Source organism: Lycorma delicatula, chromosome 7, assembly GCF_047948215.1.
Source record: "Lycorma delicatula isolate Av1 chromosome 7, ASM4794821v1, whole genome shotgun sequence".
Classification (NCBI taxonomy): Eukaryota; Metazoa; Arthropoda; class Insecta; order Hemiptera; family Fulgoridae; genus Lycorma; species Lycorma delicatula.
The window spans coordinates 35156634-35444991 of NC_134461.1; the positions used below are offsets into that span (position 1 = coordinate 35156634).

At 30.6% G+C, this 288358-nt stretch overlaps 1 long non-coding RNA gene and 2 other non-coding genes across 3 annotated transcripts; all 3 read right to left on the reverse strand.

The window, feature by feature from the left end:
* Positions 1–10558: 10558 nt before the first annotated feature.
* Positions 10559–139227, reverse strand: LOC142328118 (uncharacterized). The gene is made up of 3 exons (XR_012757192.1): positions 139017–139227; positions 32118–32250; positions 10559–10696 (listed from the first exon to the last, which is right to left on the reverse strand). It is a non-coding gene; the product is annotated as an uncharacterized LOC142328118 (long non-coding RNA).
* Positions 139228–159032: 19805 nt separating this feature from the next.
* On the reverse strand, positions 159033–159104 carry TRNAD-GUC (transfer RNA aspartic acid (anticodon GUC)). The gene has a single exon. It is a non-coding gene; the product is annotated as a tRNA-Asp (tRNA).
* Positions 159105–240126: 81022 nt separating this feature from the next.
* Positions 240127–240198, reverse strand: TRNAD-GUC (transfer RNA aspartic acid (anticodon GUC)). The gene has a single exon. It is a non-coding gene; the product is annotated as a tRNA-Asp (tRNA).
* Between the last annotated feature and the right edge of the window lie 48160 nt (positions 240199–288358).

A 288358-nucleotide genomic window follows, 5' to 3' on the forward strand; every position in this document is an offset into this window, starting at 1 on the left:
AAAATTATAAACCGGTACGTATAATGCACTTCTGTCTAGTGTACTTTTTCCAAATAAAAATTAAAATTTTTCAAATTTTTCTTTGTTTAATCTTACAAGATTTTGTTCAGAATTAATAAATTTTTCTAAAAATTTTGTTTAATTTTTTTATATGTTTATTATCCATTTAACAAAGTTATTGTACGTCAAACATAAAAGCAGAATTTTTTACTTCAATTTATTGGTTTTCACTGCAGATTTCTCAAAAACTAATGCAGATAAGGTCCTTGGACCTACGTTATTAGGGTTTTCAGGTCAAAAACCGTAAGAAATCACTAATTTTACCTCTTAATTAATGATGTAAAAATTTCAGTACGTCCTCATTTTAACGGGTTAGCTAAATTCCTAGCGAATTATTTTGCATGTAGTAACTCGCAAACGCAGAATTTTAGGACATAATTATGTTTATGTGAACTTTTTCCATTATATTTACAAGTAGAGTAGGTTATGAAAGTCACGGGAGAATTTCATGATACACTCAATGTAAATGTTTTATGAGAATTAAATCGAATTATAAAAAATTACACTTGTTAAAATTGTTGACATGTTTTTCTTATAAGCATATACAAAGAACTAGATAAAATACAAACTGGTGTGTAATATTTATGAAAAAGGGGAATTTCCATCAGACTTCAAAAAAAGTGTTATAGTAATGATACCAAAGAAAGCAGGGGCAGATAAATGTGAAGAATACAGAACAATTAGTTTAACTAGTCATGCATCAAAAATCTTAACTAGAATTCTATACAGAAGAATTGAGAGGAGAGTGGAAGAAGTGTTAGGAGAAGACCAATTTGGTTTCAGGAAAAGTATAGGGACAAGGGAAGCAATTTTAGGCCTCAGATTAATAGTAGAAGGAAGATTAAAGAAAAACAAACCAACATACTTGGCGTTTATAGACCTAGAAAAGGCATTCGATAACGTAGACTGGAATAAAATGTTCAGCATTTTAAAAAAATTAGGGTTCAAATACAGAGATAGAAGAACAATTGCTAACATGTACAGGAACCAAACAGCAACAGTAGCAATTGAAGAACATAAGAAAGAAGCCATAATAAGAAAGGGAGTCCGACAAGGATGTTCTCTATCTCCGTTACTTTTTAATCTTTACATGGAACTAGCAGTTAATGATGTTAAAGAACAATTTAGATTCGGAGTAACAGTACAAGGTGAAAAGATAAAGATGCTACGATTTGCTGATGATATAGTAATTCTAGCCGAGAATAAAAAGGATTTAGAAGAAACAATGAACGGCATAGATGAAGTCCTACGCAAGAACTATCGCATGAAAATAAACAAGAACAAAACAAAAGTAATGAAATGTAGTAGAAATAACAAAGATGGACCACTGAATGTGAAAATAGGAGGAGAAAAGATTATGGAGGTAGAAGAATTTTGTTATTTGGGAAGTAGAATTACTAAAGATGGACGAAGCAGGAGCGATATAAAATGCCGAATAGCACAAGCTAAACGAGCCTTCAGTAAGAAATATAAGTTGTTTACATCAAAAATTAATTTAAATGTCAGGAAAAGATTTTTGAAAGTGTATGTTTGGAGTGTCGCTTTATATGGAAGTGAAACTTGGACAATCGGAGTATCTGAGAAGAAAAGATTAGAAGCTTTTGAAATGCGGTGCTATAGCAGAATGTTAAAAATCAGATGGGTGGATAAAGTGACAAATGAAGAGGTATTGCGGCAAATAGATGAAGAAAGAAGCATGTGGAAAAATATAGTTAAAAGAAGAGACAGACTTATAGGCCACATACTAAGGCTTCCTGGAATAGTCGCTTTAATATTGGAAGGACAGGTAGAAGGAAAAAATTGTGTAGGCAGGCCACGTTTGGAATATGTAAAACAAATTGTTAGGGATGTAGGATGTAGAGGGTATACTGAAATGAAACGACTAGCACTAGATAGAGAATCTTGGAGAGCTGCATCAAACCAGTCAAATGACTGAAGACAAAAAAAAAGTGATAAAATCAACCAATAAAAATTTACAATAAAGTTTATAGAAATGTAAGATAAGAACATCAACCAATCAGGAATCAAAGTTTAAGACTGTATTTCTACAACCCACGTAATTATTTTCTCAGCTCAAAAAAATAAAGATTTAATAAAAAAATTATTCTTTTACCGTAATTAATAGAGTAAAATAAAAAAATTTAAAAAACATAAATGTATATCATCATTTATGCATTATTTATATAAATTATTCTGTGATACAGAATGTGTTGAACGATTTTATTAGGCTTTGTATAATAAAATCTCCGCTAAAATCATGAAAGCATGCAACAAAGCTAAGTACGGAAAATATGACAAAAAATAAAAAATATATATATATAATAAAACGACAACAAAAAAGAATTTATTATAAATTATTTTATAATAAAGAAAGTAACAAAAAGAAACCGTACAACGCGTACAGTTCCTTTTTCGTATTATTTTAACTGTTAAAATTTTGTAAGTGTTAGAAATTATTAAAATAATTGAGTGATAAATTGTAGTCAGTTAATAATAGTTAATCCTCCCACACCTCTTTATAGAACCGACACTAGCCAAGCAGGAATTGAAGCTCTCTCAGTTCTGAGAGTTCAACTGATTTGCTTAGATTCATTTCATACAAACACAAAATTAAATCATTATTTTAGAACTAAAAATTGTGAAATTTAATTTAAAATTAATAATTTTTTTTCCGTCATTCATCTGTTATTTGAAATAAACCTTCCCTTATTATAAAAAAATGTCAATTGACCGTTTATCTGTTGATTATAATTTTAATATTTATAGCCTTATTTAAACTGTCCAAAAGTATGATAAAATACGTTAATTAATAAAATATAATTAAATAATAATCAATTATACACTACTCGCAACCAGAAAGCAAATATATTGTTTCTTTACAGAAAGATATACATTTATTTACTGCATTAAACTATTTAATCTAGTATTTACATATTATAAAATTGATGCATTTAAAACACCAAAGGTACAAGACACCAATCAGATTTTCTTTCTCTGAGAGTAATGATGTTCACTATACAGACAGTCTCTATGGTGATTAGATTGAAGGTATAATAATATGCAGTACTGAATATCACACATTCTAACGAGCTGGCATGCTGTTAAGTAATGTAGTGTTTGCCTATGTGATTAATGTAATGGGAAACCATTTCATTTTCCCTACAACGCCTGTTGTGGTTTTCTTTTCATTCTTGAAGGTATTAACGTCATTTTCGGGTGCAAGCGCATAATAAGAGAATAATTTTAATTTGAAAAAATTCAATTTTAAGTCATACCTTTAAAATTATTTTTTATAAAATACCATAAACATTTCACATACTGATAATGAAATATCATTTCATGATATTTACTTTTTTTTTTTAAGAAGTAATTTAATGTTTATATACTTAATTCTAAGAGTTTTTCGTTTACACTTTTCAATTTGATATAAGTATCTGTTTGAAATTCTAAAAAAATATTTACAGAATTATTTACCCATAGATTTTAAAACCTTTCATTAAATCGTCAGTAAAACGATTCTAAGTACGTTATTCTTTCTAAACTAACTATGAAACTGGCCCATATTATTGGTGAAACACTGTATTCGCCGTTATCTATATATCAATCAACCTGAATATCATTATAGTTTTCGTCTTGTGATTGTTCACTGTCTAAATTAAAAATAAAATACGTATTAAAAATAAGATACGTCAGAGGTATCATAAATGGTAAACCGTAAACATAGTTCAAACATTTTCCCGGTTCAATTTCAGCAGTTTTGTACTCTGTTATTAAACCTGGTTCCTAAATTTTTATATACCAACTCTAACCAAGATGAAAACGACAACCAATTAATTATACCTCAGGCAAATTGATATAATGAATAGTGGATACTTTTTTTAAACCGATTACTACATATTTAGAATTTAGCTCAATATTTAAATATAAAAAATTGTTCTTTTAACAGTTAAAATACATCTTGGTAAATTTTTTCAAGTTTAACTAGAAAGATGCAATAGGCTAAGAGCATATAACGCACACTTACTCTTATATGCAAAGTAAGTAACTTTGTTAAAAATTTCAAACAATAATCAAACGTACCATCTAAATAAATGTTATCTGCATTGCATAAATTACTTTTGCCGGAAAATTACTATATGTACTTTTTGTCGGGGATAATAAGAGCCAAGAAAATTTTTTTCATTTAAAAAATAGTTTTTTCAGATAAATTATTATTATTTTTTTTTTCAAGTAATATCTGGTAAATGACCAGCGGTGCGTTATTCGTTGTTCTTTGCCGGTCCACTCAGCAGGAGATAAAAAGAAATTAAAAAAGTGCGCAGTTCATTATCAACCCTTATTTTTTGGCGTAAAAATTAAATTTTATGTTATATTTTACAAAATAAACGTTAATTAAAAAATGAATAAAACTGATTCTAAATAAATTATAATTATTAAATTTAAACTTTCTAAATAGCTTATATTTGATTATCAACTTTAAAAAAAAACTGTTATTTAAAAAAAAATTAAGAGTAGTATGACTATTGCATTTTAGTACATTTTAAAAGTCGGTTATATATAAATATTATTTAAACAAGACATAAATTACATAGAAGTCAATACAGATATAATTACTTAAAAACCAATACTAAAGTACTGGTTATGTTCTATATAGAGATAAGATAACTTATCTGAATGTATTTATGTATATACATTTTTTTTACAAGCTCATTATATTATAACTACTACAGTATTATTTCTATTTAAAATAAAATTAAGCCTACAAAAGTAACGTCACCGTATAAAAACCCTACAACCAAGAAATATACAGAGTGTTTTTAAAATGGTGGGCTGGCTATACTTTTTCGGATTCTACTTGTAAAACTAAGCAAAAAATATCATTAGGAAAAATGCCGATTTCTCCTTCGTTCTCCCCCTGACCAACATTTAGTTATTTTTATATAAAAATTTATATCTCAAGTTCGTATACACGAATCAAATTAATATTTCGTAAGCGTCTTGGTAATAAAGTTTTAAATTAGAAAAAAAATCAGAAATTAAATACCTTTGCAAATTACAAAATGGCGGCCATGTTTATTTTTTAATCCGTTATATCTCCTTAAATATTAGTTTTATCAAAATTTATGTTATTTGCTAAATTATTACATTAAGCCTTTTATTTTGAACAAAATGGCATTTTATGTTTTAAAATCGGTTAACAAATAGCCGAGTTATGGCAGAAAATTGATGTTGTAATTTTGTGTCTGTTTTCATGTCCTTTACGTTCAATTCGATTAAATATTAATTGTTTTTATTTATTGTTAATTCTACTATTGTAAGTTAGTATCAGATTAAGTAATAATTTTCTCCTAATAAAATGTTAAATTACATAATACCAAAACAATTGATATTAATTTTTCACTTTTGAATTATTTCACACATCGACTATTACTGTTGATCATGTTAACAATTTAAAAATGAAGCTTCCTTCAACAGGAATGGTGTTCAATATCATCACAACCAGCAAATTTGGAGCGACAAGAATCCTTATGGTACCTTCCAAAGTAGCCATCAACAAAGATTTTCCCTGAACATATGGGCAGGTATTTTTAATGGCTATCTTTTGGGTCCTGTCATTCTACCAAATAGTTTAAGTGGAGAAAATTATGTTGCTCATTTAACCGAAAATCTTCCACATTTTGTGAAAGACCTACCTCTAAAATTAAGAGGAAATATGTGGTTTCACCACGATGGAGTTCCAGCACATCTCAGTCAGTCGGTATCAAATTTACTGCATGAAACTTTCCAAGAAAAATGGATAGGCCACGGAGGGCCAGTGTCCTGGCCTGCCCAATCAACTGACTTAAACCCTCTTGACGTCTACCTGTGGGGCCATTTGAAATATAGTATTTTTTATTCAACTCAACATTGAGAATCTTCAACAAAGGATCCAAAATGAATTTTAAGAAATTAGGAATACTCCCGCAATTTTGGAACGTTTAAGACAATCTCTCAGAGAAAGACTGGAGACGTGTGTAATTTCATAGTGGGTATTTTTGATAACTTTTAACAATTGTTAATTGTTTAATTATACCTAATGTTCTACAATAATTAACGTAATATTATCACATGAGTTGTTTTGTTGTTTAATTATTAGGTCTATTATTGTGAAAAATTGTTACTTAATTTGATAATAATTTGCAGTAGTAGAATTAACAATAAATAAAAACAAGTAAATTTAATCGAATTGAACGTAAAGTGGAGGACGTGAAAACAGACACAAAATTACATCAATTTTCTGTAACAACTCGGCTATTAGTTAACCGATTTAAAAAAATAAAATGTCATTTTGTTCAAAATAAAAGGCTTAATATTTTAGCAAAACATAAATTTTGAAAAAAAACTAATATTTACGGAGATATAACGGATTGAAAAATAAATATGGCCGTCATTTTGTAATTTGGGAAGGTAATTTCTGATTTTTTTCTTACTTAAAATTTTATTACAAAGACGCTTACCAAATATTAACGTAATTTGTCCATCCGAACTTGAGATATACATTTTTATTTAAAAATAACAAAATGGCGAACAGTGGGAGAACGAAGGTGAAATCGCCATTTTTCCTAACGATATTTTTTGTTTAGATTTACAAGTAGTATCCGAAAAAGTATAGCCAGCCCACTATTTTAGAAACACTCTGTATAAGGTTGAAAATCTATAAAACTGATAATATTATGTAACTGAAGGCAGAGAATTTATGTTAAGTAAATATTATTACCAACTGTGAACTAAATTACCTAGAACACTTGAATGTATATTACATTATTTTTATTTAAGTATATTCCATTTAAATTTTGTTTAACATCAAGTAGACAACAATGAAATTTATTTACTATTATAGACAAACTACATAACTGTTAAAATGTTCAAATCAAACTTATATTTAATCTGTATATGTATGTAATTAAACGTAGCATTTAAATAAATTTGATCTATAGTGCATAAAGCCTAAAAAATATTTTCGCACGAAAATAGTATTACATGTTTATCGGGGTAAATAACATCCAAGTAGTGATCTCCCATTATAAATGCGGTGCAAATAAATTTGAAAAAAAAAATTAAGTTAAAAAAACTATTTATTTATAAGGTTATTTTATTTAAAAATTAGACGTAATGGCCATTTCTATTTCTAAACAATCATCATCATTGTTAATCACTATCAAAAAGTATACATAAAAAAGTAATAAAAACAAAAATTAATTAATTAATTGACAAATAAACAAAGTAATATCTAAGAAACTTTATAATCATTTAGTGTTTTACCTGGCGTTAGGTCCCTTACGACCCCCTGTCACGTCCATTTCTCTCCAAATCTTTTCCTTCGTTCCCTTGTACTTTTCAATCTTTACTTCATTTATTTCGTACGTTCATCCTTCTTTTTTCTCGCTTTCGTTCTCCTTCTACTGACCTTTCCGATACAATTGTCAAGATTCCATTCCCTCTAACCACATGTCCTCACCAGCTTCCTTTTTATTTGTACTTCCCGCATAACTCCTCTTTCTTTTTTAATCCTGTTCATTACTTCTTCATTCCATACTTTTTCCGTCCATCTTACTTCTTCCATTCTTCTCCATATTTACATTCTAAAATGCATTCCTCTATCCAGTTCTTCTTCCTCATTGTTCATGCTTCACTTCCAAGCATCAAGACACTGCATATATACGTCTCTCTTTTTCTGATTAGCCTCTGGAACCACCGTAAGGTATCATTTCAGAGGATGAATGAAGATTATACCTATGAATGTAAATGAAGTATAGTCTTGTACAGTCTCTGGTCGACCATTCCTAAGATGTGTGGTTAATTGAAACCCAACCACCAAAGAACAGCGGCATCCACGATCTAGTATTCAAATCCGTATAAAAGTTACCTTTACTAGGATTTAAACCTTAGAACTCTCGACTTAGAAATCAGCTGATTTGTGATGACGAGTTCACCACCGGATTGGTCTAGTTGTGAACTCCGTACATACTTAGCTTATCTTTTTCTTACCTCTAATTCCAGACTTTTATCACAAAATAATTTCCTCTTTTTATTGAAGACTTCCTTTGTCATTGCTATTCTTCCTTTTATTTCCATTGCGTTGTTCCAGTCTTCTGTCATCGTAGTCTCCGAATTTTATTTATTTATTTTACTTTTTTATGTAATATCAGGTTAAAGAGTAACAGAGCACGGTAACATGAAGTCAACAGTACTCTGCAGATATGCCAAAGTATGTGTATGCAGTCTAGCTTGTAATTGTAAACCGGTGAATGTGTAGTCTTCAACTACAGGCTGACCATTCCGGAGACGTGTGGTTATTTAAACTCCAGCCATGGAAGACCTTTATTACGATTTGAACCTCAGAACTGTCGACTTCAAAATCAGTTGATTTACAATGACGAGTTTACTACTAGATCAACCCAGTGGGTTATCTATAATTTTTTACTTTTTTCATCCTACCTTCAATTGTACTTAGTTTGTACTTAGTTTAAATCATTTATTTCATTATTATTTCAATATTTATTTTCACTCTATAACTTTTTCATTTCTTCCTACAGCAATTTGTTTTTTTTTAACCACCCGGATCACCATTACGTATTGCTTCAGAGGATGAGATGGATGACGATGTAAAATGTGAAAATGCCATGCCTGACTAGGATTCGAACCCAGGACCTCGGATGAAAGGCTGTTAAAATTATTTGTACCACCAATTAGATTTTATTCAAATAATTTTAGCCAGGATTTAGGAATAATAAAAAAATAATAAAAATAGCTTTTGTTTTTCTAGGCAATCCCAGTAGATAGCGTAACTTTAGTTTAAAAATATCTAAACCTTCAATTCAAATTATCTCTTAATTGATACCAGATAAAGTGCATGCTTATTTTATTGGTTAAGCAGATAAAACTTATCTCAAGCAAGATAAAGACAGCATGAATCATAGACCAATGAAACATATATTATCGATGAAATAAGTTTCCCGACTATCTAATTCCTGTTTATTACTACTTGCAAGCACTTTGTCTTGTTTGATACCAAAGTGCACGTTTATTTTACCGGTTGAGCAAATAAAACTTATCTCAATATTGATAAAGACAGCATGAACCATAGACCAATCAAACATGTATTACTGATAAAATAAATTTTCCAACTATATAATTCCTGTTTCTTACTACTTCGTCGATTTCCGTGGTGAATTGGTAACGTCTGCCTTTCATTCGGAAATTCTGGGCTCAAATCCAGGTCAGGCTAGGCATTTTCATTCGCTGTACAAAATTCATCTATTATAAAGTGGTTATAATTGATCGTGAACCTATTTTTGTTTAGAGAATAAATAAATAAATTATGTACAATTTTTAAAACCACCTATAAACTAATTTTGTGAACAGTTTTCAGGCAATGCTAGGCTATAGACGATTTCTAGGGTCTAAATTTATCATTAGTCAAATGCTACTTTATTCCAATTTTAATTTTTCTTTTAAATCGCCTAACTTATTGTAAATTGGAATTAAATTGACAAACCAGTTTATAAATATTCGTTCTTTTGATGAGCTTAGTTTTACGTTTAGCGTTTCCGAAGACAGAAGTCAATTTTCTAGACGTAACCTCGAGAATGTTATGGTTTTTCAAACTTTTCTTTATTTTGTTCCAATGTGTAGGAACAACAAAAAGAAGAATATGCTATTTGTACCAGTTACTTTAGAACAATACAGAAGAAGATCGGAGAATGGAATATTTTTTTTATTTTATTTTGCTTACTTTTGTTTATTTTTATTTAAGAATTCTTTAACGTAGTATCTACTGATGATGATTGTTTAAGAATCGAAACGATCATGTAGGTTTTTATTATATGTAGGTTTGAATTTTTTGTGGAGGATCTTTTTAACGTAATTCGGTTTTCCATTGATGTAATAAAATGATGACAAACATATTTTTAAATCGTCTATCTGAACGGTTTATTTTCCATTTTAAAAATTTTCTTCTAAGGCTACCTTTCTTTTTTCCTGTTTAGCCTCCGGTAACTACCGTTTAGATAATTCTTCAGAAGATGGATGAGGATGATATATATGAGTGTAAATGAAGTGTAGTCTTGTACATTCTCAGTTCGACCATTCCTGAGATGTGTGGTTAATTGAAACCCAACCACCAAAGAACACCGGTATCCACGATTTAGTATTCAAATCCGTATAAAAGTAACTGCCTTTACTAGGACTTGAACGGTGTAACTCTCGACTTCCAAATCATCTGATTTGGGAAGACGCGTTAACCACTAGACCAACCCGGTGGGTTCTACTAAGGCTACCTGAAAGAAACATATTTAACGTATTACCAGAGAAACTTTCACTCTGGAATAAAAAACGAATTAATGGTGTTTCTGATTAAATTCAAGATACATAAAAACATTTATACAAATCAAATTTTGATTCTTTCTTTAATTCATTTTTCTTTGCAATATATACACACGTTTGATACTCACAAATTTATTTATAGCAGGTCTCCGTGGCGCGAGTGGTGGCTTCCTGGGCATCGAATCCCAGTCAGGCATGGCATTTTCACACACGCTGCAAAATTGTCATTTCATCTCATCCTCTGAAGCAATAATAATGGTGGTCCTAAAGGCTAAGAAAAAAAAACGTAAATTGGATAGTCTAATCTGTTTTTATTGTATTTGCTTTATCATACTTCATCGATAATTTATTTTGAAAAATTATATTTTCTAATAACATTAAAATGATTTTTCGTAGTTTATCTATATGTTTATACGTGTATATATTTTTATAATAATATTAACATTAATATTATACTGTTTTGATGAACTCAAATTTTTTATTATGTAATACAAGTGTTTGGCATTGATTCAAATTTTCAACTAGCACATAGATTAATAATAATAGTTACGTAAAACTTGCATACTAATCACTAGCCTAGAGTAGTTATCTCGAATGACGCATCCGGTAAAATGTAGCACTGAAACGTCGCATTAAGTCAACATTTTACTTTTATTATAATAACTAATGTTATTGTCCGTAATGTTATTTTTTAAATAAGTCTATATAATTATAATTAAAAAAAAGCAACAGATATTTAAAATGTAAAAATAGTTTATTGTTTATTTTTTTTTAAAGTTGCTAAAATAAAAGATAAAAAATTTAATCTTCTATATCCGCAAGTAAAAATAGCAAAACACCCCATAAATTTTAAGAAATAGCTTTCGTAAAAGTAATTTTAAACGTTGTTGTTTTCCACACCTTATAAAAGGTTTTTTGAACATAAATATTCTTGATGATTTACAATATAATAGAAATAACGGAATTTAAAATCTTAGTATTATTTATTTATTTTTAATTTTCACTACGGGATTAAATCCATTAAGATTATTTATGTTATATTTTGAAAATATTAATTAAAACAGAAATATTGATTATTAATTCATCACAGTAAGATATATTATTGAAATACACATTTTGAATACATGTATTATTCAAATTTATAACAAAATCTTTACAATAAAATGTTATTGTTAAATTTAAATTGTTTTTCATAAACCTCATTTTTTCCATTAAAAATAGTTACAAACTTTTTTAATTAATTAGATGGTAAAACGTATTAACACAATGAAAATTTGAAGACATTTAATTTGAATTATTCTTTTATGAATTAATGAATGCACATAACTTTTTTTTTTCTCCTGGGCGCACCATGAGTTGTCGTTATCAGCGCCCGGCCACAAAATTATTAAAGTAAATGGGTTAAAAATTAACTAAAATTTATCTTAAAAATTAAGACTATGTAAACGCCTATGCGGTATGCTAAGTGAAAAATAAAAACAATATTAAAATCTAACATAAAACAATAAGATTTCAAAACGACAAAAGGCAAAAATTTATTACAGTTTTAATAAAATATTTGAATCCAGATGCACGGCCTTAAGAAATCGCAAGACATTAGACAACATGAAAACATTGTTGCCTATGATATTTCGTACGTACAGCCACAGTAAGTCCATGATAAAGTTTAGTGTGCCCTCTTCGCAAAAATATTGGTCAAATAATAACCTCTTCTCGAAGGTTATTCCTCCACGAGGAGCTTCACGGCGACACAGTGTTCTAACTGAATGAAGTTTATTATTAAAGGCAACATTCCATTCACTTTGCCACTCATCATGATTATCCTCTTCAAAAAACAGACAGGATTTGTCGAAACAACACGATTAGTGAAAGGAGGCTGCAAATAGACCTCTTTCGCTGTACGATTAGCGCGTTCTTTCCCTGAAATTTCAATATCTCTAGGGATTCAGCAGAAGCTCACGGTTGTGTTGGAATGTTGGGCTAAGTCTATTTAAGGCCTTGTTAACAGCATACAGCTCCGCGACGAAAATACTGGCGAAGCTGTGATGGTCAAACATGTATGTTGTATTGGCAGCCGCAAAAGCATAACCAACAGAATTATCATATCTAAAGCCGTCTGTATAAACTGTAGCATCAGGATTCATGCTATTTACAATATTAAATTTTTTTTCTCGTAAGGTAACCGGATTCGAGTACTTTTTTTGATATCGACCTAGACAAAAGCAATAATTCAAGATGGAAAACTTTCGAAGGTGAGGGTGGGGGTTGTGAAACGTTGAGTAACAGGAAGTACCGGAGGTCATTGTATATTTCGAGATAAGAAAATCCAATGAGCTCTGATGGCTATAAGAGCAGCAAATCTTGGCCGTTCCTCATATCGATAATCATGCTGGATAGAAAATACCGCATCAATGGTAGGATAATTTACGCTTTAATGCGAGGTGCTTAAGAGCGTATAGAGGGCGGCGTATTGCTCTGCACATAGGATGACGGCTGGTTTACCGAGCTATTAACTATCTTGAAAATATCTTATACTAACTACCATGTACTGCATACTATGTAAATATACGGAGCTATACGAGATGTTTTCGTAAAGGAACAACTTATTGTTTCACCCCTCCTACCAATCTATTTCTCTCGCACACAATGTGCACAGCCATACGCCGCCCGCTATATCATTTAGTTTCTTCTATTCCAAAGAGACAGCACACTACTGTCTATTAGAAGACACATTACGTTCGACGATGCCTGTAGTTTTATGAGGAAGAAAATATACATGTAAATAATGATGCATTTTTTAAAAGAACTTTAAAAAAACTGGTTTATATATTTTTTTAGAATAGTTGTTTAATAATAAAATTTATTATACTTTGATTTTTAATTTGTTCTCAAAAAAAACATGAAGAGGTACAATATGTTACCCGTTTTTAAAATCTAGTTTTTTAAACGTATTACTTTGTTCTACTTACAAGGAAGTATTGTAGTCGCGAAAAATTTCGGTTTTCAGATTTCAACGGAAATAACCATCCCTAAATCCACTTTGACTAGTTTCGGCGTGACGTCTGTACGTACAGACGTATCTGTATCTCGCATAACTCAGAAACGATTAGCCGTAGAATGGTGAAATTTTGGATTTAGGACTGTTGTAAGATCTAGTTGTGCGCCTCCCCTTTTGATTGCAATCGACTGGATCAAAAGTGTCCAAAAAACCCAAAATCCATAAATTTGGATTTTGGACTGCAGTAATAAGCCTTCATTGAGAACTTTTCAATGATATATCATAAGTGATACTTATTTTCGTTGGTTCCAGAGTTATGGCCAAATGAGATTTTAATTAATGAAATATTTGGATATTACAAGGGAAGGGAACATCAGTTCGAATCAGACCATTTCTTTTTTTTAACTTTTTTTTTATTTTAAATTTATTGATTTATTAATAATTATTAATTTCTGACTGTAAAATTACAATACATAATATTTCAATAACCAAAAAAAAAAAAAAAAAAAAAAAAAAATGAAAAAGTCAGAAGTTACGGTGAAATAAAATTTTATATACTTTTAAAAACTTTTAAAAATATATACATATAATTAATAGGTGTACAAGAAAGTCATGAAGTGTCCACATTACATTTTTTTTAACATGAAAACAAATTCAAATTGAGAATAAAAGATGCTTATAATAAAAACTGTACGTTTTGCTCCTACTTTTATACAGTACTTATATGATTTACTTACAAATAATCTATTTTACTTTCCCGGAAAATGGCTAAATTAAAGGGGAAAGTATGGTAATCATATCTAAATTGGGGTATCGGATTTTCTGTTTATCTTTGCGTTTTAGGATTCAACTAGTTCCATTTAGACAAAAAAAAGCAACATATTTATGTGCTTACCGTATATGTGTCGCACAGCTTTTAGCCTCATATCTCAGGACTAAACCAACCGATTTTCTTAAAATTTGGCTTAAATGTTTTTATATTTTTTGAGGCATTATTACATTTTTTTCTAAATTCAAAAAGGGGGAATACCACGAAGAAACCAAATTAAATCTTCTTCCAAGGCATTTTAGTGAAAACTTTATAAAAATAAATTTTATATCCACAATGCATGTATAAATAATCCAGAAAAACGTTTTCAAAAAATCAACCCCTCTCTTAAATTGAAATATATTGTTTATGTTCTTTTGCTCTATTTCCCTTCGATTTAAATATTTTTCAATTTTTTTTTTTAATTATAGACCCGGGACCTAAAATAAGATATTTTTTAAACTTAAAAAGATATTTTTTTAAACTTTTCATTATCTTATTTTAGCTTTTTTTTGAAAAGTATGTACATGAATATACATAATATATACTATACATGAATATTTAAATAAAGAACCTTCCTTCAAATTTATTTCAGACCTCTAAAAATAAATATATATATATATTTTTTTTTTTTGCTCTTAACCGTTTTAATCTTTTTATTAATAACCAGGAAAGTCATGCAATAATTTGTCAGCTTTTTGAAAACTATTCCTCTTATAAGTTAGCTCTGATATCTTCCCTTTTTCGATATCTTTTCTAACTTTACTATCTAAAAAGGAAACATACCAGCTGTTGTAAGTTTTTCAAGAAGATTTTGGTATGGGTAGCACCACTTGGAAGCAGATTCAAAAGATTCGGAAGTGTGTATGTGGACATTTTACTCCGTAACCCAGTAATAATAAGAAAAAATAATCTGAACGTGTAAATAGACGAATGCTTTTTTTAAATGTGAAAACATAATATAGGAACGGTTTACTCTCAGGAGTAGGTGTCTGCGAAAATTTTCAGAAAAACAAAAGAATGTTTCGTATATGCGGTCCCCGATCGAATGAAAGACACGTTACTAAATGATATAAAGGAGCCAAGTCCGGGCAGTATGGTGGATGATCATACATTTCCCAACGAAAACGCTGCAGGAGCTTATTTGTTTCAGCTGCAATATGCGGCCGAGTATTGTCATGGAGAAAGACAATTCCTGATGACAACATTCCTCTCCGCTTATTCTTATTCACCCACCATATATATCCCGGATTTAGCTCCATCCGATTTTCACCTCATTGCTCACATGAAACGCTGGGTAGGAGGACAACATTTTGGCAGAGACATCGAGTTGCAGACCAGCGTAGAAACATGGTTCAAAACACAGGCGGCTCTGTTCTATGACGAGGGTATTGGAAAGTTGGTACCACGCTACGACAAATGTCTAAATCGGAATGTCGACTATGTAGAGAAATAGCGTAACTATGTAAGTACATGTTACAAATAAAAAAAAATGTAATTTTCACCGTGGTTTTAATTTCGTGACCGATCGGACCTTGAAAAAAAAATAACCCTTGTACATTAGTATTTATTTTAATTCGGTTTTTGTTTTTCTAACAAAAGAAAAACCTTTCCATAAAAATAAATTATATAATTTATAACATTTATTACTTCCGTGTACGAAGTAAAGATCACGAAAAATTTCGGATTTCAGATTTCAACGGAAATATCCATTTTGACCATCCCTGAATCCACTTTGACTAGCATCGACTTCGTGCGAACGTACGTATGTATTTTGCATAACTCAAAAACAAATATACGCAGGATGTTGAAATTTTGGATTTAAAACAATTGTAACATCTAGTTGTACACTCCCCTTTTTATTGCAATCGAACGGACCAAAACTGTCCAAAAACAGCCCAAATTCCAAAAACTTTGGATTTTGACAAAAATCCAAACTTTTGATGACAATAAGTGGTACTTATTGTCACTGGTTCCAGAAATATAGACAAATAGAATGTTAATTAATGAAATATTTAAATCTTACATGGGGAAGCCACATCGGTTCAAAATCCGACATCTTCTCCTTTTCTTTAACTTTTTTTTTTAATTTAAATATATTGATTTAATATTAATTATTAACCTCTGATTGTAATTAAAAAAAATTACAATAAATAATAACAAAAAATATGGAAAAATATCAGATGTTATTAATGAAATAAAATTTTAAGTACTTTTCATTTAAAAAAATATTTGTATATGTAATTTAATAGACGTACAAGGAAGTTAAGTGATGTCAATATCAGATTTTTGTTATATAAGCATAAATTTGAATGAAAATAAATGTTTAATTTTTCTTTCAGGATTAATCAAAGAGCGTAAACAGAATTACACAGATAAACCTAATCAATTAATTAATATATTTGTTTTTAACGAATTTTTTACTTTAATATAAAGACATTATCTCCATTAAAAAAAGTGATTAATTAAATACATTTTTATGAAAAAAAGGAAAAGTTAATAAGATTTAAATGTTTGATATCCTGTATTTAAAAAAAGATTATATTTCTTTTTTCTTTTATTTATTTATCAACAAAATATAAAAAGTCAAAGTTCAGATAAAGGAAAAAGTTAACATCGTGAAAATCCGGATACAGCTTTTCTTGTCCACATCAGAAGATAAAATCTTTACTTAATCTTTTCACAAAAGCTAAAGAAGCACATTTTCAACATAAAAGAAAAAAGTTTACGACAGAGTTTCTTTTATAACTCGTCTATCTATTAATCATTCAGTAAATTATGTAGTACAATAATAATAATAATGAACATACGAGTATAAACGTAAGCTAAGACTCAATTTAGCGTACAGTCTTTATGTCTAACCATTTTTTTTTTTTTTTTTTGTTCTAACCTTTCGAAATTTTTTTTTCAGCAACTTTTTGCAGGTTAAATATTATTTTTTTATTTATTAAACTATTTGAATTGTATACTAACTATTTCAGAAAGGATCATTTCTACATTTTTTTATATATTAAAATTAGTAAATCAAAGAAAAAGTTTTTAATAAAAATAAATAAATTATAAATTATTATTTCAATATCAGTAATTGTCCATTTTATCAATTCTTCCTTTATTTGTCCTTACGATTTTGTCCTCTTTATTTTTTAAGTTCATTATTTTAATTTATTTTCATTCCTTTCTCCAGGGCTGTTAATCATTTTTGAATCATCTATGTGTGTAAGTGTGTGTCATCAGCTAGAATTATCACATCATCAGCAAATCTTATGAATTTTATTTTTTGTTCTTCTTGAAGGAATAAATACTAAGATCTCAATTTTTATCACATAGATCAGATTTGATAACAATTGAGACTTTCGTACTGACATGACGTATAACGTTTACATTATGTTACCTTTTGACGATCAGTTGTTATATTTATAATTTTTATTTTTTAAATTCAAGTTAGTATAATTAATGATATGTGAAGTAAATAATTATAATTATAACACATAAAAATTCCTGAGGATGGATTACTAATCCGAAAGCGCTCGAACATACTATTAAGGATGGTTGATAAGTGGTTGATATATAATTTACTTATATAATAAGTAAACTTATATATCAATACCAACGGGTCATGATTAATAAAATTAATTTAAGCTATAGAACTTCTGTGGTTTCTTATTAAAACATTGTTTCTTGTAGTTTTCACAGGCCTCTTTTGAAACTAACAACACCATCCAGGGGGTTCTGCAGAATCCACCGGGTTGGTCTAGTGGTTAACGCGTCTTCCCAAATCAGCTGATTTGGAAGTCGTTACAGCGTTCAAGTCCTAGTAAAGCCAGTTATTTTAACACGGATTTGAATACTAGATCGTGGATACCGGTGTTCTTTGGTGGTTGGGTTTCAATTAACCACACATCTTAGGAATGGTCGAACTGAGAATGTACTGTACAAGACTACACTTCATTTACACTCATACATATCATCCTCATTCATCCTCTGAAGAATTATCTAAACGGAAGTTACCGGAGGCTAAACAGGAAAAAGAAAGAAAAGGGGGTTCTACAGAGACCGAAACAAATGATAGTCTGATGGTGCCAAGTCCGGAATATATGGTGAATGCATTTAAAACCTCCCGCTCAAGTTCTCTCAATTTCTGACGGGTCGTTAAAAATGTTTGCGGTCTAGCGTTATCAGAGTGGTATATGTCCCCGTTTCTATTAACCGGTTCAGGCCGTTTCTTTTGAATAGCTAGGTGCAATCACGCTAATTGTCATCAGTACAGGTCTGAGTTTATCGTTCTGCGGCAGCAGCTCGAGATGTTCGATCCCCTTCCAATCCATCCAAACGCATAGCATACCTTCCTGGGCGTCAGTGTGGGAATTTCCACAGCCTGTGAAACTTCTCCTCGCTACGACCACGATATTTATCTCACATTGTTGTCGTGGGTTATCCACTTTTCATCGCTCGTGATCAAACGCTTAAGAAATGATTCGATTTCGTTACATTTCAGTACAGATTCGCAGGTAGAGATTCGATCGAGTAAATTTTTCTAAGTCAGATCATATGACACCTAAACGTCGAGTTTCTTTCTGTAATCAGCTTTCTACAAATGGTTTAACACTGTTAATGGTTGTTTAATGTCATTGGCGATGTCATTACTGCTTAGATGCCGGTCTTCCTCGAATTTTGCCAGTGTACGCTAAGGTATATCGTGCGCTAAAGGCTGAGTACCTTTTAGACTACCTATTATATTTTTTATCGTATCTTCAATGTAAATGTTGGAAAATCAAGTGAGAGAAAATTGTGAAGATTCTTTAACAGAAACAAGTAGAATGGAAGACAAAAGGTTAATTAAAGAATTATATATGACAAGTAGCAGCAATAAAAGTAAAAAATATTACTGGCTGGATGGGTTTAAGTTGCGGTGAGGTGTTAGGCAAGGAACTCACTATCACAGATGCTGTTCAATATTTGCGTTGAAAATATTTCTGAATATTTTGCAAAAACAGATTATCTGTTTTTTTTTTTTTTTTTTTGCTTAAAATAATATATCGTATTTCTCTTCCTTTGTGTAATTTCTATCTTTTTTTATGTTTTATGTTTCAGAAATTTATGTTTATATTTATTGAACTGTGTTTTATATGATAATTACTTTAAATATTATTTATATCCTTTCATGTTATAGTAAAATTATATTTTTACTATTCATTTGTAACTTTACAATTAATGAGTATAGAAAGAATTATAATATCAAATACAAAAAGATGAATAATAAAATAAATTTAAAACGTAAATAATTCAAAAGAAAAACAAAGATAATCTCAAATATTTTAAATAAATATTATTTGAATACTGAATTCAAATTAAATTTAACTACGGTTAGCTCAATACTATGAAATACGCTTTTAACCCACTTTAGCTAATTTCTTTAGATCTATTCGAATTATGTGATTTGGCATAATTCCAGAGCATATTCTCCGTTACCTAACAATTAGATTTTCCACTATAAAACAGACAAAGAGCTCGTTCAACCGTGCAAATACTCGCACAAATATACATTCAAACGATATCCTATTCAAAAACAGACGAACAAGGATTATATAGATTTATTAAGAAGTAAACAAGACTCAAATCCTTAAATAATTCAAAAGCAACTGGGAAAAACGTAACAGTTAAATCAGCATCTAATCATTCTAGTTAAAAACTTATAAAAGGTCAAAAATATTGTTGATTTAAGATAAAGATCTAGGACAATCTCACTACGAAAAAAGTATATATTTAACGAATATAATTTTTTTTTTTTTCGATTATATATCTGCCTGCTTTTATAGAATTCAATTAATTTCTGAGTTTAAACGCATATATTCAAACTAATCTCCTTTTTCTTTTTCACGTTAATCTTTTTTTAAATACTAAGCGTTTTTCTGTTGTATTATTTAAAGTTAAATTAGTTATTTTTAAAAACGTTAAATTAATTTCAACTTGAATTTATTTTTTAATGAATCACTTTTACTGTTATTGAAATTCCCATAATGGATCAATAATAAAGTCTCTTTTATTTAATTACTCAAGTTTATATTTTTAATAATGTAATTAAATTACAATAAAAACTATTTGCTATTCGTATTAAATTACAAAACTTAAATTTTTGTAAAAATAATAGGCTCATATAGTTACTTTATTTTAAAATCTTTTTCAATTGAATCAAGTTTAAACCTACTTTGTAAATTATAGAACTGTTTACTTCTGTTAGCAAATATCATAATTATAAAGTATCTAACAGGAAGTCCAAACTAGTGAAAGAAGAGTGGATTAAAGAAAAGTATTCAGAAATGGAAAGAGAAATGAGCATTGGTAAAATAGATGGAGCAAACAGGAAAGTTAAGGAAAATTTTGGGGTACATAAATCAAAATCTAATAATGTGTTAAACAAAGATGGTACACCGATTTATAATAAATACGAAAGACTAAGTCGATAGGTGGGTGGAATATATTGAAGAGTTATACGGAGGAAATGAATTAGAAAATGGTGTTATAGAGGAAGAAGAGGAAGTCGAAAAGGATGAATGGGGAGAAACAATACTGAGATCTGAATTTAAGAGAGCATTAAAAGATTTGAATGGCAGAAAGGCTCTTGGAATAAACGGAATACCTGTAGAATTACTGCGTAGTGCAGGTGAGAAAGCGATTGATAGATTATACAAACTGGTGTGAAATATTTACGAAAAAGGGGAAGTTCCATCATCCCAAACCCGTAGGAGAAGACACCTTGAGACGCTTCTGGTCACCACACCCCCCTCCGCCGTTTTGACCAAGATGGGCTTTAACGGGAGGAGAAGTTCCATCAGACTTCAAAAAGAGTGTTATAGACATGATACCAAAGTGTTATAGTCATGTTAAAGTCATGATACCAAAGAAAGCAGGAGCAAATAAATGTGAAGAATACAGAACAATTAGTTTAACTAGACATGCATCAAAAATCTTAACTAGACTTCTGTACAGAAGAATTGAGAGGAGTGTGGAAAAGTGTTAGGAGAAGACCAATTTGGTTTCAGGAAAAGTATACCGACAAGGAAAGCAATTTTAGGGCTCAGATTAATAGTAGAAGGAAGATTAAAGAAAAACAAACCAACATACTTGGCATTTATAGACCTAGAAAAGGCATTCGATAATAGACTGCAATAAAATGTTCAACAGTTAAAAAAATTAGGGTTCAAATACAAAGATAGAAGAACGATTGCTAACATTTACAGGAGCCAAACAGCAACAGTAACAATTGAAGAACATAAAAAAGAAGCCATAATAAGAAAGGGAGTCCAACAAGGATGTTCCCTATCCCCGTTACCTTTTAATCTTTACATAGAACTAGCAGTTAATGAAGTTAAAGAACAATTTAGATTCGGAGTAACAGTACAAGGTGAAAAGATAAAGATGCTACGATTTGCTGATGATATAGTAACTGCTGAGAGTAAAAAAGATTTAGAAAGAACAATGAACGTCATGGATGAAGTCGTACGCAAGAACTACCGCATGAAAATAAACAAGAACAAAACGAAAGTAATGAAATGAAGTAGAAATAACGATGATGGACTACTGAATGTAAAAACAGGAAGAGAAAAATTATGGAGGTAGAAGAATTTTGTTATTTGGGAAGTAGAATTACTAAAGATGGACGAAGCAGGAGCAATATAAAATGCCGAATAGCACAAGCGAAACGAGCCTTCAGTCAGAAATATAATTTGTTTACATCAAAAATTAATTTAAACGTCAGGAAAAGATTTTTGAAAGTATATGTTTGGAGCATTGCTTTATATGGAAGTGAAAATTGGACGATCGGAGAACCTGAGAAGAAAAGATTAGAAGCTTTTGAAATGTGGTGCTGTAGGAGAATGTTAAAAATGAGATGGGTGGATAAAGTGACAAATGAAGAGGTGTTGCGGCATATTGATGAAAGAAGAATTTGGAAAAATATAGTTAAAAGAAGAGACAGGCTTTTAGGCTACATATTGAGGCATCTTGGAATAGTCGCTTTAATATTGGAGGGACCGAGAAAAGGAAAAAAATGTACTGTCAGGCAACGTTTGGAATATGTAAAACAAATTTTTAGGTTTGTAGGATGTAGGGGGTAAACCGAAATGAAACGACTAGCACTAGATAGGGAATCTTGGAGAGCTGCATCAAACCAGTCAAATTATTGAAGACAAAAAAAAAGTATCTGTATAAATAGCAAGATAAAAAAAATAAATAATAACCCACCGGGTTGGTCTAGTGGTAAATCGTCGTCGTAAATCAGCTGATGTCGAAATTTTCATGTTCATATCCTAATAAAGGTAGTTCTTTGTGTTCGGATTTGAATACTAGATCGTGGATAGCGATGTTCTATGGAGATTGGGTTTTAATTAACCACACGTCTAAGGAATGGTCGGCTTAAGTTTATTCAAGACTACACATTTACCGGTACAGTTACATTACACCGATAAGTCGTTAATGACTTTAACTGCTGATACGACTATAAATAAAAGGATAATAAAGAGAAAATAAATAAAATATAACTCAAATAATTTTTAAAACATGACTGAATTTACAATTAATTACGAATAATAATAATAATGAACTTTTTAATATTGTGTAATTAAATACAAAATTATAATGGTAAACCTTTTTTTACACCATTAAATATTTACAGTTTTCTCTCTTGGAATATTGAGCAGATGTTTTAAATGCCTACAATTGACTTGAAAAAGAGATTGTCTATCAGTAGTTGACTTCTACATATTCCGTTTCATTCTAGCTGTCACTCTTAACAACTGTTGGTGGATGATAATGAAATGAATTATTTCTGAAGCGTGTGAAAAAAATTCCATGTCTAATCAGGACTCAAATTCAAAACCTCCGAATGAGCGAGTGGTATATTTGCTACCACTCTGCCATGGAGATGGGTGGTAAATTAATAAAAAAAAAAATGAATCAACTATTTAACGTTTATAAGATAGTGGAATAGATCGGTGGTCTTGTTAGTTACACTCGGTTGAGTTTCCTTTTAAATGATTGTATTATTGCAGAAAAGAGTTCCCTTTTGTTTATTTCTTTGTTTATTTTAAATGCATCTGGGGTAGTTGCTGGTCAAAATTATCGTAGTTGAGATCAATAATTTTCTATAGTATGAGAGAAAGTCCTTTGGTATTCTTACAAAGGAGTTATATGCAATATGTTTCCAATGCATTCCTTGCTTTGTCGACCTTATAGCCCGTAGGCCCGGTGAAAATCTTGATAAGCTAGACGTACAGGAAAAACTCAAGGGCAGCAGATCACACGGAAGACCACCGAAAATATATCTGTACCAAACTGAAGAGGCGAGGGGAGAAACGTTTGGCACATTGATTTGAATTGGAGAGGGATTGATTTGAATCGGCGGGAAATTATCAGCGGGATATGAATCGTGTCATCAGCAATCAGTCGTGAGAGGAAGGATCACTGATAAAAAGAATTATACGAAACAAAAAATATGAAAAAAATAGATGCAGAAACTAAAAGAAAAGCAAAGCAATGGTGTTGATTATCTGAAATTTTTTTTTTAGTGCATACGTTTATATTGAAAATATGATCAAAAGGCCCCTAAAATAGAATGAAGGGATTAGCCTAGAAGAAACAGGAATATAATGTAAGAGATAAAAACCGCGAAAGGTTCGTAGATGAAATAATATTTTTAATAAATGAAAAACAAGATATTCAATAAAAATTATTACAAAATTAGAATATATTATATATTCGATAGACCAATAAGAAAACAAGAATATTAAGGAAAGGAGCTAATGAATTTTTACACTAAAGAAGAGATGATTGAACAAGTAAAACGGGGTTCACGTTAACAGACGATTAATGAAGTAAAAATGAAGAAAAACCTATAGTAGCATCATCTAAGGAATTATTTAATTAAAAAACGCATATTACATAGAAAGATGATTTTAAACTTGAAGAAGTGTTACGTTCGGAATCTACTTCTGTATACATGTAGAACTCAGAAACTAAGAAAAAGAGAAAAAGAAAGGTTATGACGTTCAATATTTGGGTATGAAAAAAATTATGGATAAGTTAAAACAGAACTAATAAAGACAGTAAAACGGGGTGAAAAATTTTATCAAAATAATTCAGAATAAAATGTTAATTGAATGGGACTTATCAAGAAAGAGGAAGGATTCATTAAAAAAATGCTAGAAGGATTAATAGAAGATACCAAAAAGAAAGGTCTGAAAAGATTAGAAAAAAGAAATAAAATAAAAAGGAGCAATCCATATTGCAAGAAACCTTTCTCATAATAAATAAACTTTATAACGATGCTGAATTGATAACTAGTGATTTATTTCTCTACTGAAAAAATTTAAGGCTAAACAATTTAAAATACCATATTTTGGCAGCGTAAGATACGCTGCCAAAGAAATCTTTAAAATAAGATGATTCTGAATTTTGTTTCTCCCGCCATTTTATAATGGAACATTTTAGCGTTATTTCCTTTGCATCATTTTTTCCATCATAAAGAAAATCTTAAAATAATTAGTAACACAATTGGTGCCGTTGTTTGAAATTTTGTGAGTTACCCTCTTGAGGACTTACAAGGAAGGAATATAAACAAGGTTTATATTTTTTGTTATTTTTCTTACTTTTGGATTTTATTGTTATTGATTTTTTTTATTTCTATTTTTTTTTGTTGTCAATTCTGTCTATAAGAAATTCCTTTCGGCACGTCGGAAGGTGGAGGTAGATTTCACCGGTGCTAAGTACGGGATAAAAAATATTTCCACCTTAAAGTTGAGAAAAACTTCAAATTTATTCAATACGACAATGGTTGTATGTGAAAAAAGTTTCACATGTTTAGCATACGATAAGTCCCATCTTCTTGCAATCCCTTGTCTAAGAGTTGATCATATCAAAAATTGTTTCAGAAAAAGTTTTAGGTAATGTTTAGAGGATTAACGACCACTTTAAACCGATTCGATACTGTGTCTATTAAGGGAGATATGATTGTTTTTGTCTTCGAAACTCCATTTTTTTCACTTCCTGGGCCAATGGTTGATGATATAAAAAAATTTACTTAGATAAGCTTTAAGTCCTTATCGACAGAATAGTAAGAACTTTAAACGAATTCGATGTTTTACTTAATAACAAAGTTATAGCGATATTTTGTTTTTCGAAAAAGCCATGTTTTTCCACCCCCATGGTGTGATTTTTAACGAATTCGATCGAGATTTTGCGTCGTTATATTTTATGTATCAATTTGAAAGTGATTGGCGCAAAATTACGGCAGTTATCGTGTCTACAAGAAAACGAAATATATATATATATATATAAACTTTTGAACTGACGGTGGTTTTGGGGTCTGGGGGATGTGAAACGCGAAGATATGTCGAAATTTTCCTGAAATCGAATCGTACCTATTACAATAGGTAGCTTTCTTATGAAATCTACCTAAAAGGGTGACTGGTGGTAAGTTAATGATAATTGATCTGTAAAAACATCCTGCAATTTTATCTTTCTTTGTGAAGTAACTTCAATATTAAGAAGAAATTGCTATACTTTTCTTTACTCTCTATAAAAAAAAATAATAATAAGGTAATGGATGCAGTCATCCATCTTATCATTCATATTTCTTAAAAACTTCCATTTAAAACAGAAAATTCAAACGAATAATATTAAAATAATTTAAAAAGTAAATGATTTAAAAAACCAAATTTATGTATACTACACATCATTCTTCATAATTTCGACTTATTAGAAAATAACAATGAAATTGTGATATTAAGCGAGCGCGCGAGCGCGTGAGTGCGTGCGTGTGTATGTGTGTGTGTGTGTGTGTGTTGACGTACGCTTATTAGCTTATAATTCAACATATCATAATAGCCTGATACAAGAGACTGTTTTGTACAGATGGAATATGAAAAACGATACATTTTTTAAATAAAACTTAAAAAGAGAGTAAAGAAATTTTATGTATAAAAATGTTATAAATATAACAAATAAGTAAATAAAATAATAATATTTGCTAATATTAAAGAAAATATTTTTCATAAGCATTATACGAAAATTTATGTTATAATAACGAAAAACTTGGCAACGGATTTAGTAATTTATTACCACAAAGTAGTTTCCTAAAATAAGCAAAATAGACAGACTTTTCTACATACACCACGCTACTGCAAAGAAATGATAAAGTTATGGACAAAGAGCATCGAACTATCGAGTAATAAAAATTCTTCACAAATTATAGAACATCAGGATCTTCCAACTCGTACATCTACTTACACATATTCGCGCGCGCGCGCGCGCGCGCACACACACACACACACACAAACATAGAGAGAGAGAGATATCACATAAACGCAAATAAATAAATTTTCAAATGATTTTTTTTTTTAATTTCCCTACATAGTTGTAGGACTTTCCCAGAACGCGGCTACAACAGTGGGTTGTTTCTGATGCACGGCTTACATAAAAATACACAAACAATTTAATTAAAAATATTTATCATTTTATTTAAATACAATATTTTTTCGTTTATTTAAATCAATGATTCTAACTAAAGCGTACGCGAATACGGTATTTTAGCGCGGTTGTGGCGGTACTAGCGGCAACGATCGGCTCTAACTAAACTAATGTATTTCATAACTTACATAGAAGAAATTTCGCTTGTACTGTCAGCAGACTGGTGTAGCCGCGAGGCTTAACGCACTATGTACCGAGTGATCGAATTTTCGAGACCCAGCCAGACCGAGTTACTTTTTTACAAGTTTATTTATTTAATTCTACCACTCACCTGTGACGTCAAAACATAGAAGAAGACTACAACAGTATTTTTTGGAGTTGGGGTGTGATTTTGCAAAACATTTTTTTGCAGATATTGTTATCTTTTAATTGTTAACAAATGTCCTAAGAAAAATTTGACCTTAATTAGTCGAAATCTCAGATACTGAAGGTGACCTTGCCTCTTGACCTTTTAAGTTGAAAATTTAATGGCATCAATGCCTTATATATAGAAGTAATCTGATAACGTTTGGTCAAAATCGGTCCAGTAGTTTTGGAGATATAAGGTGATTTAAAGGCTAACACCGAACACACACTTGTACGTACGAATATTAACATCCGTAAAATTTCCATTCGGTTTATTGGTTTTTAGGGTTCCTTAGGTGTCAAAATATCAAGATCCGGTGAAAACCACATACGCACAAATTGGACCGATTACAATACTTTCCCTTCTAGAGTTGTAGCTCTATCAAGATGGGAAAGTAAAAAAAATGTGATTATACATCAATTAAAAAGGTAAATTATTTTTAGTCATCAGTTAGGTGATTGGTTTGATGTTGTTCTTCATTCTTTTTCTACTCTGTGCTAATATTTGATCCTAATAAACCTATATTTACCAAACAATATATAGATATATATTATATACTATAATAGGTATAAATATAATATACACCTATATTTATCATCGATTCCAAACAATTTTGTTTATATATTCCAAATTTTGTATTCCTTTAGAAACTTTTCCTTTTAAATGTATCTTTATCATCAAATAAATTCATCATTAAATTAAATAAATTTAATGTGTTAATAAATAATATGGCCCACAAACCTAGTTTGTCATTCTAAAAGATTCTGCCGTAAATTTCTCCCCTCTAAATATTTGTGTTAAGATCTCTACATTTCGAATTTTATCGATTAAATTAATCTTCAACATCTTTCTGTAACATCACATTTTATAGATATTTCCATTCTTTGATTTTTTTGTTTTTCTTAGCATATATTTCCCTATAATAAATCTCTAAAATCCACACAAATATTTTCTACAATTTAATATTATATAATAACGTCATTAGTTTGCGCCACCCAGAAATTATTCAAAATATTTATCCAATTCATATTTTACCATTTCCATATTAATATATATCACAAAAAAAAAAATTATTCGAATTGCTTTAGATTCACTTAAGGCCATTTAGAAGATCATTTTTCAAATCACTTCCAAGACACGTGTAAGAAAATAGGAAAAATTTCAATAAGATCCAATTTTCCTAATAGTATACAGATTTAAAATCAATTAAAATGATCTGAAGTATCAAAAATGAATTTTTAACATCTGTTAAAGAAAGTAGAAATTTTTTATCAATAATGTGTTAAGATATTTCCAAAACATGGAGCTTGTGAAGATAGATAGATTAGCTTCAGCGTGGTTTTAGTCTTCAAAATTATTTATTCATATCGAGAAATAGGATGTTAAGCAACACAGCTTAATGACATATGGTTTCTGTAAAAAAATAAAAAAATAAAATAATCATGCACGATCAAGGAGAATTGTTTCCAAGATAGAAATTTATTAGAAAAATTAAAAATGACCTATTCCAGTTTGTGTACGCACGCGTGGGCGTAATAAGCTCAATTATTTATTTTGGTTTCAAGTTTCATATGATGGATTACATTTTCCTTCAAAGATATTAATTTTTCTGGAAAAAAAAATATATATATATATATAAATGTTTAAATAATTTTTTTAAAAATTGGAGAAAGATTTATCACATAAAAGAGTCGTTTTTCAATTATTCGCATCTCAAAGCTTCATTCTGAACGATTCGGAAATCTCGTATCTCATACGTGTGAAATTATTGTCTTACTAGTGTTTTTACACGACTGCCCAAAAAGGAGTGTAATACATTTAGGGCAGGCATGACCAAAATAACCCACCGGGTTAGTCTAGTGGTGAACGCGTCTTCCCAAATCAGCTGATTTAGAAGTCGAGAGTTCCAGCGTTCAAGTCTTAGTAAATTTAGTTATTTTTACACGGACGAATACTAGATCGTGGTTCTTTGGTGGTTGGGTTTCAATTAACCACACATCTCAGGTATGGTCTAACTGAGACTGTACAAGACTAGACTTCATTTACATTCATACGTATATCATCCTCATTCATCCTCTGAAGTATTATCTGAACGGTAATTACCGGAGGCTAAACAGGAAAAAGAAAAGGCATGACCAATATATGGCCCGCGTTATGAATTTATGCGGCGCGCGAAAAAATTTCCAATGTCATCTATTTTTATAAGTAATTGAATAAAGGAAAATACGGAAATTTAAAAAAGCAAGAAATATTTAGTAATCTTCAACTCAACTTATATTTGTGAACAAACTTTCTGTTTAATAAATCTAAATAAAAGTACAACAAATTTCATAATAATATTTTGTTTACTTAAATAAATCGTTTTTGTGTTTAACATTTTTTAATTTTAATATTTCACGAAAAAAGTATTCATTCCAATTTGGTCCGGAGGCAAAAACTGTCGGTCACGCCTATTTTAGTGTGTGTATATATGTCGTTTATATAAGTATCATTGTTCCAACGTAGCAGATAAATGGCAGAACCGATTTAGATGTATGACCCCGCGTTAGAGTCCTTACGTTACCGGGAGTTTCATAGACTATATAAATATATATATGTGTGTGTGTGTGTGTGTGTGTGTGTGTGTGTGTGTGTGTGTATATATATTTATATTTAAATAAATTTAAAAATATTGTACTATATACAAATACTATACACAAAATTGTCACCCGCATGCTCTTTAATAATACTATATTAGTAATTATCGATTATTAAAGAGCAATGTTTGTCAGAGTTTTTTTTTTTTGGTAGCCGTGTTTTTTAATTTTTAATATTTATCTCTTGTTTGTATAAATTTTTGGTAAAAAATTTGAGGTTAATTTGATATTAAATCATTAACTTCCTATAGAATTTTCCTTCGTAGCAGTGGAATTAATATATATATATATTTTTTTTAATTTTATTTTTTATTCTGAATGTTAAAACGGTTTGGAATGTTTTTTTCTCTACAATTATAATGAGTGCGTTATATATTTCTACAGAATATGACCTTCAATAATAAAACTTGTAAATAAAATTTTAACTTGTTCCTATGAAATAAATCATAATTTAATTTCGGACAATCTATTTATCATTTTTAACTAAAATTTAACTAAATTATTTTAATTAAATATAGAAAGTAATTTAATAAAATGAAAAAAAACGTTCCGCCAGAACAATTTTTTTTCTAACAATTATAATCTACGTATTTTTTTAACAGATCTACTTATTATCCGTAACATGCAAACAGAATGAAAAATATTAAATTTTATGCAACAACATGTACAATAATTTAAATTTATAAATATGAACGAGATACATTCATATTTATCACAACAGATGCTCATAATGTCATTAAACATTCAGAATAATAATTTATAAGCCGCAATCAATTCAATACTGTTATACACTATAACCACCCGTTGGTGGTAAAACAAAGAAAAGCAAACAAAAATAAAATTAATGTTAATTTTTATGCAGTTTTAATTATTAGTTGTTATAACTTAATAATAAACAACTGAAAATTGTATTATTCATTTTTAAGTAGATTAATAAATATAATCAAAAATAAAAGCTAATATTATTTATGTAAATATAACTGTAAAAAAAATTTATTGTTAATAAATTTAAAAAAAAAATTTGAACAATTTTTTTTAATATTATTCATTCAACATAACATTTAACAAAATTATTTAAGGAAAAACTGGGCTTTCGTTAATAAATTAATTCCAGGCACGTCATATTTACAGACATTAACTAATTTCATAAAATAAAAATCTGATGTGGACATCACATGACTTCCTTGTACGCCAATTAAATTACATAATACTTTTTTTTTTTTAATGAAAAAAGCACATTAAATTTTATTTCACTAATAACTTCTGATTTTTTTTCATACTTTTTCTTTTGTTGTTATTGAATTATTATTTATTGTAATTTTTTTTTACAATCAGAGGTTAATAATTATTAATAAATCAATATATTTAAATTAAAAAACAGGCCTTCCCCTTGTAAGATCCAAATATTTCATTAATTAAAATTTAATTTAACTATAACTCTGGAACCAATGAAAAGGTACCGCTTATGACATATCGTTGAAAAGCTCTCAATGAGGGCTTATTCCTGCCGTTAAGAAAAAGTTCAAAATCCAATTTTGATTGGATTTTGGGCTTTTTTTTCGACAGTTTTGAACTACAATTAAAACGGTAGGTGCAAAACTAGATCTTACAATTGCTTTAAATCCAAAATTTCAACATCCTACGGCTATTCGATTTTTAGTTATGTGATTTACATACGTAAGTACGTACAGATGTTACGCCGAAACTATTCGAATGGATTCGGGGATGATCAAAATGGATATTTCCCTTGAAATCGGAAAACCAAAATTTTTTGCGATCACAATACTTCCTTTATTTCTTACAAGGAAGTAAAAAATATCCTTTCTATTCAAAATGGCAGCATATTTGTAAAATATGATGAACACTACATATTTAGAAAAATTCTTATTAAGAATTTTTTATCAGAGGTACGTACACTTAGTTAAGTGAAATCTGAACGCAAAATTATCGGAACTGCAGTATTATCAGTGAAACAGTTAGACCCAACCAAAATTATATTAATTTACTTTTCTTCTTTTTTTTTGTCTTTTATTTAAACTCACTAAATTACTTTGATTCAAAAACTGTTTATTACAACAGGTCAAAATAATATGTTATCACTATTCCGAAGATGTTAACTTACAGTACTACTTCAGAGTACAAGCTGAAGTCATTGGGTGCTGCAGTTAAAGTCTCTAGCCATAATATATCTGATCGCATTAGAAGAGTTTCACTCTGGAGGGAAGGAAAATACAATCTAGAAATGAACGTACTGTATTTAATTAAAAAGGAATGACCGTTAAAAAAATCGTTCCATAAATATGTTATTAAAAAAGATTTTAAAAAATTAAGTATTAAAAATAAATAAATGTGTAAAAAATTATTATTTTTTTAATAGCTGACCTCCATGGCTGAGTAGGTAGCGTCTAGGCAATTTTGTGCGGAGGTCCCTGGTTCGAATCCCGGTCGGGCAAGGAATCTTTTCATACGCAACCAATTTCCATCAGGCTATTGACCATAGCTGTTGATGCCCGCTCTTTGAAAAAAGAAGAAGAAAATTGTTTTATATCAGTATATTTTAGTTGTTTAATTTTAACTTTTACTTAAATCCGATAAAAAAATTAGAATAAAACTAAATATATTTTTGACTTTTATCTTTTTATTCTAGTAATAAATAACGATATTATTCCGTTGATTTTATGTAGAAAATACTGATATTAGTAAAAATATAGTAATATTCTTTGTAAAAATACTTTATTTAACTATGCAGTAGCAACAAACTCATTCGTCAATTTTTACAGCGCAACACTTAAATACGATATACATAAATACGAGATATGATAACGATAACTAATGAATGACATTAATGTGATATAATATGCACTTTGTACTTAAAGAAAGATTAAAATATCTGTATCTGTAAAACTGTTAATATATTTATAAATATATATATATATACTCGTACATAAAGAGTGTTTCAGGAAGAATATAATAAATTTTCAGAACATGTTCTACTGTTGAAAATAAAGAAGAACGTTATTATAAACTTAGGTTCGGAAACGCTTCGTTAGCGAGTGTCGGCTTGCGAAAGACATCGCCGTGATTTCAGTGCCTGCGGTAAAAATAAGCAAGACTGTGATTCTTGGGACCCAAATTATGGGATAAATTTACCAGCGGGCCGGTACAGTGGTTAACTCATTGTCGCAAATCAGTGACAAAATTAGTGGTTTTAAAAATATTTTATGGTTTAATATTTTCTGTGAACTTTATTCATATCATTTTACTGCAAGTTTTCTAAAAGTTTTATTTAAAACATTTATCACCCACTTAACAAAGTTATTTTACGCCTAACATAAAATAACATGTTTTTTGACCCTAGTCTTTTGCCTCGTTATTCCAGATTCCTCAAAATCTACTAAAAATACATTTCTGGGATTTTTGTTCAATTTTTCGGTTCAGATTTCTAACTTATAAAAGACAAAAGTCTTTTGTAGAAAATAAAAGATTGGGGTCAAAAAACACGCTGATGCTATGTTTGGTTTAAAATAACTTTGTTAAATGTGTAATAAATGTATAAAATGTTTAAAATCTTACAGAAAATTTGATTGTGAGTAAAATGGTATAAATAAAGTCCACAGAGAATTAATACAAACGTATGAATTTCGAAGTTTATTAAAAACAAAATATGTACTAAGTGTGTGAGAAAAGTAATGAGATTGGTCTGGCGAGCGATCTGGCAACGCTGTGTCTATCGGTCTGTGCTAGACCAGTTTATTCATCCCTTCCACATGCTCAGTACGATTTTCAACTCCGTTCAGCCAACACGTTATTTTAGACAGCGCCATCAGTGAAGTTGTGTTTTTGTTGTGTGTTACGAAAATGGGGCATCGGAATTTAGAGCAACGTTGTGCAATCAAGTTTTGTGTTAAACTTGGGGAATCCGCGAGTGTGGCCTTTGAAAAGTTGAAACAGGCCTATGGGGAACATTGCTTATCAAGAGCACAAGTTTTCCACTGACACAAATCATTTTTGGGAGGCCGAGAACACGTTGAAGATCAACCTCGCTCATGGAGACCTTCAACCTCAAAATCAAAACGTTCACCGTGTGAGGATTCTTGTGACATCAGACCGTCAAAATTTGTGACAATAAGGATGACGAGTGAACAGTTAAATTTAAACACTTTCACCGTACATTAAATTTTGACAGACGATTTAGACATGGGAAATCGGTGCCGACAAACCTCACAACGGACCAGGACAATCAAGAAACGTGTGCGTTGATCTTCTGAGAGGATTGACAATGACCAAGAATTCTTTAATCGTGTGATCACAGGTGATGAATCCTGGATATTTGAGTACGATCCTGAAACAAAGCGGCAAAGCGAATAGTGGCACACACCGTCATCTCCTCAACCGAAAAAATGTTGAATGAGCATATCAAAGATCAAAATCATGCTGACATGGTTTTTTGACAGTAGGGGTATCGTGCGTAAAGAATTTGTTCCTCCAGGACAACTGTCAACCAAGTGTTTTACAAAGGTGTCCTTGAAAGGCTCAGGAAAAGAGTGATTCGCGTGAGACCAGACAATGCAGACAAGTGGATGCTTCATCGTGATAATGCCGCCCCGTGTCACATGGCCATTTCCATCACACAATTTTTGACCTCAAAACGCATTCCTACAGTTCCTCAACCCCGCTAGCTATTCACCTGATTTGAGTCCTTGTGACTTTTTCCGAAATTGAAACATATCTTAAAAGGACGTCATTTTGGAACTCTGGAGAACATTCAAAAGACTGTGACCGACCACTTAAAAGCCCTACCAGTTGAAGCCTTCCAGCGCTGCTACCAGAAGCGAGAACAACGACCTCGCCGGTGTATAGCTGCCCAAGGGAACTACTTTGAAGGGATAATATTGTTGTTTGAAAAAAATAAAAACTTTGGTATGCAAAAAGTCAGTCTCATTATTTTTCTCACACATCTCGTATATAAGCATAGATAATAGGTTACTTGGGATGTAAACTAATCAATACCTATATTTTTTTTGTCTTCAATTAAAACCGAATGTTTTAGAGAACTATATTAACATCAAGGGTGGGAAAGGGGTTAAATAATTGAAAACAAAATTATATAATATATAAATATTTGGAAAAAAATATCTATAAGAATAATACTTTTTTATAGCTTATCGATTAAAAATCTCGGTCAAGAAAAATCAGCTAAAAAAAATAAAACCATAATTAATTAGTCATTTTTGTTTCTCGTTTTCAGTCGTCGACTGGTTTGATGACCCGATTAAGTGTCACATCCTGCATCCTCAGTTAGTTTAATGTATTCCAATCTCTTCTATCAATCGTTAATTGTTTTTATTTCTACATTTCATTGCAGAATCAATTTTATTAACCTTGAATACCTTAATATGTGGACCACCAGCTGTGTTCTTTTTACAGATTTAATAATAAAGTTCTTGCTTCTCTAACCAGTCTTTTAGCTCTTTCATTTTGTACTACAGTAAATTTATCAATCCAACGTTCAACATTTTTCCGTAAGACCGCATCACAAAAGCCTTTAAGGCTTTGTTTTTTTAATGTTGTTTACCTAAACGAAAAAGCTACACACAAAACAGATGTTATTTAAAAATTTGTTTTAAATCCGAAATCCGAAATTAAATATATTTGATATTAGCAGATTTATTTTCTATATTAAATTTCTAGGATTTGTGTATATCTGCTTTTAATATCTTTTTTTATTACGTTGGTCCTTTGTAATTCTACTACCTAAATGATTAAACTTAGCGACTTGTAGTATATTATTCTCTAAAATTTTACATTTAATTCCTTACTATTCTTTTTTCTAAATATTTTATTACTTTTTTTACATTCAAATTGAATTCTTCGTCTTCTGTTGAATTTATAAATTTATCTTTTAAATAAATAATAACTTTTTCCAAAATCAGCAAATTTTAACTTTTTATTTTTTGTTTCCTGCTTATTTTATTATTTTTATTATTATTAACTAAACTTCAAAAAGGCGCTTAAAGTGGTTCAAGCTTTTCGTCAAACGATCCAAATTGAAATCTTTATAAGCATTGTAATACGTTTACCGTTTCAGGTTACCATTATTTTTCACTTGTAAATTATTTTCCAAAATAACAAATACCTAGTAAATCGAAATTTACTCCTTTATTTGCAACATATGAGAATGTACATGGTGCCAAATTGTTTTAATCTATATGTTAAGATGCCTTTAAAAATCAAAATCCAAACATTTTTAATAAAGTATTTCACATATTTTAGAAATAGATAAAAAGAAAATATTTGAAAAAAGTTTCTAATTATTTATTAGCGGGAATTTCTTAATACTTATTTTTCCTTTTAGTATAAAATACTTTTTAAACAATGTATTAATTATGTATATGTAGTATATGTATTATGTATATACTATACGTAATATTTTTAATATTTATTTCAATATCATTTAATATTTCATTTTTAATATTTCTATACTACGTATTTTTTTCGTGTATATATATATATATATGTATGTATGTATGTATATATATACTTATTATAATCGTTATTTTTGTTTTTATTATATTATTTTGATCTACGTATTATTTAGTTTTCTATTTTGTATTATATGTAATCTGTAATATACAACAGTCCTAATTTAGATGTATACATGTAATAAAAGTTATCTTTACAAAACTTTTTTTATTAATTAATTTAAGCTTAAAATAATTATTTTTTTACTGAAATCCATTTAATATAATTTTAGAAATTAATCTCATATATAATTAATTTTTATTTGCTTTTGTATTACTTTCTGACGCCACTTTAAGTATCTGATAAAATGTTAACTGTTTACTAGAATATAAGTATATTTTTTATTGTTTTTTGTGTTGTACTGTGTAAATAACTTGTATTCAAATTATGTTAATATGAGAACCTATTGATAAGAGTTATGTCAGTACTTACATATTAACGCCATCGCAGCTACAGCTTTATTTAAAAACAAAGTAGTAATCGGATTTCGGTGGAAAATGGGCTGATACAGAGTTTAACATAGATTCAAAACAGTCTATTTGTTTTATGAATATAATTTAATCAAAATTAACCTTCGCTCGCTTCGCTCGCTAACCTTGACTAATTAACACTGTAATTGTTTGAGTATTTATTTAATAAATTCAATAATTATTGTTATTTAAATAATAAATAATTGAATAATTACTAAATTTATTAAATAAATACTCAAACAATTACGGTGTTAATTAGTCAAGGTTAGCGAGCGAAGCGAGCGTAGGTTAAGTTTGGTTAAATTATATTTATAAAATAAATAAATATAAATAACCTTTTCTTAAAATTAATAAAGAGACTCAATAAAATAAATACTCAATTTTAAATAAAGCTGTAGCTGCGGTGGCGTAAATACGTAAGTACCGTTATGTCTTAGCGAAACCCTATATTGTATAATTTTATGAAAATATTAAAATAAAATAAATAATAATTATTATTATAATACTCTTAAATGTTTATTTAGTTTATTTATTAAAAGTTTGATGTGGACACTACATGACTTCCTTACACGCCTATTAAATTATATATTTTCCCTTATTTTAAGCTTTAAAATCTGTTCCCAAATTATTTCCCTTTCCTCCTGTATGCAAGTTGAAATTCTTCCACACCCAAAATTATTTTTTAGTTTTTTTTTTAAATCGAAAACAATGATTTTTTTTTAATATATCTTAAGAGATTTATTGTGTATCTATTTTATTATATACAACTACGCTTTAATTTAATGCAAATTAAAGAAAAAAATATTATATTTTTGAACATTAAGTTTCATGTTATAATAACAGTAAAAAAAGATGCGATAAACACTTTTAAAAATAAAGGACTTTAATAAATAACAGTAACTGAACAGATTTATTGAAAAAGAAAAGTTAGTAGTATAATTTTTTTTTAGAACTAAATTTTATCTATTTCTGATTCCTTAACTGGTTGAAAAATATTAACTATTTTTCAGTTCAATAGAATAAATTTTGAAACGTTTACTAGTATATTCAATAAAAGAAATAAAGGAACCATAAATGAACAAAAAAAAAAAGACAAGACGTTGTAGAAAGGACAAAATTTGATTTGTAACGCCTTCCTTTAAAGAATTATTGTCGCTCGTCTTCACTAATGTGCAATACGTGACTGTCTTGTCCAGCTCACCTCTATAAATTGAAAACTGTTGATTCCCCTACCTGTAGACTATTTTCTAAACGAATCGTGACATTTTCAACACAGACCATCAGTAAAAATTTGTGAAGCTTTTTGAAAACGAAAAGCATTACATACAAAAATACTAAAACATCTTCCTAATGACTAAATGCATAAGAATGAAAATAGAAAGATAAAAAAACTAACTAAATTTATTTTATTTTTAAAAAAAATCGTTTGTGATATTTTACGTATGCGAGTAAAACTAAGTAAAAATATTGAAAAATTTACTTTTTCTAATATAATTATCGGTTTTATTTTATAAATTATCTATTTAAAATAGCCGATATACAAAAAAAATATAGGGGATCTAATTTTTTATAATATTTCTTGGAGAAAACTCTTGATTAAAGGCTAGAATCACAGAGCAACGTGGACAGTTTTAGTTGTGCGTAAGACTCATAGATTGATTTCCTATCTTGCTGCATTACAGCTCTTTTAACAAAGACGCCAATTCCTGAACTGAGAGACTTCTATGTTTTTCTGTTTGATAAACGTGAATCTGTAGTTATAGTTCAACGTGCGTTCCGTAGAAAAATTAATTGCGATCCTTCGAGTGACAATAACATTTGCCGATGTTAAAATCGATTTGAAACGATCGGATATTTGTGTACAGGAAGACCGAGGCTGTCTGAAAAAAAATATTGAACGTGTTAGGAAGTCTTTCCTCCATAATTCTAAAAGAAAATTGTTAGGAAGGCCAGTCGTCAAAAAACAATGCCGGTGATGACAGTATGGAATGTTTAAAGGAAACGTATACATATGATCCATATCTTTAACAGTAATTGTAAGGTTTGAAGATTACCGATGAAGTTGTACGTTGTCGTAAATTTCAACTTCACGATTGAAATGTTATAGCATGAAGATTACAACGACTTTGTTGATCGTATTGTGTTTAATGATGAATCAACATTTCATTATAATGGAAAAATTAACACACATAATATCCATATCTGATGGTCAGAAAATCTCCATGAATTCTTGCAATACAAAAAAGTAACTCCTAATATTTAATATATTATGTGAGATATCTCAACGGAAAATTTCAGGACCGTTCTTTTTCGGTGAAGTAAGCGTAACAGGAGTTGCTTTCTTAGATATGTTTTGTACGCGGCTCTTCCTCAACAGCAAAATGGACCTGAGAATTTTATTTGGTAAAACAATTGTGCATCTTCTCACTGGCATAACTGAGATGGGATAAAAGACGATTTCCCAGACCACTGGATCGGTCGGCCTGAACCCCTTGTTTGCGGTAGTCTCCAAAGTCACACAATTTCATCCCAAGTGATTTCTTTTTCCTTTAGGGTTTTATAAAGGATTTTCTTTATGTACATCCGCTACCTACTGTTCTATCCGATTTGAGTCAGAGATTTGAAGCAAGCTTCGCTTCCATTATTGCAGATATACTCATTAAAGTGGAACGAATTCTCCTATCGATTAAATGAATGCCGCTTGACGAAAAGTGCTTATAGTGAACAATTTTCGTTAAAAAACTGTAAGAGTTCTTCTTTCATTTTGTTCCTGATTCATTACTGTAAATCAAAATTAAACAGCTTTAAAATATTAAACAGCAGCTTTTTTGATATTAAACAGCTTTAAAATCTCTTAGAATCATTCTTTTATCACATGTTGATACGTTTCGGAAGTACTTCATTGTCAAAATTTATTGTACTGGTACTTTCAAATTTCTTTTAATCTTTATATAACGTTTAATCAATGCCCTTCCCTATATTTGACGTCATACATTATCTGGCCTTCTTCTTGTTTATTTGTTATTAATGGTTATACTTATCTTTTCATTTTCATTTTATTTATCTTTTTTCTGTTTTCAATAAAGTCCTTTTCAAGACTTTATTGTTTTCAAGGACCTATTAGGTATTTATAGGTATTTTCAAGGATGAACGTATGCATCCCTGTAAGGTTTTCATTTAAAACAAATGGTCTCAGAATTTTATCATGAATAAACCACACAAAACATTAACGCGAAATCTATATTGAAAACTAGTTTCCACAGTACCATATGTATTGCCTTCGCTGCATAAATGACTATTTATAGAATTGAAGACTCCGTTTTTCATAAAAGTAACTTCATGTCCGTAAAATTGAATTTACTTTGTCAGCGTTGTCTAGAATCCAATGACACAAGTTTAACCTCTGGGTGTAATCTGTTGGCAGCAAATTTGGAACCTTCTACAGGCGGAAAGGATAAAGATTTCATTTCCATAGGTGCGCCACACTTTATTTTTTGACAAACCATGCGACAAGAAATTTTTCCTTGTTCTAGTGCATGGGCTACGCTGAATATACTGAATCACACGATGATTAGACAGCATTCAACAGAAAAAGAACACGTAGGAAATGACCCTTTATTTCATAAATATTGATATACCGAATAATGTTTAAAAATAATTCTATTAGGTACAGAAAGAATCCGGGACCTCCGGATGGTAGCGTCTCGGCCTTTCATCCGGAGGTCTCGGGTTCGAATCCCGGTCATGCATGGCAATTTCACACATGTTACAAATCATTCACCTCATCCTATAAAGCAATACCTAACGGTGGTCCTGTAGGTTAGAAAAAAAAGGTACAGAAAGAATAGTACGACTTTCTGTCTATTATTAATTTGTGTTCCTTCAATAAAAGACTGATTTTTAAAAGTTTCTATTTTCTTTTTATTGGCTGTATTTACATTAATTTTCCCAGAATTAAATTTTCCACATTTAATAATCATTTAACAAAGGTATTCTACTACAAACCTAAAAAAAAATAAAAATTGTTTTTCTACACCGAATTTTGTGTTTTACGTCAGACATTTTGAAAACTACTGATTTCACAATTCTGGGACCTGTTTTATCCTACAGGGTGTCCCATATAAAACGCAACCCATCAATCACTCATTCATGATATTTCAAAATTCAAGCTTACTCCCCTACTCGTTACTGAAGTGGACTCGTCCAACATCTGAACATCGCGGCGACGCAGTAGAAAACTACCGATAGTAACAACAATGCAATCATAACGTTCAGTGTATTGTTAGAGACAAGATGGTGTTTTCACTAGATGAACGTGTTTTTATTGCTGAGAATCGTAATTCAATACGAAATCAGCGGTTCCAGTGCAAGATTTGTTTCGCCATAAGTACCCAGATAAACCAGTTCCTAACAAAACATCAGTATTAAGGTTAGTCGCAAAATTTAGAGAGACCGGTTCTGTTAATAACAAGGAACACAAAAGATCTGCGTCAGTGTTGAATACAGATACAGTCACTGAAATCAAAGATCGATTACTCGCCTCGCCTAATAAATCGATCAGACGTTTGTCTGCTGAAATTAATTTGTCTAAATCAACTGTTCATCGGGCGACCAAACGATTACAATTACGACCTTATCGCATTCAAACGGTTCATCGACTTCTTGAGCCCGACAAAGAAAAACGACTACAATATTGTCAATGGTTCCGTCGATTTCTGCGTGAGGGAATTAATGCTATGGATTCGTTATTTTTCACAGATGAAGCACGGTTTCATTCGGATGGCTACATAAACAGCCAAAACAGTAGAATTTGGAGTGCTGAAAATCCCCAAGTTTATCACGAAAAACAATTAACACCCGCAGAAGTTGGGCGTGTGTTGCGCGATATCGCGGAAGAAAATAATCGCTCCTATTTTTTTCGAGTACACCATTAATGCAGAACGATATCAGGATATTTTATTTCAGTTCATCGCACTCTTAGAAGAGGAAGACAGACACTGCTGGCTACAACATGACGGTGCGACATCGCACTACGCAGGTTCAACTTCTGATTTCGTTGAAGAATTCTTTGGTAATTGTGTTATCGGTCGAGGCTTGTGGCCACCAAGATCTCCAGACTTGACTGCGGCGGATTTTTTTCTACGGGGTTACCTCAAAGAAAAAGCCTACAGCAACAAACCAGGAACACTTGAACAATCGAAAGTCAATATTGAGCAAGCTCTATTAAATATCCAGCCACAAACTTTGAAAAAAGTTGCAAGAAACGCTGTAAAAAGAATCGAAGCTTGTATTCAAGAAGATGGCGGCCACTTCCAACATTTACTCTAAATTTAAGGTAATGGATGGTAATAATAAAAATTACATTTACATTTACAGATGCCTTTTTATTATTTCAATACCTACCAATATAAGGTTGGGTTGCGTTTTATATGGGACACCCCCTGTATTTCCAGCTCAAATTAAATTAGAAATCACCAACTTCAGTCCTTAATTTTGGTCCTAAAAATTACAGTAGAGCTTCATTTTATTAGAAGAGCTGAAATCCTGGCGAAATATTTCGCTAGCTGTAATTCGAAAACAAATCGTTTCCAGATCTATGTTTATTATGAACTTTTTTTATTACTTTCACCAGTAAAGCATGTCCTGAAAGTTTCTCTGTTTCTTCATGGGGACACCATGGGACACCGTTACCTTATTGTAACGGAAAGATTTTGAACAGATATGCAAATTACTTCAATTTTTTTAGGTATTATACCTAATTTTTTATTACTTCAAACAATTATCAAATTGAATTTATACCAATAATTTATCAGCATCGTTAAAATATAATTATTTAAATTAGACCAAGAAAAAGGAAACAGATGATAAGATATCACCTATCTAAATAAAAGATATAGGTCATATAAGTAATTATAATAATATACATTGTATAATTATAGTTTATTAACTACTCTGGTTTATCATATGTGTATGTGCGTGTATAAGCTTAATTAACATTTTTATTCGACCCTGCTCTCAGAACATCCTGATATTAAGGCACGTGTTATTTTTTTTAACACATAACAAATATCAATATCCTTCTCGTGTATGTTGTAAGTGACTACTACGGAAAAGAATGATTGAGTGCTCTTGAGGTGAAAAGAAATTAGAATTTGAAAAGAATAACATATTTTTTAGAACTCTATTCATATTATTATGTTAGTATAATTGAACTGATATACTCGCATGGGATGATACTTTAATTTTTTTTTTATATTATAAATAAAGGCATTTATATATTTTCAGCACAAGTTAAAATAATGCAAGCATTATTTCATTCCATACCTTTTTATAAATAGAGTTACGAGAATAAATAAGTATTTAATAATTTTGGGAAAGCTACATCTTAATCGTTAAAAAGTAGATTTCACTGGTTTTAGTGTATACCTAAAACAAGAATGCTCTTTTAAGCATAGAATAATAAGCTCACGGCAAAAATATATCCTGTCAGACTTATTAAACGTTCTAAATCGGAATGGAATCATCAATTGTTCCCTATATTTAAAAAGTCCTTTGTAACGGTCTCTCTTTTATTTTTCCGTTTTTGTACTTCATCCTTCAATAGTATGAATCCTTTATCTCCCCTAAGAATTTTCCAACTCTTTCTCACTCTTACTGTTTCATTTCTCAACATTTCGAAAACATATCTCATTCTTGTAAATTTCCCATCAAATCCCTCTTACGAATTCTTACCAACATCGTCATCACTGTACTTATTCCTTTTTTATCTTCTTTAATATCTCCACAGTAATTCATCCATTTCATGCTAATAAATCTTCATTTTGTCCTCATATTGTACTATAGAATTTAATATTTCTTAACAGAAGTTGAAGGATAATAAAAATTATCTTTCTCCCATGCATTTTCCCAACGTAGGTGGAAAAGCAACGTTTAGATAAATAATACCTCACAACTACTGTGTTAAAGCAAATTGTAAAATTATTTACAACAAAAGATTGAATATTAAGTTCTTTCCCTACAGTACATCACGTACTTCAATTTTTCTTGTGGCTGTGACCGAATCTGTAAAAGGTAGCAATCAGAGTTCCTTTCTTTCAGAACAATGATGTTCACTACAAAACCAGCATATCTATGTGAACAAAATGAAGTTGTCACTTGTACGTAACATTATGACCTCCGTGCGGAGTGGTAGTTTTCGGTCGATTAATCCGGAGGTCCCGGGTTCGAATCTCGATAAGACATGGTCTTTTTCATAAACTACAAAATTTCTATTTCACATTCTAACGGCACAAGATTTTCTGGCTTTTGAGATGAATTAATCGTATAAAAAAGCTTACAACAAAGTTGTGATTTTTTTTTGGTAATGGTTATTTATTGTTATATGGTGGAAAAATAGTCATACATGAAAAAAAATTAACGCGAGGGTGAGGATAATTTATGATGTAGTTCTATTGTAAAATTATAATTTTATGTTTAAATAAATCAAAAAAGGTTTTAAAAATAAATTCAGTATTTTTTTATTCCCTCCTCCAAAGTCAATTACCAAGAAATGTTTTTTGAATTCTACTGAATAATGTACAACTAATAAAAAGTTACCTAAGACTTCTTTTTTGAGGGTGGGGGATGAATTATAATGAAATTCTATTCTAATATTATAACTAAAAGTTTTATTACTAAAAGTTTTAATAAAATTAAAAGTAACAAAACCAAAAAAAATGTTGAAAAAAAAACGATATTTTTAACTTTGATCGTCTCTCCCAACCCCAATATTAGCCCCAAAGTACTGTTTTTTGGGTCACTTTCCCCACTAACTACTATACCTAGAAAGAAATTTTTAAAAATTCCGTTAAAAAATATGCAATAAATAAAAAGATATCTTTTTTGATATATGAGAAAGAGGGGATAATGAAGAAAAACATTTTAAAAAATCTGATGTGAGTAATACATGACTTCCTTGTACGCCAATTAAATTACACATATACACATTTTTTTAAAATGAAAGTACATAAAATTTTATTTCATTAATAACATCTGATATTTTTTCATATATATTAGTAAATATGTAAAACAAATTGTTGGGGATGTAGGATGTAGAGGGTATACTGAAATGAAACGACTAGCACTAGATAGGGAATCTTGGAGAGCTGCATCAAACCAGTCAAATGACTGAAGACAAAAAAAATATATATATTATTAAAATTTTTATTTTTATTGAATTATTATTTATCGTAAAAAAATTTTTACAATTAGAGGTTAATAATTATTAATAAACCAATATAAATTAAATTTTTTTTTAATTTAAAAAAATTAACAAAAAAAGGAGATGAAGTCTGATTCGAACAGATGTGCCTTCCCCCAAATATTTCATTAATTATCATTTTATTTGGCTATAACTCTGGAACCAATGAAAATAAGACCACTTATGATATGTTGTGAAAAGCTCTCAATGAGGGCTTATTACTGAAGTTAAGAAAACATCCAAAATCCAAATTGCTTTGGATTTTGGGCACTTTTAGTTCAGTCGATTGCAATCAACGGAGGTATACAACTAGATGTTACAACATCTAAATCCAAAATTTCAACATCCTACGGCTAATCGTTTTTGAATTATGCGAGATACATACGTACAGACGTCACGCCGAAACTAGTCAAAATGGATTCACGGATGGTCAAAATGGATATTTCCGTTGAAGTCTGAAAACCGACATTTTTTGTGATCGCATTACTTCCTTTACTTCGTACAAGGAAATAAAAATGTAAGAAAACATGCACGCATGTACTGAGCATAATATAAAATGAATGTCTGCAAAGTTTAGAGAAAATTTATCCCCAAAATTCCCATCACACCCTAGAAATATTGACTCCAAAATTTTATTAATAAATTGGCCCATATACACGTTACAAAATTTCATCAAAATCGGTTCATCTAGTCAAAAGTTATTAAACTTCAAACATGCCAACACACATACATTCATACAAAAGAACGTTACCCCCCGTTATTGTTTTTGGGGCCATAAAATGCCGAGATTGCAAAAAAACCATACCACAATTGTCAACTGATCGTCCTTTTCTTTTTCGAACTTAACTCTAGAACTACGATGTCAGGAAAGTAACAATATCCTTTGAGCTGTAAACTGGAGGAAATTGAGATGAATGGAAAGAATGTTCTTAGAAGCACGTTTAAATATCCGTCCACTTGCATTACCATTCATTTAATATGATGAATTGTTCCAGGATGAGGAAATGGGAAAGGTATGCTTCATACTGACCCGCCAAAACGGTGAGGAGGAAGTATTCGTGTAAAATAATAGCAGAAATAGTTTGTTGGGTACTTTTTCTGATTTCCTTTGTATCAGTTTCTTACTTAGAAGTTAACAAAATTAATAGTTACTTATTTACATGCAATTTTAATAATATTAATAATAATAATGATGTTGATATAAGTGAAAATAAAAGAAAATAAACATCTTCTGTAAAAAAGAAAAAAGTTATAATTAAAAAAAAAAAACTGTATTACGAGAAATTTTTCGTAAAAAAAGTAAACATTTAACACAACATTACTAAATAAATAATTAAAAAATAATGAAGTAAGTTAATAAAGAACACTCGTAATCGTACACTGATAAAAAAAAGAAAAAAGTTTATATCACAGATAAATAATTATACCGTTTAAGTTTATAATAAAAACATAACAAAGCTGTTAATAACAAAAAAATAAAAAATAATACTACCTTAATAAACTCTAGTCGGAAGGAAAAGAGAAAAAAATTATAAGTGTGACAAAGAAAAGAGTTTAATTAATGATACTTAGAAACTGGAGTGAATGGCATGACATTCCAGTCAGTTCTATAGTAATGAAAACGGGTTTTGATAAAGTTGTACAATAAATAAATTTCTCAGAATTTACAATGTAACTATATAATATACCTTTTAAAACAATTTAATTACAAATAACTATACTAAAATTCATATTAATTAACTTAAAGTAAATAAATTTAAATTATTGATCAAATGTATTCATTTGAAACAATTATTAAAAAAAATTGTACAAGTCGTTAACAATTAGTATGACATTAAAAAATAAAAACTTAATTTATTTTAATTTTTTTAATTAAGAACTTTTGAACGGTGTTATGTATATGAATGATAATTAGAGATTTTTTTTCTCAAACTTTCAAATAAAGAACAAGGCAAAATACATCGAGACAAAAAATCGGGTCAGCGGGAACTTTTCAAATATAAATTACGAAGTTAAAATTTCAATATTTTGTATAAAGTTGATATTTTGTGGTAATTATTCTACTTTTTATAAATAAATAACTTAGAAACTTGACAAAACATCTAGTTTCAACTGGACGTGTAGGCCAATATTATTATATTTACAAAAAAACGTTCCGTTAAATTTTTTCTATGTTGACTATTTCATTCTTTTATCACATGCTGACACGTTTCGGTACCGCTCTATTGTCAAAACTTATTGTACTAGTACTTTTAAATTTTTGTTAATCTTTACATAGCGTTTAGTCAACGTCCCTCCCTATACTTGACGTCACATCTTATCTGGCCTCCTTCTTGTTTATTTGTTATTAATGGTTACACTTAACTTTTAATTCTATTTATTTATTTCCTGTTTTCACAAAATTGAGGTTCTTGAAAAGGAGATCGCTTAGCCACCGGAATTACCGTATTACTTCAGAAGAGATTTAAAGATTTCTAGATTTTCTAAAATGTTCATTCTTATTCCTTTAACACATTTGTTAATTAATTTCATTGATTCTTCCATTTTCATTGGGGTATATCCTTGTTTTATTAAATGCGTTGCATAATTAGAATCTTGTTTTGGTTTTGTCTTGAGATCTTGTTTTAATGAATTTAATTCACGAATATGTTAAACGAATAAGAATGAACATTTTAGAAAATCTATAAATCTTTAAATTCAAAAATAAAATAAAATAAAATTTAGCCATTCAGTCGTGTCCGACCCTTGGCGATTCCATAGGCGTTGACGTTTTTTCCATGGAATTTTCTAGATTTTAGATGCCTTTACAGGGACTCGAACCTTAGAACTCTCAACTTCGAAAATCAGCTAATTTTGTGAAGACGAGTTTAACCACTAGAGTATCCCCGTGGCTTATCTTTAAATTACAATAAAACGATCATAATCGAACAGATTCAAGCGAATTTTCTTTTCAAGAAATTAAATTTATTGGAAACAGGAAATAGATAAATAAAATGAAAAGATAAGTATAACCGTTATTAACAAATAAACAAGAAGGAATATTGTCAAATAAAGGGAGGAACGTTGAGTAAATACTATGTAAAGATTAACAGGAGAGTTCAAGTTGCGCGTCTGATGCGTACGGACGTACTTAACCTCTACACGTGAGTTGTATCAGTTTTACTGTTTATTCATTCGTTTTGTTCTTGCTCCTGTTCTTCTATTATTTTGTTTTCCGTTTTGTTGTGTTCTTTCTCGTTTCATTGAGTATTCTAGTTTAAATTACCTTTTTAATCTGACTTCTCCGTTGCTAGGGCCTATTGACTAGCAACGGTGGGCTGTGGAAAATTTTTCGTTATATAGCATTATATAGCGGATTTTTTGACATTTTCAGGCCCGTTAACATTTACCTTGATTGGGTTCGGCTTGGTTTTTTTGTTTTATCTGTTTCGAACTTTGAAATTTTTGCACGTGGACTGTTATGATGTCCGATCTCGAGGACACTGAATCTGACAGGGGTTGTCATTTGGCCCTTGTGAGTGGCGAAGGGCCGGTGCAGATGGATTTTCCCGTGATTTTCCACAGAGCCGATGAATATGGGCAGCCTGTGCGAGGCATTGGTTTACCCAAGTCGAAGACCCGTAGTTCGTATCTCGCTGCGGCCGTAGATGAGGAATCCGGTCGAGTCGTTGATCCGTCGCCGCTAGTGAGTGGACGTAAATCTGCACGGAGCAAGATATTTGAAAGTAACCGGTAGGTGTCGTTTGCATTTACATTCCCGAGATCATGCAGTTCTTCCGAGGATGAAAGCATGCAACTAGGTTGCGAAATGGATATGAGGGAGGGTGGTACCATATCGGTGGAACTAGGCTCAAACTTAAGAGGTCGAAGCCTTTATCACCACAAAAGCAGGAGTCTACGAAGAGCTCCTGCGCGAGTTGCGTGCATCCTCGAATTTTAAGAGAGGGTTCAAATGAGGACTCACCAGATGTCGGCACTGTGCGCCGAGATGACGGTACTGGACGAGCGACTGATTTGGACTTTTGATCGGTTGTTCAGCTTATGGTTTCACAGATTTCGACGTTGCAGTCGAAACATGGAACGAGAGATTAAGCAGATTGCCGATATCTTGACTAAATTAGCAGGACGGGTGGCGGGAGTCGTTCCGCCCTGCACTAATTTTACAACCAAGTAGTCGGAGCAGGCAGAGGTGTCCACGCGGAGAAGAGGTCGCGACTTAAAAGCGATAATGACCTAGAGTTTTACAGAGGATAAACTGGTTGAGGCGGCGACAGTGAACTGGCCGACCGAGGTTATAAACAAAGTACGCCGCATAACGGATCTGTCAATTGTTTCGGCTGACCGTTTTACTGACTTGCCGGGTATACGGTCCTCCAAGAAACTGTCGCTGTTACAGAAAGGGATCCGGCCCGGTGATGTTGTCGAGGATACCTCGAAGATTCTATGGCGAGACGATCAGTCACTAGCGAGGCGGGTGTTTGGCTTATACTTTGATTCGGCTGCTGAGGAGCAGGCCTCGCTAAGAATTACTCTGCGATCCCTGCGGAATATTAAAAGGGAGTCGTCAGCTCTCGTGTTTTTACTGCCGGGGGGGGCAAAGTTGGACACTGTATTGAACGGCAGGTCTTGTACGTCTTCGGGAGAGCAGGAGACCCGGTCAGCGTTCTTCTCCCTCCCCAAACAGAGTGCTGCTGCTTCAGAGGTTAAGGTCCCGGGAATCAAGATATCAACCACAGTAGTGACTGAGAGCTGCACGATCGTAGTAAAGGCGGCCGGTAAGACATACGCTGAACTGCTGAAAACAATGAAGAATACCGGATCGAAGGAGAAGGCCGGTGCGGTTCTCTCAATCCGAAAGAGGACTATGGAAGAACTCTGCATCCGGATTAAAGGGATGGTAAATTAGTGGATGGCCGGAGTGGGACTCCATCTGTCTCCATCTGCGATAAATTTCTATTTGTCCCAACGGCGAGAAGGCGGTAACAGGTGCCTTTCCCGATTTCGATAGAGGAAGCGATGGTCCAATCACGAGAGGCTGCCAAGTATCTTGGAATGTGGTTGAACCATAGGCGGGTCATTCACTCGTCACATCCAGGAGGTGAGTGAAAAAGTTGGGCAGACTGTCAAGAACTTGGTTAAGTTAGAGTCGACGTTGGAGGGCCTCGTTCGTCGAAGAGGAGGCTGTACGCGCATGTGGAAAACTCTTCTTTATGGCGCTCCAGTGTCTAAGAGACGCATGGCGGTAGGGTGTAACAGAAGACTGTTGGAGGGAGTACAGCGCCGTGTGGCTCTTACGGTGGCGTCGGCATACGCCTCTGTCACGATTGAGGCGGTGCTGGTGGTGACTACGATGTCGCCACTTCAGCAGTTGGTGGTGGCTCGTGCGCAAATTTATCAGGGTATGTCTAAGAACGATGCCAACACAATTGTCTACAGGGATTAGCAAGCCAGGTGGGATGCATCCATGAAAGGGAGGTGGAAACATCGTCTGATCGCGCACATTGAGCCGTGGGCCTAGAGGAAGTTTGGCGAACTGGGATTCTGGCTGACATAATTCCTGACCGGCCATAGGGTATTTCGTTCATACCTGTGTGGACGAAGGCGAGGTAAAGACCCCTTCCACCTTTACTGTCGGTTAGGGACGCCGGAACACGTGATATTCCAGTGCCCGTGGTGGGACGAGGAACGCCGCGTCTTACTGCCGTAATTGGGCATCTCGATATGGGAGCCATCGTTGAAACGATGTTGCGAAATTCGGTGGACTTTGACACTGTGACGGGGTTTGTGTCGGGAATACTGCAGAACTGAAATATTGGGAAGCGATAGGGTGAGGGACAACTCCGTACGGAGCTGCCGTTCGCCCGTGCTAGCACGGGTGGACGGTTGTGATGAACTGCGGGGACTCTCGAGCCCCTGAGCTAAAACACTGAGTTCCGGCGGGGCCGACCCTCCGGGGGTGTCCCTGTTAGAGACGAAGCACGAAGGACCGAGTCCCGGTTGCTGGGTGATGAAGGCCGGGAACGGCATAGCCGGGCCTCGAATTTCCCTCTCTGGAGACTAGAGGCAAAGGCACCTCCCGGAGTCGTGTTCATGCTTAATTGGGGGTCTGGTACCAGGAGGCAGCGGGAAAAAAATTAACAGAAATTTAGAAGTACCAGTACAATAAGTTTTGACCACGGAGCGGTTTCAAAACGCGTCAACAAGTGGTAAACTAATGAAGCTCAGAAAGGTAAACGTACTCAACATAGAAACTATTATGATCTTAGCAGAAAGAATAATAATAATAATTATTATTACTTTTATAACGATCTTTTCCGTTAAATCATTTCTTTTTTTTTAAGAAAAAAAATAATTGTCATGACCAAAGATTTTTAATAGATGTGACATGAGAGGCCCTAAAATGACATACACATTCATAAGAATAACAAAAACTTTTATTAAGAACACTTCTCTATCAACGTTTATTATTGTAAGTGAGAAGTGAGCTTGGTTTCACGTTGCTTTTTTTCGCTCATTCGAATTTATTGCTGCGTGTATCAGCATGCCAATTCCACCGAAACTCAAGTAATATTCAGGTCTAAAGTGATATTTTCTCTTCTACATAGGAATTTGCTGAATAACAAATATCACTATGTTCAGAAAAAAAATTCTCCAATTATACGTAAGCACACAGGGCAGAAAACTTATACAATAGTAGAAACACAGTAATTATGATAAAAACAGGATAAGGTATTAGTCAATAAGTTTTGTTTTAATGCCCAGTTTCTTCCTTAGTAACGATCCTTTAATCGTTACTAATAACAGAATTCTTTAAGAATCCTGTTAATGGGACGTGAAATGGTAAATCCCAACCAAAAAACGGTCATTTCTTTACCTAAGGAACACATCTAATAATGACTTTAGAAAATATTGAATATGGCATTTATGAGGAGTTAGGAAAGTGAGGGATGAAGTGGTTTCCCCACTTTTATGTCTACTCATCCAAATATACAGCTGGATATCAGCATGCTTAGCCACCGAAATGGAGGTAAAATTCAGTTCTGTAACTGTCCTTCATTCTATTCACTACAGAAGCCGGTTTTACAGTGACATAACGATAAAAATATTACTTCACTTAGAGAAAGAAATACTGACTAATGTCAGATTATTTGAAATGTTTTACGTACATTAAAACCGTAGGATAGGCTAATGTACTCGATTAGCATGTGATATACTGGAAATCTTTAGATATTATACAGCCTGATAAAATGGGAGGGTGGTCCGTGAATAGTTGTATCCCTTGTTACACCCAATCAATTGTAACGTCATCAGACTACAATTAGTAGTCATCAGACTACTAATTAAATCAACGGAATGAGGGCTGAAAGACAATATCCAGAAACCTTTAGATTTAAATATAACTTGACCTGCCAGCCATCTAACGGTCTGACTCTTATAAAGGAAGATATGCGGTAATCACCTGTACCACTCCAACAGGTATATAGAAAAACAGGAATAGATATTGTAAAGTAGAAAATAAATTTTTGTTAAAAACAATGCGCTGCGTACATTGTAACTATTCAATATAGGAAACGTTTTACGCAGCTATTTTTATATTTTACGTCAGGACTAGATGTAAAATAAACATCATTACTCTCAGAGAAAGAAATTCTGAACAGTGTCACTTTTATCTCGGATGATTTATGTGTTATACCTGCATACGAATGACCGAGACATATACTCCAAATCAATAAAATGTGTAATATAAACTGTGTCATTAGCGGAAATGGTATAATAAAGGGGTTAAATAATTTTTATTTAATCTTTTTATTACAAATTTTGCGTATCTGATCATTTTTTTAATTTTCTAAATATAGTACTGATTCTCTTCTTTTTTATTAAAAAAAATTACAATATAATAATTCAGAATAATTAAAAAAAAAATGCTTAGAAAAGTATTTATTTTGCAAACATCAAACATTTGAGAGTGAACAAATAATGAGCACATCAATCAAATAACAAAAAAAAAACATACAAACAAACAAAAAATAAACTTTATCTCTCTCCATGCAAATAATCAAAACGATTTTCAGTATGATTGATGTGAAAAACGATTTTAAAAAATAGATTTTGTTGATGAATAGGTGATGCAAACAATTTAAAAAATAAAATAGTGATTCTGTAACTGTATCAAATGACTTTTAGTAGAGTTTTAATTTCGCTAAAATAATATTACAATAACATGATCGATATAAAAGATTAAAAATTGCTTACTCGGGCAGTTACTTATACAAGATTAACTTTTTATTCCAGTCGTTATAAAATACAGAGGGGATTTTATAATAAAAAAAAAAAAACAGAATAAAAGAATATTTAAATGATTTCGATAAATACATATTTTCTATAATTCAAATAAACACTAACAGGATAAATGTTTACAAGATTTAACTGGGTTTTTCTAATAGTTTTAATTCTATTCAAGTTTAAAAACTAATGATACATTTAATAGAGGCTTTTAAACATTTCATTTAAAATTTTGTCTACTAATTTTATTTAATTATTATTTTTTTAATGTTATTTGAATACAAGAATTTTTTTTACTATAAGGAAATTCAATACAGAAACTCGAAGCTTGTGCGTAGAAATATGAAATGTAATTTTTGTAACGTATGGAAAATGCCATGCCTGACCGGGATTCGAACCCGGAAGCTCGGAAGCTCCGAAGGAGAGGCCGAGACGCTACCACTCGCGTAACGAAGGCCGACAAATTATTTTATAAATTTCAGTAACATTTATAGCTTAAAATATAGTTACTATCAGAATTGATTATACGTATTATTAAATAATACGTATACATTAAATTAAAACATATTAATTAAATAAAAAACAATAATAATAATATTAAAAAACTTTTTTTTTATTGGTGCATTTTCTTACAAGTTGTAAGTCATACGGCAGCAATATAAGATTAAATTATGTATCTGTATGAGTTGCAAATAATTATTCTAACTAAATAATTGCACTTTTACGGAAATGCACCCCGAAATCTTTGTTTTTTTTTTAACAATATATACGTATAAATTGTACAGTATCACAATTTATTAAAAATGCATGCATTTTAATGTCTAGATAAAATTATTTTGGAAAAACAAGAATATAATTAAAAATTCATATATTTTTAAATGTAACATTTATTATAAATTATAATTACAATTACATTTATAAACACAATACAATACTTATTTTAATAGACGATAATTATACAGGTTGAAATTCACTAATATGTTCAAGTATCAAATTGAACAAATCTTCATCATTAACAGCGACACCATAGAATTTCACATAAATAGAAATCTCAATAAACTGTATAAGCCATCATATTAAAGGTTGCTAAACTATATTTGTATATTTAACGTTAATTAGACAATGTTAGCATAGGTTATGTTTAGTTACGTTATGTTGATATAACCACTGGGTTGGTCTAGTGGTGAACGCGTCTTCGCAAATCAGCTGATTTCGAAGTCGAGAGTTCTAAGATTCAAATCCTAGTAAAGGCAGTTCCTTTGTACGGATTTGAATACTAGATCGTGGATATCGGTGTTCTTTGGTAGTTGGGTTTCAATTAACCACATATCTCAGAAATGGTCAACCTGAGACTGTACAAGACTACAACTTCACTTACACTCATACATGTCATCCTCTGAAGTAATACCTGACGGTGATTCCCGGAGAATAAACAAGAAAAAACCTATTCCAAAAGGTTGACCTTCATATCGTTTCCACCATATTTGATTCAATTTTTTTTTTTAATGGCTCTATGATTGTACGATCCATGTTCTAGTAAAATTTAACGAAAAACTTGATGCCGAAACCGTACATAAATATCTCTATCCATTTTGAAGATAGTAAATATTAGTAACCTTACCGACATGGAATGCTTTTTTAGTCTCGTTATGACATAAAAAGGATAATAATCAAAACCATTTAAACTCATTAAAATGTATTTCTTCATTTTACAATCATTAGTTTTCTCTTAAATACTTTGAAGTGTACGAACTAAATCGTCTAAATTTATATTATCTAATAACTTAATAATGCTGAGTTTAGCCGTATGCGAAATGTTTAACTCCTTTAATACAACTTCGACAGAACTCAATACGTTAATATGTTTGGCACGTAATTGTTAGGATTTTGGCATTGTTTTTTGTTAGGACAGGAGGCGAAATAATTTGCACCCACTGCTCTGGTGATAGTAATCATTCAGTTGATTTGTGAGGCTACCTCAATCAGCGACGAGTGATTTGCGATCTACCGTGGCTGGTGCGGGGAAAATCAGTCAAAGAGCAGCTACCAGACAGACGGATGGACAATGACGAAGAAATAGGAGGTCTGACGCCCACCGGCAGAAACGTGTTGGTATTACCTTATGTGGCTCGACTTCATATGACGGTGATGATTGCAGTGTGTACTGAGGCTTGGCCAGAGTAAACGTTATGAGCCCCATAAAAGTTATGCAAGTCACGGGATGATCTCTTCATCCCCCTGAATAATTGTAACCAAAATTAAATAACCCATATTCAGCTATCATCGTATAAAATTTTATAAAAGACTGTCAATTCGGTCTGAAGATATCAAGCAAAACAATAACAGGCAAAAAGAACAGATTTATTAATCGCCATTCTTGACTGAAATCGCCCAATACTAACCAAAATTACATACTAAAGTAATGTAATCATCAAATTTGTTTGAGTACAGAAACGACAAAAAGAAAAATTTTTTTTTTGCCCTCATCCGTTTATGGAGGTTTAAATAATATCAAATATCATCAGAAAGTATCTCAGCTATCTAAGGGATATTAAATTATATTCAAAAAATTTACCTTCACATTGAGTAAAATTTTGAGTACATGAGGCATTATAATCCTGCCTTTTTGACCAATTATAACCAAAATTAAATGGCATCATTGGCTCAGATACAAAACTCATTATGTCATATTTCATTCATCCTTTTGTAACACTGTATGGTTTCAAAACAAACATTAATTTAATGATTTTAATAGTAAAAAATAATTTGGTTTTTTTTATATCTTTTAGTCTCGTAAACAGAAATGGAAAGTCTGTTTATTTTCAAACGGATTTGGATTGCCAAAAAAACATTACCCTTTAATAGAGGATAATTAAAGAGCGTGCGAATGACAATTTTGTATAGTAATTGTATTGTATATAATATAATTTTTTTAAATTTATTTGAAAATATTATATATATGTACATATTATATAATATAATATTATAGTGCACACATTGAATGTCTTTGATTACAGTTAAAAATACATTCAGTTTTCATGTTTTTTTATTCACACTATCAGTTTTTGTATCTTAACTAAGATGTTTATTCAACATCAAAGTTGTGCAGTTAATTCTCAAACATCCGGTATATTAAATATATAACTCTACAGCATAACTACATACACAAAAAAGTAAAAATCAAATAAACACTTCAAAAATTTTTTTTAAATTACAATAAGTTTTATCAATTCTTTAAATTTCAACTTTTTTAAATGGTTACCAAAATTTAAAAAGTATCAATAGCTTACTAACTCTTAATTTGGTGCCAAATTTATTTATTTAGTTTTTTTTTGTATTTGAAGTTAGAATTTTATTTTATAATACGGAAATACCAACGAAAATTGTTGCTCATGTAAATAATAATAACTGTTTGCATAAAACACCCAAGCAAAATTTCTGCTTCTTGATAAAAATAAAAAAGGAATGCAAAAAAAAAAAATTGATTACTGGTGCCAAGGGTAAGGAAAAAAAATTAGATATGTATTTTATTATCCTAAAAAAATACGCGGTTAATAAAAAAACCAACCATAGTGTAAGGTCCAAGGGAAAGGGAGGTGGTTTCCAATAATAAGCCTAAAAAAAAAATTTCAATATTGATCACAGAAAAGATATTCACTTTAAAAAAAAAAAAAGAAGCAAAATTTAATTCAATAAAATTAAATATTATCGAACTCCTTAAAATATATATATATATATATATATATATATCTACGTATAAAAAAAAAGTGAAATACAATTTTAATTAAAGGCTGGTAAATCCAATTAAATAAGAAAATCTTATTAAAAAGAATTCTTTATTAAGAATAAATGTATATTTTACAGATGAGAAATAATTACTTATTACGATGTAATAATTAAAAAAATTAATAATTAATAACTTTTAAAAAGAATACTTCTTTTAATTAATTTTACGACTTCAATTTTTTTTAATTTTATTAATATAAAATGGTTACATAGTTACTCATATGAAATATACTGAATAAGTTATGATATAACGTACAAACATTTGTGATTGTTCTGATAAAAGTACAAAGATAAAATGTATCCTCATACCCTACATAAAAGTTACAGCTGAAACCTAATAGGGTGAATCATAAAAATTTTACTTTTCAAGGGTAAATTGAGTTACAAATCTATATTTACACATTATTTGAATTTTATATAGATTGTAAAAGAATATGGACCTTTTTTCAGTAAGCGGTACGACTACTTTTTCTTTTTTCTCAATAATAACAACAAAAACGCGTATTTTTAGGTTTATGTAACAATAACCAAATAACTTTTTTACCGAAAAAGGATCAATTTTCCATTTAAACAATCATCAATATAATCTTTTAATTCTATTTGTAGATTTTATTCAAACTCGAGTCTTCCAAATGGACCTGAGAGAGGTCCAATATAAATATTATGGCTTATAATTATAAATATAATCAAACGAAACTTAACCTCCACTCGCTTTGTTCGTTAACCTTGACTAGCAAGCTTAAGGTTAAGTTTCGTTAATTTATTTATAATTTCACGTGCTAAATTTTTATTTATAATATACACACTGATTTGGAAGAAAAAAGTAAAAAAAGCGGTACCCTCTTACCGAAAAAGGTCCAAGAATATATACCGTATGTAAAAGAAATTTGATGTGGACACCACGTTACTTCTTTGCACGCCCACTAAATTACATGTACCCATTTTTTTTTAAATAAAAAGTACATAAAATTTTATTTCACTAATAACTTCTCATTTTTTCCAATTTTTTTTTTATTAAATTATTATTTATTGCAAATATTTTTTTACAATAATTATTAATTATTATTAATAATTATTAATAAATCAATATATTTAAATTAAAAAAAAAATGAGATGAAGTCTGGTTCGAACTGATGTGCCTTCCCAAATAATTAATTAATTAAAATTTTATTAGGCTGTAACTCTGGAAACAATGAAAATAAAAGTATTGCTTATGATATATAATTGAAAAGCTCTCAATGAAGGCTTATTACTGCAGTTTAGAAAAAGTCGAAAATACAATTTGTTTTGGATTTTGGGCTTTTTTGGACACTTTTAGTTAAGTCGATAGCAATCAAAAAGGGAGATCCACAACTAGAAAAATGGATTCAGGAATGGTCAAAATGGATATTTCCATTGAAATCTGAAAACCGAATTTTTTCGCGATCACAATAGTTCCTTTACTTTACGCGCAAAGTTTAATTGTGATCCTCCGATGGCCAATAACATTCGTCGATGGTATAATCACTTTAAACGACCATATATCTGTGTAAAGAGAAGAGTACAGAACGGCCAAGAGTGTCTAAAGAAAATGTTGAACGTGTCAGGGAGGTCTTTCCTTCGTAGTCGTAGAAAATTTGATAGGAATGCCAACTAGAAATGTCGATGAGTGTGAAATGTTTTAGTGTGTGAATGGAATATTTTCTGTGTGGAATGTTTTAAGGAAATGGTTACATATCCATTCATACTATTTACAGTTGTTACAATATTTAAAGCCTATTGACTACACATGCATGCCGACTTCGCGATCGAAAAATTGCGGTATAAGATCACATCTTTCTTGGTCGTATTGTTTTTAGTGATTAGTCACTACTTCATCTTAGTGAAAAAGTTAAAACACATTGTGTCCGAATCTGGGGGCTCAGAAAATCTCCATGAATTCTTATAATGCAAAAGGGACTCCCAAAAATTAAACGTTTTCCGTGGGATGTCCCGATGACAAATTTGCAGGACTTTCTTTTTCACTTAAGAAAGCGTAATAGGATTTGCTTATTTGAACCCTAAGCGATCCTTGTAATTAAGGAAAGACCGTATGCTGCGGTCTTTCCTTAATTGCAAGATGGATCAGAGAATTTTATTTGGGAACAAAATGTTTCACTTCATCATTGGGATCTTCAACTCTGCACGTAATTCGGTTGCATGACGATTTCCCCAAGTGCTAAATTGGTCGGCATGGACCTGATGACAGAGCTGATTTTCGGGCTCTCAAAGGTCACTCGATCTGACTACATGTTACTCTTTTCTTTGGGATTATATAAAGGATCTTGTTTACTTCCCTCCGCTACCTATTGATTTACCTAATTTGAGGAACAGGATTGAAGTGGCTGTGCTTCCACTATTACAGAAAATTAAACCATGGACGAACTTTGCTATCTGTTGAATGTATGTCGCTTACCGAAAGGTGATTACAATAGATATTTGTAGAGAAAACTGCAAGAGTTACTCTATCATTTTATTTATGATTACTATTTTGTCAATTCTGTACATACTTAGGAATATACTATTGATAAATCATCGCATTTTCATATTTTTTTTGTTTTTTTTTTTTTTAGATTACGGACCCTACTGCTATGATCATTAGTCCAAATGGAAATTTGAGCGTATGAAAAATGCCATCCCTAACCGGGAATCGAACCTGGGACCTCTGGATGAATGGCAGATGCTACCATTCCGTCACGGTGATTGGCAATTTTCAGATTAGTATAAGGAGTACATTCAAAAATACTGAATAATACGCTTATGAAAAGAGTAATGATATGATTACATTTCAAAATTAATGAAGACATAAAATTTAATTTTATAAATTTGCAATTTACCAAATATTTACCTTTTTACCAAATTTCAAAATATCCAAACTCTAAATTTAGGCAGAATTCACTTTAGTATTTCTTAAATATACAGTTTCTTTATACATATGGAAAAATAAAAACTACTAACATGTGACTTCGTGAATTTTGTATACGTTCCGTTTGATAAAAATTTGTCTTTTGGGACAACAGAAGTTACTTTTTTAATTAGAAAAATAAAATTTTAAAAGAAGATAATAAAAAAAAAAGAAATGAAAAATCTAACTAATATACTTTTATATTGGATAAAGTTATTACAAGACTTTATGGAGTGTGTACTTCTACAAATCTGATTAAAACTCGACTAAAGCTGTTTTTGTTCATGTAATAGATGCTTCATATGATTCCTCAAGGGGATGGAGTTACTGATATTTTTTTCAGTCATTTGACTGGTTTGATGCAGCTCTCCAAGATTCCCTATCTAGTGCTAGTCGTTTCATTTCAGTATACCCTCTACATCCTACATCCCTAACAATTTGTTTTACATATTCCAAACGTGGCCTGGCTACACAATTTTTCCCTTCTACCTGTCCTTCCAAAATTAAAGCGACTATTCCAGGATGCCTTAGTATGTGGCCTATAAGTCTGTCTCTTCTTTTAACTATATTTTTCCAAATGCTTCTTTCTTCATCTATTTGCCGCAATACCTCCTCATTTGTCACTTTATCCACCCATCTGATTTTTAACATTCTCCTATAGCACCACATTTCAAAAGCTTCTAACCTTTTCTTCTCAGATACTCCGATTGTCCAAGTTTCACTTCCATATAAAGCAACACTCCAAACATACACTTTCAAAAATCTTTTCCTGACATTTAAATTAATTTTTGATGTAAACAACTTATATTTCTTACTGAAGGCTCGTTTAGCTTGTGCTATTCGGCATTTTATATCGCTCCTGCTTCGTCCATCTTTAGTAATTCTACTTCCCAAATAACAAAATTCTTCTACCTCCATAATCTTTTCTCCTCCTATTTTCACATTCAGTGGTCCATCTTTGTTATTTCTCCTACATTTCATTACTTTTGTTTTGTTCTTGTTTATTTTCATGCGATAGTTCTTGCGTAGGACTTCATCTATGCCGTTCATTGTTTCTTCTAAATCCTTTTTATTCTCGGCTAGAATTACTATATCATCGTTACTGATATATATTCAGTGTCAAAATTGCAAAATTCACTGTCAATTTAAAAAAAAAATAAATTTAAAAAATTAAAATTTGTTACTAAAATTTTCATTATGAAATAAGTTGGTATAAAAAACTAAACTGATACGTTTGTTTAGTGTATTGGTATATCTTTTAACATCTTTACGTTATTAAATTTGGTTACGGAGCGACTAAATATAAACTAAGTTAGATGGTAGAAGGGAAATAAAGGCGGGAAAATAGAATAAGAGAGATAGTGACTGGTGCGAACGCGTAGGTTAAACGCCACCTTAGACGACACGGAGTCTTCTTTGAAAACAGCAACTAATTTTTGGATGAAATTATACTGAATGTCGTAATATCGATATATACATATAATTAAAACATTATGTTATAACACTGTTACATTATAACGATCCAATGATAAGAAATGAAGACAAAAACATCACAAAATAATTCGTTTATGTACACTCTTGTTTACAAAGTCTTCCATTTAAATTATGAGGGAAACTGTACTACCAAAGAAACTTCCTCTAAAAATAAAAACAAAATCATAAAAATCAGTTTATTTAATTAAGAGTAGAATTGGAAAATTCCTATAAAAAAAGCTAAAAAACCATACTGATCGAATTGAAAATTTCCTCTTATTTTTTGAATCTGTAAATATATTTAAAAATTTTTATTTTTAACTAGCAGACCTGGCAGTGCTTTGCTACAGCTAGATTTGAGTATATATATGTATGTGTGTGTGTATATATATATATATATATAGATTAAATGAACATAATTGAAAATTTGACAAAACATTAACAAAATGAACATTACGGAACTTCACAAAATTTAAGCTTTCCCTTTTATCCTTTCCCCGTTTCCCCTTTTCCCCATTTTTCTTTTCCCATTTACCTTTTTCCTTTTTCATTTTTACCACATTCTCTTTCTTTTCCGCAATCTTCCCTATCCCCAGTACCCCCTTTCCTTTCCCGTTTCTCATTTAATTGTTTCCTTTTTCCCTTTCTTTTTTATGCTTTCCCCTTTTCATTTCCTTTTCCCCTCTTCCCTTTTACCTTTTTCGATTTTTCCGATTTTTTCCCTTTCTCCCTTTGAGTGAATATTTTTAATTGAAGGAATGTTTAGAATTCAATAATAGGAATAGAACAATATAATCGGTGCTGTAGGTGTGCAGCATGGATAGGTGTGCATATCCGCTCGCATGGATGATTCTTTTCGGCATCAACTACCGTTATAGAGTATTAATTTCTCAGAAACCTTTCCCAACTATAAATGAAAACGTTGTTTCCGAGAAATTTACACTCTGCAAATTTGAAATCTTTGATCAGAATCAAAAATCTATTCATCTATTCAGAATCCAAAAAAAAATGTTTTCATCTTCACCCCCTCCCCTATAGCTTTAGTAGGTGGGTTTAATTAAGAATTTAATTGATTTTCAAATCTAATAAAATCTTTTTTTTTAATTATTGTTGTTTTAGGTAATTTTGAAATATTCTTTCTTTCTACTATTATCCCACGATTTGCATGGAGAATTTGTACCTTATATGTACATTATCTTCAAGGATGTATAGTTTTTCAACAAAATTATTTAGCATCTTATTAAATTCTATTGCGTAAATTAAGTATTTAATTCTTTTATTTTTAATTTTAATATATCGTTGATGAATAAGGATTCTTTAAAATACTGCATCATTCTGCTACAATTCCTTTATTCCTTTGACCTTCCGTATTGTTTTTTTTATCATACTTCCATACACGTTTATGGCGTTCTTGGAACTCATTCATTTTTTCAAAATTTTACCTTTCAACTTATCCGTAAATCTGCAGATAACTTCTTGTCATTCTTGATAAACAATACTCATTTAAAATCAACCTTGGATTAATAAATCCTTTATATCCTGATAAAATTTTGTAGCTTTATAGCTAATAATTATGAAGTAAATAAGTAGTAGAAAGAATTCGAGCAAAATTGCTCCACTCATCTTTCGTGAACGATTAATTTTCTGGTTTTGTGTTTAGCTCATCAACCGCTTTGATTTAACATAAAACTATTAAATTTATAAAGATATATGATTAAAGAAAATGAAAAAAATTATTAATTTCTGGCCAGATACAGAACCAAATGTATCATGTATTATACTAAAGATAAGAACTATCTTGCTTGATTTATTAAAAATAATAGCGTAAAAAACAGAATTTGACATATAATGTCATCCATGTATTAAATGAAAATTTACAAAAGTAAAATGAACTGAAAGGACATGTTTTCCTAGCAAGACTGGATTAAAATATACTTTTGAAAATCCACCTACTACGTGTTAACAATAGAAAATTATTCGGCTAAATATGAAGACAAGAAATAATGATTCTTCTACGAACACCACAGTGAAAGCTACAAATCCATTGCAAGTCGATATTTATGTACTGTGTGTCTCACAAACAGGTATACGCTTCTGATTTAGTGGTGGAACTCACCCGTTCCTCACCAATTTTATTAAAACTTTACAGCCCTTTAAACAAAAGTTCTAAAAATGTTCTGTAAAAATTTCAACCTTGAAGAATTTATAGGAACAAAACTGCGGCTTTCAAATAAAAACATCATTTTCAGATAAACCACATTTCTTATTTATTAAAAAATAACTGATAAAAATGATTAAAATCAGATGATAATTTGAACTAGAATAATTAATCACAAATTATTCATGGTTAAGACTAATTATTATCTAACTGTTTTTAATTATTCTAATTATCATCTCTTTTGCGACGAATAAAAAATGTGGTTTATCGGAAACTGATATTTTTATTTGAAAGCCGCCATTTGGCTAATATAAATTCTAAAAGGTTGAAATTTTTACAAAATATTTTTGGAAACTTCGTTAAAAGAGCTGTAAAGTTTCAGTAGAATCGGTGGGGGAATGGGCGAGCGATACTTAATCAAAAGTGTATACCTCTTCTTGGGACCCACAGTATATGTAATATAGTGTTCTGATCGGATTTATGTATTCACAAATAGTTAAAAAAAGTTTTTAATACAATTTTATAATTTTTGTGCATAAAGAAGGGAATTAATATTTTTCTCTGGATAAATATATTAACAATTAAAATTACACGAAGATAATTTTTTATGGTAGTAAAATCTGAAAAAAAAAGGTTTAAAAATTGTTTAATATTAATTCTCTTTTAACGGTTTATCTATGTATTTAATTAAAGGTAAACAAATGTGAATGATTTAAATTTTCCTGTATTCTCCTTTTGAAAGCTGCCTACCGTATTTTATTACGAAAAAACATTTCAAATACAATATTTTAGGTGAAAAAACATTAGCAAAAAGAACATAGAAATTTAGAAAATAAACGTAAGAAAAACTACAAAATAATATTTTTGGGGTTTGAAACAATAAGAAAATTTAACTGAAATTTTAATATGGTATCGTAAGATAATTTTTTTTTTATAGAAAATTTAAAGGAATAAATTTCATGATTAAGATACAGTTTAGTGGAAAACCTTATTTTTTTCCGTTCCGTGACCAGAAAGACAGATTAAATGAGCCGTTTCCCACTTTTGTACGACGCGCCCAAGTTCTACAATTTTAAAATCCTTACAAAGTTATATAAAGGTATTGATTTCATACCTAATACAATTTAATATATAATGTTACATATCTGTATTATAAAGATAACAATAATAATAATAAAGTTGTGCGTGTGTATATATACGAATATATATGTATGCGCGCGCAGGGGTAACAGAGAAGGATGAGCAGCAGTTGAATACTGCAACATCACTGTACGAAGCAAAAGCGCTAGCCCCTAGCGTCGTTTCCACAAGGAGAGGAGGTCTAGACGGTTGGATAGCTGCAACTCACCCCGCGCGTCAATACTGCTGTACTTAGACCACATCCCACCCTCTTTTTCTACTACCACCACCCACTGACCCGTTACTAACATCCCTTTACTAAACAGCCTTACCTACCGAATAACCTCCCCTCCTACTTTTATTCAGAATGCCACCTGGTCCAAGACCAACGACACCTTTTAACATTAATACCAAATACTACACCCTTTAAATACAATATCAAACATTACCATCTCCTTATGTTAGTATATCACTAAATAGGACAAAAATAGTATTTTGAAAGTTCCGCGTCATCAGAATTAATATTTTGTTCATTAGCTTCCTTTATAATTAAATTTTCATAGTGTGTAATTTAAGCTATTGAATATTATGTAACTGAAAAAGATAGAGTTAGATTTTAACAAAATCCAACCGATAACACACGGAGCATACATTCTATTGAAACATGCATTTAAATTATTTATATTTGTAAATTACATCATTGCTAATCAACTGAAGTATTTTCAAATTCGCCATTTATGTAATAAATTTTTTAATATAAAATACACAATAATCAAAATAACGTCAAATAGAAACGATTATATTTACATCAGTAAATTGTTAGAACTGCTGTGATTTATCCGCGTAGATACTTCTATCATTTTCATTAAAACTTAATAAATAAGCAGATTTAAGTCTGGACTTTAGAATAAAAATAATCATTAATTATTCAATAATTTATTTTTAACTTTAAATGAATAAATTTATGCAAAATCGATCTCAAAAAGAAAGTCTTTTTGGTTTATTTAAAGGGAAAGAAAAAATATATCGGTAAGAAGTATTCTAAGACTGAAGCAATGAACGTAGTAATAATTTTAAACAGATTATTTAAAATTTAAATAAATATTTAAAAAATTATATCAAATAATCCACACCCCCTCAATTTTGAGGATAAAAATAAATTAATAACTTCAAAACTGCAATGAAAAATTAGATTTCGAACCTCAACTAAGAATAATACTTTAATTTTTTATCATATTTAATTTTCTCAAACTTTTTTGTATAAAAACACCCCAAAAAAGAGGGGTCATCAATGAGATTCCCCTATTGGATAATGGTTAATAATCAATTCTTAGATTAGATTATTTATCCAGAATTACTATTACGAGAATAAAATATATTTTATTAAAATGCAGAAATTGTTCCCCTATTGAATATGTAAGAGGGAGATGAAAGCGGCTTGATTGGTTTTTTTGGTCATTTATAAATTGTATTATAACAATCGTAGATCTTAAAATATTATAAGAAATTCGGAAATTTTTTTTTTATTATTTCGAGTATCTCAATTATTTGAAAGAAATCACAATGCTCGTATCAAAAATGTTTCTTTTACGATTTTCCACTAACATAATCCAGCAGTATTAACTACTGGAAAAGTTCAATTGAATATCTTCCACCAAAATTTCATGAAATAATTTTTCTTCGTGTTTTATAAATCAAATTTTGCTCTTACAAAAACAAAAAAATCTGATGTGGACACATGACCTCCTTGTACGCCTCCTAAATTACATATACACATTTTTTTTTTTTTTAATGAAAAGTATATAAAATTTATTTCATTAATAACTTTTGATATTTTTTCATATATTTTTTGTACTGAATTATTGTTTACTGTAAAAACCTTTTTACAATCAGAGGTTAATAATTATCAATAAATCAATATATTTAAATTAATAAAAAAGTTAAAAAAAAAGAAAGGAGATGAAGTCGGATTTAAACCGATGTGTGATGCCTTCCTCTTGTAAGATCCACATATTTCATTAATTAAAATGTTATTTGGCTATAACTTTGGAACCAATGAAAATAAGTACCACTTATGACATATCGTTAAAAAGCTCTCAATGAGGGCTTATTACTACAGTTAAGAAAAACTCTAACATCCAATTTTTTGGGATTTTGAGCTTTGTTGGACACTTTTGGTCAGTCGAGTGCAATCAAAAAAAGAAGGTGCACAACTGACGTTACAACAGTCCTAAATCCAAAATTTCAACATCCACGGCTAATCGTTTTTGAGTTGTGCGAGATACATACGTACGTACGTAGATATACGTCACCCCGAAACTAGTCAAAATGGATTCAGGGATGGTCAAAATGGATATTTCCGTTGAAATCTAAAAACCGAAATTTTTCGCGGTCACAATATTTCCTTTACTTCGTACAAGGAAGTAATAGAACAATCTTTAACCATTGATAATAATTAAAAGGAACATCTACAACTCATTTGTGTAGATGATTTATTTTCTATTTAAAAAGCTTCCACTTAATTTATCTGGATTTAAAAACAAACACACAGAAATCATTTCATTTGGTGAACAGTAAGTAATTCATGAAATTATGTATGAAAAATAATATGTACAGATAAAAACGTATATAAAAATAAACATAGGAGTATGTAAAAATAAAAACCTCTTTCTTTTATTAAAAAAATTCTAAAAAGTAATATAAAATAAGAATATTATAATACTGTAAGGGTCAGTATAAATTGTACATACGTTAAAATAGGTCAACTTTTAATCGCATGGGAGCATAAACATTATAACAGCACGGAAATGCAAGATGATACTTTTTATTATAAAATTATAAATTATAATTCTCTTAATGTGGCAACTTTAATTCTCAAAATAAATCTACATTTTATATAATAAAAGCACTTTCCATAAAGCATTTTACATTTTTTAAACTCCCTAAGGAAAAAAACAATTTTAAAATTACGTATTTCATTAAAATAATGTTACATATTTTAATAAAACACATTTTTTCGATATATTTATTACTGTTTCGATGTTGTAAAAAATAAAAGAAAAGGCAATATTTATTAATATTATCTGTTTTTATTATATGTATATTTAATATGTTAATAAAATTTTCAACCGGAAAATTGTAGGTCAAATTATGAACAGAGTGTCCCTTAAGTATTCATTCATAGAAAAATAAAATTTTTTTTAATGAAAAACATATTTATTTTTATATAATGTGCTCTATGTTTTGATTACTGCAGAAAATGTCCTTAATCCAATTTTCTTTAGATTCTGGGCTTTTTTGGGACACCTTTGGTTCAGACGATTACAATCAAAATGGGAGGTGCACAACTAAATGTTACAACAGTCCTAAATCCGAAATTTCAACATTCGACGGCTAATCGTTTTTGAGTTATGCGAAATATATTCGTACATACCTACGTACAAAAGTCACGCCAAAACTAGTGATAATGGATTTAGGGATGGTCAAAATGGATATTTCCGCTAAAAACAGAAAACCTAAATTTTTCGCAATCACAATACTTCCTTTACTTCGTACTAGGAAGTAAAAAAGATAGCAAAATTTGAGAAAAATCCTAAGACCAATAAAAATAAATGAAAAGGAATACAAATTCAGAAGTACTAAAGATCATTACAAATACAATGGAAATTTGAAAATTTCAGATTTCATCAGAAAAAGGAGAGCTATATTATTTGATCGCCATATGAGAATGAATAACAAAAGCATAAGAAAACAAATCTTTAACCACCTCTAAGCAAAAAAGAACGGAAATCAATAGACCTAAAAGAAATGAAAGTATTGAAGAAATAGTATAAGACAGAAGAACGTTCAGTGCTACAAGATTTCAAGCATTTTTTTTAAGAGGGTTCGATATTTTACATTTTAATTTTATATTGGAGTTTCTAAAATGCTTAAGAGTAAATTAGTTATTTGCTTACTTGTTATTAAATTTATCCATGATATACTTGTAGTGCTCGAATAACGTAGCAAAATTAAAAAAATTCTGTAAAGGAAATTATAATTCAAATATTCTTTTGTAAACACTGTATATTTACAGATTATTATATCATTAGTTATTGAAACTTATGAAAGGACTTACTCAAAACAATTTTTCCCTACCACTCTTTCGTACGACAATAATGAAATTATTTATCCATTAGCTAAATAAAAACTGATAATATACAGGCGCCTCTATCTCAGCCGACGGATGTGGCTGTTCTCTGACGAGATAACATACAAGCTTAGTGCCTATTCCTCTGTGTTCTTTTGCAAGGCCTACACAATTTACTCCGCCTTAAGAGTTTTTGAGACTCGTAGTGACGACAGCTTCCTGGTAATAATTGACTTTATGCATATACTTGAGAGCTTGAGCTGCAGACGATTTAAACCCACCGTTGAGGCTGGTGAGGTTGCCAAGAGAGCGACAACGAATAGCCTCCTCCGATTAGAATTAACATGTGATAGCGACTTCATGAAGACGTCCGTGTCAAACTACGTACTCAGTGGAATAAGTTTTGGTTGCTAAGTCCTCCCACGACCTTACATGGCATCCGGGAAAACGTGTCCGAGAAACCTTTTATCCCAAACAACAGAAGAAACCATGATGTCATCCTAACTCGGGTGAGGATTGGACACACAAAACTAACCGACGCTTATCTATTTTGCCTCCTCAGCAGAACTGTGAAGCTTGCAATATAAAATTGTAAACTCGTTACGTAGACTGCGCAATGTTGGGATTTAATCGACAACAATTAATCCTGGGTTCAGATGCGAAGGGTTTACTCAACCAGAAGAAATACATCAAAAGACTGTTGCGGATTCTCTGTGATAGTTGGATGAAGAACTAACTTAATTTAGCGGTTTTGCTTACGTGAGATCCCTAACGGAATACTGTGTACGGAGTGAAAATAAGACTAGTGGTGATGTTCCGTTATTTATTACCCATTCATTACTCTTGTTCTAGTTTGTGTTTACTGTTTGGTGTTTATTGTTTAATTATTTATGATCATGTAGTTATATTTAAATTTCTAATGACTACTATCGTTGATGCGACTATAAATAAACGATGGAAAATAAACTGATAATGTCTATTTCTTTTTCAAAAACTAAAATGACTTCTGAAACCTGAACTAAAAAAAAAAAAACGTCTGAACTTCTGAACGAAATTCTGTTTTAGTTTATTAATTTTTAATTCTTTCGTTCTTTTTTGTTGTAATTATGGGGATTCGATAACAATACAATGTTAAATTTTCTTGTAGTAATATCAACAAACATTGATCAACTAATGGAAAAATGATTTTCAAAAAGTTTTAGATTTAAAATTAAAAAAAAAAAAAAGATTTTGAATTTGATTTTTTTGCGGACCTTCCCAGCTCAGACCATGCCACAGTTGCGTCCTTTGCAGACATTACAGAAATCTTAGCGGTTGACAGCGACGCGCTCCTGATCTCCAGAAAGCTACAATCTGCTTTGGATCTCATCGACGAATTGTTATGAAGGTGGAAGATAAGGGTGAACCAAGTTATGTTGAATCACGCGATATTCACCATGAGAAGAGGCGATTGACCTCGGGTACATCTAGAAGTATCCATGATGTGAACACAATTCAGTACCTAGGTAGACACCTTGATCGTCGATTGATCTGGAGGGAAGGCGTAAAAGAAAAGAAGAAAAAATTAAACATGAGGTTTATACGGTGACACTGGCTACTGGATAGGAATTCTAACTTATCTCTCTTTCAAATAACTTATTGATATACTAAGTATTCTTAAAACTGATTTGGACTTACGGAATGCAAATGTGGGGAACGAGTTGTGTCAGTAACATTAAAATGATTCATCTATTTCAAAACAAAATCCTGAGGGTTATAACGAAGGAGTCGTGGTTCGCAACGAACAGCGAGATTAAGGATTATCTACAGATCTTCTACGTATAGGAGGAAGGAAGTTCGGAGATTGGGCAGGATTTACATATCACGACTTAATACACATGAAAATTATTTAACAGTAAACCTGATGGATGATAGTAGGGACGTTAGACGGCTGAAAAGACTTCATTTGTTAGACTTCAGTGGTTCGTGACAGGTCTCAAGACATAAATTGTCGTTGATAACGTAAATCATGTTATATACTACCTCGGTGTTGAATACCAAATTAATTTTTAATAATCTGGTACAGTGTGCATTGTTGTGATCAAAATATGTATTAGGTTATTATGAGTATATATCATTGTTATCTCTTATATCTCTGTTATCTTGATATCTCTGTGTATCTATCACCATTGTTACTACTCTGGATTCTAAGAACATAAATTATCTATTGACGTTGCTACTTTCCTGTCATTCTAACATTCTGATACTGGTTGTCAGGACATCATAGTAATGTCATTATTATATTCCTATTGACTCATATATTATAATAGTTGTTTCCTACCTTCTTAACCTTAGCTATCTGTTATATTTGTTTGTCGTTTATTATTACTTTTATTTGTATTTTTGCTTCTGTTATCGACTTCTATTGTTACAATTCCATGAAGTACTGTTTTTGAGATTTATTATGTACAAATCAAAAACCAAATTGTATTCTTTTTTTGTTGAGATTATGATGTTTGTATCCAACGAGTGCCGACAGTAAATGGTCTTCATTCTTGTCATAATTACTCATTCGAATAAAAAAGAAATATGGATTCCATAAGAAAAGAAGGTTAAGTTTTCTTGTAGTAATAATAGCGAACGTTGATCAATTGACTGAAAAGTGTCAGTTTTGACCCAGATTAAATCCATTAAAAGAAAATCAATTTTCAGTCGTTTTAATATAACAGTTACTTAGTTAGAAATAATTCTTGTAACATATAGGTTGTATCTAAATTGTTAAGTTAATATTTTATCATTTTGGTTCAAACATTCAATCTTTTGTTATAATCAATTAGTAGATTTAAACATTTTATGAAATTAAAAATGTTAAAACTAATCGAATTCTTGAACTGTGCAATTACTTCAGCCAGTTCAACAATTTTTTTGTTTGAAGTAAAATTATAGAACTAAATACGCATTTCAACTTTTAAATAGTCATCATCATTATAAAGACCAGTAGTTGTAGCAGAAATAGTAAATAAATAAAAAGAGTATAAGACACAACAAAAAGAAAGTCATAAATAAATAGAAAAAGTTTAAAAAACAATACAAAAATATCTCATTACTTATAGAATAGAATAACAAATAAAAATGTAAAAAAATAGACAACAAAGTTATAATACTTTCCCGACATTGATTATTTATTTTTATACAGTGGAAAAAAAAATTAGTTATACATGGAAAAAACTGCGTAAGATTACTTTTTAAAGGTGGAAGTAATTTATGATGATATTTTATTGTAAAATTATCACTATATGTTTAAATAAAACAAAAAAGGTTTAAAAATTCTGTATTTTTTTGTTATTTTTACTCTCTCTTTTTCAAAATCACCTTCCTAAAAGTTGTTTTTGATTTTTATACATTTATTATGTTAAATTAAAGAAACTAAAAAATGTATAACCAATAAAAAGTAACCAAAATTTTATTTTTTGGAGTGGGAAGTGAACGATGACGAAATTTTATTGTAATATTAGTATTTAAACATATAATAATATTTAGAAGTTTAAATAACCCAAAAATAGTTTTGAAAAATTGTTCAAAAAACGATATTTTTAAACTTTGAACGGCTTTCCTACCCCCAAATATTGCCACGAAAGTAATTTTTATTTCTGTGTCGCTTGTATTACTACTATACTTTTTTTTTTTTTTGAGGTGGAGTAACTCTATTTACGGGCGCCGAAGTAGTGTCGGACTCGCTAATAGGTTCCGCAAGCTGTTGCAGATAATTCGAATTCCTGTGCACTACCGACTAAACCTCCACCCTGGCGAACCCACCTCCTGGGAAACCGCCAATAAAGCATTACTTCAGGAGGAGGGTAAGCGCCCACACACACACACATTCGGTCTCCACAAGAAATCATCCATACCAGACCACTACACGCACGCAATGCAAACCACAAATACCTAAAGGAGGAAAGCATCCAGAAAAATAGCACACCTAACAGGTACTAAGACGTACCACACATATTTATACATTCATACAATCAATTCAACACAAGACAAGCGTACAACAATCATGAATACATGGCACAAGACATAATTCATCCACCAAAGCACACTCAACAGTTAATTAAATTTCCACAATCTCACCCAAAGTACACACACACACACACACACACACACAACTCAATTACTTACCAATTTATTACTTATCCACACGACCGTAATTACTACTACACCTAGGAAGACATTTAAAAAATCTGATGTGGACACTACATGACTTCCTTGTACGCTGATTAAATTACATATTCACATTTTTAAAGTACATAAAATTTTATTTCACTAATAATTTTTGATTTTTCTTCATATATATATATAATATGGTCATTACTGCATTATTATTCATTGTAATTATTTTTTTTAGTGGTTAATAATTATTAATTAATCAATATATTTAAATTAAAAAAAAAGTTAAAAAAAAGGAGATGATGAAAAGGAGATGATTCGAACCGATGTGCCTGCCCCTTGTAAGACCTAAATATTTCATTAATTAAAATTTCATTTGGCTATAACTCTGGAACCAATGAAAATAAGTACCATTTATGACATATCTTGAAAAGCTTTCAATGACGGCTTATTACTGCAGTTTAGAAAAAGTTTAAAATCCAATTTTTTTTTTGGATTTTGTGCTTTTTTGGAGATTTTTCGTCAACTCGATTGCAGTTAGAAGGGAAGTTGTACAACTACATGTTACAACAGTCCTAAATCCAAAAATTCAACATCCTACGGCTAATCGTTTTTGAGTTATGCGAGATACATACGTACATACCTACGTAAACACGTCACACCGGAACTAGTGAAAATGGATTCAGGGATGGTCAAAATGGATATCTCCGTTGAAATCTGGAAACCGAAATTTTTCTCGATCACAATACTTCCTTTACTTCGTACAAGGAAGTAAAAATCGGTTAAAAAAATGCAATAAATAAAAAAATATAGCTATTTTAAAGACTTGGGGAAGGGAAATTTTGGAGAAATTATTTTTTGAATGATAAGATAAACATGTATGGATGTACTGAGCTTAATAAACTTTGAGAAAATTGACTCCAAACAACTATCTACTCCCCTGGAGATACTGACCCCAAAATTTTACCAATAAATTAACTCGAGTCTATGAACAAAATTTCATCAAAATTATCCGGTCAAAATTTATTATGCTTTAAACAACTTAACGGACGACGGCAAAATTTGTACATGCAAATTTTGCCATCTACCTTTTTTGCTGTTTAGGGTTCCTGGGTCACGAAACGTCGAAAAATTGAAAAAAAAAACATGTATCCATTATGTGACTCATCTACCTTCTTGCAGAATAACTCTAGAGCTATGATACCAGGGAAGTAAAAATTATACAGCTGTACTATGAGAAGTCCTAATGAAAATCAAACCTGGGCTGGCCACCACAGCTCGTTCGATATTCGTAAAATATTTTGACAATACAATGCTTATTTATTACAATGTCATAAAATAATTAAACAGGAAGTGTTGGCCTGAACAGACTGATAATTTAGAAAATATGAACTATACTGTTTCGTAATCTTTTACTTTCCCATTACATGGTGAGATAGAAAGTTTTATAGTCCTCTGTTTTTTGTTCGTTTTTAGGTTAAATAGATTTTAATAAAATTTTTATACTACTTTACCAACTTTTTTGTGGTCTTTTTTTGTATTAGTACAGCTACATTTTTTTAAATTGTATATTTTTTTAGATTTTATAATTGTTGATAATGACTGTAAAATAAATGTTGAAATGAATATGTAGTAGAATTTTTCAAGTAAACGGTTCTTTAGAAGTTTCCTTGTTATTTATTTTTTTTAATTGTTGTTTACTATACTTCGTTCTTTATAATTAAAAGCATAAAATTTAAATAACAGCTTACATAGTTTAATTAAACCTCGGAATAACCTTTGTTTCTTGTTAAAATATTTTTTTTTTTTAATTTTAGCGCAATTCTAGGCAAGAAGACCGCCTTCTCGTTATTTCATTTTGTGTAATATTATTTACACAATTACGTTGATGTGAATGAATTATTCACATTATTATTAATTTGGCAAGAAATATACAAAAAACTAATCATAGAAAAATATAAGTATATAGAATTATTCACAGCATGAAATGAGAAAATTAACGGGTTATAATCTTTTTTTACTTCCTTGTACGAAGTAAAGGAAAATTTTCGGTTTTCAGATTTCAACGGAAATATACATTTTATTCATTCCTGAAACCATTATGACTAGTTTCGGTGCGGAGTCTGTACATACGTGCGTATGTATCTCGCATAACTCAAAAACGATTAGCCGTAGAATGTTGAAATGTTGGATTTAGGACTGTTGTACACCTAGATGGATCTAGTTGGACACCTTCCCTTTTAATTGCAATCGACTGGACGAAACGTGTCCAAAATGCCAAAAATTTTGATTTTGGACTTTTTCTTAACTACAGTAATAAACCCTCATTGAGAGCTTTCCAACAATATACATAAGTATTACTTATTTTCATTGGTTCCAGAGTTATAATAAAATAAAATTTTAATTAATGAAATATTTCGATCTTACAAGAGGAAAGAACATCGGTTCAAATCCGACTTCATTTCATTTATTTTAACTTTTTTTTAATTTAAATATATTAATTCATTAATAATTATTAACATCAATAAAAACAAGTTTTGCAATAAATAATAATTCAATAATAGCATTTTTTTAAAAATATGCAAAACGTCAGAAGTTATTAGTAAAATAAAATTTTATGTATTTTTATTTTTAAAAAAAGGTGTATATATAATTTAATAGGCGTACAATTAAGTCATGTGGTGTCCACATCAAATTTATTTTTAATTTAATATTAAAAAATAATTTCTGTTTTTAAGAAAATTAATTTATAACGGTAATTTGATGAAATAATTCAAAATAACGAATACACTCTATACAAAAGCATCAAGTTTAAATTCAGCCACAACTGTGACTCACTGCATAAGCGCGTATGAAATATACATCAACAGAAAGTCAGCATAACGTCAAATTAAGGTTATGTAGTCTGTTGTTGACCATAAATTGAGCGTAACTGAAGAAAGACCAAAATTCAATAAGAACGACCAATCTTCATCAAATTTTCAATGCACAACTTAGTAGGTAAATTACTATATCGTATCTCATATCTAAATTTCAACGAAATTGATCAAGTAGTTTTGGAGATTTTAGAGACAGATTTCTAATTTCAGCTGATATTAACAGTGGAAGTTAATTTTTATCTTAGAAAATAATCAGTTGATATAACCGTTTAATATGTTGCGTTGTTAATTATTAGTTACTGTATATTATTATCAATATTATAGAGCTGTTTAAGTTCGTTATCGTATGCATTATGAATATAAAATGCTATAAAAGTTTTCATACAACACGTTTTATTGTTTACACGATTTTTCCTTCACCGCTGCTTTGAATGTTTATAATTCGATAACGAAGAAATTAACAGAAAAACAGGTTTCGCCATTGATTTTCTTGTAAAGTTTTAAATCGAAATCGTGTCATATCTCCACCTTTCTATTTAAAAAATCAAGTTTGATTCAATATGGTGGATACAAAACGGCGGACGAAAATTAAAAATCCACCATAACGGAGATTTTTTAACTATGTACCCAATTTCCCAATTTCTTTCTGCCTCCAAATACCTCTTAGATATGCAGTATAGTGCTGTTTCCCTACTTAAATATCCCCCGGTATAAAACTTACATTCTAATTTACCTGTTTATATTTGATCACTTAAATTATTTGTTGAGATACATTATATTCAGAATCGAAAGTTATCCAAAAAATTTTCAGTTTTAGAAGCACCAACAAAAAATATATTACGTTATAATTCTTCTAAAAAAATTAAATTATAAAGAAAAAATTCGATTACATTTAAAAATTATTGTAGTACTTGAAAAAAAAGCGCTCTGGTCATGAAAAAACACTGAATATTAAAAAGCAGGCTACAGTGCCTTCAATAACTGCTTGGTTGATTTCATTCACATTTTTAACTTATCAAGCTTAAATTCAAAGATTAAAAAAGTTAATCCTTCATCAAATTTTGATCCCAATTCCAAATTTTCGATCTCTATTTGACTTAATGTCTTTTTTTATCATTAAAAACATTAAAAAATAACTGCGATTAGATAATTGGAGATGGAAATATTGTTTAAAGGATTATTATGGGCAAAGAAATTACCAATACAGCCAGTTTTTAATTGAAAATTTAACTATAATGTTAAATAAAAATAAAAAGATGACTGTTATAGCGTTTACAAAGCTTAGAAATTACATACAAAACAAAAAAAGAAAAACCATGTTTCTTTTTTGTTTTTGGATATGAAAACGCAACGAAAATGCGAAATGCAAAATGTTTTACTGTTTAAATGAAATTTTTTAAGAAAACACATGGTGCGTTGGTTTTTTTGTTGAACGTGCTCACATTTTTATTTTAGCTGCTATTAGCGCAGAGCGGACTCGTGGTGCGCTGGGCGGCTGCGCCCGGTTCACCACACCGGACGAAAAAAAATGTATTATCAACTGTATAATAAATTTTATTGTGTATTATAATATTACGTTGTTTACATTAACATTAATTATACTGATTTTTTTACATTTTGTTAAAAAAACTATTGTAGACATAATTTTTTTGAAATTTTTTATAAAAATTAATAAGTATAACCAATATGCTTCTTCATACGAACGATGTATACATCAGGTCAGTAAATAAAGTAGTGAGACTGGTTCAGAATAACGTCTTATTTACAATCGAATTATATATGGACTCTCATCACCTTCGAAATAGTTCCTTTGGGAAGCCACGCAACGCTTCAAAACGGTTATCTCACTCTTCATAACAGTGTTAAAACTCAGAAACCGGAATATCCTTCAGATGGTCCGTTACTTTTTTTCTTATGTTTTCTACTGTTCCAAAATGGTGTCCTTTGAGGTGTTTTTTTTTTAAATTCGTGGAGAGGAAAAAGTCGCAGGGACTCATATCAGATGAATAAGGTGATTGAGGAACTACAGGAGTGTCTTTCTTAGCCAAAAACTCATTATTGCGAGTGGAGTGTGACAAGGTGCATTGTCATGCTGCAGCATCCAATAGTCTTTGACGGCTGGTCTCACGCGGGCAACTCTTTCCGCAGTCTTTCAAGAATTTCTAGGTAAACATATTAATTTACAGTTTGTCCTGTAGGCAAAAACTCCTTATGGACAATGCCATCACTATCGATGACACAAATTAGCATGGTTTTGAGTTTTGATTTGCTCATTTTTTCTTTTTGGAAAGTGGTGAGTTTGAAGTGTACCACTCCTTGCCCTGGCTTGTGTTTCTGGATCGTAATCAAATATCAAAGATTTATCACCAGTAATAACATTTTTTTAGAAAATCAGGATCAGTTTGAATTCGCCCGAGAAAATCGCGGCAACTTCTACTCTGTTTTTTCTTTTCAACAGTGAGGTTTTTTGGGACCAATTTGGCATAGACTTTTTTTATGTTCAATTCATTTGTCAGAATTTGATGGACTGTGGTACGGTTCAAATTCAATTGTTCTCCAATTATTCTGACAGTTAATCGCCGGTCGTACCGTACTAAGTCTCTCATTCTTTCTTTTTCCCGTTTAGCCTCCGGAAATTACTGTTCAGGTATTACTACAGAGGATGAATAAGGATGATACGTATGAACGTAAATGAAGTGTATAGTCGTGTACAGTCTCACTTCGACCATTCCTGAGATGTTTGGTTAATTGAAACCCAACCACCAAAGAAAACCGTATCAATGGTCTAATATTCAAATCCGTATAAAAGTAACTGCCTTTACTAGGACTTGAACTCTGGAACTCTCGACTTCCATATTAGGTGATTTGGGAAAACACATTCACCACTAGACCAACCCGGTGGGTAAAAAGTCTCTGATTTACTCAACGTTATCGTCAAATTTGACGTTAACGGTCTTCTAGAGCGTGGATCACCTGCAACTGATTCCCGGCCACCTGAAAATATTTTAAACCACCTAAAAACTTTGGCTCGTAACAGAGCGTCATCTCCATACGCCCTTATCAATTTTGAAAATGTTTCAGTAGCATTCTCATAGAGTTTAACACAAAACTTGATTGCACAATGTTGCTCATAATTAGTTTTCATTAATGATAACTAGTATCACTCATTTTTTTAAGGTTTAACAAAAACTCGTTTCACGAAAAGTTTGTTTACGTCTCACGTTGCAACAATAGCCTAAAAATATTAATACTTAATATAAATCAGCTGTTCACATAACCATATGTTTGCTAGTAACTTTACAGTGTTGCCACTTTGGCTGCCAAATAAAACTAGTCTCATTACTCGTATATGTATATATATAAAATATATATGTATTAATCCTTTTGCCTCATAAAATATTTCTGTCACCATGGTATCAGAAAATAATTAAGTATAATTACTAATCTTTTTTTCTTTAATGAATATCTGTAAAATACTTAATATTATCACGAAAATGAAGATAGGAACGCGTCGAGGGTCCAGGAGGCGGAGCCCCCTAGCTAAACGGTCGGGCGAGCGAAACGACCTCTAATCGACTAGTTACTAATAAATTAATATAAAACAGAAAAAACACCCTTTAGTTAGTTAATTTTTGTTTTATATACTTAATCAGAAAATTATGACAATTCAAATCAGACGTCCTTCGTTACGCAGACTACCATATAGTTTTCTCAATACGTAATCGACTGCGTGTATAAGACTTTTTATACACTAAAAAGTTAGCTTTTCCCACTTTTAGTGAAATAATTATTAAATTAAATTATCTTTTCACATTACACAACAACATTTGAATTACCTTGGAGAATTTTTAATATTCAGATGAAATATATAAAAAAAAATGTATATTTAACCGATATTTTTTGTTATTATTAACAAACAGTTTATTATAATTTAATATTTTACGTACGTATACAAAGAAATAGTTATTTTACGATAACTCAATAACAGTCTTAAAATTTATATATTAAATATTATTTAACGAAATGAGAAAAAGAAGCTGAAGTAAAGAAGTTTTCCTTTACATTATTTATAATATAAAAAATTATAAAATAATCTATAAATAGATATATTGTATATAAAGAGCCGTAAATGTTTTTTCTAAAAATAAAAAAGAAAGAAAAAAGATGATAAGAAGAATAGGGGAAGGGGAATAAGAAGAAAAATGTTTTACATTCGGTATAAGGATGAGTAGATAGATGTAGGAGGACAGAATTAGGTAAGGGGAGAGAGTGACTGGCAGGCAACATTTGTAGTATAAAGAAGGATATAGAAGGGTGCCTGTCAGGGAGCTGCACGGGACCCCCGGATATTCCTTATTTCCACCTACTACTACTTCTACAAAAAGTCTAAGAACAAGCCCTCACGACAAGGCCAGCTAGTGCCAGCAAGTCCCAACTACCAGTCAACTCATTCCAAACCACCTCCCCTTTTTTCTTTTTTTTAACTCCAGCTTGTCAAATATATTCGTTCGTCCAAACTCACCCCCACATACGATATATATTCGCTGTATCACATTTGTTTGCAGAATGGAACTTTTCTTAGGAAAAAGTTAACTGTATATCTAGACATTATATTTCAAATATATCATGTATGACAACTTATACACTTTTACAAGAATATGAAATACAAATATTAACACACACACACACACACACACACACACACACACACACACACACACACACACACACACACACACACACACACACTGTTTATAGTACACAGTAGAATCAGTTATGGTTATTTAACATCCTTAATTCTATCAAATTAATACATAAACTTTATTTTGTACCAATAAACACTTAAAACCTGTTCTTTAATTAAATGAAAACTATAATCAATTTAATATATATACAATTATTAAATAAAATTTTCTTTTATTACAAGTTTCTTTGATTATACTTATAATATTGTTTTCTCACACATCATCATTAGCGACATTATTTTGCTAATAAATGTTTAAAACGGTATCAGTTCCTCCACGTCATAAAATAAATCTATTCAACTATCAGGTATGCGCTGTTGAACAGATTATTTTTACAATCTGCACATACCAATTTTTCAATAGTTATCCTATTAGTGCTCATAAAAAATTTATTTTCATAATTTTTATTTCTTTTTTAAATAAGCAAAATTATACTATCCTAAAACTTCAAGATCTTCTACGTTTTTATTTTTCTTTGAGTGATGCACTTTTTCAGACTGCGTCAATATTTTAATTCGAACAAATCTCTCCATTTTCTCTACAAAAAAGATCAATAATAATAATTTATTTATTAATGGAAAATGAATTAATCTGTAATAACCATTTAATATATATTCAAATGTATTTTTTTTTTTAATTCATAAACCTCTCCCTTCTCCAATTACAACTGTCAGCATCTAATAATCGATACATTATTTAATATCAATTTTAAAAGCCTCTATACATCGATTTTCCGATTGTCTTATTATCCATGTACCAATAATACATAGTTTAATATTATCAAATTTGTTGTTTATTTAATAGTTTTTCGGTAATTTTTTTTGTTACGAAAGAACAGGAATCCAAATCTACGATCATTAACCCAGTGAAAATTGGTAGCGTACGAAAAGATGCCATGCCTGAAAAGGATTCAAATCCGGGACCTCCGCAGGAAATTTTGAGACGCTACCTACTCAGCCACGACGATTGACATTTTTCGGGCTTTTTCTAGTCACTTTTATCAATACATAAAAAAGTAAATTTTTATATAACTTATTTAGGTGGTATGTCAACAGATACAATAGACATGTAGAAGTTCTTTATTCCAATTGTTTTTTTTTTAGTTTTCTTCTTTAGTTGTCAATATGTTTTATCTTGTTCTTACCCATCCAATTTAACAAGGTTTAACTTATGGTATTTTAAGTAGGTACATATATATATATATATATATAGGTCGGAAATATAATGTGCCAATTGAACTATATATATCTGCCACGTATATTATTATATAAGTTGGTGATGATAGGTTGACACAAAACAATATTTAATTAATTTCTATAGAAAGTTTACATCTCATATTTATAAATAAATTAATTATGTACAATTCAAATATTTGTCTATGGAGATGGTAAAAAAGAAAACAAAAGATAGGAAGAAGTATTCTCTGGCGTGTCTGTCTGTCTCTCTCTCTCTCTCTCTCTCTCCCTACCTCTCTTTCTTTCTTTGTGTGTGTGTGTGTGTGTGTGTGTGTGTGTGTGTGTGTGTGTGTGTGTGTGTGTGTGTGTGTGTGAAATAAATGAAATAAAGGGAGGGAGAAATCAATGAAAGTAAATTTTAAAAGCTGAAATCTTTTTTTAATATACTATTGACATAAATATAAGATCTAAATCTGCAGTAAAATTATTATACTTGGCTGACGCGGTGGGTTACTTTTATAAACTTTTTTTTATAATAAAAAATTTAATAGTGTTTTAAGTAGATAGAATAAAGAATATAGAACAAGAACAGTTTCTACATTTCATTTATTTGTTGTGTAAATTATTACTATTATTTTTGTTACACTATCACATCATTATAAAAAAAAAAACAAGAAAATAAAGCATAAATTACTTTTTTACTTATAAATAAAACTTCATATTATAGTACTGTAAGAAACTTGTACGAGGTCGTAATAGCAAAGTTGTGGCATTATTATTTGTTAATAATAAATTCGGGCATTTAAAATTTAAATAACATATTCATCCTATTCAATGAAGTGACGTTTAACAAACTTATTTCCTTTCAATCCAAAACATTTTACATCATGTAAAATTTATCTTCTCTTTTTGTTACCTAGATATAAATGAAGGTAATTTTTAAACTATCTCTAACTGAACTATCCAGTTTTGTTCAAATAACAGTTGCTGGCTAAAATAACGTAACAAATATTATAATTGTAACAACAATTATAATTGTACAAATATGAGATAACCTGAGAAAAATATTTCCTATAACTCCCGTTTTGAATAACAAGTTATTTTGAAAATGGAAAAATATGTTTATTTTGTTACTGGTAATACTTTAAGAAATAAATTTATAGATTAATTTCAGTATTAAATTAAAAAAATCTGATGTGGACACCACATGACGTACAAGGAAGTCATATGCACATGTTTTTAAAATGAAAGTACATAAAACTTTATTAAATTAATAACTTCCTTTAATATTATTTTTATTATTGAATTATAATTTATCATAATTTTTTTTACAATCAGAGGTTAATAATTATTAGTAAATCAATACATTTAAATTTAAAAAAATATTTAATAAGAGGTAATGAAGTCTCATTCGAACCGATGTGCCTTCCCCTTGTAAGATCCAAATATTTCATTAATTAAAATTTCATTTGGCTATAACTCTGAAACCAATAAAAATAAGTACCACTTTTAAGTACTTGAAAAGATCTCAATGATGGTGTATTACTGCAGTTAAGAAAAAGTCCAAAATCCATTTTTTTTTTATTTTATTTTAGGCTTTTTTGGACATTTTTAGTCAAAACGATTGCAATTAGAAGGGGATTTGCTCAACTAGATGTTACAACAGCCTAAATCCAAAATATCAACATTCTACGGTTATACGTTATTGAGTTATGCGACATACATACGTACGTACGTCAGACGTCATGTCGCAATCAGTCAAAATGGATATTCCGTTGAAATCTGAAATTTTTTCGAAAATCTGAAATTTTTTTTCGATATTTTTCAGAATCACAATACTTCCTCTATTTTATACAAGGAAGTAAAAAATATGATCTTCAAATAACAAAAAAATTTTTTTAAGAATAAAATTTTAAAATTAAGAATTGATTTTAGAAAGTTTTTAAAAAAAATATAAAATAGCCATTGATAAATCCAAACAAAAGCTTTTATTTTTTCTTGATAAAAAAGTCAACTACACAAAAAGATAGATCTCTTTAAATCTCGTAAAACTTCAACCTAATAAAATTTTATTACGTTTAAAACGATGTGTAATTTTATTCCTTTTAACAATATACATTTTTATCACTTCCAAGGTATGTTTGCAAAATATTTGAAAAAAATATTTTATTATTATTATTATTATTATTATTATTATTATTATTTACAATATTAAATAAAGAAATTGATATTTTTTTTAAATAAACAAAATTTATATGGTTCTCGTTTTTTTGCCGCTTTGTTTAATTTTCATTCGGTTCCAATTTACCGCAAAGATAAGTAAATTTGAATATAAAAAAATTACATGCAGAGAGACGTTTTTATTGAAATCTCTCAAAGAAGGGCATATGTATACATATTTACTCAGTATACATAAATATTGTAACAGGACCACTATAACGGACCAGGGTAACGAATTTATTCCAATTTAAAAAGAAAGAAACAGAAAATAACAATGAAAAGAAAAATCCAGAAGGAACTAAAAAGAAAACTTTTCTTAGAGTAACAGGTCCGTTTAAGCGTCTGTTCTTTGTAATACAGACAATGGCATCTCCAAAAGCTGTTATTCGACCAGAAGGATTACTGGACCGGAATAAGAATTTATAGAATAATGTAAAGGCGCAGGCAATGAAAATTATTACGCTTCAACAATTAAAGAGAAGAATCGAATACTGGTTCTGCAGGCCAGAGGATATAAGATGTACTGCAAGAGACCAAAAAAGAGAGTCAGTAATTCGGTCAGGCTGTTTTCGGCGCAGTCGTGATAACAACCGATAACAGTCAGAAGTTCTGGGAGGGCCGTGTTCGGCGCATTCATAAAATTTGTGTTTAATTTTAATAGACGTTATTTTCCTCAACTTTCTCAGAATTAAATTATCTACAAAGTTAATTAGAAATCTTTATTTGTTTATTGGTAAATTAACAATGTTATTTTATTTCAAACCTAAAAAAGTGTAGTTTCCGACAAAACCTTTTCGTGTTTTACTCTGTTTTTCTTAAAACCTAAGTGTGATAGAGGTCATGTGATCATCTAAAAACCCATTTCTAGATTTTCGAAATTCGATCTTGAAAAGGGAGAAGAAATAAATAAAAATTTTTAACAATGATTGAAAATTTTCCCCACTTTCGACTATATTAAACGAGATATTCACTATATCTCGTCTTGCAAATACTCTTTAGATAAATATTTATAATCTACCCTTGGTGTTTTTGAATTTTGATTATTTTAAGGGATGTGACGGTGCACAGTGAGGGCGGCCCAAAAACCATAAGAAAGCCCCAAATTTGACCCTCGATTTGTACCCCAAGAATTTAAGTACGGTTTAATTTCACAGAGGAAGAAGAAAGCAGGACTAAATATTTCGTGAGCCATAACAAATCGTTTTCTAACCTATGTTTATATGAATTTTTCTTCTTATTTTTGGCTAAGGACTTATCTCCCAAGAAATTGCCGTGCAATTTGGCATGACATGTGTATGTATTTAAAATGGTGGATTCATTTTTTCGAAAACGACTAGCTAAGAATGAATATTTATTTTATAAAAATTTCGCCATTTTAATATATATATATATTAAAATATATCCGCTCTCCCTGGCGGAGTGCTAGCGTCTCTGCCTTTATTCCGGAGGTCCCGAGTTCGAATTCCTGTCAGGCATCGCATTTTTCATACGCTAAAACATTCCATTTTCATATTCCACCTACAAGCTTCTTTGTAAGCCTCTATGTAATTTCATCAACCAATAAATAAACATATATATATAAACCAACATGTTGTGCAAGAGTCATAATCAAAGCCCAGAAAAAACTACTGAAGATAGATTGATGAAAATTTGTATTCACGTTCTTTTAGTGGAAGTGTACAATAAGAAAGGATTGTTTGAAATTCCTAGTTCAATGGGTTAAATTGGAGTAAAAATATAATTTAAAATTTATAATTTTTTTAATTACGCGGTAACAAAAAAAAAAAAAATCAATCTGAGTTTTGGTATGTGCAATATTCATGTGACCATCTAAAAACCGATTTCTAGATTTTTCGAAATTCGACCTTGAAAAGGGAGAAGAAACAGATAAAGATTTTGAACAATGATTGAAACTTTTCCCCACTTTCGACTATATTAAACGAGATATTCACTAGATTTGGACTTGCAAATACTTTTTAGATAAATAACTAAAATCCACCCTTGGGTGTTTTTGAATGTTGATTATTTTAAGGGATGTGACGGTGTATAGTGAGGGCGGCTCAACCAACACAGCCACTGCCAATATTACTTTATGTGCGATGCGAATGGCATCTGCCTCCGGTTACTTTACTAAACCCGTAAAATAAATAAAAAAATTAACCGCGAGGGAAACACAGGTAATCATATAGCGCGAGCGTTGTCGCGACGGAGCGCTATATATATATATATATATATTGTTACCACACATTTGCCTAATTTAATATCGGCGGCCGAACACGGTATAGCAACTCAGATGCTATACGGACGCACTGATACAACCATCACTCCCACCGCACCGTTCTCCCACCATAGCGGCGCTGCAGCCCCATCACTCTCAGGCTCCAATAAAAGAGCGTGCACGAGAGTGAACTGGCAATTCATCGTCGACCACCACCTGGAGAAGACCAAGAAGAAGAAGATGAAAGAAGACAGTAGGAGTTCTCTGGCCGGCTCAACGTGGGACCTCCCGGCGGATGCCAACATCCGCGCCGGAGCAGCAGGCCTGGCTGGCCCGTCAAGGGAGCCGCTGGACGCGGACGGTATCTTCTCGTTCCAGCTCCAGCTCGCCGAGCTTCAATCGCCCTGGCCGACGGACTCAGCAGCAGGAGCCGGCATAGCGTGAGATCGCTCGGGGAGAACCGCGAAGGACGACCAAAGCCGACCTGACACTGCGTGGCTCTGGGGGTCACCACTGTCACGGTGTAGTGGGACCCAACTGCCGCTGAGGGAAAGCCCGGTCGGACTTCAATGGACGAGCCGTAACTCTCCGACTTCGCCGGAGATCAGCTTCTGGACCCAACAGCTCTTCTCAGAACTAACGCAAAAACGGCCGTTTTCAGGGCCAACACACGGTTATGAAATACGAACCGTCGAAGCCATTCGACGACAACAGCCCTTCTCAGGACTACCCCATAAGGTTAACAATTGCAACGAGCTGTCAAAGCCAATCGACGACAATAACGGCCCTTTTCAGGGCCATCATAATGTTACTAAGTGCCACGTGCAGTCGAAGCCATTCGGCGACTATATATACATGTTGAGCAGGAGTAAATTTAATAGTACTTTAAGATTAATGTTTTTTCGAATTAGAACAAAAATATTATTCAAATATTTTGTTTCAAGAGCTAATAAGCCTAACTTAATATAGCATCGAAATGAAAAATAGAAAATTCACGTAAGATTTTCCCAAAAAATATATCAAACAGTTTTTAAATGGTCATGTAAAATAAAAATAAAAATTATCTTTATTTTTAAAAAACTAATTTTTTAAGTAATTTTTTTTTCGTATCTTGAATTGTCTTTGTTTCGATGATGTTAAAAAAAATCCAGTCTTTTAACTAAAAATTAGGCATTAAACAGATGACATTCAATTTTAAGAAATTTTTGCTTTAATAAGTGAATTACTTTCCTACCCGTCTAAATATAATATTAATCACAATGAATATCGACCGGTAAAAAACTGTAAACAATATGCTATTGTCAAGTGTTATAATTTTTTTTTTTTTATTTAACCGTAGTTTTTATTATTGTTATTTGTAAATAACCGTGTATCTGGATTTGGTTGAAACCTGTAAACAAGAGATACATTTCACTGAATTGTTCGCAAAACTATAGTTATATTTAAATTAAGGCTCTAGTAACGTTCTCAGAATGCACTTTTTATTATTATTTTTTAATTAGATGTCATATTCAAATGCGAGATACATTCTACGAAAGGTAGGAGACAAATGGAGGTAATTATTATTGAGGACAAATTGAGGTCAGACAAAATTATTTTTTATTTTCATTAAACATAAAGCTATTTATTAGGGACTGCAACAATATTTTGTAGCCTAGCACATTTTTTCAATTCAATAATTTGCGCAAATTAAAATTTGTTTGTACTCTAAATACATCTACTCTAAATAAAATTTATAATTCAATAATAAAAACAATTATAAAAATTAAAAAACTAGACTGCCAAAAAATTCTAAAAAAGATAAAAAACAAATAAACTGAACTAAAGAAACGCAATAAATTGAACTAAAAAAAGAAGACAAGGAATGGAAATAAAAGACCAAACATCGTTATGCAGTATTTTATTAAATAAAATAATAGGATCAATCAAATTTCACAGTCAATATATTTTTCATATTGTAGAAATATCAGGCATTTAAGGTTGTCTAATGATTAATTTTTCACCAGGTCTTACCTCGACAAGAAAATTTTGTCCTTCAACGAGAATATTTAATGCAGTCGGAGGGCTCTTTAATATAGAATAATTACTATTCAGAGCTCTAATATAGGACAATTACTATTCAGAGCCCCCCCGACTGCATTTAAATATTTCGTCGAGGACAAAATTTTCTTATCGTCGACCTGGTGAGAACTGGCTCACATTAAATAAATAAGAATAAATAAAACTTCTTAAGACCTGGTAGGAACTTAATCATTAGACAATCGTAAATGCCTGCTATTTCTACAACATCAAAATTTTATTTAAATAAAATTGTCTGAAAGTTGATTGGTCACCCATTATTTTATTTAATTAAATACTGCATAATGATTTTTAGTCTTTATTTCCATATCTTGTTTTCTATCTTGTAGTTCGATTTATTTATTATTTTATTTTTTGGCAGTAGGGTTTTTAATTTTTATAATTATTTTTATTATTTAATACTTTTTAATGATCATCGAAAAAACTTATGTATATAACGTACTGAGCCAAATGAGGAAACTGTAAATATTTCAGTATATTTATTTAACTGACGTAATCCGTCTAAACTTACAAATTTCTCAAGCGACTGAATTTCTCGAGAGACTTTTTATCGTGCTGATCAAACGGCTAAATCTCCAATTGTTTAACGCGACTCAGTTCTAAATAGGCCTGGCCATTGGCAAGAATGTGAGTGCTTAGATGTACGACGGCTCTGTCTAGGATAGTCCCTTGTACCCTTGTAGTATATTTGCACCGTTACAGCCCAGCTCATTATTATTGTAGCATACGCCTTCCACTTTGCCCTCTTCCCCTAAAACACCAAATTCGACAATATTGCGCTAGATCTTCAATCTGATACAGACAGCATTATTTCTAATGACAAACTCTATAAAGACCGTTTGTGAGAGCTTGCCTGGTTTAAGCAGGTCTCGGCATAGCGCAGGCCACTCGATTTTTCTGAGTATATCAGTTAATTTTTGTTCTGGATTTGTTCCATCGTGATTTTGTATTATACTAGCATATACCCCATTTGAATTTTGAAATTCGGACGAATGTTTGCAAAGATACTATATGACACTATAAGTGCAAAACGGGGAACAGAGCTCCAGGGGCATCCCGTTTGTTACCAGTTGATGGTGATAAGTGGTCTAGCCTCGCACGAGGTGCTCGCATCACCTCACCCCTCTAGCCCCACACGCAGTCCCCACAGAAAGCCCATTATTATTATTATTATTATTAAACAGAAATTTTTTTTAATTTATTTAATATTGTTTTATTTTTCCATTATTTCCATTATTTTTGTAGCATTATTCATTCGATTTATTTTAGCCAATTAGTTCAAAAACCCAGCTAACACAGCGATAGAGGCTCACAGTTCACCAGTTCGTTAAAGTGTGTACTTCAACCAGCAAATCTCCACTACCACACACACACACACACACACACACACACACACACACACACACACACACACACACACACACACATACACACACATATATATATATATTTATACAGCCTATGACACTCCCGGTAACGAAAGGATTCCACCGCAGGGTCATACATCTAAATTGGTTCGGCCGTTGAGTTGCTACGCTGGAACAAACATATATACACACACATACACCCAAAATACATTGCTTTCCTTTTTGGGCTTTCGTGTAAATAAACAGCCACGTATGGAGTACAAAAATCCATACGGCACCGTCAAAAATGGATACCAACACGGGTTCCATGTAAATATTTGGTGCGGTATTGTAGGTAACAAAATAATGGGTCCATCTACTTTCAATAATAATTTTTAGGGTTTTTGAAGAATAATTTGTCAGATCTATAGAAAGATGTTCCTCTGATAACAAGACAGATGACTTTACAGCACGATGGAGCAACCCAACCCTTTTCTCTAGCAGTTAAATATTTAAATGCGACTTTTTTAAACAAGTAGATTGAACATGTCGGACCCTACTAGCCTCCAAGTTCGCCTGAGTTAACACAACTGGACTACTACCTATGGGGCCACTTGAAATAATTAGCATATGATCAAACGTGTAACACAAAGTATGAGTTAGTTATTAGAATTTTCAGTACGAAAAAATTAACACAAAATAATTCTGCTGAAATACGGAAAGCCACCAAAAAGGTTGTTCGTCGGGCAGAGTGTATCTTTGTAATGGAGGAATTTTTCAACAGTTTATTTAATTTTTTGTAAGCTGGTTTTATTGTTGTTTGTATATGTTACTTTTCTAAAATATTTATTTTTTTCGTTTTGTAATATTGAGTATTTTGTTTCAATTGACACATAGTTAAAATCTGCCAAATTTTAATATGTTTTGTTTTTATAATAAACTTTAAAATTCTTACGTTTGTATTTGGTTTCTGTAAATTTTACATACTATTTTACTCGGAACCAAATTCTCTACTAGTTGTTTAAAACTATTACGTGTTCATTACCCATTTAACAAAGTTATTTTACGCCAAACTTAAAATAGGCTGTTTTTCGACATCAATGATATTTTTTAACAAAGGTTTCTCAAAAATTATAAAAGTACAATTCTAGAACCTATTTTTTTCTTCTTTTTTTCAAGCAATATTTCATATAAAACCAAAAAATTTACCCGTAATTTGGGTCCCTAAAACTACAGTCTGGTTTAATTCTACCTAAAGCGCAGAAATTAGGAAGAAAACTTTCACCAGCCGACACTCGCTAACATAGCGTTTCCGAACTTAAGTTTATTATGAAGGTTCTTTTGTATTTTCACTAGCAGAACATGACCTAAAATTTCGCTACGTTCTTCGTGAATCATACTATATAATACTGTAAATATTACACTATACACATAGTTTATTAAACTCAAAACGTTTTTTACATGTAAACATCAAAATAAATTAATTTTATTAATCATGGCTCGTTGGTATTGATAAATAATTTATTTATTTAATAGTTTCCACTTACCAACAATCTTTAATAGTACCTCTTTAATAGTAGAAGATTTCACAATTGAGACCTTCATATTGACATGACGGATAACGTTTACATTATTTTACCTTTTGACGATCATTTGTTATATTTATAATTTTTATTTTTAAAATTCAAGTCAGTATAATTAATGATATGTGAAGTAAATAATTATAATAATAACACATCAATGTTCGTGAAGATGGATTACTAATCCGAAAGCGCTCGAACATATTATTAAAGATTGTTAGTAAGTGGAAATTATGATATAAATACATCAGAATAAATCTACGGATCATCCTAAATGAATTCGCAAGTAAAATTCTTAATAACATTGATGATAACGAAACATTTCTAAAACGTGTTATGTTTACGGATGAAGCGACTTTCAGTGTTAGTGGTTGTATCGGCATAATTTTAGGTTATGGAGATTTCAGCAATCCAATGAAACTATTGAGTAAGTCAGAGATTCCCTAAAAATAAGCGTTTGATGTCCGATCATGTGACTGGCCTATTCTTTTTTCATGAGCCTACTGTAGTAGGGAACGTTTATTTAGACATGCTACAACTGTAAGCTTCCCGCAAGTTGACCAAATTGAACAAGAATGTAATGTTTCAACAAGCCTCCACACTTTAGGCTAGGTATGTGACCCACCGGGTTGGTCTAGTGGTTAACGCGTCTTCCCAAATCAGCTGATTTGGAAGCCGAGAATTACACCGTTCAAGTCCTAGTAAAGCCAGTTATTTTTACACGGATTTGAATACTAGATCGTGGATACCGGTGTTCTTTGGTGGTTGGGTTTCAATTAACCACACATCTCAGGAATGGTCGAACTGAGAATGTACACGACTACACTTTATTTACACTCATACATATCATCCTCATTCATCCTCTGAAGAATTATCTAAACGGTAGTTACCGGAGGCTAAACAGGAAAAAGAAAGGCTAGGTATGTGACGCGCTCTCAGTAATAGATGCCCTAATAGTTGAATTGGTAGGACCGATCCTATGCTTTGGCTTCCGAGAAGCCCAAATTTGACACCCCTAGATTTTTTCTGTGGTGATTCATTAAAAACATTGTCTACAGTGAAAAAAATCGTACCACATTTAAGATAACGGATCACTGCTGCAGTTTGCTGTTGCCACAATTACGCCTGCGATGATCCAGTGGACCTGAGCAGAAGTCGATCATCGGCTGGATGTTTACAGAGCGACCAGCGGAGTTCATATTGAGACATTCTAAACTATACAAACAAACTTTTTTGAGTCGGTAAATTTAAAAAAAAATACTCGTTTGATTATCTGTAGTAATTTCTGAGATATGATATTTTTAAATTGCTGCAAACGTTTTTCGATTACTCTATATTGTGTAAATAGAAAAGCGTTTAATTGTCACAAATTTACTCGGATTCTAAAAATGAAATTTTTGAGAATTATTTTAACAGTGGAATTTAAAGAAACGATATCAAAATATAATTTTAATTCACTATCTCTGATGGTTTGGATTAAAAAGAGGATCTCAAATTTTAGAAATTTGCTTGTGCAGAAATAATATTTTACCTACCTTGTATAGTTATAATAATTACAGTACAGTTACATATTGAGGATAAAGTTATCAAAAAATGTTTTATACTTAAATTTGAAATTTTATGATTAAATTACATTATCATATATATTTTACTAAGTTAACATTCAAGCGAAAAAATGTTAAAATTGTTTTCAACAAGATAGGAATAAGTTATAAAATCCATATATATTTATTTGAAAATATTTTATTAAAAAATTATCAATGTATAAAAATAAGGCAAAAAATTGCATAAAATCTAGTAATATGAAAACACTAAGAAAATAGTATGTGAATAAATTAAGAAGTAAAAGATAAAATATATAAAACTTAAGAATACAAAAAAAAAAAATACATCGTTATTATAAAACTTATCGTTATCACTGTATTTTAAAAGCAAGGAAATAATAATAATAATATAAGCTATCTCATTTAAAGTTTAACCGAGAAAGAATTTCTTTGCCTTAATAAATTATTAAATATTATTTCAGCGCTAGGATATTTAAACAGCTTAGAAGAGTTCTCTGCCCCAGTTGATACGACATCATTTCAGGCAAAACTGTGTTTGAATATTTAAGAGGTTACAGTGAATATACAATGTTGTTAAAATATTTAAGCGGTAGCAAAATTTTCCCATTTAAATCTACTATAATCTAATTTCCATAAAGTATATATCTACGTAAATTTTTTCATTAAAAATGTCATTCGTTATTTAAATAAAAGGATTTAAATAAAAATTAACCGAACGATATTAAAATGACAATTTAGAGTTAAAGGAAGAAGTATCATGTTAATTTAAATCTAGTCCTACTATTAAATTACAAATAAACTGTACGGAATTACTGTTATTTCTGGAACCGCTTTTTAATCTATTTCTTCTTTATTTTCTCTTCTTCATCGCAATCACCGTCAAGTATTTTCATCTTCTTCTAAAGCTTTACCCTTCCATAACAATTACCATTACCTCTCCTTTTACCGAGAACGTAGGCAAGTATTTACCTCACCCTGATCTTGACAGACGACCGTTCTACAATTTGCACCTTATTTCCTTCCCTTTTTCCACCGTAGCAAATGGAAGTAACCTTTTTCCTTCACAAACTGCAGTTTGCCCTTATCGAGGTCAGAAAAATAAAATGAAAAAGGGAAATAGTAAATGCGCAAGGTGTTTTTTTAAATATAAATTGATACAAATATTTTACTGCTGTATTAAATTTATTTATTTTTTTAAAATCTAATGTGGACAACATATGACTTCCTTGTACGCTTAATAAATTACACATACATATTTTTTTCTGCACTTCATTTAAATTTATTTTATTTGAAAGTGAGATACTGTCCTCCAATTCTTTAATAAAGTGCACACTTACACAATTGCATTGTGGTGAACACCACATTGCATCACTTTTTTGTGGTATCCGTATCAGCATTTTATAATAGTCTATATATTTATTTTGTTTTACGTCGCTCAAGTAGTTATGTGACGTGGAACGTGTCGGATCCGTAACCATGCAACTATCGGTTGAAATCCGATTTCATATACGTATATTTTTTTAACTTTTTTTTTTAATTTAAATATATTGATTTATTAATAATTATTAATTATTGAATAGATTGAATTAAATTGAACTACATAAAATTTTACTTCACTAGTAACTTCTGATTTTTTTTCATATTTTTTTTTTTTTTTTATTGTTATTGAATTGTAAAAATTTTTACAATCAAAGATTAATAATCTTTATACATAAAAATGTTAAATACGTTCGTGTACGCTTCAAAAACTCAAAATATTCTGCACCGATTGAGCTCAAATTTTAGCACGATATATAACCCGCATCAAAGATTGTTTTTATCTATCTTTTGCATCAGTCACATACCCGCGACCGCGAGAAAACAGTTTTTTTAACGGTCCATCGGTAGAATCATCCATCAGCTGAGGTATTCTCACGAAAGTTACTGGACATTGGAAACGGACAGCTGCCAGTCGATGAGACGTCTAGACGAATATCATTTCCTGATAATTTTTGTAATTTAGTAACATCGAAAGAAGAACTGATCGAAAAAGTATTTCCTGATATTAAAATTAATCATAGAAATCACGATTGGCTCAGTGAACGAGCTATCCTTGCCGCAAAGAATAAAGATGTCTATCAACTTAATAATGTTATTCAATCCAGCATTCAAAGTGAGGAAATTACATATACGTCGATAGACACCGTTGTGGAAGCAGATGTAGTTAATTATCCAACGGAATTTTTAAACTCACTTGATCTGCCAGGGATGCCACCACATATATTAAAATTGAAAATAGGTGTGCCAATTATCCTGTTGCGGAATATTAATCAGCCAAAACTCTGCAACGGCACGTGACTTGCAGTTAAGAAATTGATGAATAACCTAGTGGAAGCAACGATTTTAACTGGGCCTTTCAAAGGTGAAGATGTCCTCATTCCTCGAATACCCATGATCCCGACCATTTCAATTTCAAAGATTGCAATTCCCAATTCGATTGTCATTTGCAATCACAATCGATCAAGCTCAATGTCAATCTTTAGAATTGTGTGGTTTAGATCTAGACGCGGATTGCTTCTCACATGAATAACTGTATGTTGCGTGTTCCCGAGTCGGCAAACCAGATAGCCTTTATATCTACGCAGACAGTGGAAAAACAAAAAATATTGTATACCCACAAGTATTGCAAAATTAAACTTCTATGAAACGTATGTTTTGTTTTGTTTCTCATTTCTCATTTATGCAACCATAATGTGCCACAGCGAAGCGTGGCAGGGTACAAGCTAGTTATTAATAAATCAATATATTTAAATTTAAAAAAAAAGGAAATGAAGTCGGATTCGAACCTACGTGCCTTCCCCTTATAGAATTCAAATATTTCATTAATTAAAATTTTATTAAGCTATAACTCTGGAACCAACAAAAACAAGTAACACTTACGATATATCGTTGAAAATTTTTCAATGAGGGCTTATTACTTCAGTTAAGAAAAAGTCAAAAATCCAAATTTTCTGGATTTTGAGCTTTTTTGAACAATTTTGGTCCAGTCGATTGCAATCAAAAGGGAAGGTGCACAACTAGATGTTAAAATAGTCGTAAATCCAAAATTTCAACATCCTACGGCTAATCGTTTTTAAGTTATACGAGATACATACGCACGTACAGACGTCACGCCGAAACTAATCAAAATGGAACAGAAGGAATATTTCCATTAAAATCTGAAAACCGAAATTTTTCGGGATCACAATACTTCCTTTACTTCGTACAAGGAAGAAAAATGACCGTCACGGAAAAGCGTCACGCGCTAGTTGATAATACAGTCCATTCAGAAATCGTGTTCAAAAATGAAACTCTTCCTCTTTTGTGAACGGTTTTTGATCACGCTCATTTTGTTATTTTTGTTTTAATAACCGATACATTCTTTGTATTAAATACAACGTTGAAGACGAGTAGAGCAACTCTTTTTATTCCTTGTTAATTTGATTTTGTCTAAATCGTGACTACTTTCTATTTTCAACTAATTTACTGCAAATAAAAGCGCATCTTAACCAAGATATAGTTGAGCTTCTGTGAGGAATCAGTAAGAATCGTAAGAAGCTTCGTTTCTTACAATTTCGTTGAGTGTCCACGCACCGTCGCACTCATTTTTTATTTCTTAATTCTACATTTTTTTTTACCTCATCGAACTTAGGTAATTAACATAATGTATTATATTATTATCTGCTGATTTTTTTTTTTTTTGAAACGATGTCTGCTGAAAAGCATATTACAAAAAAAACAACCGTCGATCCAAATAATATTGCTAGTAGCATTGTCGATATGACTAATTTCAACGTAAATGTAAATAAGTTTTTTAGAAGGGAAATCCAAAGAGAAACTAACACAGCACCTTTTGAAATGGTTGAGGTTGATCGGGAAATTGCGTCGGTCAAAACATGTAAAACGGCCAGTACAAATGAAATCTATCCTGAATTTTTGAAGAGCTGTGGTCTAAATAATAATGAGTGGCTGAAGACTTTCTACAATATCATAATGACCTGTGTGAAATTGCCATTCTTGATTAAAAAGTGTAAGATAACAATAATATTGAAACCAGTTAAACCCGCGACAGATGTCGCTATCTATCGTCTACATGTCTTGCTAAGTGAATATTAGAAATTGTTAGTGAACTACTGAACAATAGGATAAGAACAATAACTGACAACACCCTGAGCTGAGCAAGCTGACTTTAGAGACGGTAAAAATGGTACAAATCAGGTATTTGTGCTTACTTCTACCATTAAAGAAGGATTCCAGAAAAAGTTAAAAACAGGAGCGGCTTTCGTGGATTATCTTCTGCGTACGATATTGTTTGCAGGCATGGAGTAATAAATAAACTAAGAAGAGTAATAAAGTGCAAAACCTTTGATAACATCGCCAATGAATTGCTAGAAAATAGACAGACATGTTGGCAAGGCTCAGGCCAAGAACTTAAACAAGGGATTGCATGAGAAATCCGTACTTACATCTTTGTTATTCATTCTATACTTAAGTAACATCCGTATCTAAAACAAATGCGTGGGTCAAACGGATCATTCGCAACAATTCTGAAGGTTAAGACCATATTTATGAAGGTAATACTTTGTATTCGGATTTTTGGTGCTTATACTTTCCAAAAAATCTCAAACACGAGGGATTTCGTCTTTTCGAAATGAAAACCACTAAGACTTCATCCACCCGGAAACAGTGGTACACGCCAAAAGATCGTGCAGTTGGATGGAGATCTCTAAAACGGCAAAATTAAGTTCATTGTGAACAGTTCACCACCATCTAGAATCCTTTTTCTATGAATTCATGTGATGCCGTTTTACTCAAAACTAGAATCCGTTCGAAGAGATTTCGTTTACGATAAAAGAATATTGACCGGGAGAAGATATATAACTAAATGAATCGCATCTAAGAGCGCTCATTACTGTTATAATAAGAGTAAAGTAACTTTCGATTTTTATTATTACACACTAGTCTTTTTAATAGCTGAAAAATTGTGGTGGCACTGATACTATTAAGTACCGAAGTTTCTGTTCTAAAACTGATCCAGTTTTCCAGAAAAAGGGATATTGCTCGGCCACAACCATTAAAGAAAAAAATAACATTTTTTATATGGTATATGATTTTATTTTTTAAAAATCAACAATACAAAAGTTTATTTCGTTTACTTAGCTTCAAAAATTATAACAGTTAATTTATAGCGATAAATTAAGTATTAAATTCATAAAGTGCAATATTTTTCTTTACGTTTTAACATAACCCGATCAATTATAAAGTATTTAAATACTGCAAGCCATGTGTTTGAACAAAATGAAAGCTATTAAATACGTGATTAATGTAAAATCATTTGCAAACTACATAAAAAAAAAATATCTATGTTATAAAACTTTAAATTAATTATGTTTTTCATGGAGCACAACAATTCAAAATTGCTGTTGTGAAAGTAACTACCATTAAAAATAATTTCTCTAATGAATTTGGCACACCTGTGGAACTCGAGGTGAACCTATTCACTGATATTTATAAACTACCATCTTTCCCAGTAGTCAATTATACGAACGCGTTATAACATTTTAAAATTAATAAAACAATCAGAATTATCGTCGATTATTAAATTCGGTTACTCAAAAATGTTTTATATTTTCAAAATGTGATACCGGTTGAAATTCACAAGAATTAACTATGTTTAATATGAACAACTCGATAAACTCCGGAAGTTCCATCACGTTGAATGGCTTAATTTGCATTACTCTACGATAATTCTCATCCATATTACACAGCCATGATGCGCTATTTGCCCTGAAATTTTAGACGGAAAGATTTCAATTACCTACTATACTCTCCAGTCCGCACTGAGCTCCAAACAACTTCTACCAGCGTAAAAAAAAATTAAATGAATTTTTAATGGCGCGATCCGCTGAAAGAAACTGTCAAATAATGAATAAATGGATTGGTAACAAGGATATTTTAAGTTAACGGAATGCCACAATAAATGACTCAATCTATGTAGCGATTGGTAAAAAAGGAAATCAAAGAACACAATTTTAATGGAGAAAAAATTAATTGAAATTTTTTCATGAAGAAATATTTCATTTCGAGATATCCGTAGGATATGTATTTTTAAACTTTCATAATCAAACAAATGTAAAAATGTCTTATAAATCAGTTTATTGTTCTAGAGGCATATAAACAAAATAAATAATAATAATATTAACGATGATAATAATAAAATTATTATAACATATCTATATATATAACATACAGAACAGTAATTCAAATAAAAAGATAAGATTTATTTAATTACTAATAAATTATAAAAACCAGAATACAGTCCAATTTAATAAAACCGTTAAAATGATCGCTAGAATGTAATATTGCTAATACTAGTTTGTGGGTACCAGTGTTCTTTGGTGGTTGGGTTTCAATTAACCGCCCATCTCAGGAATGATCGACCTGAGACTGTGCAAGACCACACTTGATTTACATTCATACATATCAACCTCTGAAGTAATACCTTACGGTGGTTCCGGACGCCTAACAGAAAAAGAAAGAAAGAACCTAATATTGCATTAACAATATAACACCAGAAAAGTCTAACGTTCATGGTTTTCACTTTATGCAATTATTATTACTTTTACTATTTACAACAGAACTACCCTACACTTTATGAATGAATATAATACTGTCACTATCACCAATGGTTACCAATAACCACCAAACAATTCACCCACTGTTCACAATGGAATACTCGTGATATACTCTTCACTTGTTACCACACGCTTACTGATACCGCCGTCACTGCAACCACGTCGAACTCGAGCTGGCGAAACTACTCTGTTATCACTTGTTATCTTGACTCCAGCCGAACACGGCCTCGGAAAATTGTTGACTCTCTCCGCTGGTCCCTAGTAGTATTTACCGGCCTATACAACCAGTATCCGCCTCATTCCTTTAATTGGTGAAACATAATAACTTTAATCCTCCGCGCGCTTACGTTAATCTATAAATCCTCCGCTTACGTTTTTCTATAAATTTTTATTCCGGTCCGGTAACCCATCTGGTCGAACAACAGTTTTTGGAGGTGCCACTTCTGTATTATAAAAAATAGATTGTTAAATGAACCCGTTACTATGTGTAAAGTATCTCTTTTAGTTCCTTGTGGATTCTTCTTTTTATTATTATTTCGTCTTTCTTTGTTCGTAATTGGAAGAAATCCGTCACACCCCTGTCCGTTATACTGGTCCTGTTACAATTTTACATACTCGTATTTCGAAAATATTTTTCAAAAACTTTCCTACCACTAGGAACATCAGTTCAACACAGTTTAGTAGAATGAGTGGTTGACAACTGACAACACTAAGCTTCGTTTCATTAAAACTAGTCGTTTTAACGCTGAAGTTATCAGTAAACGACAGTCAATAGAATAGTTATTTCTTTGACTTTTGCGTTTGAAGTATATCAGATTAAAGTATGGACTCTTAATGTCATCAGGTATGGCTACAATATATCGCTTGAATAACTGATCAATAACGATGCATCAATTCTTCTTGATTATATTTATTTTTTTTTTTTTTTGCCTTTTTTATCTACATGTTGGATATTTTTGTCAGTTTTTTCTAAACGACCCAACGTTTAGAGAACGATATAATTTTTCATTTATTACATCTATCTTTTATTTCTTTTGTTCATGAATACCTTTGCAACCAGTACTTTTTTCCTATTTATTTGTAGCCGTTTTTTAAAATTCTGTTAGTATCCTTTGAAAGATTTGTATAAATGTTGGTAATACTTGTTAATCTTCAGTATGGTAATTTTATGCTATACAAATCTATCCGTTTATTTAACTTTAAAAAAAACTCAGCAAAACAAAAAAAATCGATGTTTTGATTTTAAAAGACTAAAGTATGCTCCTACGCTGCTTTAGGTTTTTAGTATTATTATGTTAGTGTCATTTATACAATTGAGAGGAGTTTGGATAATTGTTTTATAAAAACTCGGTGCAGCTGTTCTAGTGTAAAAGGAAAATAAAAATATCTGTAGTGTTTGTCCTAGTGTAGTGTTTTTTTTTCTAAAAGTAATTGTTTTGCTGTAACAGAAAATACCCGGTTAAAAGCGGAATTAACAGATAATTTGGGGTAAATGAACAATTTCCGTAGCTTATAACCGTATTAATTAAAATGTAATTTATTTCAATTAGAAATAAAATAATAGAATTAATTAAAAACACGGTCAAAGATAATTTCCTGCAATTGCGGTATTGTTGGTGAAAATATGACAGGGGTAACATTGGAAGGTTATATTTAATTTAAAATAACAATTATAATATTAACAAAACATTATTTGTAAACGATTAATTGATTTGTCCAGTCAGTTGTTCTTGACATAAAACTCGCTTGAATAAATATAACCTAGTAAAAGTATTTATTTTTTATTTATTATTGAAAAGAAAATCACTTCATGAAATTCGATGAATTGCTTCATTGGACTTTTTAACTTTCACAAATTTTTTTAACGTTTTCAATTATTTTTTACGGTTTAAGAAAAAAACAATGACATTTACGAATTTAACCATTTTAATGGATTATGTTAAAGCTTAAGTCCACAAAAATGATGAAAATGATATAAAATATAATTAAATATTTCTGACATTTCAATATAAAACAAGATAATATTTTAAAATTCATTTATTTATAATTATAATAAATAACTATATATGTATATATATATATATATATATATATATATATATATATTTATATACTAGCCGATTAGTCGCGGCCTCGCACGCGCTATATGGTTACTTGCGTTCCCTGTCGCGGTCAGGAGTTATTTAGCCGGACTTGGCTCTCTTCGCTCGCCCATCCCGTTTAGCCAGGAAGCTCTGCACCCCCCCCCCAGACATTAAACTGATATTTATGAAAATAGTAATGATAAATAAAAATTAAAACCTGTTCAATTTATACAAATTATTAGTGTATTGTAATTTATTCACAGCAAAAGTTTAGTCAGTACAGGGCTTAACTTTGAGTGATCTAAGATTGTGGGTTTCAAAACATTCTGCCTCGATTCTAAAAATATTAGTTATAACTATTTACCGGTTTATTAGTGTGTGTGTGTGTGTGTGTGTGTGTGTGTGTGTGTGTGTGTGTGTGTGTGTGTGTGTGTGTGTGTGTGTGTGTGTGTGTGTGTGTGTGTGTGTATATAAACCAAATATGTTAGAAAATTATCCAAATTAATAGAAAACTTTCTAATGCAATTCATTAGGTCAACAACAGAAGAAACGAAAAAACAAAAACAGAAAACCTCAAAGCTCCTATACCTTTTGAAGTTTTCTGCTTTTGTTTTTGTTGTTTTTCTGTTTGTTTGGTTGTTGACCAAATGAATTGCATTAAAAGTTTTCTATTAATTTGGATATTTTCTAACTTATTTGGTTTTTTTTAATATTTATCTAACCAAAAAATATAGTTTAGTTTATATACAAAATAATAACTGAAAAAAAAAATTATAGAAAAAGCTGAATATCGTACAAAATTATAACGATATTCTCTAAACTAGGATTTTCTAGAGTATTTTTATACAACAACGGTTTGAATACCTCTAGTATAATTACGATTTTAATTTAGAAACGTAAATTTAAAGGATGAGATGGTAAATTACAAAATTACAGAATTTTTGTTACAATACTAGCAGTTAAACACTTATCTTCAATTATTAAAATACATTTTTATTTGAAGTATAAAAAAAGCGAAAAAAGAACCCTTTATATTTGTTTCCTTCTTTTTATGTAGTAATATTGATAATTCAGGAAGTAATAAAAGGATATTACAAGTTTTTTTTTTATTGATTATAATTTGTTTCCTGTACGTTTATTGTGTTCCATTGTGAACCCCTACAAACCATCTATTATTATATTTACCCCTTAGTCATAAAACTGTTTCATATCGGTTAAGTTTTTCTAAGTACAACCATTTAACCCTACCCTATCCTACCCCATCATATTACTATTAAAACCTTTGCATCATTCACTATTGGGTAGTTTGGTAGGGAAATGTTTCCGCGAGTCCCCATTAACATTTTACTTCTATTCACAACGATTACAGATAAATACATCGATAAAATGAAATTCAGTTATCATGCAATAAACGAACAAAAAGAAACCATCAACGCAATAATTTCGCAAAAAGCTACTGTAATTTATATTCATTTTAAAACACTTTTTTTTAGGTTTAATATTTTTTGGTTAAATTATTGTTTCGAAACATGTAAGAAACGGAATTAAAATAAAAAGTTAAAATAAAAAGATTTATAATTTAATTATACGTAGTTTAATGATGCATAAGTACTATCATGTTTTAATACTTTTAAAAAAATTTGGTTCAATTTCTTTCTTATTAATATAATTATACATTTTTTATATATATATTTCAAATTACATAGGTAAAATAATACAAATAGATAAATATTCAAATGTAAATAATCTAGGCATAACGTCGATGAACTTATACCAGAAATACAAAACATTACTTGATTAATCAACTACATAAACTGAGCAGATCAATATATGAACGACATTGGTTTACACGTGTAAATCCTAGGGACAGCTTAAAACAGATTTGTAACCTTATGACTGGCTGTTAAGTTCAAATCAATTGCAGTTTATATACTCCATTTTACTGGTAAAATAAAATAAAATCATCAATGGGGTTTTTTTAATGATAAATCAGCAAACTGATTTTGTCATAACTTCGTTTATCTCTGCTTACAAAAAGATAATAAAAATTTAATCAGTTTATTATAATCTTCAATAAATAAACAAAATAATTTTATGATGAGTTTACTAAATGGAAATATGTGAGATAAAAAAGAAACAGGTAGACCAAAGCCACGATACCTAAAAAATCTGATTTTTATATCACTTTACTTCCTTGTACGCCTATTAAATTACATATACACATTTTTTTTAAAATGAAAAGTACATACAATTTTATTTCATAAATAACTTCTGATATTTTTTTTATTGTTTTGAATTATTATTTATTATAAAAAAAATTATTTATTGTAAAATTTTGTAATAAATCAATATATTTAAATTAAACAAAAAAAAGTTAAAAAATATATATGTATGTGAAGTCAGATTCGAACCAATGTGTCTTCCCCTTGTAAGATCCAAATATTTTATTAATTAAAATTTTATTTGGCTATAACTCTGGAACCAATGAAAATAAGGACCATTTATGATAAATCGTTGAAAAGATCTCAAGAAGATATTACTTAAGTTAAGAAAAAGTCCAAATCCAATTTTGGGCTTTTTTGGACACTTTTGGTCCGGTCAATTGCAATCAAAATGAGAGGTGCACAACTAGATGTTATAACAGTTCTAATTGTAAAATTTCAATATTCTACGGCCAATCGTTTTTGAGTTATGCGAGATACCAACGTACGTACTACAAACGTAGATAAGTCACGCCGAAATTAGTCAAAATGGATTCAGGTATGATCAAAATGGATATTTTCGTTGAAATTTGAAAACCGACATTTTTCACGATCACAATACTTCCTTTACTTCGCACAAGGAAGTAAAATAAATAAAATAAAAGATACTTTTTAAATACATTTTTAAAAAAATATAAGCCAGAGAATAAGAAAGAGAGGAACGGTTACAAATTAATCTTCTGGGTTGAGGAAAAGAAGAGTAAAAATATAATTTTGATATTAGTTAAAAACATATATTTAAAAACCATGGCTATAGCTAAAAAATAATTGTAATATATAATGTGTGAAAAATCATATATATATATTTGAAAACAGATAAATAAAGCTGGCTAACAGTTGCATAATTTTACCGGCATTTTCCTTAACACATTTTTATTTTAAGTATATACCAAAATTTAGAGTGCAATTGTGCAAAATTTTGATCGCAAAAACGATAAAAATATTCTGTAAAAAAATGTGGCTACGAATTGAACCCTTTCATCAAATGAAGTTACCTTTTTCAAATCGCGGCCTTCTCTTGTAAATTACTGCTTTGATCTTTGTGATATAATAAAAATAACAAAACCCTGGTAAAATTACGAGAAAATTTTATAATCTTATAAATAGCGTGAATCCTGATGATATAGTTTATACGGACGGCTCTAAAAACGTTAATTTTGTTGGTTATGCTTTTATGGTTGGCAAAATAACATAAATGTTTGGCCTACTCATCATCGTCAGTATTTTCATTGCAGAACTGTGTTCTATTAATAAGGCCTTAAATATAACATTTCGAAACGTAATTGTCTGCTCAGATTCCATGAGTGCTTTACTGGCGATAGGTGACACCAATCGGTTATTCCAGACACCTTGTTTTCTGTAAGATTCAGTGTGCTATTTCTCAAATGACTCAACGTAATATATGAGCTTCTGCTGGCAATGATCGCGCTGATAGTGCGGGGAAAGAAGCTTATTTGCAGCCTCCTTTCACTAATCCCGTTGTTTTGAACACTCTTTTCTGTTTTCTGAAGAGGGCGGTTCATGATGATCGGCAAAGAGATTGGAATGCTACTATTAACAATATACTTCGTCCAGTTAAAAACACTATGTCACAGTGAAGCTCCTCGTGCAGGAATAACTGTCGAGAAGAGGTTATTGTTTGCCGTTTGCGAATAGGGCAAACTAGGCTCACTCGTGGATATCTGATGACTCAAACAGATGAACCCTTTTGTGCTCGCTGCGTTTGCCAACTAATTGTGCACCACATCCTTGTGGATTGTATCTGTTATGCGGCACTGAGTCACAAGTTTAAACTAGGGACGATATGCAAAGTGTGTTGGGGAATCATGCGATGATGTTATCTAATGTCTTGCGATTTGTAAAGGGCGTGCATCTTGATTAAAAAATGTACTATTCATAAGATCTTTATCTTCTATTTATGCTATTGGACTTATGCCCAATGTTAACTTCTTTCTTGTAAGTTACTTTTTTAATTTGCTTTTAACGTCATGGGTTCTTTCCACATATACTGTGTTTTTATATTACTCTTGTTTAGTTTTTTAGTAATTTTACTTCTTAATATTTATATGTTTACTACATAAATACCGCATCCGGGTGCTGATGGCGTTACTTCGCTGTGCGCCTAGCAAAAAATCTAATTATGTTTTTATCTTAATATTATGCGGTATTAATAATGTAAAGAGAAAAAAATAAAAATTCTTAGTAAAACATTATAATAATTATATAATGATTAATCATCACCAAAAAAAAAAAAAAAATTTTGGCCGATCGCTATTTTTACGTTATTTTAGCTGCTTCAGCAATAAAACTTTAGCCGGGAAAATGAAAAAATAAATTATTTCTACCAGTAGTAAAAGAAAAGAATATAACTTCTTATTTTGGTTCGGCAATGTGAAAAATAATGGGAAGAAAGAGTTATACTCACACGCTTTTTGTTATAATAAAATGGAAATAGCCAATAATTACATACTGTACATTATTGCAGCCGGCAATTCATTTGAAAACCCGATTCACGATTTGACTAATTGTTGTTGATTTATTACTGAATTCTTCAAATCTTTGGTTACGTGAAGAATCTAATTATAAATAAAAAGCACTGGACGTAATTTGATTGTTGGGATGTAGCGGATTTTCCGTTTCCTTTCTATTGTTGGAGGAACTGATTTGTTGACGTCCTTAATGGATTAGTTCCTCCTGTTCTTCCTAACCATGTGTTAATGAATTTCAAGTATTTCGATCTGTCGGGTCTAATCACAACTGAATGAGCCAAAAGATACGCAAACCAAGAATAAATATTCTTAGAAAATATTACCGTAATATACTCTTCTGTATTTTGTAGGTGAACAAAAAGTATTAATATTTATTTATTTTTCTGAAAATATATGTTGGAAACGTCCTCTATTTGCTGCTATACATTCCTGAACACGTTTCTTAATGCTAGTTGCTACTTTTCGGATGGTCGCTGCACTTATGCGGGATATTTCGTTTTCGATGTTGTGCTTGAGTTGGTCGATTGTGTGAGGGTTGTTCTTATAGACGTTATCCTTCATATGACCCCAAAGAAAATGTCGGCGGGAGTTAAGTCTTGCGATCTAGGCGGTCACAGTCCATGAGAAATGATATGTTCCCCAAAGAACTCACGCAAAATGATCATTGTGCTATTAGCTGAGTGTGCTATTGCACCGTCTTGCTGCAGCCAACAGTCTTGTTCATCAGCCTTTAACAGTGCCACGAATTGCATGATGTTCTGGTAACGTTCAGTTGTTATAGTTTCCGTGAAAAAGATTGAGCCTATAATTCTTTTCTCCGAAATCGCACACCAAACTCCTTTTTTTTAACCTCCGGGATCACCGTTAAGTATTGCTTCAGATGATGAGATAAACGACAATGTAGCGTGTGAAAATGCCATGCTTGACCGGAATTCGAACCCGGGACCTCCTGATGAAAGGCCGAGACGCTACCATTCGCGCCACGAAAGCTGACAACACCAAACTCTTACCTTCTATAAATTTAATGAGGTCTCCTGGAAAATTTAAGGGTTTCCTGAACTCCAGTATCTGTAGTTTTGGTGGCTGCTTACGCAGCCACCTATTTGAAACCATGCTTCATGAAAGTAGAAAACATAATCCAACACCCCAACATTGCTGCGAATAAAACACAAATATCATTGACAGTTATGTAGTCTTTTTTCGCATTCGTTTTGTGTATGAACACAAAACGAATGCGATACAATAAGACCGGATTTATGGCTGTGCGAATACTCCCGTAAAACATTCCGGTTTGTTGACACAGTTTTCGTATCGACTTTCTTGGTGAAAGTAGCAAGGATAAGCGGTTATTTCCAAGGGCGCATCCACTTAAAGCCATAGGTCGGCCGGACTGTTTACTTTCATCCAGGTTACCGGTTTCTTTAAAACGAGCGACTACGCGTAAAATCGTTGATTTGTTAGACACCCACGAATCAGGAAAAGCTACCCTAAAGTCTTCCTGACATTTTAAGAATGACAGATTTAAAGTAACTTTCGACAATGAATGCACGTTGAGCGTTGGAAAAACGCACGTTTTCCCGCTCACAGCTTACTTTCCAGTGATCAAAAAGGAGGGAGATTGGTTATCGTGTGCTACTCTTCTTCATATGGTCATCCGTTGCCAACACACACATTCTCGCCAGTAAAAAACTAAATTTCCCTTCGCAATATGATTTCGAATTTGGGGTTGCGTATCTTTTGGCTAACTTTATATTAATAATACAAGATAAGAAAATGCTTCGGTGGGAAAGACAATTGTATTAATTATGCTAGATACGGCAGGGGTAATTGAGATAACGTCTGGACCTATCTCTATGTCAGGCATTCGCGTTTTGAAAGAAACATACATTTTTCAAAAGTACTTCAGTTTAAAGTTTTAAAAAGATATTTTTGAATACAATTATTGTGGAATTCCGACTGTTTTTCTTTATATGAAACAAACCCATATATACTTATTATCTCCAATCAAAATTGCAATCAAAAACTGTTAGACTACATCATCGCCTATCATAAAAAATAAAAATATTTCTATATTAAAAAAAAAATAAACAAATAAGCCGATTTTTTTATTTAAAAAATTGTGATAAAATTATTAAATATTTTAAGCCTTTCAATTATATCAAAAGTCTAAATTACCAACAGCTTATGACTTGCATTTTAAATTCCTCAATTTTTTATTACGATTGAATAGAACATTAATTACAGTTTTTTATTAACAGATAAACATAATTAACACTTTTTTTTACAATTACTACTTTTATATTACGCATTACAAAAATGAATAGTCGTGATTAAAAAATAATATTAATTGACTAACAAACTATACATATTAATATATATATAAATAATATTTATCAATTAATCATTTTCAAAACATCCTAACACATAAAAGGAGTTATTTTCTTTAAACAATAATCATATACAATAATACTTTTTTTTCTTTTTTTACAGCTTTCGAGACCACTGTTAGGTATTAATTCAGAGGAAGAGATGAAATGAGAATTTTCTAGCGTGTGAAAATGCAATTGCTGACCGGAATTCGAACACGGGATCTCCCGGATAAAAGGCCGAGAAGCTACCATTTGCGCCACGGATGCCACCATCTACAAAAATACTAAACAATAAACAACCATATTATACTAAAAATCAATACAGTAAATCGAACCTTGATTCAAAAGAGTCTTTTATACAATAGAATATTTTACCAATCACGTAAAATTCATAAAAGTTTTAATGTTAGTTCTCCAACCAAAACAAAATGTGGTTAAAGTGGAGACTTAAAATAAAACACTAGTATTAGCTTATTATTTCCTTGTACGAAATAAAGGAAGTATTGTGATCACGAAAATGTTTTATTATTAGATTTCAACGGAAATATCCATTTTGACCATCCCTGAATCCACTCTTACTAGTTTCGACGTGACGTCTGTACGTAAGTACGTTCGTAGAGATATATACATATGTATATATCTCGCATAACTCAAAAACGATTAGCCGCAGAATGTTGAAATTTTGCATTTAGGACTATTATAACACCTAGTTGTGCACCTCCCCTTTTGATTTCAATCGACTGGACCAAAAGTGCCCGAAAAAAAGCCCAAAATCCAAAAGATTTGGATTTTGGACTTTTTCTTAAGTGCAGTAATAGCCCACATTGAGAGCTTTTCAACGATATATGATAAGTGGTACTTATTTTGATAGGTTCGAGAGTTATAGCCAAATAAAATTTTAATTAATGAAATATGTGGATCTTACAAGGGGAAGGCACATCGGTTCGAATTCAGCATCATCTCCTTTTTTTAACTTTTTATATTTTTTAATTTATATATATTGATTTATTTATAATTATTAACCTCTGTAAAAAAAATTACAATAAATAATAATTCAATAATAACAATAAAAAAAAATATATATGAGAAAATATCAGAAGTTATTAATGAAATAAAATTTTGTGTATTTTTCATTTAAAAAAAAAGTATATTTGTAATTTAACAGACGTACAGGGACGTCATGTGGTGTCCAATCAGATTTTGTGTTTTCAAAATTATGTCATAGTATTTAAGAAATTAGGCATTCAAGTACAAAAGTGATGGATGGCAACATTCGATCTATCTGTGATCTCATTAAGGACAATCAACACTTTACTAGGTCGATAAAATCGCTTCAGAATTGGTATCAGTCATGGAAGCGCTCATTCATTATCAAAGCACCTTGGGTTTCCAAAGTCTGTGCGAGAGGTGAGTTCCAAGAATTTTGACCCGTAATCGGAAACAGGTCCGATAGGAAATTTTTCCGAAGACTTATGAATCGATTTCGACTAGAGAGAAATAATTTGCATCGAATAGTCGCATGTGATGAGGCATAGCTACATCAATAGCCTCCCGATTGGAAATCAGCGAGTATGAATTGACGTTGGAATGAAAAGCGTTGCCCCGTAAAAGCGAAACGTGTCTATCATTTGGAAGAGTCCTCGTAATATTTTTTCTGACCGTAAAGGCCAATCATTTGTCGATTTTCTCCACAAAAATCGAACTGTGAATGCTGGGTACTATTGCCAGCTCTTGAACGTAATGAAAGCCTTCTACAGGAACAAAATATCAGAGATGTAATTTTCCTTTATATCAATGGTAGGCTTCACACCATTAGAACTCGGGATAATCTGAAGGAAATCTATTGGAAAAACTTAGAATATCTCCGAACAAGAAATTTGGAAGAGTTCAAATTTATCTCCCTGCGATTTTCTTTTGTTAGAAGACACTGGAAGAGCATCGATTCCAGAGCGATAACGGAAGAGGAAGTTTATGAATAGTCGACTCGTAACACATCTTCAAATTTTTTATGAAAAAGGGATCCACAGTCTCTTTACATATTGGGAAAAATATACAGAACTTCAACATGATTACGTCGAAAAAAAGTTAAACGGTTTGTATTTTTATTGTGTACTAATATTATAAACCAGATTCCGATTTATATTTAACTAACTTTTTTTTTTTTTTTCTCTCAGCTCCCCTGGGCCGGACCGACATGTTGGTATTACGCCGCCCAGGGGAGTGTCTTTAAACTCAAATAGGCCTCCCCACCTACCGGCTATATACCGGCATGGCAGGTCGGCCTACCGGTTAGCTCTTTTTGAGAGTTCTTTATTAATATTGCCCTTTTGGACACCACGCCAGACCCAGTTCGCCGCGACGCGGCGCCGGGTCCCTTCAGTATTCAGTGTGCTGTTACCTGACTGTTACCCGTGGAGTCCTTGGTGGCTCATCAGTGCCAACACACCGCAGCAAGCTGGACCTCACCAGCAAGGCTGTCCATCCAGTCCTATTCTAGCCAACACCTTGTCTTCTCTCATCGGAGTATTTCTGTACAACAACTTGTCTAACAAAGCTAGCAAAATTGTTCCAGTTTGACTCGCTTCTTAGCATGTAGTCTATTGTTGTCTCTGGAGTTATACCTGTGAGTGCCCTACTATGTCTTAGTGTGTCCCACCTATTGCACTCAAAAAAGGTGTGCTCAGCATCATCTATCTCGTTGCAGTAGTTGCAAATTGGCTCTTCTCTCTTGCCTATTTTGTGCAGGTAGTTATTGAAGGAACCATGTCCTGTAAAAAACTGCGATAGGTGATGATCAACCTCACAAAATCTTCTCGACAACCATGGCTTGATGTTGGGGTCTCGTCCATCGTCCCACAGCTTCCTGCGACCATATTTAACTAACCTAGTAAACGTTATCATTTTACAGTTTTAGAACACCAAGTAAACGACGTTTATTAACTTAAATAATATACTAGTTTATGCTTCTTTAAGAAAAACTAACCTTTCTATGAAAAAATATTGGTAAAATTACGTAATTTTTAAATATTCTATTAAAAACATAAATAGACAAAGAAAATGTTGGTGTAAAATAAAAAATATAATCAAATTTATAACTATGAATTATTTGTTATACAAACATAAAGTGTAAACTGAATAACATAAACAGAATATCTAATTACTACGAAGGAAGGTATAACTTTTTTCATTTTTTTAAAACTAGGCTATTTAATTTCAAATTATTTGTTAAATATTCAGCGTAGAGTTTTACTAACAAAAGCAGTATCAACAGGTGTATTTGTACTTGGTTTAATTATATCACCAGTTCATGACAAAAAAAAAAGAAAAAAATCAATTTACGAAAGAGAAAAACACGTTTTACAGAAAAAAATAAAGAAAAAAAACGAGATCAAAATAAACTAAAAATAGGGGATAACTCGATAATATTGAAACTTTACTCTTTATACTGTAATTAATAATAAGTTATTAAAAAACACCTTTACTTCATTTATGCAAAATATAATTTAATTAATTAAAAGACAACTTTATAAAAACATTTACTGCGTTCTGTGTGTATAAAAATATAACTTGTGTACATACTCGTGTATATATATATATATATATATATATATATATATATATATATATATATATAAAATATTGTTCTTTTACTTTCTATAAAGAAGTAGTCTATATTTATTCATTTATAACAAAATGGCATTGCTACGAAAAATTCTATTTGAATTTAGGCGCTACCAGTTGAGAGAAAAAAAGCGATTTTCTTATTTCTGATAAATGTTTTGAAAAAACACAAGCCATGATACACAGGCTTGTGTTTTTTCAAAACACAAGCCTGTGCATCTTTTGAAAAGATGCACACATTCGATTACTTCGTATAAACATTTCAAAAATTTTACTAATATATAAACATGAAAAAATTCACAATTTTTTAACAATTTTGAAATCGGCGTTAAATTAAAAATTTTATTAAAAAGTTGGAGAAATCGTTATAATCGTTATAAATCGTAAAACAAAATTATTTGGTACCGATTTGAAAATATAAAAAACTGAATATTGTTAATTTTTACTTTGTAGTTCATTTTTAAGTCAGTTAAACATATTTTAAATCATTATTCATATATTTATTTAGAAAGAAGTTTTTTTTTATCAGTAGAAAAAAAATTAAAATGAATGTAAATCCTTATACAAAACGTAAACCACGCGAATAAAATCAGTTCGCAAGAATAAAAAAAAAAAAAACGAGAAAACTGTGAATTAATAAAAATAAAATAGGTTTGTAAAGAATGATACAGCTACAGCCGTATCTCGCTAATTGCGAGATACGGCTACCTGGGAATCATATTAACTGATCGGAAAAATTTTCTTTAATTTTTGCATTTAAGTATTCTGAATATCAGAAAGATCATAGGTTATATACTATTATGAAACTACGATAAAATGTAATACTAATTGTTAATTAAAAAGATTCCTTCAAATTACGAGGATTTTTTTAATAAATAAAGAGACAAATGATTGTAGAAAAATTATTTATTCCATGACAATGAAACCAACCTAATATTCAACATAATCACTTGCTATATTTAGGCAGTTGTTGTAGGCTTTCTTATGCCAATAATAAAGAATTGTTCACATCTGAGTCTGAGCCAATTTTTTACCGCTTTCTTAATCTTCTCATTGACGCCGAATTAAAACCACATAATAATTTGTAGAGGACAAAAAAAACAAATAGTGCGAGATCGGGACTGAAAGTGGATGTAACAACAAAGACTTTTGAACAGCTTCCTTCATCTTTTGAACTGTATTAGGGTGGGCATTAGCAAGCAGATAAAATAAGCCTTTTGAGAGAGAAATTGGATATTTCCTGCTTATTTGGGTCTCACCTTATGTTCTAGCAGAATGATTCTCAACCTTTTTAGCTCCACAACCACACAAAAGTAAAAAAAAATACATAATGAATATTTCGCGACCTCCCCAACGAAACCCAATGTAACCTAGTTAAAACTATTTAGCTGCGTTGATAGCGACGGGTATGAACATGCATGTATAAACTGTACAAACATGAACAATTTACAGATTCCAACTTGATGTGTACGTACTCCTTGTAATTTGGTCTGCTTGCATAATATTCCCTGTAAGAGAGTCATGTCTGAACATGCGTATGATATGTTTGAACAGGTCGTGCTGTCAGTAGTTTAAAAGAGGCGTAAGGGATTGCAAAACGTTATTCTTGGGGGATAACAGAAAATGTTATTGCTTTCATTAACAAACCTGATGTCTGGATTAATCGTCTTCAAAGCAAAACTTTTTATATGTTACATCCGATAATTGAAAAAAATTGGATAAAGAAGACAGTGTTATTCACCACGGTTTGGAGAACATGAATTTTCGTGAGCTAAAAATTCAGTTGGTGGAGTATTTCCCAAAAGATAAAAATAATTTTTCGAAGAGATGGGTACTGAATCAATTTAGTGAAAATGTTGTTGCAGCTTCTAAGCTAACAGTTGAGATTCACGACCAGCTCATCGAAATGTCTCCCGATAAAAATTTACAACTACAATTCACATCTCAAGATTTAGATACGTTTTGGTTTGCTCGACGAAGTTAATATAGAAATTTAGTCACAGAAGTATTAAAAACGTTAATCCCTTTCGCCGTCTTTTCTCTGCAAAAAGGGGTTTTCATCTACGGTTGCGCTAAAAACTAAATAAAGGAATCATCTTTTATCACTTGAAAACGATTTATTTTTGTATGTTTCTAGCACAGGTCCACGTATGATAAAACTTAAAAACAAAAAAAGCAAACCTATCATTAATTTATTTTCTTTACATGTGTACTTATAAATGTAACTAAAATGTTTATAATAAATGATTTTTGTTCTCATAAATAGATTTCAATATTGTTTACGCGTAAAGTTGTAGGCATTTTAACACTAGAAATTTCTAGCCCGAGTATTACAATAGTACTCCTCTCTGTTAATTACATTCACGTTGTTCATCCAAATAACATCAAAAAACTGGAGCTTTATAAGACTAAAGGACATGTGTTATAAATCGTTAGCATAACTTTATTGGCTGACGAACAGGTTTTCAATTTTTTCCTGACGAGCGAATATTACCAATTCATACTACGTATGTTTGACTCAAATTTCACTAGTTGAAAATGTAGGTAGGGCCTACCTAATGGCGGCTAGTGGAGGCACTGTGGAACTGCAGCACCCCCAATTTTCACTTGATATTATCGCTAACATTTAATATAATAAGTCCCTTTTTCTTTAATTGTATCTTTATACTTGTACAATATATAATCGTTAAGCTTAATGTCAGTAGCCATCCCCCAGTTTATGAAAAGGATACAAAATTCTTTGTATGAAACTGTACGCTTCACAGTTCCAGCGGCGGGGTGTTTGGCTGTTGTGCTCACATAGGAAGCTGCAAGCGAGGGAGAGAGAGCACTGTCGCTCTCGCAGTGCCGACCCTGACGTGCTGCTGGAAGGTAGTTTTTTTTTTCACTTTACTTTACGAACGAACCTTGTTCGTTCCCTTTTCTAGTTTAATCGGTGGAAGAAATATGAAAGCGGTTTAGTTGTTTTTTCAGTAGTGATCAGAATATGGCGGAAAGCAAGGGCTCTTTGATTGCCAAATCTGTCAAAAAAACACGCTGAAAGGGCGAATGAGAAGGTAATTAGTAAAAACTAATTATGTATTTGTTTCTGTGTACATAGAAATTTAAATTAAGCACCATTGAACTGTAGTATTTTTAAGTGGGCATTTTATTAAGTTATTATCTAATAACACTAAAAATTATTATCAGTATTAACATTTTATTATTTATTCGGTTAAACCGAATAAATATTCTTGAATGTGATAAAGTGTAGAATCAGATTAATATCCTGCTTCCAGCTATTCTATTTGATTCATTTTTTCGGTTCTTTTATTTTACAGAAAACTTTAACTATGGCCTTCAAAAGGCTTAGAAAAAAAGCTTTCTGGAACAGCACCCCCACTAATTTTAGCTACGAGCCGCCACTGCGGTTTGAGTCTGACTCGAAGTGATGAATGCATGTTTCATCACAAGATGTTATGTGAACTAATAGAGCACTATCTTCTATTATAAAACCGTTGTTTAAGTTCCAGTCAAATATGTATTCGAGTGTCTATGATTTTGAGTCAATCGTTTGGGAATCCATCTAGAATACGTTTGCCATAATTCAGCTAATCATGATTAATGGAAGGGACACTGTCGATAATCGGACTACAAATTTCAGCAATTTCTCAAATTTTTATTCGTCAAATAAGATCATTAAAGCGATTTTTGCAAAGAATCAGTCAAAATTTTCACCGGTCTTCCGAAACGATGTAAATCGGTGACACTTGTTCTGTCCGATTTAAACTGTTCAATCCACTTATAAAACCGTTCACGGTTAATATACTTTTCACTATATTGTTTTAATATCAGGGAAAGAATTTACGCTATTCTTTCAATGTACACTTTTCAAGCGGATCTGATATTTTGAAATAAACAAGAGATTACAGTAATGGAAATTATTCCCAACAGCTGATATTTTGTATGTTGATTTAAACGTTAAATAGTTTCAATTTATTCTATTAAATAGGTTTTTCACTGTCGTCTCTATAATTATTAAATGAACCTCATATTTACTTAAAATGTTCAATTTTCTTTTTAAATAATATTTTCCATCGATATTACACAAAAAAAAAACCTTTATTACTCTAACACAAAAGAAACGTCCAATCCATAAAAAAAAAAAAAAAAATTAAGTTGTGATTATGGCTTGAACACAACAAAAACTAAAAGTATAATTAAATTTAATACCTCATATTTTTTTCTTTTGATTATTAGAAAACGAAATTAACCTCCAAAAAAACAATGATTTTTATACCTGTTTATAAATCTTTACGAGAATAGTTTTCTGTTATCTTAATGAAAAGAATAAATTAATAACAAAATTTGTATGAATAGCTTTTTAAATATAAATATTACATTAAGTACAGACTTCACTGAATTATGTCGTAAATATATAGCATCAGCAGCTTCGTTTAATAAACTCGGATAATAAATACGAGAAAGATAAAATTTGAAAAGTAATGAAAATGAAGGAAAATAAGGGTAAAGTGTCAACAAGAAGAAGAAGAGAAAGAGGTTGACGATGATGGAAAAATTTGATTAAGGAGACAGCGTTAGGACTCAATTACTCTTCCTAACCGCTTAAACTCAATAAAAAAAATTATAATATGATTTTGAATTAAGATTAGAAAAAGAGGTATAGAGGAGAGGAACAAATTACTGGTGAAGAGAAGAAAATGAAACATGAATAGGAGATGATAAGAGGAGGTTACATGGCAAATGATGTAGAGATCAGAAGAGACAAGGAAAGAAAAAGAAAGATTGGAATAATAAAATGAAGAAATCGATAGATAAGACGTGTTACGAAAAGAAAGGATGGAAAGAAAGAAGGTGATAAAAGAAATAAAAAACTAAGTTATTCAGTATTCCCTTGATATAAATTTTGAAATTTAAATAAGCATTTATACTTCTCAAATATTCTAGTTTGTCACTCGTTTTCGCTGACGTAATAGATTCAAAAATACTGTATTGATTTATTAGAACCCAATAATAGCAATTACACAGTTAGCTAGCAATAAAAACCAAACCCATATGAGCACATGGCCTAGTACTCTTGGTTCCATAACCAGCACGGAAATATTGTTATGCAAAATAATTATAAAAGCCCAAATAAATTCGATACAATAAAGATAAATGACATTAATTTACTTATTAGAACTTTATATAACTGAAAGAGTTAAAGTAAAACTTTTCTCAGCAAAACTAAAAATAGTTCATTCATAAAGTATCTACCAAATTTATCAGTTTCAATTTTTACTTTCCTGGCATCATAGTTCTAGAGCGTGTTACAAGAAGAAAAGTATGGTAATCAGTCAAAAAATTGGGTTTGAATTTTTTTCATTTCTCAACGTTTCATGTTACTGTAACCCCCCCAAAAACCAATAAAAATGGGGAGTAATGTTCGTACGTATGTACTTGTTTGAAGCTTAATGACTATTAACTGGATAAACCGATTTTGATGAAATTTGGCACAGACTAGTGTAAATAGGGCAATTTATTGGTAAAAGTTTAGGTATCTCAAGATGGCTGTGTTGCCCTACGGAGATCAGGATGATAAAATTTTGGGGTTATCTATAGGGGGATAGTTTTTTGGGGTCAATTTTCTCAAAATTTTGCAAAACTAACCCCAGTTTATATATATTTTTTTTTTCTGAATTTTTATGGGCATCGACTGCTAAGGTCATTAGCCCTCGTCACAATCTTTAAAAGAAACTACTATCACCATCTGGATCGTCATATGTAGGGGTGTAAAGGGCTCTTACATTTTATTTAAAAGCACAAACTACACAATAAACATTAAAACATAAAAGACAAGGACAATAACAAACACTTACGGGGTGTAAAGGGCCCCGATATTAAAATTTGAGATTAGGTTCTCAAAAGACCATGAAATTAAAATTAAAATTAAACTTATCAATACCATTTCTTTCTTTCTTTATATATATATATATATATATATATATATATATAAACTACAGCTTAGAGTATCTTTTACCACGGCTTTAAACTTTCATTTTATAGACTTTTAAGAAGTCCACTGGCGTGTAGAAATGCAACTATATTTTCTTCATTTCCATTATTCAGATCAGCACTAATATTATTTGTAAGACGGAACCTCTTTCTGAGGTCCTCATATATGGTACACTCTTCTATTAGATGCTTGATTGTCAGTGTTTTATTACAAACACCGCACATTGGTCTCACTTCTCCGGTTAACAAATATAAATTTGTTAATCGCGTGTGACCGATTCTAAGTCTGGTTACTGCTACTTGTTCACGGCGAGTCAACTTAAAGTCGTTTTTCCATTTATAAGGAGAAGTTTTTATTGAGTTTAATTTTGTATTTAAACTCCTCCATTCAGCGTTCCACTTGTTTCTTACTATGTTTGTTAGACGGTTTTTAACATCTGCCACTCTTACAGGAAATGCATCCAAATCATCGCAGACTGTTGCCTTTCTGGCAGCTTCGTCTGCGATTTCATTACCTGTAATACCAGCATGCCCCGGAGTCCATACAAATACGCATCGCTGTCCTCGTTGTTTTAGAACGTATAAAATGGACAGGATGTTTGCAATTAGGACATCCTTAATGTTCTTGTTCCGAATTGCGACAAGTGCACTTAATGAATCGGAACATATTAGCACTCTCTCTTCGCAATAGTGTTCAGTGTAGCGAAGAGCTTGCTGAATTGCAGTGAGTTCTGCCGTGTAGACACTGGCCACATCTGGCAGTTTACAAATGTGGGCTTCTTCATTTACACATATTGAGTATCCAACACCATGTTCGGTTTTAGAACCGTCAGTATAAATTCTAATATGTTCTTCGTAACTACTGACTGTTGCCAAAAATTCCTGTTGGATGATCACTGCTGGTTTCTTTTTTATTTCTCTTTGAGAGAGATCCAAATTTGTATTTACCGCTGGCAAGAGCCATGGCGGTATTTCTCTAGTAGAAATTGCCAATGTATCTGGAATGGCAATTTCATATTTACTTCTTAATTCGTGGTACCTAATTCCGGCTGGTCTGGAATAGGTAGCACGACGTTCGTATAATGCAGCCATAGGATGGTTGTTAAAAAGTTTATTATTTATATGGGCAGGATAAGCCCATATATTTGCTGCATATCTTAACAAGAGGATCTCTCTTCTATAATGTAGTGGCATTATTCCGGCTTCAGATATCAGACTAACCGCCGGACTTGTGCGGAAAGCGCCTGTTGCGTATCTTATTCCGCTATTATGAACTACGTCTAACTTTTTTAAATGCGACTTTCTAGCGGATGAATATACGATACATCTTATGTCTTATGCCGTTTGTCTGGTTCAGTCTAGTTTAGACTGAACCAATGCTTTATACAATCTCAATAATGTCTCTTTGTCTGAGTCCCAATTTAAGTTCGATAAGCATTTTGTAATGTTTAGGGCTCTTTTGCATCTATCACTCAAGTCCTGTATATGTAATCCCCATGTAAGAGATTTATGCAATACTAATCCTAAATATCTTACATTATCTTTATATTGTATTGGATTATCATCAATTGTCAACGCAGGACTTTGATGAGGAATTCTCTTCCTACAAAAGTGTACGAAGCACGTTTTTTCTGGTGAGAATTGAAATCCGTTATCCTTTGCAACTTCATTTAGAGCATTGATCGCTCGTTGCAATTTGTACCTCACCTTAGCAGTCTTGTTGCTGGCATACACAATTGCCAGATCATCAACATAGACGCTTTTGCTGATTTCTGCCAGTTTATATTAATCTCATTACATGCGTACATGCTTATCTTACCGTTTTACAAAGATTTTGTACTCAAATTCTCCCTCTTCCCCAAAAATTCGAATTTTGAATTATTATTATTATCATCGATTATAACTATTATCCATTATTACCGAATTTTTTTAATTTTTTAAACTTGTTTCCTGTATCATTATTTGACCACTATGTAAGAATAAATAACCAATGCCAGGAAAGTATAACAAGGTTTTTGTCAGTTTTTTCGTTTTAAAATACCCTTTAATTTAATTTTTTTCATTTTAAAAATTATTTAATCGGTATCGTGGTGGAAATAATCAAGAACCATAATATTATAGTTTGCGCCAATAAAAGAATATCCTATTTTTAAACCTACTTTATAGTTTTCAAAAAAATATATATATAAATTTTAGAAAAATATTGATAAATAAAATAGCACCAAAGCAATAAAAACATCATCAAAACCCATAATTAGTTGAAAGTAAATCAAATAAAGTTAATTATCATTGCGTTAAGTGGTATCAATTGTAGGTAACCTGATAGGATTCACAAATCACTCTTAAAAATGATATAATTATCTTTAAAAAACAAACATCAAATGCCAGGCTTAATTGTAAAAATGAGTACTGATTTGGTTTCTCGTTACCTTCACTTAACTAAATAAATGATTGTATATCAGCATGCCAAGCCTAACAGAATACTGTAGATATTCAGCACTAAAAATTATACCATTTTTTTACAATAGCTTTCTAATGAGCACCGTTACGCTGAAAGAAAGCAATTATCACTGGGGCTTCCTGCACATTAAGTAATTTTTATACATCATAATAACAAGAAAAATTGGAACAGAGGGTGTAAAGCAACAGATAAATTAAAATGTGTTTTTCTATAGTGAAAAAGTACTTTTTATACGCTGTTTCAGCTTAATGGGGAAAGTTTTACTTATTACTAGAGCAAAAACAGAAAAACAATATTCTTATTTTGTAATTGTTGAAGAGAAGCTTCTTAACGCAGGTTTCGTGATGGGGGAGTACACTGAAAAAAATCGAGCATCACGAAAAAGTGTCACGCCTGATTCCCTCACTATGCCTACTGCGTGCTATATATAGATACTAACCTAACACATGTGTTCGGTATGCTCTCTCTCTCATTCACTCTTATACACGGCTTATGGTATAGGCGTGAAATAAATATGTGAATAAATATTTTTTTATCATATGTGTATTTCATTTAGTTCATATTTCTTATTAATAAAAAGATTTATCATTTGTGTATATTGTGTATATGTTATTTTGCACCATTCATAATCCATACAATGTTGCGTAAGAAGCTTCGCTTTCGTCGAGTGTCTACGCACCGACAGACTCGTTTTTATTTTTTAAACATAAATAACTGCAAGGCAGAAATTGATACTTTTTGTAGTCGATTATTAAAAAAAATCTTTTATGACATAATAAAGTTTTAATCTAATTGAGTGATTTATTCTGCTCTCATTTTTAAAATGTAGAATTTTCAGTTTAAATACAGAATTATAAATTTTACAAAACGGAAGAATAATATTAGTACAAAAGAGATTCCATTACGTTGACTGAAAACAAAAGTTCGGTAGTGGAAAAGTTAATATTAAAGAAAGCTTAATATTTGGACAGAACTTTTATGAAACGGCAGCATATTTTTGGAATAATTAACCAACAAATTCAAAATTTTTTATACCACTCGTTTTAGTTTGATACGTAGTGATATAAAAAGAAAAAAAAGAAAAACAGAATATTTTCTTTTCATTCTCGTAGTAATTATCTGAAAATAATTATTAAAAATATACTTCTACGACTAACAGAAAATTAATTATAGCTTTTTTATTTTATTCGTTCACGCCATCTTTGGTCCACGTTTATATAATTTGTTTTTTTTATTTTTTTTAAACTTTTCATTATCTCACCCTGCTTGTTTTTTCTACTTTCTTTGCTCCACTTGAAATTTCTTTTCGGTTTTATTTTTTCATGCAACTTTTTCTTGCGACTCATTAACCAATTTCTTAATGTATCTCTTTAATACATAACATTTTTATTTATCTTTAGTTCCTCTTTTTGGGAAATGGATATAAAAGTGTAAACACAAGTTCCATCTTTACAATACACATTTTAATTTACATTGACCAGTTTCATACGAAAAAAATTTATATGGTCAAGACTTCTAAATTTACAAATCTAAGTTTCATATTAAATAAAAATACATCATCCTCAGCGAAAAGAAGTTAAATATTTTCATCATGATAGGAACATTTTTATAAAGATTACTAAAAATGGATGTAGCAGGAGCGATATAAAATGCCGAATTGCACAAGCAAAACGAGCTTTCAGATAGAAATATAATTTGCTTACATCAAAAATTAATTTAAACGTCAAGAAAACATTGAAAGTATATGTTTGGAGCGTAGCTTTATATGGAAGTGAAACCTGGACGATCGGAGTACTTGAGAAGAAAAGATTAGAAGCTTTTGAAATGCGGTGCTATAGGAGAATGTTAAAAATTAGATGGGTGGATAAAGTGACAAATGAAGAGGTGTTGCGGCATATTGACGAAGAAAGAAGAATTTGGAAAAATATAGTTAAAAGAAGAGACAGGCTTTTAGGCTACATATTAAGGCATCCTGGAATAGTCGCTTTGATATTGGAGGGACAGGTAGTTGGGAAATATTGGGCAGTTAGGCAACGTTTGATAATGTAAAACAATTGTTAGGGATGTAGGATGTAAGGGGTATACCGAAATGAAACGACTGGCACTAGATAAGGAATCTTGGACAGCTGCATCAAACCAGTCAAATGACTGAAGACAAAAAAAAGGAACTCTTACCACTGCAAAAGTTTCAAAAGTACTACATAAAAAATGCTGAAGAAAAGTAAATCCATTTGGCACTAATCATAACTTTAAAGTTTTAATTTTATTTTTACAAAAAAAAAATATATATATATATAAGGGATGTGATATAAAAAATGATAAGTCTGTATAAAAATGCAAATATTTCTCAAATATGTATAAAAAAATTTATAGAATCTTAATAAACTTTACATATAATCATTATTTTTTTATAAATTCCAAAAACTGAAAATACCGGGCGTGGTAGAATAGAGTCTCACATTTCGCAAGGTCACTGATTGGACGAAGCATTAGGTAGAGGTATAGTGGAAGTCCCGTTTCGCTCAGGCGGAGGATTAATTTGTCCGTTGACGCCATGCATTGCTCAGGAGAAAACAGGGCTACGTTATCAAAACTTTCTTTAAAAATGCAGAATCTGTGACTGCGATGCAAAAGCATTTTGTACACGTTTCCGTTTAACGGCAAGCGCGACAATTCCAGATCTCAAAACGATATTAAAGTGGATCGCAATAGTAAGGGCAATTGGTTCTACATTACCGAGATGACTAGCTGCTTGTCTTAGCATCATCAGAACGCCTGTAAATATCGCTGCGATAAAAGCATCTACAGAGTAGCTGCCAAACCGTTCTGCTCGAAAACATGCTTCTGTACTCGGGATCTTCGATCGATATGTAAGGCGAATTTTGCAGGCTGATTTGAATTGTCGCTCGTAAAAAATGATGTTTGGGCAGGAATTAAGTAAGCATGACTGGGTAATGCGGAGAATGTTTATCAGGGAATCCTTTCAGGTGACCCCAGAATCCGTTGTGTGGAGCAGCGATGAAGCTCATTTCTATATTAGGTACCGTAAATAAGCAAAATATTTTGTACTGGGCATCGGAAAACCCTTAACAGTTTCAACAAAGAGCTCTTCACAGCTCGAAAGTGATCTTATTATGCGCTTTATCCATCTTGACCATTATACGGCCCTACGTTTTTGAAAAGGTTGGCATTACCATTACTGTGACTCCCGACCTGTACTGTCAAAAGTTGGAAAAACATTTTCTCTGAGCCCATTTGACAGAATTCGATGAAGACGAATCAGATGTTTGTTATAATAAGACATTTTTATTTTAACAGGATGGAGCCATAGTTCACACTACTCGTCGCTCTCCTGTCATTTTGCAAGAAATGTTTTCTGGAGATCTGATATCTTTACGGGGGATATAGAGTGGCCATTTCTATCTCCTAATCAAAGCCCCTGCGATTTCTTTTTCTTTGTAGGCAGTTTAAAAGGTGAGGTCTACAAATATCGACCCTAAATCCTTGAACAACTTAAGGACGTTGTATGCTATAAAGAAATGCAAAAATTCCAGGAACGGCTTCAAATGTGTGTCAATCGTGATGGCCGCCATTTGAATGACATACATTTTAAAACCTAGTAAACAAAACTTAATCATGTTTTATTTTCAAAAATAAAATGTTTTTTCATATCTTTACCTTTTTTATTTTATTAACGAGTGAAATGTAAGATTCCATTCTGCTGCACTCATAAAATAAAAAAGTCTTACTTAACAGAGGTATTATCGAAGAGAGATATATTTAGTCTCTTAGCTTAAATAAAAAACTAAAATTTAAAAAAAAATTAATAAATCAATATTTTTCAAAAATATTATTTGATGTTTTAATTTATATGTATTTTAACAATGTAATCATAACCATGAATATGTATAATTCATCTGTTGATCAGAATTGAAGTGAGACAAAATTATTTTACAGCTTCGCATATTTTTGTGTCGGTATTTACGTATTAATCGATGAAGTAAATATTCTGAAAAGAACGGTTAAGGAAATTTAGCATAGATTGTTGTGATGTTAATTATTAAAAAATGCGACATTTTTCATCAGAAAATACATAAATAAAATTATATGAAGTAATAATAAATGTTACTGCTAAGTTTATAAACAAATATTAAAATCTGAACAAAAAAAAACCAGTACTTTTTTTAAATTTATATTTAACTACTTCAAATGATAAACCTAAAACACACAACGTAAGTTTCGTCTAATAAGAATTTTACTGATAAAGTTATGAAAATGCTACGTCTGTACGTATTAGCAAGAATATATGTTTACGTTTCATATTGAAAAAAAAAAAACTAAAATATAAAATAAAAACATCTTTACACTGGCAAAAAGTTCAAAGCAGTAGGAAACAAATTCATCACTCCATAACATAATCAGTAAATTTTTTTGATAAATTAATTTATTACCCATTTACAGTTCCAGAGAACATTAAACATCTTTTTTTTAGTTTAATAGTCGATCTGTTAAGGGTGAGAGGGGTATTCCTTTGAAAAATATTTAAGATAAATATAATAGCCTCTTACTTTGTTCACGGTTGGAAAAATCGTTAAAAAAATAAATCATAATACGTAATAAATATCTAGAAAACATCGTACAAAATTATTTACATTTGTTATGTTACTTTTAATCTAAGATGGAACAAATAAATAAATAAAAAATTCTAAAAATATTTGAAATTTTAAACTATAAATAGATTTCAAGGAATAAACAAAATTATGAAATTTTGTAAAATACTTTTGTGTACAAATTCAATAAATTATTTTTGTTTCATAATAGATTTAAGAAAAAATCAACAATTATTACGATTTGTGCCCATTAACTCAATTTCTGCCTGATTTCCTATTATCACGAGATAACATGTCTACGCAAAATGCGTAATAAATAAAATTTTCAATTTAATTATTGTAGACAGACAAAAAAATGTTGATAGGTAAAGTCTTAATTAGAAGTCCTTCGTTTTCATTTCAAATATAATTATATATTATTCATTTATAGGAATTAAGTACATGAGTGAATCGCTCAGATTGTTAAAATAACGAAAAAATTTTTTTTTATAAACACTGGCTCAGAATACACTTTATTAATAAATACAAGAAAATAAAAATGTCCGCTCTCTTTTTTCATATATTTTTCTAATTTACATTCTAGGAAATGATTTTGGAAAAAACCCAAATAATGAAAATAAAATTTATAACGATTTTCCTTTGATACATTTGTTTTCATTTTGACTGTAGTGGTTTGATTCTATTCTTCCATTTAAAGATTTCTATGTAATTTACGAGCAGAAGAATAGTTTTATTAAAGACTTTCAACCAAAAGAAATTAAAACAACTAAAATTTTAAATAATTTTATAGAATTTGTTTCTTCATTTCATGAAGACTTTTTTCCTGTTTTAATCATTAGTTTTATGTAGTTGTACGAGTAAATAAAAAATTTCAGATAACAAAAATTAAAACAAATTTGAAAGTTTTGCAAGTCTGTTTTTCTTTTTATTATTTTTTTTTTTAATTTTTACTGAGTATCTACTCTAACGTTAACAAACAGTTAAGAACTGGTACCTGAAGGAAAGCCGGGTATTTCAACTTTTATATCTATAAAAAATGCAGTATAAGCTGAATACCTGATCGTAAAAAAAAATTGACGACAAAGTTGTAATACTTTCCTGGCACTGGTTATTTTTGGTATTTTTTATTTTTTCTGCTCTCCTACTTCCAAAATCACCCTCTAAGAAACTTCTTTGATTTTTCTAATTTTATTATGTTAAAGGAAAGAAACTAAAAAAAATCCACTGAAAAATACAACCAATAAAAAGTTACCTAAGATTTTTTTTGAAGGTGGTGGTGGATTCTGATGAAATTTATTTAATATACAGAGTGTTCCACGAAGAAACGGAAAAACATTCAGGATATGTTCTAACGGCGAAAATAATAAAAAAAGTTCAATATAAACATAGGTCTGGAAATGCTTTGTTTTCGAGTTACGGCTAACGAAAGATTTCGCCCAGATTTCAGCTCTTCTAACAAAAAGAAGCCCTCCTACTGTAATATTTTGGGCCCATATGTAGGACTCATTTATTACCCAAAGGTATTAAGTAATTTGAGCTGGGACATAGGATAAAACAGATCTCAGAACTGTAACTCACGTAGTTTTTAAGATATCTGACGTAAAACACAAAATTCGATGTCGAAAACAAGTTTTTTTTATTTATTTGTAATACAATAACTTTGTTTAATGACTAATAAATCGGAAAATTTAGTAAAAAAACTTGTAAAGAATCTAATTCTAAAAAAAAATAATGTAAATACATCCAATAAAAAGAAAATATAAACTTTTAAAAATCGGTTTTTTATTGAAAAACAGACAAAAAATTCAGCTCTAATTATATAAGAAACTACCAACTTTACTTCTTAATTTAGGTCCAAAAATTACAGTTTGGTTCTTTTTATCAGAAAAGCTGAAATCCGGCGAAATCATTCGCTAGTCTTAACTCGAAAACAAGGCGTCTAGAACTATGTTTGTTTAAACTTTTTTCATTATTTTCAGTAGTAGAACGTGTCCTGAGAGTTTCTCCGTTTTTTCATGGGAATCCTGTGTATATATATATATATATATATATATTTCACTGATGTTATTAAACTTTAATATTATTTAGATTACTTTTAATATTATTAAGAATTTAAATATACCAAAAAAAAATGTTTAATTCGAAAGATCTATATTTCTTTTAAAGTAATTTTTGGGTCACTTGCACTACTTCTATGCTAAGGAAGGCATAAAAATTTAAGTTAAAAAAATATACGATAAATAAAAAGATGGCTTTTTTCGAATTTTTGGAGAAGAGGGAATTTTTGGGGCAATATTTTTTTAAACATGATAAGGTAAGTATATACGCACGTGCTAAACTTAATATAAAGCGAGGGGAAGGGTTTTATTTTAAAAATTTGAGAATGTTGATCCCATACAAATTATTTATCCCACCCTCTGCAGATAGTGACCTCAAAATTTTACCAATAAATTTCCCCCATATAAACGAATCTGTATAAAATTTCATCGAAATCGGGTTATCCAGTCAAACTTTATTAAGTTTCAAACACGCCAACACACGTACGTACGAACATTACCCCCATTATTTTTTGTTTTTTGAGGTTTTTGGTTCATGAAACGACGAGAAATACAAAAAAATATACCCCGTTTTTTGACTGATTTACATACTTTCATTCTTGCAACATAGCTCTAGAGATATAATGCCAGAAAATTAAAAAAAAAAAAAAACTATTTCAAATTACACCTAAAGTAAGATAATACGTAAGCATGTACGTACATAACTGCTAATGATTCTTTTCATATATATAAATTAATCTTAAAATAATTAAAATAGAGTTTATAAGAATAATACTCTTAGTTTTAAAACATCCAGGATGCACAATGTAAGTTTTGTTTATTTAAATTATAATACAGTTGGGATTTTTATTGAATATGTTTCAATTCCACAATCAAATCACCTTGTTTATAAATTTTTGGCTCGGTTAGATGCTAAAATTTAACAAAGAAGGAAATAGAAAAAATATGAAGTCAGAGATCTTATAATGTCTTATAAGTTTTAAAAAACTAAATAACCAATAAAAGTTTATTTATTATTTATTGGTTATTAAATTTTTATTACTTTTATTTATAGTCGCATCAACAATAAAACTCATTAACGACTTATAAGTGAAATGTAACTGTACCGGTTAATTTGTAGTCTTGAACAAACTCAGGTCGACTACTCCTGAGACGTGTGTGTTAATAATTAACTCAACCACCAAAGAACGTCGGCCTCCGTGGCGCGAGTGGTAGCAACTCGGCCTTTCATCCGGAGGTCTCGGTTTCGAATCCCGGTCAGGCATGGCATTTTCACACACGCCTCAAATCATTCATCTCATCCTATGAAGCATGCCTAATAGTGGACTCGAAGGTTAAACAAAAAAAAAAAAAAATACCAAAGAACACTGACTGGTATCCACAATCCAAATAAAAGTTTATTAGGATTTGAGCCCGAGAACTTCGACATCAGCTGATTTACGACGACGACTTTACCACTAGAGCAACAGTAGGTTAGTTGTTTAATTATTTATTTATTGATTATTTAAACTTAAAAAAGTTTTAAATAACCAATGTGATCTACAATGAGTTTCTAGGATTTTATAAATGAAGACATCAACTGTTATTTTTAGTTTTTGTTTGAAAGATAAAATATAGTTTTATTATGTATTAAGTAGTTCCTAGAAAAACGGTGTTATAATGTGCTATTTTTAGACATAATACATTTTTTATTTTTAACTTTTTTAAATTAAATTCAGAGTAGAAAATAAAAAAACAAGATTGATATGAAAATAATAAACAAGAACATTTAAGTTTAACAAATAGAAACATCAAATCATAATATGTTACTAAACGATTAATTATTTATACAGTTTTAAAAATCGTGTAAATGAATATTTAAAAGTCGTTTTAATAAATAGCATTTAGATCTTCTTCTATTTTTTAAAGAATACACTCCATAAAGCACTCTTCATCACGTATAGTACACCCGACTATGAATATAATTTTCTCATCAGCATTTTAAATGTTAAATAACCATAGAAGCGAAACCCATATATTGTAATTTTTTACGCCTTGTAACAAAATATAATCAATTTATTTCATGAAATAATATTAATAAATAAATAAAATTTTATAAAATTATAATAATCAATTTATCAGTAACAATCATCTGAAAAAATTAAAATAATATAATTTTATTTTTACATATTTTTTTTTTATAAAATTAGCAAAAAAAATCATAAACTTTACAGAACTACCTTCATTACGGAAAGAAATTTAATTTTTTTAAATTTGTCATTAACACGTTCATTCAAGTCAGATTAACAATCCGTTAAATATGTATTAGTAAAACATTATATACGCAATTAGGGTAGATCTGTAAGACTTAAACACTTATGAAAATAAATTTTAATGGTTATTTCGTGAGGAAAACTGTAGATAACGACAAAAAATATTTTATTTGGTAATACAAAACGTAAATATAAAAAATAATATTCAAAATTAAAATTAATAAACAAAAAATTCTACTCAAATATCCTAACTGGGGTCCCAGTTAACCACCTTGATCAGTTACGTTTCAATCATCAAAATTATTATTATTTTCAAGGTATTACTGTTTAAAAAAAAATAAAATTTTTAGTAATAAAAAAATGTAGGTTTCAATTAAATTATGTAAAAAAATTAGGACCATCTTGCTTACGTGTGGTAGCTATCACACGTAACATACTTTCTTGGCATCATAGCTCCAGAGCTTTGCTTCAAGAAAGAAAGTGTGGTAATGAGTGGGATATGGATTTTTTTTTCATTTCTCGACGTTATACGTACGACTCACGATCCTACAAAACAAAAAAAGTGAGGGGTAATGTTCATACGGACATACGTGCGTACGGAAGTATGTATGTGTAGGCGTGTTTGCAGCTTAATAATGTTTGATTGGATAAATCGATTTTAATAAAAATTTTTAGATTTGTATACATGAAACCATTTCAAGGTAAAATTTTTGAGTTAATTTTCTCAAACTTCTTCAAATATAACCCCCACTAAATATTACCGTTAAAAAAAAATGTTGTCCCCGTAGAAAAATCAAAAAAATTTCTTGGAAGTTGATTTTGGAAGTGGCAAAGCAGAAACAAAATAAATAAACCAAATTTTTGGGTTTTAAAACATGTTTTGATTTACTTAAAAAACTTATTTTGATCTATTTTCTGAAATTTACAAATTATTTGATTGCGTAAACGATTTTAAAATGTAAATTATAAGAAATGTCTGTGATTCTATACAAGCTACGAACAAATTACACGTATTGTTCTGGGTGTGGGATCTTATTAGTTATTCGAAAAGAATATCTATGACAGAATATTTTACTAAATTTTTAATTAGTTATTCACTGTGATTAATTTTTTTTTTTTTAAATAATAATTTTCCAAGTTAGTAAAATGAACCCCCTATTTAAAAATAAAAAAAAATTCTTTCTTTGCTAGTTATTAAAAATTTTGTTTTAATGCCATCTCTTTGATAAAAATTGCATCATCTAATAAATAATAAAAAATAGTGCGATTAAAAGGAGGTGAAACCTCCATTATCCGTTTGTAATGAAAAATAATATTACGTAGGAAATTTATTTGATATTTAATTTACTGACTTTTTTGCTTGATTATATTCAATGCATGTAAATTAATGAAGTTTTATGAAAAAGAGAGGAGGTTTACTTTTTACCCGTATACTTCCTTATTGGATATGGTTTAATTGAAAAATGACAAAAACATAGTTTTTGTCAGAAAAATATATCTGTCGTCCAGTGGTAAATATTTCAAATAAAAATGAATAAAACAGGTAGCATTTAAATTTAATTGTTTGCTATATCCGAATGAAATAAACTCATTCTGCAGAATTCTTTCGAACAGGTTTTTTACCATTCGTGTAAAATATCATAAAACGAGGTAATAACGGGTTTTTGCTTCTTTAAGTTTGAAATGAAAAAATAAAAAAACATTTTAACAATTTACATACATATTTTTAATTATGGTATAAAAAAGATATTTACAGCTTTGCTACAAAAAAATTACTTGATCACCTACCTAACAATATTAAGGGAAAATATAATACTCTTTTAATATACTGATATCTCAAGACAGTTCACCCAATTTTTATAAATTAACTACCAAAATAAAATTTTGTTACTTTTTTTAAATTTAATAAGTGGAAACCAATTCGTTATTTCTGATACATAAAATAAACAGTGAATCATATAACCACCTGAAAAATGACGGTGTGAGAGCAACCGGCGATCGCGCCTCATGAACTAAGCGGCTTATATCAGACTTAGACGCATGGATTGACAGCGGACATGGCGAGGCAAGTTATTACGTCACACAGTGCTTAACTAACCACGGTGCTTTCGAGAGCTATTTGCACAGGTTTCATTGACGAGTAACCCTCCGATGCATGCACTGCGACGTTGTAGACGACGCTGAACACATCACCTTTGTACGCAGCGAATGGCGAGCTCAGAGGGCCAGAGCGGGTATTCACCGGCTTAGGCCAGAGTGTTTCCTCACCTTTATTCTGGTTTCGGAGGCTAACTGGCGTAAGTTTGAGGTCTTCGCGGTCAACGTTTTGACTGCCAAGGAGGCTGAGGGGAGACGACGGGGATGGGTATTAGCACAGGGAAGGGTAGACAGACACACACACGTGAGGGGTCGCACGCCTAGTTGTGGGGCTTCCAATGATCGGGTGGGGACTCCATGGACTTATAGGATGGGAATAAGTTAAGACCTAGTCCTGGCCGGGGGGGGGGGCGACATAGCCGGACCTGGTCTCTCCTTTCTGCGGTTTGAAGCAGGCAATGTCTATAACCGAGACCCGGTCCCTGGCGGGCGGTCCGAGAACAACATAGTCGGGCCCGGTTACCGTCCGTTGGGGATTAGAGGCAGGCACTTAAAAGATCCGACCCGGGGGGTCTGACCTGCCGGGCCACATATTGTCGGTGGGTGGGGAGAGCCCTTAGAGTATGATACTTTCTCGAACTGAGTTCTACTTAGCTGTAAATCCGGCCCGGAGAAGTAGGGTTATATAAAAAAAAAGTTTAAAAAACCTATTGTTTTCTTAATAATAAAGTTATCTGGTAAAATTTAAACCAAGAATGTCTCCTAACATTCAGTGAAAACAGTGGCAAAAGAATCATTCAGATTCTCGGCGTTAACTGATATCGGTATACGCACAAAAAATGTACATTTTAATTTATGTATAAAGATTTACAGTTAATTGCTGAACAAAAAGATTTGATCCACTATTGCAAAAAGGATAAAACTTTTCAGTCAAACAATTTGGAACGATTATTTCCTTGACGAATTGATGATATTTTTATTTAAAAAATTATGCAGATTAAAAGTATATCTTAGAAATAATGTTGGGCCCCAGTTGACCCCCTTGACTAATAACGTCTCTATCATCGAAATTATTTTGATTTTTAAGATATAACTGCTAAAAGAAAAAAAAACGAAATTTTTAGTAGTAAAAAATGTAGATCCCAGTTGAGCATCTTACTCGATAGCTGTCTTATATAACATTTTGCTTTCCTAGCATCATAGCTATGCTGCAAGAAGGAAAGTATGGTAATCCGTAAAATAATGCGTATGATTTTTTGTTGTTTTTTTTTTATTTTGCTATGTTTCATGCAACCCAGGGACATAATATGTATTTTACTTATATACGCACAAACGTCTGTCTGACAAAAATATTTTTTTTGGACTTGGAAGCATTGGAATAAAAACTTTTTTCGCAGATTATTTATAATTTTTTTTTTTGTTAACTTTTTTAATGTCTTAACTTAAGGCCTAATGACTTTTTTAAGGCCTAAAACTTAAAAAAACTAATATTTCTAGGTTTCTGTTTTTTACCGATTTATATACATTCCTTTTATAGCTACAGAGTGAGCAACATAAAACGAAACCCATTATGAAACCGCTACCCGATATTTATGAAAGCCTCTCACACAACTAGCGCGACTAGTGGATGTATATGTTACTATCGGTTGTTTCTGCCATCTGTCAGGTCACTATCGTATACGTTTTGTTGCAATGGAGTATTGTGAGTGCATTTGTGTTTGTGTAAAATGTCTTATCCAATCCAGGAGAAGACAGCTGTAGTTGAGGCATATATTCGTTCTGAATCGTTTGAAAAATCACGTCAAGAATTCGTAGAAAACTTTCCGAATGCCTGTATCCCAGCGAAGAGTAGCATACACGATTTGGTTTAAAAATGGCATACAACAGGTTCCGTTTCAAATGAAAAACCAAATAGGCAATCTTCCGTTAGGACTCCACAGGCCATTGCTAATATTGAAAGGAGAAATACTGCCCGTCCAAAAGAATCATTTTGGGATAAAAGTTATCCCAAAAATCTGGTGTTAAACACACATCTTGTAGTAAAATTCTTCATGAATTAAAATTGCAACCCTACCGCGTTACAACTGAAGGAGACAAACAAACCGAAACGACTTGATTACTGAACTGGCTTCTCGAAAACATTGTTGATGGACAGATAGACCTGGTGTCATATTTCATGTTAGACAAGGCATGATTTCATTTATCCGGCCATGTTAATTCGTAGAACACCAGGTACTAGATGGCTGGGAATCCTCACGAGATATTCGAGCGTCCACTTCACGATGAGAAAATTAGTGTTTGGTATGCCATTTCCGGTAATCGTATAGTGAGATCTATATGTTTTGAGCGGACTGTCAATACAGAAGTTTACCTCACAATTTTTTAAAAATTCTATGTGCAATTAACTAACTACGAAAAAGAATAAAGCTTCTTCCAATAAGACGAAGCAACACATCACACATCAAACGTTTCACTGAATCGCGTCATGCGGCTTTCACAAATGAACGAGCTGTCAGCAGAGGACGGTAGCCTCCACGTTCCCAAGTGTTGCCTGTTGCGATTTTAGTCCTTTGGGACTACTTAAACGAGAGAGTTTATGCACCTAATCCCCACAATATTGATGAACTGATGGTGAACATTCAACTCAATTGACAACAACGTTTTGCGTCAGACGACCCTCAATATGATCAGTCGAGCACAAAAGTGCATCGATGCCCAGGGTTATCATTTTGAACATCTTTTGTAACAATATGGTAAATAAATACAACATTTAAATTACATTTTATGTTTCTCTTATTTAATTTATCCGTATCATTCGTAAAATGTCATTCCAACGTAACCTACTGACAACAGCGGTTACGTTATGGGTTCGTTTTTATGTTGCTCTCTGTATAACGGCATATAACGCTATAGCCGAGGAGGTAAAAATAAATGAAAATTTATTACCATTACTATTATTTATACCGTACCGTATTTATTACTTTTTAACCATTACTTTTCTGAGTTTAATCATAACATGTACGCTTCATCACCTGAAATACTAGTGACAAGTAGTATAAAAAAAATTGAAATAAATATTGTTCAAAAAACCTTTTTATTTTAAAATAAACTTTATTATGATCTGTCACTCGTTCTCAGCATTTAAAACTATAAATATCACAACAAATACGGAGTTTAAACGCGTATCCCTGCTCCAGAATTAAGTGCTTAGGTATAATACGTATTGCAAAACTATTATCTAGAGATCTCTTAATACTACGAGAAAGTAAGATCACAAAAACACCTGTGACCATTGAAAATAAAAACTTTTTTAATCTTTGGTTGACTTGATAAAAAACTAGAACTCTTTTATCTTTACTTTTAAAAATAAAAGCACTTAATAAAAATAAGTTCATCTATTTCCCAAGAACCTTTAATTTAATACACGATTTCAGTAATTATCTATTATATTTTATTATGCTCATAAGAAAATCATTAATCTAGAGAACGTTTCGAAAAGTAACCTCCGTTTGGCTACAAATAAAAAACCTATACAGATAAAAATATTTTATTATATACAAATTAAAACGATAGCTTTTAACTATTTTTCAACGTAGTCGCCATGTAAATACAAGTATTGTCATAACACTATATTAAAAATACCTTCTTCATAAAATTCAGACTCCGAGTACTTAGCCAACCTTTCATGTCGTTTTAAAGTTCGTCGTCGGTATCGAAGTACTGCGATGCAAGCAGCTACTTCAGCAGTCTACTGTGAAACTTTGAAGAAACTTAGACGAGCCATTCAGAAGAAACATCGCGGTATGCTATCGTCCGGTGTTTTTTTGCATGACAACGCTCGTCCTCATAGTGCTTGAACCACTTAAAAATGTCTGAATCAATTCCAGTGAAACATACGGACTTACGTATTAACGCCACTGCAGCTACAGCTTTATTTAAAAACAAAGTAATCAATCGGATTTCGGTGGAAAATGGGCCGAAACAGATTCAAAACAGAATATAAATGGTTATTTATTTTTATTTATTTTATAAATATAATTTAACCAAACTTAACCTACGCTCGCTAACCTTGACTAATTAATACCGTAATTGTTTGAGTATTTTAATAAATTTAGTAATTATTGCAATTTGATTATTTAAATAATAAATAACTGCAATAATTACTGAATTTATTAAATAAATACTCAAAAAATTACGGTGTTAACTAGTCAAGGTTAGCGAGCGAAGCGAGGTAGGTTAAGTTTAGTTAAATTATATTTATAAAATAAATATTTATTTATTTATGTTAAACTCTATATCGGCCCATTTTTCACCGAAATCCGATTGACTACTTTGTTTTTAAATAAAGCTGTAGCTGCGGTGCCGTTAATACGTAAGTACCCATTTTTTATCACCCTCCCCCCTTACAGCCCAGACTTGGCGCCGAGTGATTTTCATATCTTCACTGACATGAAGAAATAGCTTGCGTTGCAGCACTTCGATGATGATAACGAACTTCAAAATGTCGTGAAAGATTGATTAGATACCCAGGCGGCTGAATTTTATGAAGAAGGTATTTGTAAATCAATGAAACGCTACGACAAATGTTTGAATTTAAATGGCGATTATGTTGAAAAATAGTATAAAGCTGTAGTTTTAAGTTGTATATAATAAAATATTTTTCTTTATGCTGGTTTTTTGTTTAAAGCCCAACGGAAGTTACTTTTCGAACCGTCCTTGTATATTTAAATAATACAGAAAACGAGAAAGTTTATTCGGATCTTTTAATTGATTAAACTTTATTTTCGATAAATTTTTTTAAAATACTTCAAGAAATTTTGTTATTTAAATAGCTGATTTAATTCTTAACTTTTTTGTTAAGAATCTTTTATATTACAAAAACACTGCAAAAAACTATATGCACATTTCAAATGTTAAAAAATTATCTTCAATTGATATACGGAAATAAAAATATGTATAAATACAAAAATAAGATTTAAAGAATTAATAATAAAAACTCATACTATTACTCTCTATTATATGGAAGTAAAACCATTTCATAAGCTTTATAACTGAACCACAGAATAATCCAGAACCATTTCAGTTGTATGTTTTAATGGAAAATGCTTTATGTTTCGTCAGAGTGTTTGGGTTAACCAGCTGGTTTCCGGTTTCTCTCTCGCATTGTATGAATACTGAATGTGTTACGCGGTATGAAATATTGTTATTAACTATTGACTTCGTTATTTACACGAGTATTGATGTTTAACTGTGTAATTAATAATAACGTAAATGTAACTGCATTGTTAGTAGTTAGAATGTAATTATGACAAGATTCCGGTTTACAATGCAAATGTTTGAGTCAATAAATGACTACAGCCACTATTATTATTATTGTTACTGCTGTTGCTACCACCACTTAAACTATTAAAGCTACTTTTTATTTTTACTTTTTTCATTTTTTCTAATTTGGATGAGCTTAAAAAGAGCTACCCTTTTACAAGAAATTCGATTATCAAAAACATGTAGTAACTTATTAAACGTAAGAAAAGGGATAAGAAAAATTAATTTAAGAGACCGAAATCCAGGAATATTTAGTATTATTTATCCTAAGTTTTCCGAATTTTTTTTTTAATTTCATGTTCAAAACTTTGAACATCATAATCTCCGTCCATGTGTAGTTACGACACGTAAATTCAATATTAGGCTATAGGCTATCAATCGTTTGACTCTGTTCAAATTTCTTTGAATGCGTAAAAAAATTATTTTTTTATTCACGCCAAAGAAGTAAAACTTCTTACGTGAGTGCGTAAGTACACACGAGCTTCTTTTTTATAAATTAATTCACCATATAAGCTCGAAGAATTTTCATGATGTATGAAGTGGAAATTTTGTACCGTATGAAAAATTCCATATCCAACCGGGATTCGAACCCGGGACCTCCGGATGAAAGGCCGAGGCACTACCACTCCGCTACAGAAATTACTACTTAAGTAATTATTAATATACGAAAAAACAAAAGAATAATGTATAAATTTTGTCGAGATTAAAAAAAACCGTTCATTATCAAGAAATCATAAAATTATGAAATGAAATAATATTTTTATTAAAAATTAGCCATATGTAGTTTTATATTATTTTGATGATTATTCACAAACAAATACGATGAAAAATAAAAACATCTTATGAAATATTTAGATTGCATGTAATATAAAAATCCAATGAAATACTTTCGATGATTTACAGTTTAAATGGAACATTTAATTTATTAAAGGTAAAATTAGAAAACGTATTAAAAAACAAATTAAATGTCACGTCTTTTATAACATATAATGTAATTTAGATTTTAATATAAGTCTGTATCATTGTAATTATAAATACCGTAATTAGGAAATGCTTAGGTAGAAATTAAATTTTTTAGAAAATTCTAGGAACGGATTATTTAAATTTCAATAAAAATAAATTGGAGAAAATAATTTTTTCTCCTTCTATTAAATTATATACCAGGTATATTAAATCTATTTAATAATAGCTATGATTATTTTAAATTAAAAAAAAAAAAACAAGAAAAGTTTATTTAAAGCAGAAGTAAATTAACATAAAAGTTAAAAACTGAAAAACTGAATATACACACGAATTTTAATGTTTTTCATGACACTCAATAAATAATAAAACAATAAAAACTCACTTATTTTTCATTTTTTAATAAATGGAAACACCAAAAAAAAACCAATCAATTACAATATGAAACAAGATAACTATTTAATTTTATAAATAATCATCATCAATATTTATTGAGAAAAATAATTGTCTGTCCTTAAAACCGCACAACCGAAATAAAAGCTTATGGCGTCGTGATCATTTGGAATATATATATATAAATAATATTAATGAACTTAATATTATGGATGACATTACTTGGATTACATTAATCAGGAACAATACATAATATTTAATTATATATATAATTAAATATGAATATAGATAGATAAGATTATTTATTTTCTTTTTATAATCCATTAGATCTAACTAGGTATGGGCTTACAACTAAGTATCAATTATTCTGTTAAACGACGTTATGGTTGAATTTCTAAATCAATATTTTCTTCAGCATTATCATAATCTAAGAATGAAATTGAAAGATAGTAGGTATAGTAGTTACATGAATAATATATACATAATGTAAAGAGTGCACGAAATTAGCTATGTGCGTAGTAGTAATGAAAAGCATGTTTAAAAATATTATACTGTCACATATCATACATGTAGGCTATATGAGAAACACATAAATTTACTTACATACACAGTGACTGAATTACTCTTCAATAACATTTTTCAGTATTTGAACAATGATGCACTAATCTTAAACAGATAGGTTAACATTATACGTACACCGAACAACTAGTTTACATGTATTTATTTAATGTAGAACGAAACACAGCCAAGCACAAGAAGCTACGCACAACAGACTATTCCTCTCTTGCTCGGACAAATTCGGCTCCTCCGAATTTACCCGATGAGCATTTCACCTCAGAGCCTGACAGATCAAACTTATTCACTATCCAGCAAACTGTACTCCCGCGTTCGGCTAAGCTCGTTTCAGCCGGGTTTTCACGAATGAGCATCACGTCACAGACTTGACGTATCATACTCTTTCAATGTCCACGCAAGAGTGCGCCGCGCGCCTAAAGAATATACATTTAAAAAAAAAGAAGAAGAAATCTGATGTGGACATCACATGACTTCATTGTACGCCTATTAAATTACATATTCACATTTTTTAAAATGAGAAGTACATAAAATTTTATTTTATTAATAACTTCTGATATTTTTATTATTGAATTATTGTTTATTGTAAGCAATCTTGATTGGAGTTTTCAGTGGTTAAATATGTTTTTTTTTAAACTTCATTTTATCTTGAAAAAGTAACAAAGGATCACCGAAGAAATATCAAAATTATTCAGTTCTAATTAGAAAAAAGAATAAATAAAAAACTTTTTAAAAACAAGCCTTTCCTACAAATAAAAATAAATAACAAAAACAAACAAAATAAAATAATTTATAAAAAATACAAATAAAATCCGACTTCAACAAATAATAGTATTAAAAAGTTACAAATAATTATATATTTATTTATTAACTAAAGTAAAAGTATTTACAACAAATAAATATTTTTGAAGTCGGTGCCAGCCGACTCAAATTAAACATAAAGATACGTAAAGTTAGTACCTCAACCGACCGCTAGGCGGCTAAACGAGAATTCCACATGTAAAAGGGGATCTCAAGAGCATATAAGAGAGAGCGTCTCACGATCATATTTAATCTTCAGTTCGCTAAGGAATATATAATTGGTGATAATATATGTACCCAAACATCTATTAAGTATTCTTATATCATATTTATATATGCAGCATTTTATTGTTGTATTACAGTTTTGTAGATCTCATTTTATTGTTGTAAAACTTCTACTACCAATTTTGCATTGTTTGAAGTAGAATTTCCATTACATAGATCAGAGGTTTTTTCTTTTTTTTGTTTAACTTGTGTTGACTGGCACCTACTTCAAAAATATGTATTTGCTGTAAAACTTTTACTTTAGTTAATAAATAAAAATATAATTATTTGTAACTTTTTAGTACTATTTGTTGAAATCGGTTTCTAGAATATATTTATATTATTATAAAATTAAAATATGGATAGGCCTACTAAACGCACTGCTCAAATGAGACAGCGATGTTTAAAGGAAAGTTGCCAAGAAAGGAATAATTCTTTAAGGAAAAATAAAGAAAGAACTACCATGAATATTTCCGCAGAGACTTCTCAACAACGAGAATGTAGACTGAGATCGAATGAGATCGTACAACAGTCGATTCTTACGGAATGAAAGTCTTAGAGATTCGTGCTCATCGTGTCAGTTAAATTTATAAACGTTTCTTAAACGAAACGCAAGAGCAACATTTTCACCGCCTCGGTTTGGTATGCGAGGAAGGAAAGTTACTGGAAGCTGTACTCATAAAATTTGATGATGAGACTGACTATTGTTTTTAGAGTGAAAGATGTTGACGGTTGCTTAGCCATTTCACCAGTTTATACAAGATTCCAAGCGACAAAGGAATACAGAGATGTCGAGTGCACAATGCTATCTCTAATATCAACCTGGGTTGTCAGCGTTCACAAACTGCAGAGAACAAATCTTGACAGGACAGTGATAGAGCTCGCCAAGGAAACTTTTGCCAGGGTGCAGATTTATGTCACCCTTACTAGAATTAAAACTTTAGAGGGCATCGCCTTGTCTGATTTGAACCCAAATAAATTATTAAATAGACCACAGGATGAGAAAGCTGTGACAGAAATGATGAGGTTGCGTAATCTATCTAATTTATAGGTTTTATTATTGCAACCCACCGGGTTGGTCTAGTGGTGAGCGCGTCTTCCCAAATCAGCTGATTTGGAAGTCGAGAGTTCCAGCGTTCAAATCCTGTAAAGTCAGTTATTTTTACATGGATTTGAATACTAGATCGTGGATACCGGTGTTCTTTGGTGGTTGGGTTTCAATTAACCACACATCTCAGGAATGGTCGAACTGAGACTGTACAAGACTACACTTCATTTACACTCATACATATCATCATCACTCATCCTCTGAAGTATTATCTGAAAGGTAATTACCGGAGGCTAAACAGAAAAACGAAAGGTTTAATTATTGCGAGTAGACATTTGGACAAGGTTTCAGAGTACCCGATTAAAAAAAAGTGTTTATAACTATAGAATGTTATCTATTGCAAAATTATAATATTAAACTCATTTCATACAGGGTGATGTCAGTTGGAATGTTGATTATTTTTTTAATAATAATGAAAAATTAGAATTTATTATTGCAAAATATAAATATAAATATTTAATTATAATTTTTCAATTAGAGATAATATACTTTTCACCATTTTATATAAATATTAAATGTTGGTTTAATATTATATGGAGTTTAGAGGAAAGTAGCCAATGTAAACTATTATTAATACCCTAGTCATGCAGGGGACAAAGCAACACGTACTGTTATGAGCGGACAGTGGCTAAGAGTGTTGGGCCGTTCGGTTTTCTGGTATTTTTCCTAATATTATCATCGGATTTGGCTAAAATTAATATGGGGATCATTCTAATATTATACTCTTTTGATTAAAAAAAAATTATCAAAATCGGTTTAGTGTCACAAATATTGCATAATAAAATTTTTTTTAAATTGTCGAATTGATAACCTCCACCTTTCTTGAAGTTGGTTAACAAAACAATTCGTAAAAAAAAAAAATTATTTTAAAGAAAATTACTTAAAAAAAAAAATTATATTTATGCATGACTAAAAAGAAAAGCATGGAGCGCATTCTCATAAAGAACCACTTCATAATTAGAGCGTGCCCCACACTTTTCTTTTTAAGTAATGCATAAATAAAAAATCTTTTTAAAAGTAATTTTGGAGGAATTATATTATTCCATTTTTATTACCTCTACAGAACTGAGTTGTTTGAAATCATATTTGAAGAAATTAGATTCTCTTGAGTTACAAAATCTCTTCTTCAAGTGCTGTTAATTTTACACTTTTTTTTTAATTCATTAACAAAGAAAAAAAATACTTATTTGCAGATTTATTCTATATTATAATCTGGATAATTAATTTCCATTATTATAAATGAACCAATTACTTATGACTAATTCAGATGATTAGCGTACATAAATTATAGAAAGTAAATTTACACTAATTACATGAAAATCTGCTTCAACAGCCAACTGATCTACTCATACTGAATTGACAGTCAAAATCAGTCGGATCGATCGCTACATCTTAACAATTCAGCTCCCTTTCTCAAGATGTTCCCTTTGTATGAAATTAACAATAGAATATTGTATTGTCACTCGACTTACGTCACTGTGTAAAATTTCACTATTGTATGACATAGGGGAATGAGTTTAATTAAGGTTGCAAGATTTGAAGACATGGTTGAACCGTTGTAAATTAAAGAAAAGTATGTAAAAAATCAAAAATGTGTAAAACTTTTCCGACTATTAAATTAATATGCATATAGTCGAAAAAATATATATAAAATACATAGATATTAGGATGATTTTTTATATCGATTTGAAGCATAATACATTTTATGTAATTTATATGATGCTAAATTTTTAGTTAATTAGGGACGCCTTGACTAATAGTCAAAATATATCAGAATAACTTTTCACTAAACTATATATCAGTATATACGACCCAACCACTTTCAAGTATCACTTCACTCTCTCTTAAGATGCCAGCACTAAATTTTAATGGCATCAATGCTCCATATAAAGAAGGCATCGTGCCAAATTTCAGAGCTTTTGGATATTCTGGTGGTAAGAAATAAAGCGATTTAGTGCGCAAACGCGCATACATTTATAAGTTCATACTAACGGTTTTTTTGTTACCAAAAAATTATACAAATATCCTCGTTTGAGAACCCAAGTGATTACAAAAATCTTAGAGATATTTTTTTGATTGAAGCCAGTTCTTTCTCTTTGTTACTTATGTGTATAGTCGGGAAAGTGAAACAAATTTCAGTTCACCAAAATTTATTCAGCAATAAATCTGCAGAACAACGTAGATCAAATAAGAAGAGTATATAAACTTATTTTATTTCATCTTAATAATAACTATTTTGTTAATTTTTTCCCCAAATGACTGTAAAAGGAGTTTACTAGTTTATTACAATTTTTAAATATCATTGATTTTTTAATACCGAAAGAGGTTGTATGTTTGTTAAATGTTATAAACCGTAATGATATCAGATGATGTAACATGAATCACTCCTGAAAATGAGATCTTTAAAAATAAACATAAGAAAAAGAGGCATACTAAGAAAAGAGGAGTAGTGGTTTCCCTCGTCTCTGAACAAAATATACAGTTTTTAACAGCATGAAATGACCAAGATATTCACCTTACAAGCGACATCTACAATCTCTTCACCGCAAATAGAACTGCCTGCTGTGCAGTGAAAATCATTAGTCATAGAAAAATCAACACTGATTGGTAGGTTTTTACCCTTCAGTTCTGCATGTGACCCATCAGGTTGGTCTAGTAGTGAACTCGTTATCGCAAATCAGCTTTGATTTGCGTTATCGCAAATTTCGAAGTCGAAAGTTCTAAGGTTCAAATCCTATTAAAGGCAGTTACTTTTATACGATTTTGAGTTATAGATCGCGGATAGCGATGTCTTTGGTGGTTGGGTATCAATTAATCACACATCTCAGGAATGGTCGACCTGAGACTGTACAAGATTACACTTCATTTACATTCCATACATACCATCCTCATCCATCCTATGAAGTTCTACCTTACGGTGGTTCCGGAGGCTAAAGAGAAAAAAAGAAGTGTTCTACATGCATCAAAGTCATAAGAAAGACTGGATAATGTAAAAGGAGTAAAAAACATAATAATAAAAATTATTCATTTAGAAGATATGTTGAAGTAACTTTGTTGTTAATATGTGCTTCATTGTTGTATTACTAAACCACGCTACAGAGTGATTCAAAGAAACGGGAAATTTTAAAAATTTAATAACGTTTATGAACAATTTTTTTTTAGAAAATGAATTTTATTTCATGTAATTTTACAAATGTTGCCATTTTAGGATACATACATTTTAGTTTATTTTTTAAAGATGACATCTTCCAGGTGACCTCCTCTTCCACGTAAAACTCACGAAGTCTGTTCGTTAAATTGTTCATGGTTTGACGTAACATCTCAACTGGAATTTCCGCAATTGCTTCTTGGATCTTTGCCTTCAGTTCTTCCGTTGTAGCAGGTCTACTGTGGAACACTTTGCTTTTAAGGTGACCCCACAAAAAGTAATCACCAGCTGAGAGATCAGGTGATCTGGGAGGCCATCTAATGTCACCATTTCGTGAAATTACACGTTGTTCAAACAATCGGCGTACAGCTGCCATCGATATTCGTGCAGTATGTGACGTTGCTCCGTCTTGTTGAAACCAGGCTGTGTTAAGAATTGGCGGAAATCTCTTTTGTTGTTCCACAACAAAGGTTTCAAGCATGGCTACGTAACTAGCCGACGTCACTGTAATCGCAAGACCGTTGTGACCCTCAAAAAAATAAGGGCCTATAACACCGCAAGATGACATAGCACACCACACGGTCACTTTCTGGCTGTGTAACGGAAGTTGGTATAGCTGCGTAGTATTTTCTTGTGCTCAGTATCGGAAATTTTGCTTATTAACAAATCCACTGAGGTGGAAATACGCTTCGTCTGACATCCACAGTGCGTGAACAAACTCTTCGTTATCATTTAAATTCTGAAGCATTACATTACAGAATTGTGCTCGCACAACTGCATCGTTCGTCGGTTTCAGTTCCTGGACGATCTGCAACTTGTACGGATGGTATTGCAAGTCCTTCACTAACATTCTTCGAACACTTGAACCATGCGATTGTAAAGATGCTGAGAGACGACGGATTGACCGATGTGGACTTCGTGTGACAGCATCTTGTAAAGCTTGAACATTCTGTGGTGTACGGACGGTTCGCTCACGGCCTGGAGGTTTCTTTTTTATTGCCGAACCGGTTTCCTCAAAATCAGATATCCATGTTTTAATTGCATGTGCTGATGGAACACGGTCGTGCCGTCCCAGATTTAAATGACGGCGAAATTCTCTACGCGCTCCCTCCACACTGTCATTGTTTTTGTAAAACGCTTTGATAGCAAATGCACGTTGCGCACCACTCCAAGGATCCATGACAACTAAATGACAGGTTAGGTTAGAGAGGCTTTTTTTCTTTTTCCTGTTTAGCCTCCGGTAACTACCGTTTGGATAATTCTTCAGAGGATGATATGTATGAGTGTAAATGAAGCGTAGTCTTGTTACATTCTCAGTTCGACCACTCCTGAGATGTGTGGTTAATTGAAACCCAACCACCAAAGAACACCGGTATCCACGATCTAGTATTCAGATCCGTGTAATAATACTAGGACTTGAACGCTGTAAGTCTCGACTTTCAAATCAGCTGATTTTTGAAGACGCGTTAACCACTAGACCAACCCGGTGGGTTAGGTTAGAGAGGCTGGCGATACTTATCAAGTGGTACCAATCGCCCACGGCTACCAACACAACTTTCAATTTCCCGTTTCTTTGAATCACCCTGTACAAGAATGCTCCATACATAATTTAAAAAATTCTAAATTTTTCATGTATAGGGTATACTATCCTATAAGTAACAACAGTTATGCAATAATCATATAATTTCTTTATTTAATTTCACCTTATAAAACCTTGAATTTTTTTAATTTCAAGGTTTAATAAGGTGGGCGTTATCTCCAAAAATGTGTATCTCGTACCCCCAAATCGATTTTATATTACTATAAAAGCAGAGCGTACGGAAAGTCGCTATGCAGTATGCTTTAGAATTAAGTGGTGCATTCTGTTCTTTCGACGTTAAGCTGGTTGCCCTGTGGGCTCGTTGGGGGTTGCTCAGTAAAATACCAAGACGTCAGTTGTTGAGTTGTGATTAAACGGGCTTCATTTAGTGTCGTGTTGTTTTGTTTATCGTTATCAACAATTGCGAGAAAGTAACCTTCGATAGAAGAACGCATTTTTCTCGTTGAGCACGTCTTTCGTGAATGTGACATGTATACTGATTTAGTGAACACAAGTTTTTTGAAAAGTTTACAAATAGTTCTGTTACTGCAATTCAATTTGAACTACTATCAAAAGATTTCTGGTAAAAGGTTCTGTTGAAGACGCTGATCGAAGTGGAAGACCACCTAAAGAAAATGATCAGAATCTGCTTGAAATTTCGGATGCTACGGTCGAACGTCGATCAAAGTCATTGCGTAAGTTAGCACAGTATCAAGATATCAGACTTGCTACCACACACAATATGTAAGAAAAGAACTGAAGGTTTTCCCCTTCACAGTAATGTGTATTCAAGAACTGAAACCAACGGGTCATTCCAAATGACTAAATTATTTTAAATTATGGTCAATGGTTTAAATATTTTATTGATCAAAATTCCGTAAGTATCCCCTATATTACGTTTTTTTATAAATGAAACGTGGTTTAATCAGTAAGGGTATACCAATTCACAAACTACACGACTGCGGTCCGCAATAACCCCCATGAATTACACAAACAATCTTTACAGGAAGCGAAAATTGGAGTCTGGGACGAAATGAGTAGATCGCGCATTGTGGGTTCAATCTTTTTTTGAAAATATAGTTAATAGTGATCGTTATTATGTTGTTTTAACAGTCTTCTTTAGTCAATTAACAGAAGTGAAAATAAATCGCGGTTGGTTCCAACAAGGTGGCGCCACAGCGCACACAAATAACAGGTCAATGACGTTTTACGAAATGTCTTTGGTGAACGAATCATTTAGAGGGATTTGTGATCTGTACGAGTACCCGATCTGACTCCCCCAGATTACATTCTATGGGGGGCAACAAAATAAGTAGTCTATCGCAACAGACCACGCTCGATTGACGAGCTAAAAACCGCAATAACGGCAGTACGAGACATTCCAGTACATCAGCTGGTTAAAATGTCTGAAAACAAACTGAAACGTGTGCAGTGTTGTGTTGATATTGGTGGAGGTTATTTTAACACCTTTTATATTCTAGTCACTGTAATATCCGTTTCTATAAAACGATTAAATAAAAATACAAAGAAATAATAAAGAAAATTTCGTCATTGCAACTTCCATAATTCTAGTGCACCGCAACTTTCCGAACGCACCGTACAAGGATTTTCTTCTTTTTTTTCTAAGAAAAAACTATTTATAGCCATCCGATTAAAATAAAAGAAGCAATGTCATTCAAACTTGTTTATTTTCATCCGAAAGAATTACTCCATATATAGTCATGTCCTTTATTTACTTTCTCTTTCTTTGGAATATCTGTACCACTTAGTATTAAGGTAGGATAAATATTTGTTGTTAAAATAAGACTATGTATTTTGTGACGACACAAAATAATTTAAATATTTTATAGACATTGTTTAGATGTTATTAAAGTAAATAAACTGTCACATAATTTCTATTTTGGGAGTTTTGTGTTCTAAAGTTTATAAAAACGAATAAATCAAATAATTAATGCATTAAGGAACACCAGAATATATACTAAAATAGGACGTTAAATAATCAAACTTAATTCAAAAGAAAATTTGGAATTAATTTTACTCTTATTCGGGATATTTAGATGCTAAAGTTGTTTTCAAAAGCCTGATAATGCCCAAAATAACTCATTTAAAATTAACTGTAATTTAATAAATTATGTTTAAAATTTTGTACTGTAGAACTAGAAAAAAGGAGGGCCTATGGCCCGCCGCCAAAATGTTACATAGTTAATGTTTCATTACATTTGATTTTGTTAAATGTTTTTGCTAACTGTAGCTAACGTTCATGAATTTAACGTATTAGCAACATAAACTTTTACAACGAAAGGCTTCAAAATCCCGAACCTTTTTATCTGTTTCAAGAGTTGGGATTTTTTAACATACCTCTAACTTATTTTTTTTCCTTTTTATCCCCAAAACACAAATATAATTTCAGAAAATTGTTCGTATCAAGTAGTATTAATCGTTCGAGAAGTATATATCATTTAAACGAATGAATCGTTCGTGCGCTGCGCGCAGTCGCCCGGCGCACCACTATTGGTTCGCTCTGCACGTGAGTACAACAAAAAAACCACGCACCATCCTTTTTATGGGAAAGATGATGGAGGTGATACTTGTATAGAAGTATTTCTATAACGGTATACTTTTATTCTCTGAATTTGGTGAGCAAGAGTAGGTTTAATTTTCTTACACAGTAGGTTTTAGACGATAACCAACGATTTTTGTAAGGGTTTGGTAAAATTATGGAATGAGATTGACTTTTAAGAAGTATCGTAGGGATTTTTTCCAGGATTAAAAACCATTATGACTTCTACATTGTATTGTGAGGGAAGCATCCAGATTTTAATACTGTACCTAGTTGAAAATACTATTGTAGTAGTTAGATATCTGATCCTTTTTTAGCAAAATTCTTCGGGATTTCTTTAATAAGTCATTATAAAAAATAAAAAAAAAAAGCAATAACATTTTGTTACGATTTTGATATAAATTATATAATAATAATAATACAATAAATATAAACTGCAATGTAAAAGATCTAACAATTAGACATATATATTGACACAAGAACAAGAATTGAATCGTCAAAGAGTGTCTAAATTTCGTTCTACAGATACCAACTACCAAAGTCAAGTACTGGATTAAGTAGAAGTTAGAAATAACTGTTAGAAATGGCTTAACGATTGAGACCACCGTACTAATAAGAATGTTTGTTCGGGAAAGTCTTAGTAGAATTTTCATTGATAATTGGTTAACTTTTAATATTTATTTAATTTTCATCGTTCACATTTGTCGACCCAAATTTAATTTTTATTAAAATAATTCTAGGTTCTCCATTTTAGGATAAAAATTATTATAGGATAGAAATTACAAATAAGCCCGATTAAATAAATTTTTAATTTTGAAAATCAATTTTTCTTCTTCAAATTTAAGAAACTATTGATAATTTTTATTTCAGGTAAAGGTAATATGTGTGAATATATATTACACTTGAACTTTCTTTGAAAAAACGAGAACTGTCCTTGGAGTAAGTAGATGAAATTTTTCTGTTACGTTTACAAAATACTATTTAGAAAGAAGTAAAGAGTAAGAAAAAAAAGTTAAATTAGAAATTAGCTTTTTAAGCGAGATTTTAAAAACTTAAAAAAATCGATTTTAGTACTAAAAAAAAAAAAAAAAAAAAAAAAAAAAAAAAAAACAATTAAAAGAAGGCAAGTTAAAGCTTTTATACGGAATTTAATATTCTTAAAAAGGAAATGCAGTAATTTCATTCCTTGTTAAAATAATATAAATACATATTTCCACGCGTGCATATTAATGAATAAAAATTATGGAACATTTGTACATATTTTAATTAACTTACATCATTTTCAACTGAGAAATTAATACCAATGACATCATTTCTATGGCAACATAACTTATTCTGGAACATGTTTGAAATTTACAAAACCTAATTATACTTTATCAAATTTCTTTAAATCGATGCAATTACTTATTTATAATGATTATAAATTAATAAATAAAAAAAATCTGTTAAATAAATTGACCTGTTTCTGATGATAACTCTAAAATTTTAAATAAAACAGAATTAAAATCAATACACATTACAAACATACACACACACACACACACATATATATATATATATATATACATATATATATATATACATATATATAATGTATATGTAATTTTTTAAGCATTATTACATGTGTGTACATGTGATAGACTTGATAAAACATCTGATTAATATTAATGAAAATTATAATTTAGAATCGTATTATTTTTGGATTTTCTAGTTTAATTTTATTTAATTATTCTGAAATTTCTGTTCAATTTTATCTACATTAAAGTTAACTACAGAGTGACTGAAAAATAAACCCACACAAAAACAACTTACCTACTGAGGCAGATATGCCCGATCTTTAAAAAATTGCAAAAAATTCTTATCTTTTAGTTAATTACTCCTCTAATATTATCGGACAATATTGTCCCTAAGTCGACGTTGATCATCATTTCGTTTGTTTTTGTTGACAATCATTTAATCGCTCTTTGGTTGGATGTAATTCTTCTGATCTTAATTTGTGTATACGTTCTCTAGTTGAGAAATTTTCTCCCTCTTTATATTCATCATCCTCTCTTAATTTTTTTATCCTTCCCTTGGTCTTAACGTTTTCTTCCTCTTTATATTTATCATCTTCTCTTAATGTTAAAGGACTTTTACTTTATTTTAACATTTCATGTAACATTGTTGAATTAATAATTTTATAAATATTTGATGTTAATAAAAACTAATCTTCAGCAATTCTGTAACTGTCCACTTTATTAAAGAATTGGAGGAACGTATCTCATTTTCAGATGAAATAAGTTTAAATGAAGTGCAGCAAAAAATGTGTATGTGTAATTTAATAGGCGTAAAAGGAAGTCACGTGGTATCCACAACAGATTTTTTTCTAAATGGCACGATGGTCATATAACATAATCTTCATGTAATATTTTACGATAAAATCTACTGTTAAAACTACGCATCGATTTCTCTATCTATTTTCAAGATATTAGCCACCTAAAAAATGTATACATATATAATAAAAAAAAATTTAATCACTTGGTTTTTATGAAATTTAAATAATTTTATTAACGTATATATGGTTTAGGGGCTTTGAAAATATGTAAACTTTAAATAGTCCTAAGAGAAAAAGTTCAAAGTCTTGTAACGTGCTGGCTATTCCGTCGATCCACGATGTATCCATTTTTCTGAAAATTTAACATTTAAGAATTCCTTTACGTCTCTATTGAAACGGGATGGTGCACCGTTCTACTGGAAAAAAGTTTTTCCTTGGAGGAATTCTTTAGGGTAATGAATATAATGTTTTAATCGCCGACACAATTTCCTCCTTTAATATGTTCTAATATACAGCCCCCGTAAAGTTGTCGTCAATGAATAACAGTGATGGTTATACAAGAAAGTGAAGCAAATTTACATTTACTAAGAGAAGTGATGTTTACTCGATACCAACATAGATCTTTAACGAATGTTTTAATATGAATTCAAAATCCTAGTAATTACATGCCGAACATATTAACGTATTGAGTTGTTTTGAAGTTGTATTAAAGGAGTTAAATATTTCGCATACGGCTAGACTCAACATTATTAAGTTATTAGATAATATAAATGTCGACGATTTAGATCGTACACTTCAAATTATTTTAAGAAAAAATTAATGATTGTAAAATGAAGAAATATATTTTAATGAGTTTAAATGAGTTTTGAGCATTATCCTTTTTATGTCATAACGAGACTAAAAAGCATTTTAAGTAGGTCAGATTACTAATGTTTACTATCTTGAAAGCGGATAGAGATATCTATGTACGGTTTTCGGCATTCAATTTTATTCGTACATGGATCATACAACCATAGTGTTATTTTTAAAAAAATAGAATCAAATATGTTGGAAACGATATGGCGGTCAACCTTTAGAATTAGGTTTTTTTCCTGTTTAGCCTCCGGGAATCACCGTCAGGTATTACTTTAGAGGATGATATGTATGAGTGTAAGTGAAGTGTAGTCTTACACAGTCTCAGTCGAACATTTCTGATATGTGTGGTTAATTGAAACCAAACCACCAAAGAACACCGGTATCCACGATCTAGGACTCAAATCGGTATAAAAGCCTTTACTAGGATTTGAACGTTGGAACTCTCGACTTCGAAATCGGCCGATTTGCGAAGACGCGTTCACCACTGGACCAACCCGGTGAGTCTTTTGGAATTGGTTAAAAAAAAATAGTATTTATATCTAAAATAAATATGACATTGGTCAGCATACTCTAAATTAAAATTGTATAAAATAAGTTCCCACTCGCTTCTGAGGTGGGAATTTATTTTATATACACTACATTTTGTAAATACCATTTTTTTCAATTTTTCATCTCTAACAATTCCATATATTGTTTCTCTCTTGGGTGGGAGTTTTTATTTTTCAACGTCCGATATTTGCGGAATGTTTTACTCATTCGGAGGGCGGGCGACTAACGACTTTTTTAATTTACATCTCATTCGGCTGATTGCTCTTCCCGATATAGAATTAATAAGGATACTATTAGGGTAGGGTAGGGTACATCCTATATATATATATATATGCCGAAGTATATTCAAGGGAAAAAAATAATAAAATAAAAATTGTAAATTAAAAATTTATTTTATTGATTTACATTTATAACTCGTTCTTTTTCCATCATTCCTCGCTAGTATAATGGTCAGAATCCACGCGGGAAACCGGAGTTCAATTCTTTATTTTTACTTCATATACCTATGAGTAGGTATATTTCTTTTTATAGATATAACATGTAAAAAGACAATCTTCCCAGCCGGAAATCGAACCCCGGTCTCCGGCGAGACAGGCGGGATACTGACCAGTATACTACCGAGGAATGAAAGAAAACGTGCGTGGTATAAACCTAATAAATTAAATTTTAGAAAAATAATTTTAATATTTAAAAATCTTGATTATTACTTCTTCAAACACTCTTAAGTGCATCGGAATTTCACTGAATTCTCTATCAAATCAGTATCAAGAAGAGGTCACTAACAGCCTGATCCAAAAAAAATTAGAATAATAAACATTAAGAAAAGAGAGAGTAGTAAATTAAAATATTATTAGTTGTCTTCTCAATTATTATGTAAAGCATTTTCGAGAACTGCCGAGCATGTAAAGCATATTTACTACCATTATAAAAATGCTACCAACTCAGTAGTTATAATTCCCAGTACTGAGAATCTGAAGCTGTATTTCAAAAATTTTTATCACGATCGACTTCAAGATTGTGATTACACCTGCTTCTGTTTAAACTATTATTTAAAGGAAATAAACTAATTAAACTTTTTGCTAGGGAAGTTTTTTCTTAGCTACCTAAGCAAAAAGTTGAAAATAAAAAATTCAAAAAATTGAAAGAAATTTTAACGGTAAAATATCCAATTGAATATCTAGTGACCAAGTTTGAAAATATTAGTTCATCTAGTCTAAAGATATTTAGCAAAAAGCAGTGGAGCACATATACAGAGGTTTGTATGAACGTACTCATACTTTCATACTTCCATTCGGGAAAAGCCTTGTTTTTTTTTGTTTTAATGAACTCCTTAAGGGATGAAATGAAGAGGTTTGTCGAGGACTCGATTGGTGATTTTTTGACTCATTATAAACGAAATTAACCCACCGGATTGGTCTAGTGGTGAATTCGTCGTCACAAATCAGTTTATTTTTAAATTGAGAGTTCTAAGGTTCAAATCCTAGTAAAGGCAGTTAGTTACTTTTATACGGATTTGAATACTAGATCGTAGATACCGGCGTTATTTGGTGGTTTAATTAACCTCACATCTCAGGAATGGTTAACTTGAGAGTGTACAAGACTACACTTCATTTACACTCATACATAATATCCTCTGAAATAATACCTTACAATGGTTCCGGAGGCTAAACAAATAAAAAAAGTTCAAATAAACAAAATTGTAAAAGATGAAAAAAAGGGAAAATTGAACACAAGAAAAGATAAGATATATAAGAACTAACATACTAATAAAGAACTTAAACAGTCTGTTCATGTAATAAAGACAAGCATGGAAAAATATATCATGAAAGTAATTGAGTATAAACTGCAAAGAAGATTAAAACAAGGAAGATTTAGAAGAAAAATAATTCATAAATTATAGCTACGGTCTAGTGAAAAAATTTGAAATAAAAAGAAATTTACTAAGTTGAAAATAACAGTTGATGGATCTTGAGCTATGTTACTCGACTGTAGAATACGTCACGAAGAAAAAGTGTGCGTTAGAAGAATTATATCTTACGAATCACAGCTTGGAAAAAAGCGTTTTAAACCCTTTCATAATCTTCTTTTTAGAGTTATGTTTGTGAGTTACATTTTACTTAAAAAAAAACCTGGGGATGTTACAGAAAATAATGTTACATCTAATATATTAAAATTTTAGCTTGTTTTACCGAGAGTGCAATTATCTTTGTTAAAATATTATATTATAAATTAGTGTTTAAATAAATTTAAGACACAGCTTAACATTACGTTAAAAAAAAAAAATAGCGATTGTGTCCACTGTCAATAAAAACAGTATTATTTTTATTTCAAAATATTACTTTTTGGTAATAGTATTTTGATATGTGTATTGTTTATTAATTTTAATTAACGTTGAGGTAAAAAATTCAAAGCAAAAAATAAGAATTTCGAATAAAAGTGATAGTAATATCGACCTTCTGCGGTCTCATAAAACATAAAGTATAATGTCGCTTCACAGTGCTCAAGAAAAATCAGCTGTTAAATAAGTGAAGTATGCTTTGCTATTCGATTTATATGACCATTACTTGACCCAGAAAATGACAATGGGTATTACTTGACCCCGAGGGGAAGACAACCACTATGTGACGGGTCCGACCGTCATGCCACGCCCTTCGTACCACCCCCATAGGGTCTTTACCGGAGGTCTCAAGGTACATCTCATCTGACCGCTAACAAGATGCCACGGATGCGAATGCCACAAGCGACATTCAAATCGGTGCACCGCGCCTAACTCGGAACCTACAATCATAAATAATCTTATCAGGACCACCCGACTGAACTGATGAAACCACTATCCTACCCGGTGTTAGGGATGAGTTAACCACACAACTCAGGCATCCAACTTACCCGTAAATAATAAACAGCAAACTAAATAAACTGATCATATAAATAAAAACTAAACTAACCATAATACAAAACACTAACTGAATAAACAACAATAAATACCAAACCAAAATAATACCTCAAGAACTCCATAAACACAAACTATAACAAGTAATAATAAAACTACCTAGAAAAAAACATGCCGGCCTCCGTGGCGCGAGAGGTAGCCTATCAGCCTTTCACCCGGAGGTCCTGGGTTCGAATCCCGGTCAGGTATGGCATTTTTCACACTCGCTACAAAACATTCATTTCATTCTCTGCGGAATGAATTACTTGATTGCGGACCCGGAGGTAAAAAAAAACCTATTAACCCTAATAAACAAACCCAACAAGAAGCGTGGACAGTCATAAACAAAAACTATACAATTCACATAAACACTAACAAAATACCTACAAAAAACCAAAAAGTTACAATAAACGATACTTACTTATTAACGCCACCGCAGATACAGCTTTATTTAAAAACAAAGTAATCAATCGGATTTCGGTGGAAAACGAACAGTCTCTTTATTAATTTTAATAAATGGTTATTTATATTTATTTATTTTATAAATATAATTTAACCAAACTTAACCTACGCTCGCTTCGCTCGCTAACCTTGACTAATTAACGCCGTAATTTTTTGAGTATTTATTTAATAAATTCATTAATTATTGTAATTATTTATTATTTAAATAATCAAAACATCCCTGTTAATTAGTCAAGGTTAGCGAGCGAAGCGAGAGTAGGTTAAGTTTGGTTAAATTATGTTTATAAAATAAATAAATATAAATAATAAACCATTTTTAATAAATAAACCATTTATTAAAATTAATAAAGAGACTGTTTTTAAACTATGTTAAACTCTATATCGGTCCATTTTCCACCGAAATCCGATGACTACTTTGTTTTTAAATAAAGCTGTAGCTGCGGTGGCGTTAATACGTAAGTACTTTATAAAAAAAATAATAAACGTAAAATTAAACTATCCAAAACAAGAATAAACAACTAAAATAAATATGAGACAACTTTCAAACTTACAATAAAAAATTAAACGGGCATCATTTTCCAGATGCCCGTCCTTGCCACAGAAGGAATAAAGTTCCTTCTCCTTGAAAATTCTGGCCAAGGTCTTGACATCAAAAACATCGACTGACATTTAAATAATCTTTAATTTTACACGACTGATAGTCTATAAAAAAATCTACCGGTTTCTAAGAATTTTGTTCGCAATCGCTTCTCGCATTCAACTACATAATACACCACATTATATTCTCTGCGGCTAGCCCGAAATACCACCCTAAAAAGACTCGCAAAATCTTCCACAGACTTATCCGTATTTTGAACTCTTGCTACGACAACAAATCCCTCCTCACCGATATCTCGGAGAACGTCGTATATACACATCAGTGACCTCAAGACCTTTGTGGTGATAGTCGATTTGGGATATTTATTTAATGCTTCATTGTTTCTGATTCCTTTCTCAGTTTCACTATAATTATTCACAATGGGTGCACCTAATTTTGAAGGAACCTTAAAAAACGTATAAGATATTACCTAGATTTGTAATTTCTGCAACAATTACCATCTAAGAGACATCCCACCATCAGAATCTTATCATTTCCTATTTCCTTTTATTTCATCAGTTTGTGGGTTTTTAAGACGAATACGACCAAACGCTTTTTACAATTTTTATAAATTTACAATAAGTTTTCTGCCGGTTACCCAAAGCAACCATATCATAAGCAATGATATTTTTAATGATTTTTTTTTAATAAACTTTTCCGTTACAAAATGATGTCAAGTTCAGTTCTGATTCTAATATTATGTAAGTTAACAAACAGTTTAACGAGTATTCTGGTCAAATAGACTGAACTCGTTATCTTCCATATACTTCTGCTACTGCACATCCTACCTTATATAGTATAGGCACTGCTCAGTGCTCTCACCGGTATACAGTGGAAGTAGAGTCGACGGTCATCAACGGTACATTTTTGTAACATCGATACTAGACATCTCAATCTAGCCAAAGAATGGTTTGTTACTAGTGTTTAAAAGTTTATTCTATAGATAAATTTTATTCATTTAGACTTGAATATGTGTTAGGGTGTACTTTATGTAATAATTTTTTTTTTTTAATTTTCATGCAATTATTCGTATAATATATAAGTGGAATTCTTCATTCTTGTAAGGAATTTGTATATTAATTATCTGTAAATTAATTATTCGCTTGTATAGAATATCGAATGACAAGAATTGCTGTTATATATTTACAAATCATTTTTAATGATCAGCAAAAATGTATAAAAAAAAAAACACAAGCTATTTCAAAAAGCTTTATAACATCCAAGTAAATTATGCATCTTTTTTATTTTCTTAGAGTAGATGTTTCCCTAGAGCAGACATCTTTATTTCAATTATAACATGTCTACGGTAGTAACTTTTATCTTCATAATAAATGTTTCTTAAAAAGCATAATTAAATGTTGTAAATTATACGGGTTCGTATATAAAGCAAATTCCTAAGATCTGTATACACAATTAATTTTAAAAATTCTTAGCATTAATCTATGCGTACGTTACTAATAGTAATAATAATAAACACATTAAAGTAAATTCATTAATTTATCAGTATTTTTCACAAAATTTAATAAAATAATGAGTAAATGTATTTTAAGTGCACTCTCGAACACTCCACGAAAAGCAGTATTATCTCATCAATGAAACGAAAGTAGGTAAGCCATTAATGATATACGAGTGACTGATTATATGTAACAAATTAATGAAACTATTAAAAAAACAAAGCTAATGAATTGGTAAAGATAACATGAGTCACTTTTAAATGAATCAACAGAGTTGTGCGTTTATACATTTTTACTAAAAATTATATTCATACTATGGTCGTTTTCCGATTTATTTTTGAAATGTTGCTGAATCAAATTATGAATTAAATACAAAATAAAACCAAACCAACCTAGGTTCATTAAACATGGATAAGCCGTTAAGGAAAGTAAACAAATAGACATACCTCATTCTTATTTATCTACAAATAAATTTGTGTACTTACGAACGTAGGTAATGTCTAAAATTTAAATGGAGTATTCGTAAGTAGAAATGTACCGTATAATTTAATTGAATATTACGGCATATAAAATATAACCATATTTAAAGATATTGAAATATTTACCCATTTCCATGATCAATTACTAAAGAGCTATGACTGTTTTTATTTTATTCAGAGAAAAAAATTACGCGCGCGCGCGCACACACACACACACACAATTAAATTTATAATTGGGTTGTTCGAATCCCGGTTAGACATGTTATTTTTCATACACTACAAAATTCCACATTCCATGAACAAGCTTCTGACGAGTTCATCAACAAAAAGAGAAAAAAATAACAGAGAATGATACAGCAAATTCTGAAAATATATCACAAATTTTCATAATTAATCGATAAAATTTATTAAAAATTAAAAGAAAAGATAGTTATAAAAAAACAATGATAAAAATCGTTAATTTTTAAAATAATATTTCTAAGCAAAATTTTTTAAAATTAAATCAAATATTTGTGAAAATAAAATCTAAACTTTAAGTTTACTAAACGACTAACATTGCCAACGCTGGTATGTTACATACGAGTAATACCTTATGTTTATGTGTTTGTCTTACAAAAAGATAAACATATTTTACAAATATTTGTTGTTTTTGCACCTGTCTAATACAAATGGGAGATTGTATGTATTCACGAGTCACTCGATGATATGAAACAAGGAAGTGGAAACAGTCCTCTATAAACTTTGATAGAAAGAAAACATTTGTAATGTTAACCATTAAAAATAAAGAAATAAAGATATAAAATATATTGGTAGCTCAAAATGTTCATTAATACTGTTTGTACCGAGGAGCTAACGCACAGTCAGATAAAAATGTTCTTATAATCTTAAGATAAACAAAAAATTTAACCTCCCCGGCGGGGAATCGAACCCCGGTCTCCCGCGTGACAGGCGGGGATACTGACCACTATACTACCGAGGACATGCAATAAACATTCTTTTAAACTACTTTTTTTTTACATTAAAGTAATAAAAGATTACAAAATTTTATTTCATAATCTGTGTTTTTAACCATCTAATATCGTCGTATCAGTTCGATTCCGGGAAGAAATCTGGTGTTTTATCAGCTGTTTCTTCATTTAACATACTATAATAAATGAAACAGACTCGCTATAACGCACTCAAAGTAGTAATAATAAAATTAAATATAAAGCAAAATAAACAATCACAGAATTAAAAAAAAAATTAAAAAGATAGGCACTTCGTAATTACTTTCCCAGAGAATACTAACTATATTAAATTTAATGATGGGGAAAGAGTAATGTCAGAAATGGGATATCGGTTTCTTCAAATTTTTAATTTTTAGGGTCCAACCAGTTCATCTAGACGAAAAAAAACATGCGTTTATGTATGTGCATATTTATGTACGTAAATATGTCACACTGCTTTTGGCCTTACATTTCAGGATTGACTGAACTAATTTTCTACAAATTTGGCTCAATATTTCTATACATTGGACATTGATCATATTAATCTTTTTCAAATTCGTTAAAAGGGATAGGAGATTAAAAAAAACCAATTTAGATTTTCTTCAAAGGCATTTTAGAGAAAGTTTTATAAAAGTAAATTTTTTATTTACTATGCACAGTATCGTCGAATGGTTTCGACGGCACGTGGTACTTAATAAACTTGTAGTAGCCCTGAGAAGGGCTGTTGTTGTCGTCGATTGACTTTGACGGCACGTTGTAATTAATAATCTTATGGTAGCCCTGAGAAGGGCTGTTGTCGAATGGCTTCGACGGTTTGTAATTTATAACCTTGTGTAGCCCTGAAAAGGGCCGTTTTTTGCATTAGCTCTGAGAAGAGCTTATGGGTCCGGAAGCTGGTCTCCGGCAAAGTCGGGGAGTTGCGGCTCGTCCATTGAAATCAGACCGGGCTTCCTTTCAGCAGCAGTTGGGTCCCCACTATAGCGTGGCAGTGATGGCCCCCAGAGCCCCGCAGTGTCGAGTCGGCGTCGGTCGTCTTTCGCCGGCGCGGCCGAGGCGGTTCTCCCCGAGCGATCCCACGCTGGGCCGGTTCCTGCTGCTGAGTCCGTCGGCCAGGGGGATTGAAGCCCGGCGAGCTGGAGCGGGAAGGTAGCGTTCGCATCCAGCGGCTCCTTCGACGGGCTAGCCAGGCCTGCTGCTCCAGCGAAGATGTTGGCATCCGCAGAGAGGTCCCACGTTGAGGCGGTCAGGGAACTTCTTCTGTCTTCTTCTTGTTCTTCTCCAGGTGGTGGTCGAGGATGAATTAAAAATTCACCCTCGTGTACGCTCTTTTATTGGAGCCGGAGAGTGGCGGGGCCGCAGTGGCGCTATGATAGGAAAACTGTACGGTCATCTGCGCGACGGGAGTGACGCTGTACTAGCGCGTATGAATACTGTGCTTAAGCCGACATCTGGGCTGCTACCGTTGTCGTCCGCCGATATTAATTTAGGCATATATGTGATAACAATACATAAAGAAGATTGTTTCTGTAGTCCATTTGCCTTTTATGAGATCTAGAATTTTATACCGATCGTGATTAAATTTTGCACACTAACAGTTCCTGACAATTACAGAATTTTTATCATCATTTCATTTTGAAAAACTACCCCCACCTCCTTATCTACCCCCTTCAACAAGGTTTTACGCCGAAGCTTTGCGGGTTTTTGAAAATATCTCGAAGTGAAGATGGTTTTAGAAAGCGCATAAAATATTCTCCAAAGTGCAATTTATCCGGCTCAATTCCGATATTAACAATGACATTTAAAAATTGGGGCTGAACTGTTTTTTCTTTACTACAATCTGAGTATGAGTCACCATTTCATCTGCTATCTCCTTCTCAGCCTTTTTCCACCTTATTGTTGGTGTCACTCGTGAATTGTTAGGCTACAAAACGAAAGCACAAGCTGAACTTCAAGCAGCATCCAAAGCTGCCAAAATTGAAGATCAACGAACATTGAAGAGCTCAAGATACATGTTAAGTATGCCTGCACAGGTGATAGTAAAATATAATGTGGAATTACTAAAAAAATTTTGGATTGTATAAAATAAAAGTGTTCAAAAAGTGATACAACCTTATGGAAGGATGTTTCCTTATTTGTTGCCGGTTTAATAGAGGAAAATAAGGGGATAAATGGGTTACACAATGCAGCAGAGAATACTCATTATCTCCCAATTCATAGATGAACGAGTTATGCTCAGACCCAGAATTTCTTCACAGAAAATTATAGTGTGGATGTAGAAAACAAGTCTTCCATCAAGCGACTGTACGACATGCTCCAAGAGACAGGGAATGTGACAGTGCAGCCAAAAGTGATCGACCTAAAGTGCTAACACCAGAAACGTTGATCGACGTGCAAGCTGCATATTCTGTTAGTGCAAAGAAGTCTATTCGAAGCCTATCTGGTCAGTTTGATCTCTCCGTTACCTGCAGACACTGGAAAACGTGTAGCTTTCTGTCAGTGGTTCGTCATCGGTAACGCCAGATGGGAAAGAACTCGATGATTCATTTTGATCTGACGAGGCATGGTTCCTCCTTGATGGATACGTGAATGTACAGAATTCACGCATACGGAAAACTCACATCAGCTGCACGAGTCTCTTCTCCACGGTAAAAGAGTGGGTTTTTAGTGTTACAATGTCACGAAGGCGAATCTTCATAACATTCTTTCATTGCTCAGTGAACAGTGAGCGCTACATACAGCTGGCGGAACAATTTGTAAACACTATACCTGCAGATGGGCTAGAGTAGTTCGTGGATACCAGTGTTCTTTGGTGGTTGGGTTTCAATTAACCACACATCCCAGGAATGGTCGAACTGAGACTGTACAAGATTACACTTCATTTACACTCGTACATATCATCCTCATTCATCCTATGAAGTAATGCCTGAACGGTAATTCCCGGAGGCTAAACAGGAAAAAGAAAGTAGTGGAGATTTAACGGTTGATAATCAACTGTGAACTGTGAGCTTTTATCATTGAGATGGGTTTAAACTGAATGATTCGAATCAATCGAATGAGTACTATTATAAAAATGATAGAATTATTAAATTTTCAACACATGGATATTATGTCACTGGACATGGATAAAACATTTCATCTTTGATGGTTGGATTTCAATTAACCACACATCTCAGGAATGATCGACCTGAGATTGTACAAAACTACTACGTTCATACATATCATCCTCTGAAGTAATTACCTTACGGTGGTTCCGGAGGCTAAACAGAAAAAAAAGTACAGGTGGTTTCAGTAGGATAATACTACGGCTGATACAGCCAACAACATTATGACTTTCTTGGTTAGTGTTTTCGAAGGAGTTGTGTCCCATTCGGTATCTTAATTTATCCCCTCCTGACTTTATCTTGCAGGGATAACTTAAGGATACTGCTTGGGAAACTAATTCTCACACTATTCCCAAATTGCAGGGCGAAATTGAATGGTATCGCTGCAATTAAAGAGTATGCAAAGTCGTATTCAATTATGTGAATCGCATACCGAGGCCGCTTTATACAGCTATTGTAAATTACTCGTTTTACCATCTGGTTGCGTCACTTTTTGAACACTCTGTACTAATTCGCCTCTACAGTAGGATCGTTTACTATTATGAAAGAAAAGAGTGGAAAGAAAATCAATACGTGGTGGTAATATTCTTTGTTGATATGGGAAGAGATTAGTAAGGATCAAATATATTTTGTTACAAAAATAATAATTTTAACTCATCTTTTCGTACAAAAAATGAGACTATTAAAAAGGAGTTATAAGTTTGAAGTAATATGATTAAATATAAATAAGCTGCTTAGGTCTGTAAAAATATGTTACTATAAATTATCACTCCTAAGCATTAAATAAAAGATTCTTTTTAAAAATACTTTTAAAACATTTTGTTTCGGGAGATATTTATTTATCTGTATGTACTTTACTGAAAGAAACATAGTTTTAGGTTAGTTTTATAAGATTTCTCAAAGATTTATAATACGCATTAACTTTTTTAGATACCGTTTTAAGATTTCATATCAACAAGTACTATTTTGTCGGTCATAAAACAAACCACTAATAATATTTCATCGTTAACCCCTAATACCGAAAATCTAGTTTACAAAGATTATCGAATTTAATTTTTTTTAATAACGAAAATAAAATATAATTAAATACATATTATTCAATTTTAATCTTTTCATAGTCTATCAATTTCAACCGGGCTAATGGCCGTACCTGTTGCAAAAAAAAAATATTTAATGTAGAAAGAAAACGAAATGAAAATATTTATCGGTCTAATTCTACTCACCACACTAGTGACTGAGATGAGTTTTATACCGCTTAAACACCTCCATATTGTTTTACTCGCTTCTATCAACAAATAAATAGTAAAATTACTATAACAAAAGCATTTTGTGTTTTTTTTTTTTTTTTTTTGTTTATGATTCAATTATATTCACTGTGTATTATAACAACCACGCTTTAACAGAAACGAAATTTGTCTCCAAATTTATTTTCAAAATAAATGATCATTCTTTTACAAAAAAGATTATCTATGAGCAAATATGAATTTATGATCCGCACTAATTTGTGGATTAAACTTTCATTCGATAATTTTCCTATTACATAAAATTTCTTTTTCATTTCAAAATGAAATTTTGAAATAATAATTTTACTTAAAACTCTATGGAAAATTCATCTTCAACTGTATGAAAAAAAGGAAATCAAAATATATCATGTCAACTATTTTTCATGATTTATTTAATACTAGCTGCAGGGCGTGCTATGGCACATTTCCGCTGCTGGACCCTTCGGGCGGGCGGGGTCTCGGAATGGGATTATTAGGGGTCCAAAATTGATTACCTCTTGTGTAAAAATATATATTTTTTTTTGAATGATGAAAATTGATATAACGAAAGTTAAATTAGAAATTTAAGTCTAAAAATTGATATTAACTAATCGGGAGTTTCCGCTAGTTATCGGTACATTTCGGTCCCTACTTTTTGGTTATAGTTCATTATATTATAAAGAAAAACAATCACATAAATAAATTAAAAAATATATTAAAAAATTTTTAAAACACTTCTATTAATTTAACGCACTAGTATCTCAGAATGGATTTAACAACAAGCTTTGATGGTAATATGTAAGATTATGTGAAAGTCATAGCTACAAATAAAAGATTTTATGTTTTTGCCATTTTTTTTCTTATGCGTGTTTGCACCCCACTCTTGAGGCCATTCATTACGCATAAGAAAAAATTGACAAAAATATCAAATTTTTAATTTGAAGTTAAGACTTTTACATAATCTTACATATCACCATCAAAGTTTGTTGTCAAATCCATTCTGAGATACCGTCCTAAATTTATTTTTTACATTTTAGTGGGTTTAATTTAAGAGTGGTGTTTTAAATTTTTTTTTACATATTTTTTATTTTAAATTTTTTGTGCATTTAATATAAGAATGGTTTTTAAAAAGTGTATTTCATATATTTTTTTATTTTTATTTTTTAGTATACATAATTTTATACTTTACAGATGCGCTAGCCCACAGATTTGAGCGTATTTAGCGAAATATCAGATCGGTACGTTTTAAGGTGGGTTAGTGCAATCAAAATATAGGGCTAAACGATTTAATTACCGGATAACCAAGATCCGGTCGATCAAGAGTGTACCTGATGCATTAAACAGTTAGAGCTCGACCTTCTGATACATACGCTGTTTGAATCGTGAAAATCGGACGAGCGGTTGTCGAGATATTACGGTAGCACTCCATCGCACCCCTCGCCAATTTCCAAACGGCGACCCGGGGGGCACTTGAAAATATTATCATCTGTTGGGTATCACTGGGAGCGAAGGGGTTTCGCAAAAGGTTGAAAAAATATTTCTGAGCGCTAGGACCGACCGCTTTTGAGATATTTGCGACTTTCATCCCAATATTCGGATCCGGTTAAAAAGTACTAAATTTTTTCAAAATTTCGATATATATATCGAAATATATACAGTATATCGATATATAATAATATAACAAGTATACACCTGACCACCACGAGACATAGACTAACGATTCGGGATTTTCCGTTAGTGATCGGTACATTCCGGTGCTAAGCTAAGGGGAATGCGCACACAGACGCACATACAAATGTCGTTTAGTAGGGTAGGATTGACTGAACACTGTTCACGCAGTTTTCATGCATGAAATTTCATGTACACTCGCTTGGACCAATATTTATCCTTTCTTTAACTTCTGATCGCTCCAGATCGATTTGAAATATACATGACCAACCTAAATTATTACAGTAATAAAAAGAATTTTTTCCGTGAGTGCATTTCTAATATAGAACCTCAATCTTCTTGAAATTAAATAAGGTACTAAAGTGGTCTGTGATAGTGGAAGAACTCATCTATTTCGATTATGTATGAAATTAAAAGTACTCAAATGAAAAGATAAATGTGAAAATTAGTAATTCATTAAAAAAAACTCTTAGCGTAGTAATACGCTAAGAGTAAATAATACGAGACGTATTATTTTTATCCTATAATGAATTCTATAGGACGAATTCAGTAAGATAAGAAACCTACTAGGAATACTATTTTTAAAAAAAGTTGTGATACATTTTGTTCAATAAATCTCTTTAATTGAAATCTAGCACATAGATGGTTTACAAAAAACATTAGCTCAACATAAATATGTTTACCCGTAGAGTTATAGATAGAAAAAAAGTCTTATATTGAAATATGAAAGAAACTTTATGTAGTTAGAAAAAAATCGAATGAAAGTTTAAGCTTGACAGAATGTGTTTTGATTTCATTTTTTGTATAGAGTTGAAGATGAAATTATCCATGAGTTTCATATAGAATAATTAATAATTATCTTATATTGATATAAAAAAAAATATGTAGTAGGGAAATTTTCGAATGAAAGTTTTAATGCAATATCTAGTGAAAGTATTATTAATAAATTATGAAAAATACTTGACAGATGTGTTTTGATTTCCTTTTTATCACAGTGTTGTATTTGAAAGTGAATTTCAAATAAGTCATTGAATTTGTGGAGCATCATTAATTCAAGGTAAAAACTCGATCTCAGAAGCATGGTTGAATACCATATGTTGTTCCAACGTTTTTTATAAATACTATGGAAATATTCGGTTGTTAACACCTAGATTTGTCTGTTTTATGTTATATTAATAGTTGAGTAAACTTTTTATTCCTTTTTTTTTCGCTCTCTCATGTATAATTAACTGATCAGCTGATGAACAGTCGGACCACTCGCCAGTATGAAATCAGAATATTTTTTATTACTGTGGAACAAAAAATAAAGCTCGAATAAAAAATTTGATATGGATATTACATGACTTCCTGGTACGCCTATTAAATTATATATACACTTTTTTTTTTTTTTAATGAAAAGTGCATAAAATTTATTTCACTAATAAATTCTGTTTTTTTTTTTTGTTTTTTTTTGTAAAAATCTTTCTACAATAAGAGGTTAATAAAAGGTTGATTAATAAATCAATATATATAATTTTAAAAAAGCTAAAAAAAAAGGAAATGAAGTCGTATTCAAACCGATGGTTCTTCCCCTTTGAAGAACCAAATATTTCATTAATTAAACTTTTATTTAGCTAACTCTGGAACCAATGAAAATAAGTACCACTTATGATATATCGTTGAAAAGCTCTCAATAAGGGCTTATTACTGAAGTTAAGAAAAATTCCAAAATCCAGTTTTTTTTTGGATTTTGGATTTTTTTGGACGCTTTTGGTCTAGTCGATTGCAATAAAAATAGGAGGTGCACAACTAGATGTTATTACAGTCCTAAATCCAAATTGTCAACACTCTGCGGCTAATCGTTTTTATGTTATGCGAGATAGGTACGAATGTACAGACGTCACGCCGAAACTAGTCAAAGGGAATTCAGGGATGGTCAAAATTGATATTTCCGTTGAAATCTGAAAACCGAAATTTTTCGCGATTGTACTTCGTTCAAGGAAGTATTGTAATACTTTAAATATTGAAGAGGTAGCGTCACCGCCTCTCATCCAAAAAGTCATACTTGTCATAGGGGATGCTAGGATGCTAGGATGTCATAGGGGATGCACCCCTCGAACTATTAGATGCAAATGAGTAGAAAATAAAAGAAACTAGAAAGAAAAAGATGAAAATAGTATTAAGCAATGAAAAGAATTTTATATATATATATATATATATATATATTTATTTATTTTTTTTTTTTTTTTATAAGGATGTAAAAGTTCAATTTGTGTACTACGTTACTATGGTCAGTCAATGTGTACATTGAATCGACTGTCGAAAAGTTTGGTCTAGTGTAAAAAAAAAAACACACTAACACAGGAAAATATACATGTTTACCGAAAATTCAAAATAGCATATTTAATATTCGTTTGATATGATAAAAAGTTGACAACACAATTGTAGGAATTTCCTGTCACGCGGTTAACCGGGAAAGTCCTACAACTGTGGATTGTTTCTGATGCATGGCTTACATACATATACACACACAACTTAATTTAAACTATTTATCTTTTATTTAAATTTAATATTAGAAAGTAAAATATGAACAAGTAATCGTAAAATTAAGCGTAGTATAAAAGAAAGGAATTAAGGCGCTGAAGCAGAACTTCGAATAACATAAAACTAGAAAAGTTAAAAAAACATGAAAGAATAAGGATAGAAATAGTGAAAGAAAGAGTTGAAAAAGAAACCGTTACTGAGTGACAGTAAAGTAAAATTAAATCTGAAGAAACGTCACAGAAGTACTAGTTTTGAGAATACTGCTTTACTGGAATAAAGCATAGAAGTAACATGCGAAAGAAAAAAAGTCTTCAAGAGTCTTTCTTTATGTAGATCATAGTAAAAACTGAGAAAATTAGATAAATTTAAAAATAAGGTTGCCTTTGTATGTTTTGCAATGTTTTAAGAAAGTAGAAACTCGTTCTATTTTATATACCTCAGAGAAGAAAAGAGTTTAATTAAATTAGATGCTACAAGTACAGGTTTAGCAAAAGTAGTATTGAAAATTAGACAAATTAGAAGAAAGAAATAAAGAGATATAAATTTAATAATAATAGTAACATTGGGTGTTTTAAAACTAAATAGATAGTACTCGGCAATAAAGAAATAAACACAAAAGAATACAGAGCATTCGGAAAGTAACTGTACATTCACTGGAATTATGAGAGTGTAATGACGAAACTTTCTTATTATTTTGTATTTTTATTTCATTATTTTATACAAACGGATATAATAATAACTGGAATAGTTTATAAAATGTGTTGAAAATTACCTCTTCCAACAACAATATACGTTTCAATCTGTTTTTAAACACTTTAACCAGCTGATATACTGGACTGTCCCTTACGTACGCCGTTATTGCTGTTTTCAGTTGCTCAGTCGTGTGTGGTCTGTTGCGATACACTGCTTGTCTCGATGCTCCCCATAGAACATAATCTGGGGGAGTCAGATAGGGCACTCGTACAGGCCACAAACCCCTCGAAATGATTCGTTCACCAAAGATATTTCGTAAAAAAATTCATTGACCTGTTTAGTTGTGTATGCTGTGCCATCATCTTGTTGGACCGACTGTGATTGATTTCCACTTCTGTTAACTGACTAATGACTACAGTTAATCACCATTAACTGTATTTTTAAAAAAAGATTAGACCCACAATGCGTGTTCTACACATACTGATCCAAACTCTAACTTTCACTTCCTATAAAGATTGTTCGTGAAATTTCAAGGGGGTTATTGTGGACCGCAGTAGTGTATTTTGAGAATTAAGATACCTTCCCAGATAAAACAACATTTCCTCTATAAAAAACGTAATTTATAGGATATATACGCAATTTTAGTCAATAAAACGTTTAAACCATTGACAATAATTTAGTCTTTTGACATGATCTGTAGGTGTCAGTTCTCGAAACACAATACTTTGTAGGGGCAAAATTTCAGTTTTACAGCTTTACGTGCGTCAGCAAGAACGATATCATGACTTTGATGGACTTTCGGCCATACCATCCGAAATATAAAGCAGCTTCTGTTCGTTTAGTTTAGGTGGTCTTCCACTTCGAAAAGTGTCTTCAACGGAGCCTGTTGCCCGAAAGTTTTCGATAGGAGTTCGAACTGCATTGCGGTGAGGATTATTTGAAAATTTTCAAAAACTTGTTTTTTACTAAATCAATACACTTGTCAACTCTGATAAATCAAACGAAGAACGTTCAATCGCAACTCAAATAACTGACGTCTTAGTTTATTACTGACCAACCCAACGAGCCCGCAGGGAAACCAACCTTCCGATGAAAGAACAGAATGCACATCATAATTCTAAACCTACTGCACAGCGACTTTCCGAACATACTGTATTACTGATAATCAAAAACACAATCAGTCTTCTAGACACGTAAGAAACTTATAAGCATCTTACTATTCTCCTTTAATTAGCATCTTACGATAGACAAAAAGATACACAACGGGAATATTCTACCATTTTCTCCCCAGTGGGGGATAGATGATTTTATTTTTAATCACCTTCAAAAAATGGATTACTTAATACTAGATTACAACTTAGCGATATTTAGCCGAATACTAAATATCTATTATTTAATTTACAAATTCAAGAAAACTTAGTTAGAAAACTTCGAAAGTAAAATTAAAAAAAAACAAATCCAAGCATTTAAGTCAGATTTATTTCTAGTTATCTTATGATTTATTAGTTTCTTAAATACTTCCAACAACTCGATGATTACTCACTAGTTTTTTGTAACGGTTTTTTTTTTTTTGTTAATAAGAGTATAATTTTTTGTACCCCTAGCTATATTTTAAATTTAAAAAAACAGACTAAAAACTACAATAAAAAAGAATAATTTAATTCTTTTTTTCTTTTTTTTTATTAATAAAAAAGAGGGGGTAATCAACAGCTTTTTCTCATTAGTCCGATGTAAATTGGTACCGTATGAAAAGATATCATGCCTAACCCGGATTCGAACCGGGACCTCAACACGAAATGCCGAGACGCTACTTACTCAGCCATGGAGGTCGGAAAATGTTTTAAACGTTTTTAAGTGAACGGATTAAAAGTAAAAAATATATATATAATTACTAAATTAGGAATTAATCAGTGGTAAGAAGTAGTTATTTTCAAATTTGGGATCGATTTGAAGCGTTAAACTTTTAAGAATAATTATTAATTTTAAGTTTATTTTTTATTTCGAAGCGGTTTACTAAATCAATTGCTTAAACCTTCTCTGAGATAACTCAAATATATCCTGCAAATTAAGTAATCGGTCGGTTGATTCTCGCGTGATGCGATAAAAAAAAAGACAAACTTTATACAAATACGTATGTACATACACATATATATATATATATATATATATATATGAATTTCCGAATAACAGTGATTTGTTAGATTGAGAGTGTACCTGATGCATGCAAAAATAAGCCTTCAACCTATTAACAAACACCCCGTTTGAATTTTGAAAATTGGACGATTGTTTGTAGATATATTATAAGAGCACCCCATCACACCTCCCAAAACGGCGCCCCAGGGATACTCCGTTTGTTACCAGTTGATGGTGATAATTGGTCTAGCTTCCTACGAGGTGCTCGCATACTTCATCACTACTCTTGCCTGACACGCACTCTCCACTCTCCACGGGAAGAGAATTATAAAGAGAATATTTTTAATATTATTTTATTTAACGTAAACTTAATTCTATTATTTTTTTAATATTATTCATTCGATTGATTCGAATCATTTGGTTCAAACCCAGCTCACGTAGTGATAGAGAAAAGTACAGTGATTAGTACAAAAGTACGCAGTGATTAGTTCATAGTACATTAATTCAATTCATTAAAGTTTCTGCTTCAACCGGCAAATATTCACTACTATATACATACATAATTTTTGTTCGAGGTAAATTATGCTCAGTTATGTCAAGAAACAAGGCAAATATTTAGTTGCGATTGATTGAGAAGGTTTTTTGTTTGTCCTGAACAAAGACATTCTTCCTCTTTATAAAATAGTATAGTTTTATGATTATCACGTATGTATATATATATATATATATATATATAAAACATTTATCTTGGTTTATAAGAATAAATTTTATTCACAAATGATTGCAATTTTTAATATAATAGGGTTTTATTCAGATTTAATTTAAATTATATACATATTTTATTTTATTTTTTCTTTAACGAAAATGTTTAAAATAAATAAAACATAAAATTAAGTTTAAAATAACTCAAGATTAAAATATTAAAAGAGATATTATTTTAACTACGACAGTAAAAAAGTAAATATTAACATAAAGGTATAAAAATTTAATTCTTTATTTACTTTATTTATGTATATCTAAATACGGGTTATTTTGTTATCTAAAATATAATTTATTTAATTATTATTATTTTAGTGAAATTATACAGATATTTAAAAAAAAGAAAAACTAAGAATGTAATAACAATGATAATTATAAGTTATAATAAAAAGGGAAAGCGATAATTGCACAATTATTATTATTCATGTCTTAAAAGATATTTATAACCTGTTTTCCTAGTTTCCTCGTTCGTAAGTTGTATGCCCGTTATCTTAAATTAAGTTACTTTACTGTTTTCCTATTTTACGTACTTCCACTCCACTAAACAATTCTCTTCCTACTGTCGTTTAGTTACTGTAACAAAATTTACTTCTGTGTGATAATACGAGTTCTTCTAAGGAAATTTAATTTAGGTACAATTAAGTTCATCTTAATTACATTTCATAAAAGGTATAGTATATAAGACGATACCATTTTAGGAAATTAATATAAAACATTAAAATCTAGAGATTGATATCGCATTACAGGTTACAGCGTTCTTTATAATTAACTTGTTAATATGTTATACATAATTAGAAAGTTATATTATCTCTAAGCGAAGAGAAATATATTTCTTTAATGTGATTAGGGAGTAAATTTGAAAAAAAAATTAGTAGATTTTAGAAACATGAGAAACCTGAAAAATAAGTTTATTATCTTAAAAACTCTGATGTGGACACCATATGACTTCCTTGTACGCCTATTAAATTACATATACACATTTTTTTACAATCATAAGTTAAAAATTATTAATAAATCAATATATTTAAATTAAAAAAAAGAGTTAAAAAACAAATTAATTAAAAAAGTTAAAACGTTTGTTTACAATCAAAGGTTAATAATTATTAATAAATCAACATTTTAAATTAAAAAAAGTTAAAAAAAGGAAATGAAGTCAGATTATAATCGATGTGTCTTCTTGTACGATCCAAATATTTCAATAACTAAAATTTTATTTGGCTATAACTCTGAAGCCAATGAAAATAAGTAGCTACCACTATGACATATCGTTGAAAATCTCTTAATGAGAGCTGATTGATTGTGCAGTTAAGAAAAAGTCCAAAATCCAAACTTTTGGATTTTAGGCTTTTTTTGTACACTTTTAGTCCAATCGATTGCAATCAAAAGGGGAAGTGCACAATTTCATGTTACAACAGACCTAAATCCAAAATTTCAACATTCTACGGCTAATCGTTTTTGAGTTATGCGAGATATATACGTACGTACAGAAGTCACGCCGAAAATAGTCAAAATGGATTCAGGGATGTTCAAAATGGATATTTCCGCCGAAATCTGAAAACCGAAATTTTTCGCGATCACAATACTTTCTTTATTTTGTACACCCAAGTTAAAAGTATCAAAACATTATTTATAAAGTAAATAGGAAACAAAATAAACTGACAATAATTGTAATACCTTCCTGACACTGGTTATTTATTCTAATATAGTGTAAAAATAATTTATACATTAAAAAAAAATTCCCAAGATTTATTTTTTGGAGTAGGGGTAATTTATGATGAAGGTTTACTGTAGAATTATACTCGTATGTTTAAATACACCAAAAACTTTAAAAAAATTTTTTTAAATCCTTTTCTGCCCCCACTATGTGAAATAGAAGAAACTAAAAAAAATTAAACTGAAACGTGTATCAATAAAAAATTACCAAAGATTTATTTTTTGTGGGGGGGTGGTGAATTACGATGAAATTTTATGAAATTAAAATGGTAATTTGTAAACGAACTCTAAAAATGTACAATTAGTTCGCTAGTTCAACGAGTTCAGCAATTCTATTGGAAGTAGAATTAAGCATTTTAACACTTATATAGTCATCACCATTATGAACACCAATATTTTTAACAGAAATAGTAAATAAATAATAAAAAAAAATAATAATAGTACAACAAAAAGAAAGTCATAAAATAAATAAAAATGTTTAAAAACAATACAAAAATATATCATTACTAATAGAATAAAACAATAAATATAAACTAAAAAAATCTGACAACAAAGTTTTAATACTTTCCTGACATTAGTTATTTATTCTTATACAGTTGAAAAATAGTTACACATTAAAAAATTTACCTAAGTATTATTTTTGGGGTGAGGGTAATTTATGATGAAATTTTATTGCAAAATTAGGATTATATGAATTTTGTTTATTTAAAACGTTTAAAAATTCAAAAAATCTGTATTTTTTTTTAAATTTTCTTCTCACCTTCCAAGAAATTTTTTTTCACTTTTCTCTATGTTAAATCGCAGAAATTACAAACAAATTCATCTGAAAAATGTACAACCAATAAAAAGTTTTCAAAGATTTATTTTTTGTGAGGGGAGGTGAAATTTTGTTGTAATATTATTATTAAAAATTTATTATGCAAAAATATTAAAAGTTTAAATCAACCAAAAAAAAAATTAATCCAAAAAAATTGATATTTTCAAATTTTGATCGGCTCCCCTACTCTCAATATAACCATAAAGTATTTTTGGCGGTCAGTTGCATTACTACTATAAGTAGGAAAAATAACAAAATTCAGCTAAAAAGTATGCAATAAAAAGAAAAAAAAGCTTTTTTCAGTTTTTGGGGAAATGAAAATTTTGAGGAATTTTTTTTTTAAATAGTAATAATCACGCATGTATATACTGAACTTAATATGAAGGGAAGTTATGTTCCAAAATTATGAGAAAATTCACTCCCCAAAAAATTATCTACCCACCACTTGGAAATATTGATCCCCAAAATTGTCCCATATACACGAGTCTCTGTATCCAATTTCATCAAAGTAGTTTAATCCATTCAAAAGCTATTAAACTTCAAACTCGCCACGATACACGTACATATGTACGAATATTACCCCCACTTTTTGTGTTTCTTTTTTGGGGGTTCCTGGGTTATTAAACGACGACAAAACCCCGTACCTCAATCTGATTGTCCATTCTGGCTGTCGTATTTGATTGTCAAAAATTAAAAAAATGTGCTTTCAAGAAAGAAAAGTAACCTTTCTTATTTTCAGAGTCTGCTAAAAGAATATCTCGGGGTTCTCTTAAACAGCTGAATTGCGTGATTCTCAGTTATCTGCTGGCCAGAGCTCTTACGACCAGACTCGAACTGCAGTTCAGTTCCTCACGTATGGAGCGAAGGGCTTTAGATATAATGTACAGATTAAGTAGGCCGATCGTGGACATACTGGGGTCATGAGAAAAGTGTATTCGTATTGTCATTTTTGGAAATGGAAAGGAGAACCAAAACGGATATGTTCATCTACAGCAGGGGCATAACAGAGCTTCTAAATCAAAAACAAGGGAAACGTTGAAGGAAAGAGAGCTTTTCAGGGTTTAATTGTTTCTATTCTTATCGTACTCTAAGACAATAAGTTTTAGCAATGGAGTGGCTCCGAAAAGTGATAAAAAAAGTGGCGTCAAGTGATAAAAAAATGAAGCTAAGAAAGGCAGGCAGTACCACACATGGAAACTACAGTGATCTTAGTAGAAAAATAATAGTAATTATTATCTCAAAAATAATTACTTTAATATTTATTTATCAGTATTATTCTCACAACCATGCACCCATTGTCCAGAGAATGTAGCCTCCTGGCTAAACGGGAAAGGCGAGCGAAGCAACCGTTAACCGACTGATTATAAAATGTCTAAAATTAGGCTGGTATACAAATAACTGCAGATTTTTATTCTGTATAAATTGTTTTCAGAGGATATAAATTTTAATGAATAAAAAAAATTATAAAAACTTAAATTGCTTTCAAAAAATAACTCCGTCTAATTACATTAAATATTGGAAAGGGGGAAAAATTAAAAGTGGAAATTGATATTAAAAAAAATGGTGGATTGTAGAACTTTATCCAAAAAAGGAAAAAAGAAAGTAACAATTTAGCAATAACGAATAGAACAAGTTTTATTTGAGCGATTGATTTTATTTTAACTTTACATATTACGCAATAGAAAAAAATTATTTTTTGCTTTTCGGTTTATATCCTTTTGATCAAATATTATTGATATCTTATTATGAAGATACTTTAAACTATTACGAAAACAGATCATGAGTTTGATCTAGTAAAGAATATATTTTTTTTGATCAGCCGTAATAATTTCGAAAGATATATAATTTGTCCATTCAGAGGACTATTCCCGAGGGTCCATCCTTCTTATTGCAAATCTCATCCCTTTTTCAAATTTTCTAGAATGCAACGGAAATTTTTTTTGTCTTAATAAATATATGAAGTTTAGGTAAATTTATGTATTTTTACATTTAGATGTTCAATCAAATCAGTATTTAATTTGAAAAAAATGAAAAACAGAAAGATCATTCATTCTATAAGCAGTGAGTTCATCCATTAATTATTTTGTCATTAGGGCAGGTCCTAATAACAGCTGCTGCTCTCCACCTTGTTCTATCCTTTGCTAACCTCTTTGTTTCAGCGTATTTTCCCTTTTCCGAGTTGGAAAATTATATATATTCCACAAAATTCGACGCCATTGATCATCTAATAAGCTTAAATAAATTTCTCGGGTAATATGGATACAATTTGTTAGGTGGTGATAGTGTTCCAAAATTATGTAACAGTTCCTCCAATTTAAAAAAAGTTGAAAAAAATAACTCGCACAATTTTTCAGAAGGAAGAAAATACGAATCTAAAAATTAATTATAAAGAGTAAGGACGAAAAATACTTATATTAACTGTCATTACCGTTTTCAAGAATAATAGGATTTTATGATTTTTACAAAAAAAGAAATTTTTTTTGCCTTTTTCATTCAATAATTTTTCTAGTACAAGAATTGTACTTTAAAAAAAGGACTGATTCACTGCATTGAAATAAGATACCGTGTGATTCAAAATGAATATCGGTGTTTTAAAGTTATTTAATATTTACCAAGTTTTATTTACAATGATAAATTATACGTGAAACGAAAGAAAAACTTAAACAGTTTTTTCTATAAGTGTTTAAAGTGAGCACCATTCATCACACAGCACACGTTCAGCCGATAGGAGAGATCATCCCATAGTTTAATCAGCAAGCCTCGAATAATTGATGCGATAACTGCTTCAATCTTGTGTCTCAAATCGGGTAGATCAGCTAGTTACGGTGGCATATACACTTGATCTTTTATAAACCTCCAAAAAAAAATCGCACGGGATCAAATCGGGCGAACGAGTAGACCATGGTAAAAAAGGCCTGTCATTTGATTCCCGGCAGCCAATCTAACGGGGAGAATTTCACTCAACCGATCACGTACAGCGTTATGGCAGTAAGGAAGCGCACCATCTTGTTGCCAAATAAAGTTCTATGGTTTGTATTACAGTTGAGGAAAGAGCCATAGTTGTAGCACATCAGGATAGTTCATTTCAGACACATTTGTTTCCTCGAAAAATAACGACCTGTAAACTTGCTGTCGGGATACGGCATAAAAAACATACAGTTTTGAAGAATTTCTTTCAAACTGCAATATTTCGTGAGGATTTCTGATACGCACATTATCACTGAATACGACGCGATAAAGAAAGTCTTCATCGTCACAGTGCATCTTTTCATTTGCGAAGCTAGCTGTAAACGATATAGACGCAGCTGTGACGCACAGTTGAAACTGTTATTGTTTCATTTCATGTACAATTAATTAATATGCGTGAAACTTGAGAAATATTTGCCTTAAAACCCCGATATTCATTTTGAAATACTCGATATTAACGTAGAGATGGGGAGCAACATTTTCATATAGTAATTCTTACGTGTAATTCACTTTTTTTTATTATTAACCACATTACTTTTTGTAATTTTCAATATTATATTTGTTATACTTGTCTAAATATTAAATAATTTCTATTATCTGATAAATATAAATAAATGTAACACAAATTCTTGTTAACCCTAACAATATTTAACCTCAAATTATACATGATTGTATTTAACGTAATATTTTTTATTTAATTAATTTTTTTTATACAAAAACTCGACTTTTCTAAGTTAAAAATAATATATATATATGTTTTGTTAATAATAATGCAGATTTTTTTTTAAAGAAAATAGAGTACGTTTTATTAAAATTAAAAAACTTTTTGTTTAAAACTAAAGTTTTTAATATAAAAACAAACTGATCCTGCATAATACCAACTGATATCTCCCAAACTTTGTTTTACTTCAATATATTTTGAAATCTCAAACGCATGGAATTTTCAATAGTAAACTAATCTAGAATTTTCGTTTTAATTTAAACAATTTTTTTTTCTTTTTAATTAAATAATTAATTAAAATATAATTTTATTATTAGTAATTATATATGTGAATTTATTTATAACTCTTTTATATTTACTTTTATGATTTTAAGTTAAATAGATAACTTACTCGTACTTTTAATAAAAAAAAAGAAAAACTTTCATAACTAAGATATGAAAAAGACAAACACTTTTTATTTATAACTATCAGCTAGCATCAAATTACCAACTTTTTTATTATTTATTTAAAGATAAAACATAAAAAATTAAAAGTAGGTTTTGGGAAAACATGAATTTAGAACAATCTAGAAAAATAAAATCTCAATCAAATAGTAATATTTTTGTTCATTCATTCTTTAAGCTTTAACATTTTGATGTATTTAAAAAAAAATCAATCCGTAGATACTGAACTCGTTTATTATAATTATCCACCATTTGCTCTTAACTTAGAATTATTTGAGTTTTTATAAATAAAGAAAAAGTTGGCATTATAGTTGTAATACTTTCCTAGCGTTAGTTATTTATTCTTATAAAGTGAAGAAATAAAGATACATGAAAAAATTATAAGATTTATTTTTCAGGGTAGAGGGTTTATGATAAATTTTATAGTGAATTTATCATATGTTTAAATACTCAACAAAAAAAAATGTAAAAGATTTTTAAAAAAAGGATTTTTTTTATTTTTCTACGTTTACTATGTTAAAACTAAAAACAAATGAGGAAACTAAAAACAAATTCTAAAATTCCATAAAAAATTTCAAAAGTTTTATTAATAAACTCAATAAATTAAAACTATTTCCCAATATTGCCCCCAAAGTATTTTTTGAACTACGTCTACGCCTAAGACATAAAAAATTCTGTTAAAAAATTTGCAATAAATAAAAACATTACTTTTTTCGATTTTTTGTAAAAAGGGAAGAATTTTGGAGTATTTTTTTTAAAAAATGGTAAGATGAACGCATGTACTCAGCGATAAAGTGAGATAATAATATTAGCAATATTTTGAGAAAGTTGTTTCCCCAAAAAATCTATCTACCTCACCCCCTGGAAATATTGTCCCAAAACTTTGCCAACTGCCTCACATACACAAATCTCTGCACAAAATTTCATCAAAATAGATTTATCCAGTCAAAAGAAAATTAAGCTTCAAACATGCCAGCATAAGTACATAAAAACATACAAATATTACCCCTTTTTTATCTTTGTTTTTTGGGTTCCTGGGTCATGAAACGTCGAGAAATGCAAAAAAACCGTACCCCATTTTTGAATTGATTACAATCTTTCTTTTTTGCATCATAACTCTAGATCATTGATTCTCAATACTTTATCGCCCACCGCCCACATTGAGAATCAAAAATTTTCTAGCACACTCAAAATTTTTTAATTTACCATCTGTTAAAAATAATAATTGTAAATGCTGTTTTTAAGATGCGCTCTCAAAAAAGCAATTACAATTTTTGTTTTTAAACCTGGAAATATCAGAGAAATATCATTTTTACCTTTTTTTTAATCAGCCATCAGCCTGACCGGGATTCGAACGCGGAACCTCCGGATGAAAGGACAAGACGCTACCACTCGCGCCACGTAGGCCGGCAGTGCAATTTGTATATGTTGAAACAATACAACCCTTCTCATTTCACCTTTTTTACTTTATCATGTTTGTAATGATAAAATTTGATAGTGCTAGTAAAAATTAAGTTACAGGCCTAGTGATTTAAATTTGTTTTTTGGTGAAATTTTTATTATTAATTTCCTTATAAATTTATTTATTTTATTAAATCTTCAAATAACAATGCCTTACGTATGATACCATCATATTTCTAAGCCCATATTGTGGAAAAACTCACCAAAAAATAGATTGTTTTAAGATAGCAGCATTTTCTAATTTTTTTTTTTTTGTGTTTCACCATTAAAAAGTTATTTTATCCTGCAATTCACCATTGAAAGTAGCTGTAAAAAATTTTTAATGAACGTGATAAATTTTCTGTTCACATTATTGTGGTCAAAAAAAAATTTTTACATCAAAATTTGTGGTTTTCAATGTATTTAAAATTATGTATCTAAACTCTATCCTTTCAACTTATTTTTTTTATATGATTCCTTCTTAGGAACCCCCTGAGGGTTTGAGGTATGAGAGTATTATCCCAAAAAATTGATAGCTTCAAGGCATTGATTTGCTCTACCTCAAAACGGTTGTTTATTTCTAAATTTATACAGAGTAACTCAAAACAATGAAAACTCGTCAACAACGTTAAAACCGTTCCAGATAGAATAATCTAACTTTCAGATAACGTATTGGTCAACTACTTTACCTTTTGACGAGAAATAGAATTTCAACCCCTCCTTGGTGAATGGCCCAGGGGTTGTAATTCAAATATTTTAAATGGTAACATCCTTTGTGTAATAAATAATTTTACAGGTCTCTTTAAGACAAGATAAATGGTAAAATATACGATATCTGTACCCTAAATGGCGGCGGGATAAAATTAGAATTTAGTAAATTACTAGATTTAGTTCAAAAATTAAATAAAAAATAATTAATCCGAATTAACTTAAAATTAATCTAATTTAATTAAATTCTATTTTAAGAGTTAAATTAAAATTTTAAAAAATGAAAAATCTTTTTTTATTTTTTAACACAAACAAATTGTTTTGCTTCCAATTTAATGACTAAAAAAAAGACTAAAAACCAAAAGAGAAATAGGAAACGTAAAACAGTCGACAGTACTATAATATAAGAAAAAAGGTGTTCATAAATTAAACGAAAATTAACAAAATATAAGTAAAAGAAAACAGAAATGGTAGAACCATAACGATAATGGGGTGTGATTAAGCGGTTTGGTGGGGGGGGGGGGGGGTGGAGAGTCCCCATCCCGAAAATTATCATGTCTTTTATTTCTGGATATTTATTTACAAATTGTAAATTAACATTTAAAAAATCAAAAGAGACTTCATAAATAGAAAATTAAAAAACAACTTTCAACTAAAATATTTAATAAATAAAACACGATAGTCTAGAAATAACTTAAAGAAGAGATTAAAAACCAAACCAGAAAAAGCACAAAATGAAAACTTAAAACAACTGACACTACCTTGTAATGTACTGTCAATATAAAGAAAACAAAAATGGTAAAAATCATAATGATAGTTGTGGGGTGGGACTAGACAGCATGGGGTGTAGGGCCCCCATGCCGGAAATTCGAGACCTTAATTAAATATCTTTTAAAGAAAGTAAGTAACTAATGTTGTATGATTACTAAAATAAGTAACTAAATTTGAACTTGTAACATTATTTGTAGTGAAAATGTTTTACTTTTTAATAAAAGGTTTAATATTATGATAAATTTTGTACTACATTTTTTAGTAATTAACTTTATAATTTAATCCAGTGACTCCCAAACTGTGCGCCGCGACGCCCCGGGGAGCCGCGGCCTCTTCACAGGAGCGCCGCAAAATATTGTAAAAGCTTCATAATTAATTGAACTAAGACATTTATAAATTATTAATTTAACGTTAACAAAGTAAAAAGTAATAAAGATACACCAGTTTTATTTATTTTTATCGCTTACGAGTAGTCATGCTCAGGGTAGGGCGCAATGGAAAAATGTTAACTGAAAAAGGGCGCCGCGACTCGGAAAAGTTTGGGAACCATTGATTTAATCAGTATACGTTAAAAACCAAGATATTAAAAATAGAAAATATTTTTAAATGTTTATAGTAATTTGGTTTAGTCTCCCATTACAAAGTTTAAAATTAAATTAATATAATTATAACATTTTTAATAGACGAATGAATTTTAATAAAACTTTACACAGTTATTTTTATTAAAATTTGTAAAAAGTAGTCAAAATTTTGGGATGATACACATTATTCTTCTTAATTTTCTTAAAAAAAACAAAATAATTAACCTTGGAAAGCCTAAAAAATGTTTTACAAAAAAAAAATCATTAAATTTCGTTTATTTTTCTTCCATATTTTGTTTTTAAACGCGTAAGAAATGTTTATGTTATTTTTATTACAAGTGTTTGGAAAGCATATTAAATAACACTGATTTATTTGACATAAAACCATGTCAAATATAAAAAGGAAAAGTGATGATGCATGCATCCTTATAATAAGTTTTAATTTTTTTTCAAGTTTTCACTTTTCGAGTTTCAGGTTTGTCTTTTCGTATACGTTTCTTTTCTATGAAGATTTAAACATTTTAACTGTAAAAATTATGGGTAGTCCTATCAAACACTCTTAGTAAAAGAAGCAAATAAAATCAAATAAATCAATAAAATAAAATTATCAAAAAATATAATGAATAGAACCAAAAAAAAAAACACTCAAAATTAAAAATATATGGAAAATTATGAAAACGTAATACGGAAGAAACAGATGCCTAGAAAGATTTCTTAATATACGAAAGAAAACGTTAAGATGATACTAGCTGAGTACTGGCACAATACCTATCAAAATATCTTACCGACCGACGGCCGGAAAACCCTACATAGAAACTAACAAACAAAAAATCGAAATCGGTGTATCTAATCTTGAATAGATTGTCCACGTATTAGATGAAATTATATGATATGCTTCGCCAGAATCAAATATAATTCGCCAGAACTGAGCTTATACTGGCCGATACCGGTTGGAAATACTGAGATTTTCTTCAACAGATAAAAAAAGAGTTATGAAAAACCGTCAGGTCGTTTCTGAGAAATTGTCGTACTTATATGTAAAAATAAGTGCGCAAAAAAAATTTCATGACTGTTTTTTCAGAAGTTGTAAATAAACATTTAAAGAACCAAAAGAGACTTTATAAACAGAGAACTAAAAAATAATCTTAATCTATAATACTTCATAAATAAAAGGCGACAGTCTAAAAAATCTTAAAGAAAAGATTAAAAATGAAAAGAGTAAAAGGAAATTTAAAACAGCTGACAGTGCTATAATATAAGGAAAAATGTATTTATAAATTAAACGAAAACTAACATAAGTAGAAAAACAGTACAACAGAAATGGTAGAACCATAACGATAAAGGAGGGGGTTTGATTAAGCGGGGTATGTGTGGTAAAGGGCCCCCACCCGAAAATTATCATCTCTTTTATTTTTGGATATTTATTTAAAATAAATATTTTTTTAAGCTGTAATTTAACATTTAAAAAACCAAAAGAGACTTCATAAACAGAAAATTAAAAATTAACCTTAAATTAAAATATTCAGTAAACAAAGGCCGACAATCTAAAAACAAATTAAAGAAAAGATTAAAAACCAAACCAGAAAAAGCACAAAATGTAATCTTAAAACAACTGACACTACCTTATAATGTAGTTTCAATATAAATAAACTAAACAAAAACTAACATAATCTAAGTAAAAGAAAAAAAAAATGGTAAAAACCAAAATGATAGTTGTGGGAAAATTCAGACCATAAATAAATATTTTTTTTAAAGAAAATACGTACCTAATGTAATTTAAGATACTTATTTGAACTTGTATGTAACATTTGTATTGTAAATGTTTTACTTTTTAATAAAATTTGTATTACGATTAAATTTTGTTGTATTTATTTGTATTTTGTCGTACTTACGTGTAAAAATAAGTAAAAAAGAGAATATTTTCGTTATTCGTCCAGTAATGGGTGAATATTAGCCCGAACCCAAGTAAACTTTCACGGGAACTACTTAGAAAATTCCTCTATCAATTGATACCAAAATGAATAAGTTTGGTCGACCTGATAATAAGTTATACTTGAACATACATTAAACAAAACCGCAGGTAGAATTGAGAACTTCTACCTGTTTAAAGTTTGCTTAAAAAAAAGTGGAAAAACATTAAGAAAAGCGTTCTTTCTTAATAGGTATCACCGTCTGTGTAAAACTTATGAGATTAAAAAAATATATGACCAATTAACATACTAATCTATACTATCATACTAATTTATTTTGTCGTCAAATTTGGGCGTTATTAGAACAATTGTTTTCTAGTAATATACCACTTTGAAAGTGTTGGTTTGTTCGTTTTAATACAATGGAATAAGAAATACAATCAGTCTGTCTTCTCGACGTAGTGAAGGGGGCAATTTTAAGTTGAAAATTTTTTTTCATTCTATTAGAATTTGAATTCTATTCTGCAACAGTATATTTATCTCAGTGGTAAATGGGAATCAAAACCGTTTCACAAGTCACCTTTCTTAGTAATTCGGTCACAGGATTCTTAAGTTTTTGGAACTTATGTCAGGTTAAAATGGTGGTACGTCAGGTCACGTTACTGATATACAAATTACTTAAAAAATGAATTAATTTTTTTATACAAATATTTTTCTCCAGTGAACATAACGTGCAGATTAGTACAGTAACTACTGAAAGAAAATGATTATCGACGCATTGACTTATAAGCAGTTAACAATAGTTAACTATTATTGTTATACTTATAAGTAGACTTATAAGCATAACAATAGTTGATCGGTCTATATTATTATTTGTTGTTATAGTATTTTTTACTATCAGTAAAATTAAATTAATACAGTAGACAATAGAAAAAACGTTTAAATACCACTTCATCCTGATCATGTTAATGATGATTATTATTATTGAATATACAGTTTCAAATTCAGCTTATAAAATTAAAAAAACAAACATATTTTTTAAATTAGAAAAAATAAACAATAATTATTGACTAAAATAGATACCTGAAAAACTATAGGTAAAAAAATAACCGGTAGTGAAAAAATATCTAAATTGTACGTGGAACAAAATGAAAAACAATTATTTCTAAGGGTAGTTAGTACGGTATGTTATAGAACTTAATTTTGCGTTAAGTCTTTTAAATTAAATCGACGTAAAAAAGAGTTAAATTAAGTAATTCTTTTCTTCATTTTTATTTCCTTGTACGAAGTAAAGAAAATATTGTGATCGCGAAAAATTTCCGTTTTCAGTTTTCAACGGAAATATCAATTTTGACTATCCCTGAATTCATTTTCACTAGATTCGGCGTGACGTCTGTACGAACGTATGTACGTATGAATCTCGCATAACTCAAAAACGATTAGCCGTAGGATGTTGAAATTTTGAATTTAGGACTGTTTTAACATCTAGTTGTGCAACTCCCCTTTTTATTGTAATCGACTGAGCCAAAATTGTCCAAAAAAGCCCAAAATCAAAAAAATTTGGATTTTGGACTTTTTGTTAATTGCAGTAACAAGCCCACATTGACAGCTTTTCAATAAGTGATACTTATTTTGAAAATAAGTGATACTTATTTTCATCGGTTCCAAAGTTATAGCCAAATAAACTTTTAATTAATTAAATAATTGAATGTTACAAGGGGAAGGTACGTCGGTTCGAATTCGACTTCATGTCCTTTTTTTTAATTTAAATATAGTAATTTATTAATAATTATTAACCTCTGATTGTAAAAAGAAATTTTATAATAAATAATAATTCAATAATAACAATAAAAGTAAAATGAAAAAATATCAGAAGTTATTAATGAAATAAAGTTTTATGTACTTTTCAATTTTTTAAATATGTATATGTAATTTAATAGGCGTACATGGAAGTCATGTGATGTCCACATCAGATTTTTTGAAAAAATATCTCAGTAATGTAATCTAGCTTCGTAATTTACATAAAATGATTTTTGTTAAAAGTTATATCCTGTTAGATTGATATCTGTGATATTTGTGTCAAAACCGATTGTAAATAAGTTTTGAAACAACAAAAATGAACTTTTTTATTTACTGAATGTAGATAAAAATTGATATGATTGGTAATCGTAAAACTTCAAAACTTATGAATATTATAAATAATTATTTAAATCATATTTTATTATCTTATAGAACATATGGCTTTTTATAATTACGAGTAGCTTTTTTCAACACCAATTTCAAATTTAAAGAAACTTTTAATGAAATACCTAGAGGTTCTTTTCAAATATATATTTTTTAAATTGTTTACTTAAGGATCACTTAAGTAGATAATTTTAAAAAGTAAGTACAATAGGTTTCTTGTGTGCGATTTGTCTTTAATACAATGTTTTAAATACCTGTATATTTTCTATTTATAATTATGTTTTAATAGAATAATATAAAACATTATAAGGCATTACTTAAATACATTTGTAAATTTTTAAAAGATATTTTTAGATTAAAAATAGTCATAAAATTACAAGCACCTTTTGTTTAATTGTGACACAATATAACGACATTATGGGTTTCCATTCAAAATAAATATATAAAAAAGAAAAAAGAATATTTCCAATATTGTCTTTAAAAAATGTATCTAGAATATTAAAAAAAGAAATATAATGAAAAACTGGCCCGTTCTTTAGATAAAAAGTCTGGTGGTGAATTCGTAGTAGCAAATCAGCTGATTTCGAAGTCGAGAGTTCTAAGGCAGTTACTTTTATTCGGATTTGAGTTCTAAATCGTGGATAACGGTGTTCATTTGTGGTTGGATTTCAATTAACCAACCACACATCTCAGAATGATCGACCTGAGACTGTGCAAGACTACACTCATTTGGATCTATATCATCCTCATTTATCCTCTGTAGTAATTAATATCTTACGGTGGTTACGGAGGCTAACAGAATAAGAAAAGAAAAAGGTTTAAATGTAAAAATATTTTTTACATTTTGCAAACTATTTTTAACCCATATATAAAAAAGAATTCAACTCATTTTTTACAGTTATATGTAAATTCAAACGTTTCCACGACCAGTGCAATCGAATTTTTATTTTTATTTATTTTTTTTTAAGAAAAAACTGTGGTTGGTATTTTTTTTTTCGACGTTGTGATTTTACATATATTGTATTATTGTAGAGTAATGACATAATAGTCTTAAATCAATGTTATATTTAAAGAAAATTGTTTAGAAAACTTAATATAAAACAAATTAAACGTATTAATTAACTGCGTATAGCCTTATTTTACGTTCGTTAGTAGTTATTTAATAAGTTACTTTGTATTACTTTTCTTATTTTTATTAAAAAAAACCCCTTTCGGCAAGCCAGAAGGTGGAGGTAGTTTTTACCGGTGCTAAGTAGGGGATGAAAAAGATTTCCATCTTAAAGTTGAGAAAAACTTCAAATTTACTCAATACAACAACAATGGTTGCATGTTTCACATGGTTAGCATACAAGTCCCATCTTCTTACGATTCCAGCAACATTTTGGTCATACTTTGCCATAAGGGTTGGTCATATCAAAAATTGATTCAGAAAAGTATTTTGGGTAATTTTACAGTACTAACGAACACTTTAACCGATTCAATACTGTGCCTATTAAGGAAGGGATGATTTATTTTGTCTTCGAAACCCCATTTTTTCCACACCCTGGACCAATGGTTGGTGATATCAAGAAACTTTACGGAGATAAGTTTTAGGCCCTTATGCAAAGAACAGTAGAAACTTTAAACGAATTCGATATTTTACTTAATAAGAAAAGTACAGTGATATTTTTATTTTTTCAAAAAATTTCCCCATTTCCATCACCATGGTCCAATTTTTTCCATTAACAAACTCGACCGAGATTTTGAATCGTTATATTTTATGTACAAATTTGAAAGTGACTGGCGCAAAATTATGACAGTTTTGTGACTACAAGAAAGTGAAATATATATATAAACTTTTGAACTGACGGTGGTTTTAGAGTATGGGGGATGTGAAATACGAAGATATGTCGACATTTTCCGAAAGTCGAATCATGGTACCCATTACAATAGGTAGCTTGTTATGAAATCTACCTAAAAATTATATTAGTTTCCCCGTTTTAAATTTCTTATAGACGGATTTTTTTTCATACGGAAATAACATTTTTTTAATGCCCTTTTTTCTCTTTTCTTTTCCCTGTTTAACCTCCGGTAACTACTGTTTAGATAATTCTTCAGAAAATGAATGAGGATGATATATGTATGAGTGTAAATGAAGTGCAGTCTTGTACATTCTCAGTTCGACCATTCCTGAGATGTGTGGTTAATTGAAACCCAACCACCAAAGAACATCGGTATCCATGATCTAGTATTCAAATCCGTGTAAAAATAACTGGCTTTACTAGGACTTGACGCTGGAACTCTCGACTTCCAAATCAGCTGATTTGGGAAGACGCGTTCACCACTAGACCAACCCGGTGGGTTTTTTATAATGTCCTACTCAGTGGTTCCCAAACGCCCTTTTTGAAATAAAAATTTTCCATGGCGCCCTACCCTACGTAAAAGTATGAGTACTCGTAAGTAAGAGATAAAAATAAATCAAACTTTTGTATCTTCATCATTTTTTTTACTTTAAAATTAAATTAATAATTATAAATCTCTTGGTTCAATTAATCATGAGGCTTTTACAATATTTTGCGGCGCCCCTGTAAAGAGGCCGCGGCTTCCCGGGGCGCCGCGGCGCACAGTTTGGAATTATTGGTACCTATATTTTAAATAAAAATATAAATTATAATTTTTAATAAAATGAACATTAAAATTATAATAACATTAATTTCAAATAATGCAATAGATAACAAATATTATGTATAACACATACTTTAATATACTCGTATTGAATTTTTCCATAAATTGCAACTTTTTAAAGCCGGTTAAAACATTAAAAGTAAATAAAATTAAATTATATTGGATAATTTTTTTTTTTCTTCGGGGTTGACTTCAAAGTCAAAAGTAAGAAAAGATAATCTAAAAATATTAATTTTTGCTTTTTAAGTTTACTTATTCTTTATTTTAATTTACTTTATAGTTTAAAAAGTTTTATATTGAATATTATAGAAGTTAAAACAGATCGTATTATAAATTATCGAAGTAAATAGTAATAATAATAATAATTAATTGTTAAGAGCGTTGTTCAAATATTTTATAAAGTAAAGAGAAATAATGGAAGAGAAAAAGATAGAAAGAGAATGATTTTATTTTAACAGTCGGTATATTAGACTACAGCTAAATAAGTAAGAACATGGGGTTTCGTATAACAGGCTAAAGCTACTAGTAATCTAGGGCTTAAAGTGAACTTGTAAGCATGCAAAAGGCAAGGTCGGTTTCCCGACGTTGAAGCAAACGTTAACGCTTTTCTACCACCCTTCTTATTCAGCTAACACTTACGAGTATATACACACAGGTTATATATTTATATATGTACAAATATAAATGTGTGCAAGTCGTTTATAAAATGAACACAAGCGACACAAACTGAAGAAGAGTCTAAGGGCATTTTGGAAATAGGATAGAGAAGTGAAATTGAACTCGGATAGTGTACTAGATGAGAAAGCAACCCTCAAGTAGTAAAAGGGGTTGTAGTACTTAATATTTGCATTTCTAATATCGTTTCTTGTTTCCTTTACCGTGCATATATTCAAGCAAGCCATTAATTCACATAACAAATATTGTTCTGTAGTACAATTTTAACTAAGTAAACAAGTTTAACTTTTAAGTTCAAATTAAATTTACTAAATTATTGTTTGTCCGTTATCACTTCAATTTATCTATCTTTAGCCGTGATTAATAATTCTCGTTTTCTTGAAAGTTTTTGTTTATTTAATATAATATTAAAACCTTTTACGACTAAAATACATATAATACAAACAAGGATCGTTTATTAATTAAAGAGACAAATTACTGTAGAAAGATTATTATTTATTCAATGACAATGAGACTAACGCTGCTCTTGACCATAATTCCCGAATACATTTATCATTTATCCCATCTTACAATGAATTACTTTATTCCAATAGTAAAAAACTTATTCGTTTTGATGTTTGAGGCATTTTTTACTCACACATCGTTGCCGAATTCGGTGCTGTACAACAATCTTTTGAAAAGACCGAAAATTCAATTTACGATACAAAATAAATTTAATGATACAAGAACGGTACTGGAAGGTGAATATGGCAATATCTCACGACCCGACTTTTGAATTGTTGCCCTGTTTTTTGAGGGTCTGATAGTAACTGTTATCATTCAGAAGAATTAAGCTTTTTGAGAGAGAACCTATGTTTTTTCCTTATTGCGGATTTCATTTTATTTTTTAACATGCCACAATAGTATTTAATGTCGGTTGGAGGTTGATTTTTCAAAAAATTTCAATAAATTTTACCTTTATCGTCCCAGAACACCGTTAACATAACTTTACCGATTGAGGCATAGGTTTTTAATTTTTTCTTGGCGGGCGAACGCGGATGTTTCCATTCCATACTCTGATGTTTGGATTCCTTTTCAAAATTATGAATCCAAGTTTCATCGCCAGCTATTACGCCACCTAAAAGAGTATTAACTTTCAATAAAATCCGTTGTTTAACTTCATTTAAAATATGAATTCGGGTGTCTGTGATTTTAAGTCGACTGTTTTGGAATCCTCCTTGAATACGTTTTACAGTAATTCAGCTAACATGGATAATAGAACAGACTGTACTAATCGTACTACAAATTTCAGCAATTTCCAAAATTTTTATTAGTTTGTCCTGATAACACGAAAGCGTTTTTCGCTCAGAAAAAAAATTGCGAATATCGTTAATGTGATTTTGAAAAGCGGCAGTTGAAACTTCCACCTGTTTTCCGAAAATCGGTTACACTTGTTTTCCCCGTTAAAGCCCATCAGGGCTATGAACAGGGGGGGGCTGGCATTGACCGGAAGTGTCACAAGGCGGATGTCTTCCCTTACGGGGTTGGGATAACACTTGTTTTGCCCAATTTAAACTAATCAATCAACTTAGAAAGTTTTCATGGTTATTTTTAGAATCAATAGAACAGGCTGGGTGTCTAGTAGTTAAACTCGTGATCGCAAAATCAGCTGATTTTCGAAGTCGAGTGTTCTAAAGTTGAGTCCTTGTAAAGGCAGTTGCTTTTATATGGGTTTGAATGTTAGACTGTAATACCGTTGTTCTTTGATGGTTAGGTTTCAATTAACCACACATATCAGAAATGGTCGACCTGAGTGTATTCCAGGTTACATATTTATCGGTACATTTACACTTACATCGCACTACCTCTGTAACTAAGATAGGCCTGGCAAGCCGGTAGCGTTAATCACAGCTGTTAATTTACACAAACACACACACACACACACACACAGAGAGAGAGAGAGAGAGAGAGACAGACAGACATATGGACCCGGCAGTAGCTAGAAAACTGGTTGGAGAAAACGATTTTCAGAGTTAATATACTTTTTTACATACAGTTTTAACATCTCATTGGACACCGGAATTCATTAATTACGGTTAATAATTTCAAAAAATAAATATCTTACATAGCATGCTATTCTTCCTCGGTATATGTTTCAAGCAGATTCGACATTTTTAAATTAAATAACCGATTATATTAATTGAAATTCTTTTCAAACAACTGATATTTTCTATGTGAGGGATACCAAATTGAACATCAGAAGGTTTCAATTTATTCTAATAAATAGTTTTTCCACTATTTCCATTTGCCTCTATAATTACTGTACTACCCTCGTGTATATATATATATATATATATATATATATAGTGTGTTAAATTTGATGGAATCCATTTCGAAAGTGGCGCTTTCGGGCACTTCCATTTCGATGTAACTTGCCGTGTAGAGTGTAACTTGCAGTGTAATTTTCTAACATACTTGACTGATTTAAAATTACCAGTTATAAAATTTAAACTTTAGATAACATTGAAGTAATATTGGGAAATTTTTGATTAAATAAATTACGATAAAGTAATTCGTGTCCTGGGAAAGACGGTAAACTATTAGGGTAATCTACCCTGATAGATAGATTGCCCTTTTTTCATCCCAGATGTCTTCTTTCCCGATTATCGATTTTGTGGATGTAGAATTAGATGCCTAGAAATCGCGGAGGATCTAAATCTTAGAGCCAGTGTATGTCTGGTACAAAGGATAGATCTTGTGAACTAACAAAGGGATTCTTTTTCCTGTTCGATGATTGCAGATTAACGGCTGAAGTGGCTATCAAATAGAATTAGGCTTTAATTGTTTCTAAAAAAAAAAATAATAATAATAATAATAAAAATAAAATAAATAGATACAATTTTCTATGAACACTGTTGATGTAAAAGTAAGCTTGGATAATTATGTTTCCAACTATAATATAAACCTTATTTATTATTAGTTCTATTCTGATGAAAACAGAGAGTGACGCTACTGAAACATTTCTAATTAGCACGTCAAGCAGCAGCGAATGATTACGAGTATGCGTAATGTGTACGGTACACTACCGTTCTCCAGGTAGATCTGGTGCCGTCAAACCCATAGTATAAACGGCAGTAACAAACAACGTGACTAGTCGACTGCGGTAAGCAACGGAACGACTCATTTTCATTGTACCTAGGCTGAACCTTTCGAGCGCAGTTTTTTAAATGAGGATAGAACTAAGAAAAAAATATATATAATTAAGAGATGTTTCCTTCCGCATAAAAAAAAATTGGTTTTAATAATGGCAGGGTATTTTTATCCCTAAATTTCCTAATTCATTTTTTAAAAATACTTATAAGTGCTCTCATTTTTTTTAATTTTATTTATTGAATTAATCGTAAAACTAATCCTTGTGTCACGAAACGGTGCAGTAGACATAAATATGAATTCAGTATTGTGTGAGTTATATCACTAGTTAGGTTGAATCATTCTGTCATTCCCACGTGCAAATATAATAATAATGCGTATAAAAATTTACTGTAAGCTATTACTTGTCTGGCGCCGTGGCACGGCGATGATAAGCAATTAAAAATTTTGTTAAGTCTTCCTTATTAATGTTTAATAATCATAACATCATTTTTAATGCTTCACACCACTATTCAGCTCAGCTGAAAGAAAGTATTCCAGTCTGTGTTATCGTGTTACTCCGATAAAGGTTTACAATCCCTTTTTATTCAAAGTTATTTTCTTTAATTTTAATTTACCCTCGGCGGATTTGGTAATTTTCGTTCCTATCCGTATGGACCATCGTGAAATTTATTTACTGGTTCTGACCGTGAGAGAATAAGCTTTTGAGCCTAGTAATTCCGGCGTGATATCCATTCAGTCCATCCGCTGAAGTCCTTTCGGTATCTGCCTTTACTAGTATTTGAACGTTGGAACTTTATTAAATGACTTCGAAATCAGCTGATTTGCGAAGACGGGTTCACCGCTAGATCAACCCAATGGAAACAAGGAAAACCTTTCTTTTTTTTTCCTGTTTAGCCTCTAGTAATTATCTTTCACACAATACTTCAGAGGATGAATGAGGATGATATGTATGAGTGTAAATGAAGTGTAGTCTTGTACATTCTCAGTTCGACCATTCCTGAGATGTGTGGTTAATTGAAACCCAACCACCAAAGAACTCCGGTATCCACGATCTAGTATTGAAATCCGTGTAAAAATAACTGGCTTTACTAGGACTTGAACGCTGGAACTCTCGACTTCCAAATCAGCTGATTTGGGAAGACGCGTTCACTACTAGACCAACCCGGTGGATTAAACAAGGAAACCTGAAATAAATCAAAATAACTTTGGCATTACGAAATCTTTTTTTTACATTTTTGCATCTGATCATTAAGAGTTTTAATAATTCATTATTAATAAGCCTTTGGTCAATTGATACAATTATTATTTTAATAGAACGAAATATTTTCTTTAATATAAGTAGAATGTACTTTTCTAGAATTAGATCATTATATTTAAAGTTACAAACAATCAACATTATGTCTAGCAATCACTAATCAAAGAATAAGTTTTCATGTCTGATAAATATGTATAAACGAAGATTACAGTAATATAATTGAAGTTTAATGTTTTGTTTTCTTACTAACAAGTAAAATTAAAACTATTTTTCACTTTATAAGTATTGCCTTTTCCTTCCTTTTTTTTGTCATTTAAATTTTAACATTTTTTTTTCTAAAAAAAACTATGGAATTTTAAAATTCTCAATTTTCGCCCTTTTTCCCTTTTTTCCAAAACACTTGTTGCCCTTCCTGAAGACCTTTTATAAATTAAAAAAAAGAATGTTTCTAACCAAAGTATTTCTTCTATTCATTTTATTCCAGTCATTTCAATATTTTTTTTTATTACTCCACGAGTCTATAATATCGTTACCAAATGGCATTATGAAGTCCTTTATTATATTTTCCATCTGATCACTAAGATAGCCTTTTAATAATTCAGTATCAATAAGCCTTTGGTAAACAGGCACAATAACTATTTTAATAAAACGAAATATTTGCTTTAATATAAATACGAGTAAAAATGTTTCTAGAATTAGTAATTTGAATGTAACAGATGCCAAAATAATGAAATTTTTTAACAACAAATAAACTTCGACAAGTATTATTTTTTTATTTTTTGAACCACTTGAAAACAGCTAGAGAGAAAACTAGAGAAAAAAGCTAGAGAAATTGCACCATCTTTCTGTCGTTTAGGAAATATCAGGGATCAATTTAATAACCGTAAAAAAGAAAAAAAAAAATTTTGTAAATAACCGATTCAAACAAATACTAAAACGAGTTAAACTTTTGTTTTAGGCAAAAAATTAATGTTATTTATGTATAATTTAATTGATTAGACTTATTTTGAATATTTATTTGTTATCTTCTTTTATTAAAAAAAAATCTGATGTGGACACCACATGACTTCCTTGTACGCCTGTTGAATTAAATTACATATTCGCATGTTTTTTTTTTTTTTTTTTTTTTTTTTTTTTTTAATGAAAGTATATAAAATTTAATTTCATTAATAACTTCTGATATTTTTCTCATTTTTTTTTTTTTTTTATTGTTAATAAATTATTATTTATCGTAAAGATTTTTTTACAATCAGAGGTTAATAATTATTAATAAATCAATATATTTAAATTAAGAAAAAAGTTAAAAAAAAAAGAGATGAAGTCGGATTTGAATCGAAGTGCCTTCCCCTTGTAAGATCCAAATACTTCATTAATTAAAATTTTATTTGGCTATAACTCTGGAACCAATGAAAATAAGTACCACCTATTGAAAAGTTCTTAATGAGGACTTTTGGTTCAGTCGATTGCAATCATATGGGGGTCACAACCACATGTTACAACAGTTCTAAATTCAAAATTTCAACATCCTACGGCTAATCGTTTTTGAGTTATACGAGATACAAAAAGTACGTACGTATGTACGTACTGGTTATCATTTTCAGTTTAAATTTTGTTTTAATTTTATTTTCTTTAATTATTTTTTTCGCCGAAACTAGTCAAAACGCCGAAACTAGTCAAAATGGATTCAGGGATGGTCAAAACGGATATTTCCGTTAAAATCTAAAAATCGAAATTTTTCGCGATCACAATACTTCCTTTACTTCGTACAAGCAACTAAAAATATTTATATTTTTAAATTTACTTTTTAAAGTTTTAAGTTAAAAGACCAAAAGAATTAGAAAGTTTATTATTTTACTATCTTTATACAGATAAGCTATCTATATATTTAAATATTCAATATTAAAAAAAAATTCTTTTCTTACAAAAATTCTAGTTGATTTATTTCAAAGTTAATGACTACGTTAAGAGTCAGTATAAGAGATACAATACATTCTAGTTCATTTCGTCAAGAATTTTGATATATATGTATATTTATATAATAGTAAATGTAGTAAAGTGAAAAACATGTTAGCAGGACTGCACATCCCAAGCGGTAATGTTTTAACAAGGGAATTGATAAATTGAAAGCTGTAACGTCAGCTCTGGCTTTACAAGAAGAGGACGAGTTTAGGTTGGAGGACAATGATACCCAAAGGAACAGATAATCTCTCCCAGGCAAGGGGTAGAACGAGAAAGAAAGAGAGAAAACGATTGAGAGAGAGAAAGAGATAGAAATGAGTGAGGCGATGCAAGGGTTGGTCGGCTATGTACGCTATGTTCCATACTTTCTCGACGCAGACATCCCTTGTGTGCAAAAGCAGAGAAAGGATAGTGTGAGAGGTAAGCACAACGTATATCACTTATCTTTCGTACTCCTGAAGCCGACCGGGAAAGACGGGCTGAGGAAAAAGCTACGCGGGGTTGAATGGACTGCAGATTTGACCTGCAGTCATCGATCCGCCATGAAATGCGCGCGCACTTGTCGCAATCATACACAATGCAGCAACTCCCGGGCTTTGCATTCAACGCTGCTGGTGGGCATTTTGTAAACTACATTGGTAGTACTGCAACAGCTAGACGCAGAATGTTTCTGCATTCGTACCGCTATAATCACCCCTCCTTTTAAACATCCACGTTTCTACTACGTACAACTCACTGGTTTGTTTAGCGCAGTGTATTTTTCTTTTGAAATTATTATTGTTATTACTTTTATTGTTATATTACAATAATTTCAAGGATATTTCAATAACTATAATAACGCACATAAAAACAAATTTCTTTTATTTAATAGCAATAGTAGTAGTAATAATAATAATAATAATAATTTTAAGAAAAATTATCCCTAAGCATTCAGTAAATTTATTTTTAAATATTTCACATGTATGAATAAATTACAAGTTAAATTAAATTTATGTAGTTAGTGGAACAAATATGGACCTTTAGAATATTTAAATTTGATAACATGTAAATAATAATAATGTATAAAAGTTTACCGTAAATTAATTTTTTTATACAAACTATTTTATATAATATTAATATATGTAAATATCATACATTTTTTTCTTTTTTATTATTATTATTATTATTATTATAAAGACTTATGTTTTTATTTAAGGTAGTACAAATATAAATATATATAGTATTTGTTAGAAAATTTCTATTCTTATGGCTAAACTTGGATAAGAATTTCCAAAAAGTAGGAATAAAAATAAGAAGGAAAACATTTAATAATTATGTAATAATAGATACAAATTTAATTAATTATTATTTTTAAATTACATCTACGTAATTCTTTTTCTTTAAAAGGGAGTAGTTGAGATTTTACGATCGGATGACTTTTGACGTCAGTATACCAGAAAAAAAAGTTAAATATTAATGTGAATGAAAAGCTAATGTTCTGTACGTAAAATCCTTTCTATATAAAAGTACAAGCGTAATTGTGCATAATTGCGAGATAAGGAAATTTTTTACTTTTACGTTTGGAAGAATTACGAATTAAAAAAAAAACGATTTTATTTAATTACATTCTTTAGAAAAATAAAAAATAATTAAATTAGTTAATAATACTGGTTTCAGTTCTAACAAAAAAAATAAAACTTTGTGTTGTGATTTACGAATCCATTTTTAAAATTCCTATATGTTAAAACGTTTTCTATATATTTCCTTAGTGATTAAAAAAAAAGCAGTTTAAAATATTCGATACCGAAATACGTGTAGAATTTTGTGTTTGCAGATCATACTTTAAAAGTGGAGAAAAACTTTTGAAGATCAACCTCCAGTTAAAAATTCAATCAAAATTAGTTCTGGTAGATTCAGAATAAATTGTCCTGGTTTCGATTCCCGGCTTGAATATACAGAATGTATGACAAACTTCTCCCGGAACTTTTATAACCTATTCTATTCGTGAAAATAATGAAAAAATTTTATATAAATATATGTTCTAAAATGGTTCATTTGCGTGTTATGGCTAGTGAAAGATTTCACTCGGAATTGAATTCACTCGGATTTCACCCCGGAGAAATGAGGTCGTACTGAAATTTTTAGGACGTTAATTAAGGGAAAACTTCGTGATTTTTATGGATTTGACCTGAAAAATCGAATACAATAGGTCTTGTAACGTATTTGCAGTAGTTTCAGAGAAATCTGGGGTGAAAACCAATAAATTGAGGTAAAAAAAATTCTGTTTTTTATATGTGATGTGCAATAACTTTGTCAAATGGATAATAAAGATAAAACATTTAAACAAAACTCGTAGAGAATTTAATTCCGGACAAAATGGTGTAAATTAAGTTGAAAAAATAAAGAAAAAAAATAGAAAGGTTCGAATTTATTTATAAACAGGACACTAGAAGTACATTTACAATTATTAAACATTTATATTTATTAAAGTGAATTTATATTTCACTTTATAAATTTATGAACGAATTAAAAAAAAAGGTAACAACAAAGTTGTAATACTTTCCTGGCACTGATTATTTGTTCTTATATAGTAGAAAAATAACGACATATGATAAAAGTTATCTAAGATTTTTTTTGATGGGAGAATTTATGGTGAAGTTTTATTGTAAAATTATCATTATATGTTTAAATAAAACAAAAAAAAAATTGAAATATCTTGGAGAGATCATTACTTGTAATTGTAACGAAAAACAAAATTGAACTGAAAGACTTATTTAAAGTGCTACAAGTAACCAAAGATACTTACAACAAAAAATCGCTCTCGATTAACACTAAAATCAGTTTAACCACATTACAAAACTGTGATTAAACCAGTACACGAAAATCAGTACAGATTATTGCCTAATAAATTTCTGTACGAGAACTTGGTATCCTTAATTGATACTATGAAAAAGAAGCGAATCTCTTTCTGTGCACACTTGTTAAGATTACCGCAGGATAGGATTACTAAGAGAATTATCGATCAATTTTGGTATTTAAAAAATCCGCCATTATGGATCAAAGAAATTTACTTATGGATCAAAGAATTAAATTTGACTTACGAAGATTTACTTCATAAATCCGAAAAATTAAAATTTGTTATTAAAGATCCGAATACCGACTTTAAAGTAAGAACTTTTAATTATACAAAAAGGGTTTATTCAGAAGAGGATCTTAAAGCAAGATCATTAAGAATGACTAAATATTGGGAGAAAGTAAAAGCTAAGAACTTAAAGGCCAAAAGATCGGCAAAAAAGACTTGAATTATTCTGACTAAAGTGGTCCTTTGCGGCCTTAAAAGTAAAAAAAAGTTTTAAAAATTCAAAACATCATTTTTTATTGTTTTCCGCTACCCTACAGGCCAAAATTTCCTTTCAAGAATTTTTTTTTTTGATTTTTCAATCTTTTACTATATTAAGTAGAAGAATCTAAAAAAAAAATCCATTGAAAAACGTACAACCAATAAAAACATATCTAAAATTTATTTTTGGCGGTTGGAGGTGAATTAGGGTTAAATTTTATTATAATATTATTATTAAAAATTTAAATACTCCAAAAATAGATTTAAAAATTAGAAAAAAAAGAAATTATATTTTTAAATTTTGACCGTATTCCCTACCCCCACCATTGCGCCAAAGAATTTTTTTGGGCCACGTGCCACAATTATTATGTCTCTCTTTTCCTGTTTAGCCTCCGGTAACTACCGTTTAGATAATACTTCAGAGGATGAATGAGGATGATATGTATGAGTGTGTAAATAAAGTGTAGTCTTGTACATTCTCTCAGTTCGACCATTCCTGAGATGTGTGGTTAATTGATACCCAACCACCAAAGAACACCGGTATCCATGATCCGTGTAAAAATAACTGGCTTTACTAGGACTTGAACGCTGGAACTCTCGGCTTCCAAATCAGCTGATTTGGGAAGAAGCGGTTAAAAAATATGCAGTAAGAAAAAAAAAGCTTTTTCGATTTTTGGTGAAGGGGAGATTTCGGGGTACAATTTTTTTTTTAAAATGGTAAGGCCAGAGCAAGCACCTAAGTACTAAGCGTAATGTAAAGCGGAGTTATGTTTGCAAAATTTTGAGAAAATTGACTCCAAAATTAAACACGAGTCTCTGTGTAAAATTTCATCAAAATCGGTTTATCTAGTCAAATATTATTAAACTTCAAACACGTCAACGCACACGTATATAAGTATGTAAGAACCTTATCTCCCCCAGTTTTTTTTTTTTCCTTTTTGTGATCCCTGGATCATGAAACATCGAGAAATGCATAAAAAAAATTCCCCCATTTTTTACTGATTACCACACTTTCCTTGTTGCAACATACCTCTAAAGCATTGATGTCAAGGAAATTAAAAACTTAAAAACCAACTCCCAGATGTTAATAATTTATAAAATTTTGGAAATATATTTATTTACTAGTTTAAAATAATGACAGCATAATCGTAACAACTGAACCATTTTTTGTTAGTAAAAATTATTTATGACGAAATTTGCAAAAATGTTTATCGGAATGCTCATTGTAAAAGAAGATAACTGTAATCATACTAAGAGTCACGTGTATAAAACAAGAGTAACTTGATAACGTAGCAAGTAAATGATTTAATAGCTGTAGACTGGCTGGAAGGTAAATCCTCTACAGGAAGCTGATAAACTTTGAGATGTACTCGTATAACAAACAAAATTTTCAGTCACAAAAATTACTTATACATTTTTAAATATTTATTTATTACATTCATTAACGTTTTATACACTAGCACAATGAAATCAATTTAAAATATCCAATAAAAAAAAAAAAAGTTAACAAGTTGTATTTAACTGATTTATTTAAAGGTTATACCAACATTCTTTAAACTTACAAAAAAAAAAATGAATAAATATTCGATTTTCTAATATTTGTTTTCATTTCTATCAGTATTTTAATTAAAATAGTCTTTTTTATTCATCATAACATGCTAATCTCCGTGGCGTAGTGGTAGCGTTTCATCATTTTATCCAGAGGTCGCGGGTTCAAATCCCAGTCCCATATGGCATTTTCTCATATGCTACAAAATGTCCATATCTCACACATAAAATATATTGCGGTAACATCGTAAAGCAAAAAAAAAATTTTTTTTAATCGAACACACAAAATTATCAGAATGCATAATTTCTACTATTCAACCAATTTTACAAAATTTCAACTGTGAATCAATCAATTTGAACAAAAAATTTATCATTTTCTTCGCAACAAATAAATTTTACTCAAAACTAATATTTACAGGTACTGATAATAATTTTTAAAAAAATCAAATGGCTCACATTTTTGAATTTTCAAACTTATTTATTTTGTAGAAAATGTTGTTGAGTATACGTACACCAAATCTCATTAAATTATCTTTATCAATTCTTAATATAATAATTTTATTTGAAAAAAAACTGGCGGACAAAGAGGGAAAAGAAGAGATAAGGTTGTAAGGTAATTTGATGATACTTTTTCTACGATAATAAACTTATTTTTCAGGTTCTGTTTAAATTTAATATTTCACCACTCGGAGAAGCTTTACAATGTGAAATACGTCAATTACTTGGGCGATGGTGATTCTTTTGTCTTCCGCACCATTCCTAACTCTTTTCCCTCTGGTCCTGATATTACGATTGTAAAACTAAATTATGTTGGACGTGTTCAAAAGCAGATTAGCACCCGATTAAGCACATTAAAATCCCAACACAAAGCTCAGAAGAAAATTTTCTCATGGAAAACCTATTGGTGGGAAGAATAGAGAGACAGATACTGTAATACTAAAGTTTTAGTTATACTACGGCTCGCAATCAATCGAAATAGTGTTAGAATTGCAGTTATCAGACAGGCAATTTGGGCTATCCACCGTGTTGGTTTAATGGTTAACTCGTCATCGCAAATCAGCTGATTTCAAAGTCGAGAGCTCTAAGGTTCAGATCCTAGTAAAGGTAGCTTCTTTTATTCGGATTCGAATAATAGATCGTGGATATATGTGTTCTTTGGTGGTTGGGTTTCAATTAACCACACATCTCAGGATTGGTCGACCTGAGACTTTACAAGACTACACTTTATTTACATTCATACATATTCATCCTCTGAAGTAATAATATCTTACGGTGGTTCCGGGGTCTACAGAAAAAGAAAGAAGGCAATTTGGGCTGAAGTTTTATCACGTATTTTCCAATAAATAAGAACCCTCGCATCAACTTTGCCCGCCATCCGATGACATGAAAGTTCCAGGATGCTGAAAGAAGGACTATACCTTACGACCGTAATCAGCACTTCCATTTGAATAAAAATAATCATAGATGAAATTAAGCCAATTTTCAGAAATTTATCTGATTGTATGTTGCTGGAAGAATGTTTATCTGGCAAAATCCAAAATTTCAATAAAAGTTTAAACAATTCGATTTGGTCGACAATACCCAAAAGAACATTTGTTAGTTAAAACTCTTCATATTGGAATATACGATGCCATTTTCAAATTTAATGAGGAATATAGCAAACGTTTTGGTTCTAGAAGAAATGAAGTTAGGTCCAGGTAAATACAACTTGATGCTATGAAAAAACTAGATGAGAAGCGAGTGAGATATAATGAGCGACATATCCAGTAACTAGAGTAAAAGATTAGGCAGAAGAGGAATCTCTGTAGAAGAAAAGTAGAGGATAGTTATGAACAGCAGGTAGACCAGGAAACACCATCATAGTGGTGAACAATACTAAACGTACTTTCTATTTATAAAATTAATTAGTTACAGTTTTTACGAATCCTGATTTTTTTTGTATTTGGGTACACTTTTCACAACTAGCTTAAAAGAGAGAAACTTGAATTTTTTTGTGAATGTACAACTCACTTTGCTCTTTCAACTAAATGTATAGTTTTAAAAAACTTTTAATATTTTTTGAAAAAATAAAAAATGAAAAATTTTAACGTAAAAAAACCGTTTTGTTTAAATGAATTACTAAAATTTTATTTTTACACCAAATGAAAAGAATGTAAAAAGTTGTACATTCAAAATGTGTAAGATATATCAAAATTTTAAATAAAATAAAAAATTAGGTGTATACCTTATTTGGTTCATGAGAAAATTATACCAACGTTAACACTGTGTTAGATAGGAATCCGCTGAGCCCTTAATACGACTACAAAGAATTTATTTTTTATTATTACATAATTCCTTTTAATTACATTTTTTAATATATATATTTCTTAGTTTTATTTTTTCCTAATTTAAATAATTATTTAAAAAAGTACTTTTTAGACGGAAAACTTATTAAAAGAAAATTAAGTATGCAATGTATACTCTCCTTAAGCCTAAAATGAACGTGTAACCTAGCCCAAACATACATTGATATAAGTATAAGAGGGACAGATAATAAAGGAAGTAATAAAGAAACAAAGATAGGAAATACGTAAAAAAAAAGGAGGGGAAAAATTAATTTAAAACAGTTTATAAGGTTGGTCGGATGGTAAAATGGATTAATTTAATGTTGCTTAAAAAGCAATATTGCTTCCAGTCAGAGAGATGATAACGGGTATTTCATTTAATGCTTTTATGTATCATAAACCATGATGCTATAAAAATTTTTTTATATTTTTTTTTTTTTATAAACATTATTATTATTGTCATCCTTATTTGATCATTGTTACTATTACATTGTAAAAACAGCCAATTGAATGAAGGAATAATATTTCTATTTTATGATTCTACATCAACATCCGCTGTCACATGATTTTTTATTTTTAATGACATAGACTTATTTTGAAATGAACGTCCATACGAGTGAAAAAAATGAGATTTGAAAGGAAAAAAATAATCTTGAAAAAAGTTGTGGAAACGGACTACAGAATAGACATTTTTATTTACTAATTTAGAAAACAAAACAATTTTAGGCATTGAAAGAAATTTATCACAAATAAGAATACTTTTAGAAAGAAAGAAAGTCTGATAAACTTAAAGATAAATTTACATAAGATAAATTTTTTTTTAATTTTTATAAAAATTACAGAATATAGGGATAAGTCAAATCATGGATATTAGAAGATTATTCAAAGAGAATATAAATTATGAAACAGTAGTAAGACAGACAGAAGAAGATTAGATATCAGAGAGAAAATATTGGAAATCTGAGACCGAACTATACAATACTACATATCCAGTGTATGAAGAGTAATGGCTAATAATGACTGCGACTATAATGACTAACAATGAAATATATAGAACAAAGGATGGACTAGGAACGGGCAACCCATATCATCGATACTAAGAGAAGTATTCCTATAGAATATGGAAGAAGAAAATATACCAGATATCACGAAAAAATACAGTTGCTTACAGTATATTAGATATATAGATGACAGTAATTAAAAAATAAGTAATAATGAAGAAAAGTTTCTGGAAGAAATGAACATTTTTCACCATAACATTAAATATACAATAGAAAAACAGAGAGACGAAACTATTAATTTTTTAGATCTAACAATAAAAACAAATAATAATAATAATAATAACCTAGATTTAGAAATACACATAAAAAAAACCTTTACAGATAACATCATAGCTTACGATTCGAATCACCAAATGGAACATAAATTAGCGGCTTTTAGGTACACGATAGACTACATAAACTACCATTAAAGAAATCAGCATGTAAAAGAAGTTAAACACTATTTTTCATATACCAGAAAGTAATGGGTATAAATAAGAACTGATCAGAAAAATGAATAAAAATAGAAATAAAAGAATTGAAATTAAAACAGCGAACGAAAAATCTTTAAAAAAAAGTAAACTAATATTTACGGTAAAGGAAATTTACCCACTTAAATTACATTGTTACCGTTGTAACCAGGGAGGGCGTTACATGATAACTGTAATCAGAGACACGGAAGAGGGAAAGTCTCGTTCATTGGTTTGATTTTTATCGGCTTTCCTATTCAGATTATATTGTTACCATAATAACTGGAGAGGGCGTTAAATGATAACCGTAATCCGAAATACGGAAGAGGACAATTCTTTTTCACTGGTCTAATTTTTATAGGCATTCCTATTTAGATTATATTATTACCGTTGTAACCAGCAAGGGCGTTAAATGATAATGATAATTATATTGTTACTGTAGTAACCTGCGAGGGCGTTAAATGATAACTTAATCTGAGATACGGAAGAGGGAATGTCTTGCCCATTGGTTTAATTTTTATTGGCTTTTCTTTTGAGATTATACAATTACCGTAATAACCTGAGAGAGCGTTAAATAATAACTTAGTGTGAGATACGAAGAAGGAATGTCTTGTTCATTGGTTTAATTTTTATCAGTTTTCCTATTCAGATTATATTGTTACCGTAGTAACTGTCGTTGGCGTTAAATGATAACCGTAATCCGAGATTCGAAAGAGAACAAGTCTTGTGCATTGGTCTAATTTTTATCGGCTTTCTTATTCAGATTATATTGTTACCTTACTATCCGACGAAGTGGTTTAATTAATGATAACTGCACGCTGAGGTTCTGAAGAGGGAATGTCCATTGGGAATGGATTGGGGAATGTTCATTGGTTCAATTTTATTGGCTTTCCTATTTACATTATATAGTTACCGTAGTAACTGCCGAGGGCGTTAAATGATAACCTTAATCCAGGATACTGAAGAGGACAAGTCTTGTTTATTGGTCTAATTTTTGTCTGCTTTCCTATTCAGATTATATTTTTACTGTAGTAACCGGTGAGGGCGTTAAATGATAATTATAATCTGAGATACAGAAGAGGACAAGTCTTTTTCATTCGTCTAATTTTTATAGGCATTCCTATTAAACAATTCTTTAGTAAATATAATATACAAAGGCTACAAATACAAATAATAGTTTAAAAAAGATTTTTAACAGTAATATAGTATAAAAAGATATTTATAACAGTAATGGTATATACAAATTAAAATGTAAATTCAATGCAACTTACACTGGACAAACGGGGAAAAAATTAAAATTAAGATATAACGAATACATGAGATCGTTTAAAAATAAAAAACAAGACTCTAATTATCCATTGCATCTAATAAAAGAAGGACATACTCCGATGAAAATGGAGGAATCAATGAAATAAATTCACGATTGTATAAAATGAAGAAGAATGAATATTTTAGAAAATTTAGAAATTTTAAAATTAAAAAGTAACAATAAAACGATCATAAATGAACAGATCATCAATCAAGAGGATATCCTTTTCAAAAACCACAATTTACTGAAAACGGGAAACAGATAGATAAAATTAAAAGATAAGTATAACCGTGAATAACAAATAAACAAGAAGAAGACCAGATAAGGGATGACGTCAAATAAAGGGAGGGGCGTTGACTAAACGTTATATAAATACTAACAGAGATTTAAAAGTAACAGTTCAATAAGTTTTAACGATGGAGTTATTATTTATATAATAATTTCCACTTATTAACAATCTTTAATAGTATGTTCAAGCGCTTTCGGATTATTAATCCATCCTCAGGAACACTGATGTGTTACACGTTATAATTATTTATTTCACATATTATTTATACTAAATATAATTTTAAAAAACAAAAATTACAACATAACAACCGACCGTCAAAAGGTAAAATAATGTCAACGTTACCGTAATGTCAGTATGAAGGTGTTAGTTGTTATGTAGCAAATAACAATTGAGACCTTCATAATGACATGACGGATAACGTTGACATTATTTTACCTTTTGACAATCGATTGTTATGTTTATAATTATTGTTTTTTTTTTAAATTCAATTTAGTATAATTAATATGTGAAGTAAATAATTATAATATATAACACATCAATGTTCCTGAGGATGGATTAATAATCCGAAAGCGCTCGAACATACTATTAACGATTTTTGGTAAGTGGAAACTATTATATAAATAATTTATATATTAAAACCAACTGGCCATGATTAATAAGATTAATTTAAATGGAGTTATTCTGAAACGCGCCAACATATAATAAAAGAATGAAGCTAAGAATGGTAAACAGTACTCAACATAGAAAAAACGAATAGTGCGTTTAAAAAAAGTTCATTAGGAGATAATTTTTTTTTTATTTGGTGGATTACATCTTTTTTTTAATAAATGAAAATTTTAGGTTGGAAATAATATTTTTTCTGAATTCTTAAAAAAAGAGAAATCTGATGTAAATTGATGAAAATTTCTTTTAATTTGACTGTAATTTAGTCTATGTCAAGTAGGCAAACGTACGAGTACAGACAGATAAATAAACTCACGAGTATAATTTCAACAAAATTTAAAAAAACAATTGAAAAATGATGTACAGGAGTAATATAGATGACAACGATTACCGGATAAAGAGAGAGAATAAAAATTACAAATGAAAAAAATTCAGTCTAAAAGTAAAAATATTTTCTCGGTTCAGAGAGATTAAAAAAAATAGTTTATGATAATCCATAACAATTGCAAGGAACGTTACTATATAACCCAATTGTATAAGATATAAACATAGAAACTAAATCAAGAAATAACAAAAAACTTTACAGAGAGGAACAATAAAAAGCTATAGAAAATGTAACAATAAAATATTAAAAAAAAAAAACCATCAGTTTCAAAGAAGAAAACAGTTAAACAACGGCAGACAGAAAAATTGAATGCGGTTGCTATAGACTACGAAACAAAAAACGAACAAAATAAATTGTAAGAAAACACAATAAGTAAGGGAATTTAGAAGAAAGGAAGAAATACAAAGAAAATAATGTAAGAAAAAATTGTTAAGCATTAAACATCATCACACGAATAAATCAGAGTAAAAATTAATCACTGTGTGATATTTTTAAATATAATATTTTGATGTGAACGTAAAATATGCGAATATGTATAGACTTATATATTCTTTGAAGTATGTATTATTAGAAATTCTCCAAGTGATTTTATAGATTTTGCTTTACTAATCACAAATTTTTGTGGTAAATAATTTATTTTCAGAGCATTATTACTATTTCGAATTAATTAATTAATTAAACTAAATTAATTAATTAACTAAAAATTGTAAAAATATTATTAATATTATTCAATTTTTACGAATGCAAAAATCCAACAAATTTAACGCTATGAAAATAATAATTTTTGAATTAAGTAAAATAAATTTAAATATTAGCAAAAAAATCTCGAAAATATACTTTCTTTTTTTTATAATTTAGGGGCATGTTCATTAAGGAACTTTTTTAATGATTAAAATATTCATTAAAATTGATTTTAAATTTGAGAACTGCCCTAAGTGGAGAGGGGTATTAAGTTACTCACTTCATTTTTAAAAAAATACGTTTCGAGCATTAAAAATTAAATTTGGAAAAAAATTGTTTTTTTTTTCATTTGGAGGGTCCCATAGTCAAAAGGAAGCATTCAGATAAAATTAATCTTTAAGAAATAATCCCTAAGTGGTAATAATACATTTTAAAAAAGAACTTTTTAAAATTAAATTATTATATATATATATATATATATATAAATAAATATTTCACTTTCTTGTGGACACGATAACTGCCGTAATTTTGCGTCAATCACTTTCAAATTAATCCTTAAAAATAACTCATCAAAAATTCTCGGTCGAGTTCGTTAACGGTCAAAATCGAATCATGGAGGTGGAAATGAGGGGACTTTTCGAAAAAAACAAAATATAGCTAAAACTTTCTTATCAAGTAAAATATCGAATTCGTTTAAAGTTCCTGCTATTCTCTGGATAAGGGCCTAAAACTTATCTAAGTAAAGGTTTTTTAATATCACCAACCACTGGCCCAGCGGATGGAAAAAAATTAGATTTTGAAGACAAAGAAAATCATACCTCCCTTAATAAGCACAGTAGCAAATCTTTTTAAAGTGGTCCTCTAAACATTACCGAAAACTTTTGTCTGCAACAATTTTTGATATGACCAACCCTTATAGCAAGGGATGACCAAATTGCTGCTGGAAGTGTAAGAAGATAGGGTTTTTCGTGTGCTAAACATGTGAAACCTTTTTTTCACATGCAACCATTGTCGTATTGAGTAAATTTAAAGTTTTTCTTAACTTTAAGGTGGAAATCTTTTTTATCCCCTATTTAGCACCAGTGAAATCTACTCCGTCTTCTGGCGTGCCGAAAGTGATTTTTTAAGATTTATATAGTTGTGAAATTGGTGAGGTTTGAACTGTGGTAAACATTCTGGCAATAGCGAAGCATTAGTTAAGAAATAAATAAAAAAAACACAAATAAGTAAACAATTAAGAAGCAAATTAAAATAAAATAAGACTATACACAAATATAAATAATAAAAAAAGTAGTTTTATTTTACTGTAACAAAGTCAGTAATAAATTGATAATAAATTACTCTATACGTTTGATTAACCAGTAGACCCATCACATAAGCATCAAGTTTCAACTCCCTCACCACTGTGACTCACTGTATAAGTGCATATGAAAACTACGCCGATACACAGTCAACATAACCCTTAAATAAAAAACAATACCCAGTCATTATGACCTCAAAGTAGGTAACGTTATCTGAATACCGCGATCAATATTGCTAAAAAATAGATACCGCAGATAAAAGAAACGTCAACATTCCAACTTGTAGCATCAAAACGAACCATAATTCTAAAATTCCTCGCTCAAATTTTTTCGACGTTAAATTAAGCTCAAGAACGCCTCAACCAATCAAATAACCAACCAAATATTCATATGTATAACCTCAAATACACTACTTCAGCATATCTAAATTTCAATGAAATTGATACAGTACTTTTTGAGATTTTCGAGCCACAATATTTCATACATAAGACACCTAAGGAACCTAAAAGACCAGATGGAAATTTTCCGGATGTTAAAGTTCGCGCGCGCGCGAACTTTATGTGTGTTCGATGTTGACCTCTATTCACGTTATATATCCAGAACTACTGGACCGATTTTGTCCAAACTTGGTCAGAATACTTCTAAATATGATATGGGACATTGATGTTATTAAATCTTCAACTTAAATAAATAAATATATAAGGAAACTACCGTTTAAGTGAAGGATATTATCGTAATCCTCATACCTCAAAACGTAAAAAAGATTCATTTTAACCTCATTTCCGCCATGTGATCGAAAGTAATATCGTACTTTTCTTTGAAAAATCCGTAAAAATTCTTTCCACGACATTTTGAGGATTAGAAGAAATACTGGAATAAATGTGTAGCATCTCTAAGAGATTAGTTTAAAGAAGGCAATAATATGTATACAGAAGAATAAGTAATTTTTGTTTAATAACAATTGAAGTTGTCGTTATTTATTGTCACACCTTTTATATTCTAATCATAAAATAAGATATATAGTACAGTAATAAGGGCTAATGACCGTAGCAGTCGATAGCATTAAAACTTTAAAAAAAAAAAAAATATATATATATATATATATATATATATATATATATACAGTACATAAAATAGAATGAACCGTATATTATTGTATAAATATTATGGAAAAAACCTATAATTCGAAATATAAATTGTAAGTATTAATAAGCTATTTATTTTAACTTGGATATTAATTTCTCAACCTGTGTATACTTATCAGAATAACATAGTAACGATTCTTTTTGGAAAAAAATAATAAAATTAATATGAAACCATTTACAGAAGAGATACAAATAGTTTTATTACATCATAAAAATCTCCGTAAATGAACAACATACGTCATCAGTAAAATGATATCCGTATCCTGATTGACATACTATCTAGTATAACACGATAAATCGATGTGTTACGCAATACTTTTCTCTAAAACTTATATATTATTTGTTTTTTTCTTTTTTTTACTTTCCCGTCTAGAGCTACAGTTAGATACTTGAAGCCCTTACTGGAGGTATTAGGTTAACCCAACGATCGATTTTACAAAGAAAAATAAAATATCTTCTAAATAATAAAAAGTAAATATATAAAATAATATCCTTATTATTCGCGTAATCCAACAACTCACATACTCTAGAATAATACATTGAAACAAAAAAAAACTCAAAAAATTCAGTAGAAAATTACAAAAAATTTTGTTACTAATTACACGATGGGAAAATATAAAGAACGCTAATATTCTCTAGAATATTAAGCTGAAAGTAAAGCTCAAGAAGATAAAGTCCAATTAGGGCACATGCGGTTATCACCGGATCTTTTGACGTTTTGACACCTAAGGAACCCAAAAAAACGGATGAAAATGTTCCGGATGCTAATATTCGTATGTACGTGAGTGTGTTCGGTGTTGGCCCCAAATTCAACTTATATTTCCAGGTAAAATCGGTCCTTACTGGACCTATTTTATCCAAACTTGGTCAGATTACTTCTTGTATGACATGTAACATTGATGTTATTAAATTTTCAACTGAAAAGGTCAAGGGTATGCGACTATTAAGGTTACTCTCAGTATCTCTCGAGATTTTCCCTAGTTAAGGTCATATTTTTCTTAAACACATTTTTTAACAATTAAAAAATCAAAATATTTTCAAAAAAAATTTGAAAAATTACACCCTCCCATAAAAAATGCTATTTTAATCGTCTATACTACGTTGAGGCAGGTGAGCAGTAGAATTAAATAAATTAATAATATTTAAAGTGTAAAAAAGTAACTCGGTCTGGCTGGGTCTCCAATTCGATCACCCGGTCGATTTGGTACTTGGTGCGTTAAACCTCGCGGCTACACCTGTCTGCCGACCGTACAAGCGAAATTTGTTCTCTGTAAGTGGTAAAATTACATTATTTTAGTTAGTGTCGACCGTCGCCGCTAGTTGCACCACACTCATGCGAATTAAATACGGTATGCGCGCGCGCGTTTTAGGTAGAATCATTGAATTAAACAAAAGAAAAAATATTATATATAATAAAATGATAAATATTTTTAATTAAGTTTTGTGTGTATTAGCCGTGCATTAGAAATAGCCCACAGTTGTAGGACTACAACTGTGTAGTTAGCTTTTTTTAATTTAACCGTTTTTGCTTAGTTCCCTCAGTAACGATTTTTTTAAACTGGTAATCATTATTAAATAGTACAGAATTTTAAACTAAAACCTCTGTATGTACGTACGTAAGTATGTACGAATGTATCTCGCATAATTCAAAAACGATTAGCCGTAGGATGTTAAAATTTTGGATTTAGGACTTTCTTTCTTTACTGTTTAGCCTCCGGTAACTACCGTTTAGATAATTCTTCAGAGGATGAATTATGATATGTATGAGTGTAAATGAAGTGTAGTCTTGGTACATTATCAGTTCGACCATTCCTGAGATGTGTGGTTAATTGAAACCCAACCATCAAAGAACACCGATATTCACGATCTAGTATTCAAATCCGTGTAAAAATAACTGGCTTTACTAGGATTTGAACGCTGGAACTCTCGACTTCCAAATCAGCTGATTTGGGAAGACGCGTTCACCACTAGATCAACCCGGTAGGTTTTGGATTTAGGACTGTCTTAACATCTAATTGTGCACCTTCCCTTTTGATTACAATCGACTGAACCAAAAGTGTCCAAAAAAAAGGTGTACAAAAAAAAATACTTATTTTCATTGGTTCCAGAGTTATAGCCAAATAAAATTTTAATTTATTGGATATTTGGGAAGGTACATCAGTTCCAATCAGACTTCATCTCATTTTTTTAAACCTTTTTTAAATTTAAACATATTGATTTATTAATAATTAATTATTAACCTCTGATGTAAAAAAAAAATTATGATAAATAATTCAATAAATAACAATAAAAATGAAAAAATATCAGAATGATTAGTGAAATAAAATTTCATGTACTTTTTTTTTTAAATTATAATGTAATTAAATAGTACAAGGAAATCATGTGTTGTTCACATAAAAGATTATTTTATTTCAGTTTTAAATATTTACATTCTAGGTAAATATTACAGTAACCTAAAAGAAAGCTATAATAATGAAAATAATCTTAACCCTCGAAATAATGAAATTTAATCAAATAATAGTATTCATAACAGTTTTTCTATGTTTTTTCATAAAACAATTTTTTTCCTTTGTATTTTCCAATCTTGCTATACTAACAAGATTTTTTACATTTTTTATCGAATTTTTTTATTTTTTACTTGTTTGTTTCAGTGTATTATTCTATAGAATGTCAGTTGTTAGATTGCGCGAGTAATAAGGATATTATTTTATATATTTACTTTTTATTATTTAGTAGACATTTTATTTTTCTTTACAAAATCGATCTTTGGGTTAACCTGTTACTTCCTAAAGGCTTCAAGATCAGCCTTCGGCTGTGCCTATCTATGAAACTTAGTCCGCAACCGCTAGTTCCGCTGCAACGTCCTCCAGAAAATGTAGATCCTTATCAGTTTCTAGCAGAGGTACAAGAAAACAATCTCGATGCAGACTTATCAGGGATAACATTATAGGAACGATATTGTATTTGATGTATCTGATGACAGTGTGATCGAAACTTACTACACAGACCCGTGTGTAACACCTATAACATGGCAAACTGTGGCGGGTCTGCGTGTATGTGACGCATCTCAATTCCACGTATCAAATAGTGATTTATCCCTATTAAATCGTATTCAAGATCCCGATGGAGGAAACAGTGTGAAGACCGATCGGAAGAACGCAATTAAGCCACCTGTAAGGCATCAATGATATGAAACTGTACGAATTAATCAAAAAATTAGTCGATGTATGCGATTACAATATTAAAATATTGAGCTCTAAAACCATTGTTTCAAAGGATGTGGTAGTTTATAAAAAGAAAATTGAGTTTATGAGGCAACACCAACTGATCGGCCAAATCTCGCTTCATGCGCGTTTGTTCTTCTTTTGTTGAATAACTGACACCATTTCCACACACATCTCTTTCATCACATCTTCTTCTCAATCCGCTATCGATAAATTTCTGTTACTGATCGCTCCTTGATAATGTCGGAATTAACGATCGCTATTACAAAGTTAATGAAATACTGTTGAAAAAAGTAATGTATAATGGAGTGGCGAACTTAGCTAAGCATAGGCTGTTATGCACATGGCAGGACAGATGGAGAGAGGAGGAACCCGCTAAGAGAACGAAAGAGCTGATCCTTGACCAGAAGGCGGCACGGCGAGATAGATTTTTACATGTCACAGTACTTTACGGGTCACGGTAACTTCAAAAATTACCTACACAAGATAGGCAGAAGACAGGAGCCGAGATGTATGTACTTTGATCATGAGGACTACGCTGATCACACGTTCACAGACTGTAGAAAACGGATTCAAGTGAGAATTAATTCAGGTATGGTGGATAAGAGGACAGGAGATGTAATCTCCTGGCATGCTCAGGTGTGTCGGCATCAATGATCCGCTGGGGACTCCAGGGGAAGTTAGGAGTGTCGATATAAAGAGAAAAGACCTGACACCACGCCACGACTAGCCAAGGTATGGCGTGGTGTCGACAAAAGGCACGTTCAGAACACTCAAAAGATCTGACCGGCGGGCCGACTACCATGCCGGATATAAAGCCGGTAGGTGGGAAGGCCCGTTTGAGTATAACAGACACTCCTGTAGGTGGCGAATTACCAACCAGTCGAACCGACCCAGGGGAGTAGAGTGGAAAAAACAAAAAAAGATTGCATTCCAAACCCACTGAGCCGGTCTAGTGATGAACGAATCTTCCTAAATCAGTTATTTGGAAGGCGAGAGTCCCAGCGTTCAAGTCCTAATAAAGTCAGTTATTTTTACACGGGTTTGAATACTAGATCGTGGATACCGGTGTTCTTTGATGGTTGGGTTTCAATTAACACATCTCAGGAATGGTCGAACTGAGACTGTACAAGAGTACACTTCATTTACATTCATACATATCATCCTCATTCATCCTCTGAAATATTATCTGAACGGTAATTAGCGGAGGCTAAACAGGAAAAAGAAAGAAAGTCAAAAGTATAAAAAGAACAAATTAGAAATTACGTTGTTATATAAGTTTACTTTAATTTCATTCCTTACATTACTATGTCTCTTAATGATGATACTGTTATATTCTAACATTATTTGAAATGTAAAAAAATAAATAATTCAAATAAGATCTCTTTGTACAAGGAAATTTTACAACAAAAATAATTTTTAAAAATGGTTTATAAATGACATCAAAATATATATTAACAAATAAATAAACACAACTTAGTGTCTTTTATTTAGAAAGAAATAACAAACAACAAATTTCTTTTAATACAAACAAACAATCGATCAATCCATTGCGTGATAACTTTATTTCTTATTTTTATGAATAAAAAAGATAAACATTATTACAACATAGGAATATTTTATCAAACAAACTAAAAGCTATGTATATATTTGTTTACAACTTTTTTTTCTTTGTATAAAATTTAAAGTTTTGTGTTAAATTTTTTTATAAAATGAATATTTTATGAATATCAGATCACTATATTTTTTTCTAATTATTATAAAGAAACCTTCAATTTTTAATGAATAAAATAAAACATTTAAATTTTATTTCCATTTCATATTTTCTTTTAATTTTCATCGAATAAAAGTTGGTAATTATTATTAAAATGTTTAATGTTTAATCTTCATAAAATTTATCAGTTTATAGTATTCTTTAATATCTCAATAAATTCACAGAAATGCTGTTAGGATATTATTTTTTGTGTATTATATTAAAACAAAACACGTGTGAGAGCACAGAATATCAATGCGCAGACAAGGACACGACGAGGGAGAAAAGATTAGAATTTTTTGTGTGAAAGAGTGCGACAAATAAAATGTATGGTGTTTTCTGGAGCACTCTATTTGTATTGAACTGTATTCTGTTTTTAGATTTATATTCTATTGACACCAAATACTTTTATCTCTACCATAGTTCTAGTAAAACAAATTGGTGTGAAACTTGCAACAAATTAAAGCGAAGAAGAATGTTTTTAATTTATTGTACTTTTTTTTTAGTTTTATTATGTTCATGTTTAACAAACCGTTTGCTTGTTATTTTAATCGATTAAAAAATGACACAACAAATATTAATTATTTTATAACACGTTAATGTGTATTATAGTTTTTTTTTTTTAATTTATAAAATTAATCCCCTCTTAATAATCCAAGTTATAATACAAACTTTTATAATACCTGAGATTAAACCGTTTCTCAGATTTATAAAAATAAAACAACATAATATTAAAATAAAGAAAGAAATTCCAGCTTTATTTAATTTTTCAAACTATACACAACGGTTAATTAAATACTTAAGAAAAATAATCTGATGTAAACACCACTGATTTCCTTGTATGCCTATTAAATTACTTCTACATATTTTTTTTATATCAAAAATTCATAAAATTTAATTTCATTTATAACTTCTGATACATTTCATTTTTTTTACAATCTGAGGTTAATAATTATTAATAAATCAATATACTTAAATTAAAAAAAAAGTAAAAAAAAAGGAGCTTAAGTCAGATTCAAACCGATGTGCCTTCTCGTTTGATTCAAATATTTCATTAATTAAAGTCTTATTTGGCTACAACTCTGGAACCAATGAAAACAAGTACCACTTATGATATATCGTTGAAAATTCTCAATGAGGGGTTATCACTGCAGTTAAGAAATATCTAAAATCCATTTTTTGGGGATTTTAAATACTTTTGGTCCAGTCGATTGCAATCAAAAGAAGGTGCAAAACTAGTTACTCCGAAATCCGAAATTTCAACATTCTAAGGCTAATCGTTTTTGAGTTATGCGAGATACATACTACGTACGTACAGACGTCACGCCGAAACTAATCAAAATGGATTCAGGGACGGTCAAAATGGATATTTCCATTGAAATCAGAAAACCGAAATTCTTCGCGATTATAATACTTCCTTTACATCGTACAAGGAAGTAAAAGCAGAGAAATCAAAACCTACAACATTTATTTTCAATAAATATTTAGTTTATATGCTACAAATATAAATTGTTTCCATATACCTATTTATTTATTTATTCTTAAAGGAACTATTATAAGTTTGCACCTAATTAAAAATACTTTATAATAGATTAATTGTTTGAAAAGGCCAAGTCTGACTGGGATTTGAACCCAAAATCTTCTGGATAAAGGTGCAGAGACGCTACCACTCCACCACAGAGCGTCTTAGTGGCCTTCTCTCGTTAATTACTGCTATTGGCTTTGTCAGTATAATAGAAAGAACACAACTCCGGTTATCTTACGAAACGAATTTTATATTATAAATAGCGTAAATCCTGATGCTATAATTTATACAAACGACTCTAAAAACGTTAATTCTATTGGTTGCACTTTTGTGGTTGGAAACGGAACATATATGTTCCGTTTGGCCAAAAAAAAAATACGTGTTTGGCCTTTCCAGCATCGTCGCGGAGCTTATTTTACAACTCTAAAATTTTCGTAGCGGAGCTTTTGCTATTAATAAGGCCTTAACTATAATCAGCCCAAGATTTCGACATGTGCTTATTTGTTCAGATTCCATGAATGCCTTGCCGGTGATTGATTAGAGACGTGAACTCCAGACACCCCGTTGTCTGTGAGACTCAGTATGTTATCTCGCAAATAACTAGACGTAATACATTTGTGAGTTTCTGCTGGGTCCCTAGCCTTATTTGAATTTCAGGCAATGAGCACGCTGATAGTGCGGCTAAACTCTTCACAGGAGAAAAATAAAGATCCACCGGGATGGTCTAGTGGTGAACGCATCTTCACAAATCAGCTGATTTTGATGTGGAGAGTTCCAACGTTCAAATTCTAGTAAAGGTAGAATACCTTAATCATTACCTTTATCATTTGTTTCAATGACTTTTGTACAAATTTGAATACTAGATCGTGGGTGCCGGTGTTCTTTGGTGGTTGGGTTTCAATTAACCACACATCTCAGGAATGGTAGACCTGAGACTGTACAATACTACATTTCACTTGTACTCATATATATCTCTGAGGAAATAACTGACGGTGATTCCCGGATGGTAAACAGGAAAAATAAAGAATAAAAAGGAGGAAGATAAGAGAAAGAAACTCCCACCTTTAAAAAAGAGAGAAAAAAACTGGCAACACAATTTGGAGTGGGGGTGCGATTTTGAATTTTTATTTTTCCAAATACCGATTTAGTGAAAATAGGCTTGTTTCCAGCCTCCTTTGACCAACTGCTTTGTTTCTAACGATCTTGTCTTTTTTCTGAAGAGGGTGTTTCATGATGAGTGGAAAAATAAATGGGATGTTACTATTAACAATAAACTTCGCCCAATTAAGAACACTGTGTCACCGTGGAGCTCCTCACGCAGAAATATCCGTCGAGAGGAGAAGGTTTTGTTTGCGAATAGGGCATATTAGGCTCGCTCACCGATATCTGATGCAAACAGATTCACCCTTTTGTGCTCGCTGCGACTGCCACCTAACAGTGCACCACATCCTTGTGGATTGTACCTGTTATGCGGCATTGCGTCGCAAGTTTAAACTAGGGTCTAACATGCGAACTATTCTACGGCATAATAAAACGATGTTATCTTATGTTTTACGATTTCTTAAAGTCGTACGTTTATATATTTGAATATTACTTTAGTGTGTTTCAGCTATTTATGCCATTTGCCGTAAAGTAGATGGTAATTTTATTATTTTGAGATACAGGTTTTTTCCTACTAAGATGTATTTTTACGTTGCTGGGATTTAGTTTTTTAATGATGTTTTAATTGTCAATTTTTAATTTATTTAATTAAAATCAATATATCGTGTCCGGGTGATGATAACGCGAAAGCGTTTTTCGCCCAGGAAAAAACCACAGAGGATAAGTTTTACAATTATTGGCTTGATGCGATGTTTTATGAATATTCTAGATACATTCCAAGAATAAATTAATCGTTTGGTACATCAAGGTAACGTCAAAATTAAAGATCATAGGCCTATTTGTAAACATTAAACTGCGTCTAATTTTTTAAGTAGTGAAACTGATGACAGTTATTACTTCTAAGTAGTTCAGGATGTACAAAAAAAAAAAATGGGATTTTAAGCTGTGTAATTTCTGATAACTTCGATTTATAATAATGAATCACGAATAAAATAAATGAAAGAGTAATTCTTACAGTTTTTCCTTACAATTTTCAATGTAAGCACCTTTCTTCAAGCGGCACTTATGTAACCGATAGGAGAGTTCGCCCCATACTTTAACCATCATATGTGCAATAATGCTTCAATCTTGTTCCTCAAATTGGGTTGATTAGTTGCTAGTAGAAGTACATACATAAGATTCCTTTACAAAATTCAAAGGAAAAATTACATGGGTCAGATCGAGTAATTTTAGAGTCTCCGCAAATAACTTTTGTTATCGGGTCCACGCAGACCAATCCAGTCGTTGGGTACAAGTCATACAACCAATCCCGACCAGAGTTATGCCAGTGAGGAAGCGCATCCATCATCTTCTTTACTACATAAAATTCTCCGGAAAGAGCCGTATACGCGGCAAATCTAAAATCTAAAAATCTGAAATCTAATCTAAGTCTAAAAATATAAAATCTAGAATCTAGATCAACTCCTGTTACGCTTGCTTTAACGAAAAAAATGGCCTGTACACGTACCTTCGGGATATTATTCAGAAAGAATTTAATTTTGGGAAGTTTCTTTCTAATCGTAAAAGTTCATGGCGATTTTTTGACCCCCCCCCCCTCCCCAGAACAGACATTATGTGCGTTAACGTTTTCCCTAAGATAAAATGTTGACTCATCACTAATCACAATACGATTAAGAAAGTTAGATTGCAAAGTCGTTTAAGTCACCGAGTTGGTGTAATGGTGAACGCGTCTTCGCAAATTAGCTGATTTCGAAGTCGAGAGTACCAACGTTCAAATCCTAGTAAAAGCAGTTACTTTTATACGGATTTGAATACTAGATCATGGATACCGGTGATCGTTGTTGGTTTTTTTTTGTTTAACCTCCGGGACCACCGTTAGGTATTGATTCAGAGGATGAAATGAATGATTTGTAGTGTGTGTGAAATGCTATGCTTAACCGGGATTCGAACCCGGGACCTCCGTATGAAAGGCTGAGACGCTACCATTTCCACCAGCGTTCTTTGATGGTTTTTATTTATTTTTTTCCTGTTTAGCCTCCGGGAATTACCGTTCAGGTATTACTTACGAGGATGATATGTATGAGTGTGGTCTTGTACAGTCTCAGTTCGACCGTTCTTGAGATGTGTGGTTAATTAAAACCCAATCACCAAAGAACACCGGTATCCACAATCTAGTATTTAGATCCGTATAAATTTAACTATCTTTAGTAGGACTTGAACGCTGGACTCTCGACTTGCAAATCAGTTCTTTGGTGGTCGGGTTCAATTAACCACACATCTCAGAAATGGTCGACCTGAGACTGTACAAGATTACCTGACGGTGATCCCAGAGGCTAAACAGAAATAAAAAAAAGAATTGCGAAGTCGGCACTCACTGCATAGGTTTCAACGCCTATCACAAGTAAATGACATGGATGCATATGTAAGCGTTTCCGTAAAACATTCCATACTGTCATCACTGACATTCCTAATTCTCGGCTGACCTTCATAACAAATTCTTTTAAACTATATGCAAGATGACTCCCTGACAAGTTCAAAATTTTCTTTCAGATACCCTCAGTCGTCCTGAAGTCTTCCCTTTACAAAGATATCCACTTGTTTCGAACAGAATGCACCATCAACGAATGTTATTGTCACTCGAAGGATCACAATTAAAGTTTATAGGAAACGCATGCTGAACTGTAACTACACATTCAGATTTAACAGGTTGAAAAATACAGAAGGCTTTCGGTTCATGAGTCACCATTTTTACTACTGGCACTTTAAGCAGAATGGTAGGGAATCAATCTACTGCTATGTTCGCAACTACGACAGATCTTTTTGTTCTAATCTTCTATTCTAATCTTAAATCAACACAGTATATCTCATCCAAGACATATTGTAACAAATTAAAACCCCATTTTTTAATATTTTTTTTTACACCCGGTAATATAAACTGTTGGTTAATTTATGTCCCATAATCTTACTAAAAACTGTGTATGAAAAAGAATAATGAAACGTTGTAAATTTTACGAGGAAAATATTTTAATATTCTTCAATATATATCCATAGATTCAGACAGATTTAAATCTGTATTGCTCTATTAAACAATAAATATTTTAATCCATAGTAAAGTAAAAAACAAATACTAAACGTAGAAGTGTTATGTAAGCAAGGGAGAATATGGAACTTGATGATATTTACAAAAAGGGGAAGGGAGAACTAAAATCTCTAAAAAACAGAAGAAATTCTTATGTAATACTTGAACGGCCCCAAGCGATGAGCCCAAACCATTGAGTACTCTAATTTTTTTTTTTTGGCTTACGTTAAAAAAAAACAACAAGATCTTTATTTTGTTTTCTTGTATTGTTAAACAACTCTCAAATTTTTCTTTCATGTTTTTTTACTGTTTCTTGTAAAACAAAAGTTGGAAAGAGAAACAAGTATAGACTTCTACTACATTCTTGTTTCATTCCTTTCTAAACTGGAGTTTGACTTTCTTATCTTCTAATCTTTACTTAATTTTTATGGAAATTATAATTAAGTCATCTTTTTCTACATTTCATTTGTTTTTTTAATGTTATTAAAAAAATAAACAAATAAATTCAATCTCACATTAAGAAGTGCCTGCTCGAACCCAACACTTTACCTAAAAAATAATACAAGATGTTCAACTTATAACAGGAGAAATAAATGTGAATTTATATTTAATTTTTTATATATATTTTATTTTATTTCAGAAAATAAATACTAAACTGGCTGCAGCATAATTTAACCCTCAAATTAAATTGTCTATATAGTGTGTCCCACAAAGAGGTATACGCTTTTGATTTAGTATCACTCCCCCATTCCCACCACCAATTCTATTGAAACTACACAGACCTTTTAATGAAGGTTCTAAAAATTTTCTGTGATGAAATTTTCACCTTTTAGAATTTATAGGAACAAAATGATGGTTTTCAAATAAAATCATCAATTTCAAATAAAACACATTTTTGTTCATTACAAAACAGCTGGTAAAAATGATTAAAAAAAGATGATAATTAAAACTGGAGTAATTAAACACAGTTAGATAATTTATCATCGTTATAACTAATTACTAACTTGTTTTATTCAGTTTGAACAGCTGTTTAACTATACACCATCTGTTTTTAATCATTTTTACCAACTAAATTGATGTTTTTATTTGAAAGCTGGCGTTTTGTTTCTATAAATCCTAGAAGGTTGAAATTTTCACAGAATATTTTTAGAATCTTCATTAAAAGGGATAGAAAATTGATGGGGGAATGGACAAGTGATTCTAAATCATTTTTCATGCATATACCTCTTCATGTGACTTGATATTACATAACACTGTATATTAAAAAACAGACTTGTCAATTGTTCAGTAATTATATAATAATTAGGTGTTGTACTTATTTTAATAAATAAAAAAAAGAAAGTAGATTTTAATTTAATAAAAGTTTTTGAAGAATTGAAATAGTTATTTAAAAAGAATTGTAAACAAATAACATAAATTTAAAGTTTGTAAATTGTAGATTCAAAAGTTGTATGCGTATTTTCAATTCATTATAAATTTATATTCTGATGGGATTAAAGTAAGACTTATACGAGCAAACGTATAATTTCAACTACGAATATTAAAGTCAACCAAGCGTATGTGCTGACCATAACACTTTCCCCTCGAATATTAGGCTTTTAGTACGATGCAAATGATGTGGCCGCTTTGACCAACACGTAGCCTATTACATAGCATTACCGCTTGGAAAAACTGTTCAACAGTAAAAATATAATGTATTTACTAACAAATTTTTAAAGTATTTAATAATTTAATTTTACAGAAGTTAGGTTTGTTTTAATATTTTTTTTTTACTTGTGTACTAGATTTCTTTTCACTACATATAAGCAAATTTTAATTTTTGCCAAGAGAAGGATTTGTTCATGATGAATACATTTTATAAGAATTATAAATGAAGAAGATATACTTGAACAAAACCAACAGATAGATATCACTTTCACATAAATCATTTTTTGGTTGAAAATAGATACAGTAATGATGATCAGAAGACATCTGGGCTTCTAGGAGCCGACATAGGAAGTGATCATACTCTGTTAATGATGGAAATGAAAATAAAATTAAAAATAATTCAAACTGCAATGATGTTGAAGAAATGGAATATACAGGTGCTAGAAGGCATAGGGAGAAAAAAAGTGGGTGAAATACTGATAAAGACAATTACACAAAGTAAAAGGAAAATGAACCAGCAGAGGAAATGTGGTCAAGCATAAAATCATCTATGAGGGAAGCTGCAGAAAAAGGAATTAATTGGTTTCTATGAAGGCACTCGGGCAAAGAAACTTAGGGTAACACAAGTAATGAAAAATGGAAGAAAGAAGAAAATATAATAACAAAAAAGGTGAATACAACAGAGTAATCTATAAAGATTGGATAATGAATTAAAGAGAGAAACACATACAGCTAGGAATGGTGGCTAAAAGTAGAATGTAAAGACAAAGAAGATTTACAAGAGAAAAAGAAGTATAACATATTATGTAAAAAGGTAAAAAATGCCTCATGGTGTATAAAAACCCCTACTTATAAATAAGAGAAATTGAGAAGAAAGATGTTAAAAGTGTTTATAAAGAAGTTGAGGTAAAGAAATGATGAGAAGAGTATACAGAAGATTTGTACCTAGGGAAAAGGAAACAGAAGTTATGAAAGAGGAGAAAGGCCCACCAATTTTGAGATCTGAATTGTACAAGCTATTAAAGACATGAAAAACAGGAAAGCAACAGGAGTAGATGAATTTCCAATAGAACTCATTAAATGTTTGTAACATGAAAGAATAAATTAAATACTCTCAATGTGCAATATAATTTGTCATACTGGACTATCGTCAGAAGATTTTGTTAAAACAATAATGATATGATGCCTAAAAATGTTGGAAACAAAAAAAATGAAGAATATAGAACTATCAGCTTAATATTACATGCAGCAAAAATAATGCTGAGAGTTATGAATCGAAAGTTGATTACAAAAATGGAGGAGAATCCTGGGAAGAACAGTTCGGATTCAGAAAAGGAAAAGAACAAGAAAAGCTGTAGGACTGATTAGAATGACTGGAGAGATATGTTTTGAAAGAGAAAGAGGATTGAGATTGTGTTTTGTAGGTACAGAAATGGTGTTTGACAGAGTACAGTGGGAAAAGTTATTTGACATTCTGAAAGAAAATACTGATTAATTGGAAGAAGAGGACACTGATTGGGGAATTGTATATTACGTAAAAAGCAGCTGTGAAAATAAACGAAAATCTCACAAATTGGTTAGAATTTGGCAGATGAATGAGGGAAAGCTGCTGTTTAGCACCAACACTGTTCACTCTTTATATTGAGAAAATGTTGAAAGAAATGCCGGCCTCCATGGCACAAGTGGTAATGTCTCAGCCTTTCATCCAGAGGTCCTGGGTTCGAATCCCGGTCAGGCATGACATTTTTCATAAGCTGCATTTCCATATCCCATGTACAAGCTTCAAGCTTATGTGGGGTGATATCATCAAGCAAAAAATTAAATACTGTATGGCCAAAAAAGGAGTAGTATAGGTGGAAGAAATGTAAATTGTGTCAGATTGCTGATTGTAGCTAAGACACTCAAAAATTACAAGGATTGATAAAAGGATTGGAAGTAGTAATGAAAGAATGTGGGATGAAAATAAACTTGAGGAAAACAAAAGTTATGAAGGTGAATGAGGATAGTGAGGTTATGAATGTTGTAATAGCTGAAGGAGAAACTGAACAAGTGTAAAGGTACAGATATCTCGGGACAGTAATAACTGAGGACTGGAGGAGTAAAGAAGAGATTAAGACAAGAATTTCAGCAGCAAAGGAAACATTTTTTAGAAAGAAAAGCTTATTCTGCAGCAACATGGTTCTGAAACTGCGGAAGAGATTGATAAAATGCTATGTTTGGAGTAACCGTTTTTATGGAAGTGCAACATGGATACTGAAAAAGAAGGAAAAAAGATATGATTGAAGCTTTTGAGATGTGGATCTGGTGGAGGATGCAGAAGATGAAATGGGTAGACAGAGTAAGTAACATTAAAGTATTAAGAAGAATAAATGAAGTTAGAACAATATTGATGACTATTAGAAGGAAGAAAGGGAATTAGATCGGGCATATAATTAGTGGAGAAGGAATAATAAATACAGTACTTAAAGGTTCCATCGAAGATGAACAAAGAACAGGAAGGTAAAGGCTGAAGTTAATAAATTACATAAAAGGTAGTGAAGGTTATGATGAGACGAAAGGAATTGCACGAGACAGAAACAGATGGAGACAATAATCATGCCGGGGACTTGCCAACAGAAGAATATTACATGATGATGAAGACGTATTAAATCCTTCATAATTTCATTAGTAATTAAAATAATACCATAGAGCATATGTTTATGACATATACAGTCAATTACATGTAAAAGGTGGAAGGTGTACAAACAATTTAATAAAAAAATTAATAATAATAATTACACCAACCATAAATCTTAAATATAAATGAAATAGTTGTCAGTTTGTAACAGCATCATGGGAAAACCAGCCTGTCGATTGCTTACAAATTTTCAGTATAAATTATTGTTATCCCAAGGAAGGTTTTAAGCCGTAGATCCAGAGCTTAGCCCCTTGGGGATAAAACTGTCAATTAAAGATATTCATTAATGAAAGAAAGAGCTGACAACACAGTTGTAGGACTTTCCCATCATGCAGCTTTTTTCTGATGCACGGCTTACACACACAACTTAATTTAAAATATTTATAATTTTATTTAAATATAATAATTTTTGTTTATTTAAGTCAATGATTCTAACTAAAGTGCTCGCGCATACCGTATTTCATTCGTGCGGGTGTGGCGGTACTAGCGATCACTTTAAATACATTTTTACATCTTAAATATTATTAATTTATTTAATTGTACTGCTCACCTGTGACATCACATCATAACAGACTACTTCATCTGTGTGTCAGTGCTATATTGAGGCTCCTTGTGGTGAGATGGGGTACTATTGAGGACACAGCCGCTAGTTTATTTAGATCATTTTTTGAGGTAGGAATGCGATTTTGCAAAATCGTTTTTGCAGATATTATTATATTTTAATTGTTAATATATGTTCCTAAGAAAAATAAGACCTTAATTAGGCAAAATCTCAAGGTACTGACAGTGACCTTACTCTACAGCCTCAAGCCCTTGATCTTTTAAGTTGAAAATTTAATGATATCAATACCATATATAGAAGTAATCTGACCAAGTTTGGTCAAAATCGGTTCAGTAGTTCTGGAGATATAAGGTGTGCAAGACCGAACACAACATGTACATATGAACATCCGGAAAATTTCCATCCGGTCGTTTGGGTTTCTTTTGTGTCAAAAGATCCTGTGAAAACTGCTTATGTCCAAATTGGACCGATTACAATACTTTCTCTTCTGAAGCTGTAGCTCTGCTACAGCGCTATATGGGAAATAAAAATCAATCCTTTTACTTTATTATCTTTCTGTCACCATGGCAACAAATAATGAAGCAAAATGACTATTTTTATCTCTTAATGAATATCTGTAAAATATTTAACATTCACTCTACTATAGTTACTACTGTCTTTTGTAATATATATATATTATATATATATATATACATATATATATATATATAGTTACTACTATTCTGTCTTTTGTAATAGCATGTGAACTTACATCTTTGTCATTTCCTCTTTTCTTTCCTTTTTTGTACATAACGACTCCTTTCATTATTCATTCTTTTTCTTCCTCTTCGTTAAATGTAGTACTTTCAATCATTTTTATTATACCCTCTAAGAAGAGATCGAATCTAGGATGATCATCAATTGCCGCTAAGCGTAAGCCGGTTTCACGAGAATAAGAAACCAAAGAAGAAAGAGATCAGCGATTGATGGTTGAACGAGCATATGAATGCGAAAGTTTATCATAACCTTGAGGATAACGTACGCGTCGGCGTTCCAAGGTCGGACCCTCCTGGCTAGACTGCCGGGCAAGCGAAGTGAGCCCTAACTAGCTAGAATGAAATAAAAGAAAGAAGAAAACGTGATTGCTTTATGGTAGTATTATAAACAGAGGAATTTAAATAACCTCAGTTGGTTTGGGATATTAAATATTAATTATTCAGGTAAGTATTTTTATTGTATAATTTTCACGGTTTAAAAATTATAATAACGAAAACTAAAACTAATGAAACAAAAATATTATCCAGAATTATGGCTAAGTTAATTTTTATAATATTGTAGAATGTAGAGAAAGTTTACCGTACAGAGAATTGTTAGTGGATTACATATTTAGTGTACTACTTTAGAAATAAAATACGATATGCAGACAAAACAAAAACTAAAATTAAAAAAATAATAATAACAAAACAGCAACAAGAAAAGAAGCATTTGCTTAGTGCCCCTCTCCAACGCTCGTTCTCTTTCCTCTATCCTTATATTGAGGATGAGAAAAAAAAGAGCGCATGAACGTGTTACTGCATTTAAAAACGCGCGCACACACACATACATTCATACACACACATACACACGCTTATATGCGCGCGCACGTTCTCGTAAAAAGAAATACACAGCATTAAATTCTGCCTCTTATTATTCTAAACGTACCCGTTTCTTATATGTATTCACAGACCAAAATCTCCAGCGAACGACGGACAATACGGGTTTAATATACAGCATTATAACACAAGAGATAAAGGGAGAGTAAAAAATTATAGAAAAAACAAGACTAGAATAAGAGGTGAATTCTCTTTAACAACCGGCATTTTTTTCCTTAAGATTCCAACTACGGCCGTCATTTCTTTTAGACTTACATTTAAACAACGGTCCAAACTAAAATCGTAAATTTACAAAACTTTTTAAAGTACGTTTTCTAGTCTAAAATTACTTTCTATTTCTCTTTCCCCCACTTTTATGTTTCTCTTTCTATTCAACGTCTCATTTTATTTATTTCTTACTTCTACAGCTTCGAGAATACCAATACCGAATAATACTCGTGTACTGGATAGTTTTCAATTCTAAAGTAACCGATGTAATAATAATAATAGTACTGCTTGTTTGCTTATTTAGCAGATGCGATTATTATTGGTTTGCGTTTTAAACGATTATTTAAAGTGTATTTTTAATCTAATACTAGAATATAAAATCAGAGAATAGTTATTATTAATAGTTAACCAATTTAGTTTAACGACTTACAAAAAGTGTAATTATAGTTCTTAAGAGTAAAGAGAAATATTAAAAGGAGCTTTCAAATAATTAAATTAAGTAACTAATTAATGTGTTTTATCAGAAAACTATAATAAATTTTAATTTTGCACTTAGTGTATATGGGTTTGTATATATATATCAATAAATAAATAAAAAACAGCGTTAGGCATTTTCTTCTTTTTTTTTTGATAAGTTGATAAGGCATACTGATTGAACCATTCTTAATGACAAATAATTCATAAATAAATTTTAAAAAATAGTTCAAAAACCCTATACAAAGGAATAAAATTGAAATAAAAATTCAAACCTGTATGCGCATTTCGATTGTTAAACAAGCATCATCAATTAAATTATGAAGAAAAAATTAGCGAAATTAATTATATAGGCATTAAAACGAAATTTTTTTTTATAGAGGTGGCGGAACCCATTTACGGGCGCCGAAGCAGTGTCGAACTCGCTAACAGGTTCCGCAAGATGTTATTAAGTGCGTACGTGTTCCTGTGTGCACTACCGACTAAACCTCCACCTCTCCTGAGAATAGCTTATGCAGCATTACTTCTGGAAGGGGGAAACGCCCGCACCACAATCGGTCACCGCAATCACAACTGAATCATCCAAACACACACTCACGCAACACAACTCATGCAACACCAACACAAGGAGTAACAAATCACTCGCATATCACAACAAGGGAAAAAACACGCGTAACATAGATTTTTTTTTTTTAATGTTTCACGAAAATGTAACAAAACTTTCAGAACACTTTCTACTGGTGAAATAAAGAAGAAAATCCATTTAAACATAAGTTTGAAAACGTTTCATTAGCGATAGTTGGCTGACGAAAGATATCTCCTTGATTTCTGCGCCTTCGCTAAATTAAACCAGACTGTAATTCTTGGGACATTCTTGGGTTAAATTTAGTGGTTTTATATGAAATCTGATCTGAAAAATTAAAAACAAGATAAGTTTCAGAACTGTATTTGTAATAATTTTTGAGAAAATTGGGGTAAAAGACAAAATATTGCGGTCGAAACAAACTGTTTTATGTTTAAAGTCCCCTTGCCTAGGGCACCTTGGCTCATTCATACACATGAGTGGGGGAGTCGGGGTGCTTCTGGTGGTGGCATGGGGGACCCTCGAGGTATGTGAGGGTGCGAGGTAGATGAAAAGCATGTGCAACGCATATCCGGATCCTTGTAGGCTAGGGCCGGGAAGGATAGCTCTCCTGAGGAGAGGCATTTCAGCTATCCAGAAGAAGGAGTCGGAATGTTCCAGCAATCCAGGGGGAGACCCCAATGGGCGGCTCCAGTAGGAGCTGAATCAGGGTGGGGCAATCTGCTGCCACGACACTCGGGAGCAATTGAGGTAATGTCGAAAGGCGGACACCGGTTTCTCCTGAGGTGTTTAATAAGTAAAAAAAATCTTTTTAGTCGTCTCATATCTTTAGAGTTATCCAATAGGTTAACAGCCACATAGTTTTCATACGTGTTTAACTTAATTATATACTTAACCGGTGATTTTTTTTCATGAATAGATGGCATCCGTAGGTAATCGTGAATCTCCTTATTCTTTGCAAACCATGGTGCCTCCGATATGTTCCTCAGCACTTTGTTCTGGAACCTTTGGATGATTTCGATATTGATATTGCTTGCCGTTCCCAAACTTAAATTCCGTAGGCCAATATTAGTTTTAAAAATTCCTTACACAACAGTTTGTTACTTAAGAACAACACAGACCTCCTTCTTAGTAATTAGTTCGTGATTTTCCAATGTTAGGCGGCGGTCCAAATGAAATCCTAGGTATCATACGTTGTCCGAATGAAGGATGTGAATTCCACCTTGGCAGACTCCGTTCTTCATCGTAAAAATCTCAATAAATAGCAAAGAAGGAAAAAATTTACTTTTAAAATTCAGGAATAATTCCATATACTATTATGTAATTTTAAATTTGTTACGGGGCTTTCTGTAAAACTTATTTAAAAAAAGATGTTTATCTCATCTGAATTCTTTTTAACGTAGGAGATATTTCCTTGAAAGGGTATATTATCTCTGTCTTTAGATAGATTTTTGTCTTTTCATACCCTGTATGAATGAATTTAGGGTGTAGTGGTTATTTCAAGAGGACAGTTTAAATGGTTTACTCTATATTTACACTTGGACTATCGGAAAAAAAATTATATATTTTTTACTTTTCAGTAGTTTTTATTTTTCTTATTTTTCATTTTATAAAGAATCGTAAAAATCGTTTTTTGTATTGTATCTTTAAATACTGATTTTATATTTAATTTTTTTACATCAATATTTCCTTTATTTAAGTTTTTATATTCGTATCTACCTTTATTAATTCCTAGACATGAGTAAATTGTTTAACAACTAAAATGCTTATCTTCTTTTAAATATTTCGTTTAGTGGAAAACGGATTCGTTACCGTTTATTGAATATTATTCCTTATCGTTTAACAACAAACTTTTTACGTCTGATTTAATTTCGATAAACATTTAGGATAGATTTTTCTTTGCATCTTTAATGGGGGATACCAAAACATCTGAAGAAGAAAGATTCAAAAAGAATGTAATAATCTGCATAGTTTGTAGCTTAGTATGAAATGTATGAATATAAGTATTTATTGTGTTTTCATGTCAACTCGATAGAAATAAAGCAAATATAACAGAAAAACGTTTTCCAATTTCCTGATAAAATGGATTGACAAAACAGCGGAGATAGAATTTTTTGACTGCTTGTCGCAGTGGAGGAAGGACAGGTTGATAAAGAGTTAACATCCTATTCATGCCTTTGATTTTAATCAAAAAATAATAATAATAATAATAAAATATATATAGAGATGAAAAGTATTTAACACTTTTTAATATACATACATGTTTGTTTTTGTTGTCTTTTTTAATTAAAAATCTTTTAGCTTAAATGTAGTGATAAACATAAAATTATTGTTAAAAATATATTTATTTGATCGATTAACAGATAACTATAAAACTCGTTCGGTTAACTTCAAACATACATAAAATAAATGAAATTTACCTTAAATTACCTTAAAATAAATGTATAACTTTAAAATAATTAAATCGAAAAATGTAAAATTATAATTCTAGCCCGATTACCGTTAAAATCGAAATTCTGTTTATAATGAATTAGTTTTTTTTTCATCTAAATTATTATTATTATAGGAATCATAAGAATATTTTTAAAATATTTATTTTAGGAATTAAATAATTATTAAATTATTACTAAATCATTATTATATAATTATTACTAAATTATTATCATAGGAATCATAAGAATATAATTAAGTTTAATCTTAATAGAGAACTAGAATTCTATACAGAAGAATTGAGAGGAGAGTGGAAGAAGTGTTAGGAGAAGACCAATTTGGTTTCAGGAAAAGTATAGGGACAAGGGAAGCAATTTTAGGCCTCAGATTAATAGTAGAAGAAGATTAAAGAAAAACAAACCAACATACTTGGCGTTTGTAGACCTAGAAAAGGCATTCGATAACGTAAACTGAAATAAAATGTTCAGCATTTTAAAAAAATTAGGGTTCAAATACAGATATAGAAGAACAATTGCTAACATGTACAGGAACCAAACAGCAACAGTAACAATTGAAGAACATAAGAAAGAAGCCGTAATAAGAAAGGGAGTCCGACAAGGATGTTCCCTATCTCTGTTACTTTTTAATCTTTACATGGAACTAGCAGTTAATGATGTTAAAAAACAATTTAGATTCGGAGTAACAGTACAAGTTAAAAAGATAAAGATGCTACGATTTGCTGATGATATAGTAATTCTAGCCGAGAGTAAAAAGGATTTAGAAGAAACAATGAACGGCATAGATGAAGTCCTATGCAAGAACTATCGCATGAAAATAAACAACAACAAAACAAAAGTAATGAAATGTAGTAGAAATAATAAAGATGGACCACTGAATGTGAAAATAGAAGAAGAAAAGATTATGGAGGTAGAAGAATTTTGTTATTTGGGAAGTAGAATTACTAAAGATGGACGAAGCAGGAGCGATATAAAATGCCGAATAGCACAAGCGAAACGAGCCTTCAGTAAGAAATATAATTAGTTTACATCAAAAATTAATTTAAATGTCAGGAAAAGATTTTTGAAAGTATATGTTTGGAGTGTCGCTTTATATAGAAGTGAAACTTGGACGATCGGAGTATCTGAGAAGAAAAGATTAGAAGCTTTTGAAATGTGGTGCTTTTGAAAGAAAGAAGCATTTGGAAAAATATAGTTAAAAGAAGAGACAGACTTACAGGCCACATACTAAGGCATCCTGGAATAGTCGCTTTAATATTGGAAGGACAGGTAGAAGGAAAAAATTGTGTTGGCAGGCCACGTTTGGAATATGTAAAGCAAATTGTTAGGGATGTAGGATGTAGAGGGTATACTGAAATGAAACGACTAGCACTAGGTAGGGAATCTTGGAGAGCTGCATCAAACCAGTCAAATGACTGAAGACAAAAAGACAAGAATATAGTTAGTCATAGGAATATTGTTTCTATGTGTTTCACTGCATCAATGTACCAGTATCATCAAGGAATGAAAATGATCCACATCAAGTTTCATTAATCTTACACCTAAAAAACACATCGCATCACAATATTACATATTACAGTATATATTTAGAAAAAGTACGCAAAACTGTTGTGTTACCCTGTCTAATTTTAGACCAGAACTGATGTAAACTACTTGATCAAAATTATTGTAAAAATTAATTTTTTTTTTAGTTGTTGAAATCCATAAATTTGTATTGAAAAATAAAGTTGTAACATAGATTACAAATTTGAAGTAATGTAAAATTATTGGAAATTATGATGTAATCTTTACTAGTAAATCAAGTGTTGAAGGTATTGGCATGGTACAGCACAAGGAGAGGAATGAAAAGGAAGTTGATAAGTGATAAAAGGTAAAAAATTTAAAAAAAACGCAGTAAATAAAAATTCTCTTTGAAGGGTTTCACACCTAAAAAAAGAAATCTTTTTTTTAAATTTTTAAAAACAAATTATATATTTGTTTTTAATAATTAAAAATGCTTTCAAGGAAAGTATTGTTATTTATGAAAAAATCAAAAGTTATCATCAATAGTTTTGCACTGATTCTAGTTAAGCATCTCATATAAAATCAAACTTTTTTCCCTTTAGCCTCTGGAAATCACCGTCTGGTTTTACTTCAGAGGATGAATGAGTGAAGTGTAATAAATGTAATCTTGTACAGTCTCAGGTCGATCATTTCTGAGATGTGTGATTAATTCAAACCCAACTACCAAAGAACACCGGTATCTATGATCTAGTATTCAAGCCGTATAAAAGTAACTGCCTTTACTAGGATGGGAACGTTGGAACTCTCAACTTCAAAATCAGCTGATTTGCAAAGACACGTTTACCACTAGATCAACTAGGTGTGTATAAAATCAATCTTTCAACCTGTCTTTTTCCTGTTTTGCCTCCGGTAACTAGTGTTTACATAATTCTTCAGAGGATGAATGAGGATGATATGTACGAGTGTAAATGAAGTGTAGTCTTGTACATTCTCAGTTCGACCATTCCTGAGATGTGTGGTTAATTGAAACCCAACCACCAAAGAACACCGGTATCCACGATCTAGTATTCAAATCCGTGTAAAAATAACTGGCTTCACTAGGACTTGAACGCTGGAACTCTCGACTTCCAAATCAGCTGATTTGGGAAGACGCGTCTACCCTAACAAATCTTAACCCAAAGTAATATAATATATATATATATATATATATATATATACACACAAAGATGAAAAATAAATAAGTAAAATTTTAATAAGAATGTAAATAAATAAATTCTATTAAACCATTTTTTAGTAACATAGAATTTATGTTTTATTGGGAACTAAAATGATATCTTGCCTTAGAATGATGCCCCCTACAGTATGGGCAAGTTTTAATTTATATGATCTCTTTGGTTTGCAACCAATTATATATCATCCAGATATCCTTAGCAAATACCAAAAATTGATAAGAAAACAAAGTCCTCCTAATACACCACTAATCAAGAATTACAGTTTAACAGACCGCTACTTCAGCAGATATATTAATTAAAAATTTTAACAGTCTAACTCAGACTGCAGACTCTTGTGATGGCCAATGTAATAGTCAAGGTTTTCACCAATTTATATAACTATACATTTGGTTTTTATTAAAAGAATCAATATTTAGTTTACTATAGCAGTTATTACTGTAGCCTTAGGCTGGTAGTTTCTGTTTAGTATTTTCAAAAACCACTATGTGACTGAAAAGATGCACTGATTCTTTTGGGGTGTGTCGATCATTGGCGCAGTCGAAAGACTTATAAACTAGTATTTTAGAAGAAAAACAGGAGCCGTATACATGACAGTCTTTGATGAGGAATTGCTGCAAAGATTAAAAAGGCTATGCATCATCACGTTATTACTGACTGTCTAGTTACAACCCCTAGATGAAAGTGTGAGGATCCCAGATATAACCGACATTGTTTAATTTTTGGTGGCTTCAACTAGAATCACTAGGAAAATAGTGTAAATTAATTGAATTGATTTTAAATAGTCTTACAACATAATTATGAGGTATGATTAAAAAGTATCCACCTTGGCTCATAAAAGCAATAATACTTAACCAATTTAGTTCAATAAATTGTGTCCTTCAAAGTAGCACCCTTCTGATAGTACACTAATCCCAGTGATGTTTCCATTGTTGGAAGCATTTTTTATCTCTTTTCTGTCTTTAAATCTCTTAAAAAGCGCCAAAAATTTCAGGGAGCCATGTCTGGTGAGTAAGGAGTGTGCCGAAGTTGTTCAATCCTGTGTTTTGCCAAGAGTCTTTGGATAAGTTGTGATGCATAGTCTGGAGCATATTCATGATTAATTTTCACAACATGAAGGCCATGTTGAGTGCCTTTTTTATTAGCAAGGCATGCTTCTTCAGTAATATGCTGCTCAAGCATATACTGTCAATCAAGAATACTAACTGTTCTTCATAGGCTAACATATTCTGTTTGACACAAAAAACCATAACTTTGGGAGAATTTTCATTGAAAAGTTCATCATGACAATACTCAAGATCATGTATACAAGATTCTTGGCCAAAAATGAGATCGAATTATTTCAGCGTGCTCCTTACTTATCAGACATGGCTCCCTGCAACTTTTGGCTCTTTCCTAAACTTAAAATTCTGCTTAAAGGAGACAGAAAAGAAATCAAAAGAAATGCTTCCAATAATAAAAACATTGCTAGTATAAGTGTATTACATCAGAAGGGGCCTACTTTAAAGAGGGCAAGTCTTTACACTAAATAGGAATTAAGTATTTCTGTTTTTAAGAAAGGGATACCAAGGTCAGATAGTTTTTGATCATACCTCATATATTAGTTACATTTTTTACTTGATTTTACTGTCTTTTTCATATATTTTAACATGTTAATAAGAAAATTATTATAAGTTTCATTAATTAGATAATTATTTGTATATTATGTGAAAAAATACAGTTTTTTAAAAAAAATTAAAAATTGTATAGCTTAATCTTGAGAATAAATAACAATTAAATTAGTTTCTATTCTTATATTCTGACAGTTAAGTATCTCATTTATTTTTATTTTCTTACAGATATGATTGGCATGAAAGTGAAACAGTCAATCATTTGTAATCTATGGAGAATTATAAAATCCTATCGTATTATAAACATCAGATAGCAAGTCTAATGAAATGAAAGGATCCTTTGAAGGGTGCATTATGTTCAAGGAAGTTAAAATAATTGAATAGGGGGTAAGAGCAGGAAAAACATGATGAAAGAGAATTTGTTTATGGAAAATTGTCACAACAGTTCTGGTGTTTTCTACCAAATTAGTTTTATTCAAGAAAGAAAATACTGAATTCAAGAAAGAAAAAACTAATGCTTTAGTTTTGAAGATAAAAATTAAATTAAAACAAATAAAAAAATAGTCAGTCTATTGTCTTCCTATTTGAAAAATTAAAACAGATTAAATTTTTTTGATATGTAAGTAATGATGTTATTAGTATTTAATTGACCACTAATATCTATGCTATACAAGAAATTATAATGTGTATTAGTATAGTGATAACATGTACCAATTTATTATTTTAATAATTCTTTGTTATTAGGTCTATTAGACAGATTCAAATTGATATCTGCAAATCATTGTTTTGAGTTATAATATTCTCTACAGATTACAAGTTTCTATTATGTAAATGAAAATCCTCTTTTAAGATCTAAAAAGGATGGAAATTCTTTTATCCTCTATCTATGTAGTAGATAATTAGAAAAAGGCTTATAATAGCATAAAAAAAATCTCTCTAGAAACAAAACCTGAATAGTTTGGTAGTAATGATAAAATCATGATATCTCTAAAATCAGACTCTACAACAGTAAGTGAAAAGTAGGACTCTGCACACACATTCAGTTTATTATTTTTTTTTTCTTGATGAATTAATTCATGAAAAAATTGAAGTTTGTACATGGAAATGGAATTTTGTAGCACATAAAAAATGCCATGCCTGACTGTGATTCAAACTTGGGACCCCCAGATGAAAGGCCAAGACACTATCTCCTGTCATAGAGATTGAATTAATTCGTTAATCTTTTTTGTTGATCCCCAAATCAGTGTGTAAGATTCTGTCCACAAAGTAATACAGAGAAAATGTAACATTATAGCATCTTTGTTGCATTATATTAAATTATAACTTTTGAAGTTAAATTACTTTAAAGAACACACTGTAAAACTACAGAGATCAATTACCATACTTTTATTTCAAGATAAAAGTTATAAAAATCTATCTTATTCTGAGCCTAGTTTTCATTCTAAATCAAACTTCTTCAGAGCTGCTGCCTGGAGAGGCTGAATTTTTCATTATTGGATGTAGTATTTATAAAAACTAATAAAACTTAACTAGGAATTGGCATTATTATAATCATGTGATTATGCCAAAGAATGATAATTATGTTCAATGATAGCTGGTTTACTTCTTGAGTCAGCAGTGAAACTAACAAGTGGTGGTTTACTAATGGTAAGATGTAAAAATTTGAAAAATTCTAGTAGGAACTCTGGTTTTCAAGATGAGATAAACAACGTATTATTCCTCAAATGGTAAAATAATAAACTCATTTAGCTCATGCCATCATACAAAAGGATTAAGGCTGTAGAAAATTAAATTGATAGACTTTATTAAAAAAAGATCATATCAATATGGAATTCCCAGGAACAGTACAACTTTTAATATATTTTTATTATACTTATCTATGAAATAATAAAACCAAAACACAAATAAAACTCAAAATATTAAAAACGTAAAAATAAGAAACATGTCAAATTTGTTTTAGTTTTAATAATTTTAGATTAAAATATTTTATAAATTAATAAAAATCATTGAATTTTTTTTTACATTCTTATTATAAGCCACAAAATTAAACAAAAAAATCATTTATTGGATTGAAATTAAAAAAAAAATGCAAAGTAACAAAAAATAAAAATATACCTTTTTTCTGTATGAGTATATTAAAAAATAAGCATAGTTTAAAACTCAAGAAGTAAAAAGAGAGAAGAGAAATTAATTTAAATAAAATTAATGATAAAATTTAACTAAAAAGCTTTTACACGTAGACTAATAGTGCATGATAATAATAATAATAACAAAACGTGAAAAATGTCGCATTAGATTATCCCAGTTTTTTTTTTTTTTCATTAACAAAATGGAGTCCATTAACAGACTAGTCTCTTCTTTTGAGAAAAAAAAATCCTTTTACAATTTTCTTTCATAGTAGCTTAACAAAAATTATTCATTAGTAGTATAGTGAGATTTAATTCTCTTACGTTCTGGTTTTAATATTTCTCTTTCCTAAATTCGGTGTTACTTAGGTTTTATAATTTTATAATATGGTCTTAAAATAAAAATTTCTGTTAATATTAGATATATAATTCAACTATAATCAATAAAATTACCATACAATAAAATATATTTTACATAATGTAGAAAAACCACAAAAAAATTAAAAAATCAAATGAATGATTTTTGTGATCATAAACATGATAAAGTTTTTACTTCAGACTTGTACTACAACAGCAGTGATTCTCAACCTTTTTAGCTCCATGAATAATCCTAGTAAAGCCAGATATTTTTACATGGATTTGAATACTAGATCGTGGATACCGGTGTTCTTTGGTGGTTGGGTTTCAATTAACCACACATCTCAGGAACGGTCGAACTGAGAATGTACAAGACTTACACTTCATTTACACTCATACATATCATCCTCATTCATCCTCTGAAGAATTATCTAAACGGTAGTTACCGGAGGCTAAACAGAAGAAAGAAAGAAAAGCTCCATGAATAAAAAGTAAAAATTATGTAATGAATATTTTGCAACACCCCAATACCAACCTAATGAGCCCTAGTTAAAACTATTTAGTTGCGTTGGTAGCGAAAAGTATGAAATTGCATATTTGAAATGTACAAACATGAGCAATTTACAGGTTCTAACTTGATGTGTACTTCACAGACATGCTCTTGACACAAAATATATGCCACAAAATCTCAAAAAAATTCTTTGTAAAACTGTAAAAACGGTTAATTTTAATAAAAACTGACCATTATAGAATAGGCTGTTTGCTAAACTATGCAATGAAATGGGCAAAAAGAAAAATTTTTTTCTTTTCCATGCATAAGTCAGATGGTTATCGTGGGGTAAAGTGTTAACATGGTTATTGGAATTGTGAGATGAATTAATAACATTTTTAGAGGATAAACAAATGCCATTTTCAATGTTTATGCAGAATAAGGAGTATATGTTGCTGGTGGCTTACTTAGCTGATGAATTTCACATTTAAATGACTTGAATGTTAATTTACAAGGACGTGATATAAAATATTTTATTAATGACAAACAAAGTTCATGCTTCTTGATGTCTGCCTTATTTACCTTCAAAGCAAAAATTTTGATTGATTCCACTCACTTCTGATTATATTGAGAAAAATTTCAATTAAGAAGACATTATTACTCACTACAATTTTGATAACATGATGAATTTACATGAGCTAAAAATTCAATTACTGGAGTATTTTCTGAAAGATAAAAATGATTTCTTGAAGAGACAGGTACTGAATCCATTTAGTGAAAATGTTGTTGCAAATAATAGCTAAGTTACCAGTTGAGATTCACGACTAGCTCATTAAAATGTCTGCTTATAAAATGTTACAGCAACATTTCACATGTGAAGATTTAGATATGTTTTGGCTTGCTCATTAAAATAAATATGGAAATTCAATCACAAACATTGAAAATATAATCCCTTTTGCCACATCTTACCTCTGCAAAATGGGTTTTTCATCTCTGGTTGTGCTAAAATCTAAATATACAGATCATCTTTTATCATTTTAAAACAATCTGCTTCTGTGTGTTTCTAAAAAAATATCAACATATAGAGAAACTTTTAAAAGAAATCTCATTAGTTTATTTTCTTTAGATGTTTACTTATAAATATAAGTAAAATTAAAAATAATAAAAATGTAGGAAATTGATGAAATTTGTAGAACAAATATGGGCACTGTTCATTTCATTATCCATAAGAAGCTGAATTACCCCCAAAATATGTTCAAGTCTGAGACAGTTTGCTCAAAATTACAAAGAGACCTGAATTTACATTTGCAAGGAACAAAACGACGATTTTTAGCAGAAGTTAATGATCACATTATAACTCGTGATGGATTCATCATTTTGAACCGGAATTCTCAAGAAAAAGGGATGGAAATATTCTAGTTCCCCCACTAAAAGACATTTAAAACCTTCTTATCAGCTAGTAAAACTTATCATTGTTTTGATGTTTTTGGAATTGTAAAGATCCAATTTAACGTGGTTATTTATAAGAATAGTATACAATCAATGTCGATTAGAAAATAATCTCAATAAGGATGAAACACCTTACATTGATCAAAAGGAGTAATTCTTCTGCATGATTATTCCCGGGGCAACACCGCTATGAGGCATGGGAAGCAACGTAAGACCATAAGTCAGATTGGGAGGTGTAGTGATATGAAACAGGGGTCGTAAAATGTTTACAATAAATGATTTTTTTTCTCATAAAATGATTTCATTATTATTTACATGTGAAGTTGTAGGCTAATTTCACAACCCCTGTTTCATATCACCCCGACCCCCAAGTTGAGAAACACTGTATTACAGGGTAGGACATGTACTATGGCATAACATTTTGTTTCACACGATAACAGAGGGAAGAGTTGAAGAAAACAATGCAAGAGGCAGACCAAGATTAGGATATATTGATCAAACCAGACAGAATGTTGGGTGAAAAACGTACATGGAAACAAAGTTTTGCACAAGATAGAACTGCCTGGAGGAGGAAAACTGCTGCAAACCAATCCGAGGATTGATTACTACAAGAAGTAGGAGAATAAACATAAAATTTTATTAAACTATGAAAAAAAAATGTTATGTTTGACAATTTGAAAGAATTTGTAAACTTTAAAAATATAAAACGTACTGCTGTGAATATATATTATGTATTAAATATTTAAAAATAAATAAATAAATAAAAAAATAGACATAAAAAAATATCCTCCCCGGCGGGGAATCGAACCCCGGTCTCCCGCGTGACAGGCGGGGATACTGACCACTATACTACCGAGGAATCATGGATGTCAAATGAGTTTTAAACCTTAATCAATATACTTCTAAGTTAATATAGTTTTTATTTTATTGTATCTCGAATATGTTAAAACATGTAGAAATTTCTTCCTACCAGACAGCATCCTCTATTATTTGTGTATTAGAACGAGCAATCGGTTTTACGTTCAACCCATTCCAGTTAAAATAAAAGAATGGGTTAGTAAAAGTGAAATTTTTAATAAAAAAATGTTATTTAATCGTCCATTTAGAAAGAAACATTTCAAAACAGCCAAATGTTGAAAAAAAACGACTGCCTTCTAAGAAAAAAGATTTTAAAAAAATAAAAAATACAAATAAACAATAAAATCGACTTACAACATTTAAATTAGTTGCTGAAAATGTCCTCCAACACATGTAGAAAAAAGTTTAAAAAAAATTAAAGAAAAATAAAAAATCAAATAAAAAACAAATCTAAAACCATTTCATTAAACATATTTAAATCTAATGAAAAATAGTTTCATCTAAACTTGTTTGAAGTATTTTATTTCATAACTTGGTATTGCTAAAACCTGATTTCTACAATTAAGTTTTTTTTAATTTCATTCAGATAGCAATAAGCATTAAATAAGTGATTGAATACTGTGTTTATATCATCTAGCAATGGACTTATAAATTTTCAAATGAAGAATAAACAGACATCATTTTTATTTGAGTTTTTCAATGGAAACGCATAAGATGCACAATGAGAATATCATCAAAGATTTTCATGTCACCGGTTTATTCATTGTTTGTAAGTCGTTATTATTGTTTGTGTTTGTATTTCTTATTTTAAAAAAAAAATAATAATTATTTGTTTTGTAATATTAAAAATTTTGTTTCGTTTAATACCTAGTTAAAATTTGTCACATTTTATTAGATTTTGTTTTTATAACATCTAAATTTTTTTTTTGTTTAACCTCCAGGATCACTGTTAGGTATTGCTTCAGAGGATGAGATGAATATTCATCATAGCGTGAGTGAAAATGCCATGCCTGAACGAGATTCAAACCCGGGACCACTGTATGAAAGGATAAGACGCTACCACTCGCGCCACGTAGGCCGGCTTTTACTTTATATTTAGTTTCTGTAAACTTTACTCATACCATTTTACTTAGAATCAAATTTTAAACAGAACTGGTTTAAGCCAAACATAAATTAGTGTGTTTTTCGATCACAATCTTTTATCTTTTAGACCAAATTTCTCAAAAACTATTAAAAATACTGTTGTGGGATCTATTTCTTTTTCTTCAATTTTTCCAGGTCATATTTAAGGTAAAACCATTAAATTTATCCCTTAATTTTGTTCCTAAGAATTACAGTCTGGCTTAATTCTAACGAAAACGTAAAAATCAGGGCTAAATCTTTTACCCGCCAACGCTAACGAAACGAAGCGTTTCTATGTTTATACGAACCTTATTCCTTATTTTTACCAATAAAACATGTCTTGAAAGTTCGTTACATTTGTTTTATATATATATAAAATATGTGTGTGTGCGTGTGTGTGTGTGTGTGTGTGTGTGTGTGTGTGTGTGTGTGTGTGTGTGTGTGTGTGTGTGTGTGTGTGTGTGTGTGTGTGTGTGTGTGTCGTTGTAGTAGTAGCATATATCAGCTAAAACTCAAAATCCTAATTTATTTAAGAAACATAACCTTCTAAAATCCTACTTCCAGTCAGTTTGGGCATTCTACTGGACGTATCTAGCTGATTTTATTTTTATTTACGGAATGGCCGACAGGTATGTCATCAAGCGACATCGCACCTCAAACTTGAGCCTCCTCTGAGAAATCTTCAAAAAATCCTCATTTACTCCTTAAAGAACTATTCCAGGTTATCTCATAGGAAAATGACTTTGAAGCCCTGTCGAAGCTTGATGACATATCTCTGGGCAACTTCGAGCAGAATAAAAAAAAAAAATCAGCCTGTAAAATTGATCCGTCCAGTGAAACTTTGGGACGGACTAGAAATAGGTTTTGGCCGATCTCCGTGGCACGAATTGTAGCGTCTCGGTCTTTCATCCGGAGGTCCCGCGTTCGAATTCCGGTCAGGCATGACATTTTTCACACACGCTACAAATCATTAATTTCATCTATTTTATGAAAAACAGGTTGATGTTAAATTACATATAACATTCTTTTAAAATGAAAAATACATAAATCGATTTCATTAATAACTTCTGATTTTTCTTATTGTAATTATTTAATTATTATTTATTGTAAAACTTTTTTACCATCAGAGGTTAATAATTATTATTAATAAATCAAATATTAAAATAAAAAAATTGAATAAAAAAAAGTTTAAAAAAGGAGATGAAGTCGGATTCGAACCGATGTCCCTCCTGCTTACGAGATCCAAATATTTCATTAATTAGAATTTTATTTGACTATAACTCTGAAACCAATGAAAATAAGTACTATTTATGATATATAGTTTTAAAAAACCCTCAATAAGGGCTTATTACTGCAGTTAAGAAAAAATAAAAAATCCAAATTTTATGGATTTTGAAGTTTTTTTGGACACTTTTGGTTCAGTCGATTGCAATCAAAAGGGAAGTTACACAACTTCATGTTACAACTAGTGTATAAATAGGCGTACGGCGTCATTAGTGTCCAGCGCTTCCGCGGGGAGCGCTAGTGTTGCGTCCGCCATGTTGGTTTTTCCCTTTTCTCCCTGTAGGAATTTCCCTTTTCCCTGAGCGGGATGTTTGAAATTCATCAGGGTAGCCAACTTTGGTAATGTGATTTCAGTTTAAATATTATTTATTTATTTAATTCAAGGGTTGGTTACCGCTGTTGCTCAGCTGTTGTGTACCGGTCGGTTTGAATCAAATAAATAAATAATATTTAAAGTGAAAAAAAAACCAGGTCGGCTAGGGATTGAACCGAGTCACGGCGGGACGCGACGGACTGACTGACGCCTTAGACCACTATGCTGCAGCGGCAGCCGAGTGGACATCATAAGGATCATTTTAACGCTGATTACTGATACATCATGACAGACGACGCATCGACAAGAAAAGCTTTCGTTGGACGGTTAAATACAAAAACCGTTCGTCTAACCGAAACTAAAACTGTGGCTGCGATGACGTTTGGTAAACCGTATGAAACATTGGCGTTGAAGACTGTAGACACAAAATATGGTAAAAGTATTGTGTGTACTGTAAGAGGCAGCAGCGAAGAGGAACCGTTTAATGTATTCCTACCGAAGCGGTTCTCTTCGAAAATTGAAGAGGGCGTGTTCCAGTCGATAATAGAAGAGAAACTAACACTCGTATTTAAGGGTCGAGTCGGCAATGCGTACGATGTAATATTCGACTAGACTTGGAGGTATTAGAAAAAACAATAGTCCTTTTCAGGATTACACCACATTACACATTCAACACAATCTTACACATATATACAAAAAACAAAAACACTTTAAACCCCCATTCAATAAAAAAAAACTGTAACTAACTATTGTTTTTTTTAAATGTTTTCTTTTAAAGAAAACAAGAAAGAAAACTATATTTAGTTACGTTTATTGAATGCAGTGGTTCCAAGGCCCGCGACATGATGTGGTAATAGATTTATCTACTATCGGATTATGTTGCAAATGGTGAGGAGAGTGTTTAAATATTTTTTTATTTATACAACTTATGTATGCAAAACATTTTTTTTTTGTTTTCATGTTACTTCATGGTATTTCTTTACAAGACCATGATGCGATAAACATCAAACGTAAATGATGGATACTGGTAAACTTGCAATTGTTTCGCATACATACATGAAAGTTAACGGGTTTTTTTTTCAGATAGATCTGATGTGCAAGTTTATCGGTATCCATCGTTTGCGTTTGATGACTATCGTAACTTGGTCTTGTAAAGACATATCATGAAGATACTTTTTGTAGATGAGTGTTTTGTAGGCCTACTGGGGAGAGATATCACTCTAACAAAAAAAATCTCAATGCGCCGCAGTTGCTACCTCTTGGATGGTGTGGAAATGCAACAATAATATTATCATTATCTTTTTTAAACTATTTTATATATGTTTTTTTGCAGACTTACTAATATCCATCATCTAAGATTGCAAAACAAATAGACCGTATTGCGCGCCAGGTGTGACGTCACAAGATGGCGGCTGAACCACCGCCCGCCGCCGCCGCCGCCGCTGTCGTCGTCGACTGCGACTTATATACAACTTATTTCGCTCTCCAACCAGGGGAGCCGCTGTTTTTTGAGCTGTTTTTGAGTTACTTGAGTTTTTAAACTCAAGTAACCGGAGGCAGCTGCAGCAAGTTTCATCGCTATACAGTCACAGTGGCAGTGAGCCGCTGCGCCGTACATCGTCGCACATCTTACAAAATCGAAATTCAAAAAACCCGAAAATAATTTTTAGATATTTATCTGAAGAGTATTTGAAAACCCAACTCTAATGAATATCTTGTTTAGTGTAATCAGAAATGGGGAACGTTTTCTGTCATTGTTCAAGAAATATTTACCTGTCTTCCCCCTTTCCCGATCGAACCTCGAAATATTTAAAAATTAGTTTATAGATATTCACATGAAGATTACACACTAAAAAATTAAGTTGATATCTTAATTTTTTACCGAGAAATTAAAAAAAATTGTAAATCTCATTGTTACTCAATTTTACCCTTTAAACTCGGAATTTTAAAAACCTTTCTTTGTGCGCACTTATACCGTAAGAAAAAAATATATACGAATTTTCATCAATTTATCTTCTGCAATTTTTGTTGGGCGTTGATGAATCAGTCAGTCAAGAGAGAAGTTGCTTTATAGGTACAGATATAGCGATAAAAATATAATTTACCTGATAAAAAATACTTCCCGTGAATTTATTTGTAAATATCGTGCGTTTTACAATTACATTATTAATTTATTTTTTTAAAGAAAAATAAATATTTAAAAATGCTAACGTTTTGTTTGCATGTTATATAGGTGTATACCTAATATACATACGAGTATATTAGACCTTGACCCTAAGGGGGGGAAAATAATAATTATAAGAAAATCACTATTTCTAGTTAAAACTGGAGATTTTTAAGCAGCAGTTAGCCTTGTTCTTTTTTTTTAAATATTTATTTACTTTTTTTTTAACTCGAATCAATCTGTATTATAGCTTTTATATAGACTACATACGTGGAAAATCCTTTATTATAACAATCCTTTATTATAACTGACAGAGAGTTCTATTTTTAAAATAGTCTGCTATTTTATTTTAGTTATGTATAAACAAAGAAGTAAATACGATCGAGTAAAACACAATATATTGTACTATTTCTACTCACTATCTCTCTCTCATACAAACTCGTACACCCACATCCAACTCTCCTTCCTCTCTCTCCCCCACTTTCATACTCTCTCTCTCTCTCTCTCAATCTCTTTATTTCTTTCTCCCTTCTATTTTCAAGTTCGTGAAATTAGGATTACCTTTATATTTTCTCTCAAACAGGGCAACTGTATATAATTAAATAACACGAACAATTTACGTAAGAGGTAATAAAAATAAACATTTCTAATTTTGACAACAAACTTAAAAAATAAAATGTAATTGCTCGCATTAGAAATCTCTCTTTCAAAGAATTACAGACGTTAATTACATTACTAAAATAATTATGACATTAGGTCACGTATCATTTCGTTATGATTTTATTGACCTAAACTATAAATAACCGGATGTTATGGCCAATTTTTAATTGAAATTATTGTATCGAATAACTTATTATATCGTCCGTTCTTATTATAACTTATTATTATAATCTATAGTTTAATAATAATAACATAATTAAACAACAGTTTTATAATATTAATAGCTTCCCGTCACAGCTTCACCCGTGCTATATGGTTACTTGCGTTTCCCGTAGCGGTCAATCTTTTTATTTCATGTTTATTAGTCAAGTAACCAGAGGCAGGTGCAGCCAGTAACACATACAGTAACAGTGGCAGTGGCTATGTTGGTTGAGCCACAGCGCCCTTTCGCACCTTCGCAGCCCTTAAAAAAATCGTAATAAAAAAAAACCCAAAAACGGTTTTTAAATATTTATCTGAAGAATATTTCCAAACCCAAATCTACAGTCTTGGGGAAATTAACAATCATTGTTCAAAATTGTTTTTACCTTTCTTCATCCCCTTTTAAGGTCGAATTTCAAAAATCTAGAAATTGGTTTATTGATATGAAGATTTCACTCGCCAAAAATGAGGTTGATTTCTTCATTTGTTACGGAGAAATGAAAAAATAACAGGGTTTCAAAAAAAAATTTCAAAAATCAATTTTAACTCTTAAAACTCTGCATGAAACTCAAAAAATCTAGGAATTGGTTTTTAGATATTCATAATCAGGCAGTTCAAACCCAGCTCACACAGTAGACAATATATGTATATTGTAGAGATTGTTCGAGATAAAATATATCCAAAAACCTTCTCTCTTACGTCAAGAAACATGGTTAAAAATTTAATAGCGGTAGATCGGGTACTGTTTTGTTTATCGCGAACAAACAAAAACCCTCTTCCTTTTTGTATAGTAGTATATATTGCTTTCTGATATTTTTTGATTAGAAATTGTTCATCAAATGATGAGCTCATCAAATTAATACACCATCAAGTTTGTACGAGTCACGTTGTATTTTTTTCGGTAAATCAAGGATGGTCTTTTTAGATTCAAAAGTATTTTTCTTTTAATTTAACACGCAATTTCATTTTACGAAGGACGTTCAATAATTGAAGAAACAAATGGCAACAACAGAAAACTATTTAACAGAATAAATTGAAATTGCCTGTTGTTCAGGTTGGCTACTCTGACGTATAAAACATCAGCTGTTCAAAAATAATTTCTATTATTAACAACATCCTTCGTTTATTTCAAAATGTTGGATCTGCTTGAAACTTGTACAGTATAATAAAAGAGTGATGCGATCAGATTTTTATTTTCTGAAGTTATAAAACCGACTGAAATTTACTCCCGGATGTTAAAACACTATGATGAAAAGTGTATTAATCGTGATAAAGTGGATCGAATATTTTAAACCCGCAGGATACATATCACCAACTTTCATAGTATCGGAAGACAGGTGAAAGACGCTTTTCAAGATCGCATAGATGATCTTATTCGCAAGGAAAAACGCATAAAAATTTAGGAAATTGATGAAATTTGTAGAACAAATATGGGCACTGTTCATTTCATTATCCATAAGAAGCTGAATTAATCCCAAAATATGTTCAAGCCCGAGACAGTTTGCTCAAAATTACAGAGACCTGAATTTACATTTGCAAGGAACTTAAACGACGGTTTTTAGCGTAAGTTAATGACACGTTATAACTCGTGATGAATCTTGGATTCATCATTTTGAACCGGAATTCTCAAGAAAAAGGGATGGAAACATTCTAGTTCCCCCATCAGGAGACATTTAAGACCTTCTCGTCAGCTAGTAAAACTTAGCATTGTTTTGATGTTTTGGGTGTGGCGGTACTAGCGGCGACGGTCGGCACTAACTAAACTAATGTAATTTTACAACTACAGAGAACAAATTTCGGTTGTACGGTCGGCAGACTGGTGTAGCCGCGAGTGCTTAACGCACCAGGTTCCGAGTCAACCGCGCAATTGCGTTCGAAACCCAGCCAGACCGAGTTACTTTTTACACTTGAAATATTATTCATTCATTTAATTCTACCGCTCACCTCTGACGTCACAATATCGCTGTAGTTTAGAACATTTTTGGAAGTGAGGGTGCGATTTTACAAAACATTTTTTGCATATATTGCTATTTTTTAATTGTTAACAAATGTACCTAAGAAAAATATGACCTTAAGGCGAAATCTCGAGATACTGAGAGTGACGTTACTCTATAGCCTCAACCCCTTGATATTTTAAGTTGAAAATTTAATGATATCAAAACCCCACATATAGAAATAATCTGACCAAGTTTGGTCAAAATCGGTTCAGTAGTTCTGGAGATGTAAGGTGATTTAAAGGCAAACACCGAACACACGTACATACGAACATTAACATTCAGAAAATTTCCATCCGGTATTTTGAGTTACTTAGGTGTCAAAACGTCACGATCCGGTGAAAACCGCATATGCCCAAATTGGACCGATTACAACACTTTCCCTTCTATAGCTATAGCTCTGATCTAGATGGGAAAATAGAAATTGGTTAATGATATGATTAAAACTTCGTTGAAATGAGAACTTTTCTTTAGTCTTTAAAAAAGATTTTCAAAATTGTATAAGTTAATAGAAAAAAATGATGGGAGATCCAAATAAAAAATTACTCTCAATTGTAACTACTCAAATTGCACATTGATTATTCATTTTCAATGAATGTTCTTGAGCGGGAAAAGAAAAATATACAAAAGAAAAAACTTAAGAATTCATTACTTCTCCGTATAAAAAATAACTGGTACATTAGGTATTAATATAAAAAAATTTTGAAAAATAAGTAAATATTTGGTGCCTGCTGCTCAATCATGTTTAAACGACTGACGGATCTGGATGAAATTTTCAACCCAAACAGTTCAGAAATTTATAATAACATAATTTTAGAATTACAATTACAACAATTTACTTTATATACTGCAGTAAAACAAAAATTGTTTTTTTCTTTACAGGACAAAGGTTATGACATACATTGCACTATCATCGATTTATTAATAACTTTTCATCGGGATGTACATCTAATTCATGTTTGCGTTCTCTCCAAAATCCGTTTTGATCGTCCCGTCTATCACTACAGTACTTTTAATAAAGTATATAACATTTCAGCATGAGTTAATATTATAATAACGAAAATAATTTTAACCATCGAACCATTTTAAATCATAGCTAAGCGATTAAACATACAGCTATCGATCCCAATAAATAAACGGGTTCGCTCGATATATAAAATTAAATTGTTATATGTTAACTATTTTATATGTTTGTAAATTTAATCGCGATCAATAATATAAATAATTTATTTAAGTGAGAAATTTTTCATTCAAAGAATTCTGTAAATTATATATTGTTATTATAATAACTTATGTTACCTTTCAAGACCATATTACTTGGATACAAACCTCAAAAGGACACAATTCACTAATAGATAGGAAGACCACATTATCTATCAATAGTTAAAGTAATATTGATCAATATACGTACAAAATATTAAAAATGTACCTCTACATCTATACATGTAGAGTATAAATAAATTAAAGAAAACATTTTTTAATAAAAAATTTTAATTTGCGATTTAAAATATTTTACTTAAATAGTACCTAAGAAAAAGCAATAAATTTCATTTTATTTACCGATTTTGAAAATTAGAATACCTGTCTCATTTAAAGTAAAGTAAGATTTAATTAACGTTCTTGTCATAATTCAAATTATATATACATTCTACTTTTAAAATATTGAGAATGTTATGTTACTCAGGGGATTTGGGACTTAGTTGCTACGCCGATCCAATCTTGTTTAGACCTAAAGCTACGCGTATAATATTGTAACCTACATTTCCGAAGTTCTCTATTTTTAGTTCCTTGTTTATATTATACTCATGGGAGTTATTAATATATTATGTAAATTTATATGGTTCTTATTTTTATAATAAAAAATAATTAAAAATTTGTTTGACCACCTTACCAGCAAAAAATATGTATTTTTTCAAGATCTTTCGGTTTTTTCAAACCATCATCAGGAGATTAAAAATTCAAAGTCCTGATGAGTCAAAAATAAGTCAAAAATTCATCTCCTGATGATAGTTTGAAAAAACCCGAAATATCTTGAGAAAATAAATCTATTTTGTTGGTAAGATGGTCAAAAAAAAATTGTTTATTATTAAAATATATCAGCGGAAATCATGTTTAAGAAATTTATTTTTATGTTGGCTACGCGTTATTAATTTTTTGAATTTGTATTTTTATTAAGTCAAAGTCTCTATTTTTACTATTAGCCAATAATGTAAATTGGAAATACTTACTTATTGTTTTCAAATTTTCAGATTTCCTAATAAACTGAATTTTGTCATAGCTATTTCGAAGAAGTATTTAAGAAAAGTAAGCAAAAATTACACTGATTAAAAATAACCCTTATATTTGATTAAATTAAAAAGGGAAGTCTAGTTCAAAAGAGCTTGATATTAAAACCAAGCAGGGATGTATTACTTACATAATTAATCACCACTAAAAAGAGAATTTCCTTTTCCTCGCTCCTAATGGAATGAAAAGATTGCAAACAAATTTTTAGAACGTGTATCTTATTAGTATTGAAATGAACATTGAAATTGTCTTGAATATTAAATTTAATTTTTATTAATAATTTTAATTTTTACTCTGATTTTAGAATTTTCCTTTATAAATATCCTTGCGGGATAAAGATGTAATCACTACTACCCGTAAAATCTTCTGAACATTACTGAAAGAGGTTTAAAATTAAATACTGATGGTAACTCCAAAATTCAATGAAAATAAAACTAGCTCAAAAAACTTAAAATCATTCCTTTTAAACCCTTACCATAAAAGGGTTAAAGCTGGTTCCGAAATTTTCATAATTTTTTGATCAGTTTTAAAGCTAAAATTTAACTTCTAAAATAACTTCAATAATATATTTTTTTAATGGTCTCTTTTAATCAATCCTAAAAGATTTAATCAAATATGCATCGATTTCCTTATTCCCATGGATATTTCAAAAAGGATAAACAGAAATAAAAATATTCACAAATAATAATTATTAAATCTTATGAAAACTTATTTTGGTAATTAATTTCAAATAATATTTTAGGTTTCAAATTGGATAAATGGGTATCGTATACAGTTTGTATTACGAAAGAGCAAAACACATATTAAAAGGTCTTTAAACCATTAAAGTTTGTATTTGGAAATGTTTGTATCCTTTTGTATTTGAAAAAAAGAAAAAAAAGAAACATTTAAAGTTTTTGTCGATAGATAAAATTTTAGGTTGATTTACTACTCAAATTGCACGTTGATTTTTCATTTTCAATGAATTTTCTTGAACTGGAAAAGAAAGAAATACAAAAGAAAAAATTAAAAATTCATTATTTTTCCGTGAAAAAAAAACCGGCTGTGGACACTACATGACTTCCTTGTACGCCTATTAAATTACATATACAAATTTTTTTAATGAAAAGTACATAAATTTTTATTTCATTAATAAGTTCTGATATTTTTTTAATTGTTATTATTGAATTATTATTTATTGTAATTTTTAGGAAGGTAGACATGTGATATACAATTTTAATGTAACATTTTATGAGAAAAACGATGGAAAAAACGGTTTCTCGATAAATTCCTTCGTTTTCAGGAATCAAATTTGCAAAAAACAGAAAAATTTCGGAAGTAATAAGACGAGGTAAAACGCCCCGTAATAAATTTTTTTGCTACCTCCAGAATCACAAACGATAATAAACCTTAAACGTTAATATTGGAATTAACGACCAAAAGAGTAATAATAACAGCCTTCACAATAATAAATAACACTAATAATAATAATACACAATAACTAATAATTCACAACGCTACTACAAATTAAATGGCTAGGTCAACTGATGTAATTTACTTTAATTAATGAAAGATAATTAATTAATAGAAAATGGCCTATAAAAATGATCAACTCACACGTCATTAGTTTTTTCGCAAATTGTACTAGAAATAACACTGAAATGATTTAATAACAACGAAAAAGGCTTTGATTAAAAATTGCACGATAAAGATCATAAAACTGCTGAACTTACTATTCAACATTCTTACAACGTGTTATATCTGGTGACGAATCGTGGACATGGAGTTAAAACAACGATAAAAAGACTAGCCTTCTCAGTTTGCAAATGATTGAGTGATATCAAATTCTGAAAAATTATTATTATCCATGTAAGAAGATGGATGGTGTCTTGATCCCACAAACAGAGAGTGTGCGGTATCAAGGACTTTACTTAGGTCGGCGTTTGACCTGGAACTGTCACGTGAGGAAGATAAGAAAACTGAACACGAAGTATAAGGAACTGCATTGGCTGGTGCGGTGAAACTCACATATCACGTTGTGTAATAAAGTTCTGATTTACAATGTTATCCTATGACCAGTTTGGATTTGTGACGTGGAGTTAGGGGAGACAGCAAGTAATAGTAACTTAAATACCATAAAACGTTTTCAAAAGAAAAGTTAACGAGAATAATTCCAGAGGCGCCATGTTTCACACGGAATGATGAAATTCACAAATATCTGGAGCTTCCGACAGTTCGTGGGGTTGTGAGACAGCACAGTGTCAAATATTAACAACGTCTACAAAATCACGTCAACCAATTAGCGATTAATCTGCATAATAATAGTGGGGACGTCCGAAGGACATCTCCATGTGCTTGACTTAGGTGTTACTGAATGACAGTTTTTAGTTATTAACGCCATTATTTGTTTATTGCTTTTTATTTATTAATTGTTTATTTTTACGTACTATGAAATATTGGCAAATGTATATTTTTTTAGTAATGAACTTGAAGATTATTGCTTACTGATAAATTATTACTATGGATTGATTTACACAGTATTATTGGAGTTCCTTAAGAACCCCCTATCATGTGCGTATTATCAAACAGTTTACTTATAGTTCTATTTAAGGACCCAATTGTAAACTTTTACTATTGTTGAAAATAATAAACAAGAATCATAATAACGGAAATTATATATTCCAAAAATGGTTTCAAGTATAAAGAAGCTGACATACACATGGGCAGAGGCAAACGTAAGTACGAGTAGAGGTGAATAATTGTACGCTTAAGTTAATAAACAAGTATTATATAACCTTTTTCATTAAATCTAGCATATATATATGTGTAAATACTAGACCGTGGATACCGGTGTTCTTTGGTGGTTGGTTTCAATTAACCATACATCTCAGGAATGGTCGAACGAGACTGAACAAGACTACACTTCATTTAAAATCATACTTATCATCCTCATTCATCCTCTGAAGTAATACCTGAACCGTAATTCCCGGAGGCCAAACAGAAAAAATGAAAGAAATATCAATGCCATTACAATAGCGACATTCAGATGTTGTTCCTCTGCCGAACCGGTAGAGGTAGGCTCCAAACTCTCCGTGACCAATTAACAGCTGCGAAAGATGGAAACCTACCTTCCCGTGACGCCTGTTAACCCACATACTGACCTGGGGGATAAGTCCATCTACCTGTTCTTGACGTGTCCCACTGTGTTTGCCATTCATCCAACATCTGTCTGCGGGATTTACTTCTTGATACACCGCCATGTACTCTCCTCAACATGAGGACACGGAGGCCCACAGGGGGCATCCCCGCTATCACTTCAACAGCGTTTTTAGACACTGTTTTGTATGCTAACAAAATACGTATGTTCACTCGCCGCTGCAGTGCTGCTATTCGCCCAAGATGCCTCTTTCTTTCGAAAGCCTCCAAGCCGGGATCACGTAATATATTATCGACATCGCAACCGTTAATATTAACCTCCTTCTTGGCGAACCTCCTTCCTTGTGATTGTTCATTAGCCTACCTAGTATGCTAATCACGTTTCAGCTCGTTCGGTAACTTTATTCAAGTGTTCAGTATGTACTCGACTTAAGACCATATGTAAAAATTCCGGTTCCGGAGATCAAAACAAAAATGAAGCTTAATATATGCGCCCGCGCGTGTGTGTATATATGTATGTATGTACGTGAGATCCGCTACTAGTGGATAACCGAATATGAACACTAAAACGACAAAAGATATTTGAAGAATAACATATCCAACAGCCCTTGAAGCTAATTGTGAACAGATTTACTTAATTATTTTTCCCCTACTACTTGAAGAAAGTGTTTACTATACATTTTTTCCCAAAGAAAAGAGTAAATTAGTTTGTATCGTTACACTATCGACCATAGTCTTTCATATGATTATGATACATGTAAAGCATTAGAATAACAACTTGCATTTATTATGGCAGCTTTCTCTGAAAATAATGATATTAAATATAAATCCAATTTTTTGTGGTGAACAGCGTGAAGATATTAATCACTGGACTTGATATCAAGTCCATTTAAATGGGGTTGTCAAAGAATAGTATATTTGTCTCAATGAGAAAGGCTAAAAGAAGATATCACTTCATTCCTTAGTACACCTAAAATGGGATTTTTGTTACTCCTGGGAATGTTTTAAACTGTTACGGTTATGGTACGTAAAATATTTACAATTGAATTTAATTAATAAAAATTATTATAATATAAATTCCTAAACAGTAAAAGAAAATCGTAATAAAGTAGTTATTTGTAAAAAACAAAATATACATAATTAAATAACCTTTACAAAAATTGCTTTTTTTACATAAAATATTAGAATATTTTATTAATAACAGCTTAAATACAGTTATTTAATAAATTATTAAAATTACAATAAAGAAAACCAGAAACATCGATTATAATACATAAGTGATTTATGAATAATACAATGAGAAAGGAATATGCTAATATATATTTGTAACCACAGGCACCATATTTGGTAAAAGTTAAAGAATAATTTAAATATCTAGTTCATAGAAATAGAAATCATTATTATATTATTATAAATGACCTTAATAAACGGTATTGTTCTTTAAACTTTATCCATAATCAAATTATTATTTACAAAACTAATACAGACCTAATTTGAATTAAACAATTTTTTTTTACTATTATTCTTTTGATATAATATATTTGTGAATAAATAATAAAAAACAAATTAAATTTAGTCTTTTGATTTGTATTTTATTAATAATATTTTTTACATCAGCATAAGAATATTAAGTTATTTTCTTTAATAACTCGTTGTTGCTTTACTTATTTTTTTCATTTGTATTTTATAATTTTATTTTATTTATTTTTTTAACGCAAGGTTATCAAAGTGTAGCAACCTTACTTAATTAAAAGTAACGTCATGAAAATGATGAAAAGTAAATTAAATGCAGGCTTTGGCCTTTTATTACAATAAATATTAGATATATATACACTTTACTGATTTAGTTCATTGTGAAGCTATATAACACGCGATATGGAAATGCGGATTACAGTATAATATATAACAAGAAACAACTATAATGCAATACAAAGCACGTTTATTATGATTTATATTACGAAAAAAAACTGGTTCCTTTATTTAAATTATCAAAATTTGAAACCCACGTTATTGTTATCAATAATCTAATCATATTTAACGTTTCGTATTCGTGTTATTAGGATTATTTATGTACTACAGCTTATTTTAACTGTTAAGATATCCGCAGTATCGATAAGGAAAATATCGTTAAAGTTTATTCGCTCGTTAAACTCAATTTATAGAACAATTCTAGGCAGTTTTCTGTTACTTGGTAGTTGAATATGGTGTAAACAAATTAAAATGGTAGATGTATTTTATTCATTAATGTGTTATAAAAGTCCCATACTAATAATTTCTGACCGATACAACTTATATACGTATTGATCTAATTTTAGTTATAAATACATCCCAGTCAATTACGTAAATAATTCTTATTTTTTTCTTAATTTTCGTATAATTATAACTGGAATATAATATCGCTTTTAAACTTTAGGAGTAGAAACTATACGTCTTAATTTGTATTTCAATAAGAATTAAAAAGCCCAATTTTACGTATTTTATAATCAACAAGCATTATTGTGAACCTATACACCGAACAATTACACAGACAACCCTGATGATTTAAATGATGTACGGGGTCCAAAAATCCTTAAATTCTCAGAATGAGCCTAGCCTCACACCTATAATGAGGAAGAAAAGGATAAGGAAAAATATAAGATAAAATGAAAGAAAAACGAATACTTGGAGGTACCGCGGCATTAACAAAATATATTATCTCTCTCTTTTTCTGTTTAGACTTCGGAACCACGTAAGGTATTACTTCAGAGAATGAATGAGGATGATATGTATGAATGTAGATGAACTGTAATCTTGTACAGCCTCAGGTTGACTATTCCTAACCCACCGGGTTGGTCTAGTGGTAAACTAGTCATCGCAAATCAGCTGATTTCGAAGTCGAGAGTTCTAAGATTCAAATCCTAGTAAAGGCAGTTACTTTTTTACGAATTTGAATACTAAATCGTGTTGTTTGGTGGTTCGGTTTCAATTAACCACAAATCACAGGAATGGTCGACCTGAATCTATACAGGACTACACTTCATTTACATTCATAAGTATCATCCTCATTCATCCTTTGAAGTAATACCTTACGATGGTTTCGGAGGCTAAACAGAAAAAAGAGAAGGAGGTCGACCATTCCTGAGATGTAATAAAATATATTATCTGAAGAATAATTTCAAGGCCTTCTCCAGGCCGACATCTTTTTTGTTATTTTTTTGTAGAACCTCCAACTTGGGATCTACCTGCATTGATAAGAACACAGCCCTAAAGGAAGATTCAGGAAGAATTCGTCACTCCTGCACTTCTTCCGTAATCTTTGTTTGGATTATCTTAATCAACATCAATGTTAGTTAAGATAATCCAAACGGTATTTTTCGATGTATACCATAAAGTCCCGTTGATATTCTCTGGATAAACACACTGAATTTTCTCCGGCATGTTTCCCTATGCTGCAGAAACCGGTCGCACTCGAACATCATGTATTCTTTTGTCGTAATAATCATCATCCGCGAAGGATTTTATCGTCCGCGCATACAGATATGCCTTAAAACACCCGTGACCGATAAGTAACTGGGTTAACTCGCACTCCAGTTCTCGCGTTTGCGGTACAGTCATCTCTGAAGGTCACGGATCAGTTCTGTAGTTCCATCTGCCGTTCGTCGTCTGATCCCAACTCTCCTTCCACCTGCGGAAAAGCGATGCTTTCGTTTCCCTTTTACATCTCCTTCCTCTTCTGAATAAGGAGATCAAGAGGTGGAAATCCGGCCATTGCGACGGCAGCATCACCCGAGATGGTCCTATACCCAAAAGGCAGAGAAACCTATCTCAACCAAAACCTGCTCAAGAAATCAGAACATTTTTGCTTAAGGTAATAATAGAACATGTTGCTATTGTTAAGCTATTTTGCAGCTAAACAGATTACGCTCTAAATTTTGCCGAAAAAAGTTTCTTTTACTCTAGTATTAAATAACTACTCGAAAAATATTTTTAAAAAAGTTAATTTTTAATTTTTTAAGTTAAGTTTTTTTTTTCCATCCAAACAGCGTTAGTGCAGAAGTGCTCATCCAGACTAAAAGCCGTTTGAGCAAACCAACAAACGAATAGATTCCATGAGTTACACTCAACAATTTTTGACTGAAATCAAACAAGAAACTCGGAATTAAAAAATCAATAATATTCGAAATATTTTACTTATATAGTTGTTCATTCTACAATATTTTTTTTTTATAAAAGCAATATTTTTCCATATTAAAAACAGTTACAATAACCTTGGTTCGCGAGGAATTCTGAGATAAAGGATTACATAGGAATTCCATACGTTCCAGAAGTTGAACGCCTAGTTTCGAAATATGTGTCCGAGCTGGAGAACCATGTTAATCATCTAGTTATGAATTTACTTGACAATAGTGAGGAAGTTTGGAGGCTGAAAAGACTCCACATGCTTGATCTGGTTGATAGACCATTATGATGTTTCGGTTTGTTGGAGATGCCACTTCTTATAACTGTTTTTATTTTATTTTCATTAATTCAAATTTATAAATTCGTTTACTATTTATCTATGGTTATCTTAAGGTTAATGTTTCATTTATTTCTGTTCTACTTACGTACACTACTTAATTAATGATGTGAAGATATATATTAATTCTGCATTTAACAGATATATATCGATAATTAACTTCTAATTTATGTTTCATTTTATATTATCCTACTTGCATATCACATTTTGATTAATAGTTCTGTAGTCTGGTGAGGTAAAATGTATTAACTCTGATATGAAAGGTGGATCCTATAGTGAATAGTGTCTGTGTGGAATTTTATCAATTCATTCTTTATGTGTAAAATTATACTAGACTTCTTAGACACTATCAAATACTGTGAAGTTATTTCATAATTTTTTTTTTTTGTACTTATTCATATTAGTTATTTTTGTACTCGTTGATGATTATCGTTGGATGACCCTATTTCAAATGATAGTATATCATACGAATTACTTATACAAGTAATATATTTTAACTTTAGTATAGAAGCTGATTGTAAATAAACGAATTCAGCAAAAAAAAAGATAAAATAAAAAATAAAAGCATAATATCATTAACACAAACACAATTTTTAAATATATGCTCAAGAGTTTAATCAGAAATACTAATAAAAAAATTCTATAAAAGTAGATTTTTTTATCGTCAATTTTACAAATACTAACTCTACTATACGACAGGATCTAAGTTCAAATCTAAAAAGAGTAAACTTAATTAAATTATACTTAAAATTAATTGAATTAGAATAATTTTAATACATGTTAATGCAGCTGCTGTTTACTAATGTACGATACGATCAATAACTTGAAAAAACTCAAAGTTTGTATGTTCACTATAAGTTCCCAAACGCGGGTAAATTGCTTCAAAATTGTCATAATTAAATCTTAATTTCTATCGAAACATAATACATTATTTATCCTATCCTACTAAAGGGCATCTGTATGTGTGTGTGTGTGTGTGTGTGTGTGTGTGTGTGTGTCCCTCTTAGCTTAGCACCGTAATGTACCGATCACTAGAGGAAAATCCCGATTCTTTAGTACATGTCTCGTGGTGGTCAAGTGTATACTTTTGTATATTATTACATATCGATATATATGCAAAATATATAAAAATAATATATATTTACTTCCTTGTACGAAATAAACAGAAGTATTGTGATCGCGAAAAATTTCGGTTTTCAGATTTCAACGGAAACCATCTCTGAATCCATTTTGAACAGTTTCAACGTGATGCCTGTACCTACGTAATATGTATGTATGTACGTACGTATGTATCTTGCATAATTCAAAAACGATTAGCCGTAGAATGTGGAAATTTTGGATTTAGTGCTGTTGCAACTTCTTGTTGTGCAGTTCCCTTTTTGATTGTAATCGACTGAACCAAAAGTGTCCAAAAAAACCCAAAATCCAAAAACATTTGGATTTTGGACTTTTTATTATTACTGCAGTAATAAGACCTCATTGAGAGCTTTTCAACAATATATCATAAGTGGTACTTACATTCATTGGTTCCAGAGTTATAGCCAAATAAAATTTTAATTAATGAAATAAGTGGATCTTACCTGGCGAAGGCACATCAGTTCGAATCAGACTTCATCTCCATTTTTTTTAACTTCTTTTAATTTAAATATATTGATTTATTAATAACCTCTGATTGTAAAAAAACTTTTACGATAAACAATAATTTAATAATAACAATAAAAAAAATGAAAAAATATCAGAAGTTATTAATGAAATAAAATTTTATGTACTTTTCATTAAAAAAAAAAACGTGTAATCTTGGACACCTAATAATCCCATCCCGAGACGCCGCCTGCCAGGGCAACCCGCCCGGAGGGCGTGCCCTAGGCACGCCTCTGCAGCTAGTATATATATATATATATATATATATATATATATATATATAAAATAATAATAAATGATAACTTATCTGTTGGATGTTAAATAACAGAAACAAAATCTTCAGATCCCAAATAAATCACTATACAAATAATAGAAATACGAGAAAAATGTAAATACGCAGATTAAAATATTTAAATCACAATATTTCTATTATAATGATTCAGGTAGAAATAACCACTTTACAATATTATGATATAATTACTTGAAACAAAAAACAAAACAATAAACAACGAACGTTTCGCCTTCAATGCGAAGTTTTATCAAATACACCTAAAAATAAAATTGTATGACCTGATTCAACATACACGTAGATACCGTTTCAAAACCAAACTTACGTTTCACTTCCTTGTAAAAACCCACATTTTATCACTACAATGACATAAAAGCAAACAACACTATTTATCCTGAGTGTGTAATGTAATAATAAATGACAACTTCACGGTTGGATTGAAAAACAACTTCATGGTTGTTTTTATCTGAGGAATTATAATATGACAGATTTGTGATCTACATATTTTATCTGCGTATTTATATTTATTTATATTATTTAGTGACTTATTTGGATCTGATTATTTTGTATTCCTGTTTTATATATATATATATATATATATATTAATTACTATAAATTATACAGATTACCTCGATGTAAGATAAATCATAAAATTAAAAAACTGACAACACATTTGTAGGACTTCACGTCACGGGGCTTTTCTCTGACGCACTGCTTACACACACACATTCATACACATGCACCCACAACTTAATTAAACATATTTATCATTTTATTTATATATAATATTTTTTCTTCATTTAATTCTACAACAGCAGCTCGTTAGTGCTACACTAGCGCTCCTTGTGGTGAGAGGGGATACTATTGACGCAGTATACCCAGTTAGCCTGCTAGTCTAAAGCATTTTTTGGGGTGAGGGTGCGTTTTGAAAAATTTTTTTTGAAGGTATTTTAATTTTTGTTAACAAATGTGTCTAAGAAATTAAGACCTTAATTAGGCGAAATATTGAGATACTGAAAGTATCTCTATATTGCTGTACACCCTCACCCCCTTCACCTTTTAAGTTGAAAATTTAATGGCATCAATGCTCCATATATAGAAGTAATCTGACTAAGTTTAGTCGAATAGTTCTGGAGATATAAGGAGTGCGAATCCGAACGTACACTTATATACGAACCTTAACATCCGAAAAACTTCCATCCGGCTTTTTGGATTCCTTTGGTGTAAAAATGTCAAGATCCGGTGAAAACCGCATACGTCCAATTTTGATCGATTACAATACTTTTTCTTCTAAAGCTATAGCTCTGCTGTAGCGGTAGATGGAAAAATAAAACTAGACGTGATTGAAGCGCAAATTAATTATTTAAATGCAAACATATGTAATGTTTAGATGAATACATTTAGTTCAAAAAATTACTACAAAATAATTGAAAATTCAGAAGCCGCTACCAAAAATAATTTGTTGCATACATTTTATGTACATGCTGAACAGGATGCACATAAATCGTGCTTTTTTTAATTATTTTTTTAAAATGCGATAACAAAGGAATATTGTTTCCATAAAAGAAATTTTTTTAATTATATTTGAAAAATAAGTGGTTGAGAAGCTTTACTATTATTTTTTTTTATTTCTTGAACGACGAACTAATTAAAAATCTACCTAGAATAACCATATAATTTTATGGGCGATTTGGAAAAAAAAATGAAAAACCTAGTATTCAAGGTGCGTTGATTGGTTGTGATTTAAAAAAAGAACTTTAATATAGTACGTAAAATTAAACTTAGGTTTTATATTGTACTTAGGTTTTATCTACTGTACTTTTTTAGAATAAAAATCTTTCCTATTTAAAGTGTTATAAGAGTTCCAAAAATGGGCCGTTTTACTTTCCTGGCATAATAACTCCGAGAGCTGTGCTGCAAGAAAGTAGATAATCAATCAAAAATGGGATATGGTTTTTTCATTTCTTGACGTTTCATAACCCAGGGACCTTAAAAAAAGTAGGGGTAATGTTCGTACGTACGTAGTATGCACGTACGTACAGTTGCATACTACAGTATGCATGTACGTACGGGTTGGTCTAGTGGTGAACGCGTCTTCCCAAATCAGCTGATTTGGAAGTCGAGAGTTCCAGCGTTCAAGTCCTAGTAAAGCCAGTTATTTTTACACGGATTTGAATACTAGATCGTGGATACCGGTGTTCTTTGGTGGTTGGGTTTCAATTAACCACACATCTCAGGAATGGTCAAACTGAGAATGTACAAGACTACATTTCATTTACTACACTAATACATATCATCTTCATTCATCCTCTGAAGAATTATCTAAACGGTAGTTACCGGAGGCTAAACAGGAAAAAAGAAAGAAAAGAAAGTATGCACGTACGTGTGTTGTATTTGAAGCTTAATAACTTTTGACTAGATAAATACAGATTTCGTACAGACTCTTTATTTATATATATATATATATATATATTATATACTGTGTATATATATATGTACACAATTATATTTTTATATGAATAATTTGTTGGTAAAATTTTACGAATATCTCAGTGGTGGGATAGGTAGTTTTTGGGCCAATTTTCTCAATATTTTTCAAACATAACCCCACTTTATACTACGCCAATATATGTGCACAATCTTATCTTATCATTAAAAAAAAATTCACCCCAAAACTCCACCTTCCCCAAAAATTGAAAAAAGCAAACTTTCTATTTTTTTATTTCTTTTTGAGGATTTTGAGGTCACAGTAGACCACTTTAGTCAACTCTAGTTCGTCTTTTCTTTTTTCTTTTTTTTCTTGATTGCTTCCCAATACTTCTTAATTCTGTCAGATCTTGCTTTTTTGAGTTCTTCTGAACAAACTCTCGTTGTTATTTTTCTTTTCTTTAATTTTAAATCTGGAGTTTGCTTCTTTTAGTATTTTTATATTGTCAGTTTTGTTTCGTAAATCTTCTATTGTGATTTCTAGTTCTTGCATATCTTGTTTAATTTCGGTTATCCAGACCGGTGTTTTGAACATTTTCCAGTATATCTTGACCAGTTTTCTGACGAGCCTGTTCGGTTCTGTTCTTATTATGTGTCCTAAGAAGGAGATTCTTTTCTTTCTAAAGTAGTCTAGATCTGGTTCTACGTCTTTATGTACCTCTTGAATTGATATGAATCTCCATTCTCCCCCATTAAGTCGTCTTTTATTTATGCATGTTTTTAGAATTCTTCTTTCTATTCTTTTCATCTCTGCTGAGTAGGAAATGTTAGAGTTTAGTTTGAAAAATTAAATAAGTACGGGAAGGCATTAAATATATACAAAGCGTTAGGAAAGTCGCTGCGCAGTGTGCTTTAAAATGATATGGTGCATTCTGTTCTTTCGGCGTTAAGCTGGCTGCCCTGTGGGTTCGTAGGGCGTTGCCCAGTAATAAATCAAACCCACCGGGTTGGTCTAGTGGTGAACGCTTCTTCCCATGTCAGTTGATTTGGAAGTCGAGGGTTCCAGCGTTCAAGTCATAGTAAAGTCAGTTATTTTTACACGGATTTGAATACTAGATCATGGATACCGGTGTTCTTTGTTGGTTGGGTTTCAAGTAACCACACATCCCAGGAATGGTCGAACTGGTGTACAAGACTACACTTCATTTACACTTAACATATCATCCTCATTCATCCTCTGAAGTATTATCTGAAAGGTAATTACCGGAGGCTAAACAGGAAAAAAAGTAAGAGTCCGTAGAACTGAACGGCACGGTGAAGTCAACGGACTATGTTTACAGTTCTAAACGTGAAACGTGGCCTAATCTAAAAGTGAAGTGAAAATGGGGAAAAAATAAAAAAATAAGCATTTCGGTAGAGGAACGCGTTTTTCCCGTTCAACACGTCTTTCGGTGAAGGTGACAAATTTACTGATTTGGTGAAGCACAAGTTTTTAAAAAAAGTTTCCAAATAGTCCTGTTTCTCACCGAAATTCAGTTCGAACTCCTATCGAAAAATTTCGGGCAACAGGGTCTATTGAAGACGGTGTTCGAAGTGGAAGACCACCTAAACTAAATGAACAGAAGCTGCTTGATATTTCCTTTGGCTGAAAGTCCATCAAAGTCGATGCGTAAATTAGCACACAGCAAGATGTCGGACTTGCTACCACACAATAAACTGTAAGAAAAGAACTAAAACTTTTCCCCTACAACGTAATGTGTATTCAAGAACTGATACCTGCAGATCATGCCAAACGACTAAATCATTATTAATGGTTTAAATGTTTTGTTGACCAAAAATTCCGTAGTTATCCTGTACATTAAATTTTTTTACAAATGAAACATGGTTTTATGCGGGAGGGTATATTAATTCACAAATTACTCGAATGCGGATGACATCTAACCCCCCTCACTATGAATTACACGAACAATCATTACACGAAGTGAAAACTGGAGTCTGGGTCGGTGTGAGTAGAACGCGCAGTGTGGGTTTAAACGTTTTTGAAAGTACAGTTAATACTGATCGTTATTGTGCTGCTTTAACAAACTTCATTAATCAGTTAACAGAAGTGGAAATCAAACACGGTTGATTCCAACAACATGGCGCTACAGCGCACAGAGCTAAACAGGTCAATGACTTTTTACGAAATGTTTTTGGTGAACGAATCATTTCGACAGGTTTGTGGCCTGTACGATCACCCGATCTGACTCCCCTTATTACTTTCTACGGGAGAGGGGGACAGCGAAACAAGCAATGTATCACAACAGACCCACGTACGACTGACAAACTGAAAACCATAATAACGGCATACGTACGATACATTCCAGTACATCAGCTGGTTAAAGTATTTGAAAACAAAACTAAAACACGTTCAGTGTTGTATTGATGTTGGAGACGGTGATTTTCAACATCTTTTATAAAATATTATACTACCAGTTATTGTAATATCCGTTTCTATAAAATAATGGAATAAAATTACAAAGTAATAATAAAGAAAGTTTCGTAATTACACTTACATAATTCCAGTGCATTAATTTCCGAACCAACTGTAAAATAATTACAAAATAAATGAAAATGGAGATGATATTAATGGAAATTATTTGAGTATATATTAATAAATTAAAATATAAATACATTAAATAATATTAAAGGAGATACGGGAAAATATTAAATATACCAAATAAGTCATAATTGAGATGTTAATGAATTTTTTTTTTTTTTATTTAATGAGTAAACAAAATGTAAACTACATTGCAACGTAGAAAAATTCGCACACTGGTTTTCATAAAATGAAACTACTTTACTTTCTTAATTTAATAATGATTTTTAATTTTTTTTCATTTCCCATGATATCAGTTTTTATAAAATAATTAAAAATAAATTTTTTATTAGTATTTTATAAAAACACTACTGGATTTTAATGAATAAAACATTTTTGAAACCTTTATTTGTTTTTTCATTGAGAGATTTATAATCTTTTATATAAATTTCGATCAAGTTTTATCAGATTTTCTCAATCATTTACCCCTTTTGTTGGTTAGGCTGTCAGTTTTATATAAGAAATGTATTTTTTCTTTTTTTTTTAGAATTTAATTAAGCATTTCTTGTAACAAAATTTTAAATGAAAGAACTGCCTGACACTGTAAGAAGTTTCATACAAGCTTATAGAATCCATAAAAGGAATCCTTCTTATTTTAATAACACATTTGTGCTCTTTGTTGGTTTCACACGCACGCAGCAGCAGGTGAAATATGCTGTGTGAGAAACCTCCACGGGGCAGTCTAAAACTCTGACGTAGTTATTGGGTTGCAGCAATGCGCCACGTTTTTCCCCTCTAGTTATAATCACAATAATACCGTATTTCCTCCATTTCGACTTTTGTCATAATATGACAATAACATGAACAAAAATAAAAGAAATCTAATAACTTCACTATCAAACATTTAAATCACACTCAGGTATATGTATATATACACACATCACCTTCAAGTATTGCATTTACATGAGTATGTGTAACGTTAACTTTATACAATAACTTAAAGTAATATTATGTAATAACTTACACGTAAAGTTTTAAAAAATAAAAGAGGGAAAACGTTGATTTAACCCGAGGATAAAGAGGGAGAAGACATTGCAAACAACACTATTTAATCATCATTATCTCACGTATTTAACTGTTAATGAATTTTTAAGTTATCATGTATTTTTCAAGTAATTTAATTTCGCCCATAAAAAAATAAATAAATAATTTTTTTTTGCCTTCAGTCATTTGACTGGTTTGATGCAGCTCTCCAAGATTCCCTATCTAGTGCTAGTCGTTTCATTTCGGTATACCCCCTACCTCCTAAATCCCTAATAATTTATTTCACATATTCCAAACGTTGCCTGCCTGCACAATTTTTTCCTTCTACCTGTCCCTCTAATATTAAAGCGACTATTCCAGGATTAAAGCGACTATTCTCTTATAGCACCGCATTTCAAAAGCTTCTAATCTTTTCTTCTCAGGTACTCCGATTGTCCAAGTTTAACTTCCATATAAAGCGACGCTCCAAACATACACTTTCAAAAATCTTTTCCTGACGTTTAAATTAATTTTTGATGTAAACAAATTATATTTCTGACTGAAGACTCGTTTGCTATTCAGCATTAATTGAAATTAAGAAAATTTTAAAAATTAATTATAAAAAACTGACGACAAACAGAAATTCTTGTGTAGTTTTGCACAAGAAGACCGACTGACTTTACGTTATTTTATTTTGTTTCCGTTTGCTCCGCTTAAATACATACCGAGTCGTCAAGACCCTCAAAGTAGGTAACGCTACCTGAATACGCTGAACAATACTGCTAACCATAGATACGGCAGATAAAAAACGTCATTATTCTTACTAGCAGCATCATAATGAACCACGCTTCTAATTTGTCCCGTTCAAATTTTTTCTACCTTAAACTGAGGTAACTCAAGAACAATTTAACTAATCTTCATCAAATTTTCACATGTACAACTTCAAACCACTACTACAGCATAATATAAATTTCACTGAAATTGATGTAGTAGTTTTTGAGATTTTCGAACCACGAATTTTTATACATAGGCCTATAAATAAATATATAAAGAAACCCTATTTTAAGTGAACCGTATTTTCGTACTCTTCATACCTGAAAACGTGAAGAAAATTAATTTTCACTCCTCAATCCCACCATGCGACCGAATTAATACCATCCTGACCCCACAGGAGAAGACACCCGCCTTATGACGATCTACATCGCCTCATCGCCCCCTCCGTTCCTAGCCGTGATGGGCTTTACCGGAGGTCATCTTCTAGAAACTCAATACCTGATTACATATTTCATTCATCAGTACAGCCTCTAACAGGATGGCACCGATGCAATTCCTCGAAATACACTTCCATCGGTGTTAAAACCAATCAAATAACAAACGATATTTTTCAAATTCATTAAACTGAATAAAAAAAACAACTGATAACCTATAAATATTTACAAATTGATCTATAAGAAAACATTAATCTCATATCCTCAAAAAATTTTCGAAACATAACAATTTTGACCTTTCGTAAAGAAATCAAAACTACCAATCAACCCACGAACACACCAAATAATAACCGGGCACAATTGCCGAATGCATCTATTCTGGCGGAAAAGCACCCAAACGAGTTTCTAGCCACCCAGGTTACTATTCTATAATAAACACCCTCTGCAGTCCTTTGGAGCGCCTTCAAAACCCATCAACAATGCGAAACTCATCTCTAACTTTCCAGTTAGCCTGCAGATCCAGACTCGAATCCAGGGAGTTCCAGGGAGCTTGAGGGTATTGCCCTGAAGCTCCCTGACTACCTCTGTACGCCTAAACTCATATTTTGAGCAGATGTACAACGCATGATACGCATATCCGATACTAAGCATTGAGGACGCTGACCCGAATAAGTCAAGCCAAATCGAGCCAGCCTGTCCCGAAAATGCGCCATGCCCCGAAAGGAACTGAATCATATGACGAAAGGATTACCGTACTTTTCTTTGAAAATAGATAAAAAGGAAGGTGCTTATTTAAATCCCAGGAGTTATGCTTGTTAATTAATTACCTAGAAAAGGAAAAAATATTACTGAATAATGGAAATTAATAAATAAATTAATAGTACCTGAAATAGAATTAACAAAAAAATATTAACAAAAATTTGATGTAGACACCACGTGATTTCCTTGTAGCCTATTAAATCACATATACGCATTTTTTTAAAATGAAAAGTACATAAAATTTTATTTCAGTAATAACTTCCGATATTATTTCTTTTTTTTTTTTTTTTTGTTATTGAATTATTATCTTCGTAAAAATCTTTTTTACAATGAGAGGTTACTATTTATTAATAAATCAGTATTTAAATTTAAAAAAAGTTAAAATAAAAGAGATGAAGTCTGATTTGATCCGATGTGCCTTCCCCTAAGATCAAAATATTTCAGTAATTAAAACTTTATTTGGCTACTGCTCTGGAACCAATGAAAATAAGTATCACTTATGATATATTGTTGAAAAGCTCTCAATGAGAACTTATTACTCCAGTTATAAAAAGTTCAAAATCAAATTTTTTTTGTATTTTGGGTTTTTTTGGAGACTTTTGGTTCAGTCGATTGCAGTCAAAAGGGGAGGTGCACAATTAGGTGTTACAACAGTTCTAAATCCAAAAATGCAACATTCTACGGCTAATCGTTTTTGGATTATGCGATATACGTACGTACGTACAGACGTCACGCCGAAACTAATCAAAATGGATTCAGGGATGGTCAAAATGCACATTTCCGTTGAAATCTGAAAACCTACATTTTTTGCGATTACAATACTTCCTTGTATTCGTAGCAGGAAGTAAAATAAAATCGATTTCAAAACAATTACTCTAAATTTTATATAGATAATACCTTTACAAGAATTTTTTGAATTTCGATTTTTAAAAGCGGGACCTAAATTTTAAATAATTACCAGACTTATTAACCATTAATTTTAACTTCTCCGTTTCTTATATTTAATCCATTAACGAACTGTTTCTTTGGTTGAAATTGAAGAAGTATTATTTTTATTTCCCCGGTGATATAGTTATACTGTATAACTTTATAGTACAGTATAATGTATAAGGAAAAATGTTGTGTGTCGAGGTTTTTGTAGATCTTGACATTTCATGATCTCTAAGAAAAAACAATTTTAGCAATAAAAAATTCTAGAAGGATATAGGTATGTATGTTAGCCTCATTTTTTTTTATTTCTTTAGATTGGTAAACCAATTTAGATGAAATTTGGGTCATTATTGCCATTTAATTTTAGTTAGTTACAATCAGTTAATGAGGCAAGGAGTTACGGATATCATGAATGTCATATTTCAAACTTTTACTCAAATGATAAGTAAATTTTGTTCAGATTTAGTAAATTTAATGTTGTTTAGATACCTAAAATATATTATGATAGTGTTTGGTCTTATACAAATCTCCATAAAAGGATGGAAGCGCAAAACATTGTTTTTTTCTTTTTTGTTATTTCTAAACTCAAAATTAAATTCTTGTATTAATTAGATGATTCCATTACATTAGAATTGTTATTTTGGTTACATATTTGAACAATCTCATTCAGGGTTGTGGGACGTAATACACCTATATACATACATGTATGTATATGTATATATATATATATATATATATATAATTTTCTTTATTGGCTTTTTTCATCAGTTATCGTTCTGCTTGATATCAACCAACAGGATGAAGAAACCAATTTTTATGAAATTTTGTATAATGACTTCTGAATATGAGTCTGTGATATCATTTATCAAATAACCTAGAAAAATGAATCAATTCATTGTACGAAAACCAGTTAATGTTGGTTTTTTTATCCACGGACTGAAGTGGTTTGATACATTTCTTAAGTCCTTTGTATTCTGTTTTAGATTTTTTAAACTCAACACAAACTTCTATTGCAACAGGTTTTATTTTTTATATTTTCTTTCATCGATAAATTATTTAATTCTGGTATCTTAATACATTGTCCATCAATTTAGTTCTTTATACAAGAAAAACCTACTTATTAATGAAAATAAGAAAAGAAATGTAAAGAAACCACATTAACGAGATATCTGCAGAAAGGGAGCTAAGGGCTTTCAGAAAAATGCAGATTTTTTAAATAATTTTCTATTTTCCAAGCTATAAACTTGAACTAACACATCTATGCATCTTTTTTTTGGCTATTCTCCTTTTAATAATTTCCTTACTGCAAATATATACTTTGTTATTTCATCGCATAATTAGAAATATGCTTCAATTTTTATTAATAGCAGGGTATATGAATGATAGACCTATTGAAAATTAATAATTTTGGGAACAGTTTTTTTTTATGATTTTTATCAGTGAGAAAGTCACTGGTGTATCTTTCTTAGATCTGAAAAATATTTGAAAAATGTTCAAAATTCAATTTTTTTCTTTAATATACAGTTGAGAGAAAATTTTAAATAAACCAATGATAAAATACCTTTTTATCTGAGTTGTTTAAAGGACTCAAAATATATACCAAGGAAAGAAGGTTTCATAAAAAATGTGAATTGTACATATTTGCTTAAACATAATTATAACTCATGCTGAAATTTTACATAACATTAAGATTTTCCCTTGAATAAATAAAGTGAAATCTATTTTATCAGAACAAATAAGAAAGGTATTAGAACCTAATATCTTTCTAATACTAATACCTAATACTAATTTATTAGAACCTAATTGTAGGTCAATATGCAATTTCTTTAACCCAATACAAGGTATGTAAAATTTGATAGACTTTATAGTGGGATTAATCAGATGCTGATAGAAATGCAGTTATGAACTTTCTGATAGAAGACTTCAAGAGAAAATAAAAGGAATGTTGGGAACAAATGTCATTAATAAGATCTACAACTTCTGCATCACACCTCAAAAGAAAACATGACTATGGTTAAGCCATAAATGAAATAACCATTCTCTGAATAAGACAAAAGTACCAAAACGATTTTAGATCCCTAAAATATATATTTTTTTCTAAATATGAATGAAAAACCAGGAAAGTTATTACTGTCTAAAGGTAGGAGTAAAATATGCGGATTATTTGTTTTTTATAAAAAATTACATAATTTACAACAACAAAAAAAATCAAAATGTAGTTTCAAAAGCAAAATTTTGCAAGCAGCAATTGCACCCAGAAGAAATTAAAAAATAATGGATTGTTAAAGGTCTTCATAAACTGCGATAACATCAAACTAATATGGGTATAAAAATTCATTATTTAGAACAGACAACAAAACATATTTAAAAATGAAAAATGAATATAATTACAATTAATCAATATTAACAAAACATTTATTAAAATTTTAATAGAAACAAAAAAGATCTAAGGAATTTAAAATTAATTTTCAACACAAACATTATTCAAAATATTGTTAAACCTGAGTCCAAGTTTAGATTTCTTATGCAATTTACACAGTTAAGAAGAATATGACATATCATCATGACATTTAACAGAGAACTTATTGGAACATCATACATTCTTGTGTAAACTGGTCTACCTCAAATACAAACAACCAAGCACAAATGAATTCATGACATATATCATGTACTGTCATCTTCAGCTGATATTTAAGAAAGCATAAGTAATTAGAATGAATAACATGATCGACAAATGGTGGTTGACATTAGTTTGTACAGCAGAAACTAATATGTGTATTTTGATAGCTGATAACAGAGAGTCATGCAAATGTCTGCAATTATTGTCTAGATAGTTAAGAAAGAAGAAGCAGTTTAGAATATGAACTAACTATTTTTATTATTTTATAATCAAAACGCATAGAGATAGAATCATTGTAATAAGGATAAAATCAAAACCTAAACCGACAACGATTGTTAACGTTTATATGCCTACAAGCGCCCATGATGATGATGAGGTAGAGTGTGTATACGAAGAGATTGATGAAGCAATTAAACACGTAAAGGGAGATGAAAATTTAATAATAGTTGGAGATTGGAATGCAAGCATTGGAAAAGGCAAGGAAGGAAATATAGTGGGTGAATATGGGCTGGGCAAAAGGAATGAAAGAGGGGACCGACTTATAGAATTTTGCACGAAGTATAATTTAGTAATTGCCAACACCCAATTTAAAAATCATAATAGAAGAATATACACTTGGAAAAAGCCAGGCGATACTGGAAGGTATCAGATAGATTATATCATGGTTAAGCAAAGATTTAGAAATCAACTCGTTGACTGCAAAACTTACCCTGGAGCAGACATTGATAGCGACCATAATTTGGTGATAATGAAATGTAGATTGGGGTTTAAAAACCTGAAGAAAAGTTGTCAGATGAATCGGTGGAATTTAGAGAAGCTTGAGGAAGAGGAGGTAAAGAAGATTTTTGAGGAGGACATCGCAAGAGGTCTGAGTAAAAAAGATATGGTAGAAAATGTAGAAGAAGAATGGGAGAATGTTAAAAAGGAAATTCTTAAATCAGCTGAAGCAAACTTAGGCGGAATAAAGAGAACTGGTAGAAAACCTTGGGTTTCAGACGATATATTGCAGCTGATGGATGAACGTAGAAAATATAAGAATGCTAATGATGAAGAAAGTAAAAGGAACTATCGGCAATTAAGAAATGCTATAAATAGGAAATGCAAACTGGCGAAAGAAGAGTGGATTAAAGAAAAGTGTTCAGAAGTGGAAAGAGAAATGAACATTGGTAAAATTGACGGAGCATACAGGAAAGTTAAGGAAAATTTTGGGGTACATAAATTAAAATCTAATAATGTGTTAAACAAAGATGGTACACCAATATATAATACGAAAGGTAAAGTCGATAGATGGGTGGAATATATTGAAGAGTTATACGGAGGAAATGAATTAGAAAATGGTGTTATAGAGGAAGAAGAGGAAGTTGAGGAGGATGAAATGGGAGAAACAATACTGAGATCTGAATTTAAGAGAGCATTAAAAGATTTAAATGGCAGAAAGGCTCCTGGAATAGACGGAATACCTGTAGAATTACTGCGCAGTGCAGGTGAGGAAGCGATTGATAGATTATACAAACTGGTGTGTAATATTTATGAAAAAGGGGAATTTCCGTCAGACTTCAAAAAAAGTGTTATAGTTATGATACCAAAGAAAGCAGGGGCAGATAAATGTGAAGAATACAGAACAATTAGTTTAACTAGTCATGCATCAAAAATCTTAACTAGAATTTTATACAGAAGAATTGAGAGGAGAGTGGAAGAAGTGTTAGGAGAAGACCAATTTGGTTTCAGGAAAAGTATAGGGACAAGGGAAGCAATTTTAGGCCTCAGATTAATAGTAGAAGGAAGATTAAAGAAAAACAAACCAACATACTTGGCGTTTATAGACCTAGAAAAGGCTTTCGATAACGTAGATTGGAATAAAATGTTCAGCATTTTAAAAAAATTAGGGTTCAAATACAGAGATAGAAGAACAATTGCTAACATGTACAGGAACCAAACAGCAACAATAACAATTGAAGAACATAAGAAAGAAGCCCTAATAAGAAAGGGAGTCCGACAAGGATGTTCCCTATCTCCGTTACTTTTTAATCTTTACATGGAACTAGCAGTTAATGATATTAAAGAACAATTTAGATTCGGAGTAACAGTACAAGGTGAAAAGATAAAGATGCTACGATTTGCTGATGATATAGTAATTCTAGCCGAGAGTAAAAAGGATTTAGAAGAAACAATGAATGGCATAGATGAAGTCCTACGCAAGAACTATCGCATGAAAATAAACAAGAACAAAACAAAAGTAATGAAATGTAGTAGAAATAGCAAAGATGGCCCCCTGAATGTGAAAATAGGAGGAGAAAAGATTATGGAGGTAGAAGAATTTTGTTATTTGGGAAGTAAAATTACTAAAGATGGACGAAGCAGGAGCGATATAAAATGCCGAATAGCACAAGCTAAACGAGCCTTCAGTAAGAAATATAATTTGTTTACATCAAAAATGAATTTAAATGTCAGGAAAAGATTTTTGAAAGTGTATGTTTGGAGTGTCGCTTTATATGGAAGTGAAACTTGGACAATCGGAGTATCTGAGAAGAAAAGATTAGAAGCTTTTGAAATGTGGTGCTATAGGAGAATGTTAAAAATCAGATGGGTGGATAAAGTGACAAATGAAGAGGTATTGCGGCAAATAGATGAAGAAAGAAGCATTTGGAAGAATATAGTTAAAAGAAGAGACAGACTTATAGGCCACATACTAAGGCATCCTGGAATAGTCGCTTTAATATTGGAAGGACAGGTAGAAGGGAAAAATTGTGTAGGCAGGCCACGTTTGGAGTATGTAAAACAAATTGTTGGGGATGTAGGATGTAGAGGGTATACTGAAATGAAACGACTAGCACTAGATAGGGAATCTTGGAGAGCTGCATCAAACCAGTCAAATGACTGAAGACAAAAAAAAAAAAAAAAAAAAAATAATCAATTTGTGATAAAAAAGGAATAAAAATGGAGAAACTCATAATATAAAATCAACCCAATTGGACAACTCCACCCAGTGGCAAACTGTGTTCTGTTAGTTAATTACTTAGTTATTGTTTCGTAAAAATAAAATTAACAATGAAGAAACACATATTAGATGTAATTTTTATTTTTCAATTTGTTTTTAAAATATAAGATACTAATCCAATAAATTTCTAAAAATGCAAGAAATATTAAAATCAGTATTTCTAGAACAACCAAAAAAAAATGTTTTATAATTAAATTTTTTTATATTTTTTATACAGCAGATATAATGAAAAGTTTCAAACCGAATAGAGTGTTGTTTAATGTGTTGTCTTCAATATAGTGGGATTATAATAATTTGTATTTACAATAACTGTCTTAGTCCTACTTATGGCTATGATAGATCTGAGTTTACAGATGATAGTAATAATGTTCTGAAAGTAATGATGTTTATTATATAATCAGTCCAAGTGTACTTTCATTCTGCAGAGATCAGAGGAAAGGTATCAATAGGAATGAAATCAGTTGCAGGTTGATGGAGTAGATGTATTGGTATGTATCATCATATTTAGACTCGATGAAGAAAGAGACGATTTTAATTTCACTCCTCATTTTTTTAGTGAGCCTTTCACGGGATATTTATTATTTCTGAGAATGATTATGTCCCATTTTTAGAAGTAATTAATGTCTCATATTAAACTGCCTGTAACAAGTATGTTTATGACACAAAACATACACAGAGTTTATCCTGAAAATAATCACACCCAGTGTCAGTAGACCTTATCAGTCAAAGCTCGCTCTCTTTTTTTCTGTTTAGCCTCCAGAACCACCGTAAGGTATTAGTTCAGAGAATGAATAAGGATGATATGTATGAATGTAAATGAAGTGAAGTCTTGTACAGTCTCAGGTCGACAATTTCTTATCAGTCACAGTTGAACTTCTATTGTACTACAGAAGAGGTTAAAAATTGTGTAGACTTTAATTTGACCATGTTGTAGGTTTTTAAAAAATATTAAGGAAAAGATCATCATATATTTTATTCATCAATTGATAGATAGATTTCAGGGTCAAATTTTCAAATATACTGTAACAGGACTAGTATAATAGACCAGAGTAAAGGATTTCTTCCAATTAAGAAAAATGAAAGAGAAATTAATAATGTAAAGAAGAATTCACAAGGAACTAAAAGGGATTTTTTCTCAGAGCAATGGGTTCATTTAAAAATCATGTTCTTTGTAATACAGATAGTGGCACCTCCAATACCTGTTGTTCGACCAGAAGGATTACCGGACCAAAATAAGAATTTATAGAAAAATGTAGGGGCGCAGATGATGAAAATTATTAAACTCATGCAGAATAAATCATTGTCAATCAAAACTTCTTTATATTTTAAATTGACTTTAACATTGTTATAAACTTTACACCACGTGGGATGTTAAAAGTTTTTTTGAAAAATATAACGTGTTGGGTAGTTCTATTGTAAACAGTAAAAGTAATAATATTTGCAGAAAATTGAATTGTATGAACTTTAGACTTTTCTAGTGTTATCTTGTAATTAATGCAATATCAGGTTTTAGCGGTCATTACAATTTATTCCGTAAATTAGGCTGGTTTTTATAATTTAACTGTTTTTAAAAAAATGTTGGCCTTCTTTGCATTACTATTCTGTATATTACATTTATTTATTGTTATTTTTATTATTTTGTTTATATGACTAGAGTAATAAATTGTATTAATAAAAGATTTTTAATTTGTTAGTCTCTCAATATCATTGTTGAACTACGAACACATAACAATACTCTAAAGGGAAAAGTACTTTATTTTTGTTAGTACTTTATTTTCAAATAATTGTTTACATTTAAAACAAATCATCTTTAATAGAAAATGTTAACTAAAAATATGAATCACAGGATCCCCGAATCATTTTTGCTAATTTCATTAAACATGAAATTACATTACACTTGTACTATACATTCAAATTTGCAAATATGAAATATAAAATTAATGTAGAACAGAACATCTCAACATTTCAGTGAAATAGGTAACAATTTTAGAAAAGAAATTGTATATGTTCAGTTATGTAAAATTTTTTAATGTTAATTTTACAAATAACCTTGAAATAATTTCTTCAATATATAAATAAACAAAACATTCAAAACTAAAAGAAAACAGTAAAGTAATTTAATCAAAACATGCAACCATTCAAATAAGTAATAAATTACAAAATAGATGTTAGGTAATATTTATTAGTATGGAAACGTCTTATAAAGGCTGAATTCATTCATGCAGAATAAATCATTGTCGATCAAAACTTCTTTATATTTTAAATTGACTTTAACATTGTTATAAACTTTACATCGCGTGGGATGTTAAAAGTTTTTTTGAAAAACACAAAACAAATACGCGGTTTTATGGGCAATCTTAAAATAGTGTTACCATACCAGTGACTATTGTAGAAGTCAATTCAATTCCCATGAGTAAATATTGCAGACAATTTTATTTCACAAAAATGTATATGCTTTTTAAAATATATAAAATGCTCTTAAGCAAGATTTACTTACATATCATTATGGTAAATCTTTAGGGAACTGAACACAGATTCAAATAGATGTTTTACTCAGAAAATTACTAATAACTCCAGAAATATCTCCATTTTTATTTAACTTATAAATAAGTAATACTTTGTTTTATTTTCAATAAAGTTTTTAAAAAAGTATCAATAAATAATTTATGTCAATACATTATAGAACTTTGTAGTAAAGAACAAAAATAACAAATATTATTTTAGTAAGGGACAATAAGAAATAATCATATCTCCTAAGCGATAAAAAAATTTTATTAAAAAACTTAATTTTTAATTATAAAATCAAACCATACTCTAGAGTGTTTTATTTATAATCTTGTAATGATGATCAACAGTAGAAATTTTTTTTAAATTTAAAAAATAAAAATTAAACATTTAATTAAAGATAATTAGTTTTTAGGATTTTAAAATCTTCATTGGTTACTCACAGAGTCTCCACATGAATCTGTTTTTGTTTATGGTTTAATAGGTGTATTTATATAACAACATTTATAAAATGATTAATTAGATTATATTTCCCATTTAAATTGAATGTTTTAATAAAAATTTGACAATCCTTCAATAAATATTATCCTGTAATTAATAATTCAAAATCATTCCTCTCCACACAGAAAAAAGTTGTTTGAAAAATTGTTCATAATAATTATGATGCAACCATAATTCACAACTAAAATACATTCATTTATTTAGTATTTTTATAACAAAAAAAAAAATCTAATAAAATTTTTATCAAATCAAGTCTTATTTTTTAATATCTACGTTGTAGTTAATTTGCTATATACAATAAGATGTCTAAAAACATTTGGGACACCAAAAGATGTAATTAAAATTTATAAAAATATATAAATTTTTCATGGAAAATATTATTTTGAGTGACCCAGAAACTCCAGTAGAATCATATAGAAGATACGCTATGCATGCTGGAGTAGAGGAGGGGTGGCCTCATGGAGGCCACTTTTCAAAAAAAAGTGGCCTCGATGATGTAATTCACATAACTGACTACAACATTGCATGCTCTTAAAAACATTTTGTAATGTTTGTTGAGGAATTGGAGCAACACATCGTTCAATTTTGCTCTGCAATTCGGGAATGGTGTGAGCATGAGTTTTCATCCTCACATTTGAAATTGATGAAAGAGGTTGAACGTCTTTTTCTTTTTACATGTGGTTTCAGCAAGACAATGCTATAGCTCATACAGCCAACAATACTTTTACTTTCTTGGATCAGTGTTTTCATGGACAAGTGATTTCAAAGGATTTGTGGCCCCCTCAGTCTCCTGATTTATCCTCTCCTGACTTTTTCTTGTGGGGAACCTTAAGGATGTTGCTTACAAAACTCATCCTCACACCATTCCAGAATTGCAAACGAAATGTCACTGCAATTCCTCAACAAACATTACAACACGTGTTTAAGAGCATGCAATGTTATATTCAATTATATAAATTGGATAATGGAGGCCACTTTCAACAACTGTTGTAACTTACATATTTTCCCATAAGGTTGTGTCACTTTTTGAACACTCTGTATAATTTACATCCACCCTGTGGCAGATTATAGTTAAAAGTATGAAGTTTTTTAATAGCTAAAATCATCAGTTCTCACATCTTACTTTTTAAAAAACAGATTCCAAAGAAATTATGGCTTTTTAAATTAACAGACAGTTAAAACAACCTTTTGCAAAATAGATGAAAGAACAATCTACTTCCTAAATTTATGGAAATGTGTTTCTGGAAGATTTTTAGTTGTTTTTATTCATCTTTTTTGTCAGCGTTGTTTTAAATAGGAATGTTATTTATTGATGGGGACCTGTTTTGAAGTGATTAGGAAACCACTTTTGCATGTTACCAAATTATGTCTTTGATCTGAGTGTTGTTTGTACATTTAATATATTATTTTGGTTAACTTTAGCACATTTATTAATTTCTCACTTTTCAAATGAAATAAGTTTGTTTGTGGCTAAAGTAAAAATTTGTATTTTTATTGTTATTCATTGAGATAATACTCATAATAAAATATAATAATACTTTTTAAATATTATTAATTACTCATTTTCAAATTATGCAAAAGTCTTACTTCTAGAAAATCTAATCAAAATTATAATTATTCAGTGGAATTACAATGGTACTGGTTTTCAGCTCATCTATGAAAATCTACCATCAACAACAACAACAACAACAGTTGTGTATTAATGTGTGGATGTGCATGTCCTATTTCTATTATTTTTAAATATTTTATTTATTTCTTTTAATTTCACTGCTTCAAAGCCTAACTATACTTTGAAATTTTCCAATTCCTAATTATACTTTCACAGTTGTTCTTTCCTTGGCCAAGTTGACTATTACCAATCTATAGTGTCATTGATTGGAATTCCAAGACCAAAAAATCATTAGTAACCATTAGTAACATTTGGGTTCAAATTTTATTATAATAAAGTGAAGTTGAACCAGGGTTCATCATTTGAGTTTTAAAGATTGATTTTGATTTTATGTATAACTCATGGTGTGTTCTGACCGGCAAAATTTATTATCACACTAGTTTAATCTGAATACTTATGTAAAGTGTTCATTTTTTTCATCATATATGTTCAGTCTGGGGTTTGTTTGCAATTTTGAAAGGATTCATTATTTTCTAAAAACGTTCAAGTAAACAAAAAGACATAAAAGTACAAAAATGTTTTTAATTATCTCTAAACTGGTACCAACAACTTATTTATATCTAACACACAGCTGATGAAAAAGCGGAATAAAATTTCTGAAAAGATCTTCTGGAAGTATATTTTTATAAATAAAGAAAGTGCAATTGAGAAAGATTTTATAATAATCAGACTAAAATATCATTTGCAGATATCATGAGAATAAAGTATATTAAGTCAAAAAAATTGAATAAATACTATTTTTACCAGACAAAGGTTATCATTTTATAATTTTTTTTCTTTGATAAGATTAATAGATAAAGCAAGCTATGTTGCTATTAATGGCATTATATTTTATAGCAATTGTTTAATGATATTTATGACAGTATTTTAAAAAAGAAGGTCACAATATTGATTAGATTTCAGAATAAAGCAATTTCTTTAATGCATCCCATCACTGTACACATATACACACTCAAATACATAAAGCTGAACAGAAAAATAGCAGTTCTAAATTATATTCTACATAGACAGTTCTTTATTAAATATATTGAAACTGCTTAATCATATATTCATAAATACTAAAAATAAAATATAACAATAATTGTTATTACTACTATTATGCTTTCATTATTACTATTATGGAGCAATTTCAATTATAAAGGAAACCTGTAGATTATCCAAATATTACTTTAACAAAAATAAAATAAACTTTAAAAAGACCATTCTAAAAAGTAAGAAACTATATTATATTTTTTTAATTCTTCTTTAAATTTTGATTTTTTAAGTTGGCATCAAAGAAAAACAGCTGTTAAATATTTACCTACCCTCAATTTGGCTCATGCATACTGAAGAAAATTAGAAAAATAATATTTCTCTTTACTTTTTTGAGTATTTTTAACCTTAGATGGGTACATACATGTGTGAGACATATCCCCCACCATCTCATAGCTCCTTCCCTGCCTCTTCAGCAACTACAGGGCTCAAGGTTTTAGTACCTTCCTAGCATACCAAGAAGGAGGAAGGTAAGTTACTTTTGAGATTTTTTTCCCTTTTTTAACTTAGTTAAGAAAACCTAACAGTCAACCCAAGTCCTCAGCAGCTCATCGAAACCAGCACACCTCAGCATGCTGGCTCTAACTGCTGAGGCTGTCCACCCAAACTATAATCTAAAAACCCATATTCCTTTCATCTATAATTTTTTATTTAAGGACTGACCTTATGAACTCTAGATAAGGTCCTTATGTTTTACATAAGGACTGTAAGGGTGTCTCATGAAAATATAATCAGAGGTCTTCTCAGTCTTATGAATTCAGCAAAAGCACTTGGAGAAAATTTGTCTCCAAAACATCTTTGGGACCTCCTAACAGAACAACAAATACTTGACGAAATATTAAAATGGACGAGTAAGAAATTGGAAGAGGCCTGTAGAAAAATAAATGCTAAACCTGAGAGGAATAAAAACAATAAAAAACAAAAAAAACCTCTTTAATAAGTACAGACCAAATGATTTGCATGAGATAAATGCTTCATTGCAGCAATCCTGTTAACATCAATTTATAAAGGCTCCACAGAAGATATTGAATCTCTTTTCGCTTCCAGAGCTTCAGAGCAACTGATATTTAGATCCATCATGACCAGAAAAAGATTCAAATCCTTCTTGCAGCCCTACTGTTTGACAACCCTGAAACCAAGCAAGAAAGAATGCAGGATGACAAAACTGCAACAATTTCATTTATTTTTGAGCACTTTGTCAATAATTACAAATTCCTATAAACTCAGAAGTATGACTTGCATAGATGAAATGTTAGTCCCTTTTAGAAGCCGTTGCTCTTTCAAGGTTTATATGCCGAGTAAACTGGCCAAGTACGGCATAAAGGTTCAGGCACTCACTAATGCAAGGAGTTCATATTTTTATAATGGCTACATTTATCAAGGGAAGAGGACTGATGGACTAACTTCCTCTGAAAGAGAACTCCAAGTCCCATCACAAGTTGCTTTACGACTTGTGAAGCCAATTGTCAACAGTAGAAGAAATGTTACTGCTGACAATTATTACTGTTCAGTTGAATTGGGTCTAGAATTAGCGAATAGAGGTCTCACCCGTGTCGGTACTCTAGAAAAAACAAAAGGGATATTCCACCAGAATTTCAGGCATCAAACAGAAGACCGACACAAAGTTCTTTATTTCGTTTCACATAAAATATGACCCTTGTATCATACGTTCCTAAGAAAAATAGGAACATGATTTTGCTATCTACAATGTACCATGACAAAGAGATCAATGAGAACACCCAAAAACCATCAATAATTATGTTCTACAACAGAACTGAAGGCGAGGTAGACTGCCTAGATAAAAAGTGCTCAACTTACTCTTCACAGCGTAGGTCCCTGAGATGGCCACTTTGACCATGTTCTTCTGAATTTGTGGTATAGCTTCCTCAAATCCTCATGTGCTCTACCTTTCCTTCAGGAAAAACCCATACTGCTGCGAAGATGCAAGTTCATTAAAATTCTGGCGAAACAAATGATGGCTTCACATTTACAGAGGAGGCGATTAGAACCTACAATAAGAAGTGGCATAAAAGGTATCATCAATGAAGTTCTCAATGTGCCACCAGAGCCAGATCCTCACACTGAAGAAATATCAGATGTGCTTCCATCAAAGAAAGGTTGTAAAATATGTGATCCTAAACTAAAGAGGACACAGTATAAATGCGTCAGCTACAGTACACCTATTTGCCAACAGTGTTCCAGAAACACATGACTGACTACGCTAATAATATAAAATATCGAAATGATTGGAAGAAAATAAAACAGTGCAATCTTCTACTTATTGTATTTGCAGTTTCAAGTTTATTTACACAGATAATTTTTTAGGAAGATTGCTGTTCTTCTAGTGCATTGATAATTTTTTACTATTCTTGTACCTTTATATGATTTATTTTAGTATTTTTGATGATCTCTTTTAAATGTTATCTATATATAATATGTATATGCTTACTAGTTTACAAGAAGCAAAGGCACATTTACTTTCATTTTAAAAGGACGTTAGTTCTTCATTTTTCTATTGGTGTTTTGGAAGCTGTGTTTTCTAGCCAAGTCAAGTCCTAAGTGAAGATATTATTAATTTAGGCTGTGTTCTTAGTTTAATTTATAAAGCTAAAGGCAGATTATAAAGCTAAAGGCAGATTATAATTTTTTTATTAGATGATGTTTATAAGATTTATAAGTTTCAATGATTAGCTGGCTGATTAGCACATTAAAAAAGAAAAGTTCATGAGAAGTTTTGTAATTTGAAAATAAACTTTGTCCCAAAAAAGAATAAAGTTTTATACTTCCAATACTTTAATCAATCCACTTTCATCTTTGTATTGCTATATTCATGTATGCAATGTTCAGTTTATGGGTAAATGTGAGGTAAAATCACAAACTTGGTGAGAAAAAGAGATGGCATCTCACAGATGGTGTGTAACACACGCACCTGGGATAGGCCCAGGTGAGTGTGTACCCATGCAAGGTTAAACTTTATTTAGTTTGTATTTTTTTTTTACTATTTGAATAAATAAATATAAAAAAATGGTGCTGTAAGAAAAAAAGATTTTGTAACAAATTGTAAACATAAGAAATATATGTCTTGAAAAAATCATAAATAAAATAAAAATTATGTGAGGCTTCAACAAAATGTAACCTGTAGATTTGTGAAATGTTGGAATAAGATAATTTTTTGTTTAAAAAATCTTTCACTTAAATTAACCATTACCAAAGAAACTTCCAAATGGTGAAATAATTGATTTATTTCTCAATATATGGTTACAACACCAATTCCCTCCATGATATTATGTCTACACATATTGATAAACAATCTTATACATTTTTGTAGAAAGTTAACTACTTGTTAAAAAATTTTTAGTAGAATTAAAAATGAAAAAATATTCTAAATAAATAATCAAAAAATTCTATATAATCCCAGTTTTCTTTTGAATCCATGCTTTTCTTGCTTAATAACAAAATTTTTACTTAACTATTCCTATTTGAATTTAAAATTTAAAAGAATTTTTTACAAAGTAAAACTCTTATGTTACATTTTGCCTAAATCAGGTGTAACTATTTTACTTACATTTCTGCATTATATTAAGTGTCATACCCAAATGCTCACAGAAAAAGTGACAGAAGATATAAGTCACTTCAAAAAATGGTTCAACCATTTACAAAAATAGCAAACTTCCTCTACTGTGCTTACTATATAAGTGAGGAGCGAAGTGGTTTATCATTGTCTTTGTCAATAAACTGAATTGAATTTATTGTTGCCGCATAAAAATAATCCCAAAAAATGTGTATACTATAAGCAACATCTTCACTTTATTCATCACAAAAACTGTATGAGATATTATACTCAAACAGAAAAACTGCTCCCACTTGCTCAAATCCTAGTATAAGTCAACAAATTAATGTACCTCTTTGAGGGAAACAGTATATTATTCACACTACCTCCACTCAGCAGGATATATTAATACATAAATAAATACAATTTAAATAACAATTATAAAATGATCATCAAAAGTCTAAGGCAATCCTCAACACACTTTCTTATCATTAAAAAAGGAAATGACTAAATATTTATTTTTGCAAAATCTGACTTAAATCGGGTAATAATCTATGAAACATTTTATACATCATTAGATTGTAATAATATTTATTGCAACAAGACCTTGTCTATTACAACATGATCCTTGTTTCCAAAAAAAAACTGGGAATGGATAATTGTAAAGTTTTAAATAACCTTGATTTACTTTGTTTTAAGAAATAAAAAATATTTAATAAAAAAAAAACAATGTTGTTTTCAATAACAACCACAATGACACATACACACAAATATTATAAGATATTTGTGTGTATAATAATATTCTCATTATTATAACATAAACATATTAATTAAGTAATTATTAGATAATCTTGTTAACTGTATATATAAAGTATAGGTGTACATTATAATTAGGAATGAGGAGATAAAAAAAATTTTAAAAAAGAAGTGATGAACGGATTGAACAAATGGATGTCAATGATCCACTCAGGAAATTAGGTTAGCGAAAAAGAAGAAAAAAGTTATACCTAAAGTGAAAGTGCTTATTATATACTTATTTTAAAGTACTTGAAATATTAACACAAATAAATAACATAAACTACGGAATCAGGGTATAATATGAAAATGAAAAGATATGACACTCCTAGCAATTGTCAAAAATGAAATGTATTAAAACTCCTCATGGATGTTATTTATATTTATATTTTTTATATTTATTTATTTTTTAAAAATATAAATAACATACAGATAAAACCATACAAATAACATACAGATAATAACATACATCTGTATAAACCAAAAAAGAAATAGAGTTTGTTCTATTTTTCTGTTCATTAATAGGTAAGACCTACATCCTTTACAAGAACAACCAGTTTGTGCTGATCTTTGAATGTTCTTAACACTGAAATTGTCTATTAGTTTATATTTTTAGCAGGAATTTGAAACAAATAAGAAATGTGCGAGTTAAAGTGATTCAATTGACATATTCAAAATTTGGATTTAAAATTTTTATTAATTATATTCTGTGGGATTTCCATCTATGTTTCTACTTGTGAAGTTTTACAGGTGTAATGAACTGTTTGATCATAGTGTTTACTCCTATCATGTGAGTTCTGTTTTTGGAAAAACACTTAACTAAATAACAATCTATTCCTGTGTGAATCCTGAAGCTATATAAATTCAGACACAATGTATGAATACATGGAACAATTAATTACTAGATATGTTGCTGTCATTGACAGGCAGGGTACATGAGAAATGCTATCTGACCATAAAAATCCTGCCAAGGGTAGATGAGCAAACCTAAATTCACAAAAACCAGAAAAAATGGGCATAAAAGATAGTGATATTCTGAACTTTTAATTTTAAACTTTAATTTAAAATGTATCAAACATTTGTATTTACATCTCGTTAAAGACATTTATGTATACTGTGAATATACCTCTAAGTAACAAATAATCAGCATATGTGACAATAAAGTTGGATTAGACATTCATTTAGTTAATTGTAACATAATATGCTAAAATAATGCTGACTAAAAAAACAACACTGGAAAAATATGATGGTAATAATAATACCTTTAACTCCTAATTAAACTTTGAATTTATCAGTCATTACAAACAATTTATTAAAGTTCACATTGGCACTGACTTCAAGAAGCTGAAATATAAAAAATAAAAGTAAAAATATTATTTTTTAGTTTTTAGTGTATCCTGATTTCCGTAGGGGAAGACACCTGCCTTGTGATGATCCTGGTAGCCACACCACCCACCCTACCAAATGTAAGGATCAGTGGAAGTTGTCTTTTAGACCCTTCAAACTTTATAACACAACACAGTCATCAGTTTGGCCTCTGTCAGGATGCCTCCGATGCAAATGCCTCAGCAAACATTTCCATCAGTGTATTTACACAACCAAATCACCTTTTTATGGTCTCTTCCCACCACGATCACCTATTATAACTTATAACCCTCAACTATCAAATTAACCGATTCCTGGAAGCGGACCCCTGCGCTTTCCTGTAACACAAAGGTTTCACACAAAAACCCTTTTTATATCTAACTTCAATTAGACTATGAACTCAGATCATTACTTGATTGAGTCTTTAAACACCAAAAATACTATCCTGATACCAACAAAACAAGTGTTACACATAACAACGACAATTTTGTCCTACAATTCAATTTACTCAAGTCCTCTTGGTTCACTTAAAAATCAAGAGACTGATTCACAAATTTAACAAGCCTCTAATGAAAATACACCCTATTTCTCCTTGCTCTGGTCCACTTTCAGGAGCAAGATCAATGCCTACACCCTCCCACACCGCAGCTCCATTACAGAGTTCTCCACATATCCATCCATTCTCATCCTAACAGTGAATATATCAGCTAACCAGGACTCAATGCCAAAACGCTTATCTTGGCATAGTAAGCACCCAGGTGAGCAGTTTTTAGTGCAGAAAGTTTTAGTCATTTTGTTCTTTTAAAAAAGATTGTGTAATTTTATATTTTTGATTTTCATTATTTATTTTAATTTATTTATGCCTACAAAAATGGAACCCATATTAAAAAACTGTATAAGAAATTCAATGATGTGAAAAATGTATTGATAAAAAAAAAGAAATGTACAAAAACAAGATGTAATGACTGCTAATGAACATGAACTTACTGGAATAAGATAATTATTTTGTTAAGTTTAAGTTTTCAAATTAATTTTCTTGCGAAAATTCTATGAATATCAGCAGCAAACAAAACATCATTCGCTGTAATAATTAATAATGATGACTGGGAAAATGAAAAAGTTTTTTTATCATCTTTGGAAAAAATACAATTTTTTTATTTTAAAAAATGCGTAAATCATGTTGAAAACTTATTACAGGACATCAGAGCAAGCTCTTGAAAAAAATAAAAATGAATCATTCAAATTGGTACACTTGAAGAGTAAGAATTAAGTATAAAAAAAAGAAAATAAATATAGATCGAATTGAAAGCCTTCTTTTATTGAAATCAGTTTAAAAAATGTACACTAAACCTAATTTCCACCTGTTCATCTACAACTCTACTAACAGAACAAAGATCAAGGTTGTTAACCATCAAATAGAATACTTGAAGCAAATCTTCAATTATTTTAACTTCTCACATATGCAGAAACAAAACATGGTAGATCTAAAACTTCTTTTTTTTCTATTTTTTTAACCTCTGGGACCGCCATTACGTATTGCTTCAGAGGATGAGATGAATGATTTGTAGCGCGTATAAAAATGCCATGCCTGACCATGGTTGGCCACCATGGCGCAAGTGGTAGCATCTCGGCCTTTTATCCGGAGGTTCCGGTTTGAACCCCTGGCAGACATGAAATTTTCACACACTACAAAAATTATCATTCATCTCATCCTCTGAAGTAATACCTAACAGTGACCATGGAGGTTAAAAAAAAAAATACTGGTACATCAAAAACTAAAGATATTAATATCCAATGAAATTCTTTCTCTGAAAATCAGTCAATATCAATAGAAAATCAGATCAAATCAGTATAATATTACCAGTCTCCGTGGCCAGGTCAGACTTGGCATTTTTCATATGCTAGAAAATGCACATTTCATATTCCTAAGCAACCTTCAAGCTTATATGGTGAATTAATCACCCCCAAGAAAAGAAAAAAAGATAAATTACATGTATAAAAACTGATTGTGAGATAAAAAATAGGTGTGATTAAAGTCCACATTAATTATTATTTAAATACAAATATATGAAGTAATGTTACAGTGAATACATTCAATTTAAAAAATTAAATCAAAATAATTCACAGTTCAGAAGACACTATTGAAAACTATTTTGAGCAATGTTAATGAATCACTAAACAAGGCGGAAAAATCATGTTTTTTTGTTTTAAATGTATTTTAAACAAATTAGTAGTAGGATTTTTCAAATGGTTCAGAAATTTATTCATAATTGCAACAGAAGTATAATAAGGCCTTTTCTCATAAGCTGAAGTATTGTGCTGAGTTATCCAAAAAGAGTTCATTGTCTGGTATGGTAAATATAGATATTATTTTTTAAGAAAAAGTGAAATTTTTTTAGCAAAGATTGCACATTCATAAATATGAATACAAGGAAAAGTTAACATATCTAGTTTTCTAAATATTGGTCTGCACAATTCATACTTATCAGTGCCAATAATAATCTGGCAGCTCATTTTTGTATATTAAAAACTTGTTTTGACTTTTTAAGGGAGTTCTAAAAGAGATTATATGAAAATATATGTAGGCATAATAAATATTTGATAATGATGACATGCT